General features: G+C 41.9%; 7 protein-coding genes and 2 long non-coding RNA genes across 9 annotated transcripts; 4 read left to right on the forward strand and 5 right to left on the reverse strand.

Moving 5' to 3' along the window:
- Nucleotides 1-2,081: 2,081 nt before the first annotated feature.
- On the reverse strand, nucleotides 2,082-130,763 carry LOC146578890 (polymeric immunoglobulin receptor-like). Its single transcript, XM_085267857.1, has 7 exons — nucleotides 130,598-130,763; nucleotides 122,940-123,272; nucleotides 6,452-6,787; nucleotides 4,646-4,978; nucleotides 2,839-3,171; nucleotides 2,212-2,289; nucleotides 2,082-2,119 (listed from the first exon to the last, which is right to left on the reverse strand). The coding sequence occupies exons 1-7, from the start codon at nucleotides 130,662-130,664 to the stop codon at nucleotides 2,082-2,084; spliced, it is 1,518 nt and encodes a 505-aa protein (XP_085123983.1). The 5' UTR covers nucleotides 130,665-130,763.
- On the reverse strand, nucleotides 13,108-29,915 carry LOC146578891 (uncharacterized). The gene is made up of 5 exons (XM_085259672.1): nucleotides 29,194-29,915; nucleotides 27,588-27,746; nucleotides 15,133-15,228; nucleotides 14,789-15,054; nucleotides 13,108-13,162 (listed from the first exon to the last, which is right to left on the reverse strand). The coding sequence occupies exons 1-5, from the start codon at nucleotides 29,845-29,847 to the stop codon at nucleotides 13,108-13,110; spliced, it is 1,230 nt and encodes a 409-aa protein (XP_085115798.1). The 5' UTR covers nucleotides 29,848-29,915.
- On the forward strand, nucleotides 50,248-52,253 carry LOC146578892 (uncharacterized). Its single transcript, XM_085259684.1, has 2 exons — nucleotides 50,248-50,562; nucleotides 51,450-52,253. The coding sequence occupies exons 1-2, from the start codon at nucleotides 50,303-50,305 to the stop codon at nucleotides 51,718-51,720; spliced, it is 531 nt and encodes a 176-aa protein (XP_085115810.1). The 5' UTR covers nucleotides 50,248-50,302; the 3' UTR covers nucleotides 51,721-52,253.
- On the reverse strand, nucleotides 52,056-53,643 carry LOC146578893 (uncharacterized). The gene is made up of 2 exons (XR_014890156.1): nucleotides 53,160-53,643; nucleotides 52,056-52,324 (listed from the first exon to the last, which is right to left on the reverse strand). It is a non-coding gene; the product is annotated as an uncharacterized LOC146578893 (long non-coding RNA).
- On the forward strand, nucleotides 65,479-94,727 carry LOC146578894 (uncharacterized). The gene is made up of 6 exons (XM_085250323.1): nucleotides 65,479-65,596; nucleotides 93,346-93,381; nucleotides 93,723-93,986; nucleotides 94,066-94,311; nucleotides 94,370-94,546; nucleotides 94,627-94,727. Exons 1-6 carry the CDS (start codon nucleotides 65,479-65,481, stop codon nucleotides 94,725-94,727), a joined length of 942 nt encoding a protein of 313 aa, XP_085106449.1.
- A 1,440-nt stretch (nucleotides 130,764-132,203) lies between the features above and the next one.
- Nucleotides 132,204-134,272, forward strand: LOC146578895 (E3 SUMO-protein ligase ZBED1-like). Its single transcript, XM_085267858.1, has 6 exons — nucleotides 132,204-132,208; nucleotides 132,559-132,631; nucleotides 132,778-133,242; nucleotides 133,695-133,815; nucleotides 133,906-134,081; nucleotides 134,156-134,272. The coding sequence occupies exons 1-6, from the start codon at nucleotides 132,204-132,206 to the stop codon at nucleotides 134,270-134,272; spliced, it is 957 nt and encodes a 318-aa protein (XP_085123984.1).
- Nucleotides 134,273-173,170: 38,898 nt separating this feature from the next.
- On the reverse strand, nucleotides 173,171-174,990 carry LOC146578896 (uncharacterized). The gene is made up of 3 exons (XR_014891566.1): nucleotides 174,806-174,990; nucleotides 174,038-174,388; nucleotides 173,171-173,397 (listed from the first exon to the last, which is right to left on the reverse strand). It is a non-coding gene; the product is annotated as an uncharacterized LOC146578896 (long non-coding RNA).
- Nucleotides 174,991-187,122: 12,132 nt separating this feature from the next.
- LOC146578897 (cell adhesion molecule CEACAM20-like) lies at nucleotides 187,123-200,931 on the reverse strand. The gene is made up of 6 exons (XM_085268994.1): nucleotides 200,898-200,931; nucleotides 192,003-192,038; nucleotides 189,147-189,410; nucleotides 188,822-189,067; nucleotides 188,585-188,745; nucleotides 187,123-188,472 (listed from the first exon to the last, which is right to left on the reverse strand). The coding sequence occupies exons 1-5, from the start codon at nucleotides 200,929-200,931 to the stop codon at nucleotides 188,612-188,614; spliced, it is 714 nt and encodes a 237-aa protein (XP_085125120.1). The 3' UTR covers nucleotides 187,123-188,472; nucleotides 188,585-188,611.
- Nucleotides 200,932-206,327: 5,396 nt separating this feature from the next.
- Nucleotides 206,328-212,187, forward strand: LOC146578898 (low affinity immunoglobulin gamma Fc region receptor III-A-like). The gene is made up of 6 exons (XM_085268951.1): nucleotides 206,328-206,391; nucleotides 207,078-207,113; nucleotides 211,183-211,446; nucleotides 211,526-211,771; nucleotides 211,830-212,006; nucleotides 212,087-212,187. The coding sequence occupies exons 1-6, from the start codon at nucleotides 206,343-206,345 to the stop codon at nucleotides 212,185-212,187; spliced, it is 873 nt and encodes a 290-aa protein (XP_085125077.1). The 5' UTR covers nucleotides 206,328-206,342.
- The last annotated feature ends 30,259 nt before the right edge of the window (nucleotides 212,188-242,446 follow it).

A 242,446-nucleotide genomic window follows, 5' to 3' on the forward strand; every position in this document is an offset into this window, starting at 1 on the left:
TCAAAAACTCATGAAATTTTGCACACATGCCAGGTCTGGTGAAAAATTTTGTATTTTAATGGTTTTACTTATGAGCACTGGGAAATGGCTCTAGAGCGCCACCTATGCCTTGTTAAATGCAGCCCTACGTCCACATGGTTTGAGCTACATGTATGAAATTTGGCACACATGTGTATCATTCCAAGACGAACAAAAAAGTCAGTGGGCCCATTGACGCAAACCCAACAGGAAGTCCGCCATTTGGAAGAGAAGGTGACATTTTGGCTCTAATTTTGCCATTTCCATGCCTCGAACTTTAACGAACTCCTCCTTGGGATTTGGTCCTATAAACTTCAAATTTGGACAGTGTCAACTACACCCTTGTGCCATGTTAAATTGCGGAGCTTTTGAGTTTTCACAATACCATGAGGCCGTGGCGCCACGGCGAATTTCGATGACTCGCCATGAAAATCTTATTGCCTCTCATTTTGTCATACATTTTCTGACCTTGACCAAAGTGAACACATATGATAAGGCTCCACCCCTGAACATATTTCAACTGCCATATTTGACATCAAGGACAGCGCCACCTAGTGGGAACAGGAAATGTCATGTTTTACACTTTGGGGTACAGTATAGTGACGGGTGACATCTGCAGCCTCAAATTTCTCCAGGAAAGGCGTAAGGAGTTGGTCTTGGGGTACAGTGAAAACTGTGGCTTTTCACAAAAGGGTGTGACCTCAGCAGCATGGCGAACTTTGATATCTCGCCATGAAGAAACAAATTAGTATAACTCAATGATATCCAGTCTGATTAGTACCAGACTTTACAGGCATGATGTCACACCCGCCCTGAACAGATTGATGTGCCCATTGTCAGGAATATGAAGAGCGCCACCTAGTGGGAACAGGAAATGTCATGTCTTACACTTTGTTGTACTGATTTTCACAGGTTCATTGTGGCCACCTCAAAAGCGGTGAATATCACCATCAGTCCTTCATGATGGTTTAGTGCGAAAATTGTGACTTTAAACTGAACGGCGCACCCTGGTGGCAGCGCATTTCACCATGAAAAATGAAGTGGCTTTTGAGGGCCTTGGAAAGTTTATAGAGGCTTTAAATTTGGCCCACACCTCCAATGTGCATAAGGCTTTGTTGTTATGTGATCATTTTCATTGAATAGCGCAAAATGGCTCCACAGCGCCCCCTACAATATTCCAAAACCACAGCCCCAGCTCTGTGTTTTATCTATGAGTCTGAAACCTGGTAAGCTTATAGGAGATATCAAGATGTACAAAAAAGTCTCTTGGAGCAATATCCCAAATACAACAGGAAGTCAGCCATTTTAAAATTAATGTGCAATTTTGGCAACATTTTCCCCTCTTTCCAGGCACCGTTCTTTGACGAACTCCTCCAAGGGATTTCATCATATTGAACCAATCTCCAGTGTGTGGAATCTAAAGACCTTTGTGATGTTAAATTGCGAAGCTTTTTACGTTCAGGGAAACGGGGTGGTCATGGCGGCACGTGGAGTTTCAATCACTCGCCAAAAAGCACTAATCTGCTGTCACTCAAAAACACAATGTCCAATCTCTCCCAAAGCTCATAGGCGTGATGAGACTCGAGCTCGGAAATGTTTGTTATGCCATTTGTACATAATGGTTAGAGCGCCACCTAGTGGAACGACTAACTAATCACGAATGAATGAGTTGAAATGTTAGCTGGTGGTTAAATGCATGAATTCCATCAATGTGACATCAGATCGGACGTGCTGGTTTTAGGTGTTGGGCGTGGCTCGACGCGCCGGGGGTGCGAGGGCCCTCATAACGCTGCTTGCAGCTTTAATTTATATATAAGATCTAATAAAATATTTTACAAACAACAGATAATGATTTAAACTGACAATTATTTTTAGAATTAGGCAGTTTGTTGGTATGGTGAGCAGGAACATCAGAGATCAGATAATTATGCAAAACAATGCAAAGTTTCATTTTGTCTTGTTTCCTGTGTCTCTCCTCTGTCAGTCTGAATGCTGAACCTACTGATAATAACCTGGAACAGCAGCAGGACTCACAGTTCAGTTATGAACCCACTGAACACAAATCATTGGATTATTTGGAAGAAGTTGCCCTCTACGATTTCTGTAGAACACAAAACGAGCAACAAAAACAACAAGAAGCATGGCAGAAACTGACAGACCAACTATCAGTCCAACAGAACCACTCTCCTTTACTCCAGCCTCCTCCCCTCCACTTTGTCCTCCTGTCTGTTATCTTCTCTCCTCCATCCTCTGTGTGTCCTCCTGTCTGACCTGCAGTTGAGAAACAGGTGTGAGGTGTCAGCTGTCAGGTAGGTGATGAGTGAAGAACAGAACAGAATCCATTTCCTCTTCAAACTGCTGTCAGACATTATCTACTGCACTCTGATCACATCACTCAGACCAGCTGCTTTCTACAAAGTCTCATCAACAACATCTTTAGAAACAAACATCAACAACCAGGAAGCAGCTTCACCTCTGATCACACACACACTCAACTCTGCTCACTCACCTGGAGGATCAACAACACTCAGCTTCACCTCTAGCCTTTAACTCTCTACAACATGTTATTTATGACTATTTCAGCTTGATTGACAGATATAACATATAAATCTATATTCAAGTTTCTAAAAGTCACTAAAATTATGCCTTTGGGTCAAGAATTTGAGCTGTTGATTAATTTAACAAGTTTTGAATTCATTTTAATTTAATCAGTTTAGCAAACACAGTGTACAGACTATTATACAATACAGTATAATATAATATAATACCTGTGTTATGGAGTCACATCCATAACCAGGAAGAAGCTGAAATTAAACTCACCTGTGTTTTCAACCTTCAAAGTGACTCTGTTTAGAGACTGTGGTTTCTGTCCATCATATCCAGCTTCACATTCATATGTTCCAAAGTCGTTCGTGGTGACATGTTTGAGAATCACAGAAAAGTCTCCAGTCTCCTTCCATTTTGGGTCTTTCATCTCCACTCTACCTTTAAATAGATCATGCTGGAGGTTTTCTTCAAACCGACCATCTCTGAAGATGATGACATAATCGTCTGACTGCAGGTCAGACTTTTCCCACCTCATCATTATTGAAGTAGCATCTGTGGGACCAGAACACTCCAGAGTGGCATCTGCTCCTCCTTTGACTTTTAACTCTTTTTGGTATGAAACATTTTTAAAAAGTTAATAGAAAATAGACAAACAGGAAGTAAAGACTCATTAGTAGAGCTACAGTTAATAGAAAACGATACATTGTCTAATAATTACTTTCCATCCATCTGTCCTCTTTCATTTATCCAATTCTGGGTCACAGGCTGGGGGGGAGGTTATACCAGCCTTAAGGTGACAGAGGCGACCTGGACAGGTTGCCAGTCTGTCACAGAGCTAACACAGAGAGACAGACAATAATTTACACCTACGGCAATTTAGAATCATCAGCTAACCTAACCCCACTAACTGTGTGTCTTTGGACTGTGGCAGGAAGCTGGAGAGAGCCCACGGAAACACAAGAACATATAAACAGGGAAAGACCTCGGCCTGAACTTGCTGTGAGGCAACAATGCTGATCACTGCACCGCCCTGCTGCTCTAATATTTAACTTAATTCTTGAAAATTTCAACTTTAATCAAAAAATTTAAATAACATGTTCCCTTTAAGCACCTTGAGGTTACTGTTGTTGTGACTTGATGCTATATAAATCAAACTGAATTAAGCTGAACTTTACAATGTTTGTATCAAACAAAAGATGATGATGAGAGAAAAAAACTGTGTGTGAGGTAATATGTGAATAAAAATCCTTCACTGCTGGTTTATTCACATCCTGTATGTTAAATTGTGAACTCAATTCTCCTTTAAAGACCTGAAACCTGAGTTTAAAGAACTTTTTGTCTTTGCTTGTAGACAGATTGAACTGGTTCAAATATTTTCATTTACTCTATGAAAAGAAAAGTTATACAAATTTGTTTGTACTTTACAGTCATGTCCAGGATTTTTAATGTGGTGATTTGTTGACTGGTGTTTGTTTAACATATCAATGTAATGTCTAACGTACAGACGAGGACATGATCCTCAGCCGTACAACAATATAATAATTATTCTTGTATAAAACTATCAGAAATGCAAACATTTGTCTCATGTTTGGATGTTTTAGAATATACATCAACATAGTCTGCACTAAAACATTTTAATAAGGAAGTCCTACAAAGTGTTTCAGAGGACAACTAGAACCCTGACAGTAGTGCTGTGAGGTCTGAGTTAAACTGTGTTTTAAACAGTCCTCATCTAAACTGAACTCTGCCAGTGTCAAAAATAAAACAGATGTTAAGAAATGTCTTATGGTTCATGGCTGTGAAGAATTTAGGTCCTCTGAAGTATAAAATCATTACAACAACATTTGTTGTGATGCAGTTCGTGAGGAGAGACAATGTGTGGCCATCTGATGTTAGCAAGATGAACCAGTGGTACAAGAATTTGAGCTGTTGATTAATTTAACAAGTTTTGAATTCATTTTAATTTAATCAGTTTAGCAAACACAGTGTACAGACTATTATACAATACAGTATAATATAATATAATACCTGTGTTATGGAGTCACATCCATAACCAGGAAGAAGCTGAAATTAAACTCACCTGTGTTTTCAACCTTCAAAGTGACTCTGTTTAGAGACTGTGGTTTCTGTCCATCATATCCAGCTTCACATTCATATGTTCCAGCGTCGTTCGTGGTGACATGTTTGAGAATCACAGAAAAGTCTCCGGTCTCCTTCCATTTTGGGTCTTTCATCTCCACTCTACCTTTAAATAGATCATGCTGGAGGTTTTCTTCAAACCGACCATGTCTGAAGATGATGACATAATCGTCTGACTGCAGGTCAGACTTTTCCCACCTCATCATTATTGAAGTAGCATCTGTGGGACCAGAACACTCCAGAGTGGCATCTGCTCCTCCTTTGACTTTTAACTCTTTTTGGTATGAAACATTTTTAAAAAGTTAATAGAAAATAGACAAACAGGAAGTAAAGACTCATTAGTAGAGCTACAGTTAATAGAAAACGATACATTGTCTAATAATTACTTTCCATCCATCTGTCCTCTTTCATTTATCCAATTCTGGGTCACAGGCTGGGGGGGAGGTTATACCAGCCTTAAGGTGACAGAGGCGACCTGGACAGGTTGCCAGTCTGTCACAGAGCTAACACAGAGAGACAGACAATAATTTACACCTACGGCAATTTAGAATCATCAGCTAACCTAACCCCACTAACTGTGTGTCTTTGGACTGTGGCAGGAAGCTGGAGAGAGCCCACGGAAACACAAGAACATATAAACAGGGAAAGACCTCGGCCTGAACTTGCTGTGAGGCAACAATGCTGATCACTGCACCGCCCTGCTGCTCTAATATTTAACTTAATTCTTGAAAATTTCAACTTTAATCAAAAAATTTAAATAACATGTTCCCTTTAAGCACCTTGAGGTTACTGTTGTTGTGACTTGATGCTATATAAATCAAACTGAATTAAGCTGAACTTTACAATGTTTGTATCAAACAAAAGATGATGCTGAGAGAAAAAAACTGTGTGTGAGGTAATATGTGAATAAAGATCATTTACTGCTGGTTTATTCACAGCCTGTATGTTAAATTGTGAACTCAATTCTGCTATAAAGACCTGAAACCTGAGTTTAAAGAACTTTTTGTCTTTGCTTGTAGACAGATTGAACTGGTTAAATTTTTTCATTTACTCTATGAAAAGAAAAGTTATACAAATTTGTTTGTACTTTACAGTCATGTCCAGGATTTTTAATGTGGTGATTTGTTGACTGGTGTTTGTTTAACATATCAATGTAATGTCTAACGTACAGACGAGGACATGATCCTCAGCCGTACAACAATATAATAATTATTCTTGTATAAAACTATCAGAAATGCAAACATTTGTCTCATGTTTAGATGTATTAGAATATACATCAACATAGTCTGCACTAAAACATTTTAATAAGGAAGTCCTACAAAGTGTTTCAGAGGACAACTAGAACCCTGACAGTAGTGCTGTGAGGTCTGAGTTAAACTGTGTTTTAAACAGTCCTCATCTAAACTGAACTCTGCCAGTGTCAAAAATAAAACAGATGTTAAGAAATGTATTATGGTTCATGGCTGTGAAGAATTTAGGTCCTCTGAAGTATAAAATCATTACAACAACATTTGTTGTGATGCAGTTCGTGAGGAGAGACAATGTGTGGCCATCTGATGTTAGCAAGATGAACCAGTGGTACAAGAATTTGAGCTGTTGATTAATTTAACAAGTTTTGAATTCATTTTAATTTAATCAGTTTAGCAAACACAGTGTACAGACTATTATACAATACAGTATAATATAATATAATACCTGTGTTATGGAGTCACATCCATAACCAGGAAGAAGCTGAAATTAAACTCACCTGAGTTTTCAACCTTCAAAGTGACTCTGTTTAGAAACCGTGGTTTCTGTCCATCATATCCAGCTTCACATTCATATGTTCCAGCGTCGTTCGTGGTGACATGTTTGAGAATCACAGAAAAGTCTCCAGTCTCCTTCCATTTTGGATCTTTCATCTCCACTCTACCTTTAAATAGTTCATGCTGGTACTTATCTTCAACCCGACCATCTCTGAAGATGATGACATAATCGGCTGACTGCAGGTCAGACTTTTCCCACCTCATTATTGTTATTGAAGTAGCATCTGTGGAACCAGAACGCTCCAGAGTGGCATCTGCTCCTCCTTTGACTGTTAACTCTTTTTGGTCTGAAACATTTTAAAAAAGTAAATAGAAAATAGACAAACAGGAAGTAAAGACTCATTAGTAGAGCTACAGTTAATAGAAAACAATACATTGTCTAATAATTACTTTCATCCATCTGTCCTCTTTCATTTATCCAATTCTGGGTCACAGGCTGGGGGAGGTTATACCAGCCTTAAGGTGACAGAGGCGACCTGGACAGGTTGCCAGTCTGTCACAGAGCTAACACAGAGAGACAGACAATAATTCACACCTACGGCAATTTAGAATCATCAGCTAACCTAACCCCACTAACTGTGTGTCTTTGGACTGTGGCAGGAAGCTGGAGAGAGCCCACGGAAACACAAGAACATATAAACAGGGAAAGACCTCGGCCTGAACTTGCTGTGAGGCAACAATGCTGATCACTGCACCGCCCTGCTGCTCTAATATTTAACTTAATTCTTGAAAATATTAAACTTTAATCAGATAATTTAAATAAAATGTTCACTTTAAGCACCTTGAGGTTACTGTTGTTGTGACTTGATGCTATATAAATCAAACTGAATTAAGCTGAACTTTACAATGATTGTATCAAACAAAAGATGATGATGAGAGAAAAAAACTGTGTGTGAGGTAATAAGTGAATAAAGATCATTTACTGCTGGTTTATTCACAGCCTGTATGTTAAATTGTGAACTCAATTCTGCTATAAAGACCTGAAACCTGAGTTTAAAGAACTTTTTGTCTTTGCTTGTAGACAGATTGAACTGGTTAAATTTTTTCATTTACTCTATGAAAAGAAAAGTTATACAAATTTGTTTGTACTTTACAGTCATGTCCAGGATTTTTAATATGGAGATTTGTTGACTGGTGTTTGTTTAACAGACTAATGTAATGTCTAAAGTACAGACAAGGACATGATCCTCAGCCGTACAACAATATAATTATTATTCTTGTATAAAACTATCATAAATGCACACATTTGTTTCATGTTTAGATGTATTAGAATATACATCAACATAGTCTAGAGTAAAATTGTGCATTTTAATAAGGAAGTCCTACAAAGTGTTTCAGAGGATACAACTAGAACCCTGACAGTAGTGCTGTGAGGTCTCATTTAAACTGTGTTTTAAACAGTCCTCATCTAAACTGAAATCTGCCAGTTTCAAAAATAAAACAAATGTTAAGAAATGTATTATGGTCCATGGCTGTGAAGAATTCGGGTCCTCTGAAGTATAAAATCATTACAGCAACATTTGTTGTGATGCAGTTCCGGTGTGTGACCATTGAGGACAGAAAATGTTGTTAGCAAGATAAACTGTGGTTCAGTCTTACAGGTTACAATACCAACAGCACCCAGAGTAAGATGCAAAGATTAAAAGTTTCGGTGATTTAAGTTTTTGGTTTCTTAATATTTCTACAAATGTACTTCTTCCCAACTGACACAATTATGTTAACAAAAACACGTTTTCTTGCTTAAAATTCCAGGAAAAGTTTCCATCTGATTTATTTGAGATTTTAAATCTTACTAAAATATCTTTCTCAACATACACTATGTATGTTTCAACTGTCTAAACTCCAATAAGTCCATTTATTGAAATATTCAAATATTTAGATTGTTCCATATTTCTCAACTACATTGTCTATTTTTTTTTTAAAAAAATCACAATTTCAGTAAATCATTTGAAATAACTGTAAAATGTAAAACTTGAAAAATAATACGCAGATCTATTGAGAATTTCATGCATACACTTGATTGTGTTTTATTTTTGATGTTAAGGAATTTACAGTTAGGTCCTGTTATCACAAATTAATCTCCAGTCTCATTTAATTACAACAATGCCAACTCCCCACTCCGAGTGTATGCACTGACTGCCCTTTTTGTCTAACACGGTATACTGAGAGAAAGAAAAATAAAATAAAGTCTGTTCTACAGCTAAACACAGAGGTTTGTTAAATGTGACGTTTCTATCAGGAACCGAAGCTCCTCACCTGCTCTATTGGCGCCCCTCCCACAGGTAAGCTCAGGTTTCTTTCGAGCGTCACAGACATCACATGATTGTGACGTCAGAGTTAAAATGAAACTAAACGAAAGAGAAAATGAGGTTCTTGAAGTAATCGAATATTTAGCTTGGAATATATTTCTCTCTCAGACGATCACATCATCAGTAAAAGTCTCAGTATCAATAAGACCCGGTTTACAGACAGGTCTAATCAAACATTACCCTTCATCTTTGTGTCGTCCACAGCGACTCCACCATTACGCACACGGAAATATCCTCCCTTAAGTGTGTTTACTGAATTACACCCTTTTAGTCTCACGCCGTGTTTTAACAGGAAAAAGAAAAACATCGTTACTATTAATCTAATCCACTCTGTTATTGTTTAGAAGTTTGTTAAAATTTACTGTTACAGCAGCTCCTCACCTGCTCCTCATACAGGTGAGCCGAGGCTTGTCTCTAGCGTCACCACCATTACATGAAGGTAACGTCAAAGTTCAAACTGAAAAGGGCCGAGAGTTTTTTAAGTGCAGTCTAATATTTAAATCCATTTCCACTCTCCTGTCACCATTACCTATGTACCTACATTTCCTCCACACTGACTCTGAAAGCAACGACCATAAAATGAAGCAGAGCGGAAACTTTTTTGCTCTCCCGAGGAAACAAAGACTCTTACACAGTGTCAGTACAGTAACTTCTAAAACTACAGCAATCTCTCCCTGTTACCTGTCCTTCGGTGACAGATTTATTCACATAGGTACACACGGCTTACCTGTACAGTCCAGATGTCCCAGCAAACAGAGGAAGAGAAACAGCGATATCACTGATTTGAACTCCATGTCTTTCTTTTCTGCTTCAGTTTCTTAGTTTCCTCCTCAAACTCCGTTCGTTGATACAGGACAGGTGGTGTAGATTAAAACTCGTCTGTTTACCAGAGACAGTTTGGTCAGTGTTTCACTGTCTGCAGGGAACAACTGACACAGTAGGGAGGAGTCACGTGATTTACAGAAAAGCCTTCACAGCGATGAATTTGCTCCACCTGTCAGTTTGGTTTAATCCCAGACAGCAAGATGACTTTGAAATAATGTTTCTTCTTTTTAATCCGAGTCATCATTATGGTCAAGACTGCAATCTCAGAGCAAAGTAAATGTTGAATCCATGTCGAAATACTGATGAAACCTAAACGCGTTTTAGTAATGTCATTGGAATAACACTGATTCAGAGCTGTCCTGTTATTGATGATGATCTATTTATGCTCACCTGGTGGCAACAATGAGGTTGAAAAGTCATGGATTCATGGTCGACTGGGAAATTAAAGCTATTAATAAATTCATCAATTGGATTGTTCCATCACACCACTCTCAAAATGTTACATCCCATCTGTCCAGTTTCGAAAAGTCTTTTATTTAGTTGATCATGGTGATATTTAAAATCACGAATTTATGTTTGACTGGGAGACAATCCTGGGTTAGTTGACATTACTACAGCAAAGAGATCTCATCTTTATATACATCAGGTAAATATTCACTTAGTTTCTAATATTTGAATTGTGCCAAATATATTTTTGACCAATGACATTCCACACGCAGTGCGGTGATACATATGATAGATGTGTAATTGTCACCTTGGTCATTATTGGACACTTCATAAATGTCACTAAGTGAAGTTAGCTTGCTAATGAAACTGATAACTTGGGCAGATTATGTTAAAGAGAAAGAGTAAATAAAATAGAAAATTCAAATGTGAACAAGCTATGCTATTTTCCTTTTTTTTCCTCCCCACAATGCTTTATTCAGTTTTTGGTTTTGTTTTCTTGGCGTAAACCACCAAGCGGTGGCAGTGACAGTGTGAGTTCTCCTTCACCTACAGGGAGTTCACAGTTAGGATCCAGACCAGGTGAAGGCAGCAGGATATCATTGATTTTTGGTGAATTCACTCCTACAAATATTGTGAACTAATCCTGATTTAATAAATTAAACATTTAACTGATCTGAAGTTGTCTGTTGGTCTTTATATGTCAAGTGAAAATGTTTTAATCAACTTTAAACCATTTATCATAAGATTAGATAAGCAAATTACATTATATGTCACAGTTCTGGGTCTGTTGGACCCAGTATTTTGAGTTTATTATGTTTTGGTTTACTTTTGCATTATTCTTTATGTTTCTCTGGTACTTTGTGTTTCAGTTATCTTGGTGTTTTGGATCGTTTTCTCATTCTCTTGTTATGATGATGATGATGTTTATTATTATTATTCATGTTTCTGTTATCCATGTTTTAGGAATATTGGTTTCACTTATAGTTCAGTTCCATGTGTCATTTTCTGTCTGTCTCTCTGTGTTGAGTCCATGTCTCTGAGTTGTGATTCATGTTTCCTGAGCTACAGGGGTGGCTGTAGCTCAGGTGGCAGAGCAGGTCAGCCACTAATCAGAAGGTCGGTGGTTCGATCCCAGGCTGCCTCCTGGCTGCATGCCAAATATCCTTGGGCAAGATACTAACCCCATGTTTGCCTACTGGTGGTGGTCAGAGGGCCCGGTGGCGCCAGTGTCCGGCAGCCTCGCCTCTGTCAGTGCGCCCCAGGGCAGCTGTGGCTACAATGTAGCTTGCCATCGCCAGTGTGTGAATGGGTGAATGACTGAATGTAGTGTGAAGCGCTTTGGGGTCCTTAGGGACTAGAAAAGCGCTATACAAATGCAGGCCATTTACCATTTCCTGTTTTATTGTGAAAGTCTTTGTCTTAGGTTAGAAGGTGCAGCTTTGTTCCCCGTCTCATTAGCCCTGATCTCTCCCAGCTGTGTCTCCCTCCTGTTGCCGATTCCCTCGTTATTACCCTGTGTATATAAGCCCTGTGTTTTCCTGTGCTCGGTGTTGCATCATACCCTCGGATTATGCCTGTGTGTTTTTTGGTTTCTGTTAGTGATGGTGAGATGAAGCTTTCCACCCAATTGGTCGACTCATGGTTCGAAGCATTGTGATGATTCATTTGCTCTACTGCGCCATCAAGTGGACAATTCAAGTGAAGCGGGCTCTGTGATTATAATGATGTGTCAACCTCTAAACTGAATAAATAAATTGTTTTCATGGTTATTTATCCCGAATATTGTCTCAGTATGTGTGATACAAAAGAGAAAGTGGAAACTATCAGGACAGAGTTTTGGTATGATTGTGTAACTGTTAGCCTCAGACAGTCAGTCAATAGTATAATTCAGATCATAGATCAGTACATTTGCATATTTGTACACTGTAAAAAAAACAAACGTTGCTAAAACTTAAAAACTCAAGGCAACCGACTGCATTTACGTTTTTAGGTTCTGATGGATAACTTATAATTTCAAGTTTAGGAGATAAGTTGCTTTAGCTAATGTTTTTGTGTTGACAAAATTAATAATTGTCCTTTTCCTCAACTCATATTTTATTGTTTTTGCAACGTATTTCCTAAAGTTTACACAAGGTATTCGTTTTAGTTTCGGCAACGTATTTCCTAAAGTTTACACAAGGTATTCGTTTTAGTTTCGGCAACGTATTTCCTAAAGTTTACACAACATATTTTTTGTTTTGCCAATCAATTTCCTAAAGTTTAGAAAAAGTATCTTTCATAGTTTTCATGAGGTGCTCCCTGTTGTACCAATGAATGTTTACACAGTTGATTTTCAAATAACTTTGTGTTCAAACACAACTGCACCACTGACAATGTTGACTTTTGAGATCAGCCATTTTTAACATACTGACAACATTCAGCCACAAATAAAGTCCTTCCAAAAACACAAAAAAAGTCAAATTTTTGTAACACATGTTACTCATCCAATTTTAAAGGTGGTGTTGTCAGACAGAATATCAAACCTATCTTGATAGATAGTCACTAACAAACAGATTCAAAACATCAGATGGCAGGATGTGAACAACTTCTATCTGGTTTCCATACAGCAAACAACTTTCAAACAAATTTTTCCACCACTTGTTTTTTAATAGTAATGGTAACACTCCAATTTCCTGTGAAGTTCAGTATCGCGCCACATTTGTTATAAAACTAGTACAAATGTACCTAAAACCAGATTATAAAAATTGTTTAAAACAGCTCAAGTTAGAATAAAACCTTTCAACATTTTATGATAACATGTTAGACATGAAATCTGCAATCAGCCATGCAAGCTACATTAAGTAAAGTTAGAACAGAAGACATTGATTCAGAACTTTCTGCACCTTACCGTTTTCTTAAAGACAGAAATTAACTTTTTTCAGAGCAACTTGCCACGAAACCCAAAAACTGTAAATCAAAACAAATTGCCATTCGGTTTTACACAAGTTGCATTTGAGTTGAACATGTTGTCAAATAGGTTAGACTTTGGTTAAGAGCTTGGTTTTGAAGCTTCTTATCCTCTGGGAACAGGTACAGTTGTGGTCAAAAGTTTACATACACTTGTAAACAATATAATATAATGGCTCTACCGAGTGTCCCGTTATTTCTAAAACTCTGATTTTTCTCTGATAGAGTGATTGGAACAGATACTTCTTTGTCACAAAAAACATTCATGAAGTTTGGTTCTTTAATGACTTTATTATGGGTTAACAGAAAAAAGTGATCACATCTGCTGGTTCAAAAATATACATACAGCAGTGCTAATATTTGGTTACATGTCCCTTAGCCATTTTCACTTCAATTAGGCGCTTTTGGTAGCCATCCACAAGCTTCTGGTTGAATCTTTGACCACTCCTCTTGACAGAATTGGTGCAGTTCAGTTAAATTTGATGGCTTTCTGACATGGACTTGTTTCTTCAGCATTGTCCACGTGTTTTCAATGGGGTTTAAGTCAGGACTTTGGGAAGGCCATTCTAAAACCCTTATTCTAGCCTGATTTAGCCATTTCTTTACCACTTTTGATGTGTGTTTGGGGTCATTGTCCTGTTGGAACACCCAACTGCGCCCAAGACCCAACCTTCATGCTGATGATTTTAGGCTATGTTGAAGAATGTGAAGGTAATCCTCCTTCTTCATTGTCCCATTTACTCTCTGTAAAGCACCAGTTCCATTGGCAGCAAAACAGCCCCACAGCATAATACTCCCACCACCATGCTTTATTGTAGGCATGGTGTTCTTGGGGTCAAAGGCCTCACCTTTTCTCCTCCAAACATATCGCTGGGCATTGTGGCCAAAAAGCTCGATTTTTGTTTAGTCTGACCACAGAACTTTCCTCCAGAAGGTCTTATCTTTGTCCATGTGATCAGCAGCAAACTTCAGTCGAGCCTTAAGGTGCCGCTTTTGGAGCAAGGGCTTCCTTCTTGCACGGCAGCCTCTCAGTCCATGGAGACGCAAAACACGTTTAACTGTGGACAATGACACCTGTGTTCCAGCACCTTCTAATTCTTGGCAGATCTGCCTTTTGGTGATTCTTGGTTGACTCTTTACCCTCCTGACCAATTTTCTCTCAGCAGCAGGTGATAGCTTGCGTTCTCTTCCTGATCTTGGCAGTGACGAAACGGTGCCATGCACTTTATACTTACAAACAATTGTTTGCACTGTTGCTCTTGGGACACGCAGCTGCTTTGAAATGGCCCCAAGTGACTTTCCTGACTTGTTCAAGTCAATAATTCACTTTTTCAGATCCATGCTGGGCTCCTTTGACTTTCCCATTGTAGCATTTGTGGGCGTTTGTATCCAATGAGCCCTATTTAACTGGTCTAAGAGAAGTCACCAGCTGTCGTCACTCATAATCACTCACAAGAAGTTAAGAGGCCATGCTATGAAGCTCAGTTCACTGACAACTTTCTAAGTCACCAAAATTGCTAATTCATGTTGCTGTATGTATTTTTGACCCAGCAGATGTGATCACTTTTTTCTGTTAACCCATAATAAAGTCATTAAAGAACCAAACTTCATGAATGTTTTTTGTGACAAAGAAGTATCTGTTCCAATCACTCTATCAGAGAAAAATCAGAGTTTTAGAAATAACGGGACACTCGGTAGAGCCATTATATTATATTGTTTACAAGTGTATGTAAACTTTTGACCACAACTGTAGATGTCAACTCCATAAAAATGTGTTGCACAGCTTCAAATGTGTACTTGAGTTCTTTGGGAAACTCCATGTTGAGCCCATAAAGTAGGCTAAACAAGTAGGCAAAGGCAGTGGGAAGGTCTGGCAGATCATCAATAATAATGTCCTCTTCCAAAACAATGGCAGTGTTGACCACTGTGGACTGCAAGTTGGGTCCCACGTAGTCCTCCAGAACAGTGAGGATGCCCACTGTAACACCTCGGGTTGCCCTCTCAACTGGATCTGTATCCTATGCAAAATAAAAAACAACAGTACATATAAGTCTCTGAAAACCAAAACTGAAGATTGAGTAGATTTGCATACTCACCAGACATGTTAAGAAGACTTTGGTCTCGTTGTCGCGAACAAATATCGGTAACCCTTCCAAACTGATGGTTCGTCGATGCTGGACTATGTTTGAGACCTAAAACAAGGAAATCAAATAAGACTGTCTCATTTATAAACCTACCATTTTGTTTTTAAAACACATTAAGTGTTGTTGCTCAAAATACAGCCTTAACCCTTGTGTGGTGTTCATATTTTTGTTACTCAGCCAGTGTTCATGGGTCTGGTGGACCCGCTAGAGTTTTGGCTTTCCAAATTAACACTATTAAACAATTTTATGTTAATTTACTCAACAGATGTTTACTTCATCCCAATTACAAGCCATATGAACAGTAAACATGGTTATTTTTTTCCCTTTACCTTTGTTAGATCACATTTATGAATGAATGTGCTTCTCGTTTTTTGTTTTTTTTTATAAAATGTTATAAAAAAATAAATCAGTTGTAATCAAGTGGAGTGAGTGGAAAGACAACACATTTACACGTGAAGCAATATGTTTCACAACTAAATGGGATCAGCTGCTCATCAATGGTGACATTAAGCCCAGGGATGTAAAACAGGGGCAGGTGGTGCATTTTTGTTACTCAGCCAGTGTTCATGGGTCTGGTGGACCCGCTAGAGTTTTGGCTTTCCAAATTAACACTATTAAACAATTTTATGTTAATTTACTCAACAGATGTTTACTTCATCCCAATTACAAGCCATATGAACAGTAAACATGGTTATTTTTTTCCCTTTACCTTTGTTAGATCACATTTATGAATGAATGTGCTTCTCGTTTTTTGTTTTTTTTTATAAAATGTTATAAAAAAATAAATCAGTTGTAATCAAGTGGAGTGAGTGGAAAGACAACACATTTACACGTGAAGCAATATGTTTCACAACTAAATGGGATCAGCTGCTCATCAATGGTGACATTAAGCCCAGGGATGTAAAACAGGGGCAGGTGGTGCACACACTTATCCCACACTGTCCTGATGGCAGCTAGCTTGTCTCTCTGTCGTCGAGCTGGTCTGTCGTCTCGGTTATCAAAACAGATAATCCTGGAAATTTTGTGGAAGTTTTCCAGAGACATTGATGCATGGAAAGGTTCTTGCCGGTTTCTGCATCCCACAGGGATTCTGTGGATTCTGTGGAACCCCAAAGTAGGCCTTTGGGGTTCTTAGATGAATTTGTTCCATCTCCTTCCACCTCTCTCCAAAAACACACCTTCCTTCTAGATTACTGCAATCCAGAATAATTTTCTGGATGGAATCTGGGATGAAAAGCTCAAATGAAGACTTGATGTCCTGCACATCAGAATCAGAATCAGAATGGGGTTTATTGCCAGATGTTGAGGTTTACAACATTAGGAAATTGCTGCGGTGCTTCAGTGCAAACATAGTGTCATAAATAGCACTTAAATAGACATGAAAAAAAAAATAAAAGTAAGAATAAGAATTAAAAGTGCTATGTAGAAAGATATGTGCATGAGATATACATGAGATATATACATGGGAATAAGAATTATGAGTGCTACGTAGAAAGATATATACATGAGTGCAGGTGGTGATCAGTGCCAAACATGAAATGATGCAGTGACACAGCGTAGGGTCATGTGTTAGTGGCGGGGACAGTCGTATGGTTATTGTTCATGTGACCAACAGCAGAGGGGAAGAAACTGTTCTTATGGCGAGAGGTTCTGGTGCGAATGGACCGGAGCCTCCTGCCTGAGGGGAGCAGGTCAAACAGACTGTGTCCAGGGTGAGAAGGGTCAGCTGAGATCCGGGCTGCACGCCGCAGTGTCCTGGAGGTGTACAGGTCCTGCAGAGATGGGAGTCTGCAGCCAATCACCTTCTCAGCAGAGCGCACAACACGCTGCAGTCTCTGTTTGTCCCTGATAGTGGCTCCAGCGTACCACACGGTGATGGAGGAGGTGAGGATGGACTCGATGATTGCAGTGTAGAACTGCATCATCGTCCGTGTTGGCAGGTTGAATTTCTTCAGCTGCCTCAGGAAGTACATCCTCTGCTGGGCTTTCTTGATGACGGAGGTGATGGTGGGCTCCCACTTCAGGTCCTGGGTGATGGTGGTACCCAGGAAGCGGAATGAGTCCACAGAGGTGATGGGGGTGTCAGTCAGGATGATGGGGGGGAGTGGGGCTGTGTGCTTCCTGAAGTCCACAATAATCTCCACTGTCTTCTGGGCATTCAGCACCAGGTTGTTGTGGCTGCACCAGGTCACCAGACATTCAACCTCCCTCCTGTAGGCAGACTCATCCCCGTCCGAGATGAGCCCAATAACGGTGGTGTCATCTGCGAACTTGATTAGCTTGACAGACTGGTGGGTGGAGGTGCAGCAGTTGGTGTACAGGGAGAAGAGCAGAGGAGAAAGAACACAGCCCTGAGGGGAGCCGGTGCTGATGGTCCGGGAGTCCGAGACATTCTTTCCCAGCCTCACATGCTGCTTCCTGTCCGTCAGGAAGTCAGTGATCCACCGGCAGATGGGATCAGGCACATTCATCTGGGAAAGCTTGCCTCGGAGATGGTCTGGAAGGATGGTGTTGAAGGCAGAACTGAAGTCCACAAACAGGATCCTGGCGTAGGTTCCTGGGGAGTCCAGATGCTGCAGGATGAAGTGTAGGGCCATGTTGATGGCGTTGTCTACAGACCTGTTGGCTCTATATGCAAACTGCAGGGGGTCCAGGAGGGGGGCCGTGAGGGTCTTGAGATAGGAGAGAACCAGGCGCTCAAATGACTTCATGACCACAGATGTCAGAGCCACGGGTCTGTAGTCATTTAGTCCAGTGATCCTAGGTTTCTTGGGACAGGGATTATGGTAGAGGACTTGAAGCAGGCAGGCACATGACATGCCTGCAGTGAGGAGTTGAAAATGCCAGAAAACACTGGGGCCAGCTCGTTTGCACAGTGTCTGAGGGTGGCAGGAGACACACCGTCTGGGCCGGGAGCTTTCCGAGCATTCAGACTCCTAAACTGCTTCCTCACATCTGCTTCATGAATATGAAGAGTTGTGGTGGGAGGAGGTGGTGTGAAATCCTCTTTTGTGTGGGGTGAGGAGGCGGGTGTTGCAGGTGAACAGTTTGAAGGTGGTGATGGCTCTATGGAGGGGGGAGAGGTGGGGGAATGAGTGTCCAGAGTGCCTCTATTGTTGGGGCCGTTGGAGGTGTGAAGGCTGCCTGATGGCTCGTCAAAACGGCAGTAGAAGTCGTTAAGGGTGTTGGCCAAGATCAAGTCATCAGTGGAGTGGGGGGTTTTATATGAGGTGCCGTAAGGGACATTATTACTGAAACGCTCTCACACACACACAACTGAAACGCTCTCACACACACTACTGAAACGCTCTCACACACACTACTGAAATTTTAGCTCTCACACACACTACTGAAACGCTCTCACACACACTACTGAAACGCTCTCACACACACTACTGAAATTTTAGCTCTCACACACACAACTGAAACGCTCTCACACACACTACTGAAACGCTCTCACACACACTACTGAAATTTTAGCTCTCACACACACTACTGAAACGCTCTCACACACACTACTGAAACGCTCTCACACACACTACTGAAATTTTAGCTCTCACACACACTACTGAAACGCTCTCACACACACTACTGAAATTTTAGCTCTCACACACACTACTGAAACGCTCTCACACACACTACTGAAACGCTCTCACACACACTACTGAAATTTTAGCTCTCACACACACTACTGAAACGCTCTCACACACACTACTGAAACGCTCTCACACACACTACTGAAATTTTAGCTCTCACACACACAACTGAAACGCTCTCACACACACTACTGAAACGCTCTCACACACACTACTGAAACGCTCTCACACACACTACTGAAATTTTAGCTCTCACACACACAACTGAAACGCTCTCACACACACTACTGAAATTTTAGCTCTCACACACACTACTGAAACGCTCTCACACACACTACTGAAACGCTCTCACACACACTACTGAAATGCTCTCACACACACTACTGAAATTTTAGCTCTCACACACACTACTGAAACGCTCTCACACACACAACTGAAACGCTCTCACACACACTACTGAAACGCTCTCACACACACTACTGAAACGCTCTCACACACACTACTGAAATTTTAGCTCTCACACACACAACTGAAACGCTCTCACACACACAACTGAAACGCTCTCACACACACTACTGAAAAACCAAGGCATTTCAGTTGAACAGGAAGGCATTTCAGTTAAACAGGAAGGCATTTCAGTTGAACAGGAAGGCATTTCAGTTAAACAGGAAGGTGTTTCAGTTGAACAGGAAGGCATTTCAGTTGAACAGGAAGGCATTTCAGTTAAACAGGAAGGTGTTTCAGTCGAACAGGAAGGCGTTTCAGTTGAACAGGAAGGCATTTCAGTTAAACAGGAAGGCATTTCAGTTAAACAGGAAGGCATTTCAGTTAAACAGGAAGTTAATTCTTGACAAGGAAACTGAAGGAAAAAGTGTTAGATTTCAAACAAACCACTACACAGATGTCTACTCAGCAACCTGTTAGTTAGGGGTGGGTTTTTATAATCAATTTATTGATTAAAATCGATTCTGGCTTGGATAACGTGAAATCGATTCATTAAAATCCTGAATCGATTTTTTAATATAAATTTATTTTACCCGAAATGCCAGAATCTCTGGTGAAACCTCACAAAATTTCAACAACCACCAAACAGCTAAGACAGTAAATGAGAGCAGGTACATGGCTTCTGCACAAAGACGTAAACACACAGCGCGGACCCGCGGATCAGAATCAGTGAGATGTCGCCCACCCGACAGCACGGACACGGTCGGGGCTGAAAGCCGACAGCTCGCTGACTCTGATCTGTCGGCAGGTCCGCGCTTTGTTTTCACGCCGTTTTTGCGCCGATTCTAAAGCTGTTAGTTTTATCTCTCTCCAAACAATATTGACTGAACCAGCAGCAAAAGAAGATCCAAACTGCGCTTCACATAAACATCGTCATGAATTCCCTAACTGTTTTGCTTCCACCACGATAAAATCGCACGTCATGCACAGCCCTCTCTCTTTCTTTCTCTCTCTCTGTACTTCAAGAACAGTTTCCCGTCTAAAAATCTGTTTTCTGCATTATTCGCTTGCTTGTTATGCACAAGTCTACTGTTGTTTACAGCGCAGTCGGCCGCTGTTTTTTTTTTTTCTTCATTTTACATACTTCCGAAAAGAAAACCTAATTTCTGCCGTTCAATACTGAATAAATTTAAACTTTTTAAAATTATGCAAAATGCAAAACGTTAGCCGTGTCTCTAATAAAACCGCTGTAACGTCAGAGGTAACGTTCATATGTTAATGATTTTCTTTCGTTTTTGATGTACTGCAGAATATTTTTTATAAAATCCCAGGCCAGGAAAACCACCTTCATGTTTTTATGTGTTTTATCTTCAGCTACTTTGACACAAAGGCATCTGCTGTGATGCTCACACCTTTGATAAAGTCTTGCGTGTGTCAGCTTCCTTTTTTTAAATACAAAAATATGTAAATGTACTGATCTGAATTATAATATTTCTGACTGTCAAAATTCCCCATAATCAAATCGAATTGAATTGAATCGAATCGTGGAACAAATCGATTCTGGACCTTAGTGAGACAGCTGCATTACTTAACAATATATTAGCCTCAGCATAAGTCAAAATTTAGAATAGCGGAAGACGTGCATTATCCTGGTTATTTTTTTGGCATATGTGCTTTTTGTCTTTTTTTAGCAAAGAAAAATATCTTAAAATCATCAATAAAACCAGGGAGAGAAGGCTTAGCGTTCCTCCATTTAGCACAATGGATATGATATTTACTCAAAAGTATTGTTAAGATATTCATTGTGTGTACTCATGTTGTACAGTGTTTAACTGCATTATGGTTACTGTGGTTTAACAGAGACAGTATTTTAGTTGCCACCACAAGGAGGCACTGTTTCATTGTAAGAGCACGGATGCTGCGTCATCACGCCCCTAAGAAAAAAAAAAAGTATACCACAACGAAAATGGCACCCATGAGAAAAGTTTTGCCGCATGTTGATGAGGAATAAAGTTCCCAAAAATATTAAGGACATTTTTGCCTCCGTCGTCATTTTCCTTCGAGTTGATCGCTGTCGATGCTGCAATACTCAACAAGTATGATGATGTTAATAATGTCTGAGACATCCAATGCTAGATGATCCATATAAAAAAAATTATGATGTAATTCAAACAGTGGCACATCATTAATATTTAGGGAAATCCAATTTTTTAAGTTGCACCAAATACATTGTGTGATAGGGCATAGGAAAAAAAAAGATGTTCTAGGGTTTCATTTTCATCAGTACAAAAAGAACACTGATCCACCTCAAAGCCAAATCTCTTTTTTTAGAAATTCTGCCACAGTATTAGTTTTGTTTAAAGTGTGTTTCTTTAACTTTAGGTAGAATAGGCTATTTCATAAATTTTTAGTATGCTTTATCCAGTGTATATGAAATAACTAAATTAGAACCATGCCATGTAACCATTCTGTTGTAACTATGAAATATTTTGTCTTTGAAGAAACTACTAACAAATTTCTTATTGCATTTTTATCAAACAGCTGACATTGCCCTAGCAATAAATTTGGGAGCACTGATGAGAAATTATTGTATATCATAAAAATTTTAATCAAATGAAGCAGAGGCAGTGGGACCAGTTCACAAAATTTGTTATATTCTCTTTGAGAACAGTTTAGACAATATTTTTCTGAAAAGTCTGTGTAACTTAGAATGACACCGTTATCATCCAACAAATCTGTTATGAATATAATATTTTTGTTCAAACCAGTCACTCTTGAAAATTGATTTTTGATTAAGTGTTATTACCCTATTATTCCATAAGGTTGAATTATGGGGAGAAGTTGTGGGTAAATCTCATTTTCCCAAAAATGCTACGTCTGTTTTGGAAAGTTTGATATCTTTATGGGGATTTTATTTGCCGCAAAATCACATTTCAAAATAAAGTCTAATCCTGTATACTATTTTATTAAACAAGAATCATGGGATGTGGAGCTAAGTAGAGTCTGGCTGTGACAGACAAGATTTTAACCATTTAATTCTAAGGGTGCCAACCATAAATTCCAATTCTGGAGTTTTGATACCACCTTTATTGTATCCCTTCACAAGCTGAGATCTTTCTATGTAATGGGTTTTATTCCTCCACAAAAATTCGAACACATTTCTATTTATGGTTTTCATGGTATTTATCGTTTTTTTTTTTTATATTGTTTACGTGGCGCAAAAAAGGTTGGGGACTGCTGTACTAGCAGGTTGCTGAGTAGAAATCCTTGTAGTGTTTTGAAATATACCACTTTTTCCATCAGTTTCCTTGTCAGGAAACAACTTCCTGTTCAGCAGAAATGCCTCTGGTTTCAGTGGTGTGTGTGAGAGCGTTTCAGTAGTGTGTGTGAGAGCGTTTCAGTTGTGTGTGTGAGAGCGTTTCAGTAGTGTGCGTGAGAGCTAAAATTTCAGTAGTGTGTGTGAGAGCGTTTCAGTAGTGTGTGTGAGAGCGTTTCAGTAGTGTGTGTGAGAGCGTTTCAGTAGTGTGTGTGTGAGCGTTTCAGTTGTGTGTGTGAGAGCGTTTCAGTTGTGTGTGTGAGAGCGTTTCAGTTGTGTGTGTGAGAGTGTTTCAGTAGTGTGTGTGAGAGCGTTTCAGTAGTGTGTGTGAGAGCGTTTCAGTTGTGTGTGTGAGAGCGTTTCAGTAGTGTGTGTGAGAGCGTTTCAGTTGTGTGTGTGAGAGCTAAAATTTCAGTTGTGTGTGTGAGAGCGTTTCAGTAGTGTGTGTGAGAGCGTTTCAGTAGTGTGTGTGAGAGCTAAAATTTCAGTAGTGTGTGTGAGAGCGTTTCAGTAGTGTGTGTGAGAGCGTTTCGGTAGTGTGTGTGAGAGCTAAAATTTCAGTAGTGTGTGTGAGAGCGTTTCAGTAGTGTGTGTGAGAGCGTTTCAGTAGTGTGTGTGAGAGCGTTTCAGTAGTGTGTGTGAGAGCGTTTCAGTTGTGTGTGTGAGAGCTAAAATTTCAGTAGTGTGTGTGAGAGCGTTTCAGTAGTGTGTGTGAGAGCGTTTCAGTAGTGTGTGTGAGAGCGTTTCAGTTGTGTGTGTGAGAGCGTTTCAGTTGTGTGTGTGAGAGCGTTTCAGTAGTGTGTGTGAGAGCTAAAATTTCAGTAGTGTGTGTGAGAGTGTTTTAGTAGTGTGTGTGAGAGCGTTTCAGTTGTGTGTGTGAGAGCGTTTCAGTAATAATGTCCCTTACGGCACCTCATAGTTTTAGGCTTGTAGTTTGTGATATTCCTAAAACCTTTCCACACAGAGGCCGAGTCATTCTCTGAGATCTGCTGCTGCATCTTCTCAGAGTGCTGATGTTTGGCAATGTCCACTTCTTTAGTGAACCTGTACTTGGCCTCTTTGTAGCAGTCCCTGTCTCCGCTTCTGAACGCCTTTCTCTTTTCCAGCCACAGCTTCTTGAGTTTAGGAGTAAACCAGGGTTTGTCATTGTTATAACTCACCATGGTGCGTGATGGCACAATGCTGTCCTCACAGAAGTGGATATAGGAGGTGACAGTGTCCGTAAACTCGTCCAAGCTGTTAGAAGCAGCCTTCATTGTGTCCCAGTCTGTGGTCTCCAAACACGTACGAAGCTCCTCCACAGCCTCGTTGCTCCACAGTTTTTTGGTCCTCACGACAGGTTTGGAGAGCTTCAGCCTCTGTCTGTACGTGGGGATCAGGTGGATCATGACGTGGTCAGAAAGTCCGAGTGAAGCGCGGGGCACCGCGCGATAGGCCCCGCTGATCGTGCTGTAGCAGTGGTCCAATGTCCTCTCCTCTCTGGTCGGGCATTTAATATACTGCTTGTATTTCGGAAGCTCATGGCTCAGATTGGCTTTGTTAAAGTCCCCAAGAGCAATGATGAGAGAGTCCGGGTATGTCCGCTCCATGTGGAGAATCTGCTCTGCGAGTGCGCACTGAGCTGCTTGCGCATCCGCGTCTGGCGGGATGTAAACAGCGGCCAGGATGAATGAAGCAAACTCCCGCGGAGAATAAAACGGTTTGCAGTGAATAAAAAGGTATTCCAGAGAGAGAGAGCAGTGCTGAGCAATCACTGTTACATCTGTGCACCAGCCACTATTGATGTAGAAGCAGACACCTCCACCTTTGGTTTTACCGGAGAGAGCGGCCTGCCGGTCCGCCCGCAGCAGATGGAAGCCCTCCAGCTTGAGCGCGCAGCCCGGGATGTCCTCACTGAGCCATGACTCCGTAAAACATAAGACACAGGAGGAGGCAAAGTCTCTGTTCATGCTTCTCATCAGGGCCAGTTCGTCTATCTTATTCCCGAGTGAGCGTACATTGGAAAGGAAGATCCCAGGAAGGGCCGTTCTCAGTCCGCGTCTCCTCAAACGCACGAGTACGCCGGCCCGCTTACCTCTCTTTCGACGTCTCACTTTCCTGATCAGAGTCTGCAGTAAATCTGCCGCAGATGCGACAAATATTGGAAATAAATCCACAGGCGTTGTAGTCCTGCAGTTAAGGAGCTCTTCTCTGGGGCCCGTTCTTCGTACGTCGCTCACTACATCCAAGATCAAATGACACATCCAAGATCAAACCATCGCGCTAACCGTGAGCTCGCTAATCCGGTTCTCCGAACACACCTTCCGTTGACGATTAGTACAGCTGGACGCAGTAATGTGACATCACTGGGTGTCGTAAAAGGGGCTACGCATCGATAGTAGAAACATTGATCGGCAACCCTCTGATTGGTCGGCGAAAATGTCGAAGGAGTGCGCTCGGCTCGGTATTTTTCGGCAGCAGAGCAAGAACTCCTGAGTGAGGGATTTCAGGAGTTTCAGAGTTTAATCAGAACGCAAGGGAACACTGCAAAGGCTGCAAAAGCAAGGAGAGAGGGCTGGCAGAAAGTTGCTGACAAATTAAACTCGTAAGTAATTTAATAATAATAATAATAATATATTGGATTTATATAGCGCTTTTCAAGGCACCCAAAGCGCTTTACAATGCCACTATTCATTCACTCTCACATTCACACACTGGTGGAGGCAGCTACGGTTGTAGCCACAGCTGCCCTGGGGCAGACTGACAGAAGCGAGGCTGCCATATCGCGCCATCGGCCCCTCTGGCCAACACCAGTAGGCGGTAGGGTAGATTTATTATATTACACTATATTATCCAATATTATATTACATTATATTATATTGTTATATTATATCCTCTTTCACATTAGAGCCACAACAGGACCCACTAGAACATGGGAACAAGTAAAAGTGAAATATAAGAATATTCTATAGAATGGTAATATTTATCACTTATATTGCTTGTCGTCTCTTGGAAAGAGACCCTGAAATAATCTGTTTGTTTGTTCATAACAGCAACCAAGAAAAGGGCAGAGCAAAAAAAGACAGGTGGTGGTCCTGCACCCCCTCGTCAACAAGTTGGTTAAGTAAATAATATCCTCACGGGAAAATCGATATCTCTCAATGAGCACACTGTCGCGCTGAGCTAAAGGATCCTGTCTGTCCCGCAATATATGCTGAATTCTGAGGACTCTCCTTATCAATCTTGCACCTTCCGCAATGGGTTGCTCGCGTAAACGGACAGGACATGGCTGCGACAGGCTTCCCAAATCCACCTTGGATTTTATAGCCGTGGTCTCTCATCTTGATTACACGAAGTAATTTACAATTACTACTCTGAAATATGAATTACATCTGTAATAATCACATACATGTAATAGAATGTTAATAGTACATTTCCCTTTTTTAGGAAATGACCTGTATGTATCTGTGTGACATCAATAAAAGGATCAAGTGCTGCATTATCTTCAGTTACATTGATGTTATTTATTTATCGCTGTTGCTTTCGTATAAATGAAGCGGACATACCTGCGTGGCAGCGATCTAATATTGTTTACATAAAGTAAACCTGCTCCCGAGCAGGTTTACGCTTACGGCTCTGTTGCTATGACAGCAAGTCCCGGATGAGCTTCGGGGAACCGAACGATCCAAGATCACGCGAAATCGTCAACAATCTAATCCAGCTAACTTACTTAGCGAGGTACGAAGAACAGGCCCCTGGTGTAAGAGTATCCAGAGGAGTGCCCAGACACAGAAGAAATGCACAAAAACAAAACAAAAGTAGCGCACTGAAGCACCAGGGCATCCATACGCGGCGCCATCTTGGATATCTGATCTAAAGCTGAGTAACTGTCAGCCGTTGGCCCTGGCTTATCACAGTAACAGCTCTGCAGGGTGGCTCATTTCTTGGGCAAGAAGACCATTCAATTTCACCAGTTATTGACATCCATATTTCTTCACTTGCTGTCTGGTGGGCTTGTTCTGGTCCTGGAGCTGGCAGCAGATGGGGTGCTCGTCTTTGTTTTGTTACTAAATGGTGCTCAACCTCATCCTCTTCTTCACTGTCAGACTATGAATTTTCAGAAATGTGAAATATTCTGAAACCTCTTTGTCAACATCATCATCCGAAGCTCCTCTCTCTTCCAAAATCAATTGGATGGCCCTCGTAGCAGATAATCTTTTGCCATCTTGATCAGTTGTGATAAAGAACCACACTGGCAAAGTCTTATTTACAGCATTATGCCCCTAATTTGCAGGTGGGACAGGGTATGAGAAAATAAAATTTGGATCCCTCAAGAGAGAGGGTAAATTGTGTGGGAATGTAAGGGCAGACGGTGTTGATAGTTGAATTTTCAATAATGTTGCAACTTTGTGCGGAGCAGGAGGGGAAGAAAACACTATCAGCAGCACCAGAAAGGAGGAAGACAGAGTGTGGGAACACAGGACCTGCACTTTCAACACTTTTATTAGACCTGGGTCCAGTGGACCCGAACACCTTGTATGTAATGTAAATGCGTGGGGGGAGGTACAGTATGAGGTCATTGAAAATTAGTTCGGATTTATGTTCTTCACAGAAAATAAGCCAAAGCCAATGAATTTCAGATTGAAAAAATAATTCATTGTTTAATTTTTCTTTTGAGAAAAACTGAAAACGGGTCTCACAGACCCGAACACCATACAAGGGTTAAGAAATAAGATGTTGAAATGAGTTATTACAGATAATTGGTCATGTTTGTCAGTTTTTTTTATTTATTTATTTTTTAAGTAATTTTGATGTGCAACAAATGTAGCACACTTATTACAACAGTTATAACAAAAAGTGCCATGAGTGGGATGAGAGTTTAACTGTCTGTCATGACCTGCAATCTGCCAAACACAGCGCTGCTTGTTAGCTTATAATCCCATTCAGGACACACTTTTTGAAAACTAACAATTTTTACATCAATTTAGTAAATATTTAATAAAGTATCTTTTGTTACAGTGGGAACTTCAGGCTCCTCATAAACCAGACACAAATACATTTTTATATATTACCTGTTCATCAAACTTCTGCAACAGGGAATCCATGTCATTGCGGAAAGCAGCTTTTCTAATTCGATACAGCTTAATCAGCCGAAGTGAGGAAGTGTCGAGGGCAGTCATGAAGGTCCCCATGAGATCCTTGGTGGTAATGCGTGAGAATTCCGCAAAAATCTAGAAAGCAAAAAAAATATATATATATAGAAGAAAACTTTTAAAGGTACATTATATAAAAATCACATTGTTTTCAAATTTGGTTAGAAGAGCTTAATTTCAAAACATTTAGTTAGTCTCGGTTGATCTATTGGTCAGGCCTTGATTGGATTTTTTTTTCTTTTAGTGGTAGTGGTGGTACAAATTATAACTGACGTATTAAAAAAAAAAAACAAGAAAAATCTGATCGGCAGATTTTACAGTAAGTCTATAGAATACCTAATCAAATGTTAAGACAAAATAATGGTTTCAATTGTTACAGGATGCACTGCAGAAAAGAAATAAATCAATAAATTGTATTTTAAATTCATTGAAAAAATTCCATTAATTTTATAGTTATGTAAGAATGAAGTAAGAATAACATCCTGTGGTCAAATTTGTATACTTTCATAACACGTAAGTGACTTTCTCAATCCTGTTCTGTGAGTTTCATGGCTGTTGCCTGCTAAGGGTCAGCACCAAAAGATTCTAGATGCCCAGTGAAGACAAGTCATTGCGGCGACCGTGGTTCAGGGGGTTGGGAAGCTCATCTGTAACCGGAAGGATGCTGGTTCTATCCCCAGCTCTCTGTCCTGGTCGTTGTGTCCTTGGGCAAGACCCTTTACCCTACCGCTTACTGGTGTTGGCCAGAGGGGCCAGTGGCGCGATATGGCAGCGTCACTTCTGTCAGTCTGCCCCAGGGCAGCTGTGGCTACAACTGTGGTTTCCCTGCACCGATGTGTGAATGTGAGAGTGAGTGAGTAGTGGAATTGTAAAGCACTTTGGGTGCCCAGAGAAGAGCGAAATAAAAGCAATCCGTTATTATATACAGTAAGTTGACAAGTAAATAGATTTCACTTCAATAGAGTTGTTGGTAATACCAAAATTAGCTTCATATTTTTAGAGCCAAGTTTTTTTTTATATTTTACCACTAGCATTGTTAGCTCAACGGTAGCCTTCAACCTTTTCTACAAGATATTAGAGTGATACAAACAGATGCTCCTCAAGGGCACAAGAAATGGAGCTCACGTTCATTTACTCACCCAGACAAGTTTCGAGGCATTTGGAGTTGTTCAGAAGGAATTTTAAAGGTCCTATATCATGTAAAATCAACTTTTTGGACCTTTTAAACACATTTTAATGTTATTTACTTAGATTAAAAACCCTCCAGAGTGGTTTTTGGCTTAATTCAGGCATTTCTTAGTTGTCTCAGTGAATCCTTTCCCCATAACCGTGGCTCAGCTCTCTCTTGCAAAACGACTGACTCGTAACATTGGGATTAAAATTTCTAACAACTCCAAATGCCTTGAAATTTTTCTGGGTGAATAAATGAACGTTTTCCATTCTAGAAATAAGACCACACTGGGGAAAAAGGGAAGAAAAAAACAAAACGGAAGTTTTCCTTTAAATATTTAAGAGATTATCTTACCTGTTCTTTCAAGAAGAGAGCTGGCCATCTGAGCTGCATTTCCTTGACCAAGGGCTGCATCTCCACAACTTCTTTCCTCCTGAGAGAGAATGTGATGTCCATCTTTTGGGTGATGAGTGCCATGTTCTTATCCCTCTTCTTCATTTCATCTTCCAAAATGCATCTTTCATTTTCAAGAGACTCATCATTGTAGTTTTCTGGGCCATCAGGGATAAAGTTGACTTCACCTCGCTTTGGTTTCTTTAAGGAAAATCTATTTGAGCCACTGTCATCTTCTTCCCCTCTTCTTTTTCGATTGACTGCAACTTCACTACATCCAGCTTGACTTAGCTTGGAACGGTAGTTGCCAAGCTTGAACTTAATGCTTGTTGCCCAACCATCATATCCTGTGCCATTGCCAGGCTCTTTGAGGCAGGGATGTTTGGAAACTAGCTCCTGTGCAACAGATGTTATTTCATTCTTGTCAGGGTACGCTTTGATTGCAAACATTTCTTGTGCCAGCTTGTCTAGAATTTCCATCTTGATGTCTCTTGTTACACTTAAATTTGCCCCTGCTTTCTCATATACCTCATTGCCCTTGCGAAGTTTTAACGCTACATCATAGGAAAAGGTTGGGATAGGAAATGGATTTGGCCACTGTGAAGTGCTACGCATGTAGGTCTTTGTGGATGAGGATGGGCTGAAAGAAGATGCTGAACTCACACTGGCTGTATCAATAGATGAGATAGCGCTATAATCAGATGGAGTCTGTGGTGGCGAGGCAGATGCATTTTCCTCCCAAATGAGGTGCAACACTGCCCGTCCAGCAGGTAGCTCCTTAATATCCATCAGGTTGCAAAGTGCGTTCCCAAAATCTGGGTCTTCATATTGTATTGCAAAGTCACCTTCAAGTCCAAGCTTTGCTTGTAGTTCATCTTGAAGCTGCTTCACAGATTCTGAAACAGTGGACAGTTGGATTTTTCTGATAAGTTTTGGACTGACGTGGACTCGCAGTAACAGGGCCTGTGAAGACAAACCAAAAAAGGGCGCAATTCTAAATAATTGACAAATTCAAAGTAATCAACTGAAAACTATTTAAGAATAATACATACCATCACTTTCAATGCAGGAGGCACGTAACAGGTGTCACCATCAGTTGACCATCTACGCAGTATTCAGCTAAAGGGTGGTAATCATTCAAATCTTCTGGGTCAAGTATTTCCAGATTAGTGATGGGATTTACGGCTCTTTTTAGAGATCCGGCTCTTTCGGCTCGGCTCACTAAAAAGAGCCGGCTCTTTTGGCTCCGAACCGGCTCTTCAGGTTGTTTTGTTGCTTTAATTAATTTATTATTCACAATAATATAAAATTATGCACAAAAAGAATTACTAACATAAAAAAGTGGTTTTATTTATATATGTTTATATATAAATATATGCGGTGGCCCCTAGAGACAAAACACGTACAAACTCCAAAACACATTTCTAGCATGAACTGAACTTCCAAAGCAGAGCTACTAGATCACTTAAATTACACAATTGAAAGCATGTGTGTATTGTTTGTGTATTTATACACAGGCACTCAAATATATTCAAATAATTTTAAAAAAAGTTCATCTACCTGTTACTATCACACACCAAATCCGGTCGTTGGTACTTGCTGGATTGTGTAGCCACAAGATAACAAAAGCTCAACACTGCGCCCAGCATCCTGGAGCACTTCTGTTGTCTTTTGTAAGTGTTTTGAGTTTTTATGTGCTTCGGAGTTTTTACGTGTTTTGGAGTTTGTACGTGTTTTTACGTGTTTTGGAGTTTGTACATGCTTCAGAGTTCGTACGTGATTTGAAGTTTGTATGTGCTTTGTCTCTAGGGACCACTGTAAATATACTTTTATTTATTCACGCCACATAAAATGTAATAAATAAATCATATAATACAAAAATCAACTATTCACATTTCAACTTTTAACTATTTAAATTTTCAGCTGTTTCCTTTTACAAATTTAAAGTGAAAACAACACAAAACACAGCAAAACACAATTAAATATAAATTATAATATGAAAACAAAAAGAAGATGCACATTCTCTGTCATATGGGCCCGCATGAATCCGCACTTTCTGAATCCTTTATCATCTGCAACCGAAAATAGTTGTGGATGATTACTATACCTTTCTAATGTGAAGTTGTTGTCCCTGGCTCTCTTTCTCTCTCTCTCCCTCTGGCTCTGTTCCTGTGCTACTGAGTGTAACTACCGCCCCTCCCCCCTCTGCCCAGCGTAAAGCACAAGGCTCGCGTGCAGAGTGAAGCGGAAAAAAAGTGCGAGACAGAGGGTAAGAGAAAAAAAAAAAAAAACCCACAAGCCGTCACGGCTCGCGATAAGGAGCCGGCTCTCGTCGTTCACGTCAAAGAGCCGGCTCTAAGAGCCATTTCGTTCGCGAACGACCCATCACTATTCCAGATCTTTGTAGCTGCTGTCAAGCCGATATGATCTGTAGTGTTCCATAAACCAAGAGGAGAGCTTTGCAGCAACAAATGACACTTTCCCAGAGTCTACCAAAATGTTCAGTATCTTGTAGAATTCAGGTAGTCCACTCAGTTGTCCTGATGAAATGATCATGCCTTTAACATACTGGGTCCCATACAGATAAACACATTTAGCAAATGACACAGCTTTTACCTGTGGATATTTCAGTTTCAAGCACTTCTGAAGATTTTGATTCAAGAAACAGATGTCAACTGTGTCAATATTATCAACATGCAGACTTGGTTTAAAAAGACTGTGACCATCTAAGAAGTATGCCATCATTTGTTGATGCTTTGAAGAAAGTGTTAGTAGTATATTCTTAAAGCATTGGACATCATGCACAGTTTTCTTGAAAAAGTTGTGCTTAGATTCAAATCTAATAGTCCACAAATCAACTAAGGGACCAAAACAACGCACAAGATGACTATAATGTTCAATATAGTGGTGTTTTGGCTTCAAATTAAATTCAGGAAAAGTCTCTATCAGTAATCGTCGATGATCCAATATTTTGGTGTCCAAGTATGACAATATTTCTTCTGATAGAGTTGTCGAGACAACAATTTCAACAAGCTCCTTAAGGTCCATCAATACTTCCCATGATGGCTCATGTTCTGGTATACGGGTCCCAATGATAAAAGGCAGCAAACGCAAAAGTGTCCAGTTTTCATGTCCATTGCCACTCACTCTTCCTGTTCCAAAACTGGCTTTTGTAAGACACAAACACAATTCCACAGGGACAACACCTTCAAAGAAATCATGTAATATATCTGGAGGAAATCCAGTGACTGGATGAAAATAGGACAACGCACTTAAGGCACAGGAACCTTTGACACCACACACACTTTGTCTTTGACCATCCTCAAGCTCGTCTAGAAAAATGTTATGCTGTTCCACAGTTCTTAATGGAAATTCTGTAGGATCAAGAGCTGCAATCTGATGTTTATCAATACTACAAAATCGACAAAATTTGTCGACATTAAAGGACTCCAAAAAGCCTGCAAGGCTGTGAGCCCCAAGGTTATCTGCACAGACACAAAATACAGTTCCCTTTAAAAAACTATTTAAAGATTCAACATACACCCCTGTGCTTTCAAGACATTTTAAATCCTCAATGAGTGGATAAAGAAAAGCATCATACCCAAACTGTTTAACGTCTACACTTTTACCAAGAAGAGCAAGCTGTATTGAGTGTAATGTAGAACGAAACCTTGCAGATAAGTTGAGTAAAACCCAATAGACAGCAGTTATTTTATGAATTTTTCGAGATGTTCCTAAAGGGTTGCATATTTCAAAGTCGTCAATATACAAAGCTAAACTAATGCAAGTATCTTGCAATCCTAAAAGCTTGTTGTTTTTGAAATACTGCCCATCTCTAAATGATCTGTAACCTTCACTAATTTCTTTATCAAATGCTAACTTTTCAAAGAAACTTTTCTCTTTCAATAAGTTCTCCAAGACCTGGTTTACTGAGACATAAACAAATGTATTTCTAGTTCTCGCTTTGTAGATGTACTCTGTAGGCTCAATTACATCAAAATTATTCTTGAAATAAATATTTCTCTTGTAATCAGTAGATAATGCACCTTTTGGTTCTGTTGAGATAATTAATGGGTTGGTTTTGAAAAGTGCATCATTTATATTTTTAATTACATCATCATCTGCCTCAATGTTCTGTTCAGCAAGCACCTGTTTGATTCTTTGAAATGAATGAACCTGAGAAAATTTTAAAATGTCACTAATTTCTTCAATAATTCTCTGCAAAGCACTTTTAGAAACATGTAACAATGTTTGCATGCATAGAAAAAGTCTAGCTATTTTATGTTCAAGACATTGGTAATCTACAAACTCATTGTCCTCTTTATCACTTGATGCTACACCTGAACCACTTGGTAATGTCTCTGGCTCCTGAGAGGTATTTAAGGATTTATCAGGGGAGCTACTTTCACTAGGACATGCATTTGCATGAGAAATCAGTCTAATACAGTTTTTTATATCTTGAGTTTTTGTGCTTTCTGCTTGTGTGTGACGTAAAGGTTGATAAATTGTTGGTAGCATAGTCACATTTTTGGAAAGGACAGGCTACAGTCTGATTTTTTTTAAGTGCCTTAAAATATGTGAAATAAATGTATGCTGTGAGCAGTTTTCCTTAAATTCACAAAAATCACAAAAAAAATGTTGAGATCTCCTGCCTTTTCTTAGCCCTGTTGTGTGATCTGCTGAGGTGAGACTTCAATGCCCCTCGTGTCCTGAACGAACAGACGCAGTCACTGTAAACACAGGGCAAATGAAATCCTCTTCTATGTCGTAGCTGGTGATGTCTTAAGAGTACTTCTTGGCTTGAACAGACAAAAGAGCAGAACTGGCACTGCATACAAAAGCTATAATGAGAAGAGAGGAGAGGACAGTGTCAACAATTCAAAAGAAACCTGAATTAATCTCAAATTACCAAAGTTACATTACCTGATAATGTGTTTGGGGCGGGGGGCAGGCACTCCTGTTCTGATTCCTCTCCTTACCAACTCCTCAACAGTCCCTCATAAATCAGGACAAGCAGTGGTCTGGAGTTGGCTTTTAATTCTCTAAATAAATAAAAATAGCAATTAGTTTTAAAATAAAATGCCAGCTTCCTGACATTACTTAAGAATTTTTTTCTCCTGTCCTAATTTTTTTGGCTCACTAAAGTGAGCTGATTCTGCCTTGTAAAATGCCATGTGAAACACAGTAAAACAAATAATTTACAAAACATACATTACATCAAATGTTTAATTTATTTAATTTATTATTAACAAATTGTATTCTACATGGAATGCACCAACAGTATACTGGGATGTATTATGTAAGCCAAGGATATTTTTGTGTGATTGGTTTTACAACTTAGAATGACAAACATTGGATTGAGAGTATGAGTGGGATAAAACTCCTTAAGCATCTGTTTAAATTATCAGTGCATTTATTAATGGTGCTCCATAAATAAACCAAAACAATGTTGTTTTGTGCATAACAAAAAGCTCACAATTGTGCAGTCAAAATGTAAAATAAAAGATGCTGAGCATAATAACAAAGACAGATTTTGCAGCTGCTCTGTTTCCAAGTTCTACTGCGCAACTGACAGCCTGGAGTTTGAAATCCTCTTTGTAACCATGTCTCTTACAGGTGCCATTTATGGTCCTTACACACATAATATGGTAATATTACGTTGAAGCAGAGTACGTATCACTCTGCGAGGCTCCTCGGTAGCCGTAATGCTCCAACAATCCATCAAGCAGTGCAGCTTCATAGCTTACCAAAGTCGTACCAAAACATTTGACATATTTTTTTAAGCTGTGTACCACATAAAATTGGTTCGAGGTCAGTAAGCACAACCAGAATTCATACATAAGGCAGACTGTCGATTTTTGAGATGAAAGGATTTTAGGCCGTGCATCAGCGCGTTAGCCCGGTTAGCTCACTAACGCCACCCAGCCCCACGCACGGGGTGATCCGCGGTAACTAGTTAACGGAGATTTGCCCCGTAAACGCAGTTATGGCATTAACTTTACGCTGACAGCACTAAAATAGTAATCTTCAAATGTTTTCTTTTTACCGACCAGCTCCTCTTTGATAGCTGCCGTGTCCATCTTGTCGTTGCCTGCAGGTGAAGCGATGGGGGAGGGGGAGTTGTGTTCAGCGAAGGAGAGAGGCGGAGTAACACAGCGTAGAGACAAAAGTGGACGAAAGAGAGGCAAACTTGCGGCTCCACGAGTATAATTATAATGTAACATAGACTATATTGATATAAACGATATTGTCACATGAAACCATGACCTAGGACAAGCTGATGGCATGAGATGTAAGTACAACTCCTCCGGTTTCATATGCAAAAAAAAATTTTGCGCTAGCTTACGTGATTGCAGTGCTACTGGGATTTAAAAATAGTTACGCAAAACAGAGCGTGTCCGCTCCGATCGGCTCTAAAGGGTTAAATGATATAGTAAACACATACCCATAAGCCACAAGGCCTCTTAGCCAAGAAAGTAATGCTATGCTAAGTTTCGGAAAAAATACGAAGAACTTCAGTTGTGATATTTCTAAAAGACAAATTGAGACTGTTCAAACATATACTGTCTGATATAATAAAAGAAACATTACTTGCCTTTAGAAACTTGAGATGAACGATCTATCCAGCTCCTGGTATAAAATAGTGATGGGTCGTTCGCGAACGAAATGGCTCTTAGAGCCGGCTCTTTGACGTGAACGACGAGAGCCGGCTCCTTATCGCGAGCCGTCACGTGGGGTTTTTTTTTTTTTCTTTCTCTCAGCCTCTCTCTCGCACTTTTTTTCCGCTTCACTCTGAACGCGAGCCTTGTACTTTACGCTGGGCAGAGGGGGGAGGGGCGGTAGTTACACTCAGTAGCACAGGAACAGAGCCAGAGGGAGAGAGCGAGAAAGAGAGCCAGGGACAACAACGTCACATTAGAAAGGTATAGTAATCATCCACAACTATTTTCGGTTGCAGATGATAAAGGATTCAGAAAGTGCGGATTCATGCGGGCCCATATGACAGAGAATGTGCATCTTCTTTTTGTTTTCATATTATAATTTATATTTAATTGTGTTGTGCAGTGTTTTGTGTTGTTTTCACTTTAAATTTGTAAAAGGAAACAGCTGAAACTTTAAATAGTTAAAAGTTGAAATGTGAATAGTTGATTTTTGTATTATATGATTTATTTACAGTGTATAACTATAAAAAGAAAGCTGACACTTTCGAGACTTTATCTAATGTGTAAGCATCACAGCAGATGCCTTTGTGTCAACATAGCTGAGGCTGAAACAGAAAAACGATTTTATAAAAATATTCAGCAGTAGATCAAAACCGAAAGAAAACCATTAATCAACAAATGAACATCACCTGATGCTGCTGAATTGAAGCAGAGCAAATTACAGGGGTTTTATTAGAGACACACCTTAGCGTTTTGCAATTTTGCATAATGTTAAAACGTTTAAATTATTTTAGTAGCCTATCGAACGGCAGAAATTAGGTTTTCTTTTCGGAAGTATTTAAATGGGAAAAAACAGCGGCTGACAGCGCTGTAAACAACGGAGGTCTTGTGCATAACAAACAAGCGAATAATGCAGAAAACAGATTTTTAGACGGGAAACTGTTCTTGAAGTATACTGTGTGTGTGTGTGAGAGAGAGAGAGTGAGAGAGAGAAAGCTGTGCATGAAGTGTGATTTTTTTCCTGGTGGAAGCAAAACAGCAAAAGTCAGAGGAAATTCATGACGATGTTTATGTGAAGCATAGTTTGGATCTTCTTTTGCTGCTGGTTCGGTCAATATTGTTTGAAGAGAAATAAAACCTGCAGCGCAAAGAAGGCGTAAACACGAAGCACGGACCCGCAGACGGATCAGATTCACTGAGCTGTCGGCTTTCAGCCCCTACCGTGTCCGTGCTGTCTGGTGAGAAAGGCGACATCTCACTGATTCTGATACGTCAGCGGCCCGCGCCTTGTGTTTACGTCTTTGTGCAGAATCGGTGTACCTGCTCTCATTTATTGATTTAGCTGTTTGGTGGTGGTTGAAATGTACAGTGGCGTGTCTAGAAAATTTTTGTTGGGGGGGGGGGGGGGGCAGGTAGGGGCACAGATTTGGAGAAGGGTGGCAGATGTAATTGGCAGATGATATTTAAAAAAAATTCCACCAACCATTAACCATAATTCAATAATCCTATAAACCTAATAACCAAATGCACTTTTAACTCTTATTAGAATGAGATTTTAACCACTACGGTGCAAAGTCTTTTGGAAATAAACATTTACTAAAAAGACGCAATGTTTTTTGAAAAACATTTATTCTGAACTGTGCACCACAATTTCAAAACATTTTCTGAAAGATACATGTTCTCACACAGTAAAAAACCAAGTGTCAATTTTACACTTACAGAGTTGATTTTAACTCTGCTTCAGATAACATTTGGTCCCACTCAAAATTAGAGTTAAATTTACTCGATGGCCAGTGTTAACCTTTCAGTGTTAATTGTACTCAATTTAGTGTCAAAATTAACAACAAAATGTGTAAAAAATATTTAACACTGAGGGTTATTCACACTGTTCAGAGCAATTTGATTACACTTTATAGAGCTATTTTTACCCCAAATTTAGTTTAATAATAACACTCTGATGTGTAATAATATATCATTTTTATTTCTCTGTAGTGTGATTTTTTCATATTCATCTTATGATGCTATATTACTAAATAACTGTGATCTATCCTACATTATGGAAATAATAACAAATATACAGATTAAAGTAACAGCATTTATTATTTATTATGTTTCTCACTACTTTACATGGAAGTGCATGCTTCTCAATCACAATGAAGGTGTGAATGCTGCTTCTTGTGGATCCCTGAGCAAGAAGGTAGGGCTGACTGCTTTGGGTGATGTTGTCTAGATGCTTCTCTACACTTGTTCCAGCCTACAACAACACATTAAACAATAGTATTAAGTGACTATCCTCGGACAGTAGATTAGCTCAACTCACTGTCCATGTAAATAGAGGTGATGGAAAGTATATTTTAAACAACATACCTTTGGGAATTTGATGACGTTATTGACAGCTTGAGATGCAGACATCTTTCCTGGTCTCTTTCGCCCTTGTGCAGATGGTGGTAGCAGATGTAGCAGCAGCAAGATAGTAGACAAGTCACTGTCCCAGCCTACAGACAAATAAACAAAGAATTATTCCAAAAATACATTGAATTGACAGAATTACCTATATAACCAACAATGGCAAATAAAAATAGTCACAATCATACCATTCTCAACTTCAGTACCTGACTCAGCATTGCACATTAAATCCAGGAGCTCTGAGGCCCATGTCCATGACTTTCCTTTACAACCTTTGCTTTGAGATTGGTGAGCTGCCTCTCCAAGAATTTGCTCTCAGTGACCTCACAAAACAGGAGTCGGAAATCTTGTTCTATCTGTAATGCAAAAATACAGAACATAGAGAGGTGTTTGATTGGATCCTGCCTACAAATTACATCAGTATCATTTAAATGATAAGTGAACTTACTTTTGGGAGATTTGCAAACTGAGACGCTTCTTTCCTCCACAGCTTTTCTTTGAATGGTCTTCAACCGCCCAGTGGCGTGTCTAGAAAATTTTTGTTGGGGGGGGGGGCCAGGTAGGGGCACAAATTTGGAGAAGGGTGGCAGATGTAATTGGCAGATAATGTTTAAAAAAAAATTCTACCAACCGTTAACCATAATTCAATAATCCTATAAACCTAATAACCAAATGCACTTTTAACTCTTATTAGAATGGGATTTTAACCACTACGGTGCAAAGTTTTTAGATACTGCGTTGATAAAGTACAAGAGATGCAACCAGTGCTTTGTCAGTGTTTACTCAGCATTCAAGGACAGCAATATTTGCATAGTATTTTTACTGACATATAGTGCACATATGTTTTGGGCAAAAACATTTTTTAATATTAAAATACGAACATTTGTAACAAACAATTGACAAATTAGCCAGTTCCAATGTAAAACTTTCTCTGCCTGTTAAAAAAAGAAGATAATCTTCTCACAAACTGGTGTTTGATTTTGAAACAGGAAAAAAGTGGGGAAACAACTGAAAAGACTAATATTTGAATAAAACCTGAACGCAAGTAAATACTTTCTATGCTGCCTTATGGTAAACTTTGGTAATATTGATCAAGAACAACACTGGCTGATGATGAAATACAGTCAGCTGGCATGGTGACACTGCCAGTATTAACCTGCAGGGCTGGACTGGGACAAAAAATTGGGCATTTTCACTACAGGGCGACCCACCAGGTAGTAAAGCCATAAAGACTTTGACTGAAAACAAACCCTGTTGTGACAGTGATGTACAGTCTTGTTGGTATATGTATGATTTCTATACATTATACGTCAGATAAAAACTTTTGTTGAAAGATTTAGATAATTATTTAATAAAAGCTAGATATTTTAAATGAGAATAAGAAAGAAAAGTATTTCTTTGTGCCTTTCCCTGTTAATGCCCTACCTGCCCCCTGGCAACACTTTGCTAGACCCGCCCCTGCACAGTTACCAGCTGTCAGCTACCTAAAAAAGGATCCTGGTGTTATTTGTCAGAAACAGTTCATAACTTCCCTTCAACTCATTCATGTCACCTAAAAGGTAAACCTGTTTCTCCATCACCTGTTCAGCTCTGATGATTCAGTAAGGACATCTCCTGGTTTCATCTTCATGTTTCCCTCTCACCACATATCCAAACCAATATCATGACCAGCAGCTTTACAGCTGTGGCTCCAGCAAACATCAGCTGATACTAGAAATTAATATTAAATACATTCTAACAACAGCTGATCAAGCTTAAACGTGCTGCTGTTGTTTAGCGCGACATCTGCTGGTTTCCTCTTTCTGGCGCAAAGTGGGCGATAAACAAACAAGAGAGAAAAGCCGATCAGCTGATCACTGATCAGTTTCATGATTAAAGTAGCAACAGGAGAGGCAGGGGGAGAGGATGAGAGAAGAAGAGGCAGCTGTGCAACGTAATGACAGAATAACTCCAGCTTTCTGTCTTCATTATAGCGAAAGTCCTGGACAAACTGCATCTCTTCTGAGCTCAATACGAAACGCGTAATATTTTCTCTGAATGGGGGACCATTCCATTTTTTAAGGAGCCGTTGGCAACTCTACTAACTAACCTTATGAATAAAATAAATTTCACTATCAGTAACATCATAGCACCCACCCAGCTGTATAAAAACTCCTCAAGCTGGCTAGAACGCAGTACGAGTTATTGCAACTGAGGGTAAAAACAAAAGTCAGCACAACGAAAATAAACTGCACCTAAACTTAGTTTATATCTGACCCAGATAGACTGCAGGTCATAAGTTCTTACCTGAAGTTCAGTTCACCTGACACTCAGACTGGCGGCTGCCTCGGGTCTCTGCTCCTGCCTCCCCTTCCCTCATCCACCTGTTGCCTCTGTGGAAGCCCCGCCATAGCCACCACCAAACAACTGAGTTATTTTTACACATCGACCTGCATCTGGCCAATCCACCACCTCTCATTGTTCATGCCATTACAAAAAAAAATAAGTCACAGGCCATATGCCCGATGGCCAGTCCAGCTATGTTAACCTGCAACCAAATCTGCAGCTCCATACAGCAATGTTACGACTTAGATTACATCTTATAACTCATAACTCTTATGTTAGCTGCCCTCAGTAGCATACTGTCTGAAATATTCGACGGCTGCAATAATTCTTTAAGTGTTATTTTTTTCCTTGGTATTCTAATTTTACCGAAGTTTACTAAACTCAAACTTAATATTACTTACCGGGACATTTATTCTGTCCTCATTTTCTTTCACCAAAAAATTGTTTCCTGCAGTGCCGTCTTTCGTGCTTCGCTCTCCTACCTTTGCTAACGTGATGCGCATGGCGCAGAAGCCGATGCTGCATTCACTTACACTCGGATATCTGAGCTTCACCGTGAAAACATAATCGGACATTTGATATTTGATTGAATTTTATTGTTTTGCCTTTGGGGTGGCACCTGGGGTGCCCCCCCCCCCCCAGGCCACCCCGCTGGACACGCCATTGCAACCGCCATGCAATGTATCCTGAACCGCTCTCTGGATCATAGTAATGTTTCCATGTAATTAAATAAACGAAGAATGACTATGTTATCAACATTTCTGAGGGCAATTATGTATTTAATGTTGAAAAGTTCCCTTTACTTACATATCCATGTTGTGAATATGGGTCTTCCAGATATGGAGACAGAGCAACAATGCCCTGCCCATACATCACTCGTACGCTTTTAGGGGAAGATGTCCTAATGTATAAATTCAATAATTGGCATTAAACATCACAATTAAAAATAATACAATGTTAAAAATGTTTCTTTATATCTTACATTTTTTTATTCTTACCCATGTTATTCTGTCATCTCAGCCTCAAGTATGTTTCTCATCCGTCTTCTGGTTGCATCTCTCAGAGATTTGGTTTTTGCGTACTCTTAAACCTTTCTATAAAATAGAAACATTACTTAATATTACTTAACATGTCATTAACTGTGCTGATAGTGTTAGTGCAGCTGTCCCTTTAATAGTTCTGATACCTGGTGACATCACAGGAAGTAGTAAGGTTTAGTGAAGTTTGCACATGGCCAAGGAGACTGTTAGATTAAATAGTTAAACATTTGTCATTTTTATATTTACCATTTGTCCATTGTTTTTAACCCTGTGAAAGGAATTCTTTCTTTCCTCCCATACCCAGATTCTCGAGGTTCTGGGTGCAAGGTTGAAGTGTTTTATCACAGGAACGTCCTTTTGAAGATCTGTTTGATGTTTGGTAGAGCTTCCTACCCTTTGTATGGTTTCACTGTGTTATCTATGGTAGACCATACATTGGGTGTGGGGGAAGACTACCCTCTTTATGACCAAGGATGTTGTTCCTGCTTTTAGGTTTTATGACCCTTTGATCAACACACACACACACACACACACACACTCTCACATTCTCACATAACACACACACACACATTCTCACATAACACACACATACACACTCAGTGTATACATTTACATACAGTGCCTTGTCTTTGTAACCAAAGGGGGGTTGCAAGGGGAGGTGTTTTGTAAACTATTGTTTGAAGTTTGTCAATAAAAGGCAGCGAGAGGAGGCCACCATTGTGGTCATTTCGACGTGCTGGTCACAGATGAAGGGCCTCCCTTGCGCAAGAAATCGATTGAACACTGTTGCCTTGTTTTTCGTTCATGGGAATAAGTCCTGGATACAGCGGGGTCTGAGTTTAGACCCAACATTAATTGGTCCTCCTGTTTTGTTATTTTTATGTTACAAATTATTCCTATGTAGTATATTCTCAGCCATGCACCTCTTGCTTAACATTTTCAGTGCAGGCATCATTCATACACATGCTTCTGTCATGTCAGTAATTTCAGTCATTTCATATTGTTGTAAGAGTACATAATTAACAAATGTATCAGAAATCATTTTAGTTAGCAATGATCTTATACACGGTAAAATGCATCCTATACATAAGCAAATCAGTGTCAATAGTCCAAAAACAGGAATTAATATTTTCAAAAGAAGATGCCACCAAGGACCAGACGGTAACCAAGCTATCCAGCCTTGTGGCAGATCTACTCCTGTCGTGCAATTCATTATGTATTTCTTCAAGTAAACAACTGAATGTCAAAGGTCAAACAAGAAGAATCATCATTCTCAAAAATCATATGTCACTACAATCCAACTGTATACAGACATAGGTATTTAAACACATCAGTTGACTTTAATGTTTGTCCATGTGGCTCTCAGCTAACTTCAAAGCTGCAGCAAGTCAACACCCTTCTTTATGACTCCTATCAACCACCCAAATCTTCTCACTGTAGGCATCCTGTGGGGGTTAGGGTCAACTGGTGAATTATCTGCATTTACAACTCTTCTCCTGTCCTGTTGTCACCACAGAAAAAAGCTTTGTAAAGGAAATTGGATCAAGCTGTTTTGATCTTCTTGGCTGAAAACCTCAAGTGTTCATGATGTAAATGTAGACAAAAGGCTTCTCTGTTTACATCCTTCTTGCAAAAGACAAAAGAATAGGTGATGTTGCCATGTTCCATGGTTAATCTCCAACTTGGGCTAATCCATTGTCCTTCATACACATAGGCAATTGGCCTGTTTCCAGTTCGTTTAACTGTATAATGTCCTGCAACAAGTCATATTCTTTGAGTCAGACGAGCAGGTCTGTCCTACCAGAGCAGTCCACCTTCCCAGCTACTGGTGAATCAACCTTCCATTCAGGTTCAGAGCAGTTGAAAAGTTGGCAGTGTTCCTGGATGTGTTGCTAAGGCAACCAAACAAACTGTCTCGCTCCAAGTGATGCTATAGGGCCACAGTCCAGAAGAATGTGTAGCCAGTGGCATCACAAGCATAACCATTGGTCTCGTTGTTTATGTGAGCGGTTGTGTTCTTAAACTGCCACCAGTAGTTGTTGAAAACCCATGCGGGTACTGGGTGTGGTTTGCTCTGTTCCAGTGCGTTCCCTGTCATCCCACTCAGGGTCCACAGGCACAAGAAGATGCACAGCACATTCCCAGCCATTCTGATGAGTACCTGTGGCTCAGTTGGTTTCTTCACCGGATTGAGACGAGGGGCCCTGGAGGCTTTCCCCCCCCCTTTGTTCCCGGTCTTCCTGCCACTTACTCCGAGCTGGCCTGGATGTGTGTCACCTTCTTGCAGTGCACTTGATATATCCAAGTGTTCCTTCCAGCAATCTTCACTGCTGTGGTCGTCGTCAGCAGCATCCGATATGGACCTTCCCATCGTGGACTGGACCAGCACTTCCTCTCCATGGCCTTATCAATATCCAATCTCCAGACTTCAGGCTCTGCTCCTGCGAAGAAACAGAATCATCTGGCAGATCATTTGTTCTCATGACTACTTTACTTTTAAACATTTTCAAGCATCTAATCTGCTAATATGCTCTCTCTTCTGCTTTTCTATCATCACTACAGAAGACTAAAACTCTAAATGCTCTAACATGTGTAATCTCAAAGAGTCAGACCGTTCTCTGTTGGAGTAATCCTCATGTACTTATTCTATACAGTCTAACCGTGTCCTGCCTGTCTTCCTAAATCTTAACTTTACTGTTCCATTAGTTCTGTCTGCTTGCAAAAAGTTTTTTTTTTAAAAAGTATTTAATAATCCTAGAGTGAGTATAACGACTGCTCATCTCCCTCCTGTTTGAGACATGGTATAGCCAATGGCTCAAAATAGCAGCAGTCTTATACAAATTATTAGGCAGTACTGGTTTATCACACAGATAAAAAAATCATCCTGCAAGCTTGCTCCCTCTGTAAGTCACAACTGTTTTCCTGCTGTAGGTGAGTGGGCCTGCATGTCTGCTGATGCTGTACTGATAAAAGGTTAACACCATGTTTAACTACAGCTGCCTCTTTTGTGATCTTATCTGCAAAAACTTTCCCTAATGCAACTGGATCTTTCCCTCACATGTGTGCTGCACATTTACAAACGGCAATTCCACTGGTTAATAACACTGCCTCTAGCAGAATTTGCAAGAGTTTGATGTGTTCTGCAGGTTTCCCTGTAGAGGTTGTCACACCTCGTCTCACTCACTGCACTACAAAGAAATGTACAGTAGCAAATGTATACTGCCTATCAGTGTATATTGTCTCTCTACAGCTTTACACGCTTCCGTTAAAGCTAGCATCTCTGCTGCTCAAGCAAATATGAAACATGCTAGTTGTCCTACATAGATAACTCTCTCTCACTGTCTGCTACAGTAAAACCTGTTCTAGTCTGTCCCTCTGCTGTTGTAAAACTCAAATCATCAACAAACCAAACCTTTCCCTCAACGAGTGGCACATCTATTAAGTCATCCCTCAGCTTACACTTCTTCTCCTCGCGCTCTCTACTCTCATGAGAAGTGCCCTCCTCCGTTGGCAAAAAGGGTTGGACAGATTCAGAATTGTGCACCACTTTATGGTAATATGTGTGGTTGTGAGAGTAACAGTAACATTAAAGACAAGTGTCTTGTAGATGACAGAAATGTAAGTTTAGTCCGCAATAGTAAACATCTACCTCGTGTGGAACTAACAATGTCAAAAGGTGAAATAAACTATTTCCTGAAACATTGTACAGCTTAAGCTGCTGCACATACTGATCTCACGCATGGAGGTAAAGCACGAGCAACTAGAGCTAATCTTTTAGGATAGTAAGTTACTGGCTTCACTTGTGGAAAAAGTGCTGTTAGTTATTTTACAGTCACCTGGCATTTGTGCTGTTCACAGAACCACAAGTCACTCGCTGGACCTCCTCTGCGCTGTCACTTTTTGGAGCTTGGCACGCTCCCTCAGGTTCCATTTTGTGGGCGATTCTCTCAGCCACTCCTTCTCGTCATGGCACCTCACGACATCTACAAATTGAAAAAATGACACTCCTCTCGCCACACGGCTTTCGCCATGTGTCAACTCCCCAATGAGAAATGTACAAGAGTGTTGCACAGTCTCCCTAAAAAAATCTCCAGGGTTTGTCCCTTGGAGCAGCTTCACTCCAAGCTGTAACCCCGTGTAAAAACATTAATCAGCACTTAAATGTTCAGCTTGTTTAACTCCCAGCTCCTGTATCACAGAAGACAAAGTCTTAAATTTAAAACAACTTCACATTTGCAACCAACTGTAGATCATAAGAGTAATAAAGTATTCAGCATCACAGAGACAAGTATCATTGCAGGTTTATTCTAAACTCATTAAACTCCTACGTTTTCCCATAATTTATTCCAAATTATTTAACATCTCAATGTTATTCCACATTGTAATCAGTGAACTTCACTTAAGTTTGTCACTCACCATGAGCCCAACAGTGTGGTCAGATAATGAGCTCCATGTAACTATTCTGTAACCACTGCACATCTGTTCAATCGTCACTTGTCTGTCTGTGCTGAATCCTTTACAAATCACATGATTAACCATCTGCTGTAAAAAGAAATGTAAATGTTAGCGCTGCGCAGGTGTGTACACTTTCTCACAGTAATGTCTGTGAGCAACTCAAGTTAGTGAATGACACACACATGGTAAATTCACAGACATAGAATTTAAACTAAAAAGGTTAAATTTTCAGAGTTCACATAGTCATGTGACCCAAGTTTCCTCCTGTGGCTCCTGCTCCTGCAACAGAGACACACACAGAAATACATCCACACCTTTGTCAGGTGGGGGTTGACTTCACACAATGGTTTTAAGTCAGTCAGTCTTGTCAGCTTTTGTCAGTCAGTCAGTTCCCCATTTATTTTAAAATTCTTACTCATTCACTCAGTGATTCCTTCTTTTGCTAATTGTGGAAATTATCGTCGCATTCGTTTCCACGCTCAGCAAAACAACGTCATTTCAAAAAGAAAAATAATTTAGACTGGATTTCCTCGTTGAATCCTTTTGGACAGGAACTTGTTTCCTGATTGTCCCAAATAAGAGCCTATTTTAATTTTGGAGAAGCTCACTTTGCAACAGTTTTCTCGACGACGCTTCGATTCTAATCGTGCAGATCTGCTCAAACAGAGATCATCAAACAAAACTTTCAGTGCACCATGAAAGTAACAAAATAAAAGAAAGAAAATAAAGGAAATCAAAGAAAATAATGGAAAGAAAGGCCTTGTTTAAGTCATGACACGTGTTCTTCATGCCAGGGGGATAAATCGTAACAACCCAATTGGCAGGTTCAACTTTAGTAATAAAAGACAAATCAACAGCCAGTTTAATCTCAAACATTCATCCAATCAGCCATACACACAACATACAGCATAACCCTGTTGTCTTAGCACATAATAAGTTTTAGTTCTCATGTAACTAAATGTGTGCCATGGTAAAACTTCTTCACACACCAGAAACTCACAATCAGCTCACTCAGCTCACTCATTTAAGACCTCTCATCAGCATTCTGTTTTCTCCTCTATAATGCAACCATCTGTCCTCCTATAATATTCAGTCCACTAGTCTATGTATCACTTTCATCTTACTAGTGACTTGGACAAGATGACAAACAGAATCTCATGCTTAAGATGCTGTCTGGTCTCATGAGTATCATTGTATGTGTATATGCATGTAGGGTTAGTATAGTTAATGCATTTTCTGTATGTTTTTGTGTTCATCTCTCATCACACTTTCATTATTCTCATCACTGCTTAAAACAACACACATCTCTCTCTGTTTTTCTTCTTTAACTGTACTTTTCTCCAAAACAGAAAATAGCATTACAGCTGTTTCTGACTGAGAAACACCAAACACTCTTCGTGCTATCATTCATCCACACAACTATTTTATTTCTTTTTGTCCACTGGGCAGGTGACCTGCAGAATCACGTCTGCCCCAGCTGGATACCTTTCACACACACCATGACGTCAGACACTCTCACACTCGTGGAATTGATCAGGAGAAAATCTTTCTTCATCTTCACACTCTGTTACAGAAACACCATATGTTGTTTTTTTTTTTTTGTGTGTTGTGTCAGGGATGGATATGTAGTTGTAACGTTTGTGTTCACTTTCTTTCCTTTCTGTCTCCTCTCTTGCCTAGTCTGTCTTGGACTCAATGCTGCTCCTAATATGCCTTTAATCTTTCCTCCACTTCTGCCTCTGCTCTCTCACGCTCTTCTCTGACTCTACTTTCTGCTAACATTCTTGCTTCTCTCCTCTTCTGAACCTGCTCCAGCCACAACTTAGCAACTGCTAACTGCAATTCCTTCCTCTGCTTCGCTTTCCCTGTTTTACCTGCTACACTTACAGCTATTCTTTCTACCAGCATTTTACACTGAACTTCCACTAATGTCCCTTCAAATCCATATTTCTCACACCAACAACCTACATACTGCGTGCTGCCTGGTAAAACTTTCTGCATAAATTTTACATCTCCTTCTAAGGCAGACTTACACATTTTATTCTCCATTACAAGACAACAATCAGCCACACTCACGCAGACCACGTCTGGCCCGCACACACACACACAACATAGGCCTATCGCTTGCGTCTGCACGCACAGCTAGCGCTCTCTGTTGAAAACTCTCAAACGCCCCATATGGCGGAGAATTCAACCTTCGGACACTCTCCAACGCCCCAAATGGCGGAGATTCCGGACTCCGAACCTAGGTTCTCTCCACGCCCCAAATGGCGGAGAACTCTCTACGCCCCAAACGGCGGAGAAGCCTGCGTCTCTCTCACGCGGCTAGTGCGCTCCCGGACTCACGTTTAACGCACAGCCCGTAGCCGCTCTCTATTGTTTTGGGTCCACGTGCGCTCTCGTGACCAGCGCTCCCCCGGACTCAAACGTTTCACGCAGAATCACGGTGACGCGTTTCTAGGATCCCACATTCATTCACACGGTTATAGAGACGCTCTCTGATTGCTTACCGTTGTGTTGCGTTTCGTTCACAGGAGAGTCCTAGAATCCCGTCAGTCGCCGTCCACGAGGGGAGTTCAGACGCTATTCCACCGGCCTGGTCGCGAATTTAACACTCCAGGGCTTTGTCAGGCGTCCTAACGGCCTGGTTGTCGACAGTCTGCGGCGTGTCCTCTCTCTCCTCAGTGTGCGGCGAAATTCTTGGAATCCGGCTTCGAAGGACCAATTAATGTTGGGTCTAAACTCAGACCCCGCTGTATCCAGGACTTATTCCCATGAACGAAAAACAAGGCAACAGTGTTCGATCGATTTCTTGCGCAAGGGAGGCCCTTCATCTGTGACCAGCACGTCGAAATGACCACAATGGTGGCCTCCTCTCGCCGCCTTTTATTGACAAACTTCAAACAATAGTTTACAAAACACCTCCCCTTGCAACCCCCTTTGGTTACAAAGACAAGGCACTGTATGTAAATGTATACACTGAGTGTGTATGTGTGTGTGTGTGTGTTATGTGAGAATGTGTGTGTGTGTGTGTGTGTGTGTTATGTGAGAATGTGAGAGTGTGTGTGTGTGTGTGTGTTGATCAAAGGGTCATAAAACCTAAAAGCAGGAACAACATCCTTGGTCATAAAGAGGGTAGTCTTCCCCCACACCCAATGTATGGTCTACCATAGATAACACAGTGAAACCATACAAAGGGTAGGAAGCTCTACCAAACATCAAACAGATCTTCAAAAGGACGTTCCTGTGATAAAACACTTCAACCTTGCACCCAGAACCTCGAGAATCTGGGTATGGGAGGAAAGAAAGAATTCCTTTCACAGGGTTAAAAACAATGGACAAATGGTAAATATAAAAATGACAAATGTTTAACTATTTAATCTAACAGAGACTGCCATGAATCCACATGTATCTGCCCTCAATCCTTCGTCTTTTGGCGCATCGTCTGTATGTATATTGTTTATTTGATACTTATCTGTAGTTCTGTGGTTGTATTTTGTGACATGAGGGAAGTTTAATGTATAACTTTGATACGTTGTTGAAGCCACATGTTTAGAGCACGGCTAATGCTTATTCTTGCAGCTAAAGTGCTACGCTACGTTGATTTAGATTATTGTAGACTTGTAGGTACAGTGTATATGTAAGATTTAAAGAATATACTGTAATTGTAATTGTGTTATGTTTGTTTCAGTTTCACACTTTCTACATCATTAAACCTGTAGACAAAGAGTAATGGTCTTCAGAGTCTTGATGGAAGAAAAGTGTTGAACCTTGCTGCCGGTTCCTCTTCTGTGCAGTGTGAAGAGGGAAAGACAGTACAGTGAAAAGACGTTGAGTTACAGACAAGGTAACACAGTGCATGTGACAACAGCTACTGCTATCACGCTACATAGCCTTTACTTGCCTACACTATGGATTCAAAGCCATCGTCAGTGAAGACACGGTCTAACGGTGTGTTCACACCGAACGCGATGGACGCGAATAAAACGCCCCAAACGCCCCTAATTTGACGCGTGTACATTCGCGTCTCAACGCGTGTCCAAGAAAAATCCATCGCGCGTCAAAATTGACGCGCGTGAACCGGAAATGTGGGAGGAATGTGGGAGGGAGTTGTGCCAGACTGGTATCTTTGCAAGATGGCAGCTATCGAGCTAGCGCTTGAAGAGAGAGTCTCCCTTCTCTATGTACTGTGGAGAGCAGAGCAGCGGCGTAAAAGACGTCCTCGCCGTACCTGGGTCCATCAGGTCCTCCAGAGGCATGAGCAGTTTGGTGAGTTTCACCACTTGCTCCAGGAGCTGCGCCTGGATGACTGCCGATTCCAGCGCTATCACCGTCGGCCAGTTTGAGGACCTGCTTTCCCTCGTCGGTCCCAGCATCGCCCGCTTAAACACCAACTACAGACGCTCAATCCCACCTGCAGAGCGCCTGTCCGTCTGCCTGAGGTTAGTAAAACTATTTAATACGGTAGTCCTTTATTGATATCTGTGCTAATATGCTAATCCATCCAGTTATACACTGCTAACATGGATGTGCTATGCTAACAGTGAATGCTCTCGGTGTTTACTGAAAGCAAACTGTGGTACAAAGACGACTGTTTATAATATTTCTAGTGATACTCAGAAGCTCTCATCAAGTCCCGATTTAATTCGATTTATGCTGTTATCAGTGTTTGAATGATAGCATGGCTGTGGTGTCACATCAATGTATGCGCTGGTGTTTGCTGATATCAAACTGTAGCATTAGCACCACTGAGTTAACCTTTGTAGTGATACTCACTCCTTTTTATTTAGACCTGGTTTGATTCTGGGATAGTTGAATGTTTGTATATAATCCCTGCAGCTGTCAGACTCTATAGCAGGGGTCACAGCCTTTATTAAAACAGAGTTAGATAAAACTGTGAACAGTTTGGTTCATCTCTAGTTACATGGTTCTATCTTGATAAGCTGTCTTATCACAGATTAATTTCTCAAAAATATTAATGATTTAAGCAAGGAAAGGGCTACATGTCAACACACAACTCTTTATTTCTATTAATGTCTCACTTCATTCCTACCTGATTGACATGTTTAGGAATTATGAGTGATTGGCTCACTGTAGTTGTGAAAGTTGCTACCAATCAAATTATGATATGTTAAAGTTAAAACAAAACACAACTGTTTTAGATATTATCTAATATACATTTTGTAATTATCCTTATAATTACAAAATGTTTTATGTAAGATTTAAGTTTTGTGATTTAAATCTGACATCACAAAAGTATTTTGGAATTTGAATAATGTATTTTGTAACTGCAGTACACATAATACTGATTTTGAACAATTTTGTCCAGGTTCCTTGTCACCGGGGACTCCTTCAGGACCATCGCGTTCAGTTTCAGAGTCGGTGTGTCCACGGTGAGCCAGATCACCCCCCAGGCAGCGACGTCCATCTGGGACTGTCTAGTGGACGACTTCATGGCTGTGCCTTCACCTGGAGACTGGCGGTCCATCACAGAGGGATTCCAGGAGCGCTGGAACTTTCCTCTGTGCTGTGCAGCTCTGGATGGGAAGCACATCCAGACAAAGGCACCCCATATATCATATAGGAGACACACACATTGATATACACTAAATATTCATTTCATTTCTTTTTTGTGGTGCCCAAATTGATGCACCTGCTTGATTTTGTTTAAACAATTATTGCACACTTTCTGTAAATCCAGTAAACTTCTTTTCACTTCTCAAATATCACTGTGTGTGTCTCCTGTATGATATTTAACTGACATTTTTTATTGTAACAACCAACGATTTATACAGGAAAATAATGTCTATTAACAAGGTTGCCCAAACTTCTGCATCCCACTGTATCAGTATATTTTGTCATTAGTATAATATGAAATAAATTCTACATGTGTCAAGTTGTGTGCCAACATTTGCTGTGTAGTAGAACTGAGACATTAGTCATTATAAACATTTATTTGAAATAATATTAAAAGTCTCAAACAGAAAAACATTAAACATAAATATATAAAATATAAGAATTTACAGAGAGACAGGAATAAAAAGGACCAGCTGCTCTCCAGAGCAGGAACAAGGCTGAGGAGGAAATGCTCCATTGGAGACTGGTGTGGCCTCTTCAGGGACTCCAGGATGGCCAGCTCCAACGCCGATGGACCGTCCTGGGACCCGTCCCTCATCTGCCTCGGAGCCGTCCTCCTCTGTGGGCCTGTAAAACAGCACAAAACACAAAGAAATGAGAAGGCTGCTACTAGATTTTAATTTCAACATTGAAAAAAGAACAAAAACAATAACAGGATATAATCAGATTGGTTGTAGATATTTAGTAAAGGTGATCACAAGGGAATCCCACCGACTAAAAAGGTATCAGTGCTTGCTGTACATATCTGTGGGTGCAGCAGCAGGAGCTCAGGGACTGGGGATGCTCTGCTGCAGAATCAGTTGGTTCTATCAATACAGTATTAAATGTTAACAGGTTGGATATAATAATCGTAGAGTAGACAGTGGTCCCTCATTTATTGCAGGGGTTCTCAGAATAACTAGCCCCTGGTCACAGTTCTCACAATTGATTCTCAAAGTGCAAACCTTTGTAGATTGCAAAACGTAAAAGTATTATTATGCCGCGGTTTGTCTTCATCTGCCCGCCACTTTCGTGCGCCTTTTTCCCTCACGGTGCAGGTGTCTATTTCCGAATGAGGCTCATAGTTATGGGTGTTTTTGTGCTGTTTTTTCTATTGGACGCGATGGTTATCAAAACCAAACGTGATAAATTTGGCAAGCGCAGGAGATTTGTCAATCAGGCTGCAGAATGCAATGCTGTACTGTGCAATAAAAAATCAGCGAAAAAGCAAAGCAGTGACGGATGAACAGCGGGACCACTGTGTACTGTTTATTAATAAACAATAAAATATATTCCTAAATGACAACATGCATAAAAGCAGAACGGTATTTGTACGTCAGTGGGAAAATAGCGGTGGCTTGCTAGCTTTTGTGCGGCTTCCCGGGTCAGTGAAAACTTTCAAAAGAGAAATGAATGAACTTACCAGGTTGCCCGATCTCTTCACATATCTTCCTCCAAGCTCGGTCCTTTTTATTCCTGTCTCGGTACTGAAAGCAGCTGGTGTTGTACAGCTCCGAGTTGTTTGCTACCGCATTGATTAGCCTTCCCCTCCATTGAAGTATGAAAGGCTTTGGCTGGATCTGCCCCTTTGACCTAGGTAACAGCCACGTCACCAGGCTCCTGATTGGTTGTCGCGGCGCGATTTGACGCTGGAGTTCAGATTTTTCCAACTCCAGCGGTAGACGCGAAACGCGCGTATGCACAAAATGCAACACAAAAACTCACGCGCGTGGTTTTATTCGCGAGTCAAACGCGCCAGACGCGCTACACTGACGCGCGTTTCACGCGTTTTGGCGTTTTCGCGACGCAAATCTGCTTCCGAATTTTCGCGGGACCCGCAATCGCGCGTCATCGCGCCTTTCCATTGACTTTACATGTAAACCTGACGCTCTATTCGCGTCCATCGCGTTCGGTGTGAACACAACGTTATGCTTCTATGTCAACCACACGTTCTCATGGATCGGCTACCAGCACTGCAGCTGCAAAAGCTAGGGCTAATGCTGAAGCAGCAAAGGCACGTTTAGCATTTGCAGAGCAAGAAATGAAGTTAAAAACGGAAAAGGCTCGTCTGGAAGCTTCTATAGAAATTCTGACCACAGAAAAGGAAACTGCTGCAGCTGTAGCAAAGGCAGAAGCTTTAGAAGCAGCGGTTGGCGTTAGTGAAGGAAAACACAGTTGTAAACTTCCTCTCGTTGCAACATCAGTCGACTCTGTTGAGCGTACAAAAGAGTATGTGGAGAAACAAGCCGAAGTATCAAGAGACATCCAGATGGCATCACAGGAGGATTTACCCTTGCAGGACGAGACACAGCATCCGCTTCCTGAGGAACCTTTGCATAATACGGTGTGCATGCCACATCCCAATTCGCTGAGTGATGGTCCCCTCGACGCTGCTATTACTGTCTTTGATACTCCACTGCATCCTCCACGTAAACAAAATAGCCTTAATCCCTTTGTCACATCAGATGTGAATCGCAACTCAGCTCAACAGACAGAGCACCACTACTACGGAGTACTCAAAGGAAATGATTCTGAAGATTTTCTAAGGCCTTCATGCAGTGTAACTGCACATCAGCCACCCTGGAAGACCAACAGCGCCATGGAAGCTTTTCCCCATCACCCATATGGTAACTCTCAGCGGCCTAGTTACTCCACTGATCCACATGTGACAGACTTTGTCAGATTTCTAGCACGACGTGAGCTCGTTACAAGTGGTCTACTACAATTTAACGATAGACCTGAAAACTACAGGGCCTGGCGACGTTCATTCCAGAATGCGGTGAGAGACTTGAATCTAACAAGTGATGAAGAAATGGATCTTCTTGTCAAATGGCTGGGAAGTGAATCAGCTGAGCATGCAAAGCGTATTAGGTCCATCCACATAAATCAACCAGCTAAAGGGCTGAGCATGATCTGGAACCGACTAGATGCGTCTTACGGTTCATCTGAAGCTATTGAGAAAGCTTTGTTCCAAAAACTGGATAGTTTCCCCAAAATTGGCAATAAAGCCTACTCCAAGCTCCGGGACCTCAGTGATTTACTGATGGAACTAGATGCCGCCAAGTCCGAGGAAGATCTGCCTGGTCTTTTGTATCTTGATACCCCCAGAGGTGTAAATGCAATAGCCCAAAAATTACCATATGGTATACAAGAAAAATGGCTTTCTCATGGATCCAGTTACAAACAATCACATTGTGTAACATTCCCCCCATTCTCAGTGTTTGTTTCTTTCATCTACCAGCAAGCACAGATGAGGAATGATCCAAGTTTCAACTTTGTTTCTCAAACCGAGGTGGTTAAAATGGAAAAACCTCCTTGGAAAAACAGTAGACAAAGGGAGATTTTAGTCAACAAAACAGAAGTGTCACCTGCTGCTCGCTCAGACAACAGAAACAAAAAGAACGTGGAGGATCCAGATAGGAGATGTCCTATACATAAGAAACCTCACACATTACAAAAGTGTCGTGCCTTTCGTGAGAAACACTTTGAAGAAAGAATGAACTTTCTCAGGGAGAATGGCATCTGTTTTAAGTGTTGCAACTCCTCAACGCACACCGCGAGGGAATGCCAAAGTATCATTAAGTGCACTGAATGCAACAGTGATAGACACTCATCTGCTCTACATCCAGGTCAGGCACCGTGGATAAAGAACATAAGCATGCCTTTGGAGCATGGCGGGGAGCCAGAACCCACACAAACTTCAGAAGTTACTGCTCAGTGTACCGAGATCTGTGGAGAGGACCGCACTGTTAAGAACTGCTCCAAGATCTGCCTGGCCAGAGTCTATCCTAAAGGAGAACGTGAAAAGGCCATAAAGACCTATGTTATTATAGATGAGCAGAGTAATAGATCTTTGGCTCACTCAGATTTCTTTGAGAAGTTTGACTTGCAATGCCCTACTGCATCTTACACACTGAAGACATGCTCTGGTGTGACTGAGAACATGGGGAGGATAGCTTCAGGCTTCTGTATAGAGTCAATGGATTGTAAAACAGTTCAGCTACTACCAGGCCTGTTGGAGTGTAGTGAGATACCAGACAACAGAGCAGAGATTCCATCACCAAGTGCTGCTCTCCTCCATGATCATCTAAAACCAGTTGCTCACCTTATTCCAGAGTTTGAACCTGATGTTCCCATTATGCTCTTACTTGGACGTGACGTCATTAGACTTCATAAGGTTCACAAATACATCAATGGCCCGCCTGATGCCCCCTATGCTCAGAAACTTGAGTTGGGATGGGTGATTGTGGGCAATGTCTGTTTGGGACGTGTTCATAAGCCACGCAGTGTGAACACGTACTTCACCAATGCTCTTGAACAGTCTCGTCCTACTATTTTTGAACCATGTCCGAGCGTTCTCCAGGTTAAAGAGAGATACGGTCCCGAACATTCAAAGTGTGCCTATGATGTAGAAGATGGTGGGCTAGGCTGCACAGTGTTCCAGCTTACCCGAGAGGATAATAAACCAGCACCATCGTTTGAAGATCTTGCCTTCATGGCAATAATGAAACGAGAACTCAAGAAGGATGCCAGTAACAGCTGGGTAGCTCCTTTGCCATTTAGGCAGCCAAGACAACACCTCCCTGATAACAGACAGCAAGCTCTTAACCGCTTCAGCTCCCTCAAACGCAACTTAGCAAGGAAACCTGAGATGTCCCAACATTTCTTCTCATTCATGGGGAAAATATTCGAAAATGGTCATGCTGAAGTTGCTCCTCCTCTCACCCCAAACCAGGAACGATGGTATTTACCCATTTTTGGAGTGTACCACCCAAAGAAGCCTGGCAACATCCGTGTTGTTTTTGACTCAAGTGCACAACATGAGGGAGTGTCTCTGAATGATGTTCTCTTGAAAGGACCTGACCTCAACAACCTACTCCTAGGAGTTCTGATGAGGTTTCGCAAGGATGCCATTGCAGTAACTGCAGACATCAAGCAGATGTTTCATTCCTTTCTTGTGAGAGAAGAAGATCGTAACTTCCTACGGTTCTTCTGGTTCAGAGACAACAGTCCTACACAGGATGTCATTGAGTACCGCATGACTGTACATGTGTTCGGTAATAGTCCTAGTCCAGCGGTTGCCATTTACTGCCTCAGGCAGTCCACGATGGATGGAGGACCACATCATGACCCCGAGGTGAAACAGTTTGTTTGCCATGACTTTTATGTCGATGATGCACTTAAATCTTTTTCAAGTGTAAAAAGTGCTGTCTGTCTGTTGAAGAAAACTCAGGATGTTCTGGCAAACTCCAACCTGAGGCTCCACAAAATCGCCTCTAACAGCAAAGAGGTCATGGAGGCTTTCCCATCTGAAGATCGCGCAAATGACTTGAAGGATTTGGATCTGAGCTCAGATATTCTACCTGTACAGCGCAGCTTGGGACTAAATTGGAACTTGGAGTCCGACATGTTTGTTTTTAAAGTCAACAAAGAAGAGAAGCCTTTCACACGCCGAGGCATCCTATCAGTGGTAAATAGCGTGTATGACCCCTTGGGATTTGTGGCTCCCGTGACCATTCAAGGGAAGCACATTCTAAGAGAGCTCACACAACAAAGATGTGACTGGGATTCTCAGCTCCCTGAAGGGATGCAGGAACAATGGAAGTCTTGGCGGGATTCACTAAAAGACCTAAGTGGCGTGATGATCCCAAGAGCCTATACCAAAGCCTTTCTTTCAACAACAAAGACGAGATAACTGTTTGTCTTTTCTGATGCGTCAACAATGGCTATTGCAGCAGTTGCCTATCTCAGGGTGGTGGACGAAGCAGGGAATACTCATACTGGCTTTGTTATGGGTAAGGCGAAGCTGGCACCCAGACCTGAACACACAATCCCCAGACTTGAGCTTTGTGCAGCTGTACTGGCCGTGGAGTTAGCAGATTTCATATCATCAGAGCTTGACATGCGCATCGATGCTATCACCTTCTACACTGATAGCAAAGTAGTGCTCGGATACATAAATAATGAGACAAGACGCTTTTACGTGTATGTCAGCAATCGTATTGTCCGCATCAGAAGGTCCTCTCATCCTAAGCAGTGGAAGTACGTGTCTACAGGGGAAAATCCAGCAGACTGTGCGACAAGGTCTGTTCCAGCTGCCTTTCTCTCAGATACCTCTTGGCTCACTGGACCTCCTTTTCTGACTGAGCCTATGCAAGATTCTCTAGAACCAGAATCCTTTGAGCTTGTGGATGCAAACATGGACGCTGAGATCCGCCCGCAAATCTCTACTTTGCAAACACAGGCTTCTCGCACACTACTTGGGTCCCACCGTTTCTCCAAATTTTCTTCCTGGCAAGCTTTGAAACATGCCATTGCTAATCTCCTTCACATTGTGAACAGCTTTCACACACATAAGGTCAAAGGGACCATGCAATGCAAGGGGTGGCATTTCTGTCAGAAAGCAGGTACACCTGATCAACTCAGTTTATCAGAGCATGTCATTATTCAAACTGTCCAGGAAGAGGCATATGCTGAAGAGTTGGCCTGTCTCAAAACGAATAAGGTGATCCCTCAAGGGAGTCCTCTTAGGACCCTGGATCCCTTCATTGATGCACACAACGTCCTCAGAGTTGGTGGTCGGATAAGACATGGAGAGGTTCCTCATGAAGAAAAGAATCCTAAGATCATTCCTTGTAAGTACCATATTGCAACATTGCTGGTCAGACATTTCCATGAACAAACCCTGCACCAGGGACGCCACTTCACAGAGGGTGCCATCCGTGTAGCAGGCTACTGGATAATAGGTATGAAGAGATTGGTGAGCACTGTCATCCACCATTGTGTCACATGTCGAAAGCTCCGCGGCCTCCCTGAACAACAAAAGATGGCTGACCTGCCATCAGATCGCCTCTCTATGGAACCCCCATTTACCTACATTGGACTGGATGTGTTTGGCCCATGGAGTGTTGTTGCACGGCGTACAAGAGGTGGTCTCGCCCATAGTAAGAGATGGGCAGTTATATTCACTTGTATGGCCGTTAGAGCAGTCCACATAGAGGTCATAGAATCTCTGGACACCTCATGCTTCATCAATGCCCTCAGGAGGTTTCTAGCTATTCGAGGTCCTGTGAAACAAATACGTTCGGACAGAGGCACAAACTTTGTGGGTGCGTCAGCTGAACTAAAGATTCCATCCAACATTGATTCCACATCTGTAGAGAAGTACCTAGCTGGAAAAGGTTGTGCATGGGTCTTTAATCCTCCACATGCGTCTCACATGGGTGGCGCATGGGAGAGGATGATAGGAATAGCCAAAAGAATCCTCGATTCAATGTTCCTGTATCTTGAGACATCAAACTTGACGCATGAGGTCCTTACTACACTGATGGCAGAAGTGGTGGAAATTATCAATGCCAGGCCTCTCATACCAGTATCTACTGATCCAAGTGACCCAGTTCTACTAACCCCAGCCACTCTCTTAACTCAGAAGATGGGCACTCCATCATCTCCACCTGAAGACTCCAATGTTAAAGATATGTGTAAACAACAATGGCGTCAGGTGCAGCATCTGGCCCAGACTTTCTGGAGCAAATGGAGACGACAGTATCTTTCTTCACTGCAGCCAAGAAGAAAGTGGCAGGACAGTCAACCCAATCTGGAGCCTGGGAGCATTGTACTTCTCAGAGATCAGCAGCTCAAGAGAAATGAATGGCCTCTTGGAGTAATCACCCAAGTCTTCCCTAGCCAGGACAATAAGGTCCGCACAGCGGAGGTGAAGGTATCCAGGCAAGATGGGACAAAAGTATTTTTGAGACCTGTGTCGGAGCTTATTGTTCTGTTACATCCAGACAAAGACTGAACTGTTACTCTATATCTATATACATATATAACCATGTATATAACTGTTCTGTATTGTATGTTAGTTGTGGCATTCTATCATGCCAGGCGGGGAGTGTGCTGATAGTGTTAGTGCAGCTGTCCCTTTAATAGTTCTGATACCTGGTGACATCACAGGAAGCAGGAAGTAGTAAGGTTTAGTGAAGTTTGCACATGGCCAAGGAGACTGCCATGAATCCACATGCATCTGCCCTCAATCCTTCGTCTTTTGGCGCATCGTCTGTATGTATATTGTTTATTTGATACTTATCTGTAGTTCTGTTGTCTTATTTTGTGACATGAGGGAAGTTTAATGTATAACTTTGATACGTTGTTGAAGCCACATGTTTAGAGCACGGCTAATGCTTATTCTTGCAGCTAAAGTGCTACGCTACGTTGATTTAGATTATTGTAGACTTGTAGGTACAGTGTATATGTAAGATTTAAAGAATATACTGTAATTGTAATTGTGTTATGTTTGTTTCAGTTTCACACTTTCTACATCATTAAACCTGTGGACAAAGAGTAATGGTCTTCAGAGTCTTGATGGAAGAAAAGTGTTGAACCTTGCTGCCGGTTCCTCTTCTGTGCAGTGTGAAGAGGGAAAGACAGTACATTAACATTGCTATCAGTTAATTTACACAAAATACATATGTCTTACTAAATAATGAGCAAAACTCTTTGGCATTTGCTTAAAATAATAAAACCAGTAAAGTTAACTTTATGGTAATGTTACCCACTTTTTCTGAAAGTATGTTCGCTTATGTAAGCTAATTAGCGATTATTAGCTTACTGATAAACGGTAATTTAGTTGTTCAAACGGTGCGATTTGACATGTGACAATGATATTATTTAGACAGCATTTAGAAGAAATACATAGTTAAAATGTTTTAGGTTCATATTAACGCAGTGAGAAGATAACGAACATCTGAACCTTTAGCAACTGCTAGCATGTAGCTAATGGAATGTCATTAAACCTATGGGTAAATGCTGTTAACATGTCCTCACTCGACATCAGTGAAACTATAAAGAGCTATTTAGTTTAAAAATACCTTTTAAACAATGTTACCAGTATGGGAATGTTAACTTCACTTACCTGACTGTGGCAGCTCTTCGGAGAAAATTCCCTGCGCATTAGAGGTCTGAGGCTGCACATGCCTGCGGACTGGTAATAATTAACACTGTGTGGAGTTAAGTCTTCACTGCGTGACTAACAAACTTTACACTGACTTTTAACTCTGATGTTAGAGCTGGTTTACTCCTCATAGAGTTGTAAATACACTATCTAGGTTAAAATAGGGTTATTCTGAAATATTGACACTCCATTTTTTACTGTGCACTTTCATTAGAATTGGGTTTATCAAAAGGTCTGACATAGGTGAGCTGGTAAATGCAAATAACAGCATTGTCATCACTTATTTCTTCAATACAATATGCATGTCCTTCATTCATCACTTTGTGGAACTTCAACGCACTTCTGCTCTCCCCCATATTCCATCTTCATAAGCATATCCTATGTGGAGATTGAATAAAAATTAGTTGACACTAATTAATGGCACAACTAATCCGGTAAGCAGCACAGTAAAAAAAAAGGAATCCTTTTTGAGCCATTACTTGTGTAAAGTGTTTTCCCAAAATACAAGGACACAGACAACAGGTAATACTGAACTAAATTTAAAACCTCAACCTTTTTCATTTTTACCTAAACCGTGTGCACAAAACTCTGGAGGGATTTAAATGCTAATGTAGAACCCAGTCAGGATATCTGCTACTGCTGTTTGCTCATTTTTTTTTATGGGAGATCGTTTTCAGGCTTCAAGTAGCACCATTATGCCATCATTTCACATTCTAGACATTGTTATACATGTATTTGACCAAAATTTTGACTGAAAATTCACATGCAAGCTTTTTTTCAAGGCTAGCTAAAACAGAATATTATGCTATCACCCAGCAACATGGCTAATGCCTTTCACACAGCTTTGTCCAACTCTAAAGAGCCACAGAAGTAAAAGCTAATAATAATAATTGAAACAATCTGAAAAACAACTCAAATATGTAGAGCAAAATGTTCTGAAATGGCTTCACTTCAGCTTCGATTGGAGCCTATGGTGCTGGGGGCGGAGTCTGTGAATTTACTCTATTGGTGTCATAGCCCCTGTAGGAGTTCAGAGTTAAGAGGTCAAGAGTTAATGTTTCCATTGTAACACCTCCAGATTTGACTCATTTTTAACACTCGGTTTTAACTACTATCATTTTACACCTCAGAGTTACATTAAAAGAATGTGACTCTACTTAGAGTGCAATTAACTCTACTTTTGCAAGAAGACTACTAACACCAAAACATTTAACACTTTTGAATTTGCTGTGCAGGACTGAGGCTCAAAGCCTCAGTGTGTAGCTGTCCATACCTCAACGTTACAAAAGCACAACCACTGTCCACACCCCAACCACACCTCACAGTAAATGATCATTTCCATTTTAAGCATTTCCAAATAATCATTTTCCATACTGCCAGTATAAATATACACAGTATACTGCATCACTACAATATACATGTTTTACACACTCCTTTTGTTGTTGACATTTACAGGCTGTGTGCAAAAGGCCACACTCTTCAAATTCATGTCAACTAATATTTTTACGTCCAGTAGATGTCCTACTAGAGCAAATGAAGCTTCAAGAAGCTTTGCGCTGGGGTGAAGCAATTGGATGAAAAACTTCAGTGCTTCATGAAGCTTCATCTGCCCATCACTAATGATAAGTAAAATAAACTGGGCCAATATGGAATGTCTGTTAATACAGAGACACACATGTTAATGTTGTGATATTTTGATACTATGGTTAGCATTTACAGGATATTGTTTTATAGTGATATTATACAGGAAAACTATTACTCAATAAGGCCCATTTACTAGTTGTTTTTCTCTTTCTCTCTGACCCATGTATTGATGTGTAAGAATCACAGGCTGGTACCCCAAGGTCGAAAATACCACAGAGACGAGACCACTTCCTTACTCCCATCCTCCCTTCCTTATCTTTTAGAAAAGAGCTTGTTAAAGGCCAGGTGGTTTGTTTCAGAATTTACTAATGAAAGAACTCTGTATTCTATGTCTAGGAGTGTATTTTGCTGGGATGATCATAAATTGTAGCTGAACTGATAAACTACACAAAGGATACTTCTTTGCTCACAAGGCAGGAAGACATTTCCTTATTTGGTCTGTACTGGTTTAAACTGAGAACCTGCTGACACACGAACCTTTTTTCCTCTATATAAGCTGTTTTGTACTGAATAAACCTTTGAGTTGATTGTGGGAGAGCAAGCTGAAACAGTCTATGTGTCACTTTGTTCTCCTAACTGCTCCCGACGTCGTAACTAACCCGCTGAACGGCATACTTGAGCGTTACTTTGAATAATTAGGAGTCTTATAAGGAAAGGGAAAAACTCTGCTTATCGCCCACGCCACGGAGGAAACCCGGGACGGAAATTTCCTTCAATTTGGTGTCAGAAGTGGGATCGCTGACGAAGGTAAATATACGTCTTTTATATTTATATGAGACTGTATTATACCTCTCTCAGTGATCGACCCATAAAAGAAACGGGATATGCTGACGAAGTTTCACTTAGTGATCCAGAGAGATACACTAACGACTTCCTTAGTCCCCGAATAAGGTAAATTAAAAGCAGAAAGACACAGGAAGTTGCCTGTTGTATTGCGAGAAGTTGCTCGTTAAGTGAGAAGTTGTTCACCCAAACAAAAATTGCTAGCAATAAATTTAAAGTAACCTCAGCTGTGCCACAGCAAAATACTAACATAAATCCTTCAAAGCGTGTAAACCCCTCTGGAAATCACTGAACATGGGTCAGAATAATTCAAAGACCACAGACAGGTCCGATAAAAAATCGAAATTATCTGTAAAACCAAAAAATAATAAAATAAAATATAAAGTTTCGAATAACGGCTCAGGACGCCTCCCATTTCCGGTCACGTGCAACTCACGTCCGCGAATCGGTGAAGACTTCCATGATTACGTAACCAGAACATGCGGAAGTACTTACGTGACTGACTTTGTTTACAACTTAAAGAACTGTAAGTTCAATGCATTCTAATTTATTTCCGGAGCCCTATCCCGAACGATTATCGCCAGAAAACAGGTCAGTAAAACTGAAGGCCAGTGCAGATACTACCACGAAAGCTAAAAGTGTTAAGATAATGTTGAATTTTGATGTTGAAGGCTCAGAGGAAAGTGAAAAAAAAATGATGTATGCAGGACCCGCTCCAGCACAGCAAGGAAGTTTCAGAGGACGGAAAGATAAGAATAGAGATGTGTGTTTTTGCTGTGGAAAGGTAGGACACTGGTCCAGGGAATGTCGATTTGCAGCCGCCAACAGGGCACACGCGCCTCGACCACAGAACGCAGTACAAGTTCCTGCCACTAGGCATCAGCAGAGCTCTTCCAGTCAAGGTAACTGGCAACCACAAGAAATATGCAATAAAGGCTCCACACCTAGGCAGCCTTACAACCCACAAGGTAGACAAGCTAGAGGTGCAAATTTAGCCCAGTTTTCCAGTAGCCGCAGAAACCCAGAGCATGACTCAGAATGGGAAAGGGTGCATTACAATTCTCACCATGATCTTTTCCCATCATCTGATAATACCCGGCTGGACCGCCAATAGAGAGGCCCAGGTGATGATGAGGGACAGCAGTGTGAAGCACTACACACGATGCTACATTTACAACTGTCCTCTAACACAGAACATTTGCCCATGCTAGAAGTTGAAATAGATGGTAAGAAATACCCATTTTTAGTGGATAGTGGAGCCACTAAAAGTTCACTGTCTGGAAAATTCTATAATGGGCCTGTCTCCTCTGTGTGCATCAACACTATGGAAATTAATGGAACTGTAGTGCAATGCCCTAAAACTCATTCTCTAAAGACACGTTGGGGCCCAAAACCAGATGAAATCACATATCATCCATTTGTAATTATTCCAAATTCGCCTGTGAATTTATTAGGCAGGGATTTAATGGCAAAAATGAATCTGTGTATTTCATTTAACACAAAGGGTGAAATGTTTGCTGATACTGATAACAGCTATGTTTTCTCTGCCTTATGTACCGACATTATGGAGAAGGAACAGCCTCTGTGTCAGCTGGACGCCTCAGCAGAGAATGAACTCAACACCTTTTTGTCTGGTATTCCACGACACACAATGTGCCAAAGACGTGTTCAAAAACCACTGCCAGGTAATCCCATATCTGGGAGCCACACTTTTGTCTCTCTCACACTGTTCAACAACATGATAACTGCTCACACCAGTGAAGGTCAAACAGTGGTTTTGTCACATAACTCAGACATAGGTTATGACATAACTACACCATGTCGACACATAGATCTAACCTACCCTATCCACTGTACTATTTCTGCAGTTACGTTGCCAGCTGAATACCAGAATATGACATTATGGTCTAAAGGTGAGAATGATGTAGGATTCATTGACTGCACACCTTATCACGCAAAGCTGAAAAACAACAAGCCAGTATATGTCAAGCAATATCCCATTTCTGCCGAAAAAGCCGCAGCCCTAGATGTCATCATAGGAGATTTATTGACTACAGGAGTAATAAAGCCCACAGTATCTCCATATAATACCCCTGTCAATCCTGTGCCAAAGCCTAACAAACCTGGCGTATGGCGTTTTACACAAGACTTAAGGCAAATTAATGCAGTCATTACACCTCTCCCACCTCTCGTTCCAGATGTCCCCAGTATATTGACATCTATTCCATCAACAGCCACACATTTTACTGTGGTGGATTTATGCTCCGCCTTTTTCTCAGTACCTGTGCATGAAGACACACAGCCGTTATTTGCATTCACACATAGAAATAAGCAGTACACTTGGACCCGTTTGCCCCAAGGCATGGTAGACAGTCCTGCTGCTTTCTCAATGGTGGTCCGTGCTACCCTGGACAGCTTTACTCCTCCTGAGGGCTGCACCCTGATCCAGTATGTGGATGACCTCCTCCTCTGTGCTCCGAGTGAGGAACTATGTCAAACTGCTACACACATGCTTCTCCAGCACCTCCAACAGACTGGCCACAAAGCATCGGCAAAGAAAATGCAGTACTGTCAGACTTCTGTTCAATATTTGGGATTTACACTGTCTCACGGAAAACGTTCCATGACTGCAGACAGGGTCAAAGCTGTGACCTCCGTCCCTCGGCCCACTACACAGAAGGAAATGCTGACCTTCTTAGGCATGGTGAACTATTGCAGACAGTGGATACCAGACTGTTCTTTTCATGACCACATTCTGCATGAATGCTGCAAAAAAGACAAGCCTCCTCGAATACTGTGGTCCACAGAAATGACTGCCTCTTTCAATGCATTAAAGGGAGCGCTGACCTCCGCCCCTTGTTTGGGTCTGCCTGACTACCACTTACCGTTCCACCTGTATGTCACAGAGAACGGCACAACCTGCACAGGTGTACTGGCCCAAGAGCATGGCAGTGGCTACCGTCCAGTAGCCTTCTATTCGAAAGTACTGCCTGTGGTTGTTCAGGGGATGCCGGCCTGCCTGAGGGCAGTAGCAGCTTGCTCTATCATGATAAGGGACTGCGAGAAGCTCATACTCTCACATGACACTATTCTACACACCAATCACCAGGTCACGACTATTCTAACAAACATAACTACACAACATATGACTGCACAACGTCGCTCAGGTTATGAAGCTACACTGACCTCCACAGCAAACCTCACCATAAAAGCGAGCAGCACACCTGATTCGCCAGCACATTTATTGATTCGTATGCTGTGTTCTTCTGACCGACAGGTTGGCTCAGACAGGCTTGACGATCATGACTGCATGACACGTATACAGGAATCCACAGCACCACGTCCAGATTTAGAGCAAACACTTATTTCAGACTCAGCCACGGTTTATGTGGACGGGTCCTGTTCAAGGCCGAATGACAGCTCATTTCTTTGTGGCTATGCAGTGGTGACATTGCCTGACATCATACTAGAGGCTCATTCATTACCATTTCACTCAGCACAAAAAGCAGAGCTCATGGCTTTAATATGCGCTTGTGAGCTACAGGTGGAGACAGCCGCTATGCGTTTGGCGTCGTACATGACTTTGGCACATTGTGGAGACAAAGAGGATTTAGATCTGCTGATGGAAAACCGATTGCTAATTCTGATCTTGTGCAAAGACTTTTGCAGGCTATACAGTTACCATCGGCCGTTGCAGTTGTAAAAACGAAAGGACACAGTACAGCTGACACAGACGAAGCAACAGGTAATGCCCTAGCAGACGTGACAGCCAAGGCTGCAGCTGCATCACAGCTGCAGCACCTCCACAGGAAGTATTATGTGTGCCCGTACAGCTGCCACTTGTTAAACTCCCAGACTATTTAGACACAAATGTTGATTTAAAATTCATACAAGAGCAAGCCTCTGCATAGAAAATCAAGATTTATTTGTAAAATCAAGATTTGTAATTGAGAAAACATTGCATGCAGTAAAAAGCATATTAGCAACTTGTTTAACATGTGCACGAACTAATGTAGGAAAACCAAAAGCAAAACATCAGCATTTACCACAACCAGATTTTCCATTTCATACATTACAAATTGATTTTACACACATGCCAGTACAAGGAAGCATCAAGTACTACCAGGATCAATTTAGTAAATGAGTAGAAGCTTATCCAACCTCAAAAGAAACTGCAGAAGTAGTCTGTCAAAAGTTGTGCAATGAAATAATACCCAGATTTGGAATACCTCACCAGATTAACAGTGATAGAGGACCCTCATTTACATCAGAAATAATTCAAAAGTGTGCTAAAACTTTAGGAATAAACTGGAAATATCATGTGCCATACCACCCTCAGAGTTCAGGAGTTGTAGAAAGAATGAATAGGACCATAAAAAATCGCCTGACTAAAGCAATGATAGAAACAGGAATGACCTGGATCAAATTACTTCCTCAAGTCCTCTGCGAGATTAGAATGACTCCATCTGCAGCAACCAAATTATCTCCATTTGAAATAATCATGGGAAGACCGTTTCCAACACCATGGTCAGCTTCCAGAGGGGCACCGCTATTGGAAGGGGACATAGACACTGCATTGTCTGACTATGTTCATAACCTGGTAGAAACACTGAATAATAACTATCAGAAAGTTTGTCTCTCCCAGCCTCTCCCCCCCCCACAGCTCCAACACACCAGTGGTGACCAGGAGATGCGGTGTTGGTGAAGTTGCTAAAACCAAGGACACTCGGGGAGGCCGCGTTTTCCAGCCCCCAGACTGTACTGGCAGTGACGAGAACCAGCATCCTTACGGACGGACAACCTCAGTGGATACACGCCAGCAGGGTTAAGACCAGCCCAATCAGACCACCTCAGGCGTCGGATCAAGCAGACGACATCTCAGGCGGGCCAGCGCCGGGAACCAGAACAAATAAATACACACGGGTAGACGACATCTCCGGCGAGCCAGCGCCAGGATCCAATTCACCTACACACACGCAATCACTGATTAACACACAACGCCTGAGAGAGCCAAGACTCAGAGAGCTCTTTGATGCTTCACGTGAACAAGAACAAGGTACTCAACATCCAGCAGGAACAGAAAGCCGAGAGTACCACATGATGTCTAATCTGATAAAGCTAGACTCATTTCATCCTGATAATGGAGAAAATGAAATGCCCATTGTCATCACACGACGCTTATTCTATGTCTCTCGAACCTGGGACCAGGCCAGGAGACGACTGAAGAACTGTTTTTCCTATATATTGTCTTATATATTTAGGTTATTTATCATATCTATCGCATTAACTTTAGGATTTTTCTTTGCTATTTTGTATTGTAAACTGCAACCATGTTCACATTTCTGCAGGTCGTATTTTGCTGACGATACCTCATGCTCTATTTTGCAAGACACCTACTTAATGCACTCCTCACGTTCCCTAAAATCAGTAAATGACAACATAGACGCCACTAATAAACCATTTTATGCGCCCCCTAGAGCAGGAGCTAACGCCTGGTATGAAAATGCCAGAATAGCCGCTCGTGACTTAGGAAACAGTAACTGTTATGTCTGTTCAAAAGGTAATCCAGAACAGGTTATAGTAGGATACCCCATATCCGGTTTCCCCCTCACTGAGGGACTAGAGAAAATCGGCGGAGATAATGCTCTCCTTAAAGACACTTTACAGTTGACTCTGAGCCCTCTCGACTGCCTACTTAGACACACACATACACCAACTAACCCTGAGACTCCATTAGGCGAATTATTGAAGTTATCTACTGACACCTGCGCCCCAATGAAACGCCCTAAGAATAGGTTAAAATCCTCACTGCCCTTAGGACAGATCCCTTTCCATTTTAATACTAGTATGATATGTCTGCGCAGACTAAAGTTAACTGGCCCAGACACCCACATAGATTATACAAAGGATAACTACACATTTTTCTCTGACTCCCCAGGTGCACGCTGTAATGAGACATGGCTAGCTGTCTCTGTGGCTGAAGTTGTATCATATCTGGAGGAACACACACACAGTTCAAGTTCGAGCGCAGAATCGATCATTGTTCCCCCAGAGGGTGTATTAAATGACACTGACTGGGGGGAGTTAGTTAAATCACACATGGTCACGCGCCTGACCAGACCAATCCCACATGCTTATTGGTTGTGCAATAATACCCTTAGATTAGCTTTACCTGTTAATTGGACCGGTACCTGTGGTCTAGTAACCGTTGATGTTTGCTGTACTTTCATTCCCAATAACACCGCCCCTAACGGTTCATTCACACAAGCTATGAATAGACTTGAAGCATTGCAGATAGAACTAATTGCCAATGCAGGTCACGGTCAGTGGCTAGATAGGTGGCTACAGGACACGTTTGGAAAATGGAAGGAACTAATTGTAGCTTTTGTAACCATTGTAGCATGCATTATTTTGTTTTTGATGATTATTGTCTGTTGTGTGGTACCCTGTGTACGTTCAATGATAACCCGTATAGCTACTAGTACAACTGCCTCAATGTATTTGCAATTGGCACAAATTGACCCAGATTATGTGTCAGATGTTATCAATGATGATCCTGATGTATGTATTGAGCATTAGATTGAGAATTACTCGATTATCCAAGGAGAGACCAGTCACATTTATGATTTACTTCACATTTATGATTTGTCTTTAGATTATGTTATTACATTCTGTCTTTATACTATGTTATCATTTTATGATAAAAGGAGAGAACTGTTGTGATATTTTGATACTACGGTTAGCATTTACAGGATATTGTTTTATAGTGATATTATACAGGAAAACTATTACTCAATAAGGCCCATTTACTAGTTGTTTTTCTCTTTCTCTCTGACCCATGTATTGATGTGTAAGAATCACAGGCTGGTACCCCAAGGTCGAAAATACCACAGAGACGAGACCACTTCCTTACTCCCATCCTCCCTTCCTTATCTTTTAGAAAAGAGCTTGTTAAAGGCCAGGTGGTTTGTTTCAGAATTTACTAATGAAAGAACTCTGTATTCTATGTCTAGGAGTGTATTTTGCTGGGATGATCATAAATTGTAGCTGAACTGATAAACTACACAAAGGATACTTCTTTGCTCACAAGGCAGGAAGACGTTTCCTTATTTGGTCTGTACTGGTTTAAACTGAGAACCTGCTGACACACGAACCTTTTTTCCTCTATATAAGCTGTTTTGTACTGAATAAACCTTTGAGTTGATTGTGGGAGAGCAAGCTGAAACAGTCTATGTGTCACTTTGTTCTCCTAACTGCTCCCGACGTCGTAACTAACCCGCTGAACGGCATACTTGAGCGTTACTTTGAATAATTAGGAGTCTTATAAGGAAAGGGAAAAACTCTGCTTATCGCCCACGCCACGGAGGAAACCCGGGACGGAAATTTCCTTCAGTTAATATGATCTCTGGTCTCCCACTCAGAGACACAGGTCTCTGAGTGTCCAGCATTCAGACTCATGTGAGAGAAAATCTGCTCACACAGATATGTAGAAAGAAATACTGTCAATAAGGCCTCTGCAATGTTCTGAAGACAGTTAACCCTTTAAGACCTACCATAGAACCAAGTCCACCAGAGCTTATATTATATTTTTACATGCTGTGGAGCCATTTTTGGGAGCATTTCAAGTTGCTATACATCAATACAACCATTTTAGCCCAACCTTTAATAATATGTCTGCATTAGGTGCATAGTAATTACATAAATTGCAAAAAAGTGCAATAAACTACAAAAAAATTGAAAATCGTTTTTTTTTTTTAACATATATTTCTTGTTAGAGAAATTTAAGAGGCTTATCCCTCAAAACTGTAAATACAAAAAAGTTGCACAAACTAGTTTCCCACCACAGGAAATTCATTTTAAGTGTCTTCATAGTTTTATTTTTGAAATACACCAATTTTTATATACTGCAGGAAAAACGGAAATAAATATTATAGTGCAAATTTGCAAAATAACAGCATATGCATCAAAATAAACTATTTCCAGCAGTGCAATATGAGTCCTAAGCATCCCAGAAACGACACAGAAAGTCATGAAGTCAAACATAACTTTTAAAAAGACAAGTATAAGCTCATGAGGCCACGATGGTAAAAAAAACCTACATTTTCGCAAAATGACGTCACTTCCGGTTTCGGGCAGGTCATGCGGTCATGTGATAGTTCGCGCTGATGGACGTAGGAAGTGTTACAAACAGCTGATCGGATCGGCGAAGCGTGTTTCTGGAATATCATGTTTTTGTTGCTGCAAGCGCTTTTTATGCAGTTTTTGCAAAGCTATATGTGGAAGGAAACTGTGACGTAGGACAAGCTGATGGCATAAGATGTAAGTACAACTCCTCCAGTTTCATATGCAAAAAAAATGATTGCGCTAGCTTACGTGGTTGCAGAGCTACCGGGATTTAAAAATAGTTACACAAAACAGAGCATGCCCGCTCCGATTGACTGTAAAGGGTTAAACTTGTCAGGTAGTGATTTCCAGCAGGTGAAATATGTATTTTTTTTTTCAAAAGCCATTTATCATAACAGATTGATGTGTATCATTAATCAAGAAAACTGGTTCAACAATCAGAGACCTTGGAAGAATTAAACATTATTTTTTTCAGAAATAGAAACTAATTTATTTGGAGATTAGACTCCGATGACCCATCATGGCATGAAGGAATCCCAGTGGTGATAGGATTTTGGTCATGAGCCCTCAGAGTCTAGGTCCTGGTGGTGTTGAAGATGAAGTCTCAGGCTTGGATGGAGCTTTTGCTGAGATGTCAGTGAGGTGGAGATGGACAGGAGGTAGGTTTCACAAATCAGAGTCAAGTGTGAAGGATGAAGAGCAGAAATTTAAACTATGAAAATTGGAGGATGATTAGTCCAAAGAAAGCATGCAAGAAGGTGACTGGACTAGAGTAATGATGACAGTACTGAGCTTGATGGCTACCACATGGGAAAGGGTAGTGATGTAGAAAATGGAAAAGCTGCCTAACACCCATGTAAACAGGCAGATGAGTGATTACAGATCTTCGTTATTGAACCCACACATAAGCTTCATAACAATCGCAGTGAAAATGCTAAATTTTATACATCTTTATAACATGAGCAGCTTTTCCCCTTGGTATTTTTGCACATCTCACAATGCTAGCATGTTCTATTAAAATTCATTAAGAATATAACGTGCCTTTTGTTAACCAAGAAAGGAAACCCTTTCTTGGTTAAGAATGTGTTACACCATCCCATTTGTATTTTAATGGGGCAGAATATAAATTCTCAACAATTCTCTAAAGCACCACAAGATGGTGATACAACACAAGGACTGAAATCATCCCAGCTCAGGCAGGTCAGCAATCACATGTACTACAGATCTAATTAACCTCTGCACACCAGAAATAGGGTTTTACAATGCCTCCACTTTTTTTTACACAGTCACACTATGTAATGTTTCAAAACGCATTAGGTTTTTAAGGAAACAAACAAACCCCAAACACAAATAACAAATATCAAATAATGAGCCAATTTTAGTTGTAATTACTAATTAACACGTTAACTAGATTGTGAAAGTAAAGATTCACTTAGTTGACAAATGTGCTCTGCTTATTAGAATCTTCCTTCAAGGAGCTCTTTTTACTTTGTTCCTTTGAGTAGATTACAGAGCCTTTACTTTCAATTTTACTCGGGTAATAAACTTGCTTGAGTAGGCTACTTTTACTGAAATTTTTTTAATTCAATTCAATTCAATTTTATTTATATAGGGCCAAATCACAACAGCCGCCTCAAGGCACTTTATTTTGTAAGGTAGACTGTACAATAAAACATACAGAGAAGACCCAACAATCATATGACCCCCTATGAGCAAGCACTTTGGCGACAGTGGGAAGGAAAAACTCCCTTTTAACAGGAAGAAACCTCCGGCAGAACCAGGCTCAGGGAGGGGCGGGGCCATCTGCTGCAACTGGTTGGGGTGAGAGAAGGAAGACAGGATAAAAGACATGCTGTGGAAGAGAGACAGAGGTTAATAACAGATATGATTCAATGCAGAGAGGTCTATTAATACATAGTGAGTGAGAAAGGTGACTGGAAAGGAAAAACTCAATGCATCATGGGAATCCCCCGGCAGCCTACGTCTATTGCAGCATAACTAAGGGAGGATTCAGGGTCACCTGGCCCAGCCCTAACTATATGCTTTAGCAAAAAGGAAAGTTTTAAGCCTAATCTTAAAAGTAGAGATAGTGTCTGTCTCCCGAATCCAAACTGGAAGCTGGTTCCACAGAAGAGGGGCCTGAAAACTGAAGGCTCTCCCTCCCATTCTACTTTTAAATACTCTAGGAACAACAAGTAGGCCTGCAGAGCGAGAGCGGAGCGCTCTAATAGGGTGATATGGTACTACAAGGTCATTAAGATAAGATGGGGCCTGATTATTTAAGACCTTGTATGTGAGGAGCAGGATTTTGAATTCAATTCTGGACTTAACAGGAAGCCAATGAAGGGAAGCCAAAACAGGAGAAATATGCTCTCTCTTTCTAGTCCCTGTCAGGACTCTTGCTGCAGCATTTTGGATTAGCTGAAGGCTTTTCAGTGAGTTTTTTGGACATCCTGATAATAATGAATTACAGTAGTCCAGCCTGGAAGTAATAAATGCATGAACTAGTTTTTCAGCGTCACTCTGAGACAGGATATTTCTAATTTTAGAGATGTTGCGCAAATGGAAGAAAGCAGTCTTACATATTTGTTTAATATGTGCGTTGAAGGACATGTCCTGGTCAAAAATGACTCCAAGGTTCCTCACAGCGTTACTGGAGGCCAAGGTAATGCCATCCAGGGTAAGAATCTGGTTAGATACCATATTTCTAAGATTTTAAGGGCCGAGTACAATAACCTCAGTTTTATCTGAATTAAGAAGCAGAAAGTTAACGGCCATCCAGGTCTTTATGTTTTTAAGACATTCCTGCAGTTTAACTAATTGGTGTGTGTTATCTGGCTTCATGGACAGATAGAGCTGGGTGTCATCTGCATAGCAGTGAAAATGTATGCTATGTCTTCTAATGATACTGCCTAAGGGAAGCATGTATAATGTAAACAGAATTGGTCCTAGCACTGAACCCTGTGGAACTCCATAATTAACCTCAGTGTGTGAAGAGGACTCTCCATTTACATGCACAAATTGGAGTCTATTAGATAGATATGATACAAACCACTGCAGCGCAGTACCTGTAATACCTACAGCATGTTCTAATCGCTCTAATAGGATATTATGGTCAACAGTATCGAACGCTGCGCTAAGGTCTAGCAGGACAAGCACGGAGATGAGTCCACTGTCAGAGGCAATAAGAAGATCATTTGTAACCTTCACTAAAGCTGTTTCTGTGCTGTGATGAGCTCTGAAACCTGACTGAAACTCTTCAAATAAGCCATTCCTCTGCAGATGATCTGTTAGCTGTTTGACAACTACTCTTTCAAGGATTTTTGATATGAAAGGAAGGTTGGAGATTGGCTTATAATTAGCTAAGACTGCTGGGTCTAGAGATGGCTAGAGAAGATAAGATAAGCTAAGACTTTATTAATCCCTCGGGTGGATTCCTCTGGGAAATTCAGTTTCCAGTAGCACAGCACCGACAGAAGTTACAGAACATGAGCAGAATGTTATATATATACACATAAATAAATACAGACATATATAAATAAAATATACGAAAGGGATAAATAGAATAAATATGAAAAAGAATACAAGGGAATTGCACATTTCAAGTATTGAAGTCTATTGCACCGTTGACTATTAACAAAAAGTATTGCACAAAAGTATTGCACAAAGGTATTTCACAGTGAAGTGAAGAGGCACTACAACTTAGTTGTTCCCCCCTCCTTTGTCCTCCTGTTTCCTCTCCCTTCCAGAAAGGAGTTAAACAGTTTGATGACGTGTGGGACAAAGGACTTTTTAAGTCTGTTGGTTCTTGTCTTTGGGAGAAGCAACCTGTCACTGAACAGACTCTTCTGGTTGTTAATGGCCGTGTGCAGAGGATGCCCAGCATTGTCCATAATGTCTAGGGCTGCCACAAACGATTATTTTGATAGTCGACTAGTCACCGATTATTTATGCGATTAGTCGACTAATCAGATCATCATCCACTGGACGTAAAACTACAGCTTATTGCACCAGCAGTATCTGCTCTTATATAACTATCATTAGCTTACAGCTTTAAGCTTTTAAGGTGCTAAGTAAAAATAAAGACAAGATGATAGTTTATTAAATTTTAATGAAATTTGCAGATTGTTTCGGTGAAGTTTAATAAACTCCTTGCTATCTAAAATATAACAGGACACCGGAGTATATTCTCCAGCATCTCACACTTCTGATAATCAGCTGTCTGCTTGTCAGCTGTGTAAAAACTATAACTTTAATCTCAGCCAAACCGATTTAATCAGGAACAAATAAAATACTAAAAAAAAAAAGCCAAACAACAACATTTTTAATTTATCTAAGTGACTCATATATATTTAACCTGAGTAGCGAAAGACGGCGGTGGGTTTGAAAACAATTTGCTGGGAGTCCGGTGTTCTCACGGCTCTAGTTAGCCTTGCTGTGCTGCTCCCCCAGCACACCACTGCATAGAAAAGTACTCCAGTAACCACTGACTGGTAAAACATCCTCAGGAGCTTCCTGCAGATGTTAAAAGACCTCAGCCTCTTGACGAAGTACAGTCGGCTTTGGGCTTTTTTATACAGGTGCTCTGTGTTGCATGAGCAGTTTGGTTTCAGTGCATAAATATTAGGCTTTGCCATTTTAATCCATGGTTAATGATTAATGAGAGGTTACTTAATTGCAAGCTTCTTTTTAAAAAAATTGTGTTACTGTCTTTACAGATGTGGCAAGAGACTGAAAACATGCTGCTGTTTGAACATATTTAATGATCGGCTCTGTACAGGAGCTGAAGCCTGTTGCTCTTACAGTATAATACTCATAATAAAAGTACAGTAACGGTAGTTAGTTAGTGACTGAGCAGCCCGGTGTTCCAGATTAACTGGCGCTTAGTTTAACTGGATTTGGTCGAACAGATGTGTGGTAGACTTGCCAGGTCTAAAAGCACCCCTCCAACAGCCAAACCCATCTGTTCTCTGATTTGATTGTTACATTTGTGATTGACATGACATTGACCAATCAGATGAAAGGAAGAAAAATAGGGTCAAAATTCGTACTTGTAACTTGCAGGGTTTTTTTTGGCTAAGTCCACACACAAATTCTTTTTACACATACAAATCCTGATTTACAAGTACAAAATATTTATAACTACATTTTGAGCCCATAGAGGGAGACCGAGTACTGAGTGATTCGCTTACACTTACGATTCAGCACAGGAGGGGAGGGGGAGAGTAGCTCAAATGTGCTGTTAGCATGTTAGCAGAGCGATTCTACTGTGAACCAAAAGCTATTTTCTTGATGTGAGCTTCTACTCAGGGTTTTTTCTTCCAGTTCAGAGCAGAATTTTTTTTGTTAAGATACTGGATGCTGTGTTTTTCTCCACAATTTTAATTATAAGCTAGATACATTGCTGCTAACAGCAACAAGGATAAGTCAGTGAGTCAGTTGGGCTTGTGAATCATAATTCATGAGTCAGTAAAGTGATTCTCGAGTATTGAACGATTTGTTCATGATTCGTGCATCACTAGAAGGAACCTTTTAAATACAAGCACGCTCATGCTCACAGGTGTACACACGGGTGCTCACATACACAAACGACAACCTTTTTGGCTCCTACCTCAAAGCACACTGTGCGCTGTTGAGCTTACGTGCTGCACAATAATGTTTTTTTATTATTTAGTATTTACTGTTATATTCCCATAGATCATCGTGATGTTGTTTGTTTGTTTTTTGGTTTTTTTGGTTTTTTTTGTCCCGTTTGGATCTATAGCCATCAGAATTGTTGTCTTGAGGCCAAGAAAGATGCCAAGCGGATTTATTTTACCAAGTGGATCATCATGGCCTTGCCATATTGGTCCATTTGGTTGACCTTTATTATAATTATGAATTTATTTTATTTTCAGTTGCAAACGGGACAGACATAACTGTGGGATAGGACAGGGGGAAAGAATGAAAGAAAGAGGGGGAGAGAAAGAAAGAAAACCAAAGGGGGGAAGAGACGGTGAGAAGGGGGGGAAGAGAGAAAAAAAACAAACAACAAAAAAAACTCCTGGGTCACCTGTATGGAGGAAAAAAAAAACAGAGGAGACAGCAAACAACAAAGAGCAACATAATAATAGAAAAAAAAAGCACCATCACAATAAACTAGCTAGTCATAGATATCAATAGTTACTAAATAATAAACGATATTGTGCAGCACGCAGGATAGACAGCGCACAGTGTGCTTTGAGGCAGCAGCCAAGAAAGCTGTAGTCCGCGTCTGTGAATACCCATGTGTACACCTGTGTGCATACCTGTGTGGATCAGCATGCTTGCATTCCAAAGGTTTCTCCATGTAATGATCTGCTAGGGAGTGTGGGGAGCCACAGCCCTGTCCTTTATGGTATCAAGCAGGTATGGAGGAGATCAAAACTCCAGACATTCAGAGGCCCCCAGAACACAAGAGACCAAGGAAGACCCACAGAGGGGCAGCTGCGCCACTGTCCCAGTAAGAGCTAAGGAGAGTCCCAGATGAGGGCTCATTCAGCAGCCGCGGAGCAGAAGCCAGGGGGAGTTGCAGTGACGCGCCCGTGAGCTCCGCCGGCAGCCTGCTGTGCCTCGTGATGTTGTTTATTATGTTACTCTTTTTTTTCTTCTGCTTGTTTTCTCTTTTTTCTTTCTCAACAGGTGATCCAGGTGATTGATATACCGTATTTTCACGACCATAAGGCGCACTTAAAAGTCTTAGATTTTCTTCAAAAAGTGCGGCGCGCCCTATAGCGCAGTGCGCCCTATGTGTTGTAAGGAGGACGTAGTAGAGAACACCATGAGAACGTTAAAGGGTGAAGTGTGGGCGTTGATCGTATATACCGGGACAATCGCACATACCTGTATAAAAGAACAGGTATGTGCATTATGCAGGACATCGTTGTTTTAACAACCCTGAAAATGGCAAAGAGACACGCTTACGAAGCACAGTTTAAACTGAAGGCCATCAGCTACGCGGAGGAACATGGAAATCGAGCAGCGGCGAGAGAATTTTAGATTAACGAATTGATGGTTCGCAAATGGAGGAAGCTGGAAAACAAGCTCCGGCAGGTCAAGAAAACACAGCTGACTTTCCGCGGACATAAGGCGAGGTGGCCTGAGTTGGAGGAAAGACTCGAGTGGTGGATCATCGAGCAAAGAGAGAGCGGGAGAAGTGTTTCGACGGTCACCATTCGGCTAAAAGCAGTTTCACTAGCTGAAGAGATGAACATTGAACATTTCCAAGGAGGTCCGTCTTGGTGCTTTCGTTTTATGAAACGGTGCCATTTTTCCATCCGGACCAGGACTACGGTAGCGCAGCAACTTCCAGCGGATTATAAGGAAAAGCTGGCCATCTTCCGCTCCTACTGCAGCAAACACATCGGCGACAAAAACATCCAGCCCAGCCACATCACAAATGGATTGTAGATGCTTGGGCTAACATGTCTGCTGGCACTGTTGTTCGAGCTTTCGCAAAAGCCGGCATCGTTTCCGAGGAGCCGCACGGCACGGAAAGTGACTCTGACGGTGAAGACAGTGAACCTGGCATGTTTGATGGAGATTTAGCGCAGCTGTTCAATTCAGACACAGAGGATGAGGACTTCGATGGGTTTGATTGATGATAAAAATGTGAGTACCAAACTTTGTTTTGCTCCTGCTTTATTTTTAAATACGCACACTTGTATGCTTGTGTGTTGTTGATGATGACGATTATTGGTAATAAAAATGTGAGTACCAAACTCAGTTTTGCTCCTGCTTTATTTTTAAATATGCACACTTGTATGCTTGTGTGTTGTTGATGATGACGATTACCGGCAATAGAAATGTGAGTAAGGTACCGAATTCAGGTTTGCTCCCGCTTTTTTTTAAATACGCATACGGTACTTGTATGCGCCCTATGGTCCAGTGCGCCTTATGTGTGTGATAAATACATTAAGGGCACACATAACTGAGACTGCGCCTTTTAGCACAGTGCGCCTTATGGTCGTGAAAATACGGTATATATTTTTTGTCTGCTTATTTTGTTGGTTTTTGTTTTTTGCCCTTTATCCTCGTCCCTCTTCCCCGCTGTTTTTCTTTCCCTCTTTCTTTCTCCCCTCTCTTTTCCCCAGTCAAGTCTGTCCCGTATTTAGCAAGTGAAAATAAAATAAAATAAACAATAAAAGGTGAATCAAATAGACCAGGGGTCGGCAACCCTAGGCATGCATGCCACAGTTGGCACGCGAAGGGTTAACTGATGGCACGGCCATAGCTGGACTGGCCATCGGGCATACCGGGCATTTGCTCGGTGGCTCGATGATTTTTATTTTATTTTTTTGGTAACTGTATAAACAATGAAAGGGTGTTGGATTGGCCAGATGCTGGCCGGTGTGTAAAAATAACTCAGGTGGCATCGCTTGGTAGTGGTATCGTGGAGCTTCCACAGATTCAGTAAAATTAACAAGTGGTGGAGGTCAGCAGGTGGATGAGGGAGATGGGAGGCAGGAGGAGCAGAGACCCGAGGCGGCCGCTGGTCCGAGGGTCAGGTGAACTGAACTTCAGGTAAGAAGTTATGACCTGCAATCTATCTGGTCAGATATAAAGCAAGTTTAGGTGGAGTTTATTTTCATTGTGCTGACTTTTTACAGTGGTGAGAGGGAAACATGAAGATGAAACCAGGAGATGTCCTTACTGAATCATCAGAGCTGAACAGGTGATGGAGAAACAGGTTTACCATTTAGGTGACATGAATGAGTTGAAGGGAAGTTATGAACTGTTTCTGAGAGACAAATAACACCAGGATCCTTTTCTAAGTAGCTGGGGCGGGTCTAACAAAGTTTTGCCAGGGGGCCAGGTGGGGGATTAACAGGGAAAGGGGGGCACAAAGAAATACTTTCTTATTTTCATTTAAAATGTCTGGCTGTTATTAAATAATTATCTGAAGCTTACAACCAAAGTTTTTATCTGATGTAAAATGTATAGAAATCATACATATACCAACAAGACAGCGTACATCACTGTCACAACAGTGTTTGTTTTCATTCAAAGGCTTTATGGCTTTAATACCTAGTGGGCCAGTCTTTAGTCAAAATGCCCCGGCTGTTTTTTTGTCCCAGTCCAGCCCTGTGCACGACACGCAGTGAGTTAATCCGAGAGGGAGCATTAAAAAATAAATGGCCGCGCCAGCGGTGCACATCGGCTCACATACACACATTAGTTGTGCTGCTTCTTAATGACGGTATCTTAACTAACAACCCCAACTATCAGATTCAACTTGTAATTGGCTAAAAATAACTTAGCCTACTGGTGAGAGGGACATTGTTTGCTCCCCACATTCCGACACTTCAAAAGCTTCAGGAGCTTTCTGCTCAGCACAGCATCAGCACCACGGAGATACACGGATGCATCCGTAGACTCGAGACACAATGCATTTTTGGGACTTTCAGGTGTATGGACCAATGTTTTATTTTCTGATCAAACCAGAAATCTTTAATGAGCAGCTGGATTTGTCTCGCATTAACTGGCTGAGTTAATGCCAGTTAATGCAACATTGAAGCAGCTGGAATCCACAGCTGTACGTGTTCATGAAGCTTGCATTTTCACCTGCTGGACATCACTACCTGACAAGTTTAACTGTCTTCAGAACATTGCAGAGGCCTTATTGACAGTAGTTGGCTCTATATATCTGTGTGAGCAGATTTTCTCTCACATGAGTGTCCTCAGGTAGCCGTCTGAATGCTGGACACTCGGAGACCTGTGTCTCTGAGTGGGAGACCAGAGATCACATAACATGTGTGTATCTGTATTAACAGGCATGCCATATTGGCTTAGTTTATTTTTCTTATCATTCTTGTGAGGAGACCATAAATAGCATTTGTATTTTCTGTTGTACAGTTCATTTGCTGTTATGGATAAAAAGTGTCTTTTTTTGTTTCAAAATAGCTGATAACTATGGTGGTGGTGGTAAAAGTGGTTCTATATAATGTGTAACTGTTAATATAGAGCGTTATTAAATTTATTGCTAATGCAATCATATGGCACACTGACCTCTGAGGAAATTTTAAATGGGACTCGCCATCAGAAAGGTTGCCTACCCCTGAAATAGACCATTACAGCAAGGCTGGGATGGGTCCATTTGGTAAAGTAAATCCGTTGGGCATCTTTCTTTGCCTTTAGATAATAATTCTGATGGCAAAAGAGGGACAGGGACAGGCAAAAAAAAAAAAAAAAGTAACAAACGTCTTAAATACATTTATAATTTATGTAGAACTACAAATTAAATGTCTTTTAGCAATTATTGTTTTTTTTAATGTAACAATTACAACTCTGCTCCTTTATCCGGGCTTGGACCGGTAAAAGTGACCCGAAATAGGTACTCTGGTGGAGTTACTTTGTGTGTGTGCGTTTATAAGTAGTTTTAAACCTTGTGGTCCACAAAACAACATAAAAGTAAAAGAAGAAATCACTGCGTTACTGTCAGTGCGGGAGCAGCGGCTTCGCTCATGCACGATTCATTTGCAGTTTGGACGCATAGGTGTGAACATCTCCTGCCCTGATAGCCACTAGGGGACGTCTATCCTCCACCTGTGAGCACTTTGGCATGGTGAGGTACCAAACGCAGCACCGGCTGCTCACTGAGAGTAAGAGCAATACACCTTTCACGTCAAAAAGCCGTCATAAATAAGTCTCCAATAACACCAGAAAAAGTCGCCAGATTTGTCGCTAGTCGCTTTTTAGAAAAAAAGTCGCTAAGGGGGTCTGAAAACTCGCTAAATATAGCGACAAAGTTAGCAACACTGGTCAGCCGTGGTTTTGTAACGTAAACACTGGAGCTCTTCTCTGCACCCCCGCTCTATCTGCCATTCCCAAACAGAGTTTCTGCGTGACTGCAGCTGCCAGTCTATACTGTTATAACGTCACACCACAATTTCACAGCAATTTGGTAGTAATTACAATCAAACTTATTAGAAAGGAGACCCTTTGAACATAAAACAGGGTAGTGAGAACTACTGTAGCTGTCGCGACATCCATGTTTGCTACAGTCATTGGCTGGGACCTGACAACAGCACCACCTGAAGGAGGCTTCTCTCTCTCTCTGATAGGTGTTCTGACACCTGAGACCTGACTTTTGAGACCTGATACCTGATGACTTTTTGTCTGAGACCTGACAGCTTTTTTCCTGAGACCTGAGGATGTCCTAAAATGTACACCGTACAGCAGATGCCTTTGTGTTAAAGTTACTGAGGATAAAACACAGAAAAACATGAAGGAGATTTTCATGGACTGGCTTTTTATAGCAGATAAAAAATATTCAGCAGCAGATCAAAAACTGAAGAAAACCATGAATCAACATATGAACATTACCTGATGCTGCTGAAGTGAAGCAGAGCAAAGTTACAGAGGTTTTATTAGAGTCACAGCTAAGAGGTTTTGCAATTTGGTATAATTTGTAAAAGTTTAAATTTCTTCAGTGTTAAAAAGCAGAAATTAGGCTTTCTTGTCAGAGGTCATTTAAAAAAAAACAAACAGCGTCCAACAGTTCTGTACACAATAGTAGACTGTTACGTAATAAGTAAATTATATAGAACATAGAGAGTTTCGATGGTAAACTGGTCTTGAAGCAGACTGAGAGACAGAGCTGTGGAGGAAGTTTCATTTTATCATGGTGGAATTAAAATGACAAAAGTAAGAAGAAATTCAGTGCAATGTTTTTCAAATATTAAGCTTTCACGGTCCGACAGATCTGCCTGAGAAGTTCTGCTTTGTTCCCCCTCTCTCTCTCCCTCTGTCGCCTGGGTGGAGTTCATTGTGTTCTTAAGTTTGAACATAATCTAAACTCTGCTGAAGGCATGTATTCTCACTATTAGTACACATGACAAGCTGAGAAAATTTGATTAAAAGTAAACTCTTACAAGACAACGAGTCTAGACACTGGTCTGGATTAATGACTCATGGTCTTGTATATATAATCCTAATCAGCTTGTGTCTGCCCCCAAAGTTGAACTGGAGAAAAAAAAAATCTTCCCCATGATGAACAGAACCACCCAACTATACTGCTCAGTCTCACTTAGTGATGTTCCTGTTTTTACAGTCAGCAGCTGCGTTTTTTTTATGTGTGTTATATGCAATGATGATAAGTATATAATAAGTGTACGTTTTCCAAAAGCAAGTCAATGTAACCCGTTTCAAACACAGCAATAAAGAATAACCTCAATAGTTCAATTGTTTGCACTGTTATGTCATAGCAGAAGGTTCTGGGGTCTCCAGCATATATGTGAGGGTTTTCCAGGGGCTCCAAGACTTGTGCCTGAACTCCTTTTTTAAAGTTGAATGATCAATCAATCAATCAATCAATCAATCAATCAATCAATCTTTATTTATAAAGCACTTTTCATACAGAGAAAATGTAGCACAAAGTGCTTTACATAGTTAAAAGCAGCCCACCCCACCCTCCAACTCACTCCCCACACTCTCAATACACATATATCTCCCCCCCCCCCCCCCACACACACATACACACACGCGCACACTTAAAGAGTAAAACAGGGAGCCGTCTGCACTGGGAGCCGGTCACAGACCGCAGCCTCCAGGCTGGGCACACAGCAGGAGGGAGGCCAAGGAGCCCCCCAGCCAGGCTGAGAGGACCCCCAGAGACCCAGCAGCCACGGTCAATCACAGCCCCGGTGCAGAGAGCGCCCTCCGAGGAAACACTGGAGATATGACACAATACGATATATACAGGATAAAATGATAAAATAAATAAGAACAGGATACAATATAAATATAAATAGAGTAAGAAGAAAAATGAATAAGAATAAAATCAAAAAATATTAGGTAAATCCTAAATTAATAATAGAATAACAGGATAGAATAAATAAGCATAAAATAAATAAACGCTAAGTAAAAGCTAAATTAAAAAGGTGGGTCTTGAGCCTGTTCTTAAAAACATGTACGTTCTCTGCGGCCCTGAGCTCCTCCGGCAGGCTGTTCCACAGAGATAAGAAGGCCCAAGACCATTAAGACATTTAAAAACCAATAAAAGAACTTTAAAATCGATCCTGAAACACACGGGGAGCCAGTGCAGCGATTCTAAAACCGGTGTAATGTGGGCCCGCCCTCTGGTCTTCGTCAGCACACGAGCTGCCGAGTTTTGCAAGAGTTGTAAAGTTGAAATATTCTTCTTAGGAAGACCAGAGAGCAGGGCATTACAGTAATAATGATATACCATTCTCCACTTATGGAAAAATTATCCTTTGATAAAGGAGCTCTTTTCCTGAATGAATATCAAAGTGTGAAACTGCAAATAAAGTATAAAGAAGACTTCAAAGGTAAATTCTGTTTTTATTGTACTTTTTTTCTGATTTTCATCAGCGCTTAAGTTTAAAGTTAAACAAACACTGTATCAAGGCATCTTTAAAACTTTCAATCTATACGCTACAGATTCTCTTTATCAAATGTACTCAACATTTTTGAAGAGGTTCATAAGTGAAGTCAGTTGTATCTCAAATGTGTAGCAGTACTAACCATCTATAGACATTAAACAGCATAATTGTATGTATTTTGACTTAACATACCTTTTCTTAATTCTCTCCTTAAAGCATTATTTAGGTGTAATGTTTTTTACTCTGAAGTTTAGTCTACGGCTTCATTCAGAAATGAGTCGGCAAATAAAACTTCCCAACAAATCTGCAAATTTACAAATAAATCTACAGACAAAGGTTTATGAACTTGCAAAAAGCAAACATTTAAACAAAAGCAAAGTAGAAACAGTTGAGAGAAATCCACACTGTCTGTCCAGTTTGGATTTGTTGAAGTGAACCTCCTTGGTGACATTATCAGCTTCCTCATCCTGTTTTTACTCAGCCTCTGTGGGTAGTGTTAACTCCTTGAAGATGGGTAAGTTATTTCCTGGAGTAACAGCAAGTCAGGAAGAAAAGGTAGATCATGAGATTGGTTGAAGACATCATCAGCTGTCATCATTGAGTCACTGATTACTAATTGATGGATTAGTGAATATTACCTATAGTGTCTCTTCCTCACTATAAAATCACCATGAGAGAAGGGTGGAGATGAAGTATGAACGAAACACCACCAGGTGGGACATTAATGTTAAGTCAGGGAATGGAGCTCCAGAAATCAGGTGGGATATGGTTGTAGGTCTTGTTGCGAATGTAGGCCTACCTGCAGAAAGAATCTATATTGACTATAGTGACTATATTGAACAATATTCAAGGTGTTATTAGAGTGAAGCTCCTCACCTGTGACAGTGATCCAGCTGGATGGAGACTCTCCATGACCGCTGATGTCACACTTGTAGAGGCTTTCATCAGACCTGGAAACATGCTGGATGGTCATGTGACCTGTAGGCTGCTTCCTGATGAGGGAGCCATCTTTATAGAAAGCAGCTGGGAGGTTGGAGGGAGTGGTCTTTGTTTTACAGAGCAGAGTGACGTCATATCCCTCCATCACAGGGAGGACAGGACTCTGCAGGATCACTGATCCACCTCAACACAGAGACAAACTACATCATATCTTATATGGATCCAGATGAAACCATGGTTTGATGTAGTCTCTCTCTTCACTTGCATACCCACCACAAAGGCAGTGGAGACTGTCAGAAAACGACTACAAGAAGACAGCTCCTTGGAAGACATAACCAAATTCACCCTTGATCAGATTTGCTCAATGTTACACCTCTGCCTTACCACTACATATTTCAAATACAAGAAGGGTTTCGACAGGCAAAAACATGGCTGTGCCATGGGATCCCCGGTGTCACCTATTGTAGCCAACCTTTACATGGAGGAAGTGGAAAGAAAGGCTCTTGGCTCTTTTAAGTACCCAGCCACTGGTACAGATATGTAGATGACACCTGGGTCCTTCACTGCCCCCGTTAACGCTGTGGATAAAAACATCAGGTTCACCAGGGAAGACGCAAAGGAAGATTGTTTGCCTTTCCTGGACTGCCCTGTGCACATTGAAGAGAATGGCAACCTCAACATCAAAGTTTACCGGAAGCCCACACACACGGACCAGTACCTCCTCTTTGACTCCCATCACCCTCTGGAACACAAACTTGGAGTAATTAGGACCCGACACCACCGGGCAGAACATGTTCCCTCTAAGCCTGAAGGGAAAAAGAAGGAACACATACATGTATCGTTGAACAGAGGCGGTGGCTTACAACACCAACTGTCTGCCATCTATAATCCAGTTTTGAGATCTCTTCCCAGATGCCCTAACGCCCACTCACATCCTAGGCCATCTGATCTCAGGTAATCACATGATAGGGTGGGGTTAGGTTTGACAGTGAGCTCACCCAAAGCCTTGACTGATTGTGACCTACAACCATTTTCTCACCTTGGCTCATGTGATTAGGTAGAGGATCATTAGGGGGTCCATTGTCCTTCATTGGGGGAAACTCCCACAGAGCTTAAATCTGGGACTCTCTGCCATTTGACCCTAGAACTGAAGAAGCTTCTCAGGTAAGAGGTGAAACATCTTCTAACAAATTAAAGAAGTCCAGACGCTTTTCTTTTTAAGCTTCTTAGACATCAGGGTTTATGAAACATAGACTGGTGTTTGTTTGCACTTTAGGTGCAGCAGACTTAGAGGAAGCAGCAAACCATGATCTAATGTACATATTAGGGCTGTAAATGAAAGAACAATAATCTCACAATTTTCTGTTATTAATCACAATTAATTGCAATTGCTTGATCAAGAGCCTGCTGCAATTACACTTTTTCAACTGTATATTTAAGCTTGTAACTGACATTTATGCAATATAATGAAGTCAATGGAGAATAAACACAAAGAATGCATGCTTAAATTGAAATAGAATTTGAACAGTTTTCTTCAATCTTTTAGCACAGGTTCTCTCCTGTGAAAATACAACTTTAAAAAAAAGTCCTATATACTAATAGGTAACTATGGAACTCCAAAGTGTTCAAAATTAAATAAATAAATAAGTCATGATGAAATAAATAACTATGTGAATAAATAAGACACAGATATGTAATGTGAGAATGATATTGTGAAATAATTGAACACATTTTGAAAAAAAGCTCATTATTGTGAAATATATTGCATTCTGCTATATAAATTTACTTATTATTGTGAAATATTATTTCATGATCATTATTTTTCACAATAACAGAGATTATTCCTGAGGCATTTTATTTATTCCCAGCCGTTTTTAATCCAAAATGTCCTTTTTTTCAAAGTCAGTCTTTATTTCAAAATCCCGTTCTTCCCAATGGCCTATTTATTTCATAATGCGACTTTTCAGCAGAATGACTTTGTCTGTCAATCAAGAGAGACTGGGCGGAGCCACTTGTGTGATTGGTTGCTTCTTTACTCAGACATAAGTAATAGCACATGAATTGTCGATTTAGGTTTAATGGTGCAATGCGTCTCCTATGCAGCTGGCGGCAGTATGCAGCTCAAGATAAACTTAAGGCACTGACAAATGCAAAACACTGGGCGTGAATAACGTTACAGGTGTATCAATTCTTGTGAAGGGCATGGCTGCAGGAAACAAGTCCGTTTCTTAGTTACTCAGAGAAGTTGCTAACCGCTTAGATTGTACGTCTTCACCTCAGTCTGAGAGAGTGTTGCAGCAGCATACTGGAGATGAAGCGGTCCCTGGTCCAAGTTCTCATCAAAACAGCACAATGTTAACGTTAGCAAACGCTAACGCTATCACAGCTAGCTCCACTCCACGAAACGCTGTTCAGGGTAAGTAACGATGTTATTACTGCTTGGTTAGTCTGTCTGCCAAAAATGAGCTTTTTAATCAGTTCAGTCACAAATTTTTTATACTGTTTTTATCATAGCAAAGAACTTAATAACTTAGGTAAGAGAAGATAATCGTCTTCTGGGTTAATGTCTGTATCACTATTTACATTGTTGTAGGTAATAGTTAAATCATGACGTTTTAAAGTGGTGAAATGATTACAAAAATAATTTATGACCAAAGAAATAACTTATATTACGAGGCAGTATTACACCATATTTAGAAAAAAAATCTATTACGAGATTAAAGTCGTTAGTATTGAGTTATTTACGTGAATAGGGTTAAAAAAAACTGAATTGATTACAGAAAAGATACATTGCTAAAATAGAGCAGTACTAACATTAGCTGGGTGGCCAAGCAAGTGTCTTATACATGAGAATACATCACAAAAAAAATTAAATAAACTTTTGCAGAAGTAGTTCTCTTGGTACACAGACTGCTCTGTGAAAACATTTCAAGTTTAATATCAGTTTAACATCACTGAAATTAATATTTCAGTGAACATGCAAATTACCGACAGTTTATCACAACTTACTTAGCTAGGATCTGCCTCGTGTCCAGTCGAAAACCTCGCTGCAGGACCGTGAGTTGAAAGATACATTTACTACGACTCCCAAGATGCGTTGCAGTAAAAACCATCCAATCGCCTTGCTTAAGATCTGTTGACGTGTCGCTAAAGGCGCGCTGTAGATAAATATTGCAATTTGTAAAAAATAAAATAATAAAATTTGCAATTTTTAATTACATAATTAAACACTGGGCCAGTTTAATTTCGTATTATCGCTGGTTATTATTTTAGAGTAAATAAAGGAATAACGGGTAGCACCAAGCTGTTGTTATCTTCATTTCCATAGAAACGGCGGTTTAGGAATATGGGTAGTGTGCAGTTACGGGATTAGTGCGTCTGTGTAAATTGGTCTGATTGGTTGGAGCCGAGCGCATCCAAAACTAACAGGAGTGGTGAATGAATCTATAAATGTGTTTTACGTGTGAAATGAAAATAATAAACCTAACAAAGGATTATGTACGTTAAATCTGCGCACTTTCAGATCGTGAATCAGTTTGGAAAACACTGTGTGATGGCCACAACATGAAGCGATTTTATTGTTGAATTATCAGTGATACTTTCATGTGTTTTTGTTGAGAAATGTTAACGATGTCATTAAAAGAAATCATTAAATTAGGGAGAAAAACCCGTTTGCGGAGAGGGTCCCCGGTTCTCCAGTTAGATTGTGCTTCACGGCGTCATGTTTCGCCGTGATGGGGTTATTATTGGAGTAAATGGATGGCTGGAGCCTCTGCTCGAAGCGTCTCTGATCGCTGTGAGCGGGTTCATATTGGAATGAATTGACAACCCACAGCGTCACATAAAAACGTGGAAGGGTACCTTAGGCGTCAGCATGAGAAGGTAAGGGACGTGACAAATCGTCATTATTTTACGCGTCGGGAGTGAGAACGGGTTGCCAGTGATGTTGCAGCTCTGAAATATGGCCAAACTGGTGGCAAGTGGCATCTTGGCAGCTGCACGCTTGACTTTTCTCAGTTCATGGGCAGTTATTTTGCGCCTTGGTTTTTCCACACGCTTCTTGCGACCCTGTTGACTATTTTGAATGAAAGGCTTGATTGTTCGATGATCACGCTTCAGAAGCTGTGCAATTTTGAGACTGCTGCATCCCTCTGCAAGATATCTCACTATTTTTGACTTTTCTGAGCCTGTCAAGTCCTTCTTTTGACCCATTTTGCCAAAGGAAAGGACGTTGCCTAATAATTATGCACTCCTGATATAGGGTGTTGATGTCATTAGACCACACCCCTTCTCATTACAGAGATGCACATCACCTAATATGCTTAATTGGTAGTAGGCTTTCGAGCCTATACAGCTTGGAGTAAGACAACATGCATGAAGAGGATGATGTGGACAAAATTCTCATTTGCCTAATAATTCTGCACTCCCTGTAGATATATTACAATATATATTAGCAATAATATCGACCACACTGTATCCCAGTCTATATTAACCTGCAGTTCTCCCAGTTCCCTAAACCAAATAGATTCAATGGGCAGGGGCTTTACACCATGTTCACCTAATTTGTTGTAGATTATGGAAACAGAAGGTCTGCCAGAGTTAGGCAAGATCCATTCAAGCATGTTATGAGAAGAGATAGGAGAGTCCCAGGGGACACCATATGCTTTTAAATCTGATCTGAGCAGATACACAAAGTAAGAAGATGCAAGAAGGGAAAAACGTGTCCTTAAGTTCTGAAATAAATGAAGGCCTTGGGCATCGAATAGATCATCAAAAAGGTTTATCCCGAGTGAAAACCAAGACGATTGAACAACTGGTTGGCTACCACACAGTAATGTCAAATTATGCCAAAGTGATGAACTTCTACAAAATTTCACTGGACCACCTAACCGTGGTTCTATTGTCCTCCATACCTATATAGAGGTGGCAATAACAGGTCTAAATTTATTGTTATTGCTGAGCATTTTGGTGGGTATATTGGAAAACGAGATCTTGTAGTCTTTGTGGTGCTGCCTCGGCGTATGTAATATAATCATTTTCCATGCAGTAGTAGCCTCTGGGTTGACCCACGTACTAAGCGTCCTGATTTGGAATGACCAGAATAAAACTTAAAATTTGGTACTGCCAGGCCACCAAACAATTTAGCGGATATGCTATAGTTTATGCTGACGTCTATTCCAACGTAGGAAGTGTTATGAACAGCTGATCGGATCGGCAAAACGTGTTTCTGAAATATTATGTTGTTGTTGCTGCAAATGCTTTTTATGCAAGTTTTGCAAAGCTATATGTGGAAGGAAACCATGACTTAGGACAAGCTTATGGCATAATATGTAAGTACAACTCCTCCGGTTTCATATGCAAGAAAGATTATTGTGCTAGCTTACGTGGTTGCAGTTCTACAGGGATTTAAAAATAGTTACGCAAAATGGAGCATGCCCATTCCAACCACTTTTAAAGGGTTAATAGTAACCCACCAAATCATGGATTCAAAACCCAAATTCCGATCCCCTCCATAAACACATTCTGATCAAATGATCCAGTCAAATCAGCACTCCTTCTGTCCCTTTTATGACTCGTATATGAAGTGTGTTTGGCCAGGGCGTCTGCTCCAATCGGATAGATAAAAGGCATTACCAACTGGACCAGCGAACACTCTTCATTCCATAATTTTGGGAGCTAGCTTTGAATCTTATTCTAACCACACAAGCACCAAGTCTCTACCCTTGAGGTGAAAAAAAATCTTGTGCAGTGAAAACATTATTATCCTTCGTCACATCAAGTGTGATGTTGCAATACCCTTTGACCAGTGAGCCCAGCCTTGGTATGAGTGACAGGTTAGGTCTTGTGGAGACCTAACCTGTCACTCAGGTTAGGTCTCCACAAGGTCAAACACAAGGGTTTACATTTGTATTTAACACAGTTAATGTCTGGATTCCCTTTTACTATTTTTACCCTGTTCCCCAATGGGTCATGCCCAGACCAAGGTCTCTGTGGCTGGTGATCTGTCCAACTTCCCTTGTGCTTCCCACCATAGTGCTAGAATTACTATGATCAGAGTGGATATCAGGAACTGATCTTAGTAAAGTGCAGTTTAACTGGCCTTCCATGACTTTCCACTGGTTCAGGCGTTTTTCCTTTTCTCTGGTTTTTGAGTCAGATCACCGTATTTGTTTCACCGGTTTCTGCCATTTGAGTCTTATCTTGGGCCAAAGTTCGCAAGGGTGGTTGGGCGGGTACACAACGTGTCAGGTGGTGCCAACTAGCTCCAGCTTTACCTTCCACCTGGCCTGCATGAGATGTGCATTCAATCAGCTCATAGGCTCCAGTCCACTTGGGTTCAAGCCACTTTCTCTTGCGAATTTTCACCTGCACCCAGTCACCAACATTTATTGCTGAATTCTTAGTTGGAGTTGCTTCGGGCTTGGACAGCTGCACATGTTTAGACAAAACCGTTTAGTCAGATTAGTCAACGCAGTCAAATATTCATCACGGCTCACCTGCCTTCTAGAAACTTCTACACCGTCCCCATTTCTAACTAAACACTTTCTACACATCTAAATTATAAGCTGTTATTCACTATAATACCTAACAGTAACCCTGACATTAAAACCACATTTAGAAAGTCAAAATGCCTTCAAACTCATGGGAACAGGCATTTTGTCCCTATGAGGGACAGTTGGTCCCAAACAGTGTAATAACATTCAATTTTTTGGTCCTCACAAATATATCCAAACAATGGTACACACACATACACAAACCATTCGCTCCCTCACTTTCACATATCCACTAATGAAACACAAAGAGATAACCACACCCCCCAATGGTCAAGGCAAATCAAAAGCAGAGAGGTGTCAGGCCTTCACAAAAAAGACCTCACTGGTACAGCTGAACCACTGTGTTTGTGTTTAGTGCGAATGCAAGTCACTTTATTCCAAAAGAAATAAATAACTGTTTGACTTTTTTTATTTTAGTTTCTTTGAAGAGGAAACCACAGCACTGAAACACACTATCAGTCAGGAACAAGAGGGTTTTGTTACCTAATGTGACTGAATTGTTGGTAGACTTGATTAATGTCATCAAGGAGCACGATGAAGGGATTGACTCCAGTCTGGCTGATCTGTAAGTACAAATTTTTATTTCAACTCTGGGCTAAGATTTGACATTAATCTTTTAGATTATATTGAATTTTCAAGTATTGTATTAGGATGAAGCTGCAGTTTGGCAATGCAGCTCTACAGAATGACAGAATCTGAATGATCTTGTGACTCATAGCTGTGAAAAAATGGTTAAAAAGCATAAACATTTTCTACAATATTTATTACAAGGTAATAACTTCTTTGGGATAAGGTTTTTTGATGCAGACATATTCAGTGAAGTTGACTAAAAGGAGTCAACACTATAATGGATGATGAGCCATAAAAGGTTGTGAAAAGGGGAAACTTTAAGAGATTTTTTTACTGTTCCCATTTTTTAAAGTATTTTAAAAGTATAAACACAAATCCAAAGGACACAGAACCAAATATTACTACTGGGCACTCACTACATATTGAGCAAATAAAGGAACAGTGTTCAGTCCTTTTATTTTATATGGCCTCTCAGTTCAGGAAGTCCGTAAAAGACAACAGGTAGATGTAGAGTGCAACAAAAGGAGACACTGTCTGCATTTTTTTCTATTGCATGCCTGTTGTATAGATATATTAGTGCATGGTTTGCTAGTTCCTGTGCTTATTTGACCAACCAACCATCAGTGCATGTTTCCCACACTCTATGAAACCATAAACTAACCAGACCCTCTTTGTTTGCAGTGTCGATCTCAATGCTGAGCTGCACAACGAAGCGAGGTCTGTAAATGTTTTCTATTACAGTTTAAAGAGTTCATTTCCATAATAATTATTTATCTTTTTCCGAGGTCTTGGTACAGCCCCCTTTGTTCATCCTCTAAATGAAAAAAAAGCTTTTTAACTTCTTCTATCACTTATGCTATCCAATTACTTGAGATAGCAGAGATAACAAATGCAAGACAGAATAAATAATTCAAAAATACACAAGAGGATGTATGATAAATGGGTGTTCAACATATTAAGGATTTTTTTCAAATATAACTGACCACTGAGGGTATTTTGCTATTACCACAATTTTGTTTTGTTAAAAATGTATTCGTATCATGCCCTCTCCCTCACAGCTCGTCTGACTGTGAGTCCCAGCAGCTCTCAGCTGTTTAAAGACGATTTTTTGTCTCTGAGCTGTGAGGAGGACGACAGCTCTGCTGGATGGACTCTGATGAGAAACACAAGCAAAGAAACCAAGACCCAGTGTGGAGCTGAGTGGGGAACATCAGCTGGTTCTTCCTGTAACATCAGCTATATCTTAATACAGGACAGTGGAGTTTACTGGTGTGAGTCCAGAGAGGGTCCCATCAGTAACATGGTTAACCTGACAGTCACTGGTAAGCTGAGTGTGTGGAGTTAGTGTTGATGAAGCTGTGTGTAAATGGATGAAATGCTGTAGTTTGTCTCTGTGTTGAGGTGGATCAGTGATCCTGCAGAGTCCTGTCCTCCCTGTGATGGAGAGCGATGACGTCACTCTGCTCTGTAAAATAAAGACCACTCCCTCCAACCTCCCAGCTGCTTTCTATAAAGATGGCTCCCTCATCAGGAAGCAGCCTACAGGTCACATGACCATCCAGTATGTTTCCAGGTCTGATGAAGGCCTCTACAAGTGTGACATCAGCGGTCATGGAGAGTCTCCATCCAGCTGGATCACTGTCACAGGTGAGGAGCTTCACTATATCATATTACTTCTTACTTCGTTGAGATAATTCCCTCACAGGTGGAATTCTCTCTACAGGTGGATCTGCAACCAAAAAACCACCCACTTCTGGAGGTTTGCCCTCTGTAACACCCCTCCAGCATTTTGACTTCATACTGATGCACTACCTGGTGGTTTTTATTCCATACTTCATCTCCACTCTCCTCATGGTGTCTTTATTTCGATACAAAATCACAGGTGACACTCTGAATCAATGTTAATGAGTAACTCCTCTCTATGTTAACTTTTTTATTGATACAGTTTTGTAATGTTTATAGGAAATGACCCGTTTGTCTCTATGGTAAAGACCCCATCCACACAGGCTGGAGATGGCTTGGTCAATGACTACGATGATGCCACTACAGTGCACCATTTCTGAATCAGGGCTCATGTTCAGCATCTATGTTGATGTAAAGTTCTTAAATGTTTCTCATTAATGCTTGTCTCACTGACTTTGTCCTCGCCACCTCTGTTGTAGGGATAATTTGAAGAAATGGGCTCTTGATGTTCATCTCTGGTTTTTCTTAATGTAAATCTCCTGCAAAGAGATGGATATATATCGCAGTATTTAACCCTTTAAGACCTACCATAGAACCAAGTCCGCCAGAGCTTATATTATATTTTTACATGCTGTGGAGCCATTTTTGGGAGAATTTCAAGTTGCTATACATCAATACAACCATTATAGCCCAGATTTTAATAATATGTATTCATTAAGTGCATAGTAATTACATAAATTGCAAAAAAGGGCAATAAACTACAAAAAAATTGAAAATCGTTTTTGCTTTTTTAACATATATTTGTAGTTAGAGAAATTTAAGAGGCTTATCCCTCAAAACCGTAAATACAAAAAAGTTGCACAAAATAGTTTCCCACCACAGGAAATTTATTTTGAGTGTCTTTTGAAATACACCAATTTTTATACAGTGCAGGAAAAACGAAAATAAATATTATACTGCAAATTTGCAAAAAAGCAGCATATGCATCAAAATAAACTATTTCCAGCAGTGCAATATGAGTCCTAAGCATGCCAGAAACGACACAGAAAGTCATAAAGTCAAACATAACTTTTAAAAAGACGAGTATAGGCCCTGAGGCCCTGATAGTAAAAAAGACTACATTTCCGCGAAAATTACGTCACTTCCGGTTTCGGGCAGGTAATGGCGGAAATGCAAAAGTTCGCGCTGACGTCTATTCCAACGTAGGAAGTGTTATGAACAGCTGATCGGATCGGTAAAGCGTGTTTCTGGAATATTATGTTTTTGTTCCTGCAAGCGCTTTTTATGCAGTTTTTTTATGTGGAAGGAAACCGTGACCTAGGACAAGCTGATCGCATCAGATGTAAGTACAACTCCTCTGGTTTCATATGCAAAAAATTTTTTTGCGCTAGCTTACGTGGTTGCAGTGCTACTGGGATTTAAAAATAGTTACGCAAAACAGAGCGTGCCCGCTCCGACCGGCTGTAAAGGGTTAACAAACACAAGGCACTCAGCTTTTCCATCTGAAACCTGAAGGTGTTTTGGCAAAAGCTAATATATATTTCAATATTTAAAAATATTTTCTGAGCATGTGCACACATTTTTTTCATTATTTTTATTTCAAATCAGCTTTTAAAAATGTATTCTTTAGTGATACATACAAGTTCTTAATATAATATGTAAGAGAGTGATATTATACCCCTTATGTCAAACTGAGTGATTTATGGCCCCCCAATAAATTATTCATGAGCTCAGGAAGTAATAAAAATATGATATTCATAAAAATATGATATTCATAGCTCATTGCTTCCCCCCCCCCTTAAAAACAACTAATTGATTATTTTCAAAGTTTCTTATATATCAAATAGCATTCTTTTATTTTTTTTAAGCCATTAAAAAGTTTTAAAGCCATTAAAAAGACACGGGCGCGCGGGGACCGTACTCTCTCGAGCTCCGTGCTCATGTGTTTAAAAATCTGTTAAACCATATTAAAATTGTTTAGTTAAACTCGTGCTTTTGTAACGTTCAGTATGGCCGGAAATACAGGCTGCATGCCTTGGGGCAAAACTTTATTTCGATTTATATGCATTTGTAGATTTAGAATAAAACTCATAGTCAGAAAAAAACTCTCGCGATCCCCGCAGCCCCCTTAACCTAATCCTTAGAAACATAAGCAGGGAAAACTCCTTAAAAAACCCTCCGCATTTTCTCCAAAACCCTACAATAACTTGTTAGGTACCCCCTATGTAGGCCGTTTAAACGAGCGTTTGAGTAATGTTAATAATTCATCTTCTGCATATACTCCAAAAAAACTATCACCCACTAACAGTCTCATAATACTTTCCAAATCGTAATTGTTCATAAAATATTTTTTATGAACCACCAAAAGAGCCATTTTACACCACAGTACAGAATACTGCATCTGGATCTGAGGGCAGCAGCGGGGACAAATGATTGTAATGAAGCGACGGACATTTCATGGCTGGTCTTAGATGATCGTGAGTTATTATGTCTTATGGTGAAAAGTACATAGTTTTTCAAGAGGCATACAAGCACTGTGGAAAAAGTAATCATAAAACTGTTTTTGTGAACACGTTATGCTTTAAAAATGTGATACATGTAATTTGATCATCAAAGAACATGATTTTTTTAAAAAAAAACAACTTTTAACTTTCTTATGCTTTTAAACTATGTCAGATTATCATAAAACACTTATTTGTATGTTATAATGTTTTTCTTACACCATGTGTAATTTTCATAGACACCTTGTTCATTGTATCAATGTGTAATTATGTATCTTTGATAAATAAATAAAATATTTAATCTTGTATTTGTGTACTTTCTGGTGATTCAATAAAAAATTAGTCACATATCGCTCTGATAAACACAGATCTCTGAAAGAAATGTTTGATGGAACAAAGGAAACAAGTGTCTGGTGTTTACGTGTTTGTTAGTTTGTTTTTATTTTGTTTTATTTTGCGAGTTGGTTATTAGATGCTGCTCCAGCCGTTTAGGGAATCTCCCACCGTCCCGCCCTCTCCTCCCTGTTTTTTCCCTGTGTTTTCGTGTTTGTTGGTTTGTTTTTATTTTGCGAGTTGGTTATTAGATGCTGCTCCAGCCAGCCAGAGTATCCGCTGCCACCCCGCCCTCTCCTCCCTTTGTCGCAAGCAGCAGGCACACCTCGCAAACAGAGGGCGCCCTTACTTCCAGCAAATGGGCGATAGAAAACCGATCGGTGCCTATGCCATTCCCAATATGCGCTGGCATGATGTCGGGGCAGCATGAATACGAGCAATTTTTATTATTATTATCATCGACAGCAGACAGTGACTTTAAACGGATGTTAATGATTATTATATCTCACACAGTGATAACCAGTGTTGGTCAAGTTACTTGAAAAAAAAAAATCAGTAACTAATTATTGATTACTTCCCCCCAAAAGTAATCCTATTACTTTACTGATTACTTATTTTCAAAAGTAATTAGTTACTTAGTTACTTTTTAAAAACATGATTTACAACCTGTATAGCAGGAGTGGGGTAGGCGGATGTTTGTCCTGGTGCAGGTGTGCTGCAGCAGTCAATGGAAGAATCTGCGAGTTTCTCTGTGAATTTCCCATTTTGCGGTAGCGTACTTGGTGCTTGCTCCGAAGTTTTCTTCCCACGCAGTGAACAGCGGACGGTAATGTTTTTGTCACTTTTTATGGAATCAAACTCAAAGTAAGGTCAGTACTTCCACACTTTAAATGCTGCACGCTCATAATTTCTCCCGCACTCCATATATTATCCATTGTTGATCTGCACACAGCTGTTGCCACGAACGTCGCACTTGCTTACATCATTATCATGAGACATTCTTGCAAAAGAATCACAGTTTTAGTAACGCAGTAACGCAGCGTGCTTACGGGAAAGTAAAGGTAATCTAATTACCTTTTTGCAATAGTAATCCCTTACTTTACTCATTACTTGAAAAAATAGTAATCTGATTACAGTAACGCGTTACGGCCCATCTCTAGTGATAACCTCAGCAGAGTAGAGTGCTTTAAAAAACCCCACAGTTTACAATGTTAAACAAACTTTAAAGGACAAATTTCTCCAATTTCTCCTCACAATGAGGTGAGGATAAGTGATATATTTTTTACTTGCTGTTTTATGCATTGTTGAACACAGATTATTTTGCTAAGCTTTAGCAACTGTCAGAGATCTTCCTGCCTAACTCCTTGTTTCAAAGTTTTTCCATCAATGTGAACACCAGTGTTGTTTCTCTGTTATAGCTTTCTGCATTCATGAATGTTAAACTCTGACTTTATTAGAACAAGAAGTGGCTTTGAGCAGCCACCTGTTAAACTTCACGTTAATACTTCTGTACTTCTGAATCTACTTGGGAAATAAAAAAATAAGAAATAAAAAGCCAAAGATTTGATGTGTATTTAAAACGTATTTAATTTTTCCATGGCTCTATTAAATATACTGCACCTAAAATCAACTGATTGTACAGTTACGCTGTTTGATTTAAGAACTTTTTACAACATTTCTTTCATATTTAACAGAAACAGAAACTTGGTCTTTCGACCCACAAGGACAAAAGACTCCGACTTCATATTAAAAATGTGGAATTTTAGAAGTTATTGAGTTCAGGGAAATTTCAGACACTTTGTAGAGACTTTTATTTATTTAACTCCTGTATTTGTCTTCGTGGTATTCAATAAATGCTTGAAGTCCAGTTTCCGGGCTGTTACTTTTTGCGTTTTTTGTCTTCACTTTTGTTTTGACAACAACACACAGGGGCCACCCGTACTTTCGAACTGGCTGTGGTCTAACAGTCAAGTGGGCTGTTGTCAATGCTGCTGCAATACCTGCAAAGCAGAAAAGCATACTCGGAGCCCTCAGTTGTTTAGCACGAGTGTTTGTGAGCTGAAGACCACACAGATGCATGCATGCAACACCTATCTAGCTTTTTCATATCTATTTTTCTACACATCAGTTTTGAAAAGTGCCTGACATTTAAACAGGGTTCGTACAGGTGCTTGAAATCCTTGAAAGTGTTTGAATTTTAATACTGTCTTTTCAAAGTTTGAAAAGTTTGAATTTCAGATGTGGTGTTTAAAATTGCTTGAAAGTGTAGCTGTATTTCATTCACCACAAATAACTATCCGATTGAATAGTTTTCTTATCAGAATAAAATGAGTCGCAAAATGTAAAAGCTAAATTTCTCTGCCTGGGCTGACTTGTGCCTCTGCCTGTTTCAATGTGTGACCCCGCCCTTCCCCCTAACAGTCAGCGATGAGTGCGCTAACATACCTGTAGGTTGCTGTTTTAATGAGTGTTTGATGGAAAATGACAATGGCGGAGTTTGCACTATCCAGTCACATGATAGGTGAGTCCTAGTAAATAATTTTCTAATACGTGTACGTTACACATGCTATTTTTTAAAATTATGATTATTATTTTGCTAGCAATCAAACCCGCTGGAGAAATGATTGAAATGCACTGAGTGTGATGCAGTTAGTTATGGCATGGAGATTTGTGGAATATGCTGTGAACTTACATAGCAGTAGCAGTAATATGAGTTACTTTATTCAAGTGAAAGCTTTAAACATTAGCCCAAGAAACCAAGATGGCGCCGCGTATGGATGCCCTGGTGCTTCAGTGCGTTACTTTTGTTTTGTTTTTGTGCTTTTCTTCTGTGTCTGGGCACTCCTCTGGATACTCTTACACCAGAGAAGAGCTCCTTAACTACAGGACTGCGAACTGCACTTCCTGGGATCTTCCTTTCTAATGTACGCTCACTCGGGAATAAGATCGACGAACTTGCCCTGATGAGAAGCATGAACAGAGACTTTGCCTCCTCCTGTGTCTTATGTTTTACGGAGACGTGGCTCTGTGAGGACATCCCAGACTGCGCGCTCAAGCTGGAGGGCTTCCATCTGCTGCGCGCGGACCGGCAGGCCGCTCTATCCGGTAAGTCCAAAGGTGGAGGGGTCTGCTTCTACATCAATAGTGGCTGGTGCACAGATGTGACAGTGATTGCTCAGCACTGCTCTCCCTCTCTGGAATACCTTTTTATTCACTGCAAACCGTTTTATTCTCCGCGGGAGTTTGCTTCATTCATCCTGGCCGCTGTTTACATACCGCCAGACGCGGATGCGCAGGCAGCTCAGTGCGCACTCGCGGAGCAGATTCTCCACATTCCCGGACTCTCTCATCATTGCTCTTGGGGACTTTAACAAAGCCAATCTGAGCCATGAGCTTCCGAAATATAAGCAGTATATTAAATGCCCGACCAGAGAGGAGAGGACATTAGACCACTGCTACAGCACGATCAGCCGGGCCTATCGCGCGGTGCCCCGTGCTTCACTCGGACTTTCTGACCACGTCATGATCCACCTAATCCCCGCGTACAGACAGAGGCTGAAGCTCTCCAAACCTGTCATGAGGACTAAAAAACTGTGGAGCAACGAGGCTGTGGAGGAGCTTCGCACGTGTTTGGAGACCACAGACTGGGACACAATGAAGGCTGCTTCTAAGAGCTTGGACGAGTTTACGGACACTGTCACCTCCTATATCCACTTCTGTGAGGACAGCATTGTGCCATCACGCACCAGGGTGAGTTATAACAATGATAAACCCTGGTTTACTCCTAAACTCAAAAAGCTGTGGCTGAAAAAGAGAAAGGCGTTCAGAAGCGGAGACAGGGACTGCTACAGAGAGGCCAAGTACAGGTTCACTAAAAAAGTGGACATTGCTAAACATCAGCACTCTGAGAAGATGCAGCAGCAGATCTCAGAGAATGACTCGGCCTCTGTGTGGAAAGGTTTTAGGAATATCACCAACTACAAGCCTAAAACCCCCCACTCCACTGATGACTTGCTCTTAGCCAACACTCTTAACGACTTCTACTGCCGTTTTGACGAGCCATCAGGCAGCCTTCACACCTCCAACGGCCCCAACAATAGAGGCACTTTGGACACTAATTCCCCACCTCTCCCACCTCCATAGAGCCATCACCACCTTCAAACTGTTCACCTACAACACCCCCCTCCTCACCCCACACAAAAGAGGATTTCACACCACCTCCTCCCACCACAACTCTTCATATTCATGAAGCAGATGTGAGGAAGCAGTTTAAGAATCTGAATGCTCGGAAAGCTCCCGGCCCAGACGGTGTGTCTCCTGCCACCCTCAGACACTGTGCAAACGAGCTGGCCCCAGTGTTTTCTGGCATTTTCAACTCTACACTGCAGGCATGTGCCTGCCTGCTTCAAGTCCTCTACCATAATCCCTATCCCTGTCACGGCGGGGTGCGCCGATGTGTGCGGAAACAGGACCCAAAAGCAGATGATGACGAGGAATAGTAATGATTAACAGAAAAGTGAACCTTTATTGCGATGACGGCAGGAAATGAACCAAGAGACCAAAGCAAACAGGCAAAACACTAAGAAACAAAACACTGAACTGACAAAACACTAAGAAACAAAACACTAAAGGTACTAAGACCAAAAACTATAACTATGACCGAGGTGGAAAAATAAACAGGCTATGACTATGACTCTGGTGAGAATAAACAGACGAACTGACAATGGCATGAAGAAAACAAAAGGCTTAAATACAGACATGAGGTGATCAGGGGAAGTGGCGACACATGAGGAAACAGCTGACTGACATGAATCTAATGACAGGACCAGGAGGAGTGAAACTAAATACAATGACCAAAGAACACATGACACTGTCAGAATAAAACAGGAAACACTAAAACTAGACATGACAATACAAACTTAACATACCAAATACGTGATGAATAATGCAAGAACTCAAACAGAAAACCCAGGAACAATAACTGCCTAAACTAAAGGCAAATAGGAAATACCACAAAACTAACAACATCTCAAAAAATGAGAACAATACAAAGAAAGCTCAAAGTGCTGGGTCGGAGACCCAGCCTGTGACAGAGCCCCCCCCCCTCAAGGGCGGATTCCAGACGCCCTAAAACCTCGAAAAACAAAACCAAAAACAACCCACCAAGGGCGGGCGGTGGGGGTCCAGGACGGAGGGCCAGAAACAAGGCCAAAAAAAACCAAAAACAAAACGTCCATCAAAATCACAGGAGCGCAGGGAACAGTTCATGACTCCTCAGGGGGCCGACCCGGAGGGTGACGGTCCAGAAAATCATAGTTCATGTGATCAGGGGGCCGGCCTGGAGGCCGACGGCACAGAAGTCCATGGTCGAACAGTTCCGGGGGCCGTCCGTGCGGACGGCAATGGTGGCGACATGGAAACCGTTCAGGGGGCCGACCGTGCGGACGGCAAAGGTGGCGACATGGAAACCGTTCAGGGGGCCGACCGTGCGGACGGCAATGGTGGCGACATGGAAACCGTTCAGGGGGCCGACCGTGCGGACGGCAACGGCGTAGAAACAGTTCAGGCGGCCGACCGTGCGGACGGCAACGGCGTAGAAACAGTTCAGGCGGCCGACCGTGCGGACGGCAACGGCGTAGAAACAGTTCAGGTGGCCGGCCGTGCGGAAGGCGGCGGCGGCGCCCAAGTGTCAGGCGTACCGGCCGAGGCTTGGAGGGCACAGGACCAGGTGACGCTAAAGCAGAGGCTGAGGCCGGACCAGGCGTAGCAGAAGCACAGGCAGAGGCCGGACCAGACGTAGCAGAAGCACAGGCAGAGGCCGGACCAGGCGTAGCAGAAGCACAGGCAGAGGCCGGACCAGGCGAGGCTGAAGACTCTGACGAGGACGGACCAGGCGAGGCTGAAGACTCTGACGAGGACGGACCAGGCGAGGCTGAAGACTCTGAGGCTGAAGACGAGGACGGACCAGGCGAGGACGAAGACTCTGAGGCTGAAGACGAGGCCGGACCAGGCGAGGACGAAGACTCTGAGGCTGAAGCCGAGGCCGGACCAGGCGAGGACGAAGACTCTGAGGCTGAAGCCGGAGCCGGACCAGGTGGAGCAGGAGCAGCTGATGCAGAAGCCGGACCAGGCGAGGACGAAGACTCTGAGGCTGAAGCCGAGGCCGGACCAGGCGAGGACGAAGACTCTGAGGCTGAAGCCGAGGCCGGACCAGGCGAGGACGAAGACTCTGAGGCTGAAGCCGGAGCCGGACCAGGTGGAGCAGGAGCAGCTGATGCAGAAGCCGGACCAGGCGAGGACGAAGACTCTGAGGCTGAAGCCGAGGCCGGACCAGGCGAGGACGAAGACTCTGAGGCTGAAGCCGGAGCCGGACCAGGTGGAGCAGGAGCAGCTGATGCCGGAGCCGGACCAGGTGGAGCAGGAGCAGCTGATGCAGAAGCCGGACCAGGCGAGGACGAAGGCTCTGAGGCTGCGGCTGACGAAGCACAGGCTGGAGCTGCGGCTGACGAAGCACAGGCTGGAGCTGCGGCTGACGAAGCACAGGCTGGAGCTGGTCCTGGCGTAGCAGAGGCAGAACCAGGTGACAGTGAGGCAGCCACAGGTGGTGAAGCAGAAGGTGGCCAGACGGGCTCCTCAGGCCCTCCAGCTGACGAAGCATGAGGCTGAACGGGCTCCTCGGGCCCGCCAGCAGACGTGGCGTGAGGCTGGACGGGCTCCTCGGGCCCGCCAGCAGACGTGGCGTGAGGCTGGATGGGCTCCTCGGGCCCGCCAGCAGACGTGGCGTGAGGCTGGACATGGCGAGGCTGATGTGGTTCTCCTGAACCTTCAGCAGACGAAACATGAAGCTGGCTGGGTTCTCCCGAACCTCCAGCAGACGAGACATGAAGCTGGCTGGGTTCTCCCGAACCTCCAGCAGACGAGACATGAAGCTGGCTGGGTTCTCCCGAACCTCCAGCAGACGAGACATGAAGCTGGCTGGGTTCTCCTGAACCTCCAGCAAATGAAGCATGAAGCTGGCTGGATTCTTCTGAACCTCCAGCAGACGAAGCATGAAGCTGGCTGGGTTCTCCTGAACCTCCAGCAAACGAAACATGAGGCTGGCTGGGTTCTCCTGAACCTCCAGCAGATGAAGCATGAAGCTGGCTGGGTTCTCCTGAACCTCCAGCAGACGAAACATGAGGCTGGCTGGGTTCTCCTGAACCTCCAGCAGACAGAACATGAAGCTGGCTGGGTTCTCCTGAACCTCCAGCAAATGAAGCATGAAGCTGGCTGGGTTCTCCTGAACCTCCAGCAGACGAAACATGAGGCCGGACGGGCTCCCCGGGCCCTCCGGCTGACACTGAAATTGGCCGCACCAGCTGTACCTCCGTCTCTGGCTCCAGACCGGCCTGGATAGCAGTACCACAGCAGCTTAGCTGAGCCTGATGGCTAGCTTTTCCAGGGCAAACAGTCTCTGTATAGCCGGGCTCATTAACCGGAAAAGTAGTGTCAATTTCAACAACTTCCTGAGAGAAAACATGAGGAGCCAAAATGTAATCACTCACTTGCGTTTGTGATACGGAGCGTCGGTGGCGCGCACGCCGCTTTTTCTTAGGAGTGGAAGACGGCGGAGCGATGGGTGGAAGTCCCTGGTAACTCCGAGGTCCCCCGAGAGCCAGTCGAGTTCCCCGGAAAGAGTGCTCGTGCTCCGGAATGAGCCACGGCTTCCACCGGAGCTCCTCCTCCAAGAGAGCGCAGAATATAGACTGGCGCTCGTCGTCGTCCAAGTCTATGGCGCTTCCTCGCGCTGAACTGTGACAGGAGTATGGCGAGACTGTGATGAGGGCGTGGAAACTGGTGAGCTGAGAGGTGGTGACGCTGCGGCGAATCTCAGCGAACCGACACGAACACACTCAGGTTCCGGAGGCAGCAATGGAGATGACTGATTGTGGGGTTGTTGTGACTGGTGGGTGCTGGAAGCCATTTCCTGACTCGACAGTCCCTGGGCCTGCAGCATCTCCTTTATCCTCGTAAAGGCATCAACGATGGCAGGTGAGTCCGGGAGCTGGAGAAGGCGGGGATCCCTCTCCATAATAGCTTCAGCAGCGTTGATCATTACTAGCTTGCTCTTCAAATCGGGCGCTGTAAAGAAGCGGTCGAGGATCGCTTGGATCCGAGCAGTCTCCTCCAGACACTCGGTGAGAGCAGAATCCGCTGGGTCCATGACTGGTCAGTTCGTTCTGTCACGGCGGGGTGCGCCGATGTGTGCGGAAACAGGACCCAAAAGCAGATGATGACGAGGAATAGTAATGATTAACAGAAAAGTGAACCTTTATTGCGATGACGGCAGGAAATGAACCAAGAGACCAAAGCAAACAGGCAAAACACTAAGAAACAAAACACTGAACTGACAAAACACTAAGAAACAAAACACTAAAGGTACTAAGACCAAAAACTATAACTATGACCGAGGTGGAAAAATAAACAGGCTATGACTATGACTCTGGTGAGAATAAACAGACGAACTGACAATGGCATGAAGAAAACAAAAGGCTTAAATACAGACATGAGGTGATCAGGGGAAGTGGCGACACATGAGGAAACAGCTGACTGACATGAATCTAATGACAGGACCAGGAGGAGTGAAACTAAATACAATGACCAAAGAACACATGACACTGTCAGAATAAAACAGGAAACACTAAAACTAGACATGACAATACAAACTTAACATACCAAATACGTGATGAATAATGCAAGAACTCAAACAGAAAACCCAGGAACAATAACTGCCTAAACTAAAGGCAAATAGGAAATACCACAAAACTAACAACATCTCAAAAAATGAGAACAATACAAAGAAAGCTCAAAGTGCTGGGTCGGAGACCCAGCCTGTGACAATCCCCAAGAAACCTAGGATCACTGGACTAAATGACTACAGACCCGTGGCTCTGACATCTGTGGTCATGAAGTCATTTGAGCGCCTAGTTCTCTCCCATCTCAAGACCCTCACGGCCCCCCTCCTGGATCCCCTGCAGTTTGCATATAGAGCCAACAGGTCTGTAGACGACGCCATCAACATGGCCCTACACTTCATCCTGCAGCATCTGGACTTCCCAGGAACCTACGCCAGGATCCTATTTGTGGACTTCAGCTCTGCCTTCAACACCATCCTTCCAGACCATCTCCGAGGCAAGCTGTCCCAGATGAATGTGCCTGATCCCATCTGCCGGTGGATCACTGACTTCCTGACGGACAGGAAGCAGCATGTGAGGCTGGGAAAGAATGTCTCGGACTCCCGGACCATCAGCACCGGCTCCCCTCAGGGCTGTGTTCTTTCTCCTCTGCTCTTCTCCCTGTACACCAACTGCTGCACCTCCACCCACCAGTCTGTCAAGCTAATCAAGTTTGCAGATGACACCACCGTTATTGGGCTCATCTCGGACGGGGATGAGTCTGCCTACAGGAGGGAGGTTGAATGTCTGGTGACCTGGTGCAGCCACAACAACCTGGTGCTGAATGCCCAGAAGACAGTGGAGATTATTGTGGACTTCAGGAAGCACACAGCCCCACTCCCCCCCATCATCCTGACTGACACCCCCATCACCTCTGTGGACTCATTCCGCTTCCTGGGTACCACCATCACCCAGGACCTGAAGTGGGAGCCCACCATCACCTCCGTCATCAAGAAAGCCCAGCAGAGGATGTACTTCCTGAGGCAGCTGAAGAAATTCAACCTGCCAACACGGACGATGATGCAGTTCTACACTGCAATCATCGAGTCCATCCTCACTTCCTCCATCACCGTGTGGTACGCTGGAGCCACTATCATGGACAAACAGAGACTGCAGCGTGTTGTGCGCTCTGCTGAGAAGGTGATTGGCTGCAGACTCCCATCTCTGCAGGACCTGTACACCTCCAGGACACTGCGGCGTGCAGCTCGGATCTCAGCTGACCCTTCTCACCCTGGACACAGTCTGTTTGACCTGCTCCCCTCAGGCAGGAGGCTCCGGTCCATTCGCACCAGAACCTCTCGCCACAAGAACAGTTTCTTCCCCTCTGCTGTTGGACACATGAACAATAACCATATGACTGTCCCCGCCACTAACACATGACCCTACGCTGTGTCACTGCATCATTCCATGTTTGGCACTGATCACCACCTGCACTAATGTATATATCTTTCTACGTAGCACTCTTAATTCTTATTCTCATGTATATATCTCATGTATATCTCATGCACATATCTTTCTACGTAGCACTTTTAATTCTTATTCTTATTTTTATATTTTTATGACACTATGTTTGCACTGAAGCACCGCAGCAATTTCCTAATGTTGTAAACCTGCTCAACATTTGGCAATAAACCCCTTTCTGATTCTGATTCTGATTACTGTCAGGGCTATATTTTTGGATTGTCATTTATGCTTAGAAATATATAATCATTTGTAGATTGATAGAATGTCTTATCCTAGCAGGTCTGCAACAACCCTGTGTACCGTGAAAAGTACGTTCAATCCTCTCCTCACACACCTCCTAGGGTCATGAGAGAGGTTGTATCTTCTCTTTCTGATATATGGTATGGCAAACACATCTATATCTGTTTGAGTAAAAGAGCATTTTATTTAGGTGGAAAGCTGGACTCATGGCACCAGCTTTGGGAGTCGTTCACAGGGCCATATCTTGACACACACACACACACACATACAGACGGGTACTTTTTGTTCACATATATGCCTGTTTGAGATGTCACATGTTAATGAGACTATGCATATTCATGTAGCCACAATAAAGAGCAGTGCAACGGGGGAGCTAATTGAGAGTGACTGGGGTTCAAGTGGCAGGAACAGCGCTTGGTCTGGTCATCTCCCTCGTGCATGAGATCAAACAAAGAGCTCTGGTGTCTTGTGTCTTGCTTTTGCTAATTGTAGTAGATTGTCTCTTTGTTCCAGCAAAGGGTTTTACTTAGATAAACCTAACAGTTTCATAACTAGCTAACTCAAGGCTTTCTGATTAACCCTCTGGGGTTGATGGACCCAGAGATTTCTCACTTTCAACTTGGGTCTAAAGTGCTGCCTTCAAACTATATATATAAAACACCCAGCACGCCCCTGCAGGCGGTTTATCCTTCAAGCTCGGGTCCTCTACCAGAGGCCTGGGAGCTTGAGGGTCCTGCGCAGTATCTTAGCTGTTCCCAGGACTGCGCTCTTCTGGACAGAGATCTCCGATGTTATTCCCGGGATCTGCTGGAGCCACTTGCCTAGCTTGGGAGTCACCGCACCTAGTGCTCCGATTACCACGGGGACCACCATTACCTTCACCCTCCACATCCTCTCGAGCTCTTCTCTGAGCCCTTGGTATTTCTCCAGCTTCTCGTGTTCCTTCTTCCTGATATTGCTGTCATGTCATTCGGAACCGCTACATCGATCACTACAGCCGTCTTCTTCTGTTTGTCTACCACCACTATGTCCGGTTGGTTAGCCACCACCATTTTGTCCGTCTGTATCTGGAAGTCCCACAGGATCTTAGCTCGGTCATTCTCCACCACCCTTGGGGGCATCTCCCATTTTGACCTCGGGACTTCCAGGTTATACTCGGCACAGATGTTCCTGTACACTATGCCGGCCACTTGGTTATGGCGTTCCATGTATGCCTTGCCTGCTAGCATCTTGCACCCTGCTGTTATGTGCTGGATTGTCTCTGGGGCATCTTTACACAGCCTGCACCTGGGGTCTTGCCTGGTGTGATAGACCCCAGCCTCTATGGATCTTGTACTCAGAGCTTGTTCTTGTGCTGCCATGATTAGTGCCTCTGTGCTGTCTTTCAGTCCAGCTTTGTCCAGCCACTGGTAGGCTTTCTGGATATCAGCCACCTCCTCTATCTGCCGGTGGTACATACCGTGCAGGGGCCTGTCCTTCCATGATGGTTCCTCGTCTCCCTCCTCTTTCTTGGGTTTCTGCTGCCTGAGGTATTCACTGAGCACTCGGTCAGTTGGGGCCATCTTCCCAATGTATTCTTGGATGTTCGTTGTCTCATCCTGGACTGTGGTGCTGACACTCACCAGTCCCCGGCCCCCTTCCTTCCGCTTAGCGTACAGCCTCAGGGTGCTGGACTTGGGGTGAAACCCTCCATGCATGGTAAGGAGCTTTCTTGTCTTTATGTCAGTGGCTTCTATCTCCTCCTTTGGCCAGCCTATTACCCCAGCAGGGTACCTGATTACGGGCAGGGCGTACGTGTTGATGGCCCGGATCTTGTTCTTACCATTCAGCTGATTCCTCAGGACTTGCCTGACCCTCTGCAGGTACTTGGTGGTTGCAGCCTTTCTAGCGGCCTCTTCATGGTTCCCATTTGCCTGCGGGATCCCCAGGTACTTGTAACTGTCCTCTATGTCTGCAATGTTGCCTTCTGGTAGTTCAATCCCCTCAGTTCTGACTACCTTCCCTCTCTTTGTTACCATCCGACTATACTTCTCCAGTCCGAACGACATTCCAATGTCATTGCTGTATAGCCTGGTAGTGTGGATCAGTGAATCGATGTCTCGTTCACTCTTGGCATACAGCTTGATGTCATCCATGTACAGGAGGTGGCTGACAACTGCTCCGTTCCGTAGTCGGTATCCGTAGCCAGTCTTGTTAATGATCTCACTGAGGGGGTTCAGGCCTATGCAGAACAGCAGTGGGGACAGAGCATCTCCTTGGTAGATCCCGCACTTGATGGTGACTTGTGCTATGGGCTTGGAGTTGGCCTCTAGTGTTGTACGCCACATCCCCATTGAGTTCCTGATGAAGGCTCTTAGGGTCCCATTGATCTTGTACAATTCTAGGCATTCCAGTATCCAGCTGTGGGGCATTGAGTCATAGGCCTTCTTGTAATCAATCCAGGCAGTGCACAGGTTGGTCAGTCTGGTCTTGCAGTCTCGGCTGACTGTTCTGTCTACCAGTAGCTGGTGTTTTGCGCCTCTGGTATTCTTGCCAATTCCTTTCTGTGTCCCACTCATGTATTGACCCATGTGCCTGTTCATCTTAGCCGATATGATGCCTGACAGGAGCTTCCATGTAGTACTGAGGCAGGTTATTGGTCGGTAGTTGGAGGGGACCGGTCCCTTCTTCGGGTCCTTGGGGATCAGGACCGTCCGACCTTCGGTTAGCCATTCCGGGTGTCTCTCGTTAACTAGCAGCTGGTTCATTTGTGCTGCCAGACGCTCGTGGAGTGCAGTCAGCTTCTTTAGCCAGTAGGCGTGAACCATGTCGGGCCCTGGTGCTGTCCAACTCTTCATACTGGAGACCCTTTCTTGGATATCTGCCACTGTGATGGTTACTGGACCCTGTTCAGGGAGGTCGCTGTGGTCTGCCCTCAGATCCACTAGCCACTGAGCATTGCCGTTATGGGTTGCGTCCTTCTCCCATATGCTCTTCCAGTATTGCTCCGTCTCCAGCCTTGGTGGTGCTGTTCTCTTATTATTGTTCCCTTGCCACTGAGAGTACACCTTTGCTGGTTCTGTGGAGAACAGCTGGTTTATTCTCCTGCCTTCTATCTCTCTGGTGTACCTCCTCAAGCGGCTGGCCAAGGCTGTGAGTCTTTGCTTGGCAGTTTCCAAGGCCTCAGGTATGGAGAGCTTGCTGTATTTCTTATGCACCTTCTTTGTCGCACCTTTCTGCAACTCCGTTAGTTGGCTAACCTCCCTCCGTGCTACTTTGATATATATATATATATATATATATATATATATATATAATAGTTCTTAAATTGTGTTGATAGGCCACGTAAAACCAGAGTTACGATAAACAATACAGGCAATGTTTTTTTTCTGAATAAAACAGTGGTGTTTACAGCGGGAAGAAACAGTAAAAACTGTGTTTTCTACGGACAGCACTAGCAAACACTCTCAGCTTTGGAGTTATAAAAAAAACCCCACTCCTTTCCTATTGGTGGAAAAATGTACCATTTCGACCAATCAAAAAATTATATGGCAAAATGTGGCATTTGGTTGTTTAAGAAGAGGGGGAAGTTTTAGGAGTGACCCCGGCGAGAGAGAGTGAGTGAGCAAAAGAAAGAGCGAGTTTTGATAGGTGGTTGATTTGTGACGTTTACCGTGTTTGGAGTCTCAAGTTGGTGTGTTGTCTTGTGTAGTTAGTGTGTAGTGTAACTGTTGTTTCAATTTGTGTGTCAGTTCTACTAGTGAATGTCACAGTTGGTGCAAAAAAGCCACCAAAGACAGATTAGTGTAAACGCTAGGAGTGACACACCTGCTGTCAGACCTGCAGGGTTTATCCCTGTGCTGTTCTCATCTGTCTTATAGTGGACACAAACAGGACTTAAATTATCTTAAAGAAAAATCAAAAAATCAAAAAAAAAAAAAAAATTCCTCTGTTTTGTTCAGATTTGGTGACTGTCTCCACTTCGCTACAGGTAAGGTTTGAGTTTCATTAATTTGCCACAAAAAGACAAAACCGCAACAAATCAAGTTTAAAATTTAATATGATTGTTTGTTTTGTTTTTTTTACTTTGTGTAGTTCTATTAGAGCAGGGGTGGGGAGCTCCAAGCCTTAAGGACTGGTGTCTTGCAGATTTTAGATATCAGTCTGCGTCACCACACCTGAATTAAATGATTAGTTCATTACCAGGCCTCTGGAGAACTTCAAGACATGTTGAGGATGTAATTTAACCATTTAAATCAGCTGTGTTGGATCAAGGACATATCTAAAACCTGCAGGACACCGGCCCTCGGGGGCTAGAGTCCCCCGCCCCTGTATTAGGGTAATGTTTTGAAATACTTTGCTCAAAATAATTGAAAATCTCACATGTTAGCACAATTCACATTTTGCTTAATGTGAATTGTGATGAATAGTAAAAACATCGCTCTTGTCTGATTTTAACAGAGGCTTTCACATTAATTAGTGTTAGAGTTAGTGTGTTAGACGGGATATCCCAAAAACCATAAACAAAGAAAATCCACCACGGAGGTGGGCCTGTTCAGGAAAAACTAAAAAAAAAACCTCCAACTTCTCCATCTGTTAGTTTGTGTGAAACTGATGCTTCCACTACACCAGATTACATATAAAGCTTTTATAAAAATTTTACAGATTTCAAGTGAAATAATAAAAAAAATATTGTGTAAATTAAACAGTGGTAACATTTAAAAATATAAAAAATAAGAGATTATGTCTCTTGGATGGCCTGGGAAACTGCTGATGTACTTTTATTAGATGTGCTTAATCGGTGACTTACAGTGCCATCTCACGCGTTCAACTCAGTGGCGGAGCGTGGGGGTGGCTTACTGGGCTTAAGCCCGGGTTGTTTTGTCAGAAGCCCGGGGTCTTTTGGAGTGTAATTTTTCATAGTTAGATGCCTGGCTGACAACTGTATAAAACAAAAAAGTACACACAATATTCGAAGCACATAGTGCACACTGTGGGAATTTACGACTGTGTGTGAATCCCCCCTGATATTGGTATGATCCGAGCTCAGGCACTAAGCGACTGAGCGAGAGGGCGGGACAGCTGCTGCCTGTGTGCGCTGTTGGAGAAACGGAGCTGTCTATTTTTTATCACTTTCATCAAATTTAGGAGCACATATACACTAAGTTTATTGTTAATTAATAAGAAAACTCCATACGATTCCATTCTGAGCTGAAGAAGCTTCTGATAGGTTAGTAGAGTCCATGTGAGTAAATTGGTGGCACAGCTGTGGATGCATATAAGGCAAAACACAAAGCCTGTTTCTTTGACATGGGAAAATCAAGAGATGTCAACCAAAACACCAGGAAAAGAACTGTGGAGCTCCATAAGTGTGGCTCAATTTTGAATACAATTTGGTGCCATTTACAATTAAGAAATACAGATAGTTTCTCTCTTTACTCTTAAAGTTAACAAATATGTTTTTTATATTTATCAGTCTAAAAAAATAAACATTTAGTCTGATTTGATCTTACAATTAAAAAAGTGTTTGTGTTTTGATCTGAAGAGTACATAAATATGTGGTTTCAACTGTATATTTGATGATTGTCAGCACAAAGAGGGAGAGAGAGGGAGAATGAGGACAGAACAGAGATGGAACAAGAGCAGGTGAGACACACATGTTAGTCAAATGGTTGTTTACCAAAAGTATCACCGTATCATAGGCAGGGCTGGACTGGGACAAAAAATCGGCCCGGGCATTTTGACTAGAGACCGGCCCACCAAAAATGTGACGTCATTCAGAAACTGCAAAGGATTCTGGGAACTTGTGGCAAGAGGTACTAGCGCATGCAGGCTTTCAATTGAACTCAGTTACACAGCTATAAAAAGAAACACAAAAAATGGCAAGAAGCTGTTGTATTATTAACTGCAATAGTTGTTGTGCCAAAAAGTGATTTCCGGTATTTGCCAAAAATTGATTGCTCGTATTTAAATTGCTATGAGTAACTTGTTGGGCTATAATATGTGAAACATATGTCAAATGCATCCCTCATGGATGACATAAAGTCATCTCTCCATCTCTCTCTGCTGCTCTTCTGTCTCCTGTCACGGACTTCTCCACTTTTGATGATAAATCAGCTGGTGCAACATGTAAGGATTGGCACAATTTGTTAAGATTGTGAGGAGTTTGAGAAACTAACCTTAAGCATAAAATAAAATTTACTATCAGTAACTTCATAGCACCCGCCCAGCAGTATATAAACGCCGTCATGCTAGCTAGTACGCAGTACCAGTTATTCTAAGCGACTGTAAAAAGTCAGCACAACGAAAACAAACTCCAACTAAACTTGGTTTATATCTGACACAGATAGACAGCAGGTCATAACCTCTTACCTAAAGTTCAGTTCACCTGCCACTATGACCGGTGTTGTGCCAAAAAGTGATTGTCTGCCAAAAACTGATTTCCAATGTTTCTGTGTGTTTTATATGTGTAATATCTTTACATATGTTGGTAAACAGACTTCGGTGAACATGGTTTACAAAGAGGTTATATATAGAATTAAAAAATTATCCGTTTTTCAAGTATCTTTCCAACTCTGTGTTATTGTACATACATTATAACCAATCCACTCCTTTATCCCTACTTAAAATATTTTTACTGATCTATTGTAATATTTGCTGCCGTTTCTTCTGTCCTCTTGGCCAACTTACTCTTACAAAGACATTTTTAATGTTAATAAGATTTTTTTAACTGCATAAATAAAGGTAATATAAAAGTCACTGCCAAAAACTGATCGCGGCTTCTACCTTGTTGCATGAATGTTGTTTGTGGCTCAAGATGATTTTGTGTCATCCATGAGGGAAGCATTTGACATATGTTTCACATATTATAGCCCAACAAGTTTCTTATAGCAGTTTAAAAACGAGCAATCGGTTTTTGGCAAATACCGGAAATCAGTTTTTGGTGGACAATCACTTTTTGGCACAACACCGGCGGCCGCCTCGGTCTCTCTTCCTCCTGCCTCCCCTTTCCCTTATCCACCTGCTGGCCTCCACCACTTGCTGATGTTGCTAAATCTGTGGAAGCTCTGCCATAGCCACCGCCGAACAATTCAGTTATTTTTACACATTTGGCAGCGTCTGCCTGAAGGGCTTGTTTCTTTTTGGCCCTAATTTTTTCTGCACCTCCTTTCCTTTTTTGTTCTCCATTTTCTTTAGTTCGTCTATAAGATTGCTAAACAAGGGGGCGGGTGCATCCGACCTCCTCGGCTGTAATTGGTCCAGCCCAGAGTCGATCATGACCAATTGGCCAATCCAACACCTTTCATTATTTATACCCTTCCAAAAAAAAAAAAAAAAAAATCGATCGGCCCATAAAAACAAAAAATCGCCAGCGGCCCACCGGGCCCACCGATGGCCAGTCCAGCTATGATCATAGGTACTCATGTATCTCGTACCTAGTGTTTCTTTTTAGGTTTGCTATTTTTCAAATTCTACATTTATTAAGTTATGCAGGCTTGTTTGCACAACAAGGCTAAATAATTATATAAACTTTTCTCAATCTAAATATTGTACTTTGGTAGAATTAAAAAAATAAGTGTAGTGCAGGTCTATGATGATTTCTAGTGCTACTATCATCTAGTTCTGATTCTGGTTCTGTCTTGGTTAAGTCCCAAGTAGTCCTGATTCTGAACTGTTGTAGTCCTGTTTTAATTCCGGATCAGTTCTGGGTCTGGTTGAATTGGGGTTTAGTCCCTGTGTCTTGATACAGCCCCGATTTAATTCTGCCTTGCTGCTTAATTAAAAAACTAGTTTAAGGTGTCCTGCACATGTGATATATATTTTTCCCTATATGAAGTCTTTTTTGAACAAAAGTCAAAACAGAGCCTATTAATCTTTTCAGTCATTTCAGCAAAAAAAAAAAAAAAAAAAAAAATCCCACATGCATACTACCCTTTAGGGCTAAGCCCCAGGTGTTTCAAATGTCTGGCTCCGCCTCTGGTGCGACCGCCTTCGTCAAGAGCAAGAGATAAAATGAACTGTGTATAATTAGGGGTAGAAGTTACTAATTAGTGGGCTGTGAGTGTGCATTAATCTGTCAGAATGATAAACTGGAGCTCTCACCCTAAATACAGACTGAGGGGATCAGACCAAAGAGGAAGGACATGAAAACAGACCAGGTGGAAGCTGACATCGTAACATCATAAGTCAAAGGTGATGTGTTGTCCTTCAGAGCAGGTAGCCTTGATACTGGTGAAACTTTGTTTTCACAGCTCAGGGTGGAAATTTTATCCCACATCTTTCTGTTTTATTTAGCAAAATAAACATGTCACCTGGTCCTTGCCTGCTTTTGTTTGAGTTCATTCTTTTTTTTATTGTGCAAACAATAGAGTCTGTTTCAAGGTGAAGTGTTCCCAGCTGCTCGCACATGTCAGTCTGCTGTTTTCCTCTAGCTCAGAGTCACAAACTGCAACCACATGAGGAACAAATTCAACACAGAATCGAGATCAAATATTTAGTTTTTCTCAAGATTGTTTCTAGAAAGAAGTTCCATAGTCATAGCTGAGGAGACATCGGAGCGTCATGAAAGGAGAAGCAATAAGAAACCATCTCACCATCGAACTAGATAGTGAGCATGATGAGTGACACATCATCATGTCATCATGTCAGTCATAATGTATTTTACAGCAGAGCTTGATCCTATGCTGATACATTTTAAACAGTCAGCAGTTTGTTAAGCTCACAGGCCAACTCAGTTAAATGTGGTTTGACATGGACAATGAACTTCAACGAGATAAAGGGTCAAAGTGGAGGGTCTAGTTTGGTAACACAGTCTGTCCTCAAGTTGAGTGTTGGTATTTTTGAGATTTTCGTTTGCTCATCATTTCCTCAACCTTTAAACAGCATTAATGGCATCAATGGATTAAAGGGCATCAAAAACTGAAAAGAAAACTGCTGTATATGAATAAAGTTGAATAGAAAACACAAGTTTTTATTCTGCTTTTGCTGTTAAAATAACTTAAGTAAAATAAATATTATGACTATGACTAGTCAGACACTAAAAATGGAGAGCAGAGGAGAGTCAGATCAAGATAAGTTAGGCAAATCAGACCCACATATCTTAGTAAAACATGAATGATTTGAATTTCAAATCTAATGCAAAGTTTGTGCTCATGTCATATTTACAGTATCTTCTTTGTGTTGTTGATACTTCAGTGCCAAGATAACCTCAGAGTTAAAAAAAAAAAAAATCAAATTCTACTGAATCTTTTTGCAGTTCATGGGATTTTATAGTTTATTTATAATTCACTATAAATCTGAAAATAAAAAATAAGATTTCACAGAGAAAATGAAAGTAATGCAGTAAGTTTTGTTTTACAAGAAATGAGAGAGGGGGAGGGTTGGGCTCCACCTGCAGGCTGCAGCAGCTGTTGGTCAGACAGAAAGTTTCCAACATTTATTCTCTGATTTTAATCCATAAAAACATTTTAATGATATATAACTCATTGTGGATCACTCATATGGATTATCATGAGCTTTGCAGCAGGTTTTACTCTGTTAAATACACAGAAAAGAGTGCACAAGTTACGAGGTTGCAACAGCTGAGCTCAATACAAGTGAAACAGTTGAACCTTTGAGGCCCTCTGGAGGTCAAATATAGACATTATGAGCTTTTTATTATGACATTTATTTATGGATTTATAACATTTATTCTGTTCTTTAAGGATATTTATTGAACCTAAAGTGTTGAGTGACAAGAGAAATATGTGAATGTGGTGAAGAATAAAGAGAAACACACTATCATCAATCAGTCTTGACACACAAAAAACGCACACCCAGTAAACACATTCAATTCAATTTTCAATTCAAGGCGCTTAAGCTAACCATTTGTATTTGTGCCCAGTAAAACGCAAGGGTGCAATCATTAGAATCAACTGATAACAGTGACATAGAAGTCAGTATGGTCATTTCTGGTAATGAAAAAACAAACAAACAAACCCAAAAAACAAGTATTTTTGAATGCCAATGGGACGTCTTTAAACATCAGTGTTATGATTTGGTGGGTTGAATTATTAGCTTTGCATGAAGGCACACAAGTATTGTTAACTGTCTGTGGAGCATTCCAGTCAAGTCCAGTTCAACATCTGAACTTGACTGGAATGCATTCAGCTGCTGTCTGATGAGAAGTCACATGTTCAGTGGTTTGTAAAATGATATGTTGGTCTGATTACCTTCAGATAAGTAATTCAGTTAACTTTAGCTATTTAGATGTGAGTCCGTACTTGTGCTTCTTCCTTCCTGTCTCTGCATTTAACACATATATGTGCCGTCAAGACCCAGCAGTGAAAACAGAATAGGCTCATTTTTCACAATAATCAGTGAACAGTGATGACTTTTCTAATTCAAGGTCAGAAGCATTAAATAAATGTAACTTCTTTGCACACACACACGCACAGTGGACAGAGTGGACAGATAATCAGAGATCACAGAAACAGGCCTCAGCTGTTATAAATCAATTATGATCTTGTGATCGTGCGTATTTAAAGACACAGAAGCAACCTGATCTCATACTGAGATGTTTACTCTCTGACTCTGAGGTCTGCACTCAGATAAACACAAATAGGAAAGGATCGTGTCTGTATGTGACATGAAGCACACAGAATTTTCTGTGTGCAGATTATTTTGACCATAAATCACTGTGAACAGTTTTGCATAAGAAAACATGTCTCACTCTCTGAGTGCTGTCAAGGTTTACAGTAGCTGTTTTTAAAGATGAGCTCTGCAGCTACAGACAAGATGATTCTGCTTCAGGCAAGATCAACTTTGAATCAGAATGCAGGACTGTAATTGGCTGCATGTAATTGCATGGGAACGTGACTAAGTTGTTACATTTTTCAAATTTTAAAAGAGGAGTCTGAAGTCTAAATTTAAGCTGTTTATTTCAGTCCAGCTGTAACACTGCAAATACACACAGCATGTAATAAATACATAAGATATGATCTTGACTTTAGTGAGGAGTAGATGACCCGTGGCTCTGATGGAGGATCTGAACACAAATACACAGATTAAAGAAACATTTAGATTTCAGGTGATAAAAACCTCTGGGACACATCAGAAAACTGCCACTGTTTTATTTCCTCATTGCTTCATGAGTCTCAATGTGCTGTTGTGTTGGTATGTGTCGGGCTGTGAGCTGAAAAGCTACAGCCGGCTGTATGCGTACAGCAACCGTGTGTGAAAAGTGGTCAATAAAGAGATGCTGAAAAGCATGTTCATGCAAACATCGTCGGGTCTGCCGTGACATGTTTACAATAGGACTTCTGGTCCCAAACCTCGGCGCACAGCGTCTGCAAATCGGGGCTGTACTTTCATCTTTACGCAGGACTGTAAGCTGTCATCTGTGAGGCGTGAGCGGTGTTTGTTTTTAACATAGTTCACGGTGGAGCTGCCAACATAATGTGGATCCAAAAATCTATAATTGGCCTCGGTTGAAAGTCTCGATAAATGAATGGCGTTTCGGCGGGTATACCGGCTTCCGCGAGTGTGACGCTTATTTTGATGAAAAAATAATAGAATATAATTTTATTTTTATATTTCAATATTACAATAATCTTCCAATTTAGAACTACAAGTTAAAAAAGGACTAACATAAATAAAATACACTTCAGCTAAATGCTTCTAATTTATTTTCCAAAACCACGCAGAGCCGCACTATGAGGACTAAAGAGCCGCAGGTTGCCGACCGCTGCTCCAGGCCAACTGTGCCGGAAAAAAAATACTGACACATTAGGAATAAACAAACAGGTGAAATACATACAGAGAAATATATGCAAAAATAAGTGAAAGGGACAAAATGATGTACAAAATAGTTGCAAAGTGCTTGAAGGTACCAAAAAAGACTGAACAGAGTCTTTGTGTGGCCTGAGGGACCTGTCACACTGCTCCCACTGCCAGACTGCAACTGCACCTTATGTACATTCTGTAGTATTCATTCATTTCTGTATTCTATGTATATAAGTTTAGATTGTTTATTTACAGTTGGTTTACACAGCTTTGTGTATGTATGTGTATGCATGTTCCCAGTACTTCTGAAGGGCCCTAAAAAAGTCCCTGGCTCTAAACAGAAAGAAGTTTTCACAAAAATTGGTTAGTCAAAGGGCTTTTTTTTCAGAATAAAATCAATATGAATTCTTGTCTGAAGGTAAAAAAAAAAGAAGGCCAACTAATTTATTTTTCCAAGTGGATCATTGTGGCTTTTGCTATAATGCAGAGCTCTGTTCTGACTGAAACAATGTTGCAGGCTTCAAACTTCTCTGTTTTACAGGGACAGGTTCAGACAGGTTTCACTTAACTCAGCTACAGTGTTTTCAGGTTTTTCTGTTACACCTGTTTCAGTCAGGTACTTCCCACATCTACATCAGTGTTTTATTTTCTTTGAACTGATTCCAGATCAGATTAAAGATGCATCAACTGGCTCAACAGGTGAGAGGTTTCTTTTTCTCTCCTGACTGCTCATTGTTTTCATGACTAAGACTACTTTTGTTTTTAGACTAAGAAAAGAAATAAAAGAATACTAATACATGTTAAAATTTTATTCACACACACACACAAAACAAAAGCCAGTGTAATAAGTGTATTCACAACACATATGCAGATTTTGTTTACAATTAAATACAGTGAGAGAAATAAAACATTCATATTAGTACAGGAGCTGAGTGATACATGTTAATGTGTCAGTGAAAAGTCTCTAACACAAAAATATACCCAGATAAGATTTCAAATACATATAGTTGTAAAATTGTATTGTAGGATAGAAATTAAGACTGTAGTCATTCTCACTGTTTATGAATTAATAAATGTTATTTAAAAAATAAAATTTTTTTATAAAATGACAACAAAAACAGATTTAGGTTGACAATTATTTAAAAAAATTAAGCCTGTGAAAGAGTTGTTCTTCACTGCAGAGAAGGGTTGGTGAAAAAACTCTTTGTAAAAAACAAACAAACAATAAAACAAACAAAAAAAAAAAACCTAACATTTACCCAGCCACAAAATTCCATTTTTAACTTATAACTCCATCACACATAGTTACATTTTTTATTGATTACAGTATCTGTCCTGAGAACATCTGTTACTCTGCATTTTGAGCTTGAAAACCTGCAACAGCAGCAGGAGGAGAGCTCATTTGGAAAAGCGCCAAAGGACCTGTCACACTGGTCCAGGTACCTGGACCTGGGATATAGAGCATGTTTGGGGAGTGCGACTGTCTGTGCTGTGTCTATTTGTGTCTGTCTACACGTTGGGTGAGTGCCGAGTATTTGGTTGTGCATATGGGGTGGGAATGCACGTCTGTGTCCGCGTGTGCCTGTTCGTCTGTGTCTATATGTCAGGTTGGGTCTTAGACTCAACCTCTCTGGGTACATCTCAGGCCCTCCAAAGTACGGAGGCCTATCTCCCCTCACCACACTCTGATGTCCTCAGACGTTGGTGTGTTGGTGGTTCTTGTCGACTGGAGCTGGGCGCTCATGTATGTACCGGCTCACTCCTGGTGGCCGATTAGCGGGGCCTGGCGCCTGTGGCCTGTGGCCTGGCTGGGCCCCTTCCGGGGGATGTGGTGCCCTCAGGCCTCTGGGCCTGAAGCTCGGTCCTCTCTGGCACAGCTGGCTGCCGGTAGAGCCCGCGGGCACGCCACTGCAACCCCCTCTGGCCTCTGCTCCGTAGCTGCGGGGTGACCTCTCGTTTGGGGCTCTACTCAGCTCTTCCCAGGAGGGTGGCACGGTTCCCCCCCTTTTGGTGGTCCTGCTCGGGTCCTTGTACTCTGGGGCCTCTGGATATCTGGGGCCTGGATCTCCTCCATACCTGCTTCATGCCCTGGGGGACGGGGCTGTGGCTCCCCACACTCCCTAGCAGATCATTACATGGAGAAACCTTTGGAATACAAGCATGCTGATCCACACAGGTATGCACACAGGTGTGCACACGGGTGTTCACAGACACGGACTACACCTTTCTTGGCTGCTGCCTCAAAGCACATTGTGCACTGTCTATCTTGCATGCTGCACAATATCGTTTAATATTTAGTATCTACTGTTATCTAATGCTAGCTAGTTTATTGTGATGGTGCTGGGGTTTTTTTTATTATGTTGCTCTTTGCTGTTTGCTTTCTCTTCTGTTTTTTTTTCTCCATACAGGTGATCCAGGTGTTTTGTTTGTTTTTCTTTCTTTCTTCCCCCCCTTCTCACCGTCCCTTCTCCCCTTTGGTTTTCTTTCTCTCCCTCTCTTTCTTTCATTCTTTCTCCCTGTCCTATCCCCCAGTCATGTCTGTCCCGTTTGTAGCAACCGAAAATAAAATAAATACATAATTATAATAAAGGTCAATCAAATGGACCAATATGGCAAGGCCATGATGATCCACTTGGTAAAATAAATCCGCTTGGCATCTTTCTTGGCCTTAAGACAACAATTCTGATGGCTAAAGATCCAAACGGGACACAAAAGAAAAAAAAAAAAAAAAGGAAAAGTGCCAAGATATTTCAGACATGTTGCATTTCCACAGGAGGCTGGTATTTTGGCATTTTCTGATTCTCATGTTTTCTGTAGATCACAAAACCAACAACAGCAGCAACAAGAAGCACAGCAGAAACTGACAGACCAACTATCAGTCCAACAGGTCCATCCTCCTTCCCTCCATCCTCCTTCCCTCCAGCCTCTGTGTGTCCTCCTTGTTGACCTGCAGGTGAGAAACAGGTGTGAGGTGTCAGCTGTCAGGTAGGTGATGAGTGAAGAACAGAACAGAATCCATTTCCTCTTCAAACTGCTGTCAGACATTATCTACTGCACTCTGATCACATCACTCAGACCAGCTGCTTTCTACAAAGTCTCATCAACAACATCTTTAGAAACAAACATCAACAACCAGGAAGCAGCTTCACCTCTGATCACACACACACTCAACTCTACTCACTCACCTGGAGGAACAACAACTCTCAGCTTTACCTCTAGCCTCTAACTCTCTACAGCATGTTATTTATGACCTCTTCAGTTTGATTGACAGATATATCATATAAATCTACATTCAAGTGTTTAAAAGTCACTAAAATTATGCCTTTGGGTCAAGAATTTCTCAAGTATAAAATCATTACAACAACATTTGCTGTGATGCAGTTCGTGAGGAGAGACAATGTGAGGCCATCTGATGTTAGCAAGATGAACCAGTAGCACAAGAATTTGAGCTGTTGATTAGTTTAACAAGTTTTGAATTCATTTTAATTTAATCAGTTTAGCAAACACAGTGTACAGACTATTATACAATACAGTATAATATAATACCTGTGTTATGGAGTCACATCCATAACCAGGAAGAAGCTGAAATTAAACTCACCTGAGTTTTCAACCTTCAAAGTGACTCTGTTTAGAGACTGTGGTTTCTGTCCATCATATCCAGCTTCACATTCATATGTTCCAGCGTCATTCGTGGTGACATGTTTGAGAATCACAGAAAAGTCTCCAGTCTCATTCCATTTTGGATCTTTCATCCCCACTCTACCTTTAAATAGTTCATGCTGGAGGTTTTCTTCAAACCGACCATCTCTGAAGATGATGACAATAACCTCTGACTGCAGGTCAGACTTTTCCCACCTCATCATTATTGAAGTAGCATTTGTGGGACCAGAACACTCCAGAGTGGCATTTGCTCCTCCTTTGACTTTTAACTCTTTTTGGTATGAAACATCTTAATAAAGTAAATAGAAAATAGACAAACAGGAAGTAAAGACTCATTAGTAGAAATACAGTTAATAGAAAACAATACATTGTCTAATAATTACTTTCATCCATCTGTCCTCTTTCACTTATCCAATTCTGGGTCACAGGCTGGGGGTGGTTATACCAGCCTTAAGGTGACAGAGGCGACCTGGACAGGTTGCCAGTCTGTCACAGAGCTAACACAGAGAGACAGACAATAATTTACAGCTACGGCAATTTAGAATCATCAACTAACCTAACCCCACTAACTGTGTGTCTTTGGACTGTGGCAGAAAGCTGGAGAGAGCCCACGGAAACACAAGAACATATAAACAGGGAAAGACCTCGGCCTGAACTTGCTGTGAGGCAACAGTGCTAATCACTGAACCACCCTGCTGCTCTAATATTTAACTTAATTCTTGAAAATATTAAACTTTAATCAAATAATTTAAATAACATGTTCACTTTAAGCACCTTGAGGTTACTGTTGTTGTGACTTGATGCTATATAAATCAAACTGAATTAAGCTGAACTTTACAATGATTGTATCAAACAAAAGATGATGATAAGAGAAAAAAAACTGTGTGAGGTAATATGTGAATAAAAATCCTTCACTGCTGGTTTATTCACATCCTGTATGTTAAATTGTGAACTCAATTCTGCTTTAAAGACCTAAAACCTGAGTTTAAAGAACTTTTTGTCTTTGCTTGTCGGCAACTGGTTCAAATATTTTTATTTACTCTATGAATAGAAAAGTAATACAAATTTGTTTGTGCTTTACAGTCATGTCCAGGACGTTTAATATGGAGATTTGTTGACTGGTGTTTGTTTAACAGACCAATGTAATGTCTATAAGTACAGACAATGACATGATCCTCAGCCGTACAACAATATAATTATTATTCTTGTATAAAACTATCATATATGCACACATTTGTCTCATGTTTAGATGTATTAGAATATACATCAACATAGTCTAGAGTAAAATTGTGCATTTTAATAAGGAAGTCCTACAAAGTGTTTCAGAGGATACAACTAGAACCCTGACAGTTGTGCTGTGAGGTCTCATTTAAACTGTGTTTTAAACAGTGCTCATCTAAACTGAACTCTGCCAGTTTCAAAAATAAAACAGATGTTAAGAAATGTATTATGGTTCATGGCTGTGAAGAATTCGGGTCCTCTGAAGTATAAAATCATTACAGCAACATTTGTTGTGATGCAGTTCGTGAGGAGAGAGAATGTGTGACGATTGAGGACAGACAATGATGTTAGCAAGATAAACTGTGGTTCAGTCTTACAGGTTACAATACCAACAGCACCCAGAGTAAGATGCAAAGATTAAAAGTTTCGGTGATTTAAGTTTTTGGTTTCTTAATATTTCTGCAAATGTACTTCTTCCCAACTGACACAATTATGTTAACAAAAACACGTTTTCTTGCTTAAAATTCCAGGAAAAGTTTCCATCTGATTTATTTGAGATTTTAAATCTTACTAAAATATCTTTCTCAACATACACTATGTATTTTTCAACTGTCTAAACTCCAATAAGTCCATTTATTGAAATATTCAAATATTTAGATGTTTCCATATTTCTCAACTACATTGTCTATTTTTAAAAAAAAATCACAATTTCAGTAAATCATTTGAAATAACTGTAAAATGTAAAACTTGAAAAATAATACGCAGATCTATTGAGAATTTCATGCATACTCTTGATTGTGTTTTATTTTTGATGTTAAGTAATTTACAGTTAGGTCCTGTTATCACAAATTAATCTCCAATCTCGTTTAATTACAACAATGCCCCCCAACTCCCCACTCCGAGTGTATGCACTGACTGCTCTTTTTGTCTAACACAAAAGGTTGTAGATTTGGTTTTGGCATTGGTGACGACGGATGATTCAACCGCCAAACCCTGCTCTGTTTCTTTTTTTGTCCTTTTTGTCCTTTTTGTCCTTTTTTCTTGATAACAAAAGGAGAAATATACTTGCCTACATGTGCTATTCTTCATGCTTTTAAACCATTTAAAATTACAATTCATAGTTTCACTGTGTGTTATACTTGTATAACTATGCATGTGACAAATAAAGAACCTTGAACCTTGAACCTAGTTTATATGTGCATTATATAATGTTTAATTACTATTAAACAAATAACTGACTAAGTATTTTATACTTTAGTTTACTTCAGCCATATTCCATATAAATCAGATTGAGCATAAATACAAAAATAAAAATAGCTTCAAATACAGTCATAACAATAAAAGAATATGACTTTAAGGACTTAACAACATTAGGGAAGACCGGGGATAGTTGTAACGTGGGTCAGTTGTAACACTTCCAATTTCTCCAATTAGGGCTAAGTTGCAAATGATGTGACTCCTCCTGTGCATGCCCAACTCAGTTCTGCTATCACATGTGAAAAATCAGCAGATTTTGTCAAATACAGACAATTCAACACGAAAAAAAGTAATTTGTATGCCAAAAAGTACGTTTTTCTACTTTATTTCAAATTCTAATAGCATTATCTGCTTTGCAGTTAAACTCATCAAACTTAAATTATGTTATTTGTATGTCTATGGGGATATATTCTGTGTAGGTCTTTAGTGCTAATGTTTTAGCCGTTGGCTGTAATGTTAGCTAGTTCATGGCTATAGGAGTCTGGGTCAGTTGTAACAGCAACAGTCTGGGTTAGTTGTAACAATAATGCAGATGTTACAACTTACCACACTATTACTTTAACTTATAACTGGTCACTTTGGTATATCAATTCCTCCACTGTTTGTGTTCCCACACACACATTATGCAGACCACTATGTCAGAGATGGACCAGTAGGAAGTACTGGTAGTGGAAATAAATCAGGATGGATGCAAGAAACAGATTTCCTCATCTTTCTGAGGCACTTTGCAAACCACACCAAGGTAAGCCATGATAAAAAGTAATGGAATTGCGATGCTGGTGAACAACTACATTTTTTCAGCTTCATTGTTATGTTCAAAATTGGTGCAAGAGTTGTAGGTTATAATGCCCACTGAGCCAATGAGGCCAAACTCAAGGAAGACCAACCAAAATTAATGAAATATTCAGTTGCAGAAAATTCCATAATTTGTCTTTTTTGGGGGGTTGGAATATGTTCAAAAGCTAAATTTCTGCATTCTGTCACACACACACATAGCTACATAAAGGGATGTAAGAGCATTCATGTGTTGAATAAACAAAGATTACATGTTAATGTTTTGTTAGTACCCTTATTTCATTGTGTTACATTTTACCCCAGGATATGTTACAACTAACCCAGACTATGGGGTTAATTGTAACATTTCACTCTTTGTGTTTGAGGCCATACCATGCAATGGGTAATTGTGCTGCAGAGAAAATAGCTGCACTATTTAATAACCGAGTCATGTAAATACTTTGCATTACATTTTGAATCCACTACCTTAAAAGAGCTCCAATTTACAGACAGAAATGTCAAAAATGTTACAACTATCCCCGGTCTCCCCTACTTCAGTTGTAGTACACCAACATCTCTTATACATTAGCACTAAGGGAACACTCAATGACCTGGTGGTTTTTGTCTATAAAACTACTCATTTAAGATTACCAAAAAGTAAAAGATCTCTCAGCAAACATGAACTATGTTACAGCAACAGACATGGAGTACTGGTGCCCCACACAACAACTCAATGTCAAGGAGCCAAACACATGCCTTCTCCTCTCATTAACTGAGATAAACTGGGGATATATATATATATATATATATATATATATATATATATATATATATATATATATATATATATATATATGCGTGTGCGTGTGCGTGTGTACATATATATGTTTATTCATTGGATAAAATAAGTTAAATGTCATGTTATTATTGTCCGGCCGGAAACAGGCCGCGGGTGTCCAAATTCAGAGGCTGCGTCCACCTGATGACCCGGTGTTGTGCCAAAAACTGATTTCCGGTATTTTCCAAAAAAAAAAGTGTATTATATTGTATTTAAACTGCTATAAATAACTTGTTGATCTATAACAGGGGTCGGCAACCTGCGGCTCTTTAGTCCTTATAGCTCCGGGTGGTTTGGGAAAATAAATTAAAAAATAAATAAATAAATAAATTAGAAGTATTATTATTAAGTATTATTAAGTATCAAGTACCTAGCTGAAGTGTATTTTATTTGTGTTTAGTTCTTTTTTTAACTTGTAGTTCTAAATTGGAAGATTATTGTGATATTGAAATATAAAAATAAAATTATATTTTATTATTTTTTCATCGCTCAATATATATATCCGCCGAAACGCCGTGCATTTATCGAGACTTTCAACCCCAGGTAGGCCAATTATGGATCTTCGGATTCACATTATGTCAGCAGCTCCACCGTGAACTATGTTAAAAACAAACACCGCTCACGCCTCACAGATGACAGATTACAATCCTGCATAAAGATGAAAGTGACTAAGTACAGCCCCGATCTGCAGACGCTGTGCGCAGAGGTTCGGGACCATAAGTCTTATTGTAAACATGTCACGACAGACCCGACGATGTTTGCATGAACACGCTTTTCAGCATCTCTTTATTGACCACTTTTCACACACAGTTGTTGTACGCATACAGCCGGCTGCAGCTTTGCAGCTCACAGCCCGACAACACAACAGCAGAGAGCGCACAGACTTTGAGGCGGCGAGGTGTGATTGCGGGTGCCGCTCAGGTGCGTCCGACTCCCATGCAGCGGCGCTGCAGACCACGCCCCGCCACACACATTAACCAGGTAAAATACATAGCAGCATAGTGCTTTTTTTCCAATTAGTTTTTAAAAGTCAGGTCAAGGCTCCAAAAGCCCAAAGGCGATATAAGGGTGGCGGCTCACAACAGTTTTTGTTTGCTACATGGATCATTTTAGTTCAGCTGGGTGTCTTTCCTTTTGTTATATTTCTTTAAGAGTTCAAAATGTGTTAATTACATAAATAAAATGCAATTTTCTCTGTAGCACTTCATGGATTTCATAAGCAACACACTTTAGTTGCTCCGTGGATTCTTTTAAAAAGCAGTTAAAAACTTTTCTTTTCAAACAAGCTTCTTCTACGTATTTTATATTCTTTACATTATTTACATTTGATCTTTTACATTGTGTACATTTGATCTTTTACATTGTGTATAATGTCTATTGATTGTATTGTTTATTTTAATATTTGTGTACAGCGCTTTGTGACTGCCTGTCTGTGAAAAGCGCTTAATAAATAAACTTTACTTACTTACTTTAGTTGTTCACACAAAGCATAAAGGTAAAAAAACAATATATACAGTGTTATCTTCATTGTATATGTCAAAAAGTATTTGCGGCTCCCAGTGTTTTCTTTTGCGTGGAAACCGGGTCCAAGTGGCTCTTTGGGTGTTAAAGGTTGCTGACCCCTGATCTATAATATGTGAGACATGTCAAATATATCCCTCATGAATTATATCAAGTCATCTTAACCAACAAACAACATTCCTGTAACAAGGTAGAAGCCGCAATCAGTTTTTGGCAGTGACTTTATGTATCCTTTACTTATGCAGTTAAAAAAATTCTTGTTTACTTTAAAAAGGTCTCTCTTAAGAGTAATCTGGCCAAGAGGACAGCTGAAATTGCAACAAATGCAAAAATACTTCTGTAAACATATTTTAAGTGGACAAAAGGAAGATGATTGATTATAATGTAAGTACAAAAACACATATATTTGAAGTTTACACAGCTACATTCTCGCCTGAAAATATGTTAAAAGTTTATTTTGCGACCCAGAAAGAGAAACAAGAATAATATTAAAACTAAGTAGCTGCAGTAATAGTAGCCATTGTTGAAAACTGGAATTTGCTGGGCCAAGCTGGGATATGGTTTTTCAGTTTTGTTGTCCGGGTGGGAAATGGGGAGAAATTCGGGAGAATGGTGGCTCCGGGAGATTTTCGGGAGGGGCACTGAAATTCGGGATTCTCTCGGAAAAATCAGAAGGGTTGGCATTTATGGCCTAGCATAGCCTGTAACGTTATTATGACGGACACATTTTATGAGTGAGCTTGACTTTAAGTGACTTAAAGGTTATTTTGAAAAATACTTTCTTATATCCAGGTTCTTCCTTTGTGCTGCCGTCCTCCTCTCCTCCTCGCAGCGCAGGCTTGCCGCTGCTAAAACTAAACAGAGGTCCCTGAAAGGCACAGCCAATCATACTGGCCATGTTTGTCACATCCAGTAGAGAACGTAATTTAACTCTTTCTGCGCTGCTGGGCGAATGAGCTGTTTACAGATCATTTTTTGTTCTTTGTTGGGTTTGTTTTTCTTTACTCGAAGAGATTAAATTATTGGTGGGGACAATTCAATAATTGCTGGATATTGGTGGGGACATGTCACTTCAGTCCATCCCAAATCTACGCCCTTGCTAACACGGTATACTGAGAGAAAGAAAAATAAAATCTGTTCTACAGCTAAACACAGGGGTTTGTTAAATGTGACGTTTACCTCTATCAGGAACAGAAGCTCCTCACCTGCTCTATGCGCGCCCCTCCCACAGGTAAGCTCAGGTTTCTTTTGAGCGTCACCGAATTTACATGAATGTGACGTCAGAGTTAAAATGAAACTAAACGGAAGAGAAAACGAGTTTCTTGAAGTAATCGAATATTTAGCTTTGAATATATTTCTCTCTCAGACGATCACATCATTTGTAAAAGTCTCAATATCGATAAGACCCGGTTTACAGTCAGGTCTAATCAAACATTACCCTTCATCTTTGTGTCGTCCACAGCGACTCCACCATTACGCACACGGAAATATCCTCCCTTAAGTGTGTTTACTGAATTACACCCTTTTAGTCTCACGCCGTGTTTTAACAGGAAAAAGAAAAACATCTTTACTATTAATCTAATCCACTCTGTTATTGTTTAGAAGTTTGTTAAAATTTACTGTTACAGCAGCTCCTCACCTGCTCCTCATACAGGTGAGCCGAGGCTTGTCTCTAGCGTCACCACCATTACATGAAGGTAACGTCAAAGTTCAAACTGAAAAGGGCCGAGAGTTTTTTAAGTGTAGTCTAATATTTAAATCCATTTCCACTCTCCTGTCACCATTACCTGTGTACCTACATTTCCTCCACACTGACTCTGAAAGCAACGACCATAAAATGAAGCAGAGCGGAAACTTTTTTGCTCTCCCGAGGAAACAAAGACTCTTACACAGTGTCAGTACAGTAACTTCTAAAACTACAGCAATCTCTCCCTGTTACCTGTCCTTCGGTGACAGATTGATTCACATAGGTACACACGGCTTACCTGTACAGTCCAGATGTCCCAGCAAACAGAGTAAGAGAAACAGCGATATCACTGATTTGAACTCCATGTCTTTCTTTTCTGCTTCAGTTTCTTAGTTTCCTCCTCAAACTCCGTTCGTTGGTAAAAGACAGATGATGTAGATTAAAACTCGTCTGTTTACCAGAGACAGTTTGGTCAGTGTTTCACTGTCTGCAGGGAACAACCCGCACAGTAGGGAGGAGTCACGTGATTTACAGAAAAGCCTTCACAGCGATGAATTTGCTCCACCTGTCAGTTTGGTTTAATCCCAGACAGCAAGATGACTTTGAAATAATGTTTCTTTTTTTAATCCGAGTCATCTTTATGTTCAAGACTGCAATCTCAGAGCAGAATAAATGTTGAATCCATGTTGAAATACTGATCAAACCTAAACGTGTTTTAGTAATGTCATTGGAAATACACTGATTCAGAGCTGTCCTGTTATTGATGATGATCTATTTATGCTCACCAGGTGGCAACAATGAGGTTGTAAAGTCATAGATTCATGGTCAACTGGGAAATTAAATTATTAATAAATTCATCAATTGGATTGTACCAGATTGTACCATTTATCAGAATCAGAATCAGAATACTTTATTGATCACTGGGGGAAATTATTTTTTTGTTACAGTGCTCCATTATAAACCAACATAAACCAACATTAAGACAAGACAGACAATACGCTAACTAAGAATAGTACAATATATACATATATATATACATAAGTCACTCATAAATAAATAGCTGGAAAAGAAACATGTGTAGTTGTAGCAGTAACCAGTGTGTTAAGTGGATGCGTTGTACAGGGAGATGGCCACAGGCAGGAAATATTTCCTGTGTCGTTCAGTGGTGCTTTTCGGTAATCTCAGTCTCTCACTGAAAGAGCTCCTGTGACTGACCAGCATGTCATGGAGTGGGTGGGAGGTGTTATCCAACATTGTCTTTATCTTGGACAGCATCCGCCTCTCCGACACCACCTTGAGGGAGTCCAGCTCCATCCCCCCATTTATGCTCACCAGGTGGCACCAATGAGGTTGAAAAGTCATGGATTCATGGTCGACTGGGAAATTAAAGCTATTAATCAATTCATCAATTGGATTGTTCCATCACACCACTCTCAAAATGTTACATCCCATCTGTCCAGTTTCGAAAAGTCTTTTATTTAGTTGATCATGGTGATATTTAAAATCACAAATTTATGTTTGACTGGGAGACAATCCTGGGTTAGTTGACATTACTACAGCAAAGAGATCTCATCTTTGTATACATCAGGTAAATATTCACTTAGTTTCTAATATTTGAATTGTGCCAAATGTATTTTTGACCAATGACATTCCACACGCAGTACGGTGATATATTATTAACATATTATAGATGTGTAATTGTCACCTTGGTCATTATTGGACACTTCATAAATGTCACTAACTGAAGTTAGCTTGCTAATGAAACTGATAACTTGGGCAGATTATGTTAAAGAGAAAGAGTAAATAATTAAGTAGAAAATTCAAATGTGAACAAGCTATGCTATTTTCCTTTTGTTTCCCCCACAATGCTTTATTTCGTTTTTGGTTTTGTTTTCTTTTGTTAGATGGCGTAAATCACCAAGCGGTGGTAGTGACAGTGTGTGAGTTCTCCTTCACCTCAGGATCCAGACCAGGTGAAGGCAGGATAGGACTGAATTCACCAAAAAATATTGTGAACTAATCCTGATTTAATAAATTAAACATTTAACTGATCTGAAGTTGTCTTTTGGTGTTTATATGTCAAGTGTTGTACTGGAAACAAGAAACAAGACTGAAGAGTGAGTGCCTTACCTTGTAGGGAAGCCATTTTAATTGTCGCCAAACAATTTGGAAAACCACAACAAGGAAAGACTTTGCACAAAAAGAGAACGAGTAACAAAGGAGGATTGAATGTGGATTTTGACCCTGAATTTGGATTAGCATTGTGGAGGACAAAGGTTTTAAAAGATTTGTTAAATCATTAAATCCTAGCTATGTTCTCCCCACTAAAAAGGTCATAAAAGCAGTGAACATTTAGTTTCTACAGAGTAAAATGTGAACAGGCAGGACTGAGGCTCAAAGCCTCAGTGTGTAGCTACACTACACACTGCTTCACAGCCACGTCGTACTTTTGAACAAAATGTTTTTACTTTCCTTTAGGCCCTGAAAGTCATGGTGGAGGCCAGGTACCAGGAGATGAAGGAGAAAGCTAAGGCCAGCATTGAGAAGGCAGCAGATGTGAGTCTGACATCAGATATGTGGACCTCCATCAACACAGAGGCCTATCTTGCAGTCACCTGCCATTTTGTTGATGAGTCCAGCACATTAAACACCGTTGTTTTAGGAGTGCAATATTTTCCTAATGCACACACTGCAGAAAACATTGCACAAGTGAAAGGCTCACTCATGGCAGAATGGGCAATTACTGACAAAGTCACATGCCTAGTAACAGATGGGGCTGCCAATATGGGGGCTTGTGCAAGGGAGCTACAACTCAAACATGCCATAGCTCACACCCTGAACTTAGTGGTGAAGAAGGCCCTTGACCAGACCCCTGAGCTCTCTGACATCCGAGCCAAGTCCAGGAAGATCGTGGGATATTTCAGGAGCAGTACCTCTGCAAAGGTAAGTTTTTAAGTGGCTTAGTTACAGTTTCTTTAATGCTACTTATGTGTATAGTTCTGCTCCCTTGACAATCTAATGTATGCTTTTTTAAATTGTATTTTGTAAGGAGAGGCTTTCAGTCGTGCAGGAACAACTAAGGAAGCCTCAACTCAAACTACTACAGGAGGTGGAAACACTTACAATATGCTGCAAAGACTTTTCGAGCAAAGGGAGCCAGTGGGTGCTGCTTTGGCAAGTCTCACAACAGACATCCCACCTATGTCATCTGAGGAATTTGGTATAATTTTCAGAGTGTCTGGTTGCCAAATATTGGAAGGCTGGAGGACCCCCTTAAATACTGGGAGAGACAGAAATATGTCTACCCTCACTTATATAAGTTAGCACTGACATACCTGTGTACCCCTGCCTCATCTGTGCCCTGTGAGTGTCATGGTCTGGTTGGGCACCTGCAGGTCTCAGACAGCGGCTCCTCCTCCTTTAGGCGGAGTCCGGTTGCCCCTCCCTGGCTGACCACCTGTGAGCAATCGTGCCAGCGGTATATCAGACCTGCGCTCTCAACCACTCATCGCCTGAGTATCTGCTATTCCCATGTTAGTTCAGTGGAGCATCCTAAACCTTGTCTTAACGCCGTGTGATGACTCACCTGTCTTTTCTTGTCCTCAGAGATAGCACCCGGAGTGGAGATCTTGTTCCCCTCGCTCCCGTCCTCCTGGACCTGGGCCGCCTGCTGCTTACACAACGTGGCCTGCCGGCCCACCGCTCACCTGCCTGCCTCCCCACACCTCGACCGCTTCCGGATTTTCCGCTCCACCTGTCCCCTCCATCTGAAACCAAGTAAGGCAATTCAATTCAACTGCGGAGGATTGTTGGTTGTCTGCTGGATCCCTCTGATCGTGATCTCCTCTTGTTCCAGTGCCCCCGGTCCCTACCTAGTCCTGTTTCTACCTCCCCGCTGTCCCCGCTGTTCAGCCGTCTCCTAGAGGTGTCTAGGTCGCCCTCATTATCCCCGACGAATCCTACGCGCCACTAGTGTGGTGGCGTCGCTTTGTGTTTCACCTTTGTTTACCTGTGGGCGGAAATAAATCATTTGTTTTCTGTCACCTCGCTTCCGGGTTGGTTTCTGCGCCTGTGTCCATCCCTGTTCCCTCGTGCCGCTGGGCCGTGACAGTGAGTGAGTGTTTTCAAAGGCAGGGGAAATATTGTCCAAAAAAAGAAATCGCCTACGACCTGCCACAGTGGAGAAACTGTTGTTTTTAAATAAAAACCAATGATGTGTCCCCTAAACACTAATCACTGTAGCTGTAGCTCAGGTGGCAGAGCAGGTCAGCCACTAATCAGAAGGTCGGTGGTTCGATCCCAGGCTGCATCCTGGCTGCATGCCAAATATCCTTGGGCAAGATACTAACCCCGTGTTTGCCTACTGGTGGTGGTCAGAGGGCCCGGTGGCGCCTGTGTCCGGCAGCCTCGCCTCTGTCAGTGCGCCCCAGGGCAGCTGTGGCTACAATGTAGCTTGCTATCGCCAGTGTGTGAATGTGTGTGTGAATGGGTGGATGACTGAATGTAGTGTAAAGCGCTTTGGGGTCCTATGGACTAGAAAAGCGCTATACAAATGCAGGCCATTTACCACTGTCCTTGCCTCAATGTTACAAAAGCACAACCACTGTCCACACCTCACCTCACAGTAAATGATCATTTCCATTTTAGGAATTTCCAAATAATCATTTTCCATACTGCCAGCATAAATATACACAGTATACTGCCATGACTACAATATAGATGTTTTACACACTCCTTTTGTTGTTGACATTTACAGGCTGTGTGCAAAATGCCACACTCTTCAAATTCATGCCAACTAATATTTTTACGTCCAGTAGGTGTCCTACTAGAGCAAATGAAGCTTCAAGAAGCTTCGCGTTGGGGTGAACCAATTGGATGAAAAGCTTCAGTGCTTCATGAGGCTTCATCTGCCCATCACTACTGTCAGGGGTAGACATTTGTTCACAAGTAAGAGAAATAAGACACTGCAGACCAATTCAGAGAGTTTTAAGACGTGCGCACGGGTGAATGCCTCTGAAAAGACACACACACCGAGTGCAGGCTTGGTTGCTTTATTTATAGGGCAAAGCGGGTTACATAGTACTTCCTCTTTTCAGTTAAAAGAGGAGAGGTCAGGCATTATCTCAGCTTATCTGACCTTACAGACTCTGGGGTAAAGAATACAGAAGTTTATCATGCTTATCTGACATCACAGACACTAAAAAAGAATGCATTGTGTTTGCGTTAACAAATAGACTCGGTTATGTGAAAATATATGAACACTTGAAAATAAGGCACACTTGATTATATTGTATTTGAATATAAGGCACACTTGATTATACTTGATTATATTGTATTTCATAAAAATCCACTTACAACTACTAACTAACAAGTCTAGTTCTCTTCCCATTTATCATTAGTTCACTGTTTTCAGCTGTTCACTCACCTGTCTCTAATCACCCATCATTCTGTGTACTTAAGTCCCTCAGTTTCATCAGTTCAGCGTCGTGTCATTGATGCAGCTGTCGCTGTTAGGTTGTCACACAAAGGAAAATGGCGAGAGTAATTTTTCCAGAGTTAACATTATTTTCCTCTAAAAGAGTCATTTTTACTCATTTTGGATTGTAATCATTTCGACTGGCTGCCAGAGTGAGAGCAAAAAAACAGGAAATTCCATTGGAGTAATATGGTATGGCCACGCCCACTACCATTTCTGCTACTATCTCGTGGGATAGTAGTAGAAATCGATTCCAAATTGATTCCAGATTTGTGTAATATGATCCATATGCATGACGAATTGCATCCGGTGGGGGGAAGGGGTACTCCGGAAGTGTCTAATCGATTCCATTTGTGTGACTAATCGCATCTGGTGGTAAAATAAATTTATATTTTGTCCAGAGAGGGAGGGGTGGTTCCTGGTGGGATTGTTGAGGAAAAGTTCAGGGATAATTCTGATCAGAGAGGGGTCATTCCAGGTGCATGGAAAGTTCAGGGAGATAACGCAGCAGATTTCTGATGAGTCAATGCTGTATAGAGAGACAGAATGATGGCAGCAGATAGGTTTTTCACAGACAAGAGTTGAACTCATAGTTTGTATTCTGTTTAAATGTTTCAGTATTAGTTCCAATATTATGACAAAGATCTTGATAACCATTTTCTCGGTAAAGAGCTATTTCTTTTTACAATAGCGGGTTTATTTTACTTTCTTATATTAACCTTATTACAGATGCAATACAAGAGAAACCTTTAAGATTATCTGACTAGTAATGGATTGCACTTATATAGCGCCTGGTGGAGGCAAGCTACCAATGCTTGTAATGAAAAGAATGAAAAGAAGGACTTTCTATTGCTTGTAACCTACAGGCCACCCACTCATCTCCTTGTATGTGTAAGAAATAACCCTTAGTAAAAAAGCACCACTCCCATATTCAGAACTCGGTCCTTCTTAGCATCCCAAATAATTTTATTAAAGCAACTTCACCCCTGATGAGGATTTGTGTGAGAAAGAGTTTTGTTTTTTGTTTTTTAAGGGTCACTTTTACAACACGTTTCCTCATTAGCACAGAACTCTCGATAGACAGAAAAACGAACCATAAAAGATCATTACCGAGGGAAACGGCCTTGTTTTACGCACATTAAGGAGCTCTAATTAACCGCTCTAATCAAAATTAGTATTTCTTAATGCTTGTAACCTAGCAAACAATTTCATAAAGGCCTCTGACTCAACTCCTTGCACGTGTAAAAAAAAAAAAAAAAAAAAAAAAAAAGGTATCCCGCACATATTCAGAACTTGGTCCTATATAGCATCTTCACTCTCGGATGAGGTATTTTGGTTTAGTGAGGTAAAGAGTTTTTATTCACTTTTGAGCTACTTTTACAACAGGTTTTCTCATCAGCAGAAATGCTCGATAGACAGAAAAACAGAAACCCTAAAAGAAAACGGCCTTGTTTTGCACACATCAAGAATGAGTCAGACGACCGTCGGTTCATCCCGGTCAATTACTTCCGAGAGCTCGGGATGCTTCAACTTCCTCCGTCAGGTACCATAAGCATATAAGAAAAAAAACCCAGAGAAATTATTATTTTTTTAAGAGAGAAAGGGAGAGAGAGAGAGAGAATCAATCAAACTTTTCTACAACACGTTATACCACTCCGGGTCAGGAGGGGCGATATAGCACGGACCGGCTGGATGACTACGCCGGATGGAAGCATAACCGGAAGCGTACCAGGCGCAAGACCGGAAGCGTCCCATGGACTTTCCCTTTGACTTTCATCCTGCTCCATGACCAACCGTTAAATGTTTCCTCAGTATTGCTGTAATGTAACAACAAAGTTAGTTTGGTGTGTGTAGTAACCACTTACCTCAACTTTTTTTTTTTTTTTTTGCCTGTTCCATTTCGTTCTTTAGCCATCAGAATTGTTGTCTGAAGACCAACAAGCATACCCAATGGATTTACTTATTATTGGTCCATTTGATCGACCTTTGTTGTTATTATTTATTTTATTTTATTTTCAGTTGTTACAGACGGGACAGACATGACTGAGGGATAGGAAAGGGAGAAAGAAAGATGAAGGAAAAGAAAAAACAGAAGTGAAGGGGGACAGTGAGAAAGGGCACTTAAAAAGAGAAAGAAGAAAAAAAAATCTCCTGGAGCACCTGTTGAGAGAAAAAGAAGAGAAAACAAGCAAAAAACACCCGAACAGAGCAACATACTAAACACGACACCATTACATTAATCTAGCTAAGTGTAAACAGCAGTAAATACTAAATATTGAATGTTGTTGTGCAGCACGAAGGACAAACAGCGGCCAATGTGCTTTGAAGTAGCAGTCAAGAAAGGTGTAGTTTATGTCTATGAACAGTGAACACCCATGTGCACACCTGTGTGGATCAGCGCGCTTGTATTCAAAATGTGTCCCCATGTAATGGTCTGCTAGAGGATGTAGAGAGCCATAGCCCCGTCCCCCAGGGCATGAAGCAGGCATGGAGGAGATCCAGGCTCCAGACATCCAGAGGCCCCAGAGTGCGAGAGCCCAAGGAGGACCACAGGAGGGGCATCCGTGCCACCCTCCTGGGAAGAGCTGAGGAGAGCCCCAGACGAGGGGTCACTCAGTAGCCACGGAGGAGAAATCAGAGGGGGCTTTGCCGGCAGCCAGCTGTGCCAGAGTGAACCGAGACGCAGACCCAGAAGCCGGAGGCCCAAGGGCCCCCGGGGTGGAGGCAAGCAGACCGCCCAAGGCTCCGCAGCAGCAGGGAGGCCCCACATCCCAGATCCGAATCGGACGGCCAACGCCTCCTCCCATAGCTGGACTGGCCATCGGGCATAACAGGCATTTGCCCGGTGGGCTGCTGGCGATTTTTTGTTTTTATGGGCCGATCGATTTTTTTTTTTTTTTTTTTGGAAGGGTATAAATAATGAAAGGTGTTGGATTGGCCAATTGGTCATGATCGACTCTGGGCTGGACCAATTACAGCCGAGGAGGTCGGATGCACCCTCTCCCTTGTTTAGCAATCTTATAGACGAACTAAAGAAAATGGAGAACAAAAAAAGGAAAGGAGGTGCAGAAAAAATTAGGGCCAAAAAGAAACAAGCCCTTCAGGCAGACGCTGCCAAATGTGTAAAAATAACTGAATTGTTTGGTGGTAGCTATGGCATAGCTTCCACAGATTTAGCAACATCAGGTAAGAAGTTATGACCTGCTGTCTATCTGTGTCAGATATAAACCAAGTTTTCGTTGTGCTGACTTTTTACAGTCGCTTAGAATAACTGGTACTGCGTAATAGCTAGCATGACGGAGTTTATATACTGCTGGGCGGGTGCTATGAAGTTACTGATAGTAAATTTTATTTTATGCTTAAGGTTAGTTTCTCAAACTCCTAGAAATCTTAACAAATTGTGCCAATCCTTACATGTTGCACCAGGCTGATTTATCATCAAAAGTGGAGAAGTCTGTGACAGAGGAGACAGAAGAGCAGCAGAGAGAGATGGAGCAAGAGAGAGAAATAAAAGAGCAGGAGAGAGAGATGGAGATGGAGATATGACTTTATGTTATCCATGAGGGATGCATGTTTAATGTTATGTATTTTCTTCTATTTGATCTCAAAAAGCTCCTAAAACAGTCAGTGATCACTGTTGACCTCCCTCGGCTTTTATTACCGCTAATCATTTATTTAAGCTCAGTTTTTATAACCTTAGGATGTAACTACAGCCCATCCCATGCAGCAGTATATGAATGACTAACCTCGTATTATGGATGGATTATCTCAGTTGTTCTCCTGGCTGAAGTTTGGTCCTTTCACAGCATCCTGCCATGCGATTACATTTGTTCCTGACCACCGAGAACACTCACGTTAGCTTGTTTATATTATGCTAACATAGCTGTGTCGCTAGCGGTCACGTAGCACATCATTATATACCAGCTAGCCCAACTTCAGTAACCCTACAAACGTCACTGCTTTTTAGTTTTCTGTCTTCATTTATATGGGGCGACCGTGGCTCAGGGGGTTGGGAATCGCATCTGTAACCGGAAGGTCGCCGGTTCGATTCCTGGGCTCTCTGTCCTGGTCGTTGTGTCCTTGGGCAAGACACTTTACCCTACTTGCCTACTGGTGTTGGCCAGAGGGGCCGATGGCGCGATATGGCAGCCTCGCTTCTGTCAGTCTGCCCCAGGGCAGCTGTGGCCACAACTGTAGCTTGCCTCCACCAGTGTATGAATGTGAAAGTGAATGAATAGTGGTATTGTAAAGCGCTTTGGGTGCCTAGAAAAGCGCTATATAAATCCAATCCATTATTATTCATTTATGTTGGAAGTGATAACAGAGCTGTACGTTTTAATTTGTTTCCAAAACCCCGCAGTCAGGACATGCTATATTGTATTTAGATAGAAGCTAGCGAGCTAACTCCCTGCTAACTTCTAACTCCGTTAAATGTCATAAATTCCGTTTTCATTGATGCCTGGATGTTAAACTCAATTGTTACACCTGGTAGAGCAGAACGCTGATCATTTTATTAAAGATGAAAGACTTTAGACAGTTTTTCAACTCTCAGTAATGCCATAGTGATCGTTTGATATATGGACCTGCAGCGGAGTTTAGGTCCAGACACGGCTAGTGACGTCAGACTGAACAACCGGATAGTAATCATCCACCACTATTTTCAGTTGTAGATGATAAAGGATTCACAAAGTTTATTCATGCAGGTCCATATGACAGAGAATATGCATGTTGTTGTTTTATTTTATATTTTAATTTATATTTAATTGTGTTGTGGTTTGCAGTGTTTTGTGATGTTTCACTTTAAATTTGTTTAAAAGAAAAAAGCTGAAAATTTAAATAGTTAAAAGTTGAAATGTGAATAGTTGGTTTTTGTATTATATGATTTATTTATTACATTTTATGTGGAGTGAATAAATAAAAGTATATTTACGGTGGCCCCTAAAGACAAAGCACGTAAAAATTCCAAAACACACAAAAACTCAGAAGCACGTACAAACTCCAAAACACATAAAAACTCAGAAGCACATAAAAACTCAAAACACGTACAAAATACAACAGAAGTGCTCCAGGATGCTAGGCGCAGTGTTGAGGTTTGTTACCTAGTGGCTACACAAGCCAGCAAGTACCAACGACCGGATTTGGTGTGCGGTAGTAACAGGTAAATTAATTTTTTTTAAATTATTTGAATATATATGAGTGCTTGTGTATAAATACACAAACAATACACACATGCTTTCAATTGTGTAATTTAAGTGATTTAGGTAGCTCTGTTTTGGAAGTTCAGTTAATGCTAGAAATGTGTTTTGGAGTTTGTACGTGCTTTGTCTCTAGGGGCCACCGCATATATTTATATATAAACATATAAAAATAAAACCACTTCTTTTTTTTTCCATTAGTAAGTCCTTTTGTGCATAATTTTATATTATTGTTAATAATAAATTAATTAAAGCAACAAAACAACCTGAAGAGCCGGTTCGGAGCCGAAAGAGCCGGTTCTCTAAAAAGAGCCGGAAATCCCATCACTACTGCCGAAGCACTTTTCCCGGCATTAACGGAGAAAATACGTCAAATATAGGTTAATGATCAGAGCGCTCCCTCGCTCCCTCCTCAGTAAGGAAAATCGCTATTGGCTGTCCTAAAAGTCGCTAGAAGTCGCTAAATGATGTCATCGCCTAATTTGCATAACTGGTCATGCTAATATAATTGTAACCTACGTTGTTGGAGAGAGAAATAACATCGTGGAAGAGACATAAAGTGAGTAAAAAACGTCCTAAATGCATTTAGAATTTATCTAGAAATACGAATTAAATTTATTTTAGCAATTATTGTTTTTTGTAATGTCACAATTCCAACCCTGCTCCTTTATCCGGGCTTGGACCGGCAAAAGTGACCCGAAATAGGCACTCTGGTGGAGTTACTGTGTGTGTGTGTGTGTGTTTATAAGTAGTTTTAAACTTGATCCACAAAACAGCATAACAGTAAAACAAGAACTGACTGCGTTACAGTCAGTGCTTGAGCAGCGGCTTCGCTCATGCGCGATTCATTTCCAGTTTGGACACATAGGGGTAGTGATGGTATATTTGATTCTTTTTACTAAATCGAATTTTAATGAGTCACTCACCAAAATGAATCGAGTTTTTGAGTCATTTGATTCACTGAGTCAGTTGACCAGAGAGTGCAAAAAATGTACATTTTCACTCAAACTTAATTAGTTTCTCTTTTCATGTAAATCCTACTGCTAAGATGAATGATTCTAAAAGAAAACAACTATTTTATAGAGCAAAAAAAGAGCAAAAACATTTCTAAAATTAAGCAATTTCCTATCAAAATTGCTTAATCAGAATCAGAATCAGAATCAGAATCAGAATGGGTTTATTGCCAGATGTTGAGGTTTACAACATTAGGAAATTGCTGCGGTGCTTCAGTGCAGACAATAAGAATTAAAGTGCTATGTAGAAAGAAAGATATGTGCATGAGATATACATGAGATATATACATGAGAATAAGAATTATGAGTGCTACATAGAAAGATATATACATGAGTGCAGGTGGTGATCAGTGCCAAACATATATACATGAGAATAAGAATTAAGAGTGCTACGTTGAAAGATATATACATGAGTGCAGGTGGTGATCAGTGCCAGACATGAAATGATGCAGTGACACAGCGTAGGGTCATGTGTTAGTGGCGGGGACAGTCATGTGGTTATTGTTCATGTGTCCAACAGCAGAGGGGAAGAAACTGTTCTTGTGGCGAGAGGTTCTGGTGCGAATGGACCGGAGCCTCCTGCCTGAGGGGAGCAGGTCAAACAGACTGTGTCCAGGGTGAGAAGGGTCAGCTGAGATCCCGGCTGCACGCCGCAGTGTCCTGGAGGTGTACAGGTCCTGCAGAGATGGGAGTCTGCAGCCAATCACCTTCTCAGCAGAGCGCACAACACGCTGCAGTCTCTGTTTGTCCCTGATAGTGGCTCCAGCGTACCACACGGTGATGGAGGAGGTGAGGATGGACTCGATGATTGCAGTGTAGAATTGCATCATCGTCCGTGTTGGCAGGTTGAATTTCTTCAGCTGCCTCAGGAAGTACATCCTCTGCTGGGCTTTCTTGATGACGGAGGTGATGGTGGGCTCCCACTTCAGGTCCTGGGTGATGGTGGTACCCAGGAAGCGGAATGAGTCCACAGAGGTGATGGGGGTGTCAGTCAGGATGATGGGGGGGAGTGGGGCTGTGTGCTTCCTGAAGTCCACAATAATCTCCACTGTCTTCTGGGCATTCAGCACCAGGTTGTTGTGGCTGCACCAAGACACCAGACGTTCAACCTCCCTCCTGTAGGCAGACTCATCCCCGTCAGAGATGAGCCCAATGACGGTGGTGTCATCTGCGAACTTGATTAGCTTGACAGACTGGTGGGTGGAGGTGCAGCAGTTGGTGTACAGGGAGAAGAGCAGAGGAGAAAGAACACAGCCCTGAGGGGAGCCGGTGCTGATGGTCCGGGAGTCCGAGACATTCTTCCCCAGCCTCACGTGCTGCTTCCTGTCCGTCAGGAAGTCAGTGATCCACCGGCAGATGGGATCAGGCACATTCATCTGGGAAAGCTTGCCTCGGAGATGGTCTGGAAGGATGGTGTTGAAGGCAGAGCTGAAGTCCACAAACAGGATCCTGGCGTAGGTTCCTGGGGAGTCCAGATGCTGCTGGATGAAGTGTAGGGCCATGTTGATGGCGTCGTCTACAGACCTGTTGGCTCTATATGCAAACTGCAGGGGGTCCAGGAGGGGGGCCGTGAGGGTCTTGAGATGGGAGAGAACTAGGCGCTCAAATGACTTCATGACCACAGATGTCAGAGCCACGGGTGTCAAGGGTAGTGTCGTGGATGAGAGAAGGAGGACCCAAACGCTGGACTCACAGGCAGGTAGGTGAAGGTGGATGTTTATTGCCGAAGGAGTGAGCAAACAGTACAGAGGGAGGAAATGGCTGGCTGACCGAATGAACAAAGGACTGACTGACTGACTGACTGACTGACTGACTGACTGGACATACAGACGACATTGACATCAGACATACATCATTAATGACCCGACATTGAATGGGTAGAACAGAGGGCTTAAATACACAGACTGGTGATAATGATGATAATGAGAGACCGGTGAGTACACAGCTGAACATAATGAACTAATGATAATGGGAAGAGGACTGAACATAATGCACACAGACCAAGGCTAACACAATAAAACAGGAAGTGGAACAGGCAGTAGATAAACAGTGAACATGAACTAAGAATACTGGGTCAAAGACCCAGAAACCCTGACAGTACCCCCCCCGCTAAGGCCGGCACCCGACGGCCAAAAGAACGAAAAACCAGAACAGGGCGGGCGGAGGGGGCCCAGGACGGAGGGACGGAGTCCACACAGAGACAGTTCAGGGGGCCGACCGTGCGGACGGCAACGGCGACGACGACAGCGCTGGTCCGGGGGCCGACCGTGCGGAAGGCGACGGCGACGATGACAGCGCTGGTCCGGGGGCCGACCGTGCGGAAGGCGACGGCGGCGATGACAGCGTTGGTCCGGGGGCCGACCGTGCGGAAGGCGACGGCGGCGACGTGGACGCAGTTCGGGGGGCCGGCCGTGCGGAAGGCGACGGCGGCCACCCAGGAGAAGGGGGTCCGGGGGCCGGCCGTGCGGAAGGCGACGGCGGCCACTCAGGCGATGACGGTGCAGTTCAGGGGGCCGGCCGCGCGGAAGGCAGCGGCGGCGGCTCTCCAGTGTCAGGCGTACTGGCCGAGGCCCGGTGGGCACAGGACCAGTCGAGGCGGGACCAGTCAAGGCGGGACCAGTCAAGGCGGGACCAGGCGAAGCACAGGCTGAGGCTGCAGCAGACGAAGGCTCTGAGGCTGCAGCAGACGGAGGCTCTGAGGCTGCAGCAGACGAAGGCTCTGAGGCTGCAGCAGACGAAGGCTCTGAGGCTGCAGCAGACGAAGGCTCTGAGGCTGCAGCAGACGAAGGCTCTGAGGCTGCAGCAGACGAGGACGAAGGCTCTGAGGCCGGGCCGGGCGTGGGTGCAGCTGAGGCCGGGCCGGGCGTGGGTGTAGCTGAGGCAGAGGCCGGGCCGGGCATGGGTGCAGCTGAGGCAGAGGCCGGGCCGGGCGTAGCTGAAGCCGAGGCTGAGGCCTGACCAGTCGAAGTTGAAGCCTCTGGCTGGAGACAGGCCGGGCCAGCGGGTGCGGAAACCCCTGGCTGAGGAGCGGCCGGGCCAGCGGGTGCGGAAACCCCTGGCTGAGGAGCAGGAGAGCTCACAGCTGGCTCTGGGTGCTGTGGCTGCAGGTCCGGGAACCGAACAGGATGGTGTACGGGCGACTGGGAAACAGGAGGCGACTGGACTGACTGGACAGGGGACTGGGAAACAGGAGCAGACTGGACAGGGGACTGAGCTACAGGAGGTGACTGGAGGACAGGAGGGGACTGGACAGCAGGTGAGGGAACTGACTGGAGGGAAAGCTGAACAGCAGGTGAGGGAACTGACTGGAGGGAAAGCTGAACAGCAGGTGAGGGAACTGACTGGAGGGAAAGCTGAACAGCAGGTGAGGGAGCTGACTGGAGGGAAGGCTGAACAGCAGGTGAGGGAGCTGACTGGAGGGAAGGCTGAACAGCAGGTGAGGGAGCTGACTGGGAGGAACAGAGGCAGGCGTGGCTGACAACGGAGCTGAGGTTGGTGTGGCTGACGGCTGAGCTACAGACTGGGCTAGACAGGGAGATAAAGCTACGGCCTGGGCTAATAAAGCTGGTGCATGAGCAGGGGACACCTCAGCTAGTCTAACCAGTGATACTGCGAGGGCGTGAAAAGCTGGATCAGGAGGTGGATGAAAGGGTGAAGTAGTAGGTGGACCGGTTAGCTCTTCCAAGCCTCCAGGGAGGTCAGGCTGGGTTCTGGCTGCCCTCAGCCTGGGCGCTGGGACAGGCACAGAAGGTGGCTGGACACCAGTCACCCCCACCCGAGAAACAGGAGCGGGTGTGGAGGTAGACTGGGTCGCAGCTGCCCTCCTCCTGGGAGCTGGCACTGGAGTGGGTGTAGGCTGACTGATAGGAGTGGAAATAACGACTGGGTGAGTGACACTGACAGGTCTATCGGGTTGTATTCTGGTCTTTCTGCCACCACTATTTACAGTTTTTGACTGAACAGTCTTTGGGGAGCCAGAGCAGAAAATATCTTCCCAGTCCACATCATCCTCAAGGAGGGAAACTCCCCATGAATCAGAAAAGAGTCTGTTGTGTGTTTTAAGTGGATAATCAGATGAGGGGTGTGGAAAACAGTCACTGGAACTCACCACCGGGAGTTGCTGAACAGAGTCCGTTTTATGGCGGCGTGTGCGCCGCTTTCCCCGGGAAGAGGAAGCGGGCCGGGTAAACGGCTGAGCCTCTGGCGCGGTAGCCTCCGCTGAGCCGAGATGGGAGGTGTAGCCGCTGTGCCGTGGCGAGGCGGAAAGGCTGGAGAGTGAAAAGGCTGGCGGGCGAGCGAGGGGCGAAGCGGCGGGAGAGCGAGCGGCCGAAGCTTGGGCTGTGACGCCCACTCTCCGCGGCGAATGCTCCGGTGCAGCTGAGGCAGCAGGTGGGGGAACGTGGCGTCTCCGAGGCCCGCCCAGAGCCAGGCGAGTCCCCTCGAAGACGTGCTCTCTCTCCGCGAAGAGCCGCTGTTTTCCCCGAAGCCCCTCCGTCCAGCGAAGGAGCGCTGCCTCCTGCCGCTCAAAAAGTTCAGGGTCCGCTGGGTCCACAACGCGGGGTCGGGTCATTCTGTCAAGGGTAGTGTCGTGGATGAGAGAAGGAGGACCCAAACGCTGGACTCACAGGCAGGTAGGTGAAGGTGGATGTTTATTGCCGAAGGAGTGAGCAAACAGTACAGAGGGAGGAAATGGCTGGCTGACCGAATGAACAAAGGACTGACTGACTGACTGACTGACTGACTGACTGACTGACTGACTGGACATACAGACGACATTGACATCAGACATACATCATTAATGACCCGACATTGAATGGGTAGAACAGAGGGCTTAAATACACAGACTGGTGATAATGATGATAATGAGAGACCGGTGAGTACACAGCTGAACATAATGAACTAATGATAATGGGAAGAGGACTGAACATAATGCACACAGACCAAGGCTAACACAATAAAACAGGAAGTGGAACAGGCAGTAGATAAACAGTGAACATGAACTAAGAATACTGGGTCAAAGACCCAGAAACCCTGACAACGGGTCTGTAGTCATTTAGTCCAGTGATCCTAGGTTTCTTGGGGACAGGGATTATGGTAGAGGACTTGAAGCAGGCAGGCACATGACATGCCTGCAGTGAGGAGTTGAAGATGCCAGAAAACACTGGGGCCAGCTCGTTTGCACAGTGTCTGAGGGTGGCAGGAGACACACCGTCTGGGCCGGGAGCTTTCCGAGCATTCAGACTCCTAAACTGCTTCCTCACATCTGCTTCATGAATATGAAGAGCTGTGGTCGGAGGAGGTGGTGTGAAATCCTCTTTTGTGTGGGGTGAGGGGGCGGGTGTTGCAGGTGAACAGTTTGAAGGTGGTGATGGCTCTATGGAGGGGGGAGAGGTGGGGGAATGAGTGTCCAAAGTGCCTCTATTGTTGGGGTCGTTGGAGGTGTGAAGGCTGCCTGATGGCTCGTCAAAACGACAGTAGAAGTTGTTAAGGGTGTTGGCTAAGAGCAAGTCATCAGTGGAGTGGGGGGTTTTAGGCTTGTAGTTTGTAATATTCCTAAAACCTTTCCACACAGAGGCCGAGTCATTCTCTGAGATCTGCTGCTGCATCTTCTCAGAGTGCTGATGTTTGGCAATGTCCACTTCTTTAGTGAACCTGTACTTGGCCTCTCTGTAGCAGTCCCTGTCTCCGCTTCTGAACGCCTTACTCTTTTCCAGCCACAGCTTTTTGAGTTTAGGGGTAAACCAGGGTTTGTCATTGTTATAACTCACCCTGGTGCGTGATGGCACAATGCTGTCCTCACAGAAGTGGATATAGGAGGTGACAGTGTCCGTAAACTCGTCCAAGCTGTTAGAAGCAGCCTTCATTGTGTCCCAGTCTGTGGTCTCCAAACACGTGCGAAGCTCCTCCACAGCCTCGTTGCTCCACAGTTTTTTGGTCCTCACGACAGGTTTGGAGAGCTTCAGCCTCTGTCTGTACGCGGGGATTAGGTGGATCATGACGTGATCAGAAAGTCCGAGTGAAGCGCGCGGCACCGCACGATAGGCCCCGCTGATCGTGCTGTAGCAGTGGTCCAATGTCCTCTCCTCTCTGGTCGGGCATTTAATATACTGCTTGTATTTCGGAAGCTCATGGCTCAGATTGGCTTTGTTAAAGTCCCCAAGAGCAATGATGAGAGAGTCCGGGTATGTCCGCTCCGTGTGGAGAATCTGCTCTGCGAGTGCGCACTGAGCTGCTTGCGCATCCGCGTCTGGCGGGATGTAAACAGCGGCCAGGATGAATGAAGCAAACTCCCGCGGAGAATAAAACGGTTTGCAGTGAATAAAAAGATATTCCAGAGAGGGAGAGCAGTGCTGAGCAATCACTGTTACATCTGTGCACCAGCCACTATTGATGTAGAAGCAGACGCCTCCACCTTTGGTTTTACCGGAGAGAGCGGCCTGCCGGTCCGCGCGCAGCAGATGAAAGCCCTCCAGCTTGAGCGCGCAGTCCGGGATGTCCTCACTGAGCCACGACTCCGTAAAACATAAGACACAGGAGGAGGCAAAGTCTCTGTTCATGCTTCTCATCAGGGCCAGTTCGTCTATCTTATTCCAGAGTGAGCGTACATTAGAAAGGAAGATCCCAGGAAGGGCCGTTCTCAGTCCGCGTTTCCTCAAACGCACGAGTACGCCGGCTCGCTTACCTCTCTTTCGACGTCTCACTTTCCTGATCAGAGTCAGCAGTAAATCTGCCGCAGATGCGACAAATATTGGAAATAAATCCACAGGCGTTGTAGTCCTGCAGTTAAGGAGCTCTTCTCTGGTGTAAGAATATCCAGAGGAGTGCCCAGACACAGAAGAAATGCACAAAAACAAGACAAAAGTAACGCACTGAAGCACCAGGGCATCCATACGCGGCGCCATCTTGGTGAATATGGATGTGCAAGTATGTGCATTCACACATACACATAATAAACATTTATTTATTTATTTTTTATTTTATTTTAATATATTGTAATATATTTTTATTTTTTATTTTATTAGTATTTTCCTTAAATGTGTTAAATATATATTTTCTCATCTAAATGTCCACTGAGCTGTGAGCCAGGGGGCGGTAATGCGCCTTAACATTGGTTGCCAACCAAGAAGAAGAAGCTGTGAGCCAGGAGGGAGGGGGTGAGTGAGTGAGTGAGTGATTCGTTCGCTCTATGATTCAGCACAGGAGGGAGGGGGTGAGTAGCTCAAATGTGCTGTTAGCATGTTAGCAGAGCGATGCTACTGTGAACCGAGGAGCTATTTTCTTGATGTGAGCTTCTACTCAGGGTTTTTTCTTCCAGTTCAGAGCAGAAATGTTTTTGTTACGATACTGGATGTTGTGTTTTTCTCCACAATTTTAATTATAAGCTAGATACATTGCTGCTAACAGCAACAGGGATGAGTATGTGAGTCAGTTGGGCTTGTGAATCATGATTCATGAGTCAGTAAAGTGATTCTCGAGTATTGAACGATTCGTTCATGATTCGCGCATCACTACATAGGGATGAACATCTTCCTGCCCTGATAGCAGCTGGGGGAGGACTATCCTCCGCCTGCGAGCGCTTTGGCACGGGCGACGTGCCCACAGCAGCACCCGCTGCTTGTTGAGAGTGAAAGCGATGAGCGCTTTCACGTCAAAAAGTCATCATAAATAAGTCTCCAATAACACCAGAAAAAGTCGCCAGATTTGTCGCTTGTAGCTTTTTAGAAAAAAAGTCGCTAAGGGGGTCTGAAAACTCGCTAAATATAGCGACAAAGTCGCTAAGTTGTCAACACTCCGTACAATACAAAGATCGCTTGCAACTAAGACGTCTCACTCTGAGCAAATTTTGAACCCACACATTTTAACTGTTTTTAGCATGAATTACTTTCTTAACTTTGAACTTATGTATCACCTTGCTTACATAACTTAATCAGATTATGCACTATCTACTGACTTTTGACCAAAAGACATAACACGTACACCTCACTAGGCTCATATTCCAAAGCAGGTTTACCTAACAATTGAGCTGATCAACCCTGAAATAAGGGAAACTCAGCTTTTATGTTCCACAAAGAGAGTTAACTTCTACTCCAATTCAGGTAACAGACTCTGAATGCTGCGCGCTGGCAGGTTTAGTTCAACAAACTCTCCCAGACTCCTCCTCTCCTGCTGCAGCTGAACCAGTTGACTCATTTCCTCATTCATAAAACTGCTGTCAAACCACAGAGGAGTGAATTAATCTGCAGAAGTTTACATTTTTACACAAACTGAAATCCCAGATTTACCATAATTCTCTATTTTGTGTACTTAGCATAATGATTTTTACAGCGATTCAGTTGTCAAAACATATAAAGAGGGAGACAGAAGTAACATCAAAGATTTATTATTATAATCGCAGAACAAAATCTACAGTCCCCATCTTAACTTTGTTGACTGTGATGCCGTGAGACTGTCATTTTCCTTGCACTGCAAACATTTACTGTGTGTTACACACTGATCAATGATCAGTCATTTGTCTTATTATCACACTGATGGAAAATGTGTCATAGCTAGATCTGGGTGAATATTTGAGTGAAGATGAGGGGTGCTTTATGGAGCTTCAGGTCCGGAGGGAATAAATGCCCTTTTTTCACACCAGCCCAGCGTTTTCCTTCATCACCACGAAGGAAAACAGTCTGTGGTGGTCCAAGTTTAGTGATTTTTGTGTCACAGGTTTACGTGCTTAATACAGGGACTTCCACAGCCTTTTCAACAGCGCTGCAGTCCTGGGGGGGGGGGGGGGGCAATGTTGTGGAAATGACACAGTCTTCACTAGTGGGGATAGTTGCAAAGTTTTCTTCATTATGAATTAGCAATCCATGTTTTTATTGAACATTTGAAGATAAAAAAAAAAACAGAAGCTCTTGTAGAGGATATAAAGTCAGAGATTGAAACGACAAGGAGCGGGTGCATCTAGTACAGGTAGAGCTGCCGCAAAACCCCACAGAGCTCAGCAGCCAGCGCAACAAATTAGCAGCATTAGCAGCACATCCTGCGTCCGATGTGAAAGGACTTTTATGCTGCGCACTATGACTCACAGCAAACACATCCTAAAGTAATAATGGTATTTCTAACAACTGATATACCACAACCTTATCCTTTCAACAGCTGCTGAAGGTTAGGGGACATAGCTTCTATGGGATATTTATATCCATATATCACCCTTCAAGGACCTGCAGTTCAAAAAAGCACCCCTCTGACAGCGGTTAGAGAAAAGATGTCCCGGCGCCGGTCAAATAAGTGCAAATAGGTGGAGAAATCCAAAAAAATTAAACTGTCCTGCGTGGGAGGAAAAATGTAATCCCTCTGCAGTGACTGATAAAACCCTTATTAAGTGAAAACTAGAGATCAAAGTAGTTTAAAAAGGTTGGAAACAGACCCCAACGAATAGATATAAATATAAGAAGTACAAAAATAAAATAGAGAGATGCATAAGGTACATTAAGGCTGTGTCATTGTTCAGCCAAGGAGAGTGTGCGAAAAGGTAAATGTCTCCAGCTTGATGCCGACTGTAAAGCAAACACACTCACAGTGCTACAGCATCTAGCAGAACAAGGCCACAAAGTCTCGCAACACAAACTACAGCTGTGGAGTCCAGAGGTCACCTACCTTGGACACAAACTAACAGGCGAAGGGAGAACCCTATTAGACAGCAGAAAACTAGCGGTGCAGAACGTTCCAAACAACAAATGATGAGTTATTTAGGCCTGTGTAATTTCTGCAACCCCAGCACGCTTCTCCCTACACTAGAGGACGGTGAAAAACATTGTTGCATGCAAAGGCTGGATGAGGAAACGAAACCACGGGCTGACGTTTACAGCACGCCTCAAGACGGTTACTGACATATTTGTAGATGATTGCTCTGCATCAAAGAATAGTGTTGGTCGAAACTGTGTAGGCTACGCTGTAACCACAGCTGACACAGTTATAGAAGCAAGGCCTTTAACTTCCTCAAACTCCGCACAGAGTGCAGAACTCACTGCTGTTGTGCGAGCATGCCTGCTGCACAGAGGACAAAGCATAAATATACACACAGACAGTCAATATGTTTTTGCAGCAGTACACCATTTACACCATTCCGCCAAAATTTGGCAGAATAGAGGTATGCTCTCCAAGCAGTTCTATGCTCAAAATTTCGAGAATTCAGCGAACTAAGCGAATGTCAGTCATTATAGATGTGTTTTCAAAATGGCCAGAAATATACCCAGTAAAAAAAAGGCAGATGCCATTTCAGTAGCAAAATGTCTATGCAATCATTTTATTCCTACATATGGCATTCCCAGCCTAATAAGGTCAGATAATGGAACACATTTTGTCAATGACATAATCAGTGAAGTTTCTGAAGCTTTAGGATTTAGCATCACACACCACTGCGCATACCATCCACAAAGTGCCGGACTAGTGGAAAGAACTAATGGCACGATAAAGCAAAGACTGAGGAAGTGCATGGAAGAAACAGGGAGACCATGGCCTGAATGTATAGGCCTAGTAAAGATGTGGATGAGATTAACTCAAGGTGCACAGAAACTCACACCTTTTGAAATCATTCATGGTAGAACAGTTGCCACTACCAATCACAAGTGAGCCCATAGATAAGTCAATAAGATAAACTACACTAGCTGAATGGATGACTAAATTGCTTGAAAATAAAGAGATTGTTCTAAACAACCAACAGCTGAGTGATTCATCTCCAGTGTCTTGCAGGTTGAAACCAGGTGATTGGATCCTGATAAAGGTGCTCCAAAGGAAAAGTTGGAGTTCGCCAAGGTGGGAGGGCCTGTACCAGGTCCTACTGACCACACCAACTGCCTGTAAGATTGGATTGCAGAAAGACCCTCTTGGATCCACCAAAGCCACTGCAAAAAAGTGAGTGACCCAACGGACCCATAGACGCCAGTCCCCCTACTTTCCGAGTGACCCGTCGGTGAAGGAAGGGCTGATTGGGTATAACTCGCCCTTCACTTCTCGCCGACCGTCTACTCACCGGAAAATTAGGTGTACTTGGTCGACATGAAGACGCTGATCCTCTTAATTACCAGTTTGGCACTTCTGGCCTGCCTGCTGACGCTGTGGAAAAAGGACCATCCAGACAGAAAGAAACGATGGTCATATGACGACTCACATCTTCGTGACATGACGCAAGACCACATTCACCCATGGATGAACAACGCATGGTATCGATATATACATGACAGCACACTCAGGAAAGACTGCTATGTTTGCTCCTATATGCCCCCAACGACACAATACGCCACCTTGTACGCGAAGGGAATGAACATGGTTCAGGCACAGTGTGCCGCAAGTTACGCCAGCCTTGGGTATCAATACCGGGGAATTGTGAATGACCATGAGAAACCTCTCGAGATAGGACTACCAAGTGGCACATGTGACGAATGGTTCTGGGTTGACCTGAAAGAAAACCACAGGAGTAAGGCTAGATCATTCCCAGTCTTTCTCGAAAACAATGGGAATTTGAGCCACACCCTATGCTTCCGCCAACGGATCGGATCCACGCCAATGGGAAAAACCACCAACTGTGAAGCAGTACAGATACATGGTCCTGGAGGACCAGTGAAGAACAACAGCATCTCGAATGGCACCTATTGGGTGCAAGGAATGGCCTGGCTCTGTGGCCAACAAGCCTATTTTATCCTTCCTAGGAATTGGACGGGTCAGTGCGCTCCCATTTTCATATCTGACCACACTTTCAAGATAACTGTGGACGCCACGTCAACAACAAGGAAAAAACGAAGCACTCTAGACCTCAAGAAGCATGATTCCATGTGGGGTTCTGATGTCCCAGAGGAATTTAAACTTTGGACTGAAAAACAAAAGGTTGTTCACGCACTCTTCCCATGGGTGGGGGTAGGAAAACACGCTTTAAGAATAGAGACTCTGAATTATCGTTTTGGACTTTTTCTGAATGCTTCATGTAAAATCAACGACGAACAGAATCAAGAAATTGATGCTCTGCGCATTGCAGTAATGCAACACAGGGTAGCAATGGACATGATTCTTGCTGAGAAAGGAGGTCCTCTGTGTGTCCCTCCTATGTGTCCTCTTTAACAACACATGCTGCACATACATTCCAGATAATGTACACTCATCCAACATGACTAATGCTCTGAGAACACTCAGACAACTTCGGGATGTACAACAACAAGACTATGTTGCGAACACAGAAGACTGGCTCGCGTGGCTTTTAAGCGGCTCTTGGAAGTCCCTGTTGTTTAAAGGACTTGTTTTTGTTGGTGTTCTACTACTGTTATTGTGTCTTTTCACTTCATGTGTCATACCTTGTTTGAAGAACATGGTGTCAAAAATGGTAACTGCTTCAATTAATGCTTACATCACCCTACCACAGAATGAAGAAGATGATAATGAGATAGACATTTGGATATAACATACTCGCAAAATTCACTATTTCATGATGTTACGATCGAAAATGTTTTCAACAAGTGGTCGCTAGCTGATGACAAGATGTATTGTGACAAGTATAAAATATTAACATCAGGAGGGAATGTTAAGGAAAAATGTTTTTATGCTTTGCTTCATAATAATAGTGTTCATATTTTACACACTGTGAGAAAAGAACAGAATGTATTAACTTCACCCATGTTCCTTGCAGAGAGCTTGCAGCCCAGCTTGATAATCAGTAAACTGTAAGCCATGTGATAAGACCACAAGAGATGAGATTAACAGCCACACTGCACCCACACACACACATGAAAAAACAGGAACTGCTATGCTTATTTTTACCCTTCTACTGTACTCATATAAATAAAGGAAACGCCTGCGACTCGGGGTGAGACTTCGTTGAATTCTCACCCGTGCACGGTCTAAAAGACAAACCCAAGGTCTCTGTGTTTTATTGCTCCAAGTAATTGTTTAAACTCTGTTCTCCACTGACAAAAACCAATGTTCAGCATGTGGCTAAAATGCAGCCTAACCCTACCTCTAAGTAGTTACTTGGTGAATGTTAAATTGGAAATGTATAAAGCAGCTGCTCTGCTGTGAGACTCAGTTTTACCAGTAGATGGGACAAGACTCATTTCAAGATTCACTGAGAAGTTCAACAGGAGGGACTATGCTTTTTCAGGAGATATAATCCAGACAGAAGTAGAGTCTGTGTCACATTTTTATGAGCTTGTGGTTTATTGCTAACACTTCAGCTTTTTGATTTCATCTTAAACTATTGAGTGTGAGAGTATGAATGTTTCCCAGGGGGAAGGAGCAGGAAAACCAATACATTAAATATTTAATGTAAAAGAATGATTGCCTACTTAGAGAACCAGGTTCACTCTACTCTGTGAATAATTCATTTAATTTAGACCAACTTAAAATTTCAAATATTGACAAATATCAGTGATAATTCAGTAAACTTCACTGAATGGTACCTTTAACATTTCTTTGAGTTTGAAATAATAATAATAAAAAAAAATAAAATAAAAATAAAACAGAAACTTTTGCTATGTTAACTGTGACTGATTGGTTTCTAGGTGACATAAAGATAAAGCTCTTTAGTTTAAAACACACACACACATCTTTTCTGAAGCTTTTCTGTTCAGTTTATAGTCAGCAATTGTTTTTTGATATTTAAACTATTTTTTCTGCACGGAAGAAAAATGTGTTGTCATATTAGCCACAACCAAACAAGTCATATTTTCCATCCGATTTCTTGACCAAACCTACAGAAACACACAACAAAAACCAGTGAGAACAAAAGTTTATTAAACTAGATCAGTGCTGTGCGAACCAAAGCTGGACACTGCTAAGGACATAAACCAACAGCATAAAAAAATAGAAAGTCATCTAAAACCTTAAAACATCAGTGTACTCTTTCTGTCAGTGCACTCTGGTCTGAGGTGCTGGTGGATGGGACCAGTTAGAGATCAGCAGGTGGACATCAGTGGTTGGACTGGTGGGCTACTTCAGTGAAGAGTAGATTATGTCTTGCTCTGGTTTAAAGTCTGAACACAAACACACACAGTACAAATAAGCTTTGTAGTTCAATCAAGACCTCCAATCTCTACATATCTGCATCACACACAGTAACAGTTTCAACCTTACTGGGAACCAGCTCAGATACAAATCAGAGTGGTGACACCTGGACCCCTAAGACCTGAAGTGTGTAGCTCATCAGTTGCCGGGGTGGCTGTAGCTCAGGTGGTAGAGCAGGTCATCCCGTGATTGGAAGGTTGGTTGTTTGATTCTTGGCTTCCCCCTAGTCTGCATGCCAAATATCCTTGGCCAAGATATTAACCCCATGTTGCTCTCTGATTTAGCGCCGCTAAGGCCAACACTGACAACCACTCTTTGCCAGATTGTCTGCTAAGCAGTGTTAGTGTTTGGCCTATTCATGGTCACTGGTTTCACCTATCACCATTGCAGCTATAGCCCAGGACTCCATTCTGCCTATCACTAGTGATGGTGAGATGAAGCCTCGTGATGAACTGAAGCTTTCCATCCAACTGGTCGACTCATGGTTCGAAGCATTGTGATGATTCATTTGCTCTACTGCGCCATCAAGTTGACGATTCAAGTGAAACAGACTCTTTGATGTGATGTGTAAACCTCTAAACTGAATAAATAAATTATTTTCTTTGTTATTTATCCCGAATATTGTCTCATCATGTCTGATACAAAAGAGAAAGTAGAAACTTTTTTGGGATGATTGTGTAACTGTGTAATCATGCTTATGTACATCTGGATAATGACAAACTGTGTGGCGCTTCACTTTTTAATAAACTAAAAGACAGAAATCAGATTATAGGATCTGTAGTGTTGTTTATTTATTTTATTATGGTACTTATCATTCGTGATATTTATTACTGTGTGCATACTTTATTAGGAGAGATGAGATCAAAAATAAAATCTCTTCCTTGCTGGTTCCATCGAAGAAGAAATGCTCAAGTAACTATGTAGCATGTACGTTATCCAATTCAACAACTTAGTGTGATGGGGAAATCAGCTGTGTTTTGCTGCCCATTTTATTTCAAATCTTGCGTGAACCGGTTCCAGTTCCTGAATCAGTCACATGGTACAGACTGCCCGCGAGGCCTCGAACGTCACTGCACAAATTGCACAAACGTCACAAATTAAACAAACTAAAAGTTCCACAAATGTAATCGTAATTAAAAGAATAAAGGATATGAATAAAACTGTTGGATCATCAGTCTGAACCAATTCATCTCTTTGGATCAGGAACTGAAAATGCAAAAGAAACAGACTCATCTGCTGTTGACAGTGAGACAGTTTGTAAATTATTATTAACAGTTATCATTATTATCAACAGACAGGTCAAAGGTCAGATGAAAACCACCATTTGTTGAGCATTCTGAAGCTCCTCTGCTGCCACCTACTGGCCCTATGACTGATGTCTTTCAAATCAAATCAAATCAAATCAAATCAAATCAAATCACTTTTTATTGTCACATCACATGTGCAGGCACACTGGCACAGCACATGTGAGTGAAATTCTTGTGTGCGAGCCCCACAAGCAACAGAGATGTGCAAACACAACAACACAAACGAGCAAAATACAAGAATGGCCAACCTGAAACTAATAAATATATGTACAATATATAATAGTGTATGCATTTCTGGATGTGTATACTAAATATTTTCCTACGTGTGTGTGTGTGTGTGTGTGTGTGTGTGTGTGTGTGTGTGTGTGTGTGTGTATACACATTTTTACAAATTAAATAGTAAAAAAATAAAATAAAATAATAATAATAATAATATAATATATAAAATATACAGAGTTGAATATGTGCAAAACAAGTGGCATTTATATACAGTGTGGAGTGCATAATGTTTCTACACAGTGCATACACTCATTGGCCACATTTTTAGGCACACTTTGTTAGTCCTGGATTGAACCGTCTTTTTGCTTTCAGAACTGACATAATCCCTCCTGGCATGGACTCACCAAGGTGCTGGAAATATTACTCAGAGGTCCGTATAGAGATGATAGCATCGCACAGCTTCAGCACATTTGATGACGTGAATCCGACACATCACTAAAGTGCTGCACTGGATTTTTAAGGTTTGGTACAAATGTTAGACATGTGTTTATAATAAAGAACAAAGAGTTAAAGCAAAAATAAGGCTTTTCACCCCCACGATGTTCTTTTTGTTGAAAGTAACTGTAATAGCTTTATATTCTAATACTTGTTTACTGTTTACTCTTCTGTCAGAGTCCAACTTCTACTGAGAACTGCAGTCGACTCATTTAGTTGTCAGCACTTCAGTGTCACTAGATGGCAGCACCAGACCGTGCTTTAAGCTGTTGTTAGTGCTTTTTACTGTCTGTGGATGCTGCTGGAATCAGCTACGTACAGTCAGCTGTAAACTGACCAGTTATTGATTGTATATAATTAAAGTGGCTGGAAAGACCGTGGTGACAATTTAGGAACAAAACTGATGTGATCACATCTACAGACAGATAATTATTTGGGTTTGAACAGATGATATTCATCCTCATACCTATAATAATAAACATGTAGAGCTCAAACCTCTTCCTACCTCTCTGAGAACAAAGTTAAATTCATGTTTTTACTGAGGAGCGTGTAAGCATGGATTGAAGGAAACCAGAGAGACACTGTATAAAAATCACTCTAACACAAACTCGAGGTGCTGCTTTGAAAAATGAAGCAAACAAAAAAGCAACAACAAGCGATGCAAGCGAGCTTCCACACAGACTGCTGTTAAATGCAAGTCTCACTTTTCCACCTGAACCAGTGCTAATCTTAGATTTTCTCTCCTGATTCATTCCAGATTATTCTAAATTATGAATGAATGGCTTACTTCACCTTTTTGATAATAAAAACGTGTCATATGACGGGTCCCAGTGGTATTTGGTATTGCAGAAATTCAAAATAAATTAAAATGAAATCAATTAAATGCACTGCAGCACTGATTGTTAATACAACACGTCACCTTGATGAACGCTAATTAATTTCTTTCATAATTTCATCAGTAGAAGTTATTCTCTTTCAGAAACACATGATTCATGTTAGTGTGCATTTGTTATGGCCGCATAATCTGACCCCGATTTTGACTGAATCGACACCGAGATCATCATCATCACACTGAATGAGGACAGGTGTCCTCACTATGTGTCCTGTGCAAGCACAACCACACATATCAACAACACAGTAACTAAGATGCGTCTGAAAAATATCTGTTGATGGAGACGTATTTATTTCAAACAGCATCTAAAGTCTCACATATTTCATTTCCTTGAATCTAAACTTACTGTACACAGACACATACGAGCTTCTCAAGCTTTTGTGTGAAGTTTCCAGCCACTGAGTGATGTTAGTGCTGCTCTCAGTCTGAGGTTGTGGTTTTATTGATATTTGTTGTTTTCTATCTGCTCTGTGGAGACATGTGCATGGGTTAGCCACAGCAACTCATGTTTTCCATCAGAGAGCTTCATGAAACCCACAGAACCACACGAGAAGAACAACAAGTCCGACCAAAGTTTATTGATCCTGCACAAAAAAACAGATTTCTGCTGTGGAGACGACAGCAGGGTCCCACAAGTTACTGATTATTTTAAATACATTGCATTATGTTAATTTATTAGTTATAGACTATATAATACATAGCATATACATACAGTATAATGTTTCTGTTTTGGCCTTAGAGACATAGAGAGGCAGTGTGACAAAAATACATTTACTTTTTTTTTGCTTCTTTACAAAAACGTCTCATCACCCCATTCAGTTTTTCTTTGTCTGTCTGCAGTTTTGTGAGTGCATTTAATGAAGAGATCAAACAGAATACATACACATCCTTTTTTATAACGAAAGCCCTCTGCTCTGAGGGCCTGTGTGGACCAGCAGCTGGTTGTCAGGTTGTAGGTTACTTAGTTACTTAGTTACTTTTTAAAAAACACGATTTACAACCTGAATAGGTGATAAAGCGATAGATCTTTCAGCCCAATTCTACTTTTTCTGCATAATCCATCATACAAAATGTAATCAAATGGAAAGGTCTCTTTTTAAAACTTGTTTTATTAGTTTTAACCTTTTAAAAAAATTAATTATATGCACAATTCTCTGACTGGAAGATATTTGTTTAACATTTAAACCTATTTTCTGCACATTCCAGCACATAAAATAAAATATTTTTTTGTGTTTGCACTCACTCTCTATGAATTTCCCATTACGTGGTAGCGCACTCGGAGCTTGCTTGGAAGTTTAGGGGTTTTTTCGCTGTAAAAAGAAGTTTTCTTCTGTTGAAATCTCCCAATTCTTTGAATCTTTGGGCTGAAGGAAGGACAGTACTCGGTGTATTTATGCTCAATCAACAATCATTTATTTCCATATAATTCAACACTTAAGAGCATAAGAACCATCATGATGGGGAGACATGCCTGAAGAGGGTCACCGCAAGTCTCAAAATGGTGACGGGTTGCTCAGCTTCTTATAGCTCCTAGCGGCCCCCACCTAGTCGTAAAAGCCTAAACATTCACATTCTTTCTCTCTTACGGCGCCTAAGTTATGAGCTCGGCTCCCTGTTTTTCTAATCTGTAAGGGTGGGGGTATGGAATGTGATCTATCTGCCTTCTCCTAGACACAGAGTCTCCTTTCTCTTCATGATTCAGCAATAAAACATGTCAAGAACACAGTATGAGACATTCACAGTAGATCAAGGATACAGAGTGATGCACACTTATCTAATAAACTAATAAGTGAATCTGTTATTTTAACTCAAAAGTATAATGAGAACTAAACTACATACACAGCACACCATCTAAACTAAAGGATAATATATGACCTACAGCAGTTAACATAATTCAACTACTTTAACTACAGATATAAGATAACATATGATAACAGAATACTCTCACACTTCCCACGCACAGCGGACGCTAATGTTTTTGTCACTTTTTATGGAATCAAACTTAAAGTAAGGTCAGTACTTCCACGCTTTAAACGCTGCACGCTCATACTCTCTCCCGCACTCGATATATTATCCATTGTTGATCTGCACACAGCTGTTGTCACGAACGTCGCACTTGCTTACGTCATTGTCATGAGACACTCTCGCAAAAAATCACGGTCATAGTAACGCAGTAACGCAGCATGCTTGCGGGAAAGTAACGGTAATCTAATTACCATTTTTGCATTAGTAATCCCTTACTTTACTCGTTACTTGAAAAAAGTAATCGGATTACAGTAACGCGTTACTGCCCATCTCTCGTGAGCACCCGTGTGTACACCTGTGTGTGTGAGCGGACATAAATTCAAAAGGTTTCTCCATGTAACATTCTGCTAGAGGGTGTGGGGAGCCAAAGCATGAAGCGGGCGTGGAGGAGACTTGGGCCCGAACATCCATAGTCTCCCCAGGGTGTGAAAACCCAGGGAGACCACCGGAGAGGCAACAATGCCACCCTCCCGGAAAGAGCTGAGGAGAGCCCCAGACGTGGGGGCCTAAGGTGGGGACTCGACCTGACAAATAGACATAGACAAACTGGCACACACAGACACAAGCATACGTTCCTACCCTCATTCCTTCAAATACAAATACTCAGCACTCTCCCAACGTGGCGACAAACAGAAATGAGCACTATACACCTATTCATACTCCCCAGACATATTCTATACTCCCAGGTCCAGGTTTCACCACCCCCACGGGGGCAATCAACCGCCAGACACAAGAGATGTTTCCCCTTTCCCTGTGGTGGGGGCAAGCAGACCACCCTCGGCCCAGCAGTCGCGGGGAGGCCCAGTGTCACAGATCCTGACCAGACTGCCAACTCCTCCCAGCCACCCTGCCCCGATGGTGAATAGAGAATGGGGGTGTGAAAACCGCATACCTCACTCCGCCCTCTCATATGTCGTGTTGCTGCGTCCTGTTCTAAAGTGCATTTAAAACACAGGAGGGTCATGGTGCATCCTGCCAGAGAGCAGTAGGTGTCAGCACTTCCCGAGAACCCTCAATGTCTATATGCATTTAAAATTAAGAGGTGCACACCCGCCCCAGAGGTTAGGTTGGATATACAAACCATACTCTGGACGCCATATATCGTGAACGGGAACAGGGAGGCCAGGGTGGCCCACCCAACCCCACCGCAAAGGAAACTACACCCACCCCATCATCCAATCATCTACCACACCACATAAGACAGTAGACACACAGGTTGATTTCATTCTCCATCTCTCCTGCAGGGTGGACTCATGTGGATCCGAGACCTCCTGTAAGGATGTGACAAACTCCCTGCTGGTCAAAGCGACCCCTATTTCCACCAGCACATCAGAGGTCCCCCACACCAGGGCAGGGCCCCGATGCATGCACGCACCCACCCACAACCCTGGCGACACACCAGCCAGGGCCCAAGAGCCCAGAGGCGGAGCCCCCCAGACAGATGTAAAGCCCATCTGGAACATCCGGTGACCTGTGTACTCTATGTAGTATTTTGTATTGTATTAATTGCAGACTGGGATTTCTTATCATTTGAAAGGGTTTTAAGCATATCTGACTGACAAGTCTGCTTCCCACTTTGCAATAGGAAGGGATATTGATTCATCTATTTTAGAAAGTGTTTTGTATATTTTAGACAATGATTTGGGCAGATTAAGAATAAAACATTGTACCACACTTGGTGGTGTTTGTAATTCAACTTGATTGGGTTTATTTTATAATTTTTTTTACTATGGATTTAATTTGTTGATATTCTAAAAATCTTTTCTTGCTGATCCCATGTTGTATAACTAGTCTGTCAAACGGAATAAAGTCTGTTCCTTCTAAATTCCTTCTTCCAAGTATTTAATTTCTTTGCAACTCCAATCTGGGAAGTTAGTCAGAATCAGAAATGCTTTATTAATCCTGAAAGAAATTATAGGTTACAGCAGGCAGCACGCTAATGGTGCATGCACACTTACGAAGGAACCCTCTGACCAAACATACTTTACACAAACATCACATTGAGGAGACATGTCAGAGAGCTAAGCAGATAGGAAAAAAAACAACAAAAATACATAACATGAGGTGAGAGGAGGAGAAAAAAAACACTCCACTCAGACTGAGCTCCTAATGAGAGAACAGAAAAAAACACAAAAAGTCTTCCAGCCGACCCAGGTGGCCTTGCGTAGGATAGGGATGAACAGTCCAAACACCGTCTGTTCTCGGGGTGAAAATTTGTTTTTGTTTAGCTCCAGTCTCAAGACCACAGCTGGCACCGATATGGTAGCCGCATGAAATGATGGTGGTATTCCTTTAGTGCGAACAACTGCATGTCAATTTCACAGCCGATCTAGCAGTCCTAAACCGGTCTCTCAATCTCCGAGATGTTATCAATCTTGCGCTCAAAGACCAAAGTCTGAGAACTCACGACCACCGTGAGCTAAGATGTTATCCAATTTTCGCTCAGAGGTCTTAGTCTGAGTGCTCACAGCAGCCTCAAGCTTCTCCAAGATCTTATCTGTGCTGCGTTCAATGATCCCATTTTGAGAAATCACAACTCCTCCCATCGCTTCAATCACAGCGGGCAGCCTTGTGGGCTTTTGAATAGCCGATTCTGCTTTCTTTAATCTTTGATAAACCAGGGGCCAAGCCAATCAGCAAGAACCCTGTTTTCATGGTTCCGAAAAGGTAGATGTCTTCAGTGTCCTCGATCGACAGTCCTGGCACATGACCCTCCAGTTATGCCACCCGTCCATCGTGTATCTGGCAGGGAACGTCCCTCCAGGACACTCAGGCTTACCTGAGCCCAGGCTTGTCATTGTCAATTGCATTCAGGGACCAGCTGATCAAATCCATAATTCCTCTTTTAGGTTTTAGAGAACATACTGTGAGAGAATGTTCCAGGGAAAAGTAATACAAAAAACACGAGACTAGACAAGGACACAAGAGGCTAAGCAGGGAAGCTAAGGGAGAGGAAGAGGAGGAGAGGAGAAAAGTGTGACCGCCTTTGTCAAGAGCAAGAGATAAAATGAACTGTGTATAATTAGGGGTAGAAGTTACTAATTAGTGGGATGTGAGTGTGCATTAATCTGTCAGAATGATAAACTGGAGCTCTCACCCTAAATACAGACTGAGGGGATCAGACCAAAGAGGAAGGACATGAAAACAGACCAGGTGGAAGCTGACATCGTAACATCATAAGTCAAAGGTGATGTGTTGTCCTTCAGAGCAGGTAGCCTTGACACTGGTGAAACTTTGTTTTCACAGCTCAGGGTGGAAATTTTATCCCACATCTTTCTGTTTTATTTAGCAAAATAAACATGTCACCTGGTCCTTGCCTGCTTTTGTTTGAGTTCATTCTTTTTTTTATTGTGCAAACAATAGAGTCTGTTTCAAGGTGAAGTGTTCCCAGCTGCTCGCACATGTCAGTCTGCTGTTTTCCTCTAGCTCAGAGTCACAAACTGCAACCACGTGAGGAACAAATTCAACACAGAATCGAGATCAGATATTTAGTTTTTCCTCAAGATTGTTTCTAGAAAGAAGTAGTCATATAGTCATAGCTGAGGAGACACCGGAGCGTCATGAAAGGAGAAGCAATAAGAAACCATCTCACCATCGAACTAGATAGTGAGCATGATGAGTGACACATCATCATGTCATCATGTCAGTCATAATGCATTTTACAGCAGAGCTTGATCCTATGCTGATACATTTTAAACAGTCAGCAGTTTGTTAAGCTCACAGGGCAACTCAGTTAAATGTGGTTTGACAGGGACAATGAACTTCAACGATATAAAGGGTCTAAGTGGAGGGTCTAGTTTGGTAACACAGTCTGTCCTCAAGTTGAGTGTTCGTATTTTTGAGATTTTCGTTTGCTCATCATTTCCTCAACCTTTAAACAGCATCAATGGCATCAATGGATTAAAGGGCATCAAAAACTGAAGAGAAAACTGCTGTATATGAATAAAGTTGAATAGAAAACACAAGTTTTTATTCTGCTTTTGCTGTTAAAATAACTTAAGTAAAATAAATATTATGACTACGATTAGTCAGACACTAAAAATGGAGAGTAGAGCAGAGTCAGATCAGGATAAGTTAGGCAAATCAGACCCACATATCTTAGTAAAACATGAATGATTTGAATTTCAAATCTAATGCAAAGTTTGTGCTCATGTCATATTTACAGTATCTTCTTTGTGTTGTTGGTACTTCAGTGCCAAGATAACCTCAGAGTTAAAAAAAAAAATCAAATTCTACTGAATCTTTTTGCAGTTCATGGGATTTTATAGTTTATTTATAATTCACTATAAATCTGAAAATAAAAAATAAGATTTTACAGAGAAAATGAAAGTAATGCAGTAAGTTTTGTTTTACAAGAAATGAGAGAGGGGGAGGATTGGGCTCCACCTGCAGGATGCAGCAGCTGTTGGTCAGACAGAAAGTTTCCAACATTTATTCTCTGATTTTAATCCATAAAAACATTTTAATGATATATAACTCATTGTGGATCACTCTTATGGATTATCATGAGCTTTGCAGCAGGTTTTACTCTGTTAAATACACAGAAAAGAGTGCACAAGTTACGAGGTTGCAACTTGTGCACTCTTTTAAGGATATTTATTGAACCTAAAGTGTTGAGTGACAAGAGAAATATGTGAATGTGGTGAAGAATAAAGAGAAACACACTATCATCAATCAGTCTTGACACACAAAAAACGCACACCCAGTAAACACATTCAATTCAATTTTCAATTCAAGGCGCTTAAGCTAACCATTTGTATTTGTGCCCAGTAAAATGCAAGGGTGTAATTTAATCATTAGAATCAACTGATAACAGTGACATAGAAGTCAGTATGGTCATTTCTGGTAATGAAAAAACAAACAAACAAACCCAAAAAACAAGTATTTTTGAATGCCAATGGGACGTCTTTAAACATCAGTGTTATGATTTGGTGGGTTGAATTATTAGTTCTGCATGAAGGCACACAAGTATTGTTAACTGTCCGTGGAGCATTCCAGTCAAGTCCAGTTCAACATCTGAACTTGACTGGAATGCATTCAGCTGCTGTCTGATGAGAAGTCACATGTTCAGTGGTTTGTAAAATGATATGTTGGTCTGATTACCTTCAAATAAGTAATTCAGTTAACTTTAGCTATTTAGATGTGAGTCTATACTTGTGCTTCTTCCCTCCTGTCTCTGCATTTAACACATATATGTGCCGTCAAGACCCAGCAGTGAAAACAGAATAGGCTCATTTTTCACAATAATCAGTGAACAGTGATGACTTTTCTAATTCAAGGTCAGAAGCATTAAATAAATTGAACTTCTTTGCACACACACACGCACAGTGGACAGAGTGGACAGATAATCAGAGATCACAGAAACAGGCCTCAGCTGTTATAAATCAATTATGATCTTGTGATCGTTTAAAGACACAGAAGCAACCTGGGGCCCGTTCTTCGTACGTCGCTTACTACATCCAAGATCAAATCATCGCGCTAACCGTGAGCTCGCTAATCCGGTTCCCCGAACACACCTGCTGTTGACGATTACTACAGCTGGACGCAGTAATGTGACATCACTGGGTGTCGTAAAAGGGGCTACGCATCGATAGTAGAAACATTGATCGGCAACCCTCTGATTGGTCGGCGAAAATGTCGAAGGAGCGCGCTCGGCTCGGTATTTTTCGGCAGCAGAGCAAGAACTCCTGAGTGAGGGATTTCAGGAGTTTCAGAGTTTAATCAGAACGCAAGGGAACACTGCAAAGGCTGCAAAAGCAAGGAGAGAGGGCTGGCAGAAAGTTGCTGACAAATTAAACTCGTAAGTAATTTAATAATAATAATAATAATATATTGGATTTATATAGCGCTTTTCAAGGCACCCAAAGCGCTTTACAATGCCACTATTCATTCACTCTCACATTCACACACTGGTGGAGGCAGCTACGGTTGTAGCCACAGCTGCCCTGGGGCAGACTGACAGAAGCCAGGCTGCCATATTGCGCCATCGGCCCCTCTGGCCAACACCAGTAGGCGGTAGGGTAGATTTATCATATCACACTATATTATCCAATATTATATTACATTATATTATATTGTTATATTATATCCTCTTTCACATTAGAGCCACAACAGCACCCACTAGAACATGGGAACAAGTAAAAGTGAAATATAAGAATATTCTATAGAATGGTAATATTTATCACTTATATTGCTTTTCGTCTCTTGGAAAGAGACCCTGAAATAATCTGTTTGTTTGTTTATAACAGCAACCAAGAAAAGGGCAGAGCAAAAAAAGACAGGTGGTGGTCCTGCACCCCCTCGTCAACAAGTTGGTTAAGTAAATAATATCCTCACGGGAAAATCGATATCTCTCAATGAGCACACTGTCGCGCTGAGCTAAAGGATCCTGTCTGTCCCACAATATATGCTGAATTCTGAGGACTCTCCTTATCAATCTTGCACCTTCCGCAATGGGTTGCTCGCGTAAACGGACAGGACATGGCTGCGACAGGCTTCCCAAATCCACCTTGAATTTTATAGCCGTGGTCTCTCATCTTGATTACACGAAGTAATTTACAATTACTACTCTGAAATATGAATTACATCTGTAATAATCACATACATGTAATAGAATGTTAATAGTACATTTCCCTTTTTTAGGAAATGACCTGTATGTATCTGTGTGACATCAATAAAAGGATCAAGTGCTGCATTATCTTCAGTTACATTGATGTTATTTATTTATCGCTGTTGCTTTCGTATGATGACGCGGACATACCTGCGTGGCCGCGATCTAATCCTGTTTACATAAAGTAAACCTGCTCCCGAGCAGGTTTACGCTTACGGCTCTGTTGCTATGACAGCAAGTCCCGGATGAGCTTCGGGGAACCGACTGATCCAGGATCACGCGAAATCGTCAACAATCTAATCCGGCTAACCTACTTAGCGAGGTACGAAGAACGGGCCCCTGATCTCATACTGAGATGTTTACTCTCTGACTCTGAGATCTGCACTCAGATAAACACAAATAGGAAAGGATCGTGTCTGTATGTGACATGAAGCACACAGAATTTTCTGTGTGCAGATTATTTTGACCATAAATCACTGTGAACAGTTTTGCACAAGAAAACATGTCTCACTCTCTGAGTGCTGTCAAGGTTTACAGTAGCTGTTTTTAAAGATGAGCTCTGCAGCTACAGACAAGATGATTCTGCTTCAGGCAAGATCAACTTTGAATCAGAATGCAGGACTGTAATTGGCTGCATGTAATTGCATGGGAACGTGACTAAGTTGTTACATTATTCAAATTTTAAAAGAGGAGTCTGAAGTCTAAATTTAAGCTGTTTATTTCAGTCCAGCTGTAACACTGCAAATACACACAGCATGTAATAAATACATAACATATGATCTTGACTTTAGTGAGGAGTAGATGACCCGTGGCTCTGATGGAGGATCTGCAGGAGGGACTATGCGCTTACCTGCTGCTCTCTGGCAGGTAGCTCCATGCCCTCCTGGGTTTTAATTGCACCTTAGAACACACATGCATCAACACTACAATGAGCGGGTGGAGGGAGGTTTGGAGTCTTCTCTCACCTCCGTTCTCTGCGGCCCGCTGGAGCAGGGTGGCTAGGAGGAGGAGTTGGCCGGCCGACTGCGGTCTGGAGTGTGGGGCCTCCCTGCTGCTGCGGAGTCGGGGCGGTCTGCCTCTCCCCACCGCAGGGAAAAGGGTAACACCACCTGGGTCTGGGTGCAATTCCCCCCTCCATGGGCAAGGGTACCTAGACCCGGTTTGTAGAGTACGCTTGGGGAGTGTGATCGTGTGTACAGCGTCTCTTTATGTCTGTCTCCACGTTGGTTGAGTGTGGAGTAAGTGCATATGAGAGCATGAGGGTGGGAATGAATGTTTGTGTCTGTGTGTGCCTGTATGTCTGTGTCTATATGTCAGGTTGGGTATCAGACGCCACCTCTTTGGGGACATCTCAGGCCCTCCAAGGTTTGGAGGCCTATCTCCCCCCACCACCACTTCCCCTGCCAGTGGCGGACTCCCTCAGACATCGGTGCGTTGGTGGTTCTTTGTGTCTGGGGATGGACGTCCAGGTACACGCCGGCTCACTCCTTGGCGGCCGCTTATCGGGGCCTGGAGCCTGGGGCTCGCTCGGGCCACTTCGGAGGTGGGGTGCCCCCGGCCTCTCGGCCTGGGGCTCGGTCACTCTGGCACAGCTGGCTGCCGGCGGAGCTCACGGGCGCGTCACTGCAACTCCCCCTGGCTTCTGCTCCGCGGCTGCTGAATGAGCCCTCATCTGGGACTCTCCTCAGCTCTTACTGGGACAGTGGCGCAGCTGCCCCTCTGTGGGTCTTCCTTGGTCTCTTGTGTTCTGGGGGCCTCTGGATGTCTGGAGTTTTGATCTCCTCCATACCTGCTTCATGCCCTGGGGGACGGGGCTGTGGCCCCCCCACACCCTCTAGCAGATCATTACATGAAGGAACCTTTTAAAAAAAACAAGCGCGTCCATGCTCACAGGTGTACACACAGGTGATCACACACACAAACTACACCCCTTTTGGCTCCTACCTCAAAGCACACTGTGTTCTGTTGATCTTATGTGCTGCACAGTAATGTTTAATATTTAGTATTTACTGTCATATTCCCATATATCATTGTGATGTTGTTTATTCTATTACTCTTGTTCTCTTCTGCTTGTTTTCCTTTTTCTTTCTCAACAGGTGATCCAGGTGATCGATACATGTATTTTCTTTTTCTTTCTTTTTTCCTGCCCATTCTGTTGGTTTTTGTTTTTTGCCCTTCTCCCCCGTCCCTCTTCTCAGCTGTTTCTCTTTCCCTCTTTCTTTCTCCCCTTCTTTCCCCCAGTCAAGTCTGTCCCGTATTCAGCAAGTGAAAATAAAATAAACAATAAAAGGTGAATCAAATGGACCATTATGGCAAGGCTGGGATGGTCAATTTGGTAAAGTAAATCCGTTGGGCATCTTTCTTTGCCTTTAGACAATAATTCTGATGGCAAAAGAGCCAAACGGGACAGGCAAAAAAAAAAAATAACAATATGAATCTAGGAGAGATACTAATTTGTGATTTATATTCCTTTTCCTCAGTGAACGTTTGTAATTAATCATGTATTTTGCTAAAGTAATGTCATTAAATGAAAGCTGCTCATAAGTAATTCTTAAAAAAAAAAAGAAAAAAAAAAAGGAGGATCTGAACACAAATACACAGATTAAAGAAACATTTAGATTTCAGGTGATAAAAACCTCTGGGACACATCAGAAAACTGCCACTGTTTTATTTCCTCATTGCTTCATGAGTCTCAATGTGCTGTTGTGTTGGTATGTGTCGGGCTGTGAGCTGAAAAGCTACAGCCGGCTGTATGCGTACAGCAACCGTGTGTGAAAAGTGGTCAATAAAGAGATGCTGAAAAGCATGTTCATGCAAACATCGTCGGGTCTGCCGTGACATGTTTACAATAGGACTTCTGGTCCCAAACCTCGGCGCACAGCGTCTGCAAATCGGGGCTGTACTTTCATCTTTACGCAGGACTGTAAGCTGTCATCTGTGAGGCGTGAGCGGTGTTTGTTTTTAACATAGTTCACGGTGGAGCTGCCGACATAATGTGAATCCAAAAATCTATAATTGGCCTCGATTGAAAGTCTCGATAAATGAATGGCGTTTCGGCGGGTATACCGGCTTCCGCGAGTGTGACGCTTATTTTGATGAAAAAATAATAGAATATAATTTTATTTTTATATTTCAATATTACAATAATCTTCCAATTTAGAACTACAAGTTAAAAAAGGACTAACATAAATAAAATACACTTCAGCTAAATGCTTCTAATTTATTTTCCTAAACCACGCAGAGCCGCACTATGAGGACTAAAGAGCCGCAGGTTGCCGACCGCTGCTCCAGGCCAACTGTGCCGGAAAAAAAATACTGACACATTAGGAATAAATAACAAACAGGTGAAATACATACAGAGAAATATATGCAAAAATAAGTGAAAGGGACAAAATGATGTACAAAATAGTTGCAAAGTGCTTGAAGGTACCAAAAAAGACTGAACAGTCTTTGTGTGGCCTGAGGGACCTGTCACACTGCTCCCATTGCCAGACTGCAACTGCACCTTATGTACATTCTGTAGTATTCATTCATTTCTGTATTCTATGTATATAAGTTTAGATTGTTTATTTTGAGTTGGTTTACACAGCTTTGTGTATGTATGTGTATGCATGTTCCCAGTACTTCTGAAGGGCCCTAAAAAAGTCCCTGGCTCTAAACAGAAAGAAGTTTTCACAAAAATTGGTTAGTCAAAGGGCTTTTTTTTCAGAATAAAATCAATATGAATTCTTGTCTGAAGGTAAAAAAAAAAGAAGGCCAACTAATTTATTTTTCCAAGTGGATCATTGTGGCTTTTGCTATAATGCAGAGCTCTGTTCTGATTGAAACAATGCTGCAGGCTTCAAACTTCTCTGTTTTACAGGGACAGGTTCAGACAGGTTTCACTTAACTCAGCTACAGTGTTTTCAGGTTTTTCTGTTACACCTGTTTCAGTCAAGTACTTCCCACATCTACATCAGTGTTTTATTTTCTTTGAACTGATTCCAGATCAGATTAAAGCTGCATCAACTGGCTCAACAGGTGAGAGGTTTCTTTTTCTCTCCTGACTGCTCATTGTTTTCATGACTAAGACTACTTTTGTTTTTAGACTAAGAAAAGAAATAAAAGAATACTAATACATGTTAAAATTTTATTCACACACACACACAAAACAAAAGCCAGTGTAATAAGTGTATTCACAACACATATGCAGATTTTGTTTACAATTAAATACAGTGAGAGAAATAAAACATTCATATTAGTACAGGAGCTGAGTGATACATGTTAATGTGTCAGTGAAAAGTCTCTAACACAAAAATATACCCAGATAAGATTTCAAATACATATAGTTGTAAAATTGTATTGTAGGATAGAAATTAAGACTGTAGTCATTCTCACTGTTTATGAATTAATAAATGTTATTTAAAAAATACATTTTTTTTTATAAAATGACAACAAAAACAGATTTAGGTTGACAATTATTTAAAAAAATTAAGCCTGTGAAAGAGTTGTTCTTCACTGCAGAGAAGGGTTGGTGAAAAAAAAACTCTTTGTAAAAAACAAACAAACAATAAAACAAACAAAAAAAAAACCCTAACATTTACCCAGCCACAAAATTCCATTTTTAACTTATAACTCCATCACACATAGTTACATTTTTTATTGATTACAGTATCTGTCCTGAGAACATCTGTTACTCTGCATTTTGAGCTTGAAAACCTGCAACAGCAGCAGGAGTAGAGCTCATTTGGAAACGCGCCAAAGGACCTGTCACACTGGTCCAGGTACCTGGACCTGGGATATAGAGTATGTTTGGGGAGTGCGACTGTCTGTGCAGTGTCTATTTGTGTCTGTCTACACGTTGGGTGAGTGCCGAGTATTTGGTTGTATATATGGGGTGGGAATGCACGTTTGTGTCCGCGTGTGCCTGTTTGTCTGTGTCTATATGTCAGGTTGGGTCTTAGACTCAACCTCTCTGGGTACATCTCAGGCCCTCCAAAGTACGGAGGCCTATCTCCCCTCACCACACTCCCTGCCGGTGGCTGATGCCCTCAGACGTTGGTGTGTTGGTGGTTCTTGTCGACTGGAGCTGGGCGCTCATGTATGTACCGGCTCACTCCTGGTGGCCGATTGGCGGGGCCTGGCGCCTGTGGCCTGGCTGGGCCCCTTCCGGGGGATGTGGTGCCCTCAGGCCTCTGGGCCTGAAGCTCGGTCCTCTCTGGCACAGCTGGCTCCCGGTAGAGCCCGCGGGCACGCCACTGCAACCCCCTCTGACCTCTGCTCCGTAGCTGCTGGGTGACCTCTCGTTTGGGGCTCTACTCAGCTCTTCCCAGGAGGGTGACACGGTTCCCCCCCTTTTGGTGGTCCTGCTCAGGTCCTTGTACTCTGGGGCCTCTGGATATCTGGGGCCTGGATCTCCTCCATACCTGCTTCATACCCTGGTGGACGGGGCTATGGCTCCCCACACTCCCTAGCAGATCGTTACATGGAGAAACCTTTGGAATACAAGCATGCTGATCCACACAGGTGTACACACGGGTGTTCACAGACGCGGACTACACCTTTCTTGGCTGCTGCCTCAAAGCACATTGTGCGCTGTCTATCTTGCGTGCTGCACAATATCGTTTAATATTCAGTATCTACTGTTATCTACTGCTAGCTAGTTTATTGTGATGGTGCTGTTTTTTATTATGTTGCTCTTTGTTGTTTGCTTTCTCTTCTGTTTGTTTGTTTTTTTGTCCATACAGGTGATCCAGGTGTTTTGAAGCACAACAGAAACTGAAAGACCGACTATCAGTCCAGCAGGTCCATCCTCCTTCCCTCCATCCTCTGTGTGTCCTCCTGTCTGACCTGCAGTTGAGAAACAGGTGTGAGGTGTCAGCTGTCAGGTAGGTGATGAGTGAAGAACAGAACAGAATCCATTTCCTCTTCAAACTGCTGTCAGACATTATCTACTGCACTCTGATCACATCACTCAGACCAGCTGCTTTCTACAAAGTCTCATCAACAACATCTTTAGAAACAAACATCAACAACCAGGAAGCAGCTTCACCTCTGATCTCACACACACACACACACACACACACACACACACACACACACACACACACACACACACACACACACACTGCTCACTTACCTGGAGGATCAACAACTCTCAACTCTAGCCTCTGACTCTCTACAGCATGTTATTTAAAAGTCACTAAAATTATGCCTTTGGGTCAAGAATTTCTCAAGTATAAAATCATTACAACAACATTTGCTGTGATGCAGTTCGTGAGGAGAGACAATGTGTGGCCATCTGATGTTAGCAAGATGAACCAGTAGCACAAGAATTTGAGCTGTTGATTAGTTTAACAAGTTTTGAATTCATTTTAATTTAATCGGTTTAGCAAACACAGTGTACAGACTATTATACAATACAGTATAATATAATACCTGTGTTGTGCTGTCACATCCATAACCAAGAAGAAGCTGAAATTAAACTCACCTGAGTTTTCAACCTTCAAAGTGACTCTGTTTAGAGACTGTGGTTTCTGTCCATCATATCCAGCTTCACATTCATATGTTCCAGCGTCGTTCGTGGTGACATGTTTGAGAATCACAGAAAAGTCTCCAGTCTCCTTCCATTTTGGATCTTTCATCTCCACTCTACCTTTAAATAGTTCATGCTGGAGGTTTTCTTCAAACCGACCATCTCTGAAGATGATGACAATATCCTCTGACTGCAGGTCAGACCTTTCCCACCTCATCATTATTAAAGTAGCATCTGTGGGACCAGAACACTCCAGAATGGCATCTGCTCCTCCTTTGACTTTTAACTCTTTTTGGTATGAAACATCTTAATAAAGTAAATAGAAAATAGACAAACAGGAAGTAAAGACTCATTAGTAGAAATACGGTTAATAGAAAACAATACATTGTCTAATATTTACTTTCCATCCATGTGTTTCTCTTTCACTTATCCAATTCTGGGTCACAGGCTGGGGGAGGTTATACCAGCCTTAAGGTGACAGAGGCGACCTGGACAGGTTGCCAGTCTGTCACAGAGCTAACACAGAGAGCTTACAGATCAACTAGGACGTAAGTTTCAGCCGAAAATGATAGCGAGGCGTTTCTGTTGAGCTAGCATTTCAGCAAAAAACGTTATAAAATAAAAAAAACAGAATAGCCGAAAAATTAACCGTAACAATAGCCACTTCTTAAATTCGTAGTATTCACAGACTGCAGTGTAATTGTTCCAAACTTAAACACTCACCTGATTGTTCGCGCCAGCAGTGTTGTTGGAAGACGACGCCATCGTTCACTGAGGGACAAGTTAACACCCGATACAATGCGCGCTACTTTGAGAGCATGGGAAATGACCACTTCTCACGTAGTGGCTGGGAAAACGTCTCATAATTGATCAGTAACGGCGTAATTTGTACACATCACTGCTTGAAAGAGCTTTAGTTACTGAGTTTTAGCAGTTATGCAAGACATGTTTTCTAAACATTATCAAATAATACAGTGCAGGAGGTGTTTGATAAATTATGTTCATTCCCAGGTTTCCTGAAGGCAACATGAAAAATGGACCATCTTGAGCCTGCAGCGGTCTGCTGTCACTCATGATTCCCCGCCCCTCTCTGTGTAGCCACGCCCACCAGGCCAAAACAGGGCCAAAAGTCTGTAACTGAAAAATAGAGATCTGAAAGTGAAAAAAAAAATTGAAGCTGAGAGAAAAATCCGAACCTGAAGAATTTTTTTTTTGTACATTAATTTAAAAGATCTGAATCTGAAAAAATGTAATCTGAGACTGAATAGATTTTTTAAAAATAATAATAATGAAAAGAAGATTACTGAAAATTTTAAAATAAAGTTTACTCAGAGAAATAATACAAATATTCAAAACGTTTGATTTTATTTTAAATCCAACTCTTTCTTTTTCAAAGTTCACTCTAAAAATGTGACTTTTGCTTTCAGTTTACATATTTTCGATTTCAAATTTTTCTTTTAACTACACAAACATTATGGCCCTGATTTAACTCCATACACACTATTTAATAACCGAGTCATGTAAATACTTTGCATTACATTTTGAATCCACTACCTTAAAAGAGCTCCAATTTACAGACAGAAATGTCAAAAATGTTACAACTATCCCCGGTCTCCCCTACTTCAGTTATAGTGCACCAACATCTCTTATACATTAGCACTAAGGGAACACTCAATGACCTGGTGGTTTTTGTCTATAAAACTACGCATTTAAGATTACCACAAAGTAAAAGATCTCTCAGCAAACATGAACTATGTTACAGCAACAGACATGGACTACTGGTGCCCCACACAACAACTCAATGTCCACTATGTCAAGGAGCCAAACACATGCCTTCTCCTCTCGTTAACTGAGATAAACTGGGGATATATATATATATATAAACACCCAGCACGCCCCTGCGGGCGGTTTATCCTTCAAGCTCGGGTCCTCTACCAGAGGCCTGGGAGCTTGAGGGTCCTGCGCAGTATCTTAGCTGTTCCCAGGACTGCGCTCTTCTGGACAGAGATCTCCGATGTTATTCCCGGGATCTGCTGGAGCCACTCGCCTAGCTTGGGAGTCACCGCACCTAGTGCTCCGATTACCACGGGGACCACCGTTATCTTCACCCTCCACAGCTCTTCTCTGAGCCCTTGGTATTTCTCCAGCTTCTCGTGTTCCTTCTTCCTGATATTGCTGTCATTCGGAACCGCTACATCGATCACTACGGCCGTCTTCTTCTGTTTGTCTACCACCACTATGTCCGGTTGGTTAGCCACCACCATTTTGTCCGTCTGTATCTGGAAGTCCCACAGGATCTTAGCTCGGTCATTCTCCACCACCCTTGGGAGCATCTCCCATTTTGACCTCGGGACTTCCAGGTTATACTCGGGACAGATGTTCCTGTACACTATGCCGGCCACTTGGTTATGGCGTTCCATGTATGCCTTGCCTGCTAGCATCTTGCACCCTGCTGTTATGTGCTGGATTGTCTCTGGGGCATCTTTACACAGCCTGCACCTGGGTTCTTGCCTGGTGTGATAGACCCCAGCCTCTATGGATCTTGTACTCAGAGCTTGTTCTTGTGCTGCCATGATTAGTGCCTCTGTGCTGTCTTTCAGTCCAGCTTTGTCCAGCCACTGGTAGGATTTCTGGATATCAGCCACCTCCTCTATCTGCCAGTGGTACATACCGTGCAGGGGCCTGTCCTTCCATGATGGTTCCTCGTCTCCTTCCTCTTTCTTGGGTTTCTGCTGCCTGAGGTATTCACTGAGCACTTGGTCAGTTGGGGCCATCTTCCCAATGTATTCTTGGATGTTCGTTGTCTCATCCTGGACTGTGGTGCTGACACTCACCAGTCCCCGGCCCCCTTCCTTCCGCTTAGCGTACAGCCTCAGGGTGCTGGACTTGGGGTGAAACCCTCCATGCATGGTAAGGAGCTTTCTTGTCTTTATGTCAGTGGCTTCTATCTCCTCCTTTGGCCAGCCTATTACCCCAGCAGGGTACCTGATCACGGGCAGGGCGTACGTGCTGATGGTCCGGATCTTGTTCTTACCATTCAGCTGATTCCTCAGGACTTGCCTGACCCTCTGCAGGTACTTGGTGGTTGCAGCCTTTCTAGCGGCCTCTTCATGGTTCCCATTTGCCTGCGGGATCCCCAGGTACTTGTAACTGTCCTCTATGTCTGCAATGTTGCCTTCTGGTAGTTCAATCCCCTCAGTTCTGACTACCTTCCCTCTCTTTGTTACCATCCGACTACACTTCTCCAGTCCAAACGACATTCCAATGTCATTGCTGTATAGCCTGGTAGTGTGGATCAGTGAATCGATGTCTCGTTCACTCTTGGCATACAGCTTGATGTCATCCATGTACAGGAGGTGGCTGACAATTGCTCCGTTCCGTAGTCGGTATCCGTAGCCAGTCTTGTTAATGATCTCACTGAGGGGGTTCAGGCCTATGCAGAACAGCAGTGGGGACAGAGCATCTCCTTGGTAGATCCCGCACTTGATGGTGACTTGTGCTATGGGCTTGGAGTTGGCCTCTAGTGTTGTACGCCACATCCCCATTGAGTTCCTGATGAAGGCTCTTAGGGTCCCATTGATCTTGTACAATTCTAGGCATTCCAGTATCCAGCTGTGGGGCATTGAGTCATAGGCTTTCTTGTAATCAATCCAGGCAGTGCACAGGTTGGTCAGTCTGGTCTTGCAGTCTCGGCTGACTGTTCTGTCTACCAGTAGCTGGTGTTTTGCGCCTCTGGTATTCTTGCCAATTCCTTTCTGTGTCCCGCTCATGTATTGACCCATGTGCCTGTTCATCTTAGCCGATATGATGCCTGACAGGAGCTTCCATGTAGTACTGAGGCAGGTTATTGGTCGGTAGTTGGAGGGGACCGGTCCCTTCTTGGGGTCCTTGGGGATCAGGATCGTCCGTTACTGGACCCTGTTCAGGGAGGTCGCTGTGGTCTGCCCTCAGATCCACTAGCCACTGAGCATTGCCGTTATGGGTTGCGTCCTTCTCCCATATGCTCTTCCAGTATTGCTCCGTCTCCAGCCTTGGTGGTGCTGTTCTCTTATTATTGTTCCCTTGCCACTGAGAGTACACCTTTGCTGGTTCTGTGGAGAACAGCTAGTTTATTCTCCTGCCTTCTATCTCTCTGGTGAACCTCCTCAAGCGGCTGGCCAAGGCTGTGAGTCTTTGCTTGGCAGTTTCCAAGGCCTCAGGTATGGAGAGCTTGCTGTATTTCTTATGCACCTTCTTTGTCGCACCTTTCTGCAACTCCGTTAGTTGGCTAACCTCCCTCCGTGCTACTTTGATCTTGCCCTCTAGCCTCCTTCTCCATGGAGGGTACTGCCCCTTGTGGCTGTTCAACTTGTAGCCAAGCGTCTCACTGATCGATGCTGCCGTATTGTAGATCAGCTTGTTAGTGTCGGTAATCGTGGTTGTAGGTATTGTCCGTAGTGCTGCATTAACATCATCTAGCAGACCTTCTGAGGGTGCTTCACGTAATCTTAGTAACCGGCTACGGGGGATCCAGGTTTCAAGCTTGGCCATTATCCTATTTTTCAGGTCAGTTCCTCTCACACTCAACGATCCTTCTCCTATCGCACTTGGGGCTATGTACCCAATCTCGGGTGGGGGTGATGATATCTCCCCCCTGACCTGGCGTCCTGACTCCTCCTTGCCGTAGCATTTGTGTTGTACCTCGTCAATCTCTAGCTGTGAGAGCAGTCCCTTCTTTCGAATGTTGGAACACTGAGCTACTAGTTGTTTCGCTGGGTATCGAATTCATCCTATTCATGTAGCCCCTTCCGCCGGGGTTACTTGCGTAGTAGCATTCCAACAACGCCCTGTTAGCATAGGGGTTCTAGCCTTAGGACCCTTACTGGATACAGACGCCCCAGGCAGGAATCGAACTTGCAATCCTGGGTTCCAAAGGCGTGTAGTCTAACCACTACGCTATCCAGCAGCTGGATAGCGTGTATATATACATATATATATATATGTATATATATATATATATGTATGTATGTATGTATGTATGTATAAAATTATATTTTATTATTTTTTCATCGCTCAAAATAAGCGTCACACTCGCGGAAGCCGGTATATCCGCCGAAACGCCGTGCATTTATCGAGACTTTCAACCCCAGGTAGGCCAATTATGGATGTCAGCATTATGTCAGCAGCTGTTCTCCACCGTGAACTATGTTAAAAACAAACACCGCTCACGCCTCACAGATGACAGATTACAATCCTGCATAAAGATGAAAGTGACTAAGTACAGCCCCGATTTGCAGACGCTGTGCGCAGAGGTTCGGGACCATAAGTCTTATTGTAAACATATCGGCAGACCCGACGATGTTTGCATGAACACGCTTTTCAGCATCTCTTTATTGACCACTTTTCACACACAGTTGCTGTATGCATACAGCCGGCTGCAGCTTTGCAGCTCACCGCCCGACAACGGATGATCTGATTTCCTCGTGTTGGTGTTGTTCCCAGACCATCATGAAAATGTTGTTCCAGGTTCAACATTGCAAGTGACCAATCACATTGTTGTGACGTTATTCTTTTGCGCGCCAAGCCATTCGTGCATTTATGAAATTCCAATGTTGCAAGGACAATATCAATTCTGCTTACTGTTTATTAAAGGGTTACGGTTAGGGTTAGGGTCAGGGTCCGTTGATCGGCGGACAGAGGCGGTTTCACGCAGCTTTAGTACAGTTTTTTGTTTTACGCCGTTTTTTCCCGAAGTCGCAAAAGTATGACGTCACAACATTCTGATTGGTCACTTGCAATGTTGATCCTGGAACAACATTTAGTATGATGATCTGGGAACAACACCAATACGAGGAAATCAGATCAACCGCCCGACAACACAACAGCAGAGAGCGCACAGACTTTAAGGCAGCGAGGCGTGATTGCGGGTGCCGCTCAGGTGCGTCCGACTCCCATGCAGTGGCGCTGCAGACCACGCCCCGCCACACACATTAAACAGGTAAAATACATAGCAGCATAGTGATTTTTTTCCAGTTACTTTTTAAAAATCAGGTCAAGGCTCCAAAAGCCCAAAGGCGATATAAGGGTGGCGGCTCACAACAGTTTTTGTTTGCTACATGGATCATTTTAGTTCAGCTGGGTGTCTTTCCTTTTGTTATATTTCTTTAAGAGTTCAAAATGTGTTAATTACATAAATAAAATGCAATTTTCTCTGTAGCACTTCATGGATTTCATAAGCAACACACTTTAGTTGCTCCGTGGATTCTTTTAAAAAGCAGTTAAAAACTTTTCTTTTCAAACAAGCTTCTTGTTGAACTACGTATTTTATATTCTTTACATTATTTACATTTGATCTTTTACATTGTGTATAATGTCTATTGATTGTATTGTTTATTTTAATATTTGTGTACAGCGCTTTGTGACTGCCTGTCTGTGAAAAGCGCTTAATAAATAAACTTTACTTACTTACTTTAGTTGTTTACACAAAGCATAAAGGTAAAAAAAAAAAAAACAATATATACAGTGTTATCTTCATTGTATATGTCAAAAAGTATTTGCGGCTCCCAGTGTTTTCTTTTGCGTGGAAACCGGGTCCAAGTGACTCTTTGGGTGTTAAAGGTTGCTGACCCCTGATCTATAATATGTGAGACATATGTCAAATATATCCCTCATGAATTATATCAAGTCATCTTAACCAACTGTTGCACACTTGGACAAATGACACTTCCAGGCGTGCATGAGTTCAGAATCGTTCTCTTTACTTGCTCATTTGCAACTGCAAATACAAAACACAAGCACTTCAGTTCAGTCAGCGTAGCTGCACTCTGCAGGCTATCTGTGCAGTAGAACACACAGGACCCTTTTACACATAACACGTGTTAACAAAGTACTCATTTCCTCAGTATTTTCCTACCAATGTTCATATTACAATATTCTGCACACTCGTATGCTCTTCCAACTAGTATTGTTGCGCATGGAGACTACCCTCTCGATCCCCTTATTAATCATTTGCGATGTGACATCCCGTTTAACACCAGTTCAGGTACATCATGTAAATCACAAACTCCGACATTAGCGTTGTGTTCCATTAATGACAGTACCTTACTCTAATACATTTCTCATACGTCAACATCATTCTGTTTATCAACACATACTTGTGCTCACCTGCAAATACAAAACACAAGCCCTTCAGTTCAGCGTAGCTGCACTCTGCAGGCTAGTGATGGCCCGCTTGAAGCTGACGCTCCGGAGCGTGTGTCGAAAAAAACAACACACTGGTTCAGAAGCACTGTGTCGAGGCTTGCTTCGTTTGGCAAAAGTCACGTGACCAGTGACGTCCGAAGCTTCATTACGCACGTAACTGCTTCGGTACCTGATTCAAACGGATATAAGGAAGCGAATCATCCACGGGATTCGTGGAGTGTGTTGATGGTGACAGATAGCGAAGAGGTGATCATTCCACTGACAGATATGGAGCCAGCGAGGACGTTCTGGCATTGGAAATATTTTGAGTTGATTTTGCTCAATTCATTTTATCTGCCGAAGTGAAAAACTTGAAATGTCCAAAATCATGTTTTCATAATGTAAATATCATTACAGCATATGACTTTAGGAACACTTCCATGTGAATTAAAGCTAATGAAGACTACAAAAATGTATTTGACACTATATGTACATTACATTGCTACAGTTTAGAAAATCATTTTGTTTATTGTTTTTAGGCGATAGTCTGCTGGACCCAGGAATACCTGCATATCTACCAACTTGCAGTGTGGTTCCTGCACTCAACAGCCTCTTCTGTTCCATGCAAGTGGATTTTCTTCAGGGCAGGAGAAACTATTTCTAAGAAAAGAAACAGACTCAGCCAGCGCACAGTAACACTAATCCTCTTTTTAAATGTAAATAACAAAAGGGCTACCTGACATAGATCATGTTTGTACTTTGCAAGTTCTTGATTAGGGGTGGGTTTTGATTATCGCTTTTCTGATTACAATCCATGCTAAATTGAATGAAGTGATATTGATTCATTACAATCCTGCGTCGATTTGTAAATTAACGTTATTATGCCTGAAACGCCAGCATCTCAGGTTAAACCTCACAACATGTCGTCAAACACCATGCAGCTAAAACAGTAACTGGGAGCAGGTTTATGGATTCTGCATACAAACGTGAACACAGAGCGCGGACCCGACGCGTCAGAGTCAGATTTTGGTGTGTCGTCGGGTCCGCGCTGTGTTTGCCTCTTTTTTTTCGCTGGCTTCTGCAGCTGCAGGTTTCATAACTCTCTGTTTACATCTCTAATTAAGTCTCACATGTGTCAGCTTTCTTTTAATAGATACGAAATTATGGATATATACTGTTAAATGATCAGAATTGTAATATTTCTGACTGAGGCAAAACTTTCCAGATTCCAATCAAATTGAATCGGATCCTGTATCGAATCAAAATGATTCTACAAATCAGTGACGATGCAGCCGTACTCAGCCCCCTAAGCATTTTCCCTTTCCAGTTCACAATCAATCCCACCCCTAGGTCAAAAATATGTATAGGACAATTGGCCTCATCTAATATTTTGTATGAACCTGTCCAGCTGTCCAGTGATTAAATGACAAGTAGATGGAGGCAGGACTCCACAGCAGGGGCATACTCCATAATGTGCTGTGCATTCTCATATGTATATTATATATATTGCTCACTTATTGTATTTACCAACATCAAGGAGTTATGAGCAAAGAAAGGCCACACCATAGTGCATGTTTAAATAGGGAAAGTTTATTGATCAAAATGTATTATGCAAATACGCATTACATTTTTTTCAGCCCCCCAATCGAGAAAACAAAACCAATTACATGTTCAAAGCAACGGAACGGTGGCCCAATATCGGAGAGAACGCCACTCCTGAGTGAGCAGTGATGATTGAGCAGTCCGTTTTATTTTGCAGATTCAAGCTGCTCTTCAAAATTTTCACCACCAGATGTCACCGGAGAGGACTGTGTTGAAAAGCTTCGAGTAATGAACCGTTTTTCAATACAAGCTTCAGTGCTTCGGAAAGCTTCATTTGGCCATCACTAACTGCAGGCTATCTGTGCAGTAGAACACACAGGACCCCAAAGCTGCCCGATTCAGTGCCTGCGTGAGCGCCACCCGTGGGAATCATCATTGATCAGAATATGCTAGCTGGATTGCCAGTTATCACAGTATGTGTCAGAAATAGTAATAAAAAACTGAACGCATAACATAACAATGATAAGAATGCATGAAATTATGGAGAGGGTGGGGGGGCAATATCTATTACCATACTTCCATCTGTGCCCACCCATTACATGAGTCTCACACAATAAACAACATTCCTGTAACAAGGTAGAAGCCGCAATCAGTTTTTGGCAGTGACTTTATGTATCCTTTACTTATGCAGTTAAAAAAAATTCTTGTTTACTTTAAAAAGGTCTCTCTTAAGAGTAATCTGGCCAAGAGGACAGCTGAAATTGCAACAAATGCAAAAATACTTCTGTAAACATATTTTAAGTGGACAAAAGGAAGATGATTGATTATAATATAAGTACAAAAACACATATATTTGAAGTTTACACAGCTACATTCTCGCCTGAAAATATGTTAAAAGTTTATTTTGCGACCCAGAAAGAGAAACAAGAATAATATTAAAACTAAGTAGCTGCAGTAATAGTAGCCATTGTTGAAAACTGGAATTTGCTGGGCCAAGCTGGGATATGGTTTTTCAGTTTTGTTGTCCGGGTGGAAAATCGGAAGAAATTCAGGAGAATGGTGGCTCGGGAGGGGCACTGAAATTCGGGATTCTCTCGGAAAAATCAGAAGGGTTGGCATGTATGGCCTAGCATAGCCTGTAACGTTATTATGACGGACACATTTTATGAGTGAGCTTGACTTTAAGTGACTTAAAGGTTATTTTGAAAAATACTTTCTTATATCCAGGTTCTTCCTTTGTGCTGCCGTCCTCCTCTCCTCCTCGCAGCGCAGGCTTGCCGCTGCTAAAACTAAACAGAGCTCCCTGAAAGGCACAGCCAATCACTTTGGCCATATTTGTCACATCCAGTAGAGAACGTAATTTAACTCTTTCTGCGCTGCTGGGCGAATGAGCGGTTTACAGATCATTTTTTGTTCTTTATTGGGTTTGTTTTTCTTTACTCGAAGAGATTAAATTATTGGTGGGGACATGTCACTTCAGTCCATGCCAAATCTACGCCCTTGCTAACACGGTATGCTGAGAGAAAGAAAAATAAAATCTGTTCTACAGCTAAACACAGGGGTTTGTTAAATGTGACGTTTACCTCTATCAGGAACAGAAGCTCCTCACCTGCTCTATGCGCGCCCCTCCCACAGGTAAGCTCAGGTTTCTTTCGAGCGCCACCTACATTACATGATTGTGACGTCAGAGTTAAAATGAAACTAAACGGAAGAGAAAACGAGTTTCTTGAAGTAATCGAATATTTAGCTTTGAATATATTTCTCTCTCAGACGATCACATCATCAGTAAAAGTCTCAGTATCGATAAGACCCGGTTTACAGTCAGGTCTAATCAAACATTACCCTTCATCTCTGTGTCGTCCACAGCGCCTCCACCATTACGCACACGGAAATATCCTCCCTTAAGTGTGTTTACTGACTTACACTCTTTTAGTCTCACGCCATGTTTTAACAGGAAAAAGAAAAACATCGTTACTATTAATCTAATCTTATTGTTACAGCAGCTCCTCACCTGCTCCTCATACAGGTGAGCCGAGGCTTGTCTCTAGCGTCACCACCATTACATGAAGGTAACGTCAAAGTTCAAACTGAAAAGGGCCGAGAGTTTTTTAAGTGCAGTCTAATATTTAAATCCATTTGCACTCTCCTGTCACCATTACCTGTGTACCTACATTTCCTCCACACTGACTCTGAAAGCAACGACCGTAAAATGAAGCAGAGCGGAAACTTTTTTGCTCTCCCGAGGAAACAAAGACTCTTACACAGTGTCAGTACAGTAACTTCTAAAACTACTGTTGACATAAGAAGAGAAAATGTTCTCAATTATGGAGACAGGCAAATGGTTCAGTTATGTTTGATGTGTGGATGTTAATAAAGTGAGCGCGCTCTAGGGGGCGTATGCGTTCATCAAAATGGCCGAAGGCTCATGTGTGTTTATTCCTCCCTAAATGTCGTCGGTGAAGTTAGCTATGCACGTCAGATTTTCCTGCGCATTTTCATACCTCTGCCAACAACTCCAGCAATCTCTCCCTGTTACCTGTCCTTCGGTGACAGATTGATTCACATAGGTACACACGGCTTACCTGTACAGTCCAGATGTCCCAGCAAACAGAGGAAGAGAAACAGTGATATCACTGATTTTAACTCCATGTCTTTCTTTTCTGCTTCAGTTTCTTAGTTTCCTCCTCAAACTCCATTCGTTGATACAGGACAGGTGATGTAGATTAAAACTCGTCTGTTTACCAGAGACAGTTTGGTCAGTGTTTCACTGTCTGCAGGGAACAACCCGCACAGTAGGGAGGAGTCACGTGATTTACAGAAAAGCCTTCACAGCGATGAATTTGCTCCACCTGTCAGTTTGGTTTAATCCCAGACAGCAAGATGACTTTGAATTGATGTTTCTTTTTTTAATCCGAGTCATCATTATGGTCAAGAGTGCAATCTCAGAGCAGAATGAATGTTGAATCTATGTTAAAATACTGATCAAACCTAAACGTGTTTTAGTAATGTCATTGGAATAACACTGATTCAGAGCTGTCCTGTTATTGATGATGATCTATTTATGCTCACCTGGTGGCAACAATGAGGTTGAAAAGTCATGGATTCATGGTCGACTGGGAAATTAAAGCTATTAATCAATTCATCAATTGGATTGTTCCATCCAGCTGGACAGGCATACCAGTGGGCTGGTGGTGATTTTTCGTTTACATGGTGTTTTGTTTTTCTCTTTTTTTTCGTATAAACACTGAAAGGTGGTGGATTTGCCAGATGCTGGGAGATGTGTAAAAATAACTCATTTGTTTTTTGGTAGTGGCTATTGCGGAGCTTCTACTGATTCAGTAACATTAGCAAGTGGTGGAGGCCAGCAGGTGCAACATTCTGGCAGGTGGATGAGGGAAAGGTGAGGCAGGAGGAGCAGAGACCCGAGACGGGTGCCGGTCTGAGCAAGGGGAGCTGAACTTCAGGTAAGAAGTTACAACCCGCAGTCTATCTGGTCAGATATAAACCAAGTTTAGGTGGAGTTTATTTTCGTTATGCTGACTTTTTACAGTCAGTTACAATAACTCGTGCTGCGTACTAGCTAGCATGATGGAGTTTCTATACAGCTGGGTGGGTGCTATGATGTTACTGATGTTGAACTTTATTTTATTCATAAGGTTAGTTAGTAGAGTTGCCAACCGTCCCGTAAAAAGACGGAATCGTCCCGCATTCAGAGAAATTATTACGCGTTTCGCGTTGAGCTGAGAAGGGACGCCGTTTGTCCCGGACTTCAGCTAGAATGAAAAAGACACAAAGGTGGAGTTATTCTGTCGTTACGCTGCACAGCTGCATCTTCTTCTCTCATTCTCTCACCTCTCTCTCCTGTTGCTACTTTAATCATGAAACTGATCAATGATCAGCTGATCGGCTTTTCTCTCTTGTTTGTTTATCGCCCACTTTGCGCCAGAAAGAGGAAACCAGCGGATGTCGCGCTAAACAACAGCAGCACGTTTGATCAGCTGTTGTTAGAATTTATTTAATATTAATTTCTAGTATCAGCTGATGTTTGCTGGAGCCACAGCTGTAAAGCTGCTGGTCATGATATTGGTTTGGATATGTGGTGAGAGGGAAACATGAAGATGAAACCAGGAGATGTCCTTACTGAACCATCAGAGCTGAACAGGTGATGGAGAAACAGGTTTACCTTTTAGGTCACATGAATGAGTTGAAGTGACAGCTTTTTTCCTGAGACCTGAGGATGTCCTAAAATGTACACCGTACAGCAGATGCCTTTGTGTTAAAGTTACTGAGGATAAAACACAGAAAAACATGAAGGAGATTTTCATGGACTTTTTTTATAGCAGATAAAAAATATTCAGCAGCAGATCAAATCTGAAGAAAACCATGAATCAACATATGAACATTACCTGATGCTGCTGAAGTGAAGCAGAGCAAAGTTACAGAGGTTTTATTAGAGTCACAGCTAAGAGGTTTTGCAATTTGGTCTAATTTGTAAAAGTTTAAATTTCTTCAGTGTTAAAAAGCAGAAATTAGGCTTTCTTGTCAGAGGTCATTTAAAAAACAAACAAACAGCGTCCAACAGTTCTGTACACAATAGTAGACTGTTACGTAATAAGCAAATTATATAGAACATAGAGAGTTTCGATGGTAAACTGGTCTTGAAGCAGACTGAGAGACAGACCTGTGGAGGAAGTTTCATTTTATCATGGTGGAATTAAAATGACAAAAGTAAGAAGAAATTCAGTGCAATGTTTTTCAAATATTAAGCTTTCACGGTCCGACAGATCTGCCTGAGAAGTTCTGCTTTGTTCCCCCTCTCTCTCTCCCTCTGTCGCCTGGGTGGAGTTCATTGTGTTCTTAAGTTTAGAACATAATCTAAACTCTGCTGAAGGCATGTATTCTCACTATTAGTACACATGACAAGCTGAGAAAAATTGATTAAAAGTAAACTCTTACAAGACAACGAGTATAGACACTGGTCTGGATTAATGACTCATGGTCTTGTATATATAATCCTAATCAGCTTGTGTCTGCCCCCAAAGTTGAACTGGAGAAAAAAAAAATCTTCCCCATGATGAACAGAACCACCCAACTATACTGCTCAGTCTCACTTAGTGATGTTCCTGTTTTTACAGTCAGCAGCTGCGTTTTTTTTATGTGTGTTATATGCAATGATGATAAGTACATAATAAGTGTACGTTTTCCACACACGGGAAACACAGCTGACACAGATAATCATAACAAGACACGGCAGGAGTAACACAACACTGACGGGAGACTGTCAAAGTAAAACAGGAAGTACACAGAGGTGCAGACAGGAGGAGAGAGAGACAGGAGAGCACAGGCATAGCGGGCTGAGGATACATGGAATAAAACACAAGGAGGGGAGACGAGGGCTCACAAATACACAGAGGGGCACACGGGGTAAAAGTCACAAGGGGAAATCAAATAAGAAACAACTTAACAGAGCAACCCAGGAACCATGGCCTAAATAAAGAACAAAATACAAAAATACATGAAAACTAAGAATGCTGGGCCAACATGGCCCAGGATCATGACAAACACACTGTCTGTCCAGTTTGGATTTGTTGATTGAACCTCCTTGGTGACATTATCAGCTTCCTCATCCTGTTTTTACTCAGCCTCTGTGGGTAGCGGTAACTCCTTGAAGATGGGTAAGTTATTTCCTGGAGTAACAGCAAGTCAGGAAGAAAAGGTAGATCATGAGATTGGTTGAAGACATCATCAGCTGTCATCATTGAGTCACTGATTACTAATTGATGGATTAGTGAATATTACCTATAGTGTCTCTTCCTCACTATAAAATCACCATGAGAGAAAGGTGGAGATGAAGTATGAACTAAACACCACCAGGTGGCACATTAATGTTAAGTCAGGGGATGGAGCTCCAGAAATCAGGTGGGATGTGGTTGTAGGTCTTGTTGCGAATGTAGGCCTACCTGCAGAAAGAATCTATATTGACTATAGTGACTATATTGAACAAATAAACGGTGTTATTAGAGTGAAGCTCCTCACCTGTGACAGTGATCCAGCTGGATGGAGACTCTCCATGACCGCTGATCTCACACTTGTAGAGGCCTTCATCAGACCTGGAAACATGCTGGATGGTCATGTGACCTGTAGGCCTATTCCCAATGAAAACGTCATCTTTGATGAAAGCAGCTGGGAGATTGGAGGGAGTGGTCTTTGTTTTACAGAGCAGAGTGACGTCATCTCCCTCCATCACAGGGAGGACAGGACTCTGCAGGATCACTGATCCACCTCAACACAGAGACAAACTACAGCATTTCATCCATTTACACACAGCTTCATCAACACTAACTCCACACACTCAGCTTACCAGTGACTGTCAGGCTAACCATGTTACTGATGGGACCCTCTCTGGACTCACACCAGTAAACTCCACTGTCCTGTATTAAGATATAGCTGATACTGCAGGAATTCCCAGTAGATTTCCCCCACTCAGCTCCACACTGAGTCCTGGTGTCTTTGCTTGTGTTTCTCCTCAGAGTCCATCCAGCAGAGCTGTCGTCCTCCTCACAGCTCAGAGACACAAAGTCATCTTTAAAGAACTGAGAGCTGCTGGGACTCACAGTCAAATGAGCTGTGAGAGACAAAACAAGACAAAAATAACCTCAGTAATCAATATTTGAAAAACACCCATTCAACATACATCCTATCGTGCATGTTTTAAATCATTTAAATTATTTCAAATCATGGAATCAATTTATAGACTAAAATGTATTCTAAACTTTGGAGTCATCAAAGTGGCAAACACTGGCAGATATAACAACTGAACACACAACAGAAATCAAATATTGTTCAGAAATTTCTTCCCATATCTGTTGCAAAAGTTCCCATAAATATGTGGCACTTGCAGGTTGCTTTTCTTTCACTCTTCCATCCAGTTCATCCCAAACCAGCTCAACGGAGTTTAAGTCTGGAGAGCAGCACTTTTTGATTACCATCAATGATAATATCTGCGTGTAATATGTTTAATCAGCTGTTTTGCCAACATTCATCGTTTAACCCCCCCCCTACACACACACACACACACATATTTTGACTGTGAGTCCCAGATTTAAACCTAGTGGGAGTATCCCCCCGCAGAGGGACAAAAGGACCCCCTGATGATCCTCTAATCGCCTGAGCCAAGGTGTGAAACTGGGTGTGGGTCCCAATCAGCCAGGGTTTCCGGTGAGCTCATTGTGAAACCTGGCCCCACCCTATCATGTGATTTCCTGAGGTCAGATGGCCCAGGATGTGAGTGGGTGTTAAGGCGTCTGGGGAGGGAACTCAAAACTGGATTATAGATGGCAGAGAGTTGGTGTCGTAAACCACCGCCTCTGTTCAAAGATGGTTGCTCACAGTGGACATCAGGGATCATCATAGAGGATCATGAATTAATAGTAGGGTGAGTTAAAAAAGACACCAGGTAGACAGGTATGGTGAACTTTCTTTGTGATACAGTGATACAGTGGGGCAAAAAAGTATTTTGTCAGCCAACGATTGTGCAAGTTCCCCCACCTAAAATGATGATAGAGGTCAGTAATTTGCACCAGAGGTACACTTCAACTGTGAGAGACAGAATGTGAAAAAAAAATCCATGAATTCACATGGTAGGATTTGTAAAGAATTTATTCGTAAATTAGGGTGGAAAATAAATATTTGGTCACCTCAAACAAGGAAAATTTCTGGCTCTCACAGACCTGTAACGTCTTCTGTAAGACGCTTTTCTGTCCCCCACTCGTTACCTGTATGAATGGCACCTGTTTGAACTCATCATCTGTATAAAAGACACCTGTCCACAGCCTCAAACGGTCAGACTCCAAAGTCCGCCATGGCCAAGACCAAAGAGCTTTCGAAGGACACCAGGAAAAGTATTGTAGACCTGCACCAGACTGGGAAGAGTGAATCTACAATAGGCAAGCAGCTTGGTGTGAAAAAATCAACTGTGGGAGCAATCATCAGAAAATGGAAGACATACAAGACCACTGATAATCTCCCTCGATCTGGGGCTCCACGCAAGATCTCATCCCGTGGGGTCACAATGATCATGAGAACGGTGAGCAAAGATCCCAGAACCACACGGGGGGACCTGGTGAATGTCCTGCAGAGAGCTGGGGCCAAAGTGACAAAGGTCACCATCAGTAACACACTACGACGGCAGGGAATCAAATCCCGCAGTGCCAGACGTGTTCCGCTGCTGAAGCCAGTGCATGTCCAGGCCCGTCTGAAGTTTGCCAGAGAGCACATGGATGACACAGCAGAGGATTGGGAGAATGTCATGTGGTCAGATGAAACCAAAGTAGAACTTTTTGGTATAAACTCAACTCGTCGTGTTTGGAGGAAGGAGAATACTGAGTTGCATCCCAAGAACACCATACCTACTGTGAAGCATGGGGGTGGAAACATCATGCTATGGCGCTGTTTTTCTGCCAAGGGGACAGGACGACTGATCCGTGTTAAGGACAGAATGAATGGGGCCATGTATCGTGAGATTTTGAGCCAAAACCTCCTTCCATCAGTGAGAACTTTGAAGATGAAACGAGGCTGGGTCTTCCAACATGACAATGATCCAAAACACACCGCCCGGGCAACAAAGGAGTGGCTCCGTAAGAAGCATTTGAAAGTCCTGGAGTGGCCTAGCCAGTCTCCAGACCTCAACCCCATAGAAAATCTGTGGCAGGAGTTGAAAGTCCGTGTTGCTCGGCGACAGCCCCAAAACATCACTGCTCTCGAGAAGATCTGCATGGAGGAATGGGCCAAAATACCAGCTACTGTGTGTGCAAACCTGGTAAAGACCTATAGTAAACGTTTGACCTCTGTTATTGCCAACAAAGGTTATGTTACAAAGTATTGAGTTGTATTTTTGTTATTGACCAAATACTTATTATCCACCCTGATTTACGAATATATTCTTTACAAATCCTACCATGTGAATTCATGGATTTTCTTTTCACATTCTGTCTCTCACAGTTGACGTGTACCTCTGGTGCAAATTACTGACCTCTGTCATCATTTTAGGTGGGGGAACTTGCACAATCGTTGGCTGACTAAATACTTTTTTGCCCCACTGTATATGATAAGTAACATTTTTTTTAAGTTGCATCCCAGAGTGAACTCTAATTCAACCCAAGGACAAAAATATAGATAGAAAAATCACTTGAAAGTGCGATAGAAGAAATGTACTAACCTTCCGTTGTTGTGCAGCACACAAGTGAAATCAGAGCTGCAAAAAAAGAGAGCGAGAGGTTACTTTGTTTATTTTTCTCTGCTCAGGGTGTATGTCTGTGAAGGTTCTCAGTCATCCAGGTCATTGTAGTCTAGGGAGCTTGGAAAGAAAAGCGTCTGGACTTCTTTAAGTTGCTCGAAGACATTTCTCCTCTCATCCAAAAAACTTATCCAGTTCTCCCGAAGCTTATCTTATATGGATCCAGATGAAACCATGGTTTGATGTAGTCTCTCTCTTCAGTTGCATACCCACCACGGAGGCAGTGGAGACTGTCAGAAAACAATTACAAGAAGACAGCTCCTTGGAAGACATAACCAAATTCAGCCCTGATCAGATTTGCTCAATGTTACACCTCTGCCTTATATCGAGATGAAATATTATTTTACATTCATAATCTATGTTACTATTCATAATCCTTATTGTTACTGTTGCATCATTTATGATTTATCATTGTTGTCATTTCATTGACACATTTATTGAACCTGGTGATGTTATATTAAAATCTGTATTTCAGGTGTTAGCATAAGCACATAATAATCTTTGCAGGTGCAACTGTAATCATGTTATACATATATTGCATGATTAAAGGGTTGAAGCTCGGTCAAGTTAATTAATGGTTTGAAGCTACGGGCAGTGCGCTGTCTGGCCAATCAATGGAGTAAAGTTCAGCTATTGAAAGGTTGCCTACATGTTTACAGTATAATTTGCTACATATTGCCTGTGTGCATTTGGCAGCCTGCTGCATTGAAGTTTGCCTGGTAACAGATGACGCAGAGGGAGGTCATGCACTAAGGTTAACAACACAGACACATAGTCTGCCTGAGTGAATTGACTACAAATGTTGTGTACCTGCATACGTGACAGTTTAATTCTGATAAGCCTAGAAGAGTGTAATAACAGGATGCATCTAGCGGGTGGTACAGGAAGGAGCTGTTCTTTTTTAGAATATGTCCAGGCTGGAGTTACTGGAACATGCATCTGTGGTGACGCAGGTTACTGGTTATCATATGTTATAAATATCACACCCCACCTATTGTTCTGGGGAGATGGAACCTGATGTTTTGCAGAGCCCATCTTCACCACATATATGTGTTTTAATAAAATCATTTGTGTTGACTAGGGATGGGTACCGGTGTCCGGTGCCATGATGGCACCGGTTCTGACATAAACGTTAGTAACCAGACCGAAAAGCAGCGCACATTTCGGTGCTTTATTTCGGTGCTTTTTTTTCCTGAGCTGTGATACACTTCTAGCCAATCATTTTACGTTTCTGAGTATAGTAGGCGGGTCCAGGTACGTACGTTCTTTTAGAGCAGAGCTACAGATTAAAAATGCCCAAGGCGAAGCGGTCAAAAGTTTGGCTGTACTTCACAGCAAAAGATGCAAACTCAGGAGCCTGCAACAAGTGCTTTAAGCTGATACTGTGATACTGTCAAAGGAGGCAACACCTCGAATCCGATGAAACACCTGGCGACGCATAGCGTTTTTTTTTTTTTAAGCCAAGAAATGCGCTGTATTTGATAGCTTGCTGCGAGACCTCACACCGAGCGCATCTACTGCGGGTGTGGTGCCTGTTATCAGACCCGGAGTTAGCAACATCCCCAAAAACACGAAGAGGAGAGTCCTGGCCCCTAGCCCTGCCAGTGTAGCAGAAATGATGACGGATGATGATGCAGCAGCAGCCGTTCTTCTCTGCGTGAGTAGCTTAATGTTGTTCGTGTGTAATTTACGTTGAGTAGGCTAACCACGTTATTACATTAATGCATGTAAGGTGAACTAGCAAACATCATCATAGCTAAATGCGGCTGTCTTCTTGTTTGATGGCAGATACTCCCTTCACCCTGGCCAAAAAGGCTAAAATGACCAAAGAAAAAGAGGGAAACGGCTAAACATAAGAGGTTTTTGGATAAATTTTGTGTTTTTTCCATTGATTAAGCACTGCTTCCAGCCAAGAGTGATACCATATATGCCCCATAGCTGCAGAAAAGGCTAACATTGTTATCTTTTTACAAAAAAAAAAACAGCTGAACATGAGAGGTTTTTGGACCAATTTTGTGTTCTCCATTCTTTAAGCACCGGTTTGAGCACCGTTTGAGCACCGGCACCGTTTCAAAAGTACCGATTTGGCACCGTATCGGATCAAACCTAAACGATACCCATCCCTAGTGTTGACCCACTATGGACTTTCAGTCGTATGTCTCTTCCTCAAAAATTCGAACCGCGACACTGACCACCACATATTTCAAATACAAGAAGGGTTTCTACAGGCAAAAACATGGCTGTGCCATGGGATCCCCGGTGTCACCTATTGTAGCCAACCTTTACATGGAGGAAGTGGAAAGAAAGGCTCTTGGCTCTTTTAAGTACCCAGCCACTGGTACAGATACAGTGGGGCAAAAAAGTATTTAGTCAGCCACCGATTGTGCAAGTTCCCCCACTTAAAATGATGACAGAGGTCAGTAATTTGCACCAGAGGTACACTTCAACTGTGAGAGACAGAATGTGAAAAAAAAAATCCATGAATTCACATGGTAGGATTTGTAAAGAATTTATTCGTAAATTAGGGTGGAAAATAAGTATTTGGTCACCTCAAACATGGAAAATCTCTGGCTCTCACAGACCTGTAACGTCTTCTGTAAGACGCTTTTCTGTCCGCCACTTGTTACCTGTATGAATGGCACCTGTTTGAACCCATTATCTGTATAAAAGACACCTGTCCACAGCCTCAAACAGTCAGACTCCAAACTCCGCCATGGCCAAGACCAAAGAGCTTTCGAAGGACACCAGGAAAAGTATTGTAGACCTGCACCAGACTGGGAAGAGTGAATCTACAATAGGCAAGCAGCTTGGTGTGAAAAAATCAACTGTGGGAGCAATCATCAGAAAATGGAAGACATACAAGACCACTGATAATCTCCCACGATCTGGGGCTCCACGCAAGATCTCATCCCGTGGGGTCAAAATGATCATGAGAACGGTGAGCAAAGATCCCAGAACCACACGGGGGGACCTGGTGAATGACCTGCAGAGAGCTGGGACCAAAGTAACAAAGGTCACCATCAGTAACACTGTCATGATAGCTGTGTGGCAGGCAGGATGAGGACCCAAAATGCAAACTCACGGACTCAGGGGATAAACTCAAAATCACAGCTTTAATGCTGGAAGGCAGATCACAAGAAATACAAAACTTAAACCGGGAACAATAACTAATACTTGCAGAGAGACACAGGGAAATCCACGCAGCTATGAGGGAGACTACGACACAGAACTGAGGGAGATGCAGACATAAATACACAGAGGGTTAACGAGGGAAGTGGGAGCACACGGGGAACACAGCTGACACAGATAATCATAACGAGACAGGGCAGGAGTGAACACAACATGACGCATACTGACGAGAGACTGTCAAAGTAAAACAGGAAGTACAGAGGTTCAGACAGGAGGAGAGAGCACGGGGAGAACACAGACATAACAGGCTGGGGAAAACATGGAATAAAACACGAAAGGGGACAAGGGCTCATGAATACATAGAGGGGCACACAGGGGGTGAGAGTCACAAAGGGAAAGCACACAGGGAACCACATAACAGGGCAACTCAGGAAACAGAACCTAAACAGGGAACTGAATACAAAAATACAAGAGAACTAAGAATACTGGGCCAACACGGCCCAGGACCATGACAAACACACTACAACGGCAGGGAATCAAATCCCGCAGTGCCAGACGTGTTCCGCTGCTGAAGCCAGTGCATGTCCAGGCCCGTCTGAAGTTTGCCAGAGAGCACATGGATGACACAGCAGAGGATTGGGAGAATGTCATGTGGTCAGATGAAACCAAAGTAGAACTTTTTGGTATAAACTCAACTCGTCGTGTTTGGAGGACGAAGAATACTGAGTTGCATCCCAAGAACACCATACCTACTGTGAAGCATGGGGGTGGAAACATCATGCTATGGGGCTGTTTTCTGCCAAGTGGACAGGACGACTGATCCGTGTTAAGGACAGAATGAATGGGGCCATGTATCGTGAGATTTTGAGCCAAAACCTCCTTCCATCAGTGAGAACTTTGAAGATGAAACGAGGCTGGGTCTTCCAACATGACAATGATCCAAAACACACCGCCCGGGCAACAAAGGAGTGGCTCCGTAAGAAGCATTTGAAAGTCCTGGAGTGGCCTAGCCAGTCTCCAGACCTCAACCCCATAGAAAATCTGTGGCGGGAGTTGAAAGTCCGTGTTGCTCGGCGACAGCCCCAAAACATCACTGCTCTCGAGAAGATCTGCATGGAGGAATGGGCCAAAATACCAGCTACTGTGTGTGCAAACCTGGTAAAGACCTATAGTAAACGTTTGACCTCTGTTATTGCCAACAAAGGTTATGTTACAAAGTATTGAGTTGTATTTTTGTTATTGACCAAATACTTATTTTCCACCCTGATTTACGAATAAATTCTTTACAAATCCTACCATATGAATTCATGGATTTTTTTTTTCACATTCTGTCTCTCACAGTTGAAGTGTACCTCTGGTGCAAATTACTGACCTCTGTCATCATTTTAGGTGGGGGAACTTGCACAATCGGTGGCTGACTAAATACTTTTTTGCCCCACTGTATGTAGATGACACCTGGGTCCTTCACTGCTCCCGTTAACGCTGTGGATAAAAACATCAGGTTCACCAGGGAAGACGCAAAGGATAACTGTTTGCCTTTCCTGGACTGCACTGTGCACATTGAAGAGAATGGCAACCTCAACATCGAAGTTTACCGGAAACCCACACACACGGACCAGTACCTCCTGTTTGACTCCCATCACCCTCTGGAACACAAACTTAGAGTAATCAGGACCCTACATCACCGGGCAGAACATGTTCCCTCTAAGCCTGAAGGAAAAAAGAAGGAACACATACATGTATCTTTGAACAGAGGCGGTGGTTTACGACACCAACTGTCTGCCATCTATAATCCAGTTTTGAGATCCCTTCCCAGATGCCCTAACGCCCACTCACATCCTAGGCCATCTGATCTCAGGTGATCTCACCTTTCCTGTTCAGCCTTTACACTTCAGACTTCTGTTATAATTTGGACAATTGCCATCTACAGAAGTTCTCAGATGATACAGCCATCATTGGATGCGTATCAGACGGGAATCATCAGGAATACAGGGGGGGTCATCAGTGACTTTGTTGGCTGGTGTGAGACCAACGTACTCCAAATCAACGCCGGCAAGACAAAGGAGATGATCATAGACTTCAGGAGGAAGTCACCCCCTACAACACCGGTGAACATCCAAGGGAAAGACATTGAGATAGTGGACTCTTATAAGTACCTGGGTGTTCACCTCAACAATAAACTGGACTGGACTACAAATACAGACGTCCTGTATAAGAAGGGCCAGAGTTGACTCCACCTGCTGAGGAGACTGAGGTCCTTCGGAGTCTGCAGGACTCTGTTAATAAGGACATTCAATGACACTGTGGTAGCATCTGCCCTTTTCTATGCAGTGGCCTGCTGGGGGAGTGGATGCACGGACAGGGACAGGAGCAGGATTGACAAACTGGTGTCGGAGGTCTAGCTCCGTGCTGGGATGTCCCCTGGAGTCTGTGGAGGTGGTTGGTGAGGGGAGGATGTTAGTAAAGCTGACATCCATCATGAACAACCCACATCACCCACTGCATGAGTATGTGAGTGGGCTGTGCAGCTCCTTTAGTCAGAGACTGAAACACCCTCGCTGCAGGAAGGAGCGCTTTCGCAGATCATTCATCCCAACAGCAGTTAGACTCTATAACTCCTCAATCACGATGTCATAAGTCACTGGACACTGTGAACATCCACGGTCACCACTTCATGCATAATGGACCTTCCATGACCTTCCAAGCTATATAGTTTATGTCTTCCATATTTCCAACTATATCCATAATCACATACTGTGTATGCTACCATTACATATAGTGTATTATCTTACCTTTTTTCATTGATTGTACTTAATTGTATTTTTGTATTTCCTTCATATATCTGTACCTGAGCTGAGGTGATGCAAAAATTTCCCCGTTGTGGGATCAATAAAGTCTTATCTTATCTTATCTTATCTTGTCTTATCTTAATCACATGATAGGGTGGGGTTAGGTTTCACAGTGAACTCACCCAAAGCCTTGACTGATTGTGACCTACACCCCGTTTTCTCACCTTGGCTCATGTGATTAGGTAGAGGATCATTAGGGGGTCCATTGTCCCTCATTGGGGGGAAACTCCCACAGAGCTTAAATCTGGGACTCTCTGCCATTTGACCCTAGAACTGAAGAAGCTTCTCAGGTAAGAGGTGAAACATCTTCTAGCAAATTAAAGAAGTCCAGACGCTTTTCTTTTCACGCTTCTTAGACATCAGGGTTTATGAAACATAGACAGGTGTTTATTTGCACTTTAGGTGCTGCAGACTGAGAGGAAGCAGCAAACCATGCTCTAATGTCCATATTAGGGCTGTAAATGAAAAAAATAATAATCTCAATTTTCTGTCATTAATCACAATTAATTGCAATTGCTTGATCAAGAGCCTGCTGCAATTACACTTTTTGAACTGTATATTTAAGCTTGTAACTGACATTTATGCAATATAATGCAGTAAACGGAGATCGAACACAAAGAATGCATGCTTAAATTGAAATAGAATTTGAATAGTTTTCTTCAATCTTTTAGCACAGGTTCTCTCCTGTGAAAATACAACTTTAAAAAAAAGTCCTATATACTAATAGGTAATGTAACCCAGTGTTAATTTGGTTATCTGATATTGTGTGATATTCAGTATATATGTATATATCTATATTGGGTGTTATAAAATGTTCTTCAATGATTTTGAGGTTTTTTTTAATTGCTATTCTTTTGCGGCTGCTTTACGACAGTCAACTGTGGTAGTACATCCTAGCGGGAGGGGCTATGAGCTCACATGGCTTGTAGCTGTGCCAGAGAGCAAGCTTGGGTGAGCTAGCGGGGAATATCTAATTCTGCAGTAGCCTTAAAAAAAAGACTATTGTTCGTTCTCCTGCCAGACGCCTCGCTGCTGTGCTGCCTTACTACTGTGCTGTCTCGCTGGTGCCATTAAAGGACAAGCGGCTGCCATCCATTCATCCATCCGAACCTTGATTATTTGGACCGAAGTACTCACACACACGCCCGCACTCAGTGCCATACACTCTCTTTATTTTGCTGGCCAGCTAACACCATTGTTTTTTTTGTTTTGTTTTTTCTTTTGTTTGCATTCACAAAGACTATCCAAAGACATTTTGGTTATTGTCAAATAGACACTCTCTGATTACAGACTGAGGAGGTTGTGGTGTTACAACCCCAGGACTGAGAAAAAAGACTCTTTACATAATATATTCACTTGTCTCCTGGTTAGGAGAAGTGACTATTGATGGAAATATTTTTCTTCTTCTTCTTGTCTTTGTTTACATTGTATCCCAGAGAAGTTTTAAGTTGTTCAGGTTGAAACATTTGCACTTAAAGTCGGTTAAGTTTCCTTTGATGTATCAGTGTCAAGCTGATGTTTAAGAGGGTATGTTAAGGACAGATGTGCTCCAGTCCATCAATCCTTTAAAGTGCTGGACACCGATGGTAAATTGCCTAAATAAATTGTCCTCTGCTGTTATCCATATTGCTTCACTCATTCTTTGGTGAGTAGACATATTGGTTACAGTAACAGGGATACAGTAACAGTGCTGTCAAACAATGAATATTTGTAATCAGATCCATCACAGGGTTACTGTGGATTAATTTTGATTAATCACAATTAAACATCATTCTTTATTATTATTATTATTATTATTATTATTATTATTATTATTATTATTATTATTATTATTATTAATAATAATAATCATTATTATTATTAGTAGTAGTAGTAGTAGTAGTAGTAGAGAAAAAAGGGGAAATATACGTACTTAACATGTTTATTGAACATCTTGAACATTCACGTTAACAAAAAACTCAACATTTATCCACTCTCTCTGTCACTCTTGGGGAGACACTTCAAGTGCCTAAAATGAGGAACCATAGCTATGTAAAGCCTGTGTTGTAATGGGTCTCTAGTTCGCTGCAATCCACTTGGCAGTTGTGTCAGTCAATATGTCCGAGGTAGACTTACTGAGTCCCCGATGCTCCGTGAGCATCTTGGACAAACTGACCGAAATTCGTTGACAGAAACATTTCAGGGATTTTTAGTCATTCTGCACTCCAGATGCGTTAATAGCGTGAAATTTGTTTTATCGCGTTCATCGTGATTGCGGCTTAATCTGCGTTAACGCTTTAATTTTGACAGCACTAGTACATATATACAGCAGGCAGGAAGTATGCTATGCAATGTTAAAAAAAAAGTAGACTGTCTCCTTTGTGATTTAAAAGATATACATATAAGCGGTTTATCTTTTACAAACTTTCTAAGCTAAGAGATGACTGTAAGACAGAGGACTGAATATTGTTTGTTTTCCATTGAAGTGTGCAATCAATACTTAGCGGTGTTTTGTTCTGGCCCTGTACAACCTATGTGTGGTTTTAAGCACAGGTAAAACTGTTTAAAAGGCATTCCTTTTTTGTTTTTATAGTTATATAAAACGTACACATTATAATATTTTTTTGTTTTAGCATTTTTCCTTTCTTTCCTGCCAATTGTCACATTATCAGTTACTCTGCCCATCAAAGAAAGAAAATATAAGTGCCCCAGAATATATATATAAGAGCTTATATATATATATAAGTGCCCGTGAATCTGAATTTATCTTAATTCCCTAATGTAGTTGTATAACAGTCTACTGTTGTGTAAACAGCTGTATTCAAATCTTATCCCAGACATAAAGAGAGACTCAACTTACAGAACAGCCACAGCAGAGATGTTCCATCCATCATGCTGATTGGTGTTATTAACAAAGTCTTTGCTGCTGAGTTCACATCTGATCGTACCCCACCCCCCACCCCTTCTTCTTGTCTAGCTGCTTCTTTTCAAAGTGTTCAGTGGTTTCCTGTTTACAGTACAGAGTTTCTCAGAAGTAAATATGAGCAGAGATGTACCAATTTGTTAAAAAAAAAAAAAAAAACCCTACATGTCAAATTATGTTAATTTAGGTGTCAAATTCTTCAACATAAAATTGAACATATTTTTAGCATCTTACTGTACCACACATTTTTATTAAAATATACAGACGATCAGGGAAAATTTCACTGCACAACTTTGCAAAAGGCTTAAAGTATAAGATGCCTTTCTAGGAGTAATGAAATGCAACATAAAAATGTATAAGCAAGTCCTACCCCTATATCAAATAAATAGGTAGAGATTCCTTATTTGATCTGCAGGCAGTCATTATCCTTCAAGCTCAGGTCTTCTACCAGAAGCCTGGGAGCTTGAGGGCCCTGTGTGACTGCACCCTTCTAGACAGAGATCTCGGGTGTTATTCCTTGGATCTGTTGGAGCCACTCACCCATTTTGGAGGTCATTGCTCCTAGTGCTCCAATTACCACTGGGACCACTGTTAGCTTCACCTTCCACATCTTCTTAAACTCTTCTCTTAGCCCTTGGTACTTCTCTAGCTTCTCGTGTTCCTTTTTCCCGATTCGGTATCGCTTCATCCCATCACTGCGGCCCTCTTCCTCTGCTTGTCCACTACTGCTATGCCAATCTGTATTTGAAAGCCCCACAGGATCCTAGCTCAGTAATTCACAACCATGGTAAATGGTAAATTGACTGTTTCTTATATACTGCTTTTCTACTCTATCTGAACACTCACACCACTATACACAACTTGCCTTATTCACCAATTCACACAAGAACTTTTTTCTATGTTCTTTCTAAGCGCTTTCTATCTAACATTCATATGAATTAATCCACTGGAGAACAACTTGGGGCTAGTATCTTGCCCACGGGACGTATCCGGGGGGGATACAGACATATACAGCATAACTGTAAACGGCAGTAGCAAAGCAAACATTGGTCACAAGGCATGGGGACAGGAAAGAAAAAAAAGCACACAAAAACACAAAGTTACAACCAGTTATTGCCTATTCCAGGAGATAATAAAGGATGAGAAGATTTCCCAAGCTTCGACAGTCATGGGTCGAGCTTTATTTAATTTTGCTGTGGTATGTTCAAGATTAATGATATGGATAAGACATCGTATCCAGAATGATTCCATAAAAATGTCAGGACTGAACCATTGCTTTGTAGTTATCTTCTTGGCAGATGTGAATCTGTCAAACAACATTTTGCATTGTATTTGTTGTAAAGAGATGTCAGAGGTATCATTAAGGAGGCAAAGACCAGGATTGGTGATATTCAAAACTTCCAGTACCTCAGATAACACAGAGCTCACAAAGACCCAAAAGTCGGATATAACTGGACAGTCCCAAAACATGTGTAAGAACGTGCCTCATGACGAATTATTGCATATGTGACAGTGATATGTAGACTGTAGTTTCATCTGGAATCTCTTATAGGGTGTAATATATGTTCTGTGTATGGTTTTGAAATGAATGAGTTGATGCGCCTGGTTCCTAGAAGTCAAATTTAGATTAGACCACACTGTATCCCAGTCTATATTAACCTGCAGTTCTCCCAGTTCCCTAAACCAAATAGATTCAATGGGCAGTGTTGGGGAGTAACGGAATACATATACCGCCATTACGTATTTAAAATACAAAATATGAGTAACTGTATTCCGTTACAGTTACCGTTTAAAAAGGTGGTATTCAGAATTCAGTTACTTTGTTGAAATAAATGGATTACACTGCCGTACTTTCCTGTTTCATTTTGTCGCGGGTCAGGACTGTTTGGGTTTTGTTTGACAGCTACGTTCTTTTGTTCCAGGCGGCAGCGTTACGGTTGCCATGGTTACAGGGCGACGCTCTCTCTCTCTCTCTTTGCGACTGTGTAGTTCCCTGGGTGAGAGAGCGCCTTTTCGTTGTTGTTGTTGTTGTTGTGCTAAGCTAACAGGCAGAATGCTACAAGCATAGCTCTAAAGAATGTAGCATCATGGGCAGTGTAGTCCGTGTTGCAGGGAGAATGGACTGCCATACACGTTATGGGTCTGTGAGCGCGAGGAGGGAGAAAAAGGGGAGTGGAAAGGTACGAGTTGTCATCGAGCAAAAACGGGAGCTGGAAGCATGTAAATATAATAATAACCACTGCAGCCAAGAAGAGTGCCTGACGAGCCCAGTTGTAAGTAAGCTATTAAGACTCGACTGTACACCGTGTTCGTGTTTTCCTCCGAAAACAATAAGTTCCGTTGGAGCAGCCTTTCAACGCCTCTCTCTGTCTCTCGCAAGAAAAGTTGACCCAGACAACAAAGTAAAGCTATTTTTCGGCTACGAGCCGACAGGGACCCCGCCGTATTAGTCAGAGGTCCCTTTACTACAGTTCGGAGTCGCGGACCTTCAGTAATAGTAATAAATCACACAGCAATAGTACATTCACGTAGTTGTAAAAGGCATGATAATATATTAAGTAATCCACAGTATTCAGAATACGTTACTGTCATTGAGTAACGTAACGGAATACGTTACAGAATACATTTTGGGGCATGTATTCTGTATTCTGTAATGGAATACATTTTAAAAGTAACCTTCCCAACACTGTCAATGGGCAGGGGCTTTACACCATGTTCACATAATTTGTTGTAGATTATGGAAACAGAGGGTCTGCCAGAGTTAGACAAGATCCATTCGAGCATGTTATGAGAAGGGATAGGAGAGTCCCAGGGGACACCATATGCTTTTAAATCTGATCTGAGCAGATACACAAAGTAAGAAGATGCAAGAAGGGAAAAACGTGTCCTTAAGTTCTGAAATGAATGAAGGCCTTGGGCATCGAATAGATCATCAAAAAGGTTTATCCTGAGTGAAAACCAAGACGATTGAACAACTGGTTGGCTACCACACAGTAACTTCAAATTATGCCAAAGTGATGAATTTCTACAAAATTTCACTGGACCACCTAACGGTGGTTCTATTTTCCTCCATACCTCTACAGAGTTGGCAATAACAGGTCTAAATTTATTGTTATTACTGAGCATTTTTGTCATGGTCCGCGGCCCGGCGTCCGAGGAGCTGATGGGATGCCCACGCCCACGGGGGTGCCTGTTAACTCCACACCTGCACCCCATCCCAGGCGATCATCAGGTGGACTATTTGATCCAGCCCAGCCTGCTGCTCCACGCCAGTCCGTAGTCGTCTCACAGCGATAACAACTCGGCGTGTTTTTTTGAGCCACCTGCCTGTCCACCTGCCCGTCTGGAATTTGGATCGCCTTCAGTACTCGCCACCTCAACTTTCCTGGAGCTCCCCCGCGGACCCTCACCCCTCCCTCCGGCTCCCACGGCTCCGCTGTCACCGTAAGACTCATACCCTTCCCCCACGTATGCTGCTATTTCCCCGCGCCCCAATAATTCTTTTCCTTTTTCTGTTGCAGCCTCCTACAGTCCCGTTTTCAGCGTTCCTGCGCGACTCATCTCCCGGTCCCTTGGTTTCTCTAGTTTCACGCGTGTTTTCCTTCTACCCTCCTGGGACACCTTCAGTTAAAATAAAGTTTATTTTCTCGTACTCCTGTGTGTGTTGGCTCTGCTTCTGGGTCCAGCTTGTGCGCTGAACTTCGGTTCATGACAACTTTGGTGGGTATATTGGAAAACAAGAGATCTTGTACGACTGATCGTAATCATATGTAAATTTGAGTGTCCAGGTGCTCCTCCGGGATTGGTGCATCCAGGGTGGATGGCTCACACCGATTGGCTGAGGACCGGGAGGCAGCGGATATGAAGAGACCGCCGGGGACTGCCACTTTATTCATCCTCGGCCCAACCCAACCGGCAGAGCGTTCACTGTGTCACTATATTATGTTAATATAAGAGCATGTAGGGGTGGACCGCCTTTTTGTTTGATCAGTTTTCTCCTGTTTTTGTTAGGCAGGGAGGAAAGTGATTGTCGTTTGGTTTAGTTCTTTTGAGTAGGTAAGTTGTGTTTATTTCCTGAGATAGGTTACCTTTTGTTTGTTGTTTTGGCCTTGGGTTCACCCTGAAGTTATGATATGCTCCCTTCCTTTGTTTAACTGCACTTATTGTAAATAAATCACTGTCACAAAATATTAAGTGTGTGACGTGCTGCTTGGGGTTGGACGGGGATGGATCACCCTTTATGTTGTGGTCTGGCCGCGCCTAGACGGGCCATAACAGTGGTGCTGCCTCGGCGTATGTAATATAATCATTTTCCATGCAGTAGTAGCCTCTGGGTTGACCCACGTACTAAGCGTCCTGATTTGGAATGACCAGAATAAAACTTAAAATTTGGTACTGCCAGGCCACCAAACAATTTGGCGGATATGCTATAGTTTATGCTGACGTCTATTCCAACGTAAGAAGTGTTATGAACAGCTGATCGGATCGGAAAAACGTGTTTCTGAAATATTATGTTTTGTTGCTGCAAATGCTTTTTATGCAAGTTTTGCAAAGCTATATGTGGAAGGAAACCATGACTTAGGACAAGCTTATGGCATAATATGTAAGTACAACTCCTCCGGTTTCATATGCAAAAAAGATTATTGTGCTAGCTTACGTGGTTGCAGTTCTACAGGGATTTAAAAATAGTTACGCAAAATGGAGCATGCCCATTCCAACCGCTTTTAAAAGGTTAATAGTAACCCACCAAAACATGGATTCAAAACCCAAATTCCGATCCCCTCCATAAACACATTCTGATCAAATGATCCAGTCAAATCAGCACTCCTTCTGTCCCTTTTATGACTCGTATATGAAGTGTGTTTGGCCAGGGCGTCTGCTCCAATCAGATAGATAAAAGGCATTACCAACTGGACCAGCGAACACTCTTCATTCCATAATTTTGGGAGCTGGCTTTGAATCTTATTCTAACCACACAAGCACCAAGTCTCTACCCTTGAGGTGTAATAACATTCAATTTTTTGGTCCTCACAAATATATCCAAACAATGGTACACACACAAACACAAACCATTCGCTCCCTCACTTTCACATATCCACTAATGAAACACAAAGAGATATAACCCCACCCCCCAATGGTCAAAGAAAATCAAAAGCAGAGAGGTGTCAGGCCTTCACAAAAAAGACCTCACTGGTACAGCTGAACCACTGTGTTTGTGTTTAGTGCGAATGCAAGTCACTTTATTCCAAAAGAAATAAATAACTGTTTGCCTTTTTTTTTTAGTTTCTTTGAAGAGGAAACCACAGCACTGAAACACACTATCAGTCAGGAACAAGAGGGTTTTGTTACCTAATGTGACTGAATTGTTGGTAGACTTGATTGATGTCATCAAGGAGCACGATGAAGGGATTGACTCCAGTCTGGCTGATCTGTAAGTACGCATTTTTATTTCAACTCTGGGCTAAGATTTGACATTAATCTTTTAGATTATATTGAATTTTCAAGTATTGTATTAGGATGAAGCTGCAGTTTGACAATGCAGCTCTACAGAATGACAGAATCTGAATGGTCTTGTGACTCATAGCTGTGAAAAAATGGTTAAAAAGCATAAACATTTTCTACAATATTTATTACAAGGTAATAACTTCTTTGGGATAAGGTTTTTTGATGCAGACATATTCAGTGAAGTTGACTAAAAGGAGTCAACACTATAATGGATGATGAGCCATAAAAGGTTGTGAAAAGGGGAAACTTTAAGAGATTTTTTTACTGTTCCCATTTTTTTAAGTATTTTAAAAGTATAAACACAAATCCAAAGGACACAGAACCAAATATTACTACTGGGCACTCACTACATATTGAGCAAATAAAGGAACAGTGTTCAGTCCTTTTATCTTATATGGCCTCTCAGTTCAGGAAGTCCGTAAAAGACAACAGGTAGATGTAGAGTGCAACAAAAGGAGACACAGTCTGCATTTTTTTCTATTGCATGCCTGTTGTATAGATATATTAGTGCATGGTTTGCTAGTTCCTGTGCTTATTTGACCAACCAACCATCAGTGCATGTTTCCCACACTCTATGAAACCATAAACTAACCAGACCCTCTTTGTTTGCAGTGTCGATCTCAATGCTGAGCTGCACAACGAAGCGAGGTCTGTAAATGTTTTCTATTACAGTTTAAAGAGTTCATTTCCATAATAATTATTTATCTTTTTCCGAGGTCTTGGTACAGCCCCCTTTGTTCATCCTCTAAATGAAAAACGCTTTTTAACTTCTCCCCTATTTAAGTGACTTTCCTTTAAAATTCCTGCCCTTAACAAACAGAAGGTTAGAAAAGTTAGTAGATGCGCCTTAGGTGTCCAAGATGACCATAATTGGGATATCCCGTTACTGTGAAAACCCAGAAAGACAAGAATAGAACAAAACTGTTTCAAGCATTCAGCAGCCTGAGCTTCTGGAGTACTAGAGTAAGCAGGGCTCTAGAGTGCGACCAATTTGGTCGCAAATGCGACCAAATTTTTCAGTGATGCGACTAAAAAAAAATATTTGGTTGCACCTGTGCGACCAAATGTTCCGGTAGCAAAAAAAAAAAAAAAAAAAAAAAAAAAAAATCTGCAACCTTCCCTGTGGTCAACAACAGACACACATTATGCCCCTATCGTGGACTAAACCAATCAGAGATAGTAAGGGGCGGGACCTCTCTGATTGGCCGTGGTCCAGTTGAAAGTGCAGGTGGAAGTGGGAGGTGAGTAGCTTGAATAAAGCGATATCAATTCATTAAATCCTGAATCGACTTTTAAATATAACTGTGTTTTGCCAGAAACGTCAGATTAAAGCTCACAAAACCATTTCAACAACAACCAAACAGCAAATGAGAGCAGGTACACGGACTCCACACAAAGACGTAAACACAGAACGGACCGACGCATCAGAATCAGCTTTGTCTTTCTCGGCTTTCTCACCCGACGGCCCGTAGACGGACACGCTGTCGGAGCTTAGCGGTTCTGATGCGTCCGGTCCGCGCTGTGTTTACGTCTTTTTGCGCTGATTCTGAGCTGCAGGTTTTGTCTCTCCAACCAAAATTCACTGAGCCAGCAGCAAAAGAAGCAGCAAACTGCGCTTCACATTTGATCAATGTCGTCATGAATTTTGCTGTTTTGCTTCCACAACTATTAAAATCACACTCCATGCACAGCTAGCTCTCTCTCTCTCTCTCTGTGCTTCAAGAACAGTTTCCCGTCTCCAATCTCTGTTTTCTGTATTATTCATTCGCTTATTACCCACCAGTCTACCGCTGTTTACAACGCTGTGGCTGCTGTCTTTTTCTTTTCTTTTTTCACTTAAATGACCTCGGACAAGAAAGCCTATTTTTTCTGTTGTTCAATACTGAAGAAATTTAAACTTTATATGCAGAACATTGTAGAATATTTTTGAGGTTATCTGCTATAAAAAGCCAAACCAGGAAAATCTCCTTCATGTTTTTCTGTGTTTTATTCTCAGTTACTTTCACACAAAGGCATCTGCTGTGATGTTCACAATTCTGATGAAGTCAGTACTGATAAATGATCAGAATTATAATATTTCTGACTGTCTGAGGCTAAGTTGAATCGAATCGGGACTTTGAAAACCAGAATTGAATGGATTATAGAAATCAGTGATGATACCCAGCCCTAGTGAGCAGCCTAGGCACGACAGAAGTGGATGTAGCTGTAATAGGAAAAGAACTATTGCTAACTTTTCTGTTAAGTTAAGGCCTGATCCTTCTGAAATTCATAGCCAGTGCTCTGACACGGTGTCATCAATCTTTGAATGCTGAAAAAGCACAGTGTATCCAGAAAAACACGTTATATTATATAAATTATTATAAAATTTGTGTGCGCCTAACTTTTTTGCTGGTACGCCTAACTTTTTAAAGTTAGGCGTACCGGTACGCCCATGGCAAAAAGTTAGTCTAGAGCCCTGGTAAGAGATGACAGATAATAAGTAGATGAATCTTTCTAAAAAATAATAATTTAAAAAAAAAAAACTATAATAGAAAAACATGATTTGAAATGTTTTTTTTTTCCATTTCAGCATTGAAGGTGAGGCATAATCTTGTTTTAATGTGGTTTGCTATTTTATTTAAGGCAACTTCATGAAACTTGGAAAATAGGGTAGAACAGTTAATCAGATTTTAATTTTTGTTAAAATTTTGGGTTTCAATGAGTTTTTAAATCAGTGGTATGATCTTTTTTGGGGGGGCGGGGGGGGGGAATTATTAATTTAAAAACCCCTCAATTCTTAATTGAGAATTATATTGGGGATCAGGGAGGGAGTACTTTGCACTCCCCAATTCCTTTCCTCCTCCCCCTCTTGCACACCACCCCACATGCAGGTGATGGTGATGGTGCCTGAAGGGGCTTGGGTTAGTCTGGTGTAGCCTGCAGGCTTGTCAGCACGGCGCCCTGTGGCTTCTGCACTGTTACTTATGTTTATGTTTGCTGTTGCTTTGGTTTCCCTACTGTGTTGTCTTCTTTTTTAGTCAGATTTGTCAGATTTTTAGTCCTTTTTCTCTCTATTCTTCTTCTTTATTTTTTCTTTCCCTCACCTTCTGTTAACACTCTTCCCAGCTTCTCTTTCGTTCTTCTTCTGGACATCCAATCCTGTCCATTCTGATTGTGATAACCTAAAAATAATAATAACAATTGAATAAACTATGCCAATCAAGTGGGACAGTATAGTGAAAGCTGTAATGGTCCACTTGGGAAAATATACCTATTGGCCATTTTTCTTGGCCTTCAGACAGTTATTCTGATTGCTACAGTGCCGGACATGACAGGAAAAAAAGAGCACATTGGCTTCATTTTTCAACTGCTAAGGGTGCCCTTCAAGTCCAAGTCCCAGGTGTCCTGGACGTGTATTTATACCTGCATTTATTTGTTTGTTTATATTTTAATTACACTTTGAGTTCAAGTATTCATGTACAAAAAATAAAAATAAATGATTTTTTGTTAATCCAATTCAATTTAATATAAATAATGCCAAATCACAACTGTCCCTCGATAGGTCTAGATGAGAAGCCCTCAGTAGTGTTATAAACCAGGCATAGCACGAATGTGGCATGCTCACAGACACGTAAGGAAGGTTTTACGTGGCTTTATGTACAGAAAACAGTCAGTAAATGGAAAAAAGAAAAGAAAAGAAAAAGAAAACAGAGAAAATACAGGAGCCAGAGGAAACGGGAACAGTGTAAAAGGAAGGCTGCTCTGAGAAGCCATGATTGGGGCCACAGTAGTCTGTAACAGAGGGAAAATAGGCTAACGAACCAGTAAGGAGGCAGGTGAGTCAGGCTGAGGCTTATATGCAGGGCTGGGCCAGGCCTAGGAGCCGCAGCGGTGGTTCCGTGGGAGGATCTGAAGAGCAAGTGTGAAGAGGCGAATGATCTCTTGGGCACTCACAAATGTTGGGATGACAGGAGGACAGGCAGGCGGAGCGACTGATTGATGAAACCCTCAGTAAAAACGGCAAGCAGAGAATCCAGAGCAGAGTATTGTGGAGACCCAAGCACAAAGAAACGGGGTTAGATTCAAGGCGTGAATCACAGGAACAAACAGACCGCAGACAGGGCCTAGTTACCACAGTAAATGACTGAACGAACTGGCTTAAATAGTTCAATGATTGACCCAGGATGAGGCTCAGGTGTGAGGTAGGCAGCTCCACCCAGGTGGTAATCAATCTGATGATGAAACACACCTCAAAGCTGCTCCCATGGACAATGACAAGCAGTCTATTACATAACTAAGGGAAGATTTAGGGTCACCTGATCGAACCCAAAGTATATGGTTTGTCAAAAAGGAAAGTCTTAAGTCTGATCTTAAAAAGTAAAGATAGTGTCTGTCTCCCAAATCCAACTGGGAACTGGTTCCATTTAATATTCATGTATGGCTTTGCCTCCCATTTGAATATCCCAGGAACTACAAGTAAGTAAGCATTAGTGTCAATACCATAGTACGATATTTGGATATTCCCCCCACTTATGCTATCCAATTACTTTAGATAGCAGAGATAACAAATGCAAGACAGAATAAATAATTCAAAAAATATACAAGAGGATGTATGATAAATGGGTGTTCAACATATTAATGATATTTTTCAAATATAACTGACTACTGAGGGCATTTTGCTATTACCACAATTTTGTTTTGTTAAAAATGTATTCGTATCATGCCCTCTCCCTCACAGCTCGTCTGACTGTGAGTCCCAGCAGCTCTCAGTTCTTTAAAGATGACTTTGTGTCTCTGAGCTGTGAGGAGGACGACAGCTCTGCTGGATGGACTCTGAGGAGAAACACAAGCAAAGACACCAGGACTCAGTGTGGAGCTGAGTGGGGGAAATCTACTGGGAATGCCTGCAGTATCAGCTATATCTTAATACAGGACAGTGGAGTTTACTGGTGTGAGTCCAGAGAGGGTCCCATCAGTAACATGGTTAGCCTGACAGTCACTGGTAAGCTGAGTGTGTGGAGTTAGTGTTGATGAAGCTGTGTGTAAATGGATGAAATGCTGTAGTTTGTCTCTGTGTTGAGGTGGATCAGTGATCCTGCAGAGTCCTGTCCTCCCTGTGATGGAGGGAGATGACGTCACTCTGCTCTGTAAAACAAAGACCACTCCCTCCAACCTCCCAGCTGCTTTCTATAAAGATGGCTCCCTCATCAGGAAGCAGCCTACAGGTCACATGACCATCCAGCATGTTTCCAGGTCTGATGAAGGCCTCTACAAGTGTGACATCAGCGGTCATGGAGAGTCTCCATCCAGCTGGATCACTGTCACAGGTGAGGAGCTTCACTATATCATATTACTTCTTACTTCGTTGAGATAATTCCCTCACAGGTGGAATTCTCTCTACAGGTGGATCTGCAACCAAAAAACCACCCACTTCTGGAGGTTTGCCCTCTGTAACACCCCTCCAGCATTTTGACTTCACACTGATGCGCTACCTGGTTATTTTTATTCCATACTTCATCTCCACTCTCCTCATGGTGTCTTTATTTCGATACAAAATCACAGGTGACACTCTGAATCAATGTTAATGAGTAACTCCTCTCTATGTTAACTTTTTTATTGATACAGTTTTGTAATGTTTATAGGAAATGACCCATTTGTCTCTATGGTAAAGACCCCATCCACACAGGCTGGAGATGGCTTGATCAATGACTACGATGATGCCACTACAGTGCATCATTTCTGAATCAGGGCTCATGTTCAGCATCTATGTTGATGTAAAGTTCTTAAATGTTTCTCATTAATGCTTGTCTCACTGACTTTGTCCTCGCCACCTCTGTTGTAGGGATAATTTGAAGAAATGGGCTCTGATGTTCATCTCTGGTTTTTCTTAATGTAAATCTCCTGCAAAGAGATGGATATATATCGCAGTATTTAACAAACACAAGGCACTCAGCTTTTCCATCTGAAACCTGAAGGTGTTTTGGCAAAAGCTAATATATATTTCAATATTTAAAAATATTTTCTGAGCATGTGCACACATTTTTTTCATTATTTTTATTTCAAATCAGCTTTTAAAAATGTATTCTTTACTGATACATACAAGTTCTTAATATAATATGTAGTACAGCTGAAGTCTCAAAATACCAAAACATGGAAAGATTCAAAGTTGTTTTGGTTGATATGAGGATTGATGATAATTAGAAAAAATCATGTACAATAAAAGAAAACTTACTTTTCAATTGAGTCTGTCTGCTTTGCACTTTACTGCTACACAGCAAATCCAGCATGTCCAAATTAACACTGTCGGATTTGATTTCAACACTATTAAAGTGTCTATATGGGTCCACACCAGAGAGTGTTAATTTAACTCTTTTTGGAGAGTTGGTACATTAACTCTGATTTAGTGTTAAACACCAAATCTGTCTGGAGTTGATAATTTAACACTTAGTGTTAAGAGTTTATATATTAACTCTCAAAGAGTATTTTAGTTTAACTACTTAAGAGTTATCTTCTAATTCATTCTAAAAAGCGGGAATTTTACTGTTCTGAACTTCTAGAAATTTCTTTTGGAAATAAACATTTACTAAAAAGATGCAATGGTTTTTGAAAAACATTTATTCTGAACTGTGCACCACAATTTCAAAACATTTTCTGAAAGATGTAACAGTATACATGTTCTCACTTTCATTAGAATTTTGTTTATCAAAAGGTCTGACATGGTAAATGCAAATAACAGCATTCTCATCACTTATTTCTTCAATACAATATGCATGTCCTTCATTCATCCCTTTGTGGATATTCCATCTTCACAAGCATATCCTGTGTGGAGATTGAATAAAAATTAGTTGACACTAATTAATGGCACAAATAATCCAGTAAACAATTGCAGCACAGTAAAAAAAAAAAAAAAGGAATCCTCTTTGAGCCATTACTTGTGTAAAGTATTTTCCCAAAAGACAAAGACACAGGCAACAGGTAATACTGAACTAAATGTAAAACCTCAACCTTTTTAATTTTTACCTAAACCGTGTGCACAAAACTCTGGAGGGATCTAAATGCTAACGTAGAATCCAGTCAGGACGTCAGCTACTGCTGTTTGCTCGTTTTTTGTTTTTTTTTATGGCGATCGTTTTCAGGCTTCAAGTAGCACCATTATACCAACATTTCACATTCTAGACATTGTTTTAGGTGTATTTGACCAAAAGTTTGACTGAAAATTCACATGCAAGCTTTTTTTCAAGGCTGTGGTATTTGCCTGCAAACAATACCTTTCAGCTAGCTAAAACAGAATATTATGCTATCAGCGAGCAACATGGCTAATCCCTTTCACACAGCTTCGTCTCAACTCCAAAGAGCCACAGAAGTAAAAGCTCATGATAATAATTGAAACAATCTTTGAAAAAATGACTTACCAAGCATGGCAAACAACTCAAATATGTAGAGCAAAATGTTCCGAAACGGCTTCACTTCAGCTTCGATTGGAGCCGTGCTGGGGGCGGAGTCTGTGAATTTACTCTATTGGTGTCATAGCCCCTGTAGGAGTTCAGAGTTAAGAGGTCAAGAGTTAATGTTTCCATTGTAACACCTCCAGATTTGACAGAGAAACACTCATTTTTAACACTCGATTTTAACTACTATCATTTTACACCTCAGAGTTACATTAAAAGAATGTGACTCTGCTTAGAGTAAAATTAACTCTACTTTTGCAAGAAGACTATTAACACCAAAACATTTAACACTTTTGAATTTGCTGTGTAGTCGTGCACTCGTTCTGCTTATCTAAAAGTCATTGTAAATGGTGCAAGCAGAAGAATTATTCCTTATATTCCTCCTTTCTTCAGTTCAGTTTTGTTTATGTTGCCAATGAAGGCACTTTGGAAACAGTGGGAAAGAAAAAATTCCCTTTTAACAGGAAGAAACCTCCAACACAACCAGGGTCAGGGAGGGGCGGCCATCTGTCATGACTGGTAGAGGTGAAGGGAGGAGGAAAGGAAAAGACATCCAGAATGCAGAGTGGCGTATATTGAGAGAAAAAGCTGACCTAAGAAGAAACACTCAGCTCTAGGGATGGGTATCGTTTAGGTTTTATCCGATACCAGTACCAAACCGGTACTTTTGAAACGGTGCCGGTGCTTAAACGGTGCTCAAACCGGTGCTTAAAGAATGGAGAACACAAAATTGGTCCAAAAACCTCTCATGTTCAGCTGTTTTTTTTGTCAAAAGTTAACAATGTTAGCCTTTTCTGCAGCTATGGGGCATATATGGTATCACTCTTGGCTGGAAGCAGTGCTTAAACAATGAAAAAACACAAACTTTCTCCAAAAACCTCTCATGTTCAGCTGTTTTTTTTTGTAAAAAGATAACAATGTTAGCCTTTTCTGCAGCTATGGGGCATATATGGTATCACTCTTGGCTGGAAGCAGTGCTTAAACAATGGAAAAAACACAAACTTTCTCCAAAAACCTCTATAACTGTTTTCCACTTTTTTCTTTGGTCATTTTAGCCTTTTTGGCCAGGGTGAAGGGAGTATCTGCCACCAAACAAGAATTCAGCTGCATGTAGCTATGATGATGTTTGCTAGTTCACCTTACGTGCATTAATGTAATAACGTGGTTAGCCTACTCAACGTAAATTACACACGAACAACATTAAGCTACTCACGTAGAGAAGAACGGCTGCTGCTGCCATCATCATCCGTCATCATTTCTGCTACACCGGCAGGGCTAGGGGCCAGGACTCTCCTCTTCGGGTTTTTGGGGGATGTTGCTAACTCCGGGTCCGATAACAGGCAACCCACCCACAGTAGATGTGCTCGGTGTGAGGTCTCGCAGCAAGCTATCAAATACAGCGCATTTCTCGGCTTTTAAAAAAAACGCTATGCGTTGCCAGGTGTTTCATCAGATTTGAGGTGTTACCTCCTTTGACAGTATCACAGTATCACCTTAAAGCACTTGTTGCAGGCTGCTGAGTTTGCATCTTTTGCTGTGAAGTACAGCCAGACTTTGACTGCTTCGCCTTGAGCATTTTAGCTCTGCTCTAAAAGAGCGTACGTACCTGGACCCGCCTACTATCCTCGGAAACGTAAAGTGATTGGCTAGAATCTAAAGTGTGTCACAGCTCAGGAAAAAAAAGCACCGAAATGTGCGCTGCTTTTTGGTCTGGTTACTACCGTTTATGTCAGAACTAGTGCCATCATGGCACCGGATACCGGTACCCATCCCTACTCAGCTCATCACGGGAATCCTCCAGCACCCGAGACCTATTGCAACATAATTAAGGGAGGATTCATGGTCACCTGATCCAGCCCTACCTATATGGTTGGGCCACCCTTAGCAGCAATCAAATTAATGAAAACAATGCATATATTTACAGCAAAAAATAACAACAAGAGTCACAATAATTCGCAGTGTTCATGTTCTCTGTTTGTCAGTTGCCAGTCCCGTGCAGTGATTTTTCTCAGTGGTCCGTGGTGAACGTTCCACCCTCTCCTGTGTTAATGTACATTAGTGTTCAGTTCCCTCCACTCGTTTCCACAATCCTCCTGGAAAAAAGAGAGGCTACATTAAGTACATTCCCAAACAGTGTCCAACAGAAACCCTTTCACCTCATGAACGGCAGAATTCACTGTGTTCATCAAACAATCCACACGCCAACTGTTGCTCGGCTACTCTGGCTGTGTCCCAATCCAGCAACCGCACACTCCGGAGTGTGCATTTTGAGACCTATTACGTCACAGCGACGTGACGACGGCTGTCCCAATACGAAAGGTACTCCAAATGCGCTGTCGATTTCCCCAAATATCAAGCATGGTCCGGTGTACACTTCGTGGTCCCATATATCCCACAACTCATAGCGCGGCGGTCGGTGTGGATAATTTTGCCGAAAAATACGGCAGAAGGCAGAAGCGGAGCGCCCGAAGAGTAAACTTCCAAAAGTAAGTTCTGAATATTATGTCACTTATTTATGTGCAAATGTTTAATAATGAAGAACATTAAAACATTACTGTTGGCCACATGTCGGCAAAGTTATGTGACATTAGCGATGTTTGTACTTTCAGTGTTAACTGAAAGCCTCCACTTCTAAATATATATATATATATAGTTGACCTTAATCTTACAGAGAATGTGATGATTTCATGGATAATTAAAGTCAGTCATATATCCACAAACACAACAGGCTGAAAGTCAGTGATGCTGCTCGGTTTGCAGTCCTGAATATCACGGCACAAGCAGGATTCACTGCACTGTTAATGTTAGCTATGTTATATTGCTGCCTCTGTTCGGTGGTGTCGAGCCAAACGGACTTTAACGTGTGTTTGAATGAGCTGACGGTTCACTCGTTAAGCTGAAAGACAGATGCTTTAATCACAGGAGTCACCCATGTGTCCACTGTACCATCTGGGAACTCTTGTAGTTTAGCACTCGTAATAACACAAACACTAAATCCTCCTTCTCTGGTGCTGTTTTGTAGCAGTGTGTACACCTGAGACTGTCACCTGTCTGTCTGAGAGAGAGAGATCACTAATCAAAGTGATCTCATAAAAAATGAATGAACAAAAAAACAGTTTTTCCCCTTCATTTCTGTCACACAATGCTGTATGAAATGTTTCTCGCGGTTAGTATCATGGTTGCTAGGCAACCTGAGCAGCGCAACGAAGGCTAGACCGTCCCTTTTCACAACAAGCCTCTCACTTCCGCACTTCTCGTACTTCCTAGTACGCGCCGTGCATAATACGCGAACTGCGCGTAATCCAGTGTGCGGTCGCTGGATTATATATATGTATCAGTGTAATAAACTTAAACCTACACCACCCTCCCTATTCTGGTATTTTAAACAGTACCTGAAAGTAGACTGCTTGGTCGAGTTAACCTCCTGAACTATCTACAGCACATGGTGAAAACCTGAAATTAAGACGGAGAAGACTAGAGGTGAGACATGATCCTTACTGATTACTGATGACAGATTTAGATATATTTTCATAAACCATTCATTTGCCACATCAATAAACAGCATGGCAGGGCAAAAAAATTTTTCTAACATGGCAACATTTAAAAAGTGAAAGGAGACAGAAAGACAGGTGAGAAAGAATAAAACTTAACCTAGGACCTGGCGTCCACATATGTGGACATCACATTTTGGGTTATTTAGACCAAAATACTCCATTTTGCTCTTCAAGGGCCTGATATCCATTTACGAGGACATTATACTGCTACTGTTCTATCAAAATTTTAAACGAATATCCTCATATGTGGCTCTGATTTTTCATAAAAACAAAAATAAGGTAAAAAAAAATCTTGTAATTCTTTGTTTTTACATTTATCGGGCCCCAATATGCCCAGATATCAAAGAGAAATTAAAAATGCATGCTGTGGAAGAGTTCGGGTCTTAGGAGGTTAATTGACTTTTTGATGGCATTTTACACACAGTACTGGTGCAGTATCTAGAAAATGTGGGAAAATACTGGCATCATCTACAGTACTTAGCTACTTCTGAAGAAATTATGATGGGACCCTAAAAAAATTACTATGTACAATAATGGATTTCTATACATTTTACATCAGATGAAAACGTTTGTTGTAAGCTTCAGATAATTATTTGTTAAAAGCTAGACATTTTAAATGAGAATAAGAAAGAAAAGTATTTCTTTGTGCCTCCCTCTCCCTGTTAATGCCCTACCTGCCCCCCTGGCAAAACTTTGCTAGACCCGCCCCTGCACAGTTACCAGCTGTCAGCTACCTAAAAAAGGATCCTGGTGTTATTTGTCTCTCAGAAACAGTTCATAACTTCCCTTCAACTCATTCATGTCACCTAAAATGTAAACCTGTTTCTCCATCACCTGTTCAGCTCTGATGATTCAGTAAGGACATCTCCTGGTTTCATCTTCATGTTTCCCTCTCACCACATATCCAAACCGACATCATGACCAGCAGCTTTACAGCTGTGGCTCCAGCAAACATCAGCTGATACTAGAAAGTAATATTAAATAAATTCTAACAACAGCTGATCAAGCTTAAACGTGCTGCTGTTGTTTAGCGCAAAATCCGCTGATTTCCCGGTTCTGGCGCAAAGTGGGCGATAAACAAACAAGATAAACAACGTTTTTTACGGGACGGTTGGAAACTCTAATAACTAACCTTATAAATAAAATAAGATAAAACAAGTTCAACATCAATAACATCATAGCACCCGCCCAGCAGTATATAAAATCTGTCATGCTAGCTAGTACGCAGTACGAGTTATTGTAACTGACTGTAAAATGTCAGCACAACGAAAATAAACTCCACCTAAACTTGGTTTATATCTGACCCAGATAGACTGCAGGTCATAACTTCTTACCTTAACCAGGACTTTAATGATGTTAAATAGCGTGTTTCTAAGCGATTTGAAGAAAAAGAGCGAACATGTGTAGATTCAGTCCAGACGGTTCTCATATGTCCTCTTTTTTCCGAGGTCGTCATTTAGGAACGTGGTGGGTAGCCGAAAACGTAATATGGTGACGATTTGTCACCTAGCGTAAAATGTTACACTTTGGGAGGGAGAACGGGTTGGGTATGATCTATTCTTAAAGTCTGTGTGTGAACCCAGAAAGAAATAAGTTATCCTATTCTGTAATGCACTCTGCAATTTTGTAGATTGCATTTACATTGTTCAAGTTGTTGTGCTGTATAACCACACTGAAAATAAATTCAGTTTTAAGTCTCTTTAAGTCTTGTGGTGTGCTATCAGTTGTACTCATGGCAGATTATGAGGAGTTAGTATAATGCATCAGTTTATGCTTGTGGTATGGGTGAAACATAATGGCAGTAGCTTCAGTATGTGTTCCTATTTATCACAATGAAAAGCTTTGCAGTGTCTGCTTTATAAGGACAGTATGTTTATTACTTTACAATGCACTAATAGACATTTTGACTGCAGTTCGGTTGTGTTATTTAAATGGTAAATGGCCTGTATTTGTACAGTGCTTTTACTAGTCCCTAAGGACCTCAAAGCACTTTACACATTCACACACAGGTGATGGCCACAGCCACCCTGGGGCAGACTGACAGAGGCGAGGCTGTCAGACACTGGCGCCACCGGGCCCTCTGACCACCACCAGTAGGCAACGGGTGAAGTGTCTTGCCCAAGGACACAACGACCAAAACTGTCCAAGCCGGGGCTCGAACCAGCAACCTTCTGATTACAAGGTGAACTCCCAACTCTTGAGCCACGATCACCCTGTGATTTTATGGGTTTTGTTTATGTAGTTTGGTACAACATTTTCTATTTAATTTAAGATGGTCCAGTGCTCTTATAACATTTTTTTAGTCACCAGGGTTGTCCTTGTCAAGGTTTGAGAGCAACAAGTAAAAAAGCATTCTCGAAACAAGTATTCAAAAGTTTTACAAAAAAGAAACAAGTGATTGTAAATTAAATGTTTCCCTGTATCATGGTCAGAGAGATTGCTTTTATACCACTATATTTCCAGTTTAAAAGACTGACTTTTAAAGCACTTGTGCTTTGAAAAAGGCAGGTTAATGAAGAGCTGTCCTAGGCTATCAAACAGCTCTCCACTGTATTTGATCTCATCTGTGATAATGTTGGGTTAAAAAAGTGAAAAGTGGTGTTCCTTTCAAAAAGCTTTTTACACTTTGTGCGTGCCTTCCTCAGTCTGAAACCTCAAACTAACCCGAGAATCAAAACTCTTTAATTGTGACCTCATTGCTGATGTGCACAACAACCTAGCAAAATTCTGTTAAAGGTAAAAACTCACCAGCTCAGATTAACACAATATGCTGTGTGAGCACACATAGTCTTTCAATAGTCGGATTGGTCGGATGTTTACTTTGTATAGAGTTAACTGCAGACAAACATATACATGTGTACTAATGAGGAAGCCAAAATACTACTGTTAGTTTTTAAATATAATGCAGTCCAGAATACCGGCGCCACCAACAATGGCTTCAAAAATGCATATAAAGTCAAAATGATTAAGTGTCTGATGTGAACACCTTTTAGATGAAATGGTCTCAGAATGGAGTACCTTGTGGTAATACTTCAGGAGTGTTATACTGTACATACTTCTGCTAGCTGGCAGAAGACTATTGCTGCAGGTGGTGTAGCTCAGACACACACTGACCACATCCTGCCCCACTTTTCACTTCATGCTCAGACTATAACACCAGAGCCTTTATTACCTAAAAGATTCCATGACGTCACTACACCAGAGATGAGTGTAAGGATTGGGGAAAACCAGCTGGTTCTTCCTGTAACCTCACTGCCATCCTGACAGTCATCTCTGAAAAAACTGAACTATAGATTTCACTCAGACTTTAGTTTGCAATTTCCATAATATGAGCTGCAAAGTGCTGAAAGACTCATTAACACATTCTTAGTATTGAACATACCCTACAAATTATGCAAGTGCTCTTAAAAGTTTGAGTTAATGCTTTAGTGTTGTGCTCTCTGATTGTTTTTTTGTTTTGTTTTACTGACCAATAGCTGTCCATGAGGCCAAAATATATTAAACATTACTGAAATAACTTTTTACTGAATAAAGTGTAACGTCTGGTGAGGCAGACGGCGTGGCATGAGGAGATTGTGGACCCAAATACAGGCATGCAAGCGAGGGCGAATACTAGCAGAAAGGTGTGTTTTTATTCTGACTGTGACGAATACAAACAAAAGGCAAGGACAATTAGAAAGGAAAATGGCAAAACCTATCAAAGCCTGAGACAGAAAATCAAGGAGGAGATACAAAAGAACACCGAGGATGACACGCTGGGGCAAAATGGAGGAAAGCACGCAGACAGACCAACGAGGAACAAAGCACACACTATATATACACAAATGAGGTAACAAAATGCACAACAGGAGGGAGACACAGCTGAACCTAATTAGACAAGACTAGACAGGGGGGAAGCAAAACATAATACATACGTCTGCATAGAACACAGACTGTCAAAGTAAAACGGGAAACACACAAACGTAATGGCAACAATGACAAGGAAGAGACAGAGAACATAGAGACCTGAAACGTGGGACGGGAAAGGCACAGAGTAGACATAGAAACCAGGATAACATAACACGGAACACAGGGGGAGCCACGTTAACAAAACCTAAAGACTAGAAATCAGTATATACGAAGGAACTTCGGGAGCTAGAAATACAAAACAGAAGCCAAGAGACTAGTAATGATGAATCATGATGAAATCAAAGATTAATAATAATAATACAAAACAAAAAACGCAATAGGTCACTGACCCAGGACCATGAGATAAAGACAGATATAATGTCCATAACCATGGATCAAATGAGAGAAATTCATTAACAACAGTTCCTAGCAGTCTGCTGGTGTCCAGCATCCAGGGAATATCACAGCTATCACAGCCACAGCTCTGTACAGTATGTTCTGTACACCTGAACATATAAGGAGCCCTCCACCACAATAAGGTTGCAGTTCATGGAGGGACTTGAAAAGAAACCAGTTAAGATAGTTGGGCATCTGATTGGGATGTCTCCTGGGCTAGGTGCTCTGAGTCTGTCCTAGAGGGAGGAGACTTCGGGGTGGATGCACGACACGCCTAAGAGATTATGTCTCTTGGAAAGCTGAAAAAGCTTGGCCTTGGAAACCGCTGATGTTCCCCCAGATGAACAGGAGGATGAGCATCTTTATCTTAAATCATTTTTACTTTTATTAGATGTACTTAATCGGTGGCTTACAGTGCCACCCCACATGTTCAACCTATGAAGACAGCCATTTGCAATTAGTGAAAATGGCAACACCTGGGCCTAGCATGCCAGAGCTCTATAAAAGCCATCTGAGCTCAGTCACCAACACGCTCTCATTCCAAAACATAATATACTGACGTTATGGGATAAATCATTGGTATGTTAGGTTTTGGCCACCCAACATGTCTTCCAAAACATGAGAACCATTTGGAATGAATCTACACATGTATATTATTTTTACTTTCTTATTATGAATCACATTGGAAAAAACTATTTGACACGATTAGGATTAAGGCTACGGTTAGGGTTAGGGGTAAGGTTATTGTTAGGGCTGGAGACACAGCTGAAGTATGTTACCGTTAGGAGCGTCTTATATTGGATTCCATCCACAATCTGGAGGGTATCATAGGGATGCAGAAGGTTACCTTTCCCGTTACTATGAGACGCCTCGGGACATTACAAAACAGCGGTATGTTATTCGTTGGGAGCGAGAACGGTCTATAGTCACAGTGTGGTGCTTTCACTGAGATACAGTACCCGGTGGATTTTTGTTGTGTTTGGTTTGGGTCAGCGCTAAACAATGTTATTCTCCCCATGCCCGAATCTACACTACTGCTTGTACTGGCCACAAAATCCATGGTTTGTGTAAGACTTCTGTTTTATTTCTTCATTTAAAATAAATAGTTTTTTGAATGATACCATGTGGCCTGGTCTGTGACAAAAGGCAAAAAAGGAATGCTTAATGTGGGTCAGCTGAGCTAAACAAAAAAAAAAAAAGCTGAAACCAGTTTCAACCGGATAAGCTGTGGAAGATTTTTTCTTTTCTTTCTTTTTTTATTTGTCTCACCACATTTCAGTGGTTAAAGCAGAGAGAAGCTTGCAGATTCAGGGTAAAAAACACCTCCATCTCATTTCCTCTGTGCTGACCTGATGCTACAAACAGTGGAAAGAAACATGTAGTTTACTTGTTTTTAGTTTAAAATTCAGGATAAATATTAAAACAAAGACTCATGCAAGAGCAGTTTGGTAAAACAAAGAAGCATTTCTCATAGCCTCACTTCATAGACTTATGGGAAATAAGCATTTTTTTTATAAAGGTATACGGGGGCAAAGCTAAACCACACTGTCAGGAAGGAGGAGTGTCTAACCAGATGTAACCAGATGTAACTATGACATTTGACATTAACTATGACATCCCCAAAAGTTGATAGTGTTGATTGTTAACTGTTAATCTAGACGTAGCGTTTTCAGTGGTAGAAACATTTCATCACTCTTCCAAGTGACTTCTTCAGTCTCTGCTGACTGCAGGTTTCCCCAATCTTATAAACAGTACATTTGCATAATGACTGAAACTAGTCCACTGAAGGAACAATGGGGTACGAGGTCAGTTCCTTGATCATTAATATGCAAATTCTCATGACCGTTAATCAAACCTCATTGATCAAAGACCACTGATCAATGGCCATGAGTACCATTCACAGAGAGCTGGGGAATGGCTGCAATCATAGCACTGTGAGATGGCAAAAGATGTACCCTTAGGCCCCCTCCTCAATTCAGAGATGGTTGATAGGTTTGTAGCTTAAACCTATTTGCTGGAACGTTCAAGACAATTCAGTTACACAGCACAAAGCATCAGACACCAAGCAGAGCTCTTTATGATTCTCGTATACGAGGGAGACCAACTGGACAAACGCCGTTCCTTCACTTGACACCAGTTGCTCTCGTCTGCTCCCTCGCAACAATGCTCTTTTATTGAGGTTACATGAATATACATAGGTTTATTAACATATGATGTATACTTACAAACAAAGAGTACCTTGCCTTGCACACATTAAGGATTGTCCATTGACATAAAATTGTTGTCAGAACCATACTGAATTTCACCAGAGAAACACACACATATGAAGAGAGAGAGAGAGTATGCATAGTATGCAAACGGCTACCAAACAGCCATCATAATTCGTCATACAATGAGAACAAATCAACAATTGACAATGACCAATTAATATTAAAATCTGTAACATAATGTATTGTTTGGAGTTTAGTCTGTTACTGTTACTATTTTTACCATTTCTTCTTGGAGCAACTGTAACCCACATAATTTCCATAGGGATTAATAAAGTATTCTGATTGTGATTGTTTCAGGATGACCTGCCATTATCAAATGACACATCTGCTTACCTGTATCTTTTATCTTTTGCTCGTTTCTCCTCTTCTTTTCTTCTTTTTTCATTGTGGATTATATATATATATATATATATATATATATATATATATATATATATATATATATATATATATATATATATATAATTTTTTTTTTTGTTTTTTTGTTTTTGTGTCCCGTTAGCCATCAGAATTGTTGTCTTGAGGCCAAGAAAGATGCCAAACGAATTTATTTTACCAAGTGGATCATCATGGCCTTGCCATATTGGTCCATTTGATTGACCTTTATTATAATTATGTATTTATCTTATTTTCAGTTGCTACAAACGGGACAGACATGACTGGGGGATAGGACAGGGAGAAAGAATGAAAGAAAGAGAGGGAGAGAAAGAAAACCAAATGGGAGAAGAGACGGTGAGAAGGGGGGGAAGAAAGAAAAACAAACAAACAAACAAACAAACAAAACAAAACACCTGGGTCACCTGTATGGAGAAAAAAAACAGAAGAGCAAGCAAACAACAAAGAGCAACATAAATAAAAAAAAAAACAGCACCATCACAATAAACTAGCTAGCAGTAGATAACAGTAGATACTAAATATTAAACGATATTGTGCAGCACGCAAGATAGACAGCGCACAATGTGCTTTGAGGCAGCAGCCAAGAAAGGTGTAGTCCGCGTCTGTGAACACCCGTGTGTACACCTGTGTGCACACCTGTGTGGATCAGCATGCTTGTATTCCAAAGGTTTCTCCATGTAACGATCTGCTAGGGAGTGTGGGGAGCCACAGCCCTGTCCCCCAGGGCATGAAGCAGGTAGGAACCAGAGCCCCCAGAGTACAAGGACCCGAGGAGGACCACCAAAAGGGGGGGAACCGTGCCACCCTCCTGGGAAGAGCTGAGTAGAGCCCCAAAGGAGAGGTCACCCCGCAGCTACGGAGCAGAGGTCAGAGGGGGTTGCAGTGGCGTGCCCGCGGGCTCTGCCGGCAGCCAGCTGTGCCAGAGAGGACCGAGCTTCAGGCCCAGAGGCCAGAGGGCATCCCACCCCCCGGAAGGAGCCCAGCCGGGCCCCAGGCGCCAGGCCCCACCAATCGGCCACCAGGAGTGAGCCGGTACATACATGAGCGCCCAGCCCCAGACGACAAGGACCACCAACGTCTGAGGGCATCAGCCACCGGCAGGGAGTGTGGTGAGGGGAGATAGGCCTCCGTACTTTGGAGGGCCTGAGATGTACCCAGAGAGGTTGAGTCTAAGACCCAACCTGACATATAGACACAGACGAACAGGCGCACGCGGACACAGACGTGCATTCCCACCCCATATGCACAACCAAATACTCGGCACTCACCCAACGTGTAGACAGACACAAATGGACACTGCACAGACAGTCGCACTCCCCAAACATACTCTATATCCCAGGTCCAGGTATCCCCGCCCTCAGAGGGGCAAGCCGCACCTAGACCCAGGAGATGTAACCCTTCTCTCTGGGGTGGAGGCAAGCAGACCACCTCCTTATCTGCAGTAGCAGGGAGGCCCCGCATCCAAGTCCCCAGTCTGACGGCCAGCACCTCCTCCCAGCCCCCCAGCCCTGACGGCTAACAGAACCGGCGTGAGTGAAGACCCCAAACCTCCCTACGCCCACTCATATGTAGTGTTGCTGTGTGCTGTTCTAAAGTGTATTTAAAACTCAGGAGAGCATGGTACTAGCTTCCTCTCAGAGAGCAGCACGGCTCCTCCCGAAAACCCTTAGTGTCTATATGCATTTAAAATTGAGGGTAGGGCACCAGCGCCACAGGTGGGTTGGAGTACACCGACCATCCTCTGGATGCTGTAAAACGTGCCCACCCCCAAGGCCCTATATGTATGTGTTATGTGAGAGTGTGAGTAATGTGGATGTCTAGGTTGCAGAATAAAATTGAGGCACAGGCGGCCAGAAGGGGACAGAGGGGGAGTGCCTCCCCTGCACCCTGGTGACATACCTGCACCCCAAGCCCTGCGTGTGTCGGTGGGTGTGGTAGAGCGGGAATAGGGAGGCAGCTGAGGATGGGGTGGGAAGAAAGGCAGGGGCAAGCGGCCCCTCCCTGGGGCCAGCTCCCCCGCTGACCCCAGTAGGCACCCCCACACTCTGGAACCCACCAGGGCAAGGAGGCCCAGGCCCATCCGGACCGGGGTCCGCAGCAGCAGCACCGCCCAGCCCCACAGAGTCCGGGGCAGCCCACCCGACTCCACCCCAGAGAAAACTGCACCCACCCCATCATCCAATCATCTTCCAAACTACAAAAGACAATAGACACCCAGGTTGAGTTCATTCTCCACCTCTCTTATATCTCTCCCCCACCTGTAGAGTGAGCTCCTGTAGTAAGGAGACCACCTGCAAAGATATAACAACCTCCCCACCAGTTAGAGAGCCCCCTAGTTGGGCCGATGCACCAGAGGTCCCCTGCACTGGGGCTGAGCCCCCCTGCACCCACCCGCCCACTGCTCCGGCGACACAACAGCCAGGACCCAAGCTTTTCTCTTTTTTCTAAACTGAGCACCTGGTGGCTTTGAACTTTTCTTGTCCATCTTCCATTGGTTTTAATTTTGCACTCAGGTACGAACACCCATCCCTCAACTCGAGGATCACCACAGCATAACCTAATAGACCTACACCTTAGTTCACAGATTCAATTTGTCTAGGGTTTATTTCTGGGATTTCACACAACCCAGGATTCAGATCGTGAGTACATAATGGGCTTGGATTTACAACATTATAAATGAAATGTGCTCTATTTGGAAGCAGCCTGCCCTCTTCCCTTTCGACGGGTTGTGTGTGAGACTTTAAATCATCAAACTGTAAATTATAAATTTTAAATTGTTATTGATCCCTTTACCCAGAGTCCTAAAGTGTATATTTATTTTCTTACTCTTCTTATATTTATTGTTTGTTTACTTGCACTGCTGTAACTGGAGCCTCCTCGTCTCGTCTCTCTATATACTGGACTGTAGCGGAGATGACAATAAAGTTTACTTTGACTTCAGCAGCAAGCAGGCGCACCGAGGGCTCTCATGCTCACTTTTTGCGTACAGAATTTCCAAAAACATCGGTGCAAATTATAAGTCTGTGTCACAATGTCTGGTGTTTTCGTGTTTGTTGGTTTGTTTTTATTTTGCGAGTTGGTTATTAGATGGAGTCTAGATATATATACAGTGGGGCAAAAAAGTATTTAGTCAGCCACCGATTGTGCAAGTTCCCCCACCTAAAATGATGACAGAGGTCAGTAATTTGCACCAGAGGTACACTTCAACTGTGAGAGACAGAATGTGAAAAAAAAAATCCATGAATTCACATGGTAGGATTTGTAAAGAATATATTAAACTTTATTGTCATCTTCGCAAAATGTAAAAGCTAAATTTCTCTGCCTGGGCTGACTTGTGCCTCTGCCTGTTTCAATGTGTGACCCCGCCCTTCCCCCTAACAGTCAGCGATGAGTGCGCTAACATACCATACGACAATGGCGGAGTTTGCACTATCCAGTCACATGATAGGTGAGTCCTAGTAAATAATTTTCTAATACGTGTACGTTACACATGCTATTTTTTAAAATTATGATTATTATTTTGCTAGCTATCAAACCCGCTGGAGATTTGTGGAATATGCTGTGAACTTAGCTAATATTACATAGCAGTAGCAGTAATATGAGTTACTTTATTCAAGTGAAAGCTTTAAACATTAGCCCATTGCTGTCAGGGCTATATTTTTGGATTGTCATTTATGCTTAGAAATATATAATCATTTGTAGATTGATAGAATGTCTCATCCTAGGAGGTCTGCAACAACCCTATGTACCGTGAAAAGTACATTCACTCCTCTCCTCACACACCTCCTAGGGTCATGAGAGAGGTTGTATCTTCTCTTTCTGATGTATGGTATGGCAAACGCATCTATATCTGTTTGAGTAAAAGAGCATTTTGTTTAGGTGGAAAGCTGGACTCATGGCACCAGCTTTGGGAGTCGTTCACAGGGTCATATCTTGACACACACACACACACACACACACACACACACACACATACAGACGGGTACTTTTTGTTCACATATATGCCTGTTTGAGATGTCACATGTTAATGAGACTATGCATATTCATGTAGCCACAATAAAGAGCAGTGCTACGGGGGAGCTAACTGAGAGTGACTGTGGTTCAAGTGGCAGGAACAGCGCTTGGTCTGGTCATCTCCCTCGTGCATAAGATCAAACAAAGAGCTCTGGTGTCTTGTGTCTTGCTTTTGCTAATTGTAGTAGATTGTCTCTTTGTTCCAGCAAAGGGTTTTACTTAGATAAACCTAACAGTTTCATAACTAGCTAACTCAAGGCTTTCTGATTAACCCTCTGGGGTTGATGGACCCAGAGATGTCTCACTTTCAACTTGGGTCTAAAGTGCTGCCTTCAAACTATATATATATTAGGGGTGCAACAATACACAAAATTCACGGTTCGGTTCGGTTCGATACTTTGGTGTCACGGTTCGATATTTTTTCGATACAAAAAAAAATGTTCATGCTTTTTTAATTTGTCATTTATTAAATTTTCACGGCACATTCCGCACCACATCTCCGTGCATTCATCATTTGTTTGAAGCCAGCTCACCTCCTGCAACTACTTTTCTGAGAATACGTGCTTCTTTTGTGGTTCGGACTCCTTCTGACATTTCTTTGGAGGTGGAGGAACATCACAGTAATTGCTTAAAGGAGCTTGCTTCTTCGACATCTTTAAGAGTTCTAAACAAATGTCTGTCCTCCTCCTGAAAATCTTATGTATGCAAACACGCGTTGCAACTTCTTATCTTGTGCCCGTTTTTTATTTTGACAGCGAATGCGCACCTGCGGACCACTTATGTGCAGCCCTGGTTATTTCGCTTGTCATATTGCAGCCACAGTCCATGAAACCATAAAGCTGTACTTTCTTTTTGCCTTATAGTCTGATTTGTCATAACTTTTCCATTTTGTGGTAAGCTTTTCTTTGGCTGTCACTTCTTCACCCTGACCTGTCTTATTTGGCTCAGCAGAACTAAAATATTGTGGCGAGCTCAGACAAGGAGGAGACGGAGGTATCGTTTGGTCTTGCTTCCCGTGAGCTAGCCAGGGAGCACAGCCGTTTATTGACATCTGCAGAAGAACACTGCCGCTAGCTAACTGCTCAGCGCGGAAACAGCACAGCAACAACAACAACACCACACAGGGCGCCCTCTGACCCCGGAAGGACACACTGTCGCAGTGAGAGGGCGTCACCCGTCACTATGGCAACATAACCAAAACATAACTGTACAAACAGAACCCCGAACAGCCCTGACCCGCTACATAGCCCCCACCTAAGGGGTCAGTCGTCCCCGACGACCCCATTACCCCACACAAAGTCCTGCAAATGTCCAGGTGCCTTCTGCCCTGACCCGCTACAATATACATCCTGCTGCTTTTACACACGCACTCACATAACAGCGATTCTCTGTGCGATCAACCTCTCACATGTTTAAGCTTGCTGTGGGAGATTTCACTTGTCATGTTTGCATGGTAAGCTAACGATTGATAAGATGATGTCAGAGGAATTGGTGCGCAAATTATCATCACTCACCAATCAGTGCTGTCGCTCTCTATACACAGTTCGCGCGATTGCAAAGTGAAAGCAAAAAACAAGCGCAAATTCAAACGCGATTTCAATATGTCACATATTGACAGTGGCTCACCGATGGCAATGACATAATTACCCAGCTACATTTCTGAAAGAATGCAAAAGCATTGACATATATTTTTCCTTCCTACGATAGGCCGACGGGCAGGGCAGAGATAGATTTTGGTAGCCCGACTGGAAAAATCGCTAGCCCCAGGACGTCGGGCAGGCGATTTTGCAGCCCTGTATCTGATTGAGGAATCACTCATCTTTGGAAAAGAGAGTTTATTGAGGATCACGTGACCCGTCGGCAGGAATGCCAGCATAGTTTTTTAGCTCTGCACACATTGTCACTGTTTATCACTATCCTGTCATATAAATTAGTTATCTCACCGCCGATCCCACTATGGACACCGCTTCAACCAGAGACTCACGGAAAAGGGAGGTTGCTCAGTCTCCCTTAAAGAAGAAGTTTAAAGATTCCTCCGTCACTAAGGAAGACCTCGACGAGGCTATTGCTAACGGTGTGAAGCTAGCACTTCAGGAACAACAAAAGTCCCTCGATTCAGTGGTTGCCTCGGCAGTCAGGGAAGCTATGGACTCTATCTTGATTCCTGCTCTGCGCGACCTACGCACAGACCTTCAAAAGACCAATGAAGTGGTAAATAATGTTAGCGGGGAAATCGAGAGGGTAGCTGCAATGGCTAAACGCACTCAAGACCGAGTGGACTCAGTGCAAGCTGCCGCGCGTGAGGACAGACGATCGGTTATCGATCTGAAGAAACAACTCGACCTACTCACGACAAAGCTTACAGATCTGGAGGACAGGGGTCGCAGGAATAACATCAGGCTTGTTGGCTTACCTGAAATGCTGGAGGGCTCGGATACAGCTGGCTACATTAAGGCTAATCTCCCCAAGTGGATTCCGTCATTGGAGGGGCGCGACATCGACATCGAACGAGCGCATCGGGCGTACGACGGCCGCGATACTAATACGAAGAAGCCTCGCACCCTAATCTTCAGATTGCTACGGTGGCAGGACAGATCGGCAATTCTCAAAGGGGCACGCAAAGCATATCCAGTGAAGCATGCTGCCAACACCACTCTTCTTTTCTTCCCTGACTTCAGTCCGACTACAACAGCAAAGAGGAAGAGTTTCTCTCCTGTCATGAAGAAGGCTACGGCTATGGGCCTGGAACCATTCCTCATTTACCCTGCCGTGATGAAGATAGAGCACGGTGGTAAGAAGATGGCTTTCGACTCCCCTCAACTGGCAGAAGATTTCATTAACTCCCTGCCGCGAAAGCTGAATCCTGCAACGCCGCAGTGTGTTGATGGGGCCCCCGCTTTTCCTCCCGATCTAAACAGCGCGGCCAACAACGCTGGCAATCAGCATGCGGGAGAAGGCAACTTAGTGGACATGAATGACTGAACGCCGGTTAGTTGTCCTGTTTTAGTTGCAGCAGGATCACTTTCATGGGTTGAGGTTGGTTACATTTAATTTAGCGACTTGCTTTGCCCCTACCGGGGGTACTTTTTATTTATTTATTTATTTATTGTATCTTATTTTGTTTTGTGTATGTGTGTATGTGTATGTATGTGTGTGTGGATGAATGTGTGCATGCATGCACGTGCATGCATGTGCGTGTATATTTGTGTGTATGCATATGTACATATATATATACATATACATGTATTTTTATTTATTTATTTATTTATTTATTATTATTATTTTTTATATTAATTATTTATTTTACTTTTCTTTGAGCTTATCATGGTCAAACATTTGCTGGCTGTTGTTACTGTACATATATAAGATATATAAGATACATTTGTTTTATTTTATTTTTTATGCAAATATTTATATTTTATATATATTTTTTTTTCTTTCTTTCTTCGCTTTATAAGATAATTTCACTCAGTCGGGAGGGTGTGGGATATACTTACCCACTTAATTTTCGTTGACTATGTGTGCACGTCTGACCCTCAAGTTTTTTGTGTTGGAGTGGAAGGACCGGTTACGAATCAATCAGAAGTTTGTGTTCTAGCAGACCTATGGAGGAAGCTCTGTGCGGTCTGCACCAGTTTTTGTATATAGTTTTTTCCTCCCCTGTCCCCTCCCTTGCAGACATATCTCTATGCAAAGTTAAAATTCCAGTGGCACTAGTGAAACATTGCAGTACTTGGCAGGGGTATGGTGGCCTTATATTTTACTACACGTTGACGTTCCTGTCTTGCTATCTTCACATTGGGACCATTCTTGGACACTTGCCGTACCGATGCTACCATTGATTATTCTGTCACTTAACGTTAATGGTCTTAACTCCACTATTAAGTGGACACGTGTCCTTGAGTACCTATACCGTAAAAAGGCTGACATTGCTTTAATCCAAGAAACACATCTGAAACAAGGTGATGTGGCACGTTTTCAAAACAAACACTACAAACTAATAGCTTTGTCCTCTGCCCCAAATAAAACGAAGGGTGTCTGTATCTTGCTGAAGAGAAAATTCGACCTTACTACGAGGTATAGCACGAGTGATGAAAACGGCCGGCTGGCACTTGTAACTGGCAGTATCTTAAACCATAAACTGGTATTCGTATCTGTATACTGTCCAAATGAGCCAGACAGGGACTTTTTTACTTATATTGCCAATACACTATTAGAATACAATGATTATTCCATAGTGTTGGGTGGGGACTTCAATGCTGTCGTCAACCCCGTTTTAGATAAATCTCATCCAGATGCAGTAGCTAATCTCTCATCTTCTCTGTTGAATACACTTATAAAAGATCTTAATCTCATCGACCTTTGGCGGATGCAGAATCTCGACATTAGGGATTATACATTCTTTTCTAATAGACATAAGACATTCTCTAGGATAGATTACGTTTTTGTTAGTCCTTCCTTAATTTCAGGTGATACGTCTATTTCTATTCAGCCAATCTTGATATCGGATCATTCAGCTTTGTTATGCTCTGTCGATCTGCCCAATTTAAAGAATAGGGCCCCCAGGTGGCGCTTTAATACGTCCCTGTTAACTAACTCTGCCTTTCTCAGCCTGCTTAAGCTCCAGCTGAAGGAATTTTTAGATATCAACGCTAATGAGGATATCGACTCACAAGTCTTATGGGAGACTACAAAATGTTTCATTCGTGGCTTTTCCATCTCATTCTCCTCCATGTTGGCAAAAACAAAACTTGCTCAGGTGTCCAATCTAGAAAATCAGATGGAATCTTTACAGAATCTGCAAAAACTTAGTCGGTCGGACGATCAGTCTACACTCCTAGCTTCACTAAAAGAAGAATATGATGCAATAACCTTGTCCAAAGCAGAGTTCATCTTGCATAGAACTAGACAGAAGTACTATTTTGAATCAGAGCGTCCTAGTCATTTGTTGGCACTTATGCTTAAAGAATGTGAAACAAGGGCACATATTCCAGCTATAACAGCTGCAAACGGTAAAATTACGACAAATCCTCAGTCCATTAACACCACTTTCTCGTCATTTTTTGTAAATCTGTATAAATCAGATATCAATTTTGAGGATACTATCTGTAATAGCTTCCTTGAAAATCTGGATCTACCTCATATTCCACAAGCAGATCAGGATGAGCTAGAGGCCCCATTAACTCTAGATGAGCTGCATAGAGCGCTGAAAGACCTTAACAAAGGCAAATCACCTGGACTGGATGGCCTTCCGCCAGAACTATTTCTAGAACTTTGGGATACAATAGGCCCGCTCATGCTCGGCTCATTTAATTATGCAATCCGGAACGGGTCTTTCCATAGAGACCAGAAAACAGCACTTATTACCCTTCTCTTAAAGAAGGGAAAGGACCCTCTTGAGTGCTCTAGTTTCAGACCGATATCTCTGCTCACAACTGATCTCAAAGTATTTGCAAAAGCTCTCGCATTGCGCTTGGAAAGAGTTATCCATGGTTTGGTCAATGCAGACCAGACAGGATTTATCCGAGGGCGGCTTGCATCTGATAACATAAGACGGCTGTTGCACATCATAGATGCCGCTAACAGCTATCAAAATCCATGTGCAGTATTTTCACTTGATGCAGAAAAAGCCTTTGATAGGCTAGAGTGGGACTATATGTGGATGGTATTGAAACACTTTGGGTTTAAGCAGAAATTTGTTGCTATGATTCAAACACTATATCACTCACCTCTTGCTAGTGTCTTAACAGGGGACCTGGCCTCTCCCCCTTTCACGCTGCAGCGTGGAACGAGGCAGGGTTGCCCTCTCTCTCCTCTCCTATTCTGCCTCTCTCTAGAGCCCCTAGCACAAGCCATCAGACAGTCCACAATTTCTCCCATAAGAATTGGTGGTCAAAATCATATCGTATCTCTATATGCGGATGATATTATTCTGTTTTTGGACAACTATGAGACATCCATCCATCCATTAATTAAAAACTTTGACCATTTCAGCTCTCTATCTGGCTACAAAATAAACTGGTCGAAATCTGCTCTGATGCCTTTGAACGTTAAAGCTACGAAAGTTTCCTTACCCGGTTGTGTTCAGATCAAAAGCACTTTTACTTATCTGGGCATTTCAATTCATAATGGTATTCCAAGGATAATCAAGGACAATTTTACTACTATGCTAAATAAGATCAAATCCGACTTTCAAAGATGGGACAATTTAAAAACTTCGCTTCAGGGTAGAATCAACACAGTAAAGATGAACATACTGCCACGGCTTAATTTCCTTTTTTTTATGTTGCCACTCTCTCCTCCTCTAACTTATTTTAAAGACATACACTCTGCGGTGTCAAAATTTATTTGGAATGGCAAAAGGCCTAGGATATGTTTGTCAACATTGCAGCGGCCCAAATTGTTTGGTGGCCTGGCAGTGCCAAACTTCGAGTTTTTTTACTGGTCGTTCCAACTCAGGGCACTTAGCACGTGGGTCAACCCAGAGGCTACTACTGCGTGGAAAATGATCGAATCCGCCAAGGCAGCACCGCATAGACTGCAAGATCTTCTGTTTGCTAATGTTCCCGCCAATACGCTCTACAACAACATCAAATTCGGACCTATTATTGCCAACTCTATACAGGTATGGAGGAAAATAGAAAGGCGGCTGGGTGCTCCAGTTAAATTTTGTAAAAGCTCACCACTCTGGCATAATTTAAAGTTACTACGTGGCAGCCGACCATTTGTTCAACCCTCTTGGTTCTCACTCGGGATAAACCTTTTTGATGATCTATTCAACGCCCAAGGCCTCTGCTCATTTCAGGACTTAAGGACACGTTTTTCTCTTCCTGCATCTTCTTACTTTGTGTATCTGCAGCTCAGATCAGCTTTAAAAGCATATGGTGTCCCCTGGGATTCTCCTCTTCCCTCTCATCCCATGTTGGACTGGATCCTGCCTAAATCTGGCAGACCCTCTGTTTCCAAAATCTACAACAAATTAGCCGAACATGGTATGAAGTCCCTGCCCATTGAATCTATTTGGGTCAGGGAACTGGGAGAACTACAGGTTAATATAGACTGGGATACAGTTTGGTCTAATCTGAGTTTGACTTCTAAGAACCTGGCGCATCAATTAATTCATTTCAAAACCATACACAGAACATACATTACACCGTATAGGAGGTTCCAGATGAAACTACAGGCTACGTATCACTGTCACATCTGCAATGATTCATCACCTGGCACGTTTTTGCACATGTTTTGGGACTGTCCTGTGGTATCCAACTTTTGGGTCTTTGTGAACTCTGTGTTATCTGAGGTACTGGAAGTTTTTTATGTTCCCAATCCTGGTCTTTGTCTCCTTAATGATACCTCTGAAATCTCCTTAAAACAAATGCAATGCAAAATGTTGTTCGCTGGATTCACATCCGCAAAGAAGACTATTACAAAGCAATGGTTCTGTCCTGACATTTGTCTGGAATCATTCTGGAGGCGATGTCTTATCCGTGTTATTGGTTTTGAACATACCACAGCAAAATTAAATAAAGCTCGACCCACGACTGTTGACGCTTGGAAAATCTTCTCATCCAGAGTTATCTCCTGGAAGAGGCAATAATTGGTTTTAACTTTGTGTTTTTGTGTCTTTTCTTTGCTGTCCCTATGCCTTGTTTGCTAATGTTTGCTTTGCTACTGCAGTTTACAGTTGTGCTGTATATGTCTGTACCCCCCCCCCCAACCCCGTTTTAAATCAATAAAATGTTGATCACAAAAAAAAAGAAAAGAGAGTTTATTACAGAGAAATGGCTCTTTCCAAAATAAAAGCTATACTATACGCTTCTTCTGGGCTATATTCTCAGCAGCATATTAAACATATCAGGTCCCCATAAGGAGAATCATGTGCTAACGGCTGTCTAAATGACTCTGGTAAAGTTTGTAGCATGCATGCTTGTTGTTTTTGTCTGCTTCCACTTGTCTTTGCACTAGGATGATGTCGGTGTAAATGTGCAGTCATATTTGTTGTGTTCCCACTAGTGCTGTCAGCGTTAATCTCATTGAAATGACGTTAACGCCACAACACGGCAAATCTCCGTTAACGAGCTACCGCGGATCGCCCGTGCATGGGGCTGGACGGCCAACACGTTAACGAGCTAACTGCGCTAACACACTAGCTCCCACCCATGTAATTGAGCATTGCGTGGCACATCCAACATACTGTTTTACTTTAGTCCATGACGTGCTTACCTTCAGGGTCATACGTCACATGAAAACCAAAATAGTTCCAAACGCCAGATCTGAATGAGGGTGGGGGAGGTTCAATTTTCCATGTTGCAAGGAGAGCTTAACTTCTGTCTGCTAGCTTGCCCTACGCTCAGTGGATCTGCGTTCCGCTACTCCGCCTAGGCTGCACTGTCGAGCGCAGATCCACTGAGCGCTCCACACAGACAGCATTGTCAGAAGGAAAGTTGATAAAATAAATTAAAAATTTATTTTGTATTGTTCGCTACATATGCATACCGAACCGAAAGCACTGTATCGAACGGTTCAATATCGATACGAGTATCGTTGCACCCCTAATATATATATATATATATATATATATATATATATATATATATATATATATATACACTAGTTCTTAAATTGTGTTGATAGGCCACGTAAAACCAGAGTTACGATAAAAAATAAAGGCAATGTTTTTTTCTGAATAAAACAGTGGTGTTTATAGCGGGAAGAAACAGTAAAAACTGTTTTTTCTACGGACAGCACTAGCAAACACTCTCAGCTTTGGAGTTATAAAAAGAAAAAAAACACTCCTTTCCTATTGATGGAAAAATGTACCATTTCGACCAATCAAAAAATTATATGGCAAAATGTGGCATTTGGTTGTTTAAGAAGAGGGGGAAGTTTTAGGAGTTGCGAGAGAGAGTGAGTGAGCGAAAGAAAGAGCGAGTTTTGATAGGTGATTGATTTGTGACGTTTACCGTGTTTGGAGTCTCAAGTTGGTGTGTTGTCTTGTGTAGTTAGTGTGTAGTGTAACTGTTGTTTCACTTTGTGTGTCAGTTCTACTAGTGAATGTCACAGTTGGTGCAAAAAAGCCACCAAAGACAGATTAGTGTAAACGCTCTCTCCACATGGAAAACAGGAGTGACACACCTGCTGTCAGACCTGCAGGGTTTATCCCTGTGCTGTTGTCATCTGTCTTATAGTGGACACAAACTATTTTTTGGAGTTGCATAAATGATATATTCAAAGCCTCTCCCAGTCAGTGCTGTTCTCCATGCGTTATTAGCACAAACACTTAAAAGGTGATCATTTAGGACAACAATAATGCAAACAGCAATGTAGTTAAACATCTTACAGTTAGTTTTATTGGAAATAAAACTTCATAAACTCCAACTTCTTCAAAATTCTCCAACTCGGGTCATAACTTGCACTCCGTCAAGAGCTCATTACCCCAGTTCTTCAACAGCTTCACTGGTTGCCAATAGAAGCCAGGATAAATTTTAAAATCTTACTTCTTACATACAAGTGTATCCATAAATCTGCTCCTTCATATTTGTGTGACCTGCTCCATATCACCACTGTTTCCTGCCTTCTCAGATCATCATCCGCTATTCATCTTACTGTTCCATCCTGCCACCTTATTACTATGGGGAACAGAGCTTTCAGTCGCTCTGCTCCTCGGCTCTGAAACTCTCTTCCTCCTGCACTAAGAAATATTGACTCAATTTCCGTATTTAAGACACAGCTCAAAACACATCTGTTTAAACTGGCTTATTCGCTTTAATGCTGATTTTATCTGTTGTCAAGCTCTGTTTTGTAATTTTAACTCATTTTATGTATTTTATGACTACTGTTCCTTTTATTAATTTTGTTTTTTGTAAGGTGACCTTGGGTTTCTGAAAGGCGCCCTGAAATAAAATGCATTATTATTATTATTATTATTAATTAACTTAAAAAACAAGCAAATGTCTGTCTCCTATTTTTGTGTCATACAGGAAAGAAGCATCAATGCCTGATGAGAAGACTTATTTCTTTTTTGTTTGGTTTTCAACAGGAGATGAATATCTCTAACAAGTTGATTTGTTCACATTTTCACATCTTAATTTTTAAGTGAAATGTGCATTTTGAGTTTATACACTATATGTATATATGTCAAGCTTTTCCTTATGCAGTATTTTTGTGTGGTTACTTTTTTCTATGTCTTAACAAAAGAGGAACAAAGGCGTTGAAGTTCACCTAGGATGATTTGTTTTAAGCATATACAGAGTAGGTGTCCTCCTAAAGTATAAATTAAAAAGAGACGGTATGACCTCTCTCATGACCTTAGGATGTGTGTGTTTGCCAGAACACTCTGGTACACAGAGTCTTTGCAGATTGCTAAGGATCAAACCTCTATCAATCTACAAACAAATATATACTTATAAGTATAAATTATTATACATTTCTAAGCATAAATGACAATAATAAAACATAAACCCAACAACAACAACATTGCCCAAAACCTCCAAACAGGTGGCCCTCTGTTTACATTAACCTGAAAATACGCAACCAGGTTTTAGAGAAGAAAGTAAAAGGTCAGATGCTTCAGCACAACTGTGTTCACAGCACGATTAAGATAAACTAGGATCTGAATTTGCTGGTTCTTAGTTGTGGCGAATTCAATAAGATGAGACAGACCTATCTCTAATAATCAGCTATGTACCACAGGCCTTTAAGCTAGCTGTAGTTAAACCTTTACTCAAAAAGCCATCTCTAGACCCAGCAGTCTTAGCTAATTATAGGCCAATCTCCAACGTTCCTTTCATATCAAAAATCCTTGAAAGAGTAGTTGTCAAACAGCTAACAGATCATCTGCAGAGGAATGGTTTAGTTGAAGAGTTTCAGTCAGGTTTCAGAGCTCATCACAGCACAGAAACAGCTTTAGTGAAGGTTACAAATGATCTTCTTATGGCCTCTGACAGTGGACTCATCTCTGTGCTTGTCCTGCTAGACCTTAGTGCAGCGTTCGATACTGTTGACCATAATATCCTATTAGAGCGATTAGAACATGCTGTAGGTATTACAGGTACTGCACTGCAGTGGTTTGTATCATATCTATCTAATAGACTCCAATTTGTGCATGTAAATGGTGAGTCCTCTTCACACACTGAGGTTAATTATGGAGTTCTACAGGGTTCAGTGCTAGGACCAATTCTGTTTACATTATACATGCTTCCCTTAGGCAGCATCATTAGAAAACATAGCATACATTTTCACTGCTATGCAGATGACACCCAGCTCTTTCTGTCCATGAAGCCAGATAACACACACCAATTAGTTAAACTGCAGGAATGTCTTAAAGACATAAAGACCTGGATGGCTGCTAACTTTCTGCTTCTTAATTCAGATAAAACTGAGGTTATTGTACTCGGCCCTGAAAAGCTTAGAAATATAGTATCTAACCAGATTCTTACTCTGGATGGCATTACCTTGGCCTCCAGTAATGCTGTGAGGAACCTTGGAGTCATTTTTGACCAGGATATGTCCTTCAATGCACATATTAAACAAATATGTAAGACTGCGTTCTTCCATTTGCGCAACATCTCTAAAATTAGAAATATCCTGTCTCAGAGTGACGCTGAAAAACTAGTTCATGCATTTATTACTTCCAGGCTGGACTACTGTAATTCATTATTATCCAGATGTCCAAAAAACTCACTGAAAAGCCTTCAGCTAATCCAAAATGCTGCAGCAAGAGTACTGACAGGGACTAGAAAGAGAGAGCATATTTCTCCTGTTTTGGCTTCCCTTCATTGGCTTCCTGTTAAATCCAGAATTGAATTCAAAATCCTGCTCCTCACATACAAGGTCTTAAATAATCAGGCCCCATCTTATCTTAATGACCTTGTAGTACCATATCACCCTATTAGTGCACTTCGCTCTCGCTCTGCAGGCCTAGTTGTTGTTCCTAGAGTATTTAAAAGTAGAATGGGAGGGAGAGCCTTCAGTTTTCAGGCCCCTCTTCTGTGGAACCAGCTTCCAGTTTGGATTCGGGAGACAGACACTATCTCTACTTTTAAGATTAGGCTTAAAACTTTCCTTTTTGCTAAAGCATATAGTTAGGGCTGGACCAGGTGACCCTGAATCCTCCCTTAGTTATGCTGCAATAGACATAGGCTGCCGGGGGATTCCCATGATGCATTGAGTTTTTCCTTTCCAGTCACCTTTCTCACTCACTATGTATTAATAGACCTCTCTGCACTGAATCATATCTGTTATTAACCTCTGTCTCTCTTCCACAGCATGTCTTTATCCTGTCTTCCTTCTGTCACCCCAACCGGTCGCAGCAGATGGCCGCCCCTCCCTGAGCCTGGTTCTGCCGGAGGTTTCTTCCTGTTAAAAGGGAGTTTTTCCTTCCCACTGTTGCCAAAGTGATTGCTCATAGGGGGTCATATGATTGTTGGGTTTTTCTCTGTATCTATGAAGCGCCTTGAGGCGACTTATGTTGTGATTTGGCACTATATAAATAAAATTGAATTGAATTGAATTGAATTCTTATGCCTGCTACAGGAGACAGAAGATAAATAGTTTAGATTGATAGTTTCTTTAAACCACAGCACTTAAATTATCTTAAAGAAAAATCAAAAAATGAAAAAAACCTCTGTTTTGTTCAGATTTGGTGACTGTCTCCACTTCGCTACAGGTAAGGTTTGAGTTTCATTAATTTGCCACAAAAAGACAAAAGCGCAACAAATCAAGTTTAAAATTTAATATGATTGTTTGTTTGTTTTTTTTTACTTTGTGTAGTTCTATTAGAGCAGGGGTGGGGAGCTCCAAGCCTTAAGGACTGGTGTCTTGCAGATTTTAGATATCAGTCTGCGTCACCACACCTGAATCAAATGATTAGTTCATTACCAGGCCTCTGGAGAACTTCAAGACATGTTGAGGACGTAATTTAACCATTTAAATCAGCTGTGTTGGATCAAGGACACATCTAAAACCTGCAGGACACCGGCCCTCGGGGGCTAGAGTCCCCCGCCCCTGTATTAGAGTAATGTTTTGAAATACTTTGCTCAAAATAATTGAAAATCTCACATGTTAGCACAATTCACATTGGCTTAACACACCACATGATGAATAGTAAAAACATCGCTCTTGTCAGATTTTAACAGAGGCTTTCACATTAATTAGTCATGTGTTAGACGGGATATCCCAAAAACCCTAAACAAAGAAAATCCACCAGGGAGGTGGGCCTGTTCAGGAAAAACTAAAAAAAACCCTCCAACTTCTCCATCTGTTAGTTTGTGTGAAACTGATGCTTCCACTACACCAGATTACATATAAAGCTTTTATAAAAATTTTACAGATTTCAAGTGAAATGATAAAAAATATTGTGTAAATTAAACAGTGGTAACATTTAAAAATATAAAAAATAAGAGATTATGTCTCTTGGATGGCCTGGGAAACCGCTGATGTTCCCACAGATGAGCAGGAGAATGAGCACCTTTATCTTAAATCATTTTTACTTTTATTAGATGTGCTTAATCGGTGACTTACAGTGCCATCTCACGCGTTCAACCTATTCCTGCATGCGTTTATCTCAGGTACTTCAGCTTCCTCCAGATAGTGTGACAACCCACGCTGGTATTCTAAATACCACCTTTTTAGATGGTAAGTGTAACGGAATGCAGTTACTCATATTTTGCATTTTAAATACATAACAGCGGTACATGTATTACGCTACTCCCCATCACTGTGTGTGACAACTCACTTTCTGTCGGTCTGTTTGTCTGTTTTGTGCCTCGTTTGCAGGCGCTGGAGGAGGAGTAGAGTAGCTTATTTCCAATTAGTGACAATGGCCAGAACTGGGCCTAGCATGCCAGTGCTTTACCCTGTGTTTTTTTTTTTTCTTTTTTTTGTGTTTGGTTTGGGTTAGCACTGAACAGTGTTGCGTACGCCATTATTCCACCCATGCACAAATTTACACTACTGTTTGTACTGACCACAAAATCCATGGTTTGTGTAAGGCTTCTGTTTTATTTCTTCATTTAAAATAAATAGCTTTTTGAATG

The sequence above is a fragment of the Mchenga conophoros genome, linkage group LG3 (genome assembly GCF_057382185.1).
Source record: "Mchenga conophoros isolate Kocher_MC1m ecotype Shallow Benthic linkage group LG3, M_conophoros_male_GT1.1, whole genome shotgun sequence".
NCBI lineage: Eukaryota > Metazoa > Chordata > Actinopteri > Cichliformes > Cichlidae > Mchenga > Mchenga conophoros.

Excerpts from the sequence above, each read along its gene's own strand:
- LOC146578891 (XM_085259672.1), bottom strand. The coding sequence starts at position 29,847 with ATGCGTAGCACTTCACAGTGGCCAAATCCATTTCCTATCCCAACCTTT. Across the intron at positions 27,747-29,193 it reads CTCTCTTCTTGAAAGAACAG|ATTTTTGCGGAATTCTCACG; the intron begins GTAAGATAATCT and ends TTTGCTTTCTAG. Across the intron at positions 13,163-14,788 it reads ATTTTTATGGAGTTGACATC|TACCTGTTCCCAGAGGATAA; the intron begins TACAGTTGTGGT and ends TGACCACAACTG.
- LOC146578894 (XM_085250323.1), top strand. The coding sequence starts at position 65,479 with ATGGTAGACAGTCCTGCTGCTTTCTCAATGGTGGTCCGTGCTACCCTG. Across the intron at positions 93,987-94,065 it reads GGTTAACCTGACAGTCACTG|GTGGATCAGTGATCCTGCAG; the intron begins GTAAGCTGAGTG and ends CTCTGTGTTGAG. Across the intron at positions 94,312-94,369 it reads CAGCTGGATCACTGTCACAG|GTGGAATTCTCTCTACAGGT; the intron begins GTGAGGAGCTTC and ends ATTCCCTCACAG.
- LOC146578890 (XM_085267857.1), bottom strand. The coding sequence starts at position 130,664 with ATGGAGTTCAAATCAGTGATATCGCTGTTTCTCTTACTCTGTTTGCTG. Across the intron at positions 3,172-4,645 it reads TTTGAAGGTTGAAAACACAG|AGTTAAAAGTCAAAGGAGGA; the intron begins GTGAGTTTAATT and ends CATACCAAAAAG. Across the intron at positions 2,290-2,838 it reads TTTGAAGGTTGAAAACACAG|GTCAGACAGGAGGACACACA; the intron begins GTGAGTTTAATT and ends TCTCAACTGCAG.
- LOC146578898 (XM_085268951.1), top strand. The coding sequence starts at position 206,343 with ATGTCATCAAGGAGCACGATGAAGGGATTGACTCCAGTCTGGCTGATC. Across the intron at positions 207,114-211,182 it reads GAGCTGCACAACGAAGCGAG|CTCGTCTGACTGTGAGTCCC; the intron begins GTCTGTAAATGT and ends TCTCCCTCACAG. Across the intron at positions 212,007-212,086 it reads ATTTCGATACAAAATCACAG|GAAATGACCCATTTGTCTCT; the intron begins GTGACACTCTGA and ends TAATGTTTATAG.
- LOC146578897 (XM_085268994.1), bottom strand. The coding sequence starts at position 200,931 with ATGATGGATGGAACATCTCTGCTGTGGCTGTTCT. Across the intron at positions 192,039-200,897 it reads ATCTCTGCTGTGGCTGTTCT|CTCTGATTTCACTTGTGTGC; the intron begins GTAAGTTGAGTC and ends CTTTTTTTGCAG. Across the intron at positions 188,746-188,821 it reads CAGCTGGATCACTGTCACAG|GTAGGCCTACATTCGCAACA; the intron begins GTGAGGAGCTTC and ends TTCTTTCTGCAG.
- LOC146578892 (XM_085259684.1), top strand. The coding sequence starts at position 50,303 with ATGTACTGTGGAGAGCAGAGCAGCGGCGTAAAAGACGTCCTCGCCGTA. Across the intron at positions 50,563-51,449 it reads CGCCTGTCCGTCTGCCTGAG|GTTCCTTGTCACCGGGGACT; the intron begins GTTAGTAAAACT and ends AATTTTGTCCAG.
- LOC146578895 (XM_085267858.1), top strand. Across the intron at positions 133,243-133,694 it reads GGAGCAGTACCTCTGCAAAG|GTCTCAGACAGCGGCTCCTC; the intron begins GTAAGTTTTTAA and ends GGGCACCTGCAG. Across the intron at positions 134,082-134,155 it reads TCCATCTGAAACCAAGTAAG|TGCCCCCGGTCCCTACCTAG; the intron begins GCAATTCAATTC and ends CTCTTGTTCCAG.